At 42.6% G+C, this 288,358-nt stretch overlaps 6 protein-coding genes across 8 annotated transcripts; 5 read left to right on the top strand and 1 right to left on the bottom strand.

Moving 5' to 3' along the window:
• The first annotated feature begins 49,440 nt into the window (after positions 1 to 49,440).
• On the top strand, positions 49,441 to 96,332 carry Trpc3 (transient receptor potential cation channel subfamily C member 3). Of its 2 annotated transcripts, none has more exons than XM_042692978.1 (11): positions 49,441 to 50,208; positions 60,124 to 60,312; positions 63,898 to 64,062; positions 68,882 to 69,098; positions 71,638 to 71,871; positions 72,685 to 72,949; positions 77,586 to 77,781; positions 80,419 to 80,628; positions 83,947 to 84,030; positions 93,868 to 93,940; positions 95,584 to 96,332. In XM_042692978.1, the coding sequence occupies exons 1-11, from the start codon at positions 49,441 to 49,443 to the stop codon at positions 95,724 to 95,726; spliced, it is 2,544 nt and encodes an 847-aa protein (XP_042548912.1). In that variant the 3' UTR covers positions 95,727 to 96,332. The 2 variants fall into 2 exon arrangements, with proteins under 2 accessions (XP_042548912.1, XP_042548911.1); XM_042692977.1 differs by having other exon boundaries at positions 93,865 to 93,940.
• A 2,662-nt stretch (positions 96,333 to 98,994) lies between these two features.
• On the top strand, positions 98,995 to 131,999 carry Bbs7 (Bardet-Biedl syndrome 7). Of its 2 annotated transcripts, none has more exons than XM_042693018.1 (20): positions 98,995 to 99,152; positions 99,927 to 99,992; positions 101,007 to 101,069; positions 102,766 to 102,941; positions 105,606 to 105,792; positions 108,067 to 108,139; positions 108,736 to 108,852; positions 109,489 to 109,619; positions 111,689 to 111,773; positions 113,132 to 113,234; positions 114,015 to 114,207; positions 115,822 to 115,896; positions 117,529 to 117,555; positions 119,363 to 119,502; positions 121,455 to 121,619; positions 126,499 to 126,608; positions 126,700 to 126,803; positions 126,936 to 127,059; positions 130,258 to 130,403; positions 131,573 to 131,999. In XM_042693018.1, the coding sequence occupies exons 1-19, from the start codon at positions 99,117 to 99,119 to the stop codon at positions 130,389 to 130,391; spliced, it is 2,109 nt and encodes a 702-aa protein (XP_042548952.1). In that variant the 5' UTR covers positions 98,995 to 99,116; the 3' UTR covers positions 130,392 to 130,403; positions 131,573 to 131,999. The 2 variants fall into 2 exon arrangements, with proteins under 2 accessions (XP_042548952.1, XP_042548951.1); XM_042693017.1 differs by having other exon boundaries at positions 117,490 to 117,555.
• Positions 132,000 to 133,406: 1,407 nt separating this feature from the next.
• On the top strand, positions 133,407 to 140,198 carry Ccna2 (cyclin A2). Its single transcript, XM_042692980.1, has 8 exons — positions 133,407 to 133,876; positions 134,554 to 134,800; positions 136,855 to 136,967; positions 137,407 to 137,630; positions 138,241 to 138,448; positions 139,181 to 139,294; positions 139,505 to 139,638; positions 139,892 to 140,198. Exons 1-8 carry the CDS (start codon positions 133,667 to 133,669, stop codon positions 139,938 to 139,940), a joined length of 1,299 nt encoding a protein of 432 aa, XP_042548914.1. The 5' UTR covers positions 133,407 to 133,666; the 3' UTR covers positions 139,941 to 140,198.
• On the bottom strand, positions 140,080 to 155,387 carry Exosc9 (exosome component 9). The gene is made up of 12 exons (XM_042692979.1): positions 155,236 to 155,387; positions 154,634 to 154,728; positions 153,806 to 153,925; positions 153,618 to 153,720; positions 151,096 to 151,233; positions 148,233 to 148,315; positions 146,869 to 147,001; positions 145,824 to 145,912; positions 144,685 to 144,831; positions 143,782 to 143,966; positions 141,027 to 141,105; positions 140,080 to 140,771 (listed from the first exon to the last, which is right to left on the bottom strand). Exons 1-12 carry the CDS (start codon positions 155,299 to 155,301, stop codon positions 140,687 to 140,689), a joined length of 1,323 nt encoding a protein of 440 aa, XP_042548913.1. The 5' UTR covers positions 155,302 to 155,387; the 3' UTR covers positions 140,080 to 140,686.
• Positions 155,388 to 171,921: 16,534 nt separating this feature from the next.
• On the top strand, positions 171,922 to 172,113 carry Smim43 (small integral membrane protein 43). Its single transcript, XM_042692974.1, has one exon. It carries the CDS (start codon positions 171,922 to 171,924, stop codon positions 172,111 to 172,113), a length of 192 nt encoding a protein of 63 aa, XP_042548908.1.
• A 36,153-nt stretch (positions 172,114 to 208,266) lies between these two features.
• Anxa5 (annexin A5) lies at positions 208,267 to 235,307 on the top strand. Its single transcript, XM_042693013.1, has 13 exons — positions 208,267 to 208,372; positions 208,856 to 208,897; positions 217,754 to 217,838; positions 218,525 to 218,619; positions 219,852 to 219,965; positions 222,916 to 223,006; positions 225,169 to 225,248; positions 226,020 to 226,076; positions 228,343 to 228,436; positions 230,710 to 230,805; positions 232,450 to 232,508; positions 233,433 to 233,555; positions 234,926 to 235,307. The coding sequence occupies exons 2-13, from the start codon at positions 208,889 to 208,891 to the stop codon at positions 234,986 to 234,988; spliced, it is 966 nt and encodes a 321-aa protein (XP_042548947.1). The 5' UTR covers positions 208,267 to 208,372; positions 208,856 to 208,888; the 3' UTR covers positions 234,989 to 235,307.
• Positions 235,308 to 288,358: the final 53,051 nt, after the last annotated feature.

The raw sequence follows: 288,358 nt of genomic DNA, 5'->3' as shown, positions 1-288,358 counted from the left end.
TAGTGTTGACATTTCCTCTGGGCCTCAAAGGCCGCGCCTCCCCACACTTGCCTACCTCTCCAGGCTTTCCTTCCTCTTCAGCCTCCCGTGGATCTACTTTCACTTCCCTCTTCTTTCATTTCTCTCTTCACCTCACTGATCTTCTGGGCCACGTCCTTCATGCTCACAGCTACATGCCAGTGACATTCAAGCTTGTGTCTGCCATCTTTTTTTTCTCCTGAGTTCCAGACCTGTCCCTGTCCAGAATACTTCCAATGGAAGAGCGAGTCACAGGCCCTTCCTCTAATACGTAACTCAGCATCTTTCTTTCCTAAATCCATTCCACTCCTTTGCTGCAAAGCAATCGCCCTGCATTCTCTATCAGTAAAAGACACCAGCCAATCAAAAGTACAATTCAGAAAGCTACAGGTGTCCCCAAACCCAGAGCCCATCAACAATACCACCTAGATGGAACTTCCCATTGCATCTCCCAAGTCAGGCCTTGCCACTCTTCTTGCTTAACTATTGCAATACGTCTCTGGAGGCACTCTCATTGATTTTCCTTCAACTCACCACCCATAGGGCTCTCAGAGTTTTCCATATGATTTTTGTGGCTATTGTTGTTGGTTTTGTTTTTGTGCTGGTCTTGGGGCTTGAACTCAGGGTCTGGGCAATGTCCTTGAGTTTTATTTGCTCAAGATTGGTACTCTACCTCTTGAGGCACGGGACTTTCTGGTGGTTAAGTGGAGATGAGAGTCTTGGAGACTGCCTTCTAGGTAGCTAGAATTACAGGTACTAGCCACTAGCACCCAGGCTGGATGCCAGTTTTAAGCTTAGGCCTTTCATACCTTCGAAGGCTTCCATTTCCTCTCTCAGAATCCAATCCCCACCCCCAACACCAGCTCTGGCTGTGCTGATGGACAAGAAATTACATGGAGGAGAGCCAAGAGGCCCAGCCAAGCCTTGGAAGCAGAATTAGTCAGAAGTCCCAGGGCTGATGCAGACTCACGAGCCTAGCTCTTAACAACCCTGATTGACATCTTATTAGCTGTATTGTGAGACAAAAACATGATTGTTTTGAAGTTCTTTGTTTTGTAACAATAGCACATCAATATAGCTATCAAATCTGTGAAACTGGTCAGTTGAGTTCCTTGCTTTTGCAAACAGTCATTTCCAGTTCAAGTTATTCCCAATTCGCTATTTAATTTCTGCATGGTAACAAAGGAACAAGTCATGATTACTCTATAGAGATAAGAATGTGTTATTACTGATTTTAAAATTAGATTTAGTGATACTTTGTTAATCTTCTCATGATGAAGTCATTTCTGAGACCATCTTGACGCATTTAAAAGACAATTGTCAGACAGGCATGGTGGTGGATACCTAGAGTCCCAGCACTTGGGAGGCTGAGGCAGGATTGTTCAAAACTAAAGTTCAAAGGCAGATTTGGCCACATAGTAGGGATCATCCTCAAAAATACTAAAAATGGTTTAGGAATATGGTTTAGTGGTAGAGTACTTGCCTAATATGCATGAAACCCTAGGTTCAAGTCCTCAGCACCATATAAACAGAAAAGTCCAGAAGTAGTGCTGTGGCTTGAGTGGTAGAGTGCTAGAGTTGAGCAAAAGAAGCTCAGGGACAGTGCCCAGGCCCTGAGTTCAAGCCCCAGGATTGGGAAAAATACTAACAAAGTAATTATGCATAATTATATATATATAATATAACTAAAAGAGATGTAATTTAATAACTAAAATAAGATCTAAGGCAAGACAACCTATAAAAGAATGTTAGTGTAATCTCTTTTCTTACCCTAACACCTTAAAATATAGATTCATGATAATTACTTTGTTCTGCTTATCAAATTTTAGTTTGCTTTTGCCAGCACATTTGCTATTAAGTTACAATGCTTTCAATCCCAATGGAGACACTGAATTTCCGGAGGTTTGATATAACCATTACCTCTGGCTTAAAAATCCATCAGCCTCCAACACATTCCTACAACAGCTGACTGCCTTTCTCCCTTGTTACAAAATAAAATTTAAAAAAATAGAATACTGCGTTTCCATTTATTTTTGGAGAATTTCCAAAAGCCGATTTCCAATAACCAAACAATGGCATTAGAAGGATGATTTGGGGGTGCACACTTCCATTATGACACAAGTCTTTTCTTTTTTCTTTGTGCCACTCCTGGGGCTTGAACTCAGAGCCTAGTCACTGTCCCTGAGCTATTTTGCTCAAGGCTAGCTTTTCTTGACCTACAGCTCTACTTCTTGCTTCCTTTTTTAAAATTGGAGATAAAAGTCTCACTTTCTTTGCCTTGCATAGGCTGGCTTTGACCAACAATCTTCAGATCTCAGCCTCCTGAGTAGCTAGGATTACAGGTGTGAGCCATCAGCACCTAGCAAGGCTTTTCATTTGTATTATGTCTGCATCTAATACTCCCTGTTTTTTTGCTGGTTCTGTGTAGATTTGCTATAAATTCAAATGCAACTCAGACATTTTTCACTGTCCTTTGAGAACTCACTAATTTACCCTACTTACGACCTACCATGAGAACCTGGGCTAGTTTCTAGGCTAGTTTCTACAGAATAATGTAAATGTGGGAAAATGAAATGTCTACTAAATAGCCAAAGTCTCGAGTTGATTTGGGGGGGAAGGGGTCTTTCACTTATCACTAATGATGCTTATTTAAAACCCTTTTTAGAATCTCTAGATAATTTTCCTCTGAACATACTCTGAACAAACCCTTGGTTAAATAGCTCTCATGAGTAGATCCCCTTCCTTATAGAGGTTTCTCTAAACATCTGTTTATTTTTCAATTAACAGTGAGCAAAATGGGCATTCCCAATATACCAGCTTCTTGAGAATGTTCCTGTCTTGGGGTTTTTCTTTCTGTTTTCCTTTGTGGAGAGAGGTGTTTTTCTTTGTGTCACACTCTCTTCTTGTATTTATCCTCTAGTATTAGAGTAGCCAATACGTCATCGCACAAGTCTCTGTGATTTAAAGTCTATTGCCACTTGGTGCCTGTGGTTCAAGCCTGTAATCCTAGCTACTCAGGAGGCTGAGATCTAAGAACCGCAGTTCAAAGCCAGCCTGGCCACGAAAGTCAGTGATACTCTTTTCTCCAATTAACTACTAGAAAACTAGAAGTTGAGTTGAAGCTCAAAGTGGTAGAGCACTCACCTTGACTCCACAGTGCTCAAGCTCTGAGTTCAAGTCCCAAGACCAACAAAACAAAAAAAGTCTAGATATTGAAGTTATTCTTTTAAAATGTTACTTGAAGCCAAGTGCCAGTCCTAGCTATTCAAGAGGCTGATATGTGAGGATCCTGGTTCAAAGACAACCCAGGCCAGCTACTCTGCAGGACTCTTATTTCCAATTAACAGCAAAAGATCAGAAGTGGAGTTGGGGGTTCAAGTGGTAGAGCACCAGCATTTAGCAAAAAAGCAAAGCGACAAACCGGGTACCAGTGGCACACACCTGTAATCCTAGCTAATCAGGAGGCTGAGATCTGAGAATCACCATTCAAAGCCAGCCCAGGTAGGAAAGTCCGTGAGACTCTTATCTCCAATTAACCACCAACAAGCTGGAAGTGGAGCTGTGGCTCAAGTGGTAGAGGGCTAGCCTTCAGTTAAAAAGGTCAGGGACAGTGTGTAGGCCCTGATTTTTAGCTCCAGTTCCACAATTTAAAAGCTATCACTCTCTCTATTATAAAGAAAGGTTTTTTGGCATAGGTGCCTTAAGGAATACATTCACAACTCCTTCTCTTGAATGATAAGAGAAGGAAATTTTAGAGTCAAATTCTAAGCTTTGTTTTTGTTGCTTAGAAAACTAATACCTTGCTGAGAGCTGGTGGCTCACTCCTGTAATCCTAGCTATTCAGGAGGCTGGGATCTGAGGATCATGGTTCAAAGCCAGACAGGTAGGAAAAGTCCCTGAGACTCTTATCTCCAATAACCCACTAGAAAAACAGAAGTGGCGCTATGGCTTAAGCAATAGAATGCTTACCTTGAGCTGAAGAACACAGAGATAGCACCCGAGCCCAGAGTTCAAGCCCCAGGACAGAAAGAAAGAAAGAAAGAAAGAAAGAAAGAAAGAAAGAAAGAAAGAAAGAAAGAAAGAAAGAAAGAAAGAAAGAAAGAAAGAAAGAAAGAAAGAAAGAAAGAAAGAAAGAAAGAAAGAAAGAAAGAAAGAAGCAAATACCCTCTAGGCAAGAAACCAAGAAAACTGTAACAGCTCTCCTCAGTTGCTTAGCCCTGACTCAGCTCTGGCAGGCTCTGCTCAGTGGGTTGAGAGGACAATCACTTCAAAGACACCAAATACATTGTCCTTCCCAGAGCCATCTTCTGGATGCCCAACTTTCCCTGGTCCAATAGGGGTGTTTTAGTCACACACATACCTCCAGAGTAGGGGCAGGAGGAGGGGAGAGTGTTTCAGGCAAATCCTTTTTTGCATGTAACACTTTTTTGTTTATTTGTTTCATTGTGCTACAAATATACTCCCAGAATAGCCTGTAAATTGGCAGCCATTTCATTAGCAAGATGATTATGTGAAAAATGTAACAATGTGGGGGGCGGCGGGAGGGAATGGCCTTTGGGACCAGGCTTTGTGGCGGCAGAGCATTTGCTCTAATACTGCTGAGCCCCACACAATCCCAGCTTTTACCAGCACCCACCTTCTGAGTTCATCCTTTTCCTTCTCTTCTACTACTTGGGGCTTCACATTGGTCTCCCACATTTTTCGTGTGTGCCAGTCCTGGGGCTTGAACTCAGGATCTAGGTGTTGTCCCTGAGCTTTTGTGCTCAAGGTTTAATACTCTACCTCTTGAGTCACAGGTCCTCCACTTCCATCTTTTTGCTAGGTTAATTGATGAGAAGAGTCTCATGGACTTTCTTGCCCAGGCTGGTTTCAAACCATGATCCTCAGATCTCAACCTCCTGAGTAGTTAGGATGACAAGTGTGCGCCACTTGGATCTTCTCAGCTCCCAAGACCAAGGATGGCATCCTCCTCTTTCTGGGTTTCTGTGCTTGGAGGAGCCAGTAGGGCAGCCCCCTCTCCCCAACCAGACTTTACCAGCAGGAGTGACAAGAAAGAGTGCACAAAGCAGTCCTTGGATCTTAGTGGCATTTCACTCATGCCTCACAAGACACTCTCCTTTTCCTTCTGAGCTGGTGAGGCAGCAGAAAACATCTCATAAACAGTGATTAAAATCTTAGACACTGCAATATTACTCATTTTATTTTAAAAAAGCTTTCAAATCTCATAAACATAATATTGAGCAAAAGAAGACACACACAAAGGAAGATTTGTAGTATGTGATCGCATTTAATATAAATAAAGTTGAAAATGCCTCAATTGTGTTCAGGACGACAGAAAGAAGCAGGGGAAGGGCTCTGGGGTTAGGTCTGACCCTCCATCAAGCTATGCGCAGCATAGGTCTCTTATGTGAGTATTCACTGAGCCTTCTGCAATGTAGGTCTACACCAATTAAAAGCTTCAAAATAACCAGGGACCAGTGGCTCATGATTGTCATCCTAGCTACTGGGGAGGCTGAGATCTGAGGATTGTGGTTCAAATCAAGGAGACTCTTATTAACTCCAATTAACCACCAAAAAGCCTTGAGCAAAAAGAAGCTAAAGGATATCACCCAAATGTCTAAACAAGTATACTTAGCTGGAATGTATAAATGAATTCACTTAAAACAACCTGTACCCAAAGATTATTCATAGATGTACGTTGGTCAGTTTGATCTTCAACCTGCTCATGAAGGTGTGTATTGGGGCTGTGTACCAAAACTTGTACAAACAAGGTTTTTACGACAGCTTGTAACAAACAACAAACCTTGTGCTAAAAACAAAGGAAGGAAGGAAGGAAGGAAGGAAGGAAGGAAGGAAGGAAGGAAGAAAGGAAGGAAGGAAATAAAGAGGATGGAAGAGAGGAAGAGAAGGTGGGGGAGAGGAAAGGCTCAATATAAAGGTGGATGAACTGAAATTTTCCCTCTCTCCTCCTTCCCTTCCCCTCCCTCTCCTTTCTCCCTCCCTCCCTCCCTCCCTTCTTTTCTTCCTTCCTTCCCTTCATGAGTTCATGAGACCCCATCAAACAACGGTAGCTGGGTATGAAGGCATCCACCTGTCATCTCAGCTATAACTACAAGTGTAAAATAGGCATATCATGATCTAGGCCAGCCTGAGACAAAAAGTGAGACTCTTATCTCAAAAATAATCAGAGCAAAAGGGCTAGAAGCATGGCTCAGCAGAAGAGTGCCTGCCTGGCAAGTGTGAGGCCCTGGGTTCAAACCCCAGTACCACCTATTAAAAATAAAGAAAATCCCAAGGCATTATTTTCTGCATGTTCTGAATATTCAGGAGCACACTTAATGCTCAAATTGCATGATAAATGTGAAATCATTTCACATGTCATAGGGCGATTATTCTTTTTAAATATATGCACATTTTTCTTAATAAAGCTGTAAGCTCCTTCAGAAAAGAAACTGTTTATATTCTTTCATATTGCCTGTGGTGTGTATTCAATCACAGCCTTCACAGAATTGAAAGGAAAATGAACTTAGGGTCTGTCCGGGGGTTCACGGGCCTTCATTAAGGGCTGACAGGAGAGCAATGGCATCTGGCCTGGGTGTAAAATGACTGTGTTTGAAGCAGAAAATATCGTTATTTGGGAGTTGGGGAGCAAAGGGCTAAACTCTGGGTGCTACAAGAACAACTGGGGAACTATGGCGGTAATTCTAACTTCAGGAGAAGAATATCTGTTGGAGGGGGAAGGGGAGAGGAGCCAAGGAGCTGTCAGACCTAGCTTATCAGAGCAGGGAGGGGAGGAGAAGCGATGGTCAAGGTGACCTTGCTTTCCAGCTCACCAAGACCCCAAGCCTGCCATTCTGTGCAGACTGACTTCCTTCCACACCCTCCACACACATCCTTCTCCTGCCGGTGGGAGACAGGCAAGAGCCTGAAGAAGGTACTCAGCATCATCCCTCTGCTCTTGAAATGAGGACTTGGAGCGAGTCCTTAAAATGAGTCTGTGTTTCTTCAGGACTTCTATTTTTTTTCAGGTAAATAAATAAATAGATAGATAAGCCAGGTGTTCATGGCTCACGCCTGTAATGCCAGCTACTCAGGAGGCTGAGATCTGAGGACCGCAGTTCAAAGCCAGCCCAGACAGCAAAGTGCATGAGACTTTTATCTCCAATTAAACACACACATAATTAAATACATACATAAATGATAGAAGTAGAGTGAGGCTCAATTTTTAGAGCACTAGCCTTCAGTGATAAACCTTAAAGACAGAACCCAGGCCCTGAGTGCAAGCCCTGGGACTGGCACAAAAATAAATACCAGGAATATGCAGTTGAACAAAAATTGCAAAGGTCAAACAATTACCATTTTGGCTTTATAAAAACAATCCTAAATTAACTTCAGAATCTATTGAATATAATGTGCATAATATAGTATCCAGTAGCCCCAAGGGAGAGAAGAAAGACAATTCTTACACAGAAATTGATTTTTCACAAATAATAATAATAATGATAAATAAAATTAATCTTTATTTCATTAATAAATTGATTAGCAAAAGTTCCACTATCAGATATGAATAGTATTTTATGCAAATGGAAATGTGATCACTTAAGCAAGGAATGTGTGCATTTGAACAGGCTCATATTAACAGGTTTTTAAAAGTGGGTATGAGGTTATAAAGTCATTCCTTAATAAATATTTTTAGAGGCTAAGCACTAGCGGCTTACTCTTGTAATCACAGCTACTCAGGAGGCTGAAATTTCAGAATCAAAGTTCAAAGCCAACCTGGGCAGACCAATCTGAGAGGTTCATTTCCAATTAACAAGCAAAGAGCTGGAAATGGAGCCATGGCTCAAATAGCTCAAAAGCTCTAGCCTTGAGCAAAAATGCCAAGGTAGAGCGTAGGACCCAGGACCTAAACACTGATTTTCTATTTGTAGAGGTAACACATGGTTGGTACAGAAACTTTGAAAACCACAGAATCATTCAAGGAAATCAGAGTCTCCTGGACTTGTCCTCCCCAGGCTGGTTTGGAACTTTGATCCTCAGATCTCATCTGCCTTTTAGGATACTGGTGTGTACTACCAGTGCCTGGCTTGCAATATTTTTTAGGAAGCAAAAACAAAGCAAAACACTTTTCATGGTAGCTGGGATTAAACTCATAGTACTCCTATGTTAGCCTCCTGAGGGTATGTGGGTTTAGTTTAGATTTCCAGGGCATCATTTAAAGGGGCTAAAAGTCCCCACTAAAACATAAACAGTACAAGAAAGAGTAGCTATTGCTGCTACTGATGAAATTGTGAAAAAATAAAATATGCAGACCGATTCTAGCTGCCTAGAATGATACAGCAGACATACATTTTCTGTACTTAAGATCATTTGATTTATGGCCTCATTATTATCTTGAGATTTTTAATTTCCTTAAGTCTTGGTGATTTCTTCCTCTTGCTTTTGATTCAATTTTATTGTTTGCATTTTTATAAAACTAGACTGTGCAAACAAATTTAAAGTCATGAATAAAATCTTCTTAAAAGTTTTCCCAACCGGTTCTTCTAACCAAATGCTTCTATTGTTTTTGCTTCTTAACCATCCCACACAGAAATCCTTAGAGGTCCTGCAGTACTCAGGGTGAGATTTTAGTAGTCTTCTGTAATCACTTCATTTCTAGATGGTGGGTTTTTGTTGAATTATCTCCAAGGGTGTCTGGATTGCTATTTTAATGTATTTGGCCACAACATGCACAATATTTCTAGCCAAGGATGAACTGATTCTTTTGGAATAAAGTGTTATTGGTGGCAGAGGCCCTTTGATTCATTTTTGGTAAAAATCCATCTGCAACTCCCTGAGCTGAGTTGATGAAAATGAAAATTGGGGCCATCGATGATTTGGGAGCCTTCCATACCCCTGGCTGAAGTGTGCTGAGCCTTTGGCTCCATGGGGATTTCAGCATTTTTATAAGCTGCTAGCTGAATAATAAAGAAAAATGTTCTTATAAACTAAGCCTGGTGCTGATGGCTCACGCCTGTAATCTGAGATACTTGGAAAGCTGAGACCTAAGGATCCAGGTAGGAACTGTCAGCTTCCATTTATCACCAAAAAGCTAGACTGGAGCTATGGGTCAGTTATAGAGTGCTAGCCTTGAGCATAAAAAGCCAAATGAGAGCACAAGGCCCTGGGTTCAAGTCCCAGTACCAGCATAAAAGCAACAACAACAACTTAATGAGGAAATATGGGCCTTACTTGTCTCTAAATTCATACCTACTTAGATTTGGTATATTAGTAGGTCTGGGGTCTGAGTCTGTTGATGGGGAAGATACATGTGTTCTTAAACAACAGGAAAGATTGCATTTGGATAAGAGTCTTGTGTGACACACAGGAGAAATCTGACTTGAAAGGGCAGGGTGAACAGGAAAAATAAGTGAATTATTAGTTGTGTGCTGGGGTGGCTCGCACATATAAGCCTAGCTTCTCAGGAGGCTAAGATCCAGAGGATCATGGCTCAAGGCCAGCCCAAGCAGAAACGTCCCCAAGAGTCAGTCTCCAAAATGGCCAGCAGAAAGCTGGTCATGTGGTTTAAGTGGTAGAGTGCCAGCAGAGTAAGCATGAAATCTTGAGTTCAAATCCCTATATTGACTGGAGGGGGTGGTGGAGGAGAGGGGAATTATTAAACTTAAGTGCTTAACCATCATTTTCAATATATCATGGGAATTCAGCTGGGGGGGGGGGCGGGGGCGGCGTGTGTATTAGTACAATAGTCAACTATTTACCATGCTTGGGAAGATTGCTTTCCTTTGCCTATCTCCCTTTGTCACCCATCTCTCTTGCTGCCCATTTCTAAGTGATTGGAATGCTTTTTTCCTGCCTCAAGGAAGGATAAATATAACTTCCTGGGACGTGTCTTTAAATAGTTTCTAGAAGAAGGTCGGGAGGGATCCCAGGGATTCAGGTGAAGCAGAGCTGATCTTGACCTTGCCAGCATGACGGGCTGGGCTGATTTGCCCTCTGTCTGTTCCGGGCGGGCGGGGAGGGGGGTGGAGGAGAGACAGATGCCAAGGCTCCCCGCTTCTCACTGTTCACAGCAGCCTCCGACAATCTTGAGTGTGTTCACTGCTTTCAAACCAGACCCACCATCCAGCCTGTGTCTTGCTAGATCCAGCACATGGGTTAGTAATTACACGTTAGAAAATGGATTTCAACAGGTACCAATGGCTCGCACTTTAATCCTTGATACTCATGAGGCTGAGACCTGAGGATCACAGTTTGAAGCCAGCCCAGACAAGAAAGTCCATGACACTCTGATCTCCAATTAACCAGGAAATAGTAGGAATTTGAAGTGTGCCCCAAGTGGTACAGTGCCAGTTTTGAATAATTAAAAGAAAAAAAAGCTCAGGGAGCTGGACACTGGTGGCTCACTTCTACAACCCTAGCTACTCAGGAGGATGAGATGTGAGGATCATGTGTTGAAGCCAGCAGGGGCAAGAAAGTCCATGAAACTCTCAGCTCCAATTAACCACTGGAAAACCAGAAATAGAGCTGTGTCTCAAAATGATAGAGCACTGACCTTGAACAAAAGAGCTCAGGGACGTGCCCAGGTTCTAAGTTCAAGCCCCAGGACCAGCACATATATCAGGTGGGGGGTTTTTGTTTTGTTTTTGTTTTGTTTCTGTTTTTTAAACATATTAGCAAGTATGCCAAAGGGTCTAGAAAGAATGATTAATCATGGATATAGTCACAAGGGGAAATTATGACAACCCCTTTAGACCCCTAATTTACTCTTGTAGATTTCTGCTCTGGGGAGAGCACTGGATTTTTCCATCTGTAAAATGAACTAATTATGAAGAATGGTGAAGGATCTGCTGGGAGGGCTAAAGAGGTGGTCAGCCAGATTCATGAAAGCTGGCACGATGTACGAAAGGCCGAGCCAGAAACAAAGGCCAGTTTATTATTCACAGATCTAGCAAGTAGACATTCTCGGCATATGTGCTAGTTCCTCAGGTCCAAATTTCTAAAACGACATGGACAGGCCAGGTGACCCCTGTGCAGGTAGGAACTTCTCAAAAGAGAGGCACCAGGAGGGATCCAGACCAGGGCCCTAGGGAGTGTGTCATTTTGGTCCTCGTGACAGTGATACGTTTGTTGTTTTCTGCTCAAGACTAGTGCCAGGCCCACACCCCTGCAGTGATATTCCCGAACAAAGCCAGCCATTTGTCTCTGCCTTCAGGATGTGTATCCATGTGATCTCTCCTGGAAAATTGTCTCCCAGGAATAATAAAGTGCTGTTCCTAGTTGTTCAAGATCGGGGTGCCACAAAATCTATATATAAAGCCCCCAGCTCTGCCCCTTATCTGGTTTTGCATTCCATTCTCAAATACAGAAGCCTTTCTTGCTTTTCTTTTTTCTTGCTTTTGGCAGGATAGGGCTTTTCACTTGCTAGATTGGATGGTGCTCTACCACTAGAAGTATGTCTCCATCCCTGCTTTCTTTGTGCCAGTACTGGGCTGGAAATCAGGGCCTGGGAATGGTCCCTTAGCTTTTTCACTCAAGGCTAGTATTCTACCTTTTGATCTAGACCTCTACTTCTGTTTTTTATTTTATGTTTTTCTGATTAATTGGAGATAAGAGCTTCATGGGCTTTCCTGCCAGGGCTGGCTTCTAACTGTGATCCTCAGATCTCAGCCTTCTAAGTAGATAAGATTGCAGGTGTGAGCCACCAGTGCCCAGTGCCATCCCTGCTTTGGCTGATTATTTTAGAAATGTAGGCTTGCAGCTTAGGTGGAAACCTAAGCTGGCTTGGAACAGTGATTCTTCAGATCTCAGGCTCCTTGAGTAGCTAAAATTACGGATATGAGCCCCCAACACCCGGCTAGGAATAGCTACTATGACCAATGGGGGATGGAAAAGAAATTGTGAGGGGGGTGGAGTGCTTTTGGGGTACAGCTGGCCTGAGAGCCCTGTGAAGATTAAAATAATGAGCCAGGCACCGATGGCTGACGCCTGTAATCCTAGCTACTCAGGAGGCTGAGATCTGAAGATCATGATTCAAAGCCAGCTGGGCAGGAAAGTCCGTGAGACTCTTATCTCCAATAAACCACTAGAAAATCAGAAGTGGCTCTGTGGCTCAAGTGGTAGAGTGCTTGCCTTGAGCTGAAGAGTGCAAGGACAGAGCCCAGGCCCGGAGTTCGAGCCTCCAAACCGACAAAATAAATAAATAAGTAAAATTAAATACTGTGATGTGACTAAGGACACAAGATGTCCTCTATAACAAGAGAAAGACATGGAGAGACAAAGGGAGCCTTCACCTCATCCCAGATTTTTCATGGAGCCACAGCAGAAGAATCCTCTCTTCCTCCATCTCCTCCCTTCTGCATCTCTTTGTTTTATAAGATTCTGTCCAGTGTCTGCTTTGATTCCTTGTCATCCTGTATTGGATGATTTCTTTAGGTGTTTCCAGCTCTCTATCATGACCCTGGGTGAACTGGCTGGGGCCTCCTTGCTCTCTAAAAAGGTATTGCCCCTGGGGGAAACTGGCAAGAGTGTGAAGAGTTCCTTCCACACTCGGCTAACGTTACTAAGAGCAGTCTCTAAGCCTGCCACACATGCCTCATGCCTGTAATCCTGGGAATCTGAGAATGGGAGGATTGTGGTTCAAGGCCAGCTCTGCAGAATAAGTTCTTGACACCTCCTTCTCAATCAACAGCAATAACAGCAAGTCTGAATAGGTGGATCATAGTCCAGGCACAAAGCCTGGTGAGAAGCAAGCCCCTATCCCAAAAATAAGCAGTGCACAAAAATGGCTAAAAGCGTGGCTTACTGGCAGAGAGCCCGCCTGGCAAGTGCTGTTTCAAACTTGGAGTTCAACCTCCAGAGCCACACTGGGGGAAAAAAAAGCAAAGAAAAGATAAACAATAACAAATTATTTTTTTAAACTCAGATGGAAAGACCCTTGCTTTAGTAATCAGAATTTAAAATTGTTAGCTGTAAAGTTCACAACAGTGAACTGTGGTAGCTAAAGTTTATAAAGTGCTTAGTGCTAGGTGCTGTTAACATAAAACCCTTACTATAGCCCTATCCAATAGCTACTGTGAGTTTCTCTCCTCGTGCTCAAAGCTCAGAGAGGTTGAGAAAATTCCCTGGAGTCACAGAGGCTGATTGCTGCAGGGGTAGGACTCAATTCCAGGCCAGTGGCATGAAGTGTATGTTCTGAGATCCTTCCCTATACTATTTCTGACTTAAGTTTAAGCTAATGGCCTTGGAAATATAACCATGTTTATAACTTATTTGTATGACAAAAGATATGCTAAGTTTCAAACTTGTGACTCACAATGCTATTTTCACAGCACACAATTAATGTTTGCTGCCGCGGACTGGGTTCTGTCGGGACCACGGAGGACACCTAAGGGAGGAACCTGGAATAGGTGGGGAGATGGCAAACAGACAACTCACACACATTAGGAGTGGATGCTGAGTGCGATTTAATGCAGAGGATAACAAACTTTTATAGCAAAAGTCTCCATGAGGAAGGGCAAAAGGTTACACAATCTTGCTGCAGGGCTTCTTTCTTGGGTGGTCACCAGCTGGGCACCTGATAGGCATTTGTCTCCGGCTTATCTCTAAGGAATACAATGGGTTTGGGTTCCGATGTTTGTCACCAATTAACCATTACCTATCTTTATAGAGGCCTTAACTTTCCCAAATAGATCTTTCCTGTTTCTTCTTTAATAGTAAACCTCAAGGAGACCTGGATCTAGCAATTCTCTAGGTCTAGCAATTCTCTTAGTAAATAGCAGGAAATTCTTTCTCCTAAGTAATTATCTCAGCAATTGCCATACATTCTTTCTGTTCTAGCTGAGCCTACAGCTTCTTGTAAATCCCTTACAAATAATTCCTTCTGCTGAAGTGACTTTGTGAAACCCCCAATACTTTTATATTTACTTATAACTTATCTCCTAGCCTCCATAAGAGGTGTTTCAGGGTAGCACTTAACTCTGGTGAGTTAGTCATATTTTTAAGACACTCATCAGATATTGGGGTCGTCAACACTCTTAAGAAAGAGCTTTGAATAAGGGAACGTTGACAATGAGCAAGTACAAAGAGCAGTAGAAGCAGTAAAAGATTAATAGGCACTCTTATGCAGTGAAGAAAGGCAGAAACACATCTTTTCCCAGGGGTTTTTCCAGCCTTTTCCCAGGAGTAGGCCTCTTAGAAGCCCTATTCTCCGAGGTAGACTTCGGTGAAGTCCCAAAACTTGGAGATAGGTTTCTGTAAAGCCCCATTCTCTGAGGTAGACTTCGGTGAAGTCCCAAAACTCAGAGATAGGTCTCGAAGCCCCTATCATGGTCTGATAGATGGTTTCCCATGCTAAGCAGACTCTACTGGGGTCGGCGTGGCATTTGCCCCTTTTTTTTTTTTTTTTTTTTTTTTTTTTTTTTTTTATTTTCACCAGTCCTGACTTCGTGTATCACAGTTAACTCAATTTTATACCAGCTGTACTTGTAAGCTCCAATTTTAAGACATACTCATACCATTTGCTACATACTTAAACTTTCTGAGTTTTGTCTTCTTTAAAGACAATTCTTACTTTTCAAATCCTTTCTTATCCAAAGTGGATATCAATTTTTTCCCCAATTCCTTTCCCAAGGCTTTCTTTACTACCTTCTTTCTTTACAATCCCTTTTCCAAGGCTTTCTTTACCACCCTCTTTCTTTACAATCCCTGAGCATCTTTGTAGCTGTAGTTTAAAACTGCACAATTTTCCTTTTGCTTGCGGAACCTTTATCTTAGAACAGCCTTAAGGCACCACTGTGATGTAGAAGCTTGCTAGATTTTAAGGCTAAGAGTATTACCTCCATTGATAACACACTCAGGTTATTACCATACCAGAGCCAAACTAGGCTGTGACCATAGAGTGGATTTTCAGTCACTATGCACTGGCAAGCAAGCCAGTGATATCCTTGTCCCCAATATCCACTGTGGGAAGAGAGGGTTTTTGGATATCACCCAAAAGAATGTCCCACAAGATCTTAGATTTAGCAGCAGTCAACCAGGAAGCAGACTCAGGTGATGGAATCTTTAGGCAGGAGTTTCTCCAGGTGGCTGTCAGGCAGTCATTGAACTTTAACCATTAGGGTATGCAGCAGCAGCAGCAGCAGGATCTCTCAGTTGCTCCAAGGGACTGTCACACCTCATGCTGGGCTGTAAATTCCTACACAGACTGGTTAAGGATACATTGCATAGGCTTGGCAGGCTTTGATCCTGCTGGTTTTTAAGGTCTTTAAACAATAGCCCAGGACAATTTTCCAAAATCACAACTTTTTTACTAACCAGATATTTTTGTAAATAGACACAGAAGGCTCAGAAGGCTGTCTTGTAGCCATCTCTGACAGATGCAGTCTCCACACCTTGCATACCTACAACAGTTAACACTATTCTTTATGCCTTTTTTATTTTTTGCCTCATTTCTCCAAAATTTCTGACTCTGGACCCTTGATCTTAAAAATGGGGGTAGAAGGGCGAAGATCCATCTTCTGTAACTTCTTCAAGCTGACTTTAGGGGCGTTGATCTTACCTAGCCAGGAACCTATAACTCTAGCCTATTTTACAAAGAGGCCATCAGGGTTAGATGTTATTAAGAACAATATTTAACCTTTGACAACTGCACAGACCTTTTCTCCGGCTACAGCAGTGTAGCTTGTTTAGCACTCTGGTTTGCAAAAGCATCTTCCTAGATGGCTTAGGAATGTGATCTCAACAATGCCTAAGATGCCTAAGTTACCTTTGCAGGCCTTTAGACAGGTATCAATAGAAATACTCTCTCAGGTTTACAAACATTTTCCTGAGCAGATGAACTTCATGTAACTAGTGTCAGCTCAATTAGAGCTGCCAATTAGAGCTTTTTGGCACATAAAGGGGTTGAGATTTAAACTATCCCCCACATTTTATAACATTAGCTTTTTTACTATCACAGAGGACTGGCAAGTTCCTGTCCCTTACAAGGTAGTCATGAACATTAGGCATGCTTCCAAACTATCTTCCTATGACCTCCCGGCTCTGACCAGTTTTTGAAGGGCCACAAAATGACACTAGGATCTGACATTTCTGCCATCCAAGCAGTGGCTTACTGCCTCTGGATGCTCCTCCATTGCTCTTGTCCCAGGAGTGTCTTCTCTACACTGGATAAATGCCTCATTGGCATTTCCCTTTAGCTGGTCGCTGGACTCGAACTCAGGGCCTGAGCACTGTCCCTCAGCTCTACAGCTCAAGGCTAGTACTCTGCCACTTTGAGTCCCAGACTCGGGGCTTGAATACTGTCCCCTGACTCTTTAGTCCAGGGCTAGTACTCTGCCACTGTGAGTCTCGAGCTTGGGGCTTGAGTACTGTCCCCTGACTCTTTAGTCCAGGGCTAGTACTCTGCCGGCTGAATAGAGATGACAGTCTCACTGGGACCTTTTTCTGCCCGGGCTGGCTTTGAACCAGTTTGCAGATCAGTGAGTCTTATAAAAGGCCACTTTCCTCCAATTAAAAGCAACAAGGTGGTCAACATAGAAGTAGCTTTTAAGCATGCTCTTACCTGAAACTTATTAAGAGTCAAAGTTACATTTGACAAACTTTTAAGAATCCTCTGTGTTTTGCTCTGGACTTTGCTGGAGACTTAAAAAGACCTATAAGAGCAAACTAGAATAGCAATTCTTTTGATAATCTTAATTTTTCCTTTGTGCACATTGAGGCCAATGTCAAGAACAATTTTACATTTAAACTTTATATCCAAAAATCCATTTTTTAATTAATTTTTTAAAAGCCTCTTATTAATCACCTTTAATATTTCATACTTTAGTTTTCATTTGCGTTTTGAAAAGATCCCTTGAAATCTTGAGGCCAAGTGTCACTCATTGCCTCTTGGTTGCTTGTTTTAAAGCAGACACACATTAAGATTTTTAAACTCAAATGACAATTTTTCCTTAATGCAAAAATTACAGTCACCATCATTATACCACGAGGCTAGACTTAACACCTCTATAACTTTCAAAAATATCTTAATTGTAAAACATTAAAAGCAAGTCACATTATACAAATAACTTTTTAGCCCTCTTTTTAAGGCCTTTCTAATTTTAATGTTAACACATCCAAGGGGAAGTTTTAGCAATACTAATCAGATCATCACATCACTCATTTTAACCATCATGTTTTCAGTGTCTGTCTGTAGGGAAAAGAAAGAACAAAGATGGGCCACTCAGCCCCTTCTATGGAATGGGCACACACCCAATCCGACTCTTTAGGGTTAGATGAACTGCGTTTGTGCCAGCTTGCCTCACCATGCGTGGACTCCTACCAGGGCCTGTCCCACCATGCATGACCAGCTGAACTGCACTTCTGCTTGTTCACCCCTTACCCCTAAAGATAGGTCTTCTGTTGGCTTCTAAGTTTTTCCCCGTCTCTTCTCTTGGTTCTTGAATGAAATACAGTTTTAGACAGACAAAACAGGTAACATCTTTGGCAGTGTTAAACTAACCTTTACATTTAAATTTCTAATATTTATCCCCAAATTTTAGCCAAGGGAATTAGATCCCAAACAGCCAAGGCATTTTTGTTAAGCCAGATAACTTGATTACAGAATAAACAGTCTTATGCATTTTAAAACATTAGTCTTTTAAAATACCAGATTTTCTAATTTGCAAGTTAAAGAATCTTTACAAAGCCATTTAAAACAATGTGAAGATTTTTTAAAATCTTTGGTAATGTCCAAACCTCATAACCTTTTGAATTTTAAATTTAAACTCACCCAATTGTTACAGCATGCTGACAATTCTTATCTTTGAACATGTTCACAGACACACACAAAACACACAGATCTTAAAGCGCGCAAAAATCAAAATCAGTTGTATGTACATTATTTCAAATTTTTAAACAAAAATTTAAGACAGTATTTCTTTTAACTAGGTACCTTTGTTGGGCTTTATTTTCCCAGAGCTTGCTTATCTAGCAAGGCAATTCACTAATTAGTCTTTTGAATCTCTGTGCTGTTCTCATTCAGCAAGCTGAATCCAGAGTCTGCTGAGTGAGCCTGCCATACTCACCCAAATCTTCCCTACCTCAGAAAACATAAAACGAACACACACACTAAACAAGACAAACAAGTGGCCACAAAGACAAAATCAGGTCTCAGTGAATGGGGTGACATCTCACCACTGACCAGGGGACTCGAACCCCCTCTACTTATTCCAGAGAATTTTTCTTTTTAGATTCTTCTGAGATTTCCAATTATACTCAAATTATACCCCCTCTCTTTTACCTCTTTGAAATGACTGAGCAGGAGGTCGAGAGGAGTAAGCTTGCTTTGTCCTTGCCCCATCTCTGTGACAAGGAGTGTGCAAATTAATAAAACCGAGATAAGAAAGAAAAGGAAGTTAAAATTACACACTCACACACACACACTCACGCTGCATACGGGGGTTGGTAATGTACGGGCACTTGGTCATGCTTTCTCTGGCGATCTGGTCCGGCCACTCCTGGAATTCTAAAAAGGTGGATGGGGCAATTAAGTGCACACTCTTCCTCTGGTCTAGGGGATCAATAAGCCCCTCATCCACCGGCCCCAGGGCTGCATGCCTAAGATTCAAATTAGAGTTAACAGAAGACATATACGCACACTCAAGACAGACAGCAAGCGCGTCAGACTGCTGTTCCGACAGTCTGTCCAGAAGGGCTTCCAATCAGAGAGAATCGGCCAATCAGGGGGACTCGAACCCCCTCTACCCGATCTCGAGGACAGTCCCACCCAGGGGTCCAGGGGACGTCTCCCACTGGCCCCGCTGGCAGTCTTATAGCGCGTCCGCCAAGACTCTCCGCCAGCCCCAAGACCACACCTGCAGGCTTTCACCATTCCTGAAATATGAAAATTGTATCAAATGATCTAATTGTTTCTTATTCTCTTGGGGAGGGGCTGGTTGCCCCTCTGTCCGTTTTTTGTTTCCTCTCGAGGAGGAGTTCCATCTTTATGGAACTTAGATTTACATTCACTTTTTCAATGGTTGCCTTTTTCCATTTTTTATTTCCTCTCGAAGAGGAGTTCCGTCTTTATGGAACTTAGATTTACATTCACTTTTTCAATGGTTGCCTTTTTCCTGTGGGAACCAAGGATTAGTTTGTTCTCCCTTTGCTGCTGTGGAGGCTTTAGTGCCTCTTGCTTTTAGCATATGTTTTAAAATAGAGACAAACTATCCTTATTCTTAGAAGATGAACTCCCCATGATTTACTCGTTATCTTTCTCAGTCACAACTGAGGGGCCTGCAGCACCCCAACGAGCTTCTGACTACTATTCCAGGTGAAAAGAAAAGAGAGAGATGCTTACCTCCCAAGGTTCCTTGACTGAAGAGACTGCTTCGTGCCCGCTCTGAGCCTCAGCCTCTGCCCCACGTTGGGCGCCACCTGCCGCGGACTGGGTTCTGTCGGGACCACGGAGGACACCTAAGGGAGGAACCTGGAATAGGTGGGGAGATGGCAAACAGACAACTCACACACATTAGGAGTGGATGCTGAGTGCGATTTAATGCAGAGGATAACAAACTTTTATAGCAAAAGTCTCCATGAGGAAGGGCAAAAGGTTACACAATCTTGCTGCAGGGCTTCTTTCTTGGGTGGTCACCAGCTGGGCACCTGATAGGCATTTGTCTCCGGCTTATCTCTAAGGAATACAATGGGTTTGGGTTCCGATGTTTGTCACCAATTAACCATTACCTATCTTTATAGAGGCCTTAACTTTCCCAAATAGATCTTTCCTGTTTCTTCTTTAATAGTAAACCTCAAGGAGACCTGGATCTAGCAATTCTCTAGGTCTAGCAATTCTCTTAGTAAATAGCAGGAAATTCTTTCTCCTAAGTAATTATCTCAGCAATTGCCATACATTCTTTCTGTTCTAGCTGAGCCTACAGCTTCTTGTAAATCCCTTACAAATAATTCCTTCTGCTGAAGTGACTTTGTGAAACCCCCAATACTTTTATATTTACTTATAACTTATCTCCTAGCCTCCATAAGAGGTGTTTCAGGGTAGCACTTAACTCTGGTGAGTTAGTCATATTTTTAAGACACTCATCAGATATTGGGGTCGTCAACACTCTTAAGAAAGAGCTTTGAATAAGGGAACGTTGACAATGAGCAAGTACAAAGAGCAGTAGAAGCAGTAAAAGATTAATAGGCACTCTTATGCAGTGAAGAAAGGCAGAAACACATCTTTTCCCAGGGGTTTTTCCAGCCTTTTCCCAGGAGTAGGCCTCTTAGAAGCCCTATTCTCCGAGGTAGACTTCGGTGAAGTCCCAAAACTTGGAGATAGGTTTCTGTAAAGCCCCATTCTCTGAGGTAGACTTCGGTGAAGTCCCAAAACTCAGAGATAGGTCTCGAAGCCCCTATCATGGTCTGATAGATGGTTTCCCATGCTAAGCAGACTCTACTGGGGTCGGCGTGGCAGTTTGCAAAGTGCCTAAGACCTGCTTGGCCCATAAGACCTGTAAGCATTTAGTGATAAATACTAAAAATTATGTATAAAGTATACTAGAATATTAATTAGTGTAACAGAAGTTCAAAGATCCTGGTTGGGGGGTTCCAATCATTCTAACAGGTAGCACTTCCTATTTTATAGGCTATCATGCTAAGAGAGTTAGCAATGTAAGGTTGCTTTTTAAAAGCAAAACAAAACAGTATAGTGGTGCACACCTGCGATCCCAGCTACTTAGAAGATGAAGGCTGGAGTATCATGAGTTTGAAACCAGCACAGGCAAAGTTAGGGAGACCCTACCTCAGCAAACAAAAGGACAGGAGTCATGTCTTAAGGATCCTGTGTTCAATCTGGAGGGAGAGGGAGGGGGGAGAGAGAGAGGCTCTCACAAAAGTCCATTTAGAAATGAAGAGAACTCCTAAGTCAGGCACTGGTAATTCATGGCTGTAATCCTTGCTGCTCAGGAAGTTGAGATCTGAGAATCAGTTTGGAGCCAGCCTGGGAGAAAGGTCCAAGAGACTCATCTCCAGTTAACTAGCAAAGAGCTGGAAATGGAGCTGTGGCTCAAGTGGTAGAGTGCCAGCCATAAGCACAAAAGCCAAATGAGAACATGAGGTCCTGAGTTCAAGTCCCAGTTATAGTATTAAAAAAAAGAAAACATAGAGAATCACTCTGTGTTGAGGATCAGTGTAGTGGTGATATCTCACACCTGCTTCCTGCCCATGCTCCGGTTTTCTTAAAGCGACTTCTAGGTCTAGCCTACATGCTATGGTACTAACTTAGCTATATAGTGAGCTTTTTTTGTAAGGTTCTGGACAAAAGTAGAGTGGGGAAGGAGAGAGAACAAGAGCCTTACAAAGAAGATGAACAGATTTTAAAGGGGGTACAGAATGTAAGGAGGAAATTAAGAAGCCACCTTTTTCCATAGGCTTTAAAAATCACTAGTTTTATTTAGACTTACCCTTGTGTATGTGTGTGTGCGTACATGTGCACACACGTGTGCATGTGTGTATGTCAATACTGGAGCTTTGAACTCAGGGCCTCAAACTCTCACTTACCTTTTCCTCTTAAGGCTGGAGCTCTACCACTTGAATCACAGCTCTACTTCTGGCCTTTCTGGTAATTCATTGGACATGAGTTTCTCAATCCTCAGATCTCAGCCTCCCAAGTAGCTATGATGACAGGCCTGAGCCACTACTGCCTCACAAATTATTTCTTTTTAAAAAGAAAGTCAAATCTCCTCTGGGTTTTTTTTTTTCCAATCATGCTTCTTAAGAATTAAAAAAATAATGAAGCTGGTAGCCAGGAGGTTCAGTCCTGTCATCCTTACCACTCTTAAGGCTGAAAGCTGGGGGATCCAATTTGAAGGCAGAAAAGTCTTTGAGGGTCCATCTCCAATTAAACAGCAAACAGCTGGACTGGACGCATGGCTTGAGTGGAAGAGTACCATTGTGAGCAAGTAAGCAAAGCCTAGGCCTGCTGGGTTCAAATCCTGGTATGGACACAAAAACAGACTTGAATCCCCAGTGCCTAAGAACGTGACAGTGTTTGGACACAGGCCCTTCAAAGTGGTAAACTGAGGTAAGCGGTGGGCCCTCATTTAATGTGTGCTGTCGGTAAGAAAGAGAATCCTTGAGGTAGGGCCATGTGAAGATACAGGGAGGACATCTCCAAATCAAGGAAAGAGGCGTTAGAGGAAACCAACCCTGCCAACACCTTGAACTCACACCTGCAGTCCCCAGGCGATGAGAAAACAGATTTCCATGGTTTAGACACTCAGTCTTTGCCCCATGCAGGCAGCTCGTGAACTTGACAATGTGGCTGTAAAAACCCTGTAGACTTCATATATTCACTCAGCCAACTTTTGTGGAGCCTGGTTGCATGATCAGATATGCCATTCAATAAGCAGAGCAAGGACAAAGCCCTACACAGTGGCAAAAGAAACAAAACCCCGCCTGGCGATGGTGGCTCACACCTGTGATCCTAGCTACTCAGGAGGCTAGGATCTGAGAATCACCGTTCAAAGCCAACCCAGGCAGGAAAGTCCATAAGACTCTTAGCTCCAATTCACCACTAGAAAACCAGAACTAGAGTTGTGGTTCAAAGTGATGGAGTACTAGCCTTAAGTGAAAAAGCTCAGGGACAACACTCAGGCCCCCAGTTCAAGGTTTATAAATAAATAAATAAATAATCAAGTCCCAAATCACTCTCACGGAGTTGAAGGTTTCAAGAGGAGACAGGCAAATTGTGTGTTAGGGAGAATGTAGGAGGCTGGAAGGAAGAACGGGAGGGTAAGGGCTGTGGCTGTGTTGTGTGGAAATGCAGAGGTTGGGGAGTGGGCCACTGTGGGAATCTAGCCAAACTTACCTCGTGGATGGCAAAGGCTGAGATGGGACATGGAAGAATTAGGGTCAGATCCAAAGGGCTGGGTATGCCAAATTTGGATCTTTAACCTGAAATCAGTTGGAAGCCACCAGAGATTTTTTTTTTTCAAATCAAGTAAAATCATGATCAGACTTGCTTTGAGCCTGGTCTCACAGGAGGAGTAGGCTGCAGAAAAGTCCAAAAGGCAGGGAAGACCATGGCAGCCTGAACACAGGCTGCTCTGATACTGGGCTGGAAATTGGCTGTGGATGCATTTCAAAGGTTGGCCGAATACCAGTGGCACATGCCTGTAATCCCAGCTAGTCTGGAAGCTAAGAACTGAGGATCATGGTTCAAATCTAGCCCAGGCAAAAACATCCATGAGACTCTGGCTTAAGTGTTAAAATGCTAGCCAGCTTTGAGCAATAAAGCTAAGGAACAGAGTCCAGGCCCTGAGTACAAGTCTTAGTACCAGCATACACACATACACACACACACACACACACACACACACACAGAGTTTATTGTCAATTAACAAGATTGCTCACGCCTGTAATCCTAGCTACTCAGGAGGCTGAGATCTGAGGATCCTGGTTCAAAGCCAGCCTGAGCATGAAAATCCATGAGACTCTCATCTCCAATTATCCACTCAAAAAGCCAGAAGTGGAGCTGTGACTCAAGTGGTTGAGCAATAGCCTTGAGAACAAAAGCTCAGGAACAGAGCCCAGGCCCTCTCTGAATTCAAGTCTCAGGACTAGAAAAAAGAAAAAAACAGATTTAAAGGCTGGGTGAAATGGCTCACTCCTGTCGTCATAGCTACTCAGAAGGCTGAGATCTTTAGACCCAGGTTTAAAGCCATCCCAAGCAAGAAAGTAAATGACACCCAAAATGCCAGAAGTAGAAGCTGTGGCTCAAGTGGCACAGTGTTAACCTTGAGTGGAAAAGCTAAGGGGGGAGGGGGAGAGGGGGAGAAAGCTGAGAGAGAGAGAGAGAGAGGACGTGTAAAAGGAATAAATTTCCTTACTTGTTTAGGAAGAACCCTTTCTCCCAAACTACAGAATAATTGGACATACTTTAAAAATGAATGGATCTTATTTTATCTCCACTGATATTTTTGTAAGTCTTTCACGTTAGATTTCTGGAAAGCGACCTGTTGGCAGCAATAGAAGTCAGGGAGAATTCCACATCTCGCCCCCCTCCCCCCATGGATCTGATCTGTGCTTCCTCTCCCCCTGGTTTTAAGTGGTTCCCTCGGCCTCTCTAGGCCTTAGCTTTGCTCACAGTGTGGAGGTCAGTCTAGGTGGGGCACAAGCCAGAGACCCCAGGCCCATCCCCAGCATCCTGACATCAGTGGAGGGATGGATGGACAGACAGACTAACTGACAGACAGATAATTAAAACAGGATAGGTTCCTTAACCCCAAAGGCTCTTATATTATAGAACAAAATTCTCTAACTTCTCACAAAGGACATGTGCACTTGAATTTAAAAACGCTTAAATTTATTTTCTTCCATATTATTGTGTTCATGCAATAGCTCCTGGCTTTTTAAAGCAGACTCTAAGTTCTGTTGAAGCACATTTCCTGGACCGTCCATTCCTCCTGTTAGGTCTGTGGAGAAGGCGCCAGGATGAAAAGCATTGCAGGCTTTTCCAGGGAGCAGAGGCGAAGGGAAAGGCACTGACCAATCTAGAGAAACACCCCTGCCAGGATGCTTTGGGAATCTGGAGAGTTGAAGGGAATGAATAGGATTGCAGCAAAATAAGCACCGTGCCCTTTTCCCTTCCCAGCAAACTCTAGGACCCTGACGCTCCTGGTGACTCTCGCCTGTAATCCTAGCTACTCAGGAGGCTGAGATCTGAGGATCATGGTTGGAAGCCAGCCGGGGGAAGGAAAGTCCATGAGAGTCTCCAGTGATCCCTCGGGGGTTGGGGTGGGGGTGGGGGGGGGGAAGAGGGAACAAAACCTGGAAGTGGTGCTGCTGTGGCTCAAAGTGATAGAGTGCTAGCCTTGAGCAAAAGAAACTAAGGGACAGCGCCCAGGCCCCAAGTTCAAGCCCAAGGTAAACAAAAATAAAAATAATATATATTTTTAAAGACATTCTAGATCTTCTGGAAAAGAAAAATTGCAGCCAAGAGGAAGTTTCTGGATTTCTTCTCTCCCCACCAGCGGGTCTGTGTGACCCACCCCCACATCCAACAGAGTTGATCTTCCCCCTCCCTCCCTTTCCCTCTCCCCCCCTTCCTCCTCCCCTCCCCTCCTCCACCCCCTCCCTCCTCTCCCCCCTCCCCTCCCTCCTCTCCGGCTCTTCCCTCCCCCCTCCCCTCCTCCTCCCCTCCCTCCTCTCCTCCCCTGCTTGAGTAACCACCGCTGTCCTGGCCGGGGATGCTGTCGGAGCCCCGACACCGGCTCGGGGCGGGCGCTGGCCCCCGCACGGCCCCCAGCTCTCGCCCCGCGCTGCCCCCCGCGGCCACAGCCGGCGGCTCCCTGGGTTTGATGCAGGGCGGCCGGGCGCGGGCTGCGGCTCCCGCCCCTGACCGCCGGATCGCGGGCTGCGCGGCGCCCGCCCGCGTCCCCGCCCCGGGCCGCCCCGACTCCCGGCCGGGTGCCCGCAGCTCCGCGCCCCGGCCGCGCCCCGCGCCGCGATGTCCACCAAGGTCAGGCGGGGCGGGGAGCCGGCGCGGGTGACCTTCCCCGCGCCCGGGGAGGAGGGCGAGGAGCGCGGGGCCGAGCCGCAGCGCCGCCGCCGCGGCTGGAGGGGCGTCAACGGGGGGCTGGAGCCGCGCCCCGCGCCGCCGCCGCCCCGCAGCCCCGGGCCCGACCTGTGAGTACCCGGCGGCCCGCGGGCCGCGCCGGGGCGGGCGGGGAGGAGCGCCGGGCGGGACCCGAACCCCGGACCCGCGGGCCGCCCCGTGCGGCGGAGGACTTGGCGGGACCGCAACGTGCCGCCCGGGGCGGGGGCCGGGCGCCCGCGCGCGCGGACCGGGGGACCCTGACGGACAGACGTCCACGCCGCTGGCCGCCCCGGGAATCCCGGGGCCCCAAGACGCCCTAGAGAGACCCGGGTGCGCCCCAAGCCCCGCCACTGCCACGCGGGAGGGAAGGCGCGCGCAGACCCGGGCGCTCCGGACCCCGAACTTTTCCCAGGCGCCCTGGGAACTTGAGTCTCCCCATGCTCCTGGGCCATCGGGGACCGGGCAGGGAAATGGGGGGACGCAGGGCGCGGAGTGCGAGCCGTGGCTTTTGGGGGACCCTCTCCATGATTGAGGGCGACTGAGCCACAGAGGGTGCTGGGAGAAGGTGCTGCTGCCTGGGACTTGGTGCTGCTGGGGCGGGGGCCGGTCCGCTTCCTTTTCCTCTTCCCTTTCCCTCTATTTCCTTTCCTTATCCTTTCCCTCTTTCTTTCTTCCTCCCACTTTCCTTTCCCCCTTTTTTCCTCTTGCTCCTTTTCCTTTTCCCCCTTTTCTCTTCTTCCCTTTCCTTTGTTTTTCCTTCCTTTTTTTCTGTTCTTTTCCTTTTAAAAAAAATTCACCGAGGCGCAATGGAGAAAGCAACTTTTCCTGCCTTCCCATTGTAGTCGGTTATAGAAGCGGAGATTTCGGGGTGATCGCGGTGACGGCGTGAGGAACTCCCCTTCGCGGGCCTGCCCAGTTTGATGTCCAGTTCTGAGCCGGGAACTTGGCCCTCGGTGGCGGCCCTCCCCCTCCCCACACCCCCCACCCGCGACCGAGGCTCCACGGTGCCCCCTGCCGCTCGAGAGCCGCCATGCCCGGGCCTGGGGCCTCGGGGCGGCCTCTCTGGGCTCCAGTGGCCCTTGGCTGTGCCAGCGCCAGGCAGGGCTTCAGCGCAGGAAACCCAGAAATCCGTGTGTGGGGAGCAGGCCCCTGGGGAAGAATCTGATGCGGCTCGTTAGATATCTCTGGAGAAAAGCAGGCCTGGAGAGGATCCGGGAAATGCAGCCCGGGGGCTGCCCTGTGGAATATCATCTGGCTTCCCCTATGAGCAAAAAACAGTCTCCATTTTTCTTCTTGCCAAATTGGTTTTGATTAGATTGATCCGTTAAAATGTGTGTGTGTGTGTGTGTGTGTGTGTGTGTGTGTGTGTGTGTCCCTGGCGCTTGAACTCAGAGCCTAGCCACTGGCCCTTAGCTTTTGGGCTCGAGGCTGGTGCTCTACTACTTGAGCCACACCTCCCCTTGTGACTTTCTATTGATTAACTAGCAGTAAGAGTCTCAGATGTCCCTGCCCAGGCTGGCTTTGAACCTTGATCCTTAGATCTTAGCCCTCAGCCTCCTGAATAGTTGTGAAGTATAGGAGTGAGCCACTGGTGCCCCGCCTAGAAATTCTTCTTTTATTACCTGAGGTCTGAACTGAATGAGCCTCTTGAACATTCTTGTCTGGGAAAGTAGGGCTCAGCAGAAATTCGGTGCTGTCTCAGGGAGTTGGTCATTTTCCCAAAGCCCTGGGGGTGGCTATGATAGTAACTTTACAGGTGAGCACTTTTGCCATCTCTACTCACTTTATAGAATTCAACAGGTTAGTGTTGTGCTTCTCCTGTACGGTGAAGGTCAGGAGGAAGATGCTTTGGTCATTTTAGGAGATTTATTTTAATAAATGTTTCTTCTGGGCCTGTTATTTGGAGAGACAATGGAAAGCTTGAGACGAACAGCCAAGGCCAACTCTGTGTCATTCCTTTTCTAGGGAATAGCATAAGGTTACTGTTTAGTAAATAAATCCATGTTGTTGGGATTTATTTTTTATTCACTGGTGGTTCACACCTGTCATCCGAGCTATTCAGGAAGCTGAAATCTGAGGATTGCAGTTAGAAGCCAGCCCAGGCAGGAAAGATCATGAGACTCATCTCCAGTGAACCACCACAAAGCCAGAAGTAGATCTGTGACTCAAGTGGTAGAGAACTAGTATAGAGTGTAAAAGCTAAGGGACAGGGCTGGGAATGTGGATTAATGGTAGAGTGCTGGCCTAGCATGCATGAAGCCGTGGCTTCAATTCCTCAGAAAGAGCTGGAAGTAGCACTGTGGCTCAAGTGGTAGAACAGTAGCCTTGAGCACAGAGAGGCTTAAGGACAGTGCCCAGGTTCTGAGTTCAAGCTCCAGGACTGGCCAAAAAAAAAAAAAAAAGCTAAGGGACAGTGCCCAGGCCCTGAGCACACACACACACACACACACACACACACACACACACACACGTGCGCATGTACGTGCGCGCTCGCAGCAAAACAGAATTAGTGTGGCCCCAGACAAGGAAACCCCATCTGGCATGCAGGGTTGTTTTCAGCAGGCTGGACAGCACAGCTGGATTTAGAATTCAACAGGTTGCTAAGGGTAGAATTTACTTCTACTAAACAAACTCCTCAGATCACACTGCTCATTTCTCTGTCCCACATTCCATTTTCCCCTTTGGGATTTTAGGCTGCTTTAAGAAGAAGAGGGCCATGTGCTGTGTCACTAACACAATTAAAAAAATCGTTACTTAGGTGGTAGAAATCAAAGGATTTAGATGCCATGTTAGAATAGGCAAAACAAATGCACAAGACCCCATCTCAACCAACAAGCTTTTCTCAGGGACGTGTACATATAATCTCAGTTAAGTGGGAAGACTAGGTAGGAAATCTCCACTTGAAGTCTGCCCCAGGAAAAAGCACAAGACCCTACTGTTAAAATAACTAAAGCAAGAAAGGTCTGGAAATATGACACAAGTACTAGAGCACCTTCAAAGCAAGCCTGAGGTTCTGAGTTCAAACTCCAGTATCACCAAGAAAAAAAGAAATTAGTCTGATTCACCATTGGACAAGTCTTTTTTATCTCAATTGTCTGCAAATGTAGGGCCAAATGTCATTAATGATTACCATATTTTTTAAGTTTTTCAAATATTGAAAGTGTCTGATGAGCTCCGAAAGGTATTTGAAGGCTGTTCTTGTGAGCTTCAAATCAAAGATAATTTCTGGAGAAATGTGCAGGAGCCTAACTTCCCTAAGCCTAAGGACTTTATGAAAGAAAGCTGGACACCAGTGCTCATGTCCACAATCTTTTCTACTTAGGACTCTGAGATCTGAGGATCCCAGTTCAAAACCAGCCTGGGCAGAAAAGTCTATGAGACTCTTCAAAATCAGCCAAAAATCCCAAAGGGGGGTTGTGTGGCTCAAGTGGTAAAACACCATCCTTGAGCAAACAAAGCTAAGGGACAATGCCCAAGCCCTGACTTCAAGCACTAGTAGTGGTGCACACACACATGCATGCACATACATACATACGTGTACACACATATACACAAGAAAGAACTATGAAGAATCAAAGGAGAGAGGGAAGCCAGGTGCTGGTGGCTCACTCCTATAATTCTACTTCCCAGGAGTCCTGAGATCTGAGGATTGTGATTTGAAGCCAGCCCAGCAGGAAAGATCATGAGACTTTTATCTGCAATTACCGACCAAAAAGCCAGAAGTGAATCTGTGGTTCAAGGGGTAGAGCATCAGCCTTGAATAAAAATATTAAGGGACAGCCCCCAGACCCTGAGTTCAAGCCCTAGTACTGGCGCATGCACACATGCACATGCACACGTGCATATGCGCGTGCGTGCGCGCGCACACACACACACACACACACACAGGACAGAGCTATTAAGACTCAAAGGAGAGAGAGGTGTTAGCTTGTAGAAATTAAAGAAACCTTGTAGACCTTGAAGATTGATGGGATAAAAGGCAGAGACCGGATGTATAATTAATTCAACTACCCCTCTCTGACTCTCGCGTGTGTGCTCCCTCTCTGTCTCTGTCTGTCTGTCTGTCTGTCTGCCTGTCTGTCTCTTTCTCTCTCTCTTCTCCACAAAATTTCTGGCCTGCCTCAGGACTATTAACTGAGTATGCGATTTGGGAGAATCAATGTGGAGAGATTCATTCTACCCAGATGTGGCAGTAGGCACCTCTGATTGTTGAAAGTCGCTGTGGTTTGATGGGAGGCACTCTGAGTGCAGGCTGATGTGGGAGCAACTGACAGGATGTACAGGAAAGTTTGGATGTCCAGGCTGACGTAAGCATCTACTGAATCGCAATGTCAGTGGCATAAAAAATTGGGGAAAGAAAGTACAAAAGCAATCTATGGGATTTTTCCCTACCCTCCATGAAGGGAAGGAAGAGAAGCTGGGTGGGAGATGATTGGCTGGTTTTGACCTGATAATTAAGATGGTGGGTGTCATTGCTGCGACGAAAAGAACCATGAAAGGGATCTGATTTCTTTTTTCCAGATAAATCTAATAGAGGTATTGCACAACCAGATGGGAATATGAAGAGCCCAGGAGAATTTGAGAGTTCACTGTGGGCTGGGAATTGCTAGAGTTGTGTGCTCATGTGAGAATATCCAAAAAAACTCCGTTGGGTTTTTAAAATTCTATCTATTCTATGTACCTCCATACCTAGCTTCAATCCATCTATTTATCTACTATCTATCATCTGTCCATCTATATCTATCAATCTACCTCCCTATCTTTCATTTACTATCTAGCATCTATTTTCTATCTTTGTATCTATCATCTGTCCTGTCTATTCTTCTATCTACCAGCCTTCCATCTACTATCTATCTTCTATCTTCCATCTATCCATCATCTATTCTATCATCTATCATCCATTTTTTATCTACTTATTGTTGGTACTAAGAATTGAACTCAGGGTCTCAAGCTTGCTAGGTGGGTGCTCTACCACTTGAGCCATACCTCCAGTCCCTTTTTGCCTTGGCTATTTTTGAGGTAAGTCTTTATGCCCAGGTTAATCTGGGTTATGATTCCCTAGTTCTAGTTCCCTGTGTCACTGGAGGTGACAGGTCCACACTACTACACTCAGTCACTGTGATTCCCCTGTAGCCAGGATAACAGGTGTGCACTACTGCACCAAGCTTTTGCTTGAGATGATGCCTCTTAAACTTCCCTGCCTGGGCTGGCCTGGAACCTTGATCCCCTCATCTTTGCCTCCATAGGACTGGTGCATTACACCAGGGCCCTAAGCTAGTTTTGTGAGGGAAAAAGAAGAGGAGAAGAGTGGTATGAACACAGAAGAGTTTCAAGAAAAAGGGAAGCTTTGATACTCAGTTGGCTAAACCTCAAGCAAGTGTAGGAAGTGAGTGAGCTTCCTTTCGTCAGGAGACTCAACCCTTGCATGAGTTAACATTTGTGTGTGATGTCATGTATTCTTTACCATATCACTTCTAGAACAGACAACTCTCCATTAGCTTTTCTCTTCAGAGAAAATGCTGGCCCAAGCTGTTGACTGTTTGAGCGGTGAAGTCTCTCTGTGCACTTCCTGCCACCATTTGCACACGCTAAATTACATCATGCCTCCCTTGTGAGGGTTTGCCACTATCATGATTTGACAATTGAGGAAATTAATATCCAGAGAGGGAATGTGGTTTTCTAAGAGCTGTTCAGTAAATTAGTACCAGAGCTGCTGATGCTCAGAGCATATAAAATGGAAGCCAAATATATGGAGGTCTCAAAGTGCTGGAAAGCCCCCAATATTTACTGGAACATGTTTCTGGGGTTGTTGGCCTTGTGTGAGTTTCTCAGTCTTGACTTGGTCTAGCTGTAAGCTTACGAATAGTGGGGTGTTGTGCTGGGAATGTGGCTTAGTGGTAGAGTGCTTGCCTTGAATGCATGTAGCTCTGGGTCCAATTCCTCTGTATCACATAAACAGAAAAAGCCAGAAATGGCGCTATGGCTCAAGTGGTAGAGTGCTAGCATTGAGCAAAAGAAGCTCAGGGACAGTGTCCAGGCCCTGAGTTCAAGCCCCAGGAGTGGCAAAAAAAAAAAGAATAACAGGGTATGTGTATAGGTGTGTATGTGTGTGCACACACCCGTTTGTCTGTCCATCCATCTGTCTGGGCATCAGATTGGAAATATCTCCTTCGCACCTCTGGAGGATTTGTCCTCAAAGTGACTGTTGAATGTCCAGGGACAGGAACTTAGGCTCTGAGGAGGAAATGTGGGTGTGTTTTAAGTGTTTAAGTGTGTGTTAAGTGTTTGTAAGGGGAGAGCAGCATGGCCTTGGACTAAGGTTTTTGAGTAATATGAATTTTTTGTTACCTTACCATGTTCGCCCTGCAATAGCAATTTCACTAGTTATAATATATAGTTGTCATTTTTTATTGGTTTGTTTTAAATTACTTGATATAATATCAAAGTGATAGATGACTATAACTTGAAAGTTAGATACAGCTAGAAGGGTTATAAAATTGGCAATTGCCAGCCATTCCCTGGATCCATCTTCTTTTCTTCTGGTCCACTATATTTCATTCTATATTCTCTTCTTTTTGTCTGCCAGTCCTGGGGCTTGAACTCAGGGCCTAGGCACTGTATCTGACCTTGTTTGCTCATTGCTAGCACTGTACCATTTGAGCCATGCATAGCTCCATTTCTGGCTTTTTCCCCCCTTGGTGCTTAATTGGAGATAAGAGTCTCACAGACTTTCCTGCCTGGACTGGCTTTGAACCATGATCCTCAGATCTCAGTCTCCTGAGTAGCTAGGATTACAAGCATGAGCCACGAGTGCCCAACTGACTCCAATTTCAACTCCTTCATATATTGTCTTATTAAACCTCCAGTGAGAGTTTTTTCCTTACATCCATTTTTGCTTCTTGCCTTTTCTTCTGCAGTATGTTACTTAGGTCTTAAGTATTGCAACTTAGGTTTCATTGCAACCATGCAACCATTAATGTAATGATTACTCCTGCTAAGCCAAGTAAGATAATATGCCTACATGTCTTTTCTCTTTTTTTATTTTCTTTCTTTTTTTTTGTGACTCTCCTGGGGTTTGAACTCAGCACCTGGGCACTGTCCCTGAGCTTTTCTACTTATGGCTAGCACTCTACCACTTTGAGCTACAGCTCCATTTCTGGTTTTCTGGTAGTTTATTGGAGATAAGAGTCTCATGGACTTTCCTGCTGGTGCTGGCTTCAAACCATGATGCTCAGATCTCAACGTCCTGAATAGCTAGGATTACAGGCGTGAGCCACTAGCATCCAGCTTACATGTAGTCTTTTAGTTTTCTTCAGGAACCTGTTAGCATTGCCTTGCCACTACTCTTTTGAGTATATGCCTTGGTATGGCTTATTTGTTATTTGTTTTCTGTCACCTGATTAACTCTTTCAGTCTGGAGTTTATGCCCTTCTGTTCTGAAGTTTTCTTGTGTTATTCATTGCATTATTTCCTTACCACTGTTCTTGGTCCTCTCTCTTTCTCTTTCCAAAATTCCTATTATTTGGATATTGTGTTTTCTAGACCAATCCTCTTCTGTTTTTTCAATACTTAGCTTTTATCTTCTTTATGGAATATTTCTTTGACTTTTATATCCAACTCCCTTACTGATTATTTTTCACTTTAACCATCACATACACATACACACACACACACACACACACACACACACACACACACACACATCTATAATAGGTAATGTACATGAGTGCTGATGAGTAAACCTAGGGCCTTCCAATGCTAAGCTGGTGCTTTGAAACAGAGCTAGCTATTGATTTTTAGTATTTGCCAGGTGCCAATGGCTCATGCCTATAACTAGGTACTTCAGAAGTTAAGATCTAAGGATTACAGTTCAAAGGCAACTCAGGCAGAAAAGTATGTGAGACTTTTATCTCCACTGAACTGAAAAAAAAGCAGGAAGTGGAGCTGTGTTTCAGGTGGTAGAGTACCAGCCCTGTGCACAAAAGCTCAGCAACAGCACTCAGGCCCAGAGTTCAAGCCCCAGGATCCAGCCAAAAGAAATACACAAATTAATAAAAATAAAAATTTAATGCAGAAGAGTTCTTTCTTATCTCAAAGTATCCTTTTTCTGTAGCATTTTATCTTAGTTCAGATATATGTTAGTTTGTGGGAGGATGGATTTAGAAAACAACAAAACTGGCTGTTGGTATTGTAGAAGGGGACAGAGTCCACACCCCCAGGCTCTGAACCCTAAGTTTCCCATGGGTCTGGTATCCCCATTTCTGTTTCTGTGTCTTCAGAAATCCTACATCCTATCTCTCTTCCAGTGTTATCCTTTCATAACATCAGTTGGAGACTAGAGATACCAGGGGGAGGATTTCTACTTATGCCTTAAATAGATGTTTAGCCATTTCATCACATTGGGCCCTAGCCTCCTCTCTACTTTCTAGAATTCTCCTCTAGAATTTTCTTTGGCCTCGTTTTCCGAATCCCCTCTGGCATTTTTTGGATCACAGTGGATCATATGATTCCTCTTACAGGAACTTGAATTTCCTTTCTTCCTGTAGATGACTTGCTGCTCTTCCCATTCAGCTCCTTGCTGTTCTTAGGGTTTTGTGGCCTGGTGATAACAAAGGTCTCTACTTTCATAGAAGTTGTGTTGTTATTCTTTGTTCTGTTTTTGTCCATGGGGGAAAGGGGAAACAGAGAGAAGAAAGGATGAGAAAAGCTTTTATTCCATTATCTTGAAATTAAGCATTCTGGTGATTGTGTTTTGTTTACTTAAGTGCAAGTGATTATAGTATTTTCTAACAGGACAGAGAATGCAAAAAGAAAGGGTGTTCTCACTCATAACTGCCCTTATAGAATAGATCATAATTGACAGTGTGATGTCATCTGAAATCCCCATGTATCATTATCTTACTACTACACTTTTACAATTGATGAATGCAGGATATTTTGAAGAATAATATGATGTTTTGAGTTGGAAAGGATTCATCAAGTCCTGCATCTTATTTGATAGATTAAGAAACTGAAGCTAGCTGGACTCTGGTGGCTCATACCTATAATTCTAGCTGCTCAAGAGATTGAGATCTGAGGATCAAAGTTCAAAGACAGCTCAGACAAGCAAGTTCATGAGATTATCATCTTCACTTAACCAGCAAAAATCCAGAAGAGGAGTTGTGGCTCAAGTGGTAGAGTACTAGCCAAGAGCACAAAAGCTCAGGAACAGTACCCAGGATCCCTAAGTTTAAGTCTCAGGTCCATCACAAAGAGAGATTGAGAGAAAGAGAAAGTGGGGGAAGAGAGAGATCAAAACAGAAACTGAAGGTTGATTTTGAATTCATAGCAGCTCTAGGTCATCAGAAAGCTGCAGATCACCAGGGCTATGTACTTTACCCCAGTGTCTCCTTGGGATTAAGCAGTTTTCCTCTTCTTCCAGGAAATCCTTTTTGTTTTCCAGTCTTAGGGCTTGAACTCAGCTCCTGGGACTGTCCTGGAGCTTTTGTACTCAAGGCTAACTCTACATTTGGGCTACAGCTCCACTCTGGTTTTTCTGGTAGTTAATTGGAGATAAGAGTCTCACAGACTTTCCTATCTGGGCTGGCTTTGAACATCGATCCTCAGATCTCTGCCTCTTGACAGCTAGGATTATTGGCATGAGCCACAGGTGCCTAGCTCCAAGAAATCTTAAAATTCACTTACCTGTGGGAAGAACTGTATGGGAAACTATTAATTAGTATTAATTAATCTATTATTGAGATCCAATTAAGTGTCACAGCAATTGGAATGCTGATGGCCAATCAACTGGAGAACATTTGTAAGGTAAGTGGGAGGACTAGAATAGGAATGAGAAGACAAGGTTATTTCAAAGCACAAGTGATGCCCTGCCAAATAGCCCTTATAACTATCTCTTTTTTTATTTTATTTTATTGTAAAGATGCTGTAGAGAGGGGTTACAGTTAGATGAGTAAGGTAATGAGTACATTTCTGGTCGAACATTGTTACCTCCTCTTTTGTTTTTTATCTCCTTTCTTAATATCAGAGGTGAGGGGATTTCAGTCTAGGATTAGGTCATCTGAAGACAGATAGAATTTGAAAGATTTAAAGGATTTTTTTTTTTCATTAATATAGGATAGCCAACCTATCTCCTGTCTCTCCTCCCCTCCTTTCCCTTCCAATCCTCTGACAATATATAGTAATATAGAGCTATTGTTTACATTCTTTCCTCCTCTTCTCTCCTCTTCATCTCCCTTCACCCCCCCTCCCCCGTCCTAACTTCTAGGCTTTTTCTTTGTCTACACCATTCCAAAAATTCTTACTATGGGAAATGCAATGGAAGGAAGAGAGCTGCTTATGCCATGGGTTGGAAGGCACATAGTGAGGTGACCTAGCTCCATAGTGAAGTGACCTCTTCCAGGTCATGTTCAAGTAACAAGAGCTGCTCTGCTTGGTCAGAGGTCTTACCTCTCACACTCCCCTGAACTGTGCTCTGTCTGGGGAGCCAGCTTAGTGGCCTAGACCCGTAATCCTGCATGAACACAGCAGGAATCTGGCCGGACTCAAAGGGTCTGAGTTGTAGATGTGAGATGGCTGACTTCACACTTGTTCATAAGAGTCCAGCAGTGACATGGTAAGAATAATTTGCCTTGCCTGGCACGTGGCCTTTAATTTAGCAACTGGGGCAGGGAGATCTGCCTACAATTATCTAGTCAAAAGCTCTCTTATTTAAAAAAAAGTCTCTATTTTCTTTACACTATTCAAATAATAGAGGATAACATATATTTGATCCTAGACCCTTTATTTTTAAAAAAATGAGATTTAAATGCCTATAAATGTATGACCCATTAAGGAAAGAGCTTGACATGCTGATTTTCTATTCCAGTTTTGCAACTTACATTTTGTCAGATAAAACTGATGCACGTGAATAACATACTAAAATGTGGAGAGCTGGGGATGAAGTTTGAAAACCTCAGACAGCTGATGAGGATGGAAAACTACAGCCCTCTGCTTCTAATAGCATTTGAGTTAAATATGTATATATAATTGATGGTAATTAGTATACTTAAGTATCCAAATATGAAACTGTCTTGAGTCGGTACAAGTTTTTTTTAAGTTACCTGAGTTTATTTTGTCTTGAGTCCTTACTCACTTATGGACTAAACTTATATGACATTTTTTGTTGTTGTTGTTGGTTGTAGGGCTTGAACTCAGGGCCTGAACACTGTCGCTGAGCCTCTTTGTGCTCAAGGCTACCACTTGAGCCACAGCTCCACTTCTGGTTTTTGAGTGGCTTATTGGAGATAAGAGTCTCACAGAGACTTTTCTGCCTGGGATGACTATAAACCACAATCCTCAGATCTCAGCCCCCTGCGTAGTATTACAGGTGTGAGATTATATGACTTTTAAAGTCATTCTCTTAATTTTCCTGAAGTAAGAAAGGTTAGTTTTAGAAAGCGTTGTGAAAGTGAACTACTTTACAAGATAGGCTTAATTAGTAATTGACAATTAATAGTAGAGGTTATAATTTTTTTTGTGTATGTGTGCTGGTTCTGGGGCTTGAACTCAGAGCCTGGGCACTGCCCCTGAGATTTTATCCTCAAGGCTAGTGCTCTACTTCTTGAGCAAAAGCTTTCTGCTCTAGCTTTTTAGAGTTTAATTGGAGAAAAGAATCTCATAGACCTTCCTGCCTAGGATGTCTTTGAGCCACATCCTTAGAGCTCAGCCTGAGCAGCTAGGATTATAGGAAGCTACCTGTGTATGGGCACATTGTCTGTTTCTTAGAGATTAATGTAGGTACATCTGTGCATCTTTTCTCCCTGTACTAAAAGCCATATGTATTTGGATAAAGAGAAGTCTTTTCCATTCCTAAGGACGTGAATGTATCCTTGAAGAGACAAATATGAAAACTGACAGATGTGAAGGAATACAAAAGTTGGTTTAATAGAGTCAGACACAAAGTACAATCCTTGCAAGCATAAATATCCAAGTTCTAGAAGGCATTTTCTTGCTATTTCCTACCCACATACATTTAAGAAGAAGTATCAAGACACTCACTGGGAGTCCTCACCTCTACTTCAAGTGGGATTTTACAGGGAGCAAACCACTGCTCATTATCCATTTGCTTTTCTGGTTACATTATTAACTGCCAAGTCTGGTAAAGAGGCATTTACGCTTTCCTAGAAAAGGTGAAGACATTGTGAAGACAGGAGGAGACCCATAGATCTCTTGTCCCTCCTAGAGTTCAAATACCAAAATTAACATGTATCTAATAGCTTTACAAATCATCCTGAATATGACACTGGCCAACAAAAACTCTCAAGGACTGCATTACCAGCCCTGTCAGCTGGTAAGTGTTGGAATACCAACATTTTACTTGTTTGTGGCACAGGAATCTTTAGAAAGGCATTCTGTGTTTTGCTCTTTCTTGATTGGAGTGTCTGGTCTTTTTGGTTTGATTCTTTTGGTAGTAATTATGCCATGATGTTATAGGAAGTAGTATGATGTGAGCTAGAACCTTCTATACTCAGTGATGAACTGACAGCTGCTTCTTCTAGCCTTGTGCTGGGGCACTGGGAGAAGGTCTGCTAAAGTTCAGAGTAGTCCCCACTCCCCTTCATAAATACCTGTCATAAGAGATTTTCAAAATAAGTGATTTTGATGGCAAAATGTAGCTGTTTATCACCTTCCCGTCTTCCTTCCATTGTACACATGCAGGCATAGTATATGTATCCATGTCAGCTGTCTCTAGACACCTTGACTATGACTGACAGTTGCCTTCCTGCCAGGGGGACCTGGGGGCTTTCTATTTTTTGACTTCTCTCTGCTTTCTCGTTCTCTATTAATACCTGCTGCCTCTCAGGCTCATTACCCTTTCAATTATCACCATCTCCAAAACCACAGCTAACATGGTGCTGGCTCTCAAAATACATTTTGTGTGTGTGTATTTGTTTTTTGCATTTCATTCCTGATCTTTTGTGGCTCCTTCTGTTCTCACCCTTTACAACAGGACTGACTGGACCCTTGCCACTTGGCACAGCCCCTTTCTTCAGGGTAGTGAACTGTCCAGTCAACAAATTGTGAGTGCTGTTATCATGGCTTTGACTGACATCAATGGTAATAGTACTTCACTTGCTTGCTCCATACACTGAATAGTTGCTAAATTATTTACCCTGATGCAATAAGGAATTTGAGGCAACTTCTTTTACAAGGCAACTTCTTTTACAATATTGTAAAAGAAGTTGCTAAGGAGCTTGGGATTCAATCCAAAGAGCCATTTTAGAAGCTGTTCTTTTTTTTTTTTTTTAGTCGGTCGTGGGGCTTGAATTCTGGGCTTGGGTGCTGTCCCTCAGCTCTTCAGCTCAAGGCAAGCGCTCTACCTCTTGAGCTACAGCGCCACTTCCGGTTTTCTGGTAGTTTATTGGAGATAGGAGTCTCACAGTCTTTCCTGCCCGGGCTGACTTTGAACCGAGATCCTCAGATCTCAGCCTCCTGAGTAGCTAGGATTACAGGTGTGAGCCACCAGCGGCCGGCTTAGAAGCTGTTCTTTAGAGCATCCACACATTCCAACACACAGCTCAGTATATAATTTAATAATATTTTGCTTTGCAACCTCCTGTTTCTTTATTCCCCGGTGATAGCATGAGAGAGTAGAACAAGCCTGGGAGACAACCTTGAGCTCTAATTTTCTAGTTCTTGACCTTTAGGGACCTTTAGGTAGTTACTTAGCATGCCTATGAAGTCTTCGATTCAGGGATAGTATCAATCAACAAGTTTGTTTGTTGTTGTTGTGGGTCAGTTGTGGGGCTGGAACTTGGCCTGGGCCCTATCCCTGAGCTTTTTTTGCTCAAGGCTAGTGCTCTACCACTTTGAGCCACATCTCTACTTATAGGTGGTTAACTGGAAAAAAGAGTCTGATGGGCTTTCCTATTCAGGCTGGCTTTAAACTGCAATGCTCATATCTCAGCTTCCTGAGTAGCTAGAATTACAGGTGTGAGCTACCAGTGCCTGGCCTTCAGCAAGTGTTTTTGAATGGATTGCACTGTATCAGGCACTGTTGCAGGAAACATTTACCCTCAATCAAACTCAAGATCAAGGTTTTCAACTAGAAAGGACTGTTGCCACAGATCAACAACGTTGTAAAAGCTCACATTTGCATGGTGAGGGTGAGTGAGATGCAAGTGTTGGAGGTAGTTTGTTTACATGTATGAAAACATGTATGAAACCTGTTGAAAATGTTTACTAGGCACTGAGGCTCACTCCTGCATTCTTAGCTACACAGGAGGCTGAGATCTGAGTATTGAGATTCAAAGCCAGCCTGGACAGAAAAGTTGATAAGGCTTGAATCCAGTTAACCAGCAAAAAGCTGGAAGTGGAGCTGTGACTCAAGTGGTAGAGAGCCAGCCTTGAGGAAAAAAGTAAGCAAAAGTATAAGGCTCTGAGTTCAAGCTCCAGTACTAGGAAAAGAAAGGACAAAAAAAGAGAATAAAAGAAAAAAAAGTTTGAGGAAGAGGAAATGAGATAGAGGAGAACTATAGAGAGTGTGTTGATATATTATATGTGTGTGTGGACATGTAGCAGTGGAACAGTTAGAGAGAGAGCAAGAGGGAAATGGAAAGGAAGATGAGAGAGAAGGGAATGAATAAAGGAAAGGAAAAGAAGAGGGGAGGGAGGGAAGGAAAGGAAGGAATGAAGAAAAAAGAGAGAAAGAAAGAAGGAAAGAAAAGGAAGGAAGGAAGGGAGGGAGGGAGGAAGGAAGGAAGCAAGGGAGCAAGGAAAGAGGGAAGGAATAAAAGACCTCACCTTTCAAAATGAACAGAATCTTGCTAGTCATTTCCACCTTTCCTTCTGAAACTTAACCCTCAGCTAATGGATTCAGAAACAGTTGTAGCAGAGTCAAGAAGTTGCTCAGAGTGGGACATTGGTGGCTCATGCCTGTAATCCTAGTTATTTAGGAGGCTGAGATCTGAGTATTGTGGTTCAAAGCCAGTCTAGGCAGGAAAGGCTGTGAGACTCTTATCTCCAATTAAGATCAGGGTCAGAGTCCAAGATCTGCACAAACACACACACACAGTCACTCAGGACCTATCTTCTGTGTGTAACAAGTCTTTCTCTTGAGCCTCTAAAAGACTTATCAGGAAAAACTGAAAAACAGAAAACTAACCCAAGGTCCAAATCCATGAGTAAAGTTAGTTGTAAAATTTCTGTTTTGTTTTGTTTTGTTTGCTTACTACACAGACACTGATCCATAGCAAGCAAATTAAGCAGTCAGTAAATTAAGCAATTAAGTTAATTAAGCAGTAAGCAGTTACAGGAATTGACAAGGAGGAAGCCATGCCCAGCGTCATCACAAGAATCTGGTCAGCTAGGGCAGCATCTCCATGTGTGACATGCAGAAGGGCTTTCAAGCTGTGCACCAGTGGTTCATACCAGTAATCCTAGCTACTCAGGAGGCTAAGATCTGAGGATCACTGCTCAAAGCCAGCCCAGGCAGGAAAGTCTGTGAGACTCTTATCTCCAATTAACTACTCCAAAATGCCAGAAGTGGTGCTGTGGTTCAAGTGGTAGAACACTATCCTTGAGCACAAAAAGCTCAGGGACAGTGCCTAGTTCTTGGGTTCATTCTCTAGGACCAGAGTGTGCACTCATACACACACACACACACACACACACACACACACACACACACAATGGACAAAGATGTTCAGGCTCTTACACAGCCCCCCACCCCTGCCCAAAGAAGGCCACGGGGTGGAAGGGGGGAGGCAAAGGTTAAGAATGAATGTTCTGATTCTGCTAGTCATGTCCTTTGACTGTTAGCTGAAGTAACTTGATCTTGACTGATTGCCATTGTTAGAAAGCCACATGTGTGCCCTGGCATGCTTAATTGCAGCTGAGCTCTGAGCTGTGTGGCTAGAGCCTCTCCATCTGGTTCAGGGCACCAGGAACCCTGCCCAGCCTTGCTACCTGCTCTGCCCTCATCAGAGCACCTAAACCTCAGGGGGAGAGTGTGGTTTGAGAAAACACCTAACCAGACTGGACTGTGCTGTATTTCTAAGTAGAATAAGCCTGGCAAGAACCCCCTGCCCTTGGCACTTCCTTGCCTTGGTAAAGCCACATCTAGTACTTTCCTTCTGTTTCTTCCTTGTTCTCCCAGGACAGGGTATAGCTTGGCTGTGGGCAGTGAGAGCTATCTATCATGTCGACTGGTAAGAGTACTATGTAGAAATGGAAGAATCCATCTAATTCTTCCAGGGCCTCTTTCTTTCTCTTTTCCCAAATGCAACTTGCAAACATCCTTTTTTTCCCTTGCAAAAATCAGCATGTTACCTGGATGTTTTTCTTTGTAGAAGCTCTTCCCATGATGTTTATCTTCTGTTTCTCACTAAACACATCCCCCCAACTGTATACTACACCCCTCTTTCCCTGCCACCTCAACTGCAGACAGAAGATGTCATGAGGCAAGCAAGGACAAAGATCTTATATTTAGAAAGGCAAAAAGAGGAGAGTACCAAAGCACATTTATAGAAAATACCCTTGACCGTTTAGAAATACCCTTGATAGTACAGAAATAAGCAGAATAATATGTTCATAAGACAGTGAAGGATGAGCTTGGGGAATCAGCAAAGAAAGTTGGGCTGGGCTCGAATATCCCTGAGCATCAGCCAGATAGGCTAGACTCCTTAAAGTGGGGGGAGGGAGGCTAGTGGCTGTTGGGTTGTTTGTTTGTTTGTTCTTTTAAAGGTTTGAAATACCAGGGGGCATGATAAATTATACAGAACTCCAGACACTCACACACAGTGGGACCAAAAGAGGATACTCTCAGGGGAAGAGCGCAAAGGCACCGTGCAATGCCAGTGTGCCTTGGATCATATAAAATAATATTTATTGAAATGAACCTTAAAGAAATAGGAAAAAGAAGTAAAGTTTGGGAAGAGCATGAAGCAGGGGATGGTTGTGCAGTCTACAAAGGAGGCTCAGGAGCCTCTGGAAGCATTGGAATGAATGAATCAGATTTCAGGTGGAATCCGTGGTGCATTTTACTGTCTGTGTGACCTTGGGAAATTTCCTTTGGGCTCAGTTTGCTTATTTATCGCTTATTCATGCTTCTCAGCACAGTTGTCAGAAATAAATACGCTAGTGCCTTGGAAGCACTGCACACATGTCAGGCTCTCGGTAAGGTTTGCTTGCTGGCTGGTCTCTGCTAGAAAGCTGCTGGAATTTCCCAGCAGCGAGTTGGTCAAGACTCTGGGGGTGATGCAGATGATGGCGATAGATTGGCCAGGTTCAGTAGAAGAAACTGTCCCAAAGGTGAAGTTTCAGAACTTAGTGATTGCAGATAACTAACTTGAGACAGAAAAGTAAGGAGAGAATCTGGCTTAAAGGAAAAGACAATGGAAGGTGATTTCCATTGAGCTGGGGATAGTCCCTTGTCCTGGATGGCTTCTAGGGGATATGGATTTGTTTTCTCCACCCATTAAAGAAGTAAAAGGCAGGAAAGGATTTTAAACAAACAGAGCACGTTTACTTGAAAGCCTTGAGAGAAAAGTACACAGGCTCCCCATTAGAAGGTCTCTGAAGAGGAGGCTCCCAGAGTCCCCTCCAAGGGCGGTTACTATAGCACCAGGCTCCTCCTCTGTGCTTTGCTCTGATTGGCGGATGGCTTAGGAATGCCACACCCCAGCTCTTTACACTGATAGAGCAAGTACCAAGGCACTATGTGAAGAAACTTTTCGTAGGAGTCTGAGATACTCTGGAAACAAGAAGGGCCACGATGGTCCGTGTTAACTGACACCTGTTATAGCTGCATCTTTTGATCCCTGCCTACCTGACAATTCCCCTTGCTTTCTCTCATACTTGTGGGACCGACATTCAGGAAAGAAGACAGCAGTAGCTGAGCTGATGTTCTCTATAAAGCTTGGGTGGTGTCCCCTGTGGGTCGTGATGAATAAGCTCTGATTTTACTATGTAGCTGTGTGTGTCACAGTCACATAAGTGAGGGGCTATTTGTTAATAGTGCGTATGTGTGTTTTTAGGTAAAAATTACATGACTTAAAATAGGCTTAACACATAGGCATAGGATAAAAAACAAAATCTCACTTGGGGCTAGTTGTTCATGCCAGTAATCCTAGCTACTCAGGAGGCTGAGATCTGAGGATCATGGCTCAAAGCCAGCCTGGGCAGGAAAGTTTGTGAAAATCTCTTATCTCCAATTAACCAGCAAAAAAAAAAAAGCTAGAAGTAGAGTTGTGGCTCAAATGATAGAGCACTAGTCTTGCAGACAAAGAGCTCAGGGACAATGGCCAGTTCCTGAGTTCAAGCCCCAGGACTAGCACCAAAAAATGCCCCAGAATTGAAGCTGTGGCTCAAGTAGTAGAGTGCCAGCCCTGAGTGTAAAAGCTACGCAAGAGGAAAAGACAAAGCTCATCTGGACAGAGAGGCTTTTTCAGACATACTTCTAGTTGACTTAAGCACACAAGGTGCTGTGAATGGCATAACAATCTCTTTAACTCTTAACCCACCCAAAACCCTCCCCCTTGATAAAAGCAATGCATGACAGTAAGTGTTCAACTGCTGAGGAATACATTTCTGTACATTACCACAGAAAGTAGCTTCAGGGAGATTGGATTGTAAACATTTACAAAGCATAGAGAAATTGAATGTAGGATTCTGTGGCCCTCTGTCTGGGCTGCTCAAATGCATTCTCCCAACTTCACTCTTGGCAGGGCTGGGGTGTCAAGTGCTGAAAGACCTCATGACGTAGGCTCATTGGTCTGGGAAATTCTCGTGGCTTTTCTATTGGAGATTCCAAATTTGAGTGTGCATAAAGTTGCCACTGATGCTCAAGGTAACCCTTGAGAGATCTCAATTTCATGCTTCTGAAATGAGACTGCAAAGTATGCTTGTTAACTGGTACTGTGGATGACCTGGGGCAGGTAGGTCAGTGACACTGGAGAAGCCAGGCAAATCATCGCAACATTCGGAGAACTGAGAGTTTTAGACTTTTGCCTCTGAACAGAGTAGAGCTTGAAGGTTCCCAGGGTGCTCCCCAATAGTTCTTGGAGATCTGCATGTTTCATCCATTCATATGAAACATGCAGGAGTATTTGTTGTCCCTCTGCAGTAACAAAACACCGTAGACCATGGGGCTTAACACAGAAATGTCCTTTCTCCCAGCTGTGGAGGCTGGAAGTGTTCAAGCAGGGATCATTTTTTGGTGAGAGTCTCCTTGGCTGGAGGCTGCGTGTCCTCACATAACCTCATGTCCGCTGACTGTTCGCTGACATCCCAGTGTGTACTCTTGGATGCAGGAACTAGCTCTGGGTATCTCCGCATCCCATCATAGAGACCTACCTTGGGACCTCATTTAAGCCTAATGATCTTCAAAAATGGCCCCATCTTGAAATACCATCCCATAGCGATCGGCTTCAACATAGAAGTTTTGGAAGCACACAATTTAGTCCAGAGCTGTCACCTATATAGCTTCATACTGATCCTGTGATTTCAGGCTGTTAACATGCTTGCGTTTTTAATTAGAAATAGGTTCCTACACAATGAATGTGCTTTTGCAGTGAATGAGTAGACCCATTAGATAATGATCTGAAAGGTAGGGAAATCCCTGGGGAAATTATTTTAATATTTGTATCACTAGAGTTCAACATGGTCTTCCATTCACCCCCCTTCCTTTCTTATTTCTCAAGCTAGAAATGCTATATTCTTTTTTTTTCTTTTTTTTTTTTTGGGTCCGGTCGTGGGGCCTGAACTCTGGGCCTGGGCACTGTCCCTCAGCTCTTCAGCTCAAGGCTAGTGCTCTACCTCTTGAGCCACAGCGCCACTTCCGGCTTTTTTCTTTTTGCTTATGTGGTGCTGAGGAATTGAACCCAGGGCCTTGAGCATGCAAGGCAAGCGCTCTACCACTGAGTCACCTTCCCAGCCCCAGAAATGCTATATTCTTAAGAGTGCCTGGTCCTGGGACTGAGTTCATGGAGTTGTGGATGAATTCAGTGTTGATTTATGCCATTTACATCAGTGTGCTAACATAGTTGATCTTATTACTATAAGGAAAATTAAAAGGAGAAGGGAAAAAATCCAAGCACGAATGGCTCATGACTGTAATCCTAGCTACTCAGGAGACTGAGATATGAGGATCAAGATCTGAAGCCAGCCTGAGCAGGAAAGTATGTGTGACTCTTATATCCAGTTACAGCAAAAAGCCAGAAGAGCTGTGGCTAACGTAGTAGAGGTCCAACCTTGAGGGATAAAGCTAAGGGACAGCATCCAGGTCCTGAATTCAAGCCCCAGTACCAACACAAAACAAAGTAAAACAAACCAAAAAGAATCCTATTGTTGGGGCTGAGGAGGTGGCTCAGTGGTAGAGTGCTTGCCTTGCATGCCTGAGGCCCTGGGTTCGATTCCTCAGCACCACATAAGCAAAAAGAAAAAAAGCTGGAAGTGGCACTGTGGCTCAAGTGGTAGAGCGCTAGCCTTGAGCTGAAGAGCTGAGGGACAGTGCCCAGGCCCAGAGTTCAGGCCCCACAACCAGACCTCCCCCCCCCCAAAAAAAGAATCCTATTGTGGATGCACCATGAAGATAAGTAGCATTAAGTTGGCTCTTTTATTTCAAAATCACAGTATAGTTTGTTATGATTGAGAAAACAGATTCACACTTAACTCAGTGTTAGGATCATTTAAAGACAAAAATGACTCATGACTAAAATCAAACATTTCAGTTCAAGTGTGCTATGATAAAGTCAAGATTCTGAAAGAATATTAAGAAAAAATGTCAATGTAATCAAATTTAATGTACAACATCAGGATTCTAGGTCATAAAACAGTTCTATAAATTAGAATCAAGACTGAATTAGTAGCTTTCAGCTGTTGTCATGAAAAAACAGTAACCATATCAGCTGATCAATATGTTAAAACTTTGTTATCTATATATGTATATAGATACATGTGTATAGATGTGTATCTATACATATACATAACTACACATCCTCATGGTGCATACCTTGAGTAGATAAAAATGTATTTAAAAAGTGAAAAATACTAAGAAGTCATGACACTAATGTTTTCTAATAGTCTCAAGTCTCTTTCAGGAGAAATAGTGGATTTTTTTTATAAATAGCTTTCTTTGTAGGTTAGTATCATTGAATTAAAGAAAAGCCCTTCCTTAAACTAATCCATTAGATTATACGCTTACGTTTGGTATGTAGATATACTTGGCGTGTACACTCTCTCCTGTTGTATATCCTGCTAGTCATAGATAATGTCAACAGATTATCAGTGGCAATTATTTTTTGCTTTCATAATATAATGACATTATCTATGACTAAAGGAAATTCTAGCCATTTTGAGAGTCCCGGCTTCCCCCCCCTCCCCCTCCACACACCTCAGACTGGTACTTAAACTCAGGGCCTCTCTCTCAATTGCTTGCTTGTTTTTTTTCTCTCAAGACTGGTGTTCTGCCAATTGAGTTATACTTCCACTTTCAGCTTTTGGTGGTGAAATGGGCATAAGAGGCTCCTAGACTTTGCTGCCTCAGCTGGCTTTGAACCTCAAACTACAGATCTCAGCCTCCTGAGTAGCTAGGATTTCAAATGTGAGCCACTAGCACCAGTTTAGTTTATAGCTTAAGAGGAACAATATTTTGACCCAATAAAGTGAGTGTTATTGCTATTAATAAAACACATTATCATATTTACAAGATTCATAGAGTTTGAAATTCTCTTTTGTATGCTTAGGTGAATGCTATTTTCTAAGTTTTGTCTACCTAAAAATCATCATTATTCCTACACACACTTACCCAGCCTGAGTCTTGACTCTGTGTCCCCATACACCACTTTCCACAGGCCTCGTTCCACATCTGCTCTACCCATGACACATCTGTTCTCACTAAAAACAAGTCAAAAACAATGAATTTGTTTGCAGAAAGATTAAAATGTAATGGTTGCCAAAAATACCTACATTAAAAATTGTCAAGACATCAAAACCATTTATAAAACTTTTTGTGTGTGTTTATGCCAGTACTGTGGCTTGAATTTATAGCTTCAAGATTGCTAGTCTTACAGCTGGCACTCTTATCACTTGAGCCACATCTCCAGTCTAGCATATTGCTGGATAATTAGAGATGGGGTCTCTAGACTTTTCTGCCCTCTCTTGGAACTACAATCCTTTGATCTCAGCCTCCCAAACAGCTGGGATTACAGGCTGAGGCACTGACACTAGGCTCTAATACACCAGTGATGTTTAAGCTACACCTTAAAACATATTCTTGTGGCTCAGGAGGCAAATGTGTAACATCGGTAATTAATCCTAATTGCAAAGATTTGGTTCCTTTTCAGAAAGTAAGCCTGGATTGTTCATTGAATCTTATATTTGCTATATTTTCTCAGGGTAGTTAAAAGGGTGAATCTTGTAAAATAAAAATAATTGGAAGAGGAAGGAGGTCTCCTTAAGAGAAAAGTTAAGGCAATATTGCAAGATAATACTTAGCCTAAATACAGGGGTGGTGTGTTTGTGGGGGGGGGGGACACAGAGAGAAACAGAGACAGAGAGAGACGGGCAGGCAGGCAAATAGATAAAGAAGGAAAAAAGACGGGGGGGGGGGGGGGGGGGGGGGTGTGGAGACAGAGAATGAGAGGTTCATCTGCCCAAAGTGTACAAATGACTTGAGAAGATTGTCCTGTCCTAATTCTTGAAACCAATAAATAACTTCCTTTGGCATTCAAGCTTGGTGCTTGCTTGCAAGTACCCACTAGCCTCTATTTCCAAGACTTTTTTTTTTTTTTAAATTTTATTTTATTTTAATTGAGAACATACTGTACAGAGGGGTTACAATTACATGGTCAGGATAATGCATACATTTCTTACCAAGCATTGCAGCCTCCTCCTTTGTTTACCCTTCACCTCCCTTCCCACCCTCCCCCCTCCCCCCCCACCCAATCATACCCCCCCCTCCCCCCCCCCACCGACATTGTAAAGCTGGTTTTGACATGACATTTTGTACTTCTCATTGTTGCAACAGGTCCACCTGAATCCTTAAACGACTTGTTTGTCCCTGTCTCCTCCACATGTTATACTGACTTCAAATATAGTGAAAGCGGGGGTTACACTGTGGGGGAGGGACATACAAAGCAACAAAGAAATAATCTTATAAATGCGTTAGAAACACATGCATGAAAGAAACAAAAACATTAAAATACATATTTAAGGGTTCGTTTTCCTAACATCACATTCTCTGACTTTTTCCGCTTGACTCATACCTATACTAGATATTGCAAATAAGGGAAACCATGGGACCTATGTTTCTTTGGGCCTGGCTTACTTCACTTAATATAATTTTTTCCAAGCCTTTCCATTTCCTAACAAATGGGGCAATGTCATTCTTTCTGATGGAGGCATAAGATATGGAACCAACCCAGATGCCCCTCAGTAGATGAATGGATCAAGAAGATGTGGTATATATACACAATGGAATTCTATGCCTCCATCAGAAAGAATGACATTTCCAAGACTTTTAAGACAGGAGTCACACTATCTCCACGAGCAGTAGTAGCACAGCCTCACCTGGGTGCCTAGGGAGGGGTAGGTGTGTGGAAATGTGTTTTATTAGTCCATCGGAATGCCGTATTGTGTGGGAACTGCCGGCTCCCCGCTGGAGGGCCTGCAGTCCAAGCTTAGCCACAGGATCCATTTGGGCTGAGCCCTTAACGACCGCCCTGACGGTCCTCATCCCCCGCCACCGTCCGGGCTCAGCGCTCTCCAGAAACCGGTCTCAGATCGGCGGACGGAAGCCATCCAACCCAACCCCACCGCACCCTTCCTCCTACAGTTGGTTTATTTTTGTATCCTCGCTACCGACCAGGTCCATGGAGGGCAGTCCATCCCTGAGGCGCACGACGGTGATGCGGGAGAAGGGCCGGCGCCAGGCGGTGCGGGGCCCCGCGTTCATGTTCAACGACCGGGGCACCAGCCTCACGGCGGAGGAGGAGCGCTTCCTCGACGCCGCGGAGTACGGCAACATCCCCGTGGTGCGCAAGATGCTGGAGGAATCGCGGACGCTGAACGTGAACTGCGTGGACTACATGGGGCAGAACGCGCTGCAGCTGGCCGTGGGCAACGAGCACCTGGAGGTGACGGAGCTGCTGCTCAAGAAGGAGAACCTGGCGCGCATCGGCGACGCGCTGCTGCTGGCCATCAGCAAGGGCTACGTGCGCATCGTGGAGGCTATCCTCAGCCACCCGGCCTTCGCCGCCAGCGGGCGCCTGACGCTCAGCCCCTGCGAGCAGGAGCTGCAGGACGACGACTTCTACGCGTACGACGAGGACGGCACGCGCTTCTCGCCCGACATCACGCCCATCATCCTGGCGGCGCACTGCCAGAAGTACGAGGTGGTGCACATGCTGCTGCTCAAGGGCGCGCGCATCGAGCGGCCGCACGACTACTTCTGCAAGTGCGCCGAGTGCGCCGAGAAGCAGCGGCACGACTCCTTCAGCCACTCGCGCTCCCGGATCAACGCCTACAAGGGGCTGGCCAGCCCGGCCTACCTGTCCCTGTCCAGCGAGGACCCCGTGCTCACCGCCCTGGAGCTCAGCAATGAGCTGGCCAAGCTGGCCAACATAGAGAAGGAGTTTAAGGTGAGCGCTGCGCGGCCCCGCCGCGGCTCTGCCCAATGCCCCCTTGCTGATCTGCGCCCCTGGGGCTCTGCCCAATGCCCCCTTGCTGATCTGCGTCCTGCACCCCTGGGGCTCTGCCCAATGCCCCCTTGCTGATCTGCGCCCTGCACCCCTGCGGCTCTGCCCAATGCCCCCTTGCTGATCTGCGCCCCTGGGGCTCTGCCCGATGCCCCCTTGCTGATCTGCGTCCTGCACCCCTGGGGCTCTGCCCAATGCCCCCTTGCTGATCTGCGTCCTGCACCCCTGGGGCTCTGCCCAATGCCCCCTTGCTGATCTGCGCCCTGCACCCCTGCGGCTCTGCCCAATGCCCCCTTGCTGATCTGCGCCCTGCACCCCTGCGGCTCTGCCCAATGCCCCCTTGCTGATCTGCGTCCTGCACCCCTGCGGCTCTGCCCAATGCCCCCTTGCTGATCTGCGTCCTGCACCCCTGGGGCTCTGCCCAATGCCCCCTTGCTGATCTGCACCCCTGCACCCCTGCGGCTCTGCCCAATGCCCCCTTGCTAATCTGCGCCCCTGGGGCTCTGCCCGATGCCCCCTTGCTGATCTGCGCCCCTGGGGCTCTGCCCGATGCCCCCTTGCTGATCTGCACCTCTGCGGCTCTGCCCAATGCCCCCTTGCTAATCTGCGCCCCTGGGGCTCTGCCCGATGCCCCCTTGCTGATCTGCGTCCTGCACCCCTGGGGCTCTGCCCGATACCCCCCTGCTGATCTGCGCCCTGCACCCCTGCGGCTCTGCCCAATGCCCCCTTGCTGATCTGCGCCCTGCACCCCTGCGGCTCTGCCCAATGCCCCCTTGCTGATCTGCGCCCTGCACCCCTGCGGCTCTGCCCAATGCCCCCTTGCTGATCTGCGTCCTGCACCCCTGCGGCTCTGCCCAATGCCCCCTTGCTGATCTGCGTCCTGCACCCCTGGGGCTCTGCCCAATGCCCCCTTGCTGATCTGCACCCCTGCACCCCTGCGGCTCTGCCCAATGCCCCCTTGCTAATCTGCGCCCCTGGGGCTCTGCCCGATGCCCCCTTGCTGATCTGCGCCCCTGGGGCTCTGCCCGATGCCCCCTTGCTGATCTGCACCCCTGCGGCTCTGCCCAATGCCCCCTTGCTAATCTGCGCCCCTGGGGCTCTGCCCGATGCCCCCTTGCTGATCTGCGTCCTGCACCCCTGGGGCTCTGCCCGATGCCCCCCTGCTGATCTGCGCCCTGCACCCCTGCGGCTCTGCCCAATGCCCCCTTGCTGATCTGCGCCCTGCACCCCTGCGGCTCTGCCCGATGCCCCCTTGCTGATCTGCACCCCTGCGGCTCTGCCCAATGCCCCCTTGCTAATCTGCGCCCCTGGGGCTCTGCCCGATGCCCCCTTGCTGATCTGCGCCCTGCACCCCTGCCGCTCTGCCTGATGCCCCCTTGCTGATCTGCGCCCTGCACCCCTGCGGCTCTGCCCAATGCCCCCTTGCTGATCTGCGTCCTGTACCCCTGCGGCTCTGCCCAATGCCCCCTTGCTGATCTGCGCCCTGCACCCCTGCGGCTCTGCCCAATGCCCCCTTGCTGATCTGCGTCCTGCACCCCTGCGGCTTTGCCCAATGCCCCCTTGCTGATCTGCGCCCTGCACCCCTGCGGCTCTGCCCAATGCCCCCTTGCTGATCTGCGTCCTGCACCCCTGCGGCTCTGCCCGATGCCCCCTTGCTGATCTGCACCCCTGCACCCCTGCGGCTCTGCCCGATGCCCCCTTGCTGATCTGCGCCCTGCACCCCTGCGGCTCTGCCCGATGCCCCCTTGCTGATCTGCGCCCCTGCGGCTCTGCCCAATGCCCCCTTGCTGATCTGCGCCCTGCACCCCTGCGGCTCTGCCTGATGCCACCTGCGGCTCTGTGCCCTCTCCCTCGCCCTGCTTCCCCCGCTGCTGCTAGGATCCTTCCTTCCCCTAGTTGGCCCAAACTTAGTTTTGTCCATGGATTTTGAATCCCCAGGATTGAGAAACAGCATTCGGTGCTGATATGGTGACTTGGGATCCTCTTAAAGACAGCCCGAGATAAATTCTCGAGGATGTGTGCATGCTGGATCCCAGGGCTGTTATTCTGGTGGTGTTCTGTGTTTTGAGTGGAACATTTAAGGAAAGGCAAGACTTCCTTTTCTGTTAATTAGAGGGATTTAGTGTGAACTACCCTTCCAAATTCTTCCTCCTGACTTACAGGTGTTTTGTTGTGGGGGCTTTTTGGAGGGAATGGGGGAGAATAAGGGGATTGTCCCAGTACTGCGGCTTGAACTCAGGTCTTGGTCACTGTTCCTTTGTTTTTTTCACTCAGGGTTACCACTTGAACCACAGCTTTAACCGGGCTTTTTGGTGGTTAATTGGAGACATCTCTCCAACTTTCCTGCTTGAGCTGGCCTCAAACCACGATCCTCAGATCTCAGCCTCCTAAGTTACAGGTGTGAGCCACTGGCTCCTGACAAGATTTATAGTTTTAGGGTAACACCCAACACAGAGGTGATATTAGGGAAGTGGTGCTGTGGCTCAAGCGGTAGAGCGCTCACCTTGAGCTGAAGAGCTGAGGGATAGTGCCCAAGCCCAGAGTTCAAGCCCCACGACCGACCAAAAAAAAAAAAAAAGAACTGAGATTAGTTTTGTTTTTATTTCCCCGAGAGGGTGCACTGTTTCTGGACTGCTGTAATATCAGCTCCATGCTTGGAGCACCCTCCCCTACCCAGTCTCCCCATATAACATTGAAAACTCCTATTCAAAGGTTCAAGCAGTGGTAGTCCTTTAGAATAAAAAAGCAAAAGACTAGTATAAAATACTATTAGAATTCTTTCACTAATGTCACAATGTCTCTCCTTGAATTCTACAAATGAGAGGTCAGAGACATGGCTCAGTTGGAAGAGTACTAGCCAATGAGTGGAAGCATTAGGTCCAAGTTCAAGCCCAGGATTCAGACCAAAAAAAGAAAAGAATTCTACAATGTACATTACATTCAGAGTGCCAAGCCATAGATGTAAGGTCAACCTAGAAACACAAGAACAGCTACAGGACTTTGCTTTAATGGATTTTATTTTAATTTAATGAGTGAACATTTTCCTGTACATCCTCTCCAGTCACTTTTATGAAAATTGTACATTAATGATAGACTATTTTTATTTATTTATTTTACCAAGTTGCTGCATCATCTAGGCATTGTGAATGAATCTAGCTATTGGACCTATCTAGGGCAGAATAAAATTTTTATTTGTAGCTCTGGTCCAAAGATATTGGCTGTTGTTACCTCCCATTTCCCACCTAAGATAATTACAGGTGCTGGATTCAAGTCCTTGAATTCTTTTCCAGAAGGGTGACTCCTGTCAGTGTTTTGATATCCATCAGAGAAAAATGATCCATTCTGTCTTTGACATCTTAATCATTTTTCATAGTTAAGTGAGAACCCATCAAATATAACTAGAAATACAGCTCATGCTAAGGAAGATCATCTTTACCCTGGAGTTGTAAGGACATGATGGGAAAACCCCTTTCTTTCCTTTTTGAATTCACACCTAATATCTAAGACATATACCAACCCACTCAGAGTCCTCCCGGTATAGAGCTCTAATGATCATGCAAAGCCTTCAAAATTGTTTTTTTTTTTTTTTATGATACGGAAGCCAAGCTTACATATAGTACAATTTTGGGAGGAAATGTAGAGGGAAATCCAAAGAAGAAAATAAATAACACTTTCTATATCCAGAACCCTTTAAAGATATGTATTATGTGCTATTCAAAAAGAAATATTTCTTTGGACTTCAAGACAAATTTTCTTTAAGAGAGAACTTCCAGTGGGTTAGAGAAGATAAAAAAATATTTAGGCAAAATGCCTCTAAATATCACTTCTTTATTTCTGACACAGTAATAAAAACATAATTCTAATTTTATTTGGCATTTCTTTCAAATGTCACAGAAACTTTGTTTTTACGTATCTTGCTCTGTATATATTGAAACTCTGCTTAAGAAATTCTATAAAAGGGAATATTTTTGAAGATTATGTTTCAATAATTCACTAAAGATGGTGATGTCTGATGTTTGCAATTTTGCTCATAGAAGTCATCTCAGTGAAGTGATGGAGAGAGAATTTGTTATTCATAGTTTTCCCCTGAAGCTGGCTAAATCCAGATTAGTCATGCTCAGAATCTCCTTCCTTCTGATTCGAAGAGGGACCTCTGCTAACCTTTCCAAGGTAGGAAAGTATCACAAGCAGTGAAAAAGAGAAGACACAACTGAGTTCTAGAGGACAGTCATGAAGCTGCCAAATATCTTGAGGGTATGCAAAAGGCGTATCAACCTGGAAGTCCCTATCTCTGGATTGTGTGGGAAGCCATTTAGTCACGCAATCCTCTATCCGCCCAGATCTCAAAAGCACTTCAGAAGTTTGAGTCCCTAAATGGAGGTGGGGGTGTCTCCCTCCCCTGGCTGGATGTACCTTTTCTTTTCTTTCCCCATTCTCACCTGTGCTGGTTCTTCTTGTCTGCCTAACACTCACCTCCTTCATCTTTCCTCACACCTATCTGTCAGGGCTTTCAACAGACTGAAACTATGGTGCTTTCAGAGTGCTGACTCAGAGATGCTTGAGCTTAGCAAAGGCAGTGCAAATGAGACTCATTTCTGAGGAAAGCACGTAACCTAATTTTCCTGCTCCAGGGTGTTCGCTTTCTTCTTTCTCCATAGGGACTTTAAGCTCAAAGTACCAGCTTTGAAAGAAAAAAGAATAGATAATACACTCTCTAGTGAAAAAGAGATGGTGGGGTTTTCCCCTTTTCAGACAACAGTACCTATTTTGTTTTATCGATGGCCTGCGATACGTCATATCTCACAGCTCAGATTATTTCAGAGAAGCATCTAAACCACTGAGAAGTATTCAAAATTCCCCCAGAAATACCTTGGGCATAGAGCTGAAAGCACATGAAAGTCATTATTCCTAGAGGTCAAACATTCTACTGTATATATTTAGATAAATTAATGGAGGGCAGCCTAGTGACAGGTTATTAAAGAAGTCTTTTGATGTGCAGATGCTGGATGAAGCTGTTCTGGGCTACAGAATATTGGACAGGATGGACTCTGGCTTTAATAGTGTGCATGTCCCTGATGGCAAAGCCATCATTTATTAAGCTGGGAGAACACAAATTGAAACTTGCTAATTCTGACTGAGAGCAGGATGCACATTTTTTTGTAACAAAGCAAACAAATATCAGGCCATCTGTCTTCTCTGTGCCTCGGTTTTCCTCTCCTTAAAGTAGAAAAGCAGTTTCAACGTCTGTCACTTAGAGCAGTAAGGGAAAAAAAAGGTATATATATATATATATATATATATATATATATATATATATATATATACACACACATACATACACACATACATACATACAGCGAGAGATCTTGGTCTATATTTAGCTATCTATATCTATCTATATTATATAGAGATCTGATATATATAAATAAAGAGAGAAAGATCTATCTATATATGTATATATAGAGAGAGAGTAGGAATATACTGATCTCTGGTTATACACACCTCTCAATTTACAAGTAGGAAAGCAAGAGGCTGTAGCCAAAGTCCCACTCATCCTAGGCATTATGTCTAAAATTTTACACCTGTCAGACACTGGTGGCTCACACCTGTAATCCTAGCTAGTCAGGAGGCTGAGATCTGAGGATCAAGGTCTGAAATCAGCCTGTGTAGAAAATACTGCAATTTTTATGTCCAATTAATCAACCAAGCTGGATGTGGAGCAATGGCTTGGGTAGTAGAGCCCCAGCATTGAGCCAAAAACAAAAAAGTTAAAAAATAAATCACTGTTATCTCCAGCACTTGCGCAATAAACATCTTCCAGCAAGATCTGTCTAAATTGTTATGGAGGGGGCTGGGAAGGTGGCTCAGTGGTAGAGTGCTTGCCTTGCATGCCTGAGGCCCTGGGTTCGATTCCTCAGCACCACATAAGCAAAAAGAAAAAAGCTGGAAGTGGTGCTGTGGCTCAAGTGGTAGAGTGCTAGCCTTGAGCTGAAGAGCTGAGGGACAGCACCCAGGCCCAGAGTTCAGGCCCCACTACCGGACCCAAAAAAAAAAAAAAATTGTTATGGAATCAGAGCCTTATCCTGGTAACTTGCAGGATACTCTTTTATTTGTTTGGTTGTTTGTTTCTCAAGTGATCTTTCATTGTGAAAAATTGCACAGCTTTTCTTTAAAACTGGACCATTTACCAAACGATGATTTTTAAAGGCACTGAGTCATTATTTAGATGTTACTGTGAGAACTAAGTTCTCTTCAAATCATAGAATGTATTGTGTTTGTGTGTGTGTGTACGTATGTGCGTGTGTGCGTGCGTGTGCACACGCACACGCGACAGTACTGCGGCTTAAACTCAGAATCTGGGTACTATCCTTTTGCTTTTTGCTCAAGGCAGGCACTGTACCATTTGAGTCACACCTCTACTTCCAGCTTTTTCCTGTTTAATTGGAGTTAAGAGTATCATGAACTTTCCTGCCAGAGCTGGCTTCAAACCTTGATCCTCAGATCTCAGCCTCCTGAGTAGCTAAAATGACAGGCTAAAGCCTCTGGTACCTGGCTTTTTTTTTCTGATCAATAGAGAAATGGCTGTCCTATTAGAAAACAGTCTGAATTGGAGAGTAAAACAAGGAAATTTCTTCTGAAAGGCTGCATCAAAGGGATGGACATGATTTAATATTTCTGTATGCTATATGGACATGGATTTAATATTTCTGTAAGTTATAACAAAATATTTCATTAGTCTTTCAGGAAGGGAAGGCAGATGGACATTTAACTGACACTGCACAGAAACCAGAGCCTGAACATTTTATTAATTTTTATCAGTTGCATGTACCAACTTGAATGGAGACCAGAGATTGAAATTTTATTCATCATATCTGTGCCCTTATGAGGGAAAAAGGATTAACTGTAATGGTTCTTTATCTGAATTTCTGATATCTGAAATGGAAAGTATTCTAGTCTGTGCAGCCTTGTAAACAGTCACTCTCCTTCTTTGTGTTTATTTGAGTTGGTGATTTGGTTTTGCCCACAAAATCAGATTAATCATTTAAGAGAAGATCATTGGAATTCTATGTTCTTCTTAGCTTTTACAATATGATTTGTGGAAGTCCAGATATTCTTCTGTGCTGTCTTACTTGGTTAGTTAGACACAGTATCCAGACATGTTAAAAATGAGGCATTCTATTTTCCTCAAGTATGCCAAATTAAACAAATTACTTGGCTGACTTGTGTGTGTGTGTGTGTGTGTGTGTGTGTGTGTGTGAGAGAGAGAGAGAGAGAGAGAGAGTCAGTCTGTGTGTACGTCTGTGTGTGTGGCAACCCCGGGACTTGGACTCAGGACCTGGACACTGTTCCTGAGCCTTTTTACTCAAAGGCTAGCACTCTACCACTTGAGCCACATCTCCAGTTGATTTAATTAATCTCTTGATTGATTATTTTTGCTGGTTAATTGGAGATAAGGGTCTCACAGATTTTCTTGCCCAACCTGGCTTTGAACCATCATCCTCAGATCTCAACCTCCTAAGTAGCTAGTATTACAGGCGTGAGCCACCATCACCCAGCCACCTGGCTGTCTTAAGGGATAGAATTTTAGTGAAATTCATAAATGCAGGGTTTTCAAAAGAAAGGCCCTTTCCCAAGAAATGCCCATTGGAACCTTAGCTGGAACCAATGGTGTTGAAATCAGTTCCATTCTGGAAGTAATAGGGAATGCTGTCCAACCATCCATGGCACTCTATAAATATGCAGATGGAATTAAAGATTCACAGATGATTATTTTTAGCAAGGTGTTAGTTCCAGTGGCCTGGAAATTTTTCTCTTAGGTATTGATATTCTGTAACCTTTGAGAATTCCATTACACATAATCAGACATTTCTGTACTGATTTAAAAAAAAAAAAAACTTAAGACAAACCAGGGGGAGGGGAACCTCACAACTTTTTATATAAATGAGAACCTATCTACTTCTTTGCACTTTTTATAAAACCATTTATAAAATCTCAAATACTAATTTCTGTCAGAATCTCCAAATCCCCACAGATTATCTTTAAGTCGTTTTATAAAGTAGTTGCCATTCATGAAATGAATTTATGAACACAGTGCCTCTTGATCAATCTCACCCCTTTCAACCTTCTCACCCGTCCTTCCCATTCCACTTTTCATCTTCTTCCTACAATTTTTCTGTCAGGATATTTAGGGAAAGAACCGAGAATGTGCATGATCTGACCTACACAGGTGCCGTTGATTCTGAGCCCTGGCCATTCAGAAGCTATGTCAAGGGAATGGTCACTGGGCATGTTATTTTCACAGATACTCCATCTTCCCTGTTAAAGTGTTATTGTAGGAGAATTTCCATTATAAACATGTCCTATTTTAGCTGTAGAATGAATTATTTTCTATTTGTACAAAAGAGCTAAAACTGATTAACCAACATCACATAATATACCAAAAACCTGAATGTATACCACTCTTTTTTGGGGGGCATATTTTAATTTTTGTGCCAGTTCTAGGGCTTGAACCCAGGGCCTGGGATTTTGTCCCTAAGCTACTTTTGCTCAAGGCTGATACTCTACCACTTGAGCCACTTGAGCTCCATTTCCAGCTTCTTTGGTGATTAAGAATCTCATGGACTTTCTTGCCTAGACTGCTTTTGAACTACAATCATCAGATCTCAGACTGCTGAGTTGATCAGGACTCAGGAGTCCTGGTGCTAGACTAGCTACTTTCAATTTTTATTTATTTTATTTTTGTAGTGCTGAGAATTGGAGTCAGACCCTTGCATACACTGGGAAAATTTTTACCACTGAGTTGCAAATCTAGTTAAAAATTTTAATTGACCAATAATAATTGTATTTACATGATACCATGCAATATTTGGATATATGTATGAATTGGGAATGATTAAATGAAGTGAATTAACACATTTGTCACTTCACTTTTCTGCGTGCATGTGTGTGTGTGTGTGTGTGTGTGTGTGTGATGTGATATTTGAAATGTCCTAGCATGTGTGTGTGTGTATGTGTGTGTGTATGCATGCATGCACGTGAAGCTCTCTTGGCTTTTTAGCTCAAGGTTGATACTCTATAACTTGAGTCACATCTCCACTTCTGGGCTTTTTGAAGGTTAATTGGAGATAAGAGTCTCACAAACTTTTCTGCCTGCTCTGGCTTCAAACCTTGATCCTCAGATTGCAGCCTCCTGAGTAGCTAGGATCACAGGTATGAGCTACCAGCACCTACAAAATCCTAATATTTTTAAAATATATAATATATTGTTGTAACTTTGGTCAATGCCTTTAACAGCAGATTTGAAAACTTTTGTGCTTATGTGTGTATGTGTGCTGACACTGGGGCTTGAACTCAGGGCTTCACAAGGCTTTCACTCTACCACTTGAGCCACAGCTCCACCGGTTAATTGGAGAAGAGTCTCGTGTACTTTCCTTCAAAGTCTGGCTTTGACCTTTGATGATCGTATCTCAGCCTTTGAATAGCTAGAATTACAGGTGTGGGCCAAAACTTTATTGACTAATGTCTCTCCATTCCTTCTCTCACCTTCAATCTAGTCTTCATTTCTGTGTTCAGCTGTTTTCAGATTCCATGTACAAGCAATATGGGCTTACCATTTCCAAAACTGTCTCTCAGCATGGGGAAGGTTGTAGAAGAGAACCCCTGGGTGAGGGTAGGGTGAGGAAGTAGGGGTCACCTCTAGCCTGTCTAACTCAACCAGCCTTGCTGGTTGAGGCTACAGATGCCTTCCCAGAAGAAGGGACATCTTTTATGCCGCATCCCCTCTAAACACAGCTTTCCTGTTGGATTAGGGGAAACTCTTTACACTAACCACAACCCCTCTTGTTTTTTTTTTTTTAGAATGACTACAGGAAGCTGTCCATGCAATGTAAAGACTTTGTAGTAGGCGTGCTGGACCTTTGCAGGGACTCGGAAGAGGTAGAAGCCATTCTCAATGGTGATCTAGAATCTACCGAGCCCCTGGATGTGCACAGACACAAAGCTTCACTGAGTCGAGTCAAACTCGCCATTAAATATGAAGTCAAAAAGGTAAGGTGACCCATCAGTTCCCTAGTCTGGGATACTTAAAAACGGATCAGAGGGCTGGGAAGGTGACTCAGTGGTACAGTGCTTGCCTTGCATGCATGAGGCCCTGGGTTTGATTCCTCAGCACCACATAAAAGCCAGAAGTGGTGTTGTGGCTCAAGTGGTAGAGCACTAGCTTTCAGTTGAAGAGCTGAGGGACAGAGCCCAAGCCCAGAATTCAGGCCCCACAACCAACAACAAAAAAAAAAAAAAAGGAAAAAAGAAAAAACGGATCAGAGCCAGGCACTGGTGGATCATACATGAAATCCTGGCTACTCAGGAAGAGGCTGAGCAGATTGGCATTGGAAGGCAGCCAAGGCAGAAAAGCCCATGAGATTCTTATCTACCCCCCAAAAAAACAATTGTGGCTCAGGTGGTAGAGTGCAGGTAGGCAGGCAGGCAGGCCTTGTGTGCATGTGTACACACACCCCTGATAAGTTTTTTTCCTTCCTAAAAACAATTAGAATCTGAAGTTGAAAGTTAAATATGTCAGGTCTGATTCTTTCCACATAATTACCCAGAAGGGACCTTGCACCGGTCCTGAATCTTCTGTAAATTTTAGTTTCCATATATCAAAGGAACATAATATCTCCTAATAGAATATTAATCCTGATAATATCTTTATCAAGGCAGAGTTTTTGTGGGACTTAAATGAATTAAAGGTATGCAATGGAGCTGGGTGCTGGCAGTTCATGCCTGTAATCCTAGCTACTCAGGAAGCTGAAATCTGAGGATCACAGTTAGAAGCCAGCCAGGGCAAGAAAGTCAGTGAGTCTCTCATCTCGAATTAATAGCCAGAAAACTGTGGCTCAGAGTTATAGAGTGCTAACCTTCAGTAGAAAAAGTCAGGGACAGCATCTAGGCAATCAGTCCCACAAATGGCAAAAAAAAAAAAAGAAAAGAAATCATTCATTGTAGTGTAATTAACAACTACATGTGCTACTTGTATACATTTAATAAGGTGCTATGGTGTTCTCATGTTGATTCTTTTTAAAAATTATTATTACCTTTAAACAGTTGTGCAAAGGAGTTTCAATTCAGCGTTTCTCAGGTCAAATAGTCATAAAACTGGTCCTGAAAGGGCCAAAACTGAAATTTTTAGTTAGTTTTTTCTTTGTTTCTTTTTTATTCTTCTGTGAGACAAGAGCTTGAACTCAGTTATCTGACATTTTCGTTCATTGACTGACACTCTACCACCTGAGCCACTGAGCCCTCCTCCAGAGGTTGGTTATTTCCTTTTTGTTTTGGTTCAAGCTCAGGTCTCCAACTGTGAAGTTTTTTCTCTTCAGATTACTCTTCAATAATTCAATAATTATGGTAGAAATATTTTAGTGCATTAAAAAATCTTAGTTATCCAGAGATTGAAACTTTTATGCATGTTATATAACTGAGAGGGTGGTTTGTTTTTTCTTTTGAACTTGAAAATGAGCTGATGAATGGAGACAAAATAAGCTCTAACTGCAAATGGATCTGGCGTCATGAGCTGGTCAGTGAATAGCTAAGTCTCTTGCCCTTCTTGCTCTGGGCCGTGGAGAAGACAGACACTACAGCCTGTCTATCAGGGTTGGAGTCCTGCTATTGCCACTGTTTTCCTGAGTGATGGACAGGTCACTGGGCCTCTGAGCCTTGGTCTGTTGGTTAGTGAAATGAGGGCAGTAATAATACAACTATTCAGCCATTTGAAGATGATTTGATATAATGCATGTGATTAGCACTGTACATTAATAAACTAATATGTAATGAACAATTGTAGTAACATTCCCACATTATGAAAATGCAAAATGTGGAATTCATAATGAACTACATAAGGATTCATAATGAATGAAGCAAATTCATCAAAGACAAGCTTTATGTTCCCGTATCATTTCCAGATCATAGTGTCAGACCAGTACTCATTAAAGCAAGAATTTAACAGAGTGTCAAGAATCACACAGAGGCTGGGTGCTGATGGCATACACCTGTAATCCTAGCCATGCAGGAGGCTGAGATCTGAGGATCAGGGTTCAAGGCCAATCTCTGAGACTCTTAACTCTAGTTAACCACCAAAAAAGCCAGAAGTGGAGCTGTGACTCAAGTGATAGACTGCTAGCCTTGAGTTCAGAAGCTCAGGGCCAGCGCCCAGGCCCTAAGTTGAAGCCCTAGGACTGGCACACAGACAAAATAAATGTACTGTACTTACAAACTGATCTGTTGAATGTTAACTTCTTTGTAGAACTACTTAAAGATAATAAAACCTTACTTTTTAAAAAAGCTCACAGAATAAGGAGCAGTGGAGAAAAAGCTTATATAAACTGTACTTGTAGAAACTTCACTTAGAACCAGGTCCAGAACTGGTCTAGTAAGGGAGTGTGTAGGGCCTAAACAGAATAATTCTTCAGGGATAGGAGCGTGGCTTAGTGGTAGACTGCTTGTCTAGCATGCATGAGACCCTGGGTTTGAGTCCTCTGTCCCACCTAAACAAAAAATAAATTCATTAAATGAACATAAAAAAGCATATAGAACATTTCTTCAGAGCAAATAAAGCTGCAGACAGCCAGTTCCAGCTCCAACAGGAAGGATGCTCTGAGTTCTTTCCTGCCTGCCCTGGCTACCTTCAAACCTGGATCCTCAGATCTTAGCTTCCTGAACAGCTAGGATTATAAGTGCCTGGCTTTCTTCCCCTTCCCCCATTTTATTGAAGAAAAAAATGAAATGAACTGACTTAAATCTCTTCCAAACCAGCTCTCCCACATGCCTCTGGTTCCTAAGCCTGTGTTTTCCCCCAGTACCAAGTAAGGATGGAGAGTCTTTCCTTTTCCCCTTTCTGAACACACACACACACACACACACACACACACACACACACACACACACACACACACACACACACACACACACACACACACACACACACACACACACACACACACACACACACACACACACACTCCACCAGAACACAACTTTTACAGATAGTACCATATTGTGGTCAGGCACTAATGACTGATCTCTATATAACAGGACAATGAACTCAAAATGTTTTCAGTAAAGAGCAAAGGCAAACAACTTTTCAAGTTACAAGGTCACTACACTGACCCTACTTTTCTCCACTGAGAGTGCTCTTGCTAGTTGAGGTTTTGCTAGGGTTGGGAGGGAAAGGACAATTTGGAAGACGATTGATGGTAAGGCCTTTTTAGAACGCTGTCTGGGCAGACACGTGCAGGTCTTGCGATTTGTGTCTCTTCTGTTTGGCACCTGAGAGAATGGATGTCACTTGTCACTTGCTTTTTATCATGGCTTTGAAAGTGTCCTATTAGCAGAGACAGCTGCTGCACAGATGCGCTTCCTCTTGTTTGGAATTTTTACCCTGCAGCTTGAGCCCTTTAATAGTTATGAAGCAATTTTGAAGAATAGAAGGGAGGCAAAGGAGGCTTCACCAGAATTGGGCTCTGGAAAAATATGTATGATTAATATCTTTTGGATGCGAAGGCATTCAGGAGCTGAACTGTCAACAGTAGAAATGTGACTGATCATCCCTCTCTCTCTCTCTCTCTCCCCCACCCCCAACAGTTTGTAGCGCACCCCAACTGCCAGCAGCAGCTTTTGACGATCTGGTACGAGAACCTCTCAGGCCTTCGTGAGCAGACCATAGCCATCAAGTGTCTGGTGGTGCTGGTGGTGGCCCTGGGCCTGCCATTCCTCGCCATGGGTTACTGGATTGCACCATGCAGCAGGGTACTGGCTGCCTACCCCTGTTTCCTTTGTGGTTGGTGGAGCCTGTATCTTTAGAAGGGAAAAGAACAAAAGCTTCAAGCTTGCATGTTCATTCACTCAAGGACACAGATTCTGCTTTTGAATAACTGGATCCACTCAGAGAAGTGATGAGAAAGAATTTTGAATAACTAGAATAGACTATTAAGGCTTCTGGGTTTTTTTGTTTGTTGCTGGTCCCAGGGCTTGAACTCAGAACCTGGGCACTGGCCCTGAGCATTTTGCTCAAGACTAGTGTTCAACCACTTGAGCCATAGCTCCTCTTCCAGCTTTTGGGTGGTTAATTGGAGATGAGACTCCTGAGCTTTCCTGCCCAGGCTGGCATGGAACCGAGACCCTCAGATCTCAGCTCCTGAGTAGCTACTATGAGCCACCAGCACCTGACTAATACTTAGACTTTTCAGATAAAACCCCATGGTAGATGGAAAAGAAGAAAAGCAGCTTGAGTGAAAAGTAGCATTTGTCTGTTGATAGCTTAACCAGCCAAACATCAACTGGGCCAATCCGCTCTGAGAAAAGAAAAATACACAGCTAGACTGCAGTAGCGCCTGGGATCTGGGCTGAATTCAGTGTCTTAAAGGACACTGAGAAGGATGCTATGTCCAGGTCTTCACATACATATGTGGCAGGTTCCTCTAGGCCTCTGTTCTTCCAGAAGATTCTAAAATATACAATGCCTGATGCTAATGGATCATACCTATAATCCTAGCTGCTCAGAAGCCTGAGATCAGTCTGAGGATGGAGGTTTGAGGCCAGCAGAGGTAGACAAATCTGAAAGACTCTTATCTCCAACTAACCAGCAAACACCTGGAGGTGGAAGTGTGGCTCAAGTGGTAGAATGTTGTCCTTGAGCAAAACAGCCAAGTGAGAGCTCTAGGTTATCAGTTCATGTCCAGTAATGGCACACACACATACACACACACACACAGAATCAAGTACTTGCATAGGTGTGTGCATATATTCTGTGTGTGAATACTCTGTGTGTGTATATGTATATGTATATATGTGTATATATATATATATATATATATATATATATATATATATATATATACAGAATTTAGGTGGTATCTTCAATGATTTTTTTACATTGCTTCCTTTTGCTTTAGTCATTTTGTTTACTTGCCGTTCTTCTCTCAACTTACCCATATAAAGAAAATTTGATTGTGTTTAAAAAAAATCCCTACATAGGGGTGTTGGTGGCTCGGGTCTATAATCCTAGCTTCTCAGGAAGCTGAGATCTGAGGATCATGATTCAAAGTCAGCCTGGGCAGGAAAGTCCATGGGACTCTTATCTCCTATTAACCAACAAAAAGCTAGAAATGGCGCTGTTGCTCAAAGTGGTAGAGCACTAGCCTTGCACACAAAAGCTCAGGGACAGCACCCAGGCCCTAATTTCAAGCCCTGGGACCAGCACAAATCAAGGAAAACAGGTCAGGCCAACTCTGTACTGTTAATAAAGGACACTGCTAGAGAGAATGAGCTGTTTTGATATCCTTTAATCCTGTTTTTATATTTCAATATCTGGTTTTGTTTAAATCGGAGACAGCTCTGGCAAAACAAGTCAAGGCTACTTATGAATGTCCCTGGAAATCTGTCAGCCCCCTGGGCTCAACAGGGGTCTGCCCCCCTGGGCAGCCCATGTGTGTTGGGGACCACCCATCCTTCTCAACTCAGCGACCACTTGCTCAGTGCTCTGGAAGGCAGAAAATTGACCGATTTTGGGCAAGTGAGATGACTATGTTCTTTTGTTATGTATTATGGAAAAGTACTTTGTGATCCTTCAAATCCATAAACACTAAAGACTAAAACATATAAATATTAGGAGAGAGCATAGCCATAGGGCAAAAATCATAATCCACTCACATAATTAATTTCTGGAGAAAATGAATTGGAAAGTTCATCTTTCCAAGAGTTGGTCTCTTAAGGCGGCTCAATCAGTTAAACATTACATCAAGTTTGAAATAAGTACCTGGTGTTTTTTTTTTCTTTACTTTTAAAAGAGCAGTGAAGCTGGGTGCCAGTGGCTCATGCCTATAATCCTCACTACTCAGGAGGCTGAGATCTGAGGATTGCAGTTCAAAGCCAGCCCGGGCAGGGAAGTCTGTGAGTCTCTTATCTCCAATAAACTACAAAAAAAAAGCCAGAAGTGAATCAGTAGCTCAAGTGGTAGAGTGCTAGCCTTGAGCAAAAAAGAATGAAAGTGTTAGTCCCTGAGGTCAAGCCTCAATACAGAGAGAGAGAGAAGAGAGAGATAGAAGAGAGAGATCAACCTTTGGACCAAACAGACTTGGCCATTATCAAAAACTTACATGTGCTAGAAGCTGGGCACTGGTAGCTCATGCCTGTAATCCTAACTACTCAGGAGGCTGAGATCTGAGGATCATGGTTCACTGCCAGCCTGGGCAGGAAAGTCTTTTGAGACTCATCTCCAGTTAATCACCAGAAAACTGGAAGTGGCACTATTGCTCAAACTAGTAGAATGCTAGCCTTGAGCAAAAAAGCTCAGTGACAGCTCCCAGGTTTTGAGTTCAAGGCCTGAGACTAACCAAAAAGAATTACTTGTGCTAGGAATAAGCCCCCCAATAGTTTCCTGTTCTCAGCTGGGTTAAGGCAGAGTAAATGTTTCTCTTTTTACTAAGGAAAACATGTCCATGTGTGTCCGTGTTCAATGCCAGAAATACTTGGCAGTCTTTGTTCTTTGGCTGATATCAAATTAAGAGTCTACATATTTATTTGAAGTTAAGATCTTTGGAATGTAAGCCTGAATGTATTTCTGTGTGAGTGTGTGTGTGTATGTGTGTGTCTGTGTGTCTGCGTGTGTCTGTGTGTGTGCATGATAGTAGAGCTTGAACTCAGGATCACAGCACTGGTCCCTAAGCCTTTTCTCTCAATGCTGGTGATCTATCACTTAAGGTACAAGTCTAGTCCTGGATTTTTGTTGGTTAATTGGAGATAAGAGTCTCCCAGACTTCCCTGCCCAGGCTGGCTTCAAACTATGATCTCAGCCTCCTAAGTAGCTAGGATAATAGGTGTGAACATCTGACTGTTTTTCACTTTTGCTAGAACATGGAACTATTTTTCCCTCCATATGAGGGCTAAACTCCAGACATATGGGACAGTATATCCCAGGAGACTTTAAGAAGTGACCTCAAAATAATTACACATTGGCTTTTAGATGTGCTTTTGTACTATAGCATGATTTTCCAAACTCACCTGACTTTTAATGAAGTTAGTCTACTTAAAAGTTTTAGTTATTCTGTATCTCCCTGTTTTTAGAGTACAAGTACAAATAACCAATGGAATATTGATCTTAATTCTATTATTTTTCTATCTTATTAAGTATACAAGATACAATGATTAAATTTTCATGTTTAGAAATGAGAGCTAACATTTAGTCTTATTGTAATAAAGGTTTACTTTGTATGTGTGTGGGGATGTGCTGGTACTGAGGCTTGAACTCAGGGCCCAGGAGCTATCTCTGAACATTTTTGCTCAAGGCTCATGCTGTGCCACTTGACCACATCTCCACTTCTGGCTTTTTGGTGGTTCATTGGAGATAAGGGTCTCATGGCCTTTCCTGCCTGGGCTGGCTTTGAACCTCTATCCTTAGATCTCAGCCTCTTAAGTAGCTAGGATTACAGGCAGGAACCACAAGTGCCTGCCACTTGTTTCACTCTTCAGAATGTTTTTAGTGCCCTAGATGAGTCATAATAACATAATAACTCATAACAACATTCTCAATTATAAAGCATGAAGGAATTACACAGACCAAATTTCAAGGTTTTTTCCCCAAGCCCTAAGAACTTGGAATTTACATAGTCTTTCATATAAAAATAAGAGTAGGACAGCTGAGTATCATAGCCCATGCCTATAATCCTAGCTACTCAAGATGCTGAGATCTAAGGATCATGGTTCAAAGCCAGTCTGGGCAGGAAAGCCCATGAGCCTCCTATCTCCAGTTAACCACCACAAAGCTAGAAGTAGAGCTGTGACTCAAATGGTAGATTGCTAGCCTTGAGCAAAGAAGTTCAGGGGTAGTACTAAGGCCCTGAGTTCAAGCCCCAAAATCTGCATTAAAAAAAAAAGGAGGCAGAACCAGCCCATAACTGCCAGACAAGCACTTGACTGCACAGTATTTCCTAAGTCACACTGGGTGTGTTTACAGTGAATTTTGAAGACATATTAAATTATGTTTGATTGAATTGAATCTGGGAGGAAGGAGGTCCTTTTTAAAAAAGAGCTGTTTTCACAATGTATAGCTCTGCAGAAACAGGGTGGACTGTACAAAAGGGACCCATGTCCTTGTTCCTACATGTTGATTGTCAGAAGTGGGAACTCAATTTTCTGTGTGTGTGTGTGTGTGTGTGTGTGTGTGTGTCTGTCTGTCTGTCTGTCTGTCTGTCTGTCTGTCTGTCTGTCTGTCTGTCTGTCTGGGCCTGGACGCTGTCCCTGAGCTCTGTAGCTCAAGGCCAGCACTCTACCACTTGAGCCACAGCACCACTTTCAGTTTTCTGGTGGTTTATTGGAGATAAGAGTCTCACAGACTTTCCTGCCTAGGCTGGCTTAGAACCACAATCCTCAGATCTCAGCTTCTTGAGTAGCTGGGATTACAGGCATGAGCCACCAGCGGTCAGCTGGAACTTGATTTTCTAAAGCAAGTTCTCTTCCCTTCTCCTCCTCCCCCTCCTCCCTTCCCCCTTCCCTCCTTCTCCTCCTTCCTGTCCTCCCTCTTCCCCTCCCCCTCCACCTCCTCACCCTTTCCCCTCTCCCTCCTCCCCAGCTAGGGAAAATCCTACGGGCCCCTTTCATGAAGTTTGTGGCCCATGCTGCCTCCTTCATCATCTTCCTGGGGCTCCTCGTATTTAACGCCTCTGACAGGTTCGAGGGCATTGCCACACCACCCAATGTCACCGTCATCGATTTCCCCAGGCAGATCTTCAGGGTGAAAACCACCCAGTTCACATGGACCGAGATGCTCATCATGGTCTGGGTTCTGGGTAAGCCTTCTATTTTAAGTACTCTGATTTCTACCAAGAAAAACAACAACAACGCTACATTCATGATTGCCATTTTCTCTCTTTTCTTTTCTTTTTTGGCAGTACTGAGGTTTGAACTCAGGGCCTTGTACTTAATAGGCAGGTGCTCTACTGCTTGAGCCATGCCTCCACATCTCTTTGCTCTGATTTTTTTGGTTGGTCGTGAGGCTTGAACTCTGGCACTGAGTGCTGTCCCTGAGCTCTTTGGTTCAAGGTACTTTCAGCCACAAAGTCTCTTAGGGTTTTCTTATGGTTAATTGGAGATAAGAGTCTCACCCCTTTCCTGCCCAGACTGGCTTTGAACCGTGATCCTCAGATCTCAGCTCCTGAGTAGCTAGGATTACAGGTATGAGCCATCAGTGCCCAGCTTGCTCTGATTTTTTTTTTTTTGCCAGTCATGAGGCCTGAACTCTGGGCCTGGGATCTATCCCTCAGCTCTTCAGCTCAAGGCTAGTGCTGTACCACTTCAGCCACAGCGCCACTTCTGGCTTTTTCTGCTTATGTGGTGCTGAGGAATCAAACCCAGGGCCTCATGCATGCAACGCAAGCGCTCTACCACTGAGCCACCTTCCCAGCCTACTCTGATTATTTTTAAGACGAATACTCACTTTTATGTCCCAGCCTGGACCTCACTTATCCTGTTTCCCGCCTTGTAGCTGAGATGACAGGCCCATGCACTGTCCCCAGCTTTTATTGATTTTCTTTTTTTGTCCCCACTGATCACAAACCTCTGGATCCCCCTGCTCTTTGCCTCATGTGTTGCTGGGATTACAAGCATGAGCTACTATTTCTGGCTGTCATTTTCTACTAAAAGTGTTATTTCTTTTTTCTTACATAGTGAAAACAATCACCAGTGTGAGAAAAGTTCGATAGCAAAATCATTGAACAACTTGGGAGCTACATAATGCTAAAAGATACTTTATACTAAGTAAAAATGTATTCACATGAGCCTGATGATAACATACCGTTTTTCAGTAAGCTAGCTTCCATGATTAAACAAGGTATAAGTTTTCATCTATGATTCCCTGGGATGATCAATTCATTTATTTGAAATACCTGTAAGATTAACCAGTTGTCATAAACTGAAGACTTATATAAAAATTCTGCATTTTTTTCCCTCTCATATACTCAGAACATTGTTGTGATATTTTTGTCCTCTTCTCCCCTGATGACATTGCTTTCAGTTCCTCTGAAGTAGGGCTTTTTTTTTTTTTTGGTCGGTCGTGGGACTTGGGCACTGTCCCTGAGCTCTTCAGCTCAAGGTAAGTGCTCTACCGCTTGAGCCACAACACCACTTCTGGTTTTCTAGTGGTTTATTGGAGATAAGAGTCTCATGGACTTTCCTGCCCAGGCTGACTTTGAACTGTGATCCTCAGATCTCAGCATCCTGTGTAGCTAGGATTACAGGCGTGAGCCACCAGCCCCTGGCTTGAAGTAGAGCTTTCTACTGGAAGATTTTTGTCTTTTTCAAATGATGTCTTTCACCCATTCAGCCTGTAGCTGGAGGGGAAAGATGAAGTGAGCTTCGATGACTGGGAAACTGTTCTTGCTAAAAACCTAATTTTCTTAGGCTTTTTGTAGTGAAATGAATTGATTTCTTCACTTTAAAGGATTATTTCTGTTCATGTCACTATGGTTTGATAATAAAACGTGTGTGTGTGTGTGTGTGTGTGTGTGTGCGCACGTGCGCGCATGCACATGCCAGTAGTAGGGCTTGAACTCAGAACTTGAATGTATTCTTCTTTAACTTTTAAACTCAGGGCTAGCACTCTACAACTTGAGTCACACCTCCACTTCGGGCCTTTTCCCGCTTAACTGGAAATAAGAGTCTTGAGGATTTTCCTTCCAGGCTGGCAACCTCCTCAGACGGCAACCTCTTGAATAGCTAAGCTAAGATTATAAGTCTGAGCCACTGCCACCCATGCCTGGCAAAAACCATTTTTTTTAAATTTTGTAATGATGCGCGTTCTCCCCTATCCCTGAAAAACTTATGAAGAAAATCCTTGGGCTTAAGAACCTTCCTTAACTTCCCTTCTCTCCAGTGTCATCCATGTAGCCTAGTGGTTCTGTATTTCTTATGTGGGGAGAATGATTCTGAGTAGAGACCTCTTCCATGTGATTCTGTTAGTGCCTGGCTAACAGTGCCAGGTCAGCCGGTGCTACATGGTTCTAGGTCCACTGTTTTCTGTATAAGATATGGCCAATGGAGACAAAAATAACAGCTTCTCACCAGGCACTGTGGCTCATGCCTATAATCCTAGCTACAGCAGAGGCTGAGATGTGAAGGTCCATGAGACTCTATCTCCATGTAACCAGCAAAAGGCCAGAAGTGGAGGTGTGGCTCAAGTAATAGAGGTCCAGCCCTGAACACTAAACCTAAACAAGAGCCGAAGACTTCGGGTTCAACTCCCAGCATCAGCATAGTAATAAATAAATAAGCAAATAAAATAATGGCTAAGCTCTCGTGGCTAAACCCGTACCCCTGTATGTCCTGGGACAGGAATGATGTGGTCTGAGTGCAAGGAGCTGTGGCTAGAAGGCCCAAGGGAATACATCCTGCAGCTGTGGAATGTTCTAGACTTTGGGATGCTGTCTATCTTCATTGCCGCATTCACTGCCAGATTCCTCGCTTTCCTTCAGGCCACGAAAGCCCAGCAGTACGTGGACAGTTACATCCAGGAGAGTGATCTCAGTGAGGTCACGCTCCCACCAGAAATTCAGTATTTCACCTATGGTAAGTCGCTTGCCGTGGGGGCCTCTGATATTTCCAGGAGGGTGTTTGGGAAGGACATACCAATGAAGAACACATGAGTTCCCCTTACCCAGCTACAACCCCCACAAGATAGTTGAATTGCTCCTCTTATTGAAACCTATATATACTATTCTCATTTTTTAATGTTGTATTGTTATTATAAAGGTGACAGTTACATGAGTCAGGTCATGAGTACATTTCTTTTTAGACAGTGTCACCCCCTCCTTTTCTTGCTCTCTCCCAATTTTTCCCTTCCATTCCCTCCCATAAACGGTATAATTCATTTTCCACACCGTATCTAGTGAGCACCACTGCTGCATTTGTTCACCCTCTGCCCCTCCATTTCTGTGCTCTCCCCTTACCCTCCCAAAGACAGAAAAACAAACAAGACAGAAAAGGAAAAAAGAAGGGGCTGGGAAGGTGGCTCAATGGTAGAGCGCTTGCCTTGCATGCATGAGGCCCTGGGTTCGATTCCGCAGCACCACATAAGCAAAAAGAAAAAAGCCGGAAGTGGTGCTGTGGCTCAAGTGGTAGAGCGCTAGCCTTGAGCTGAAGAGCTGAGGGATAGGGCCCAGGCCCAGAGCTCACCCCACAACCGGACCTCCCCCCCCCCAAAAAAGAAAGAAAGAATAGAAAAGGAAAAAGAAATGGCAACAAAGAAAAAAAACACCTCTTGTTTCCAATTCCTGGAATTGACGTCGATAAATATCATTTTGTGTGGTCAGATGCTCATAGACATGGCACCTTCGTGATCCTATACTCCATTTTCAAAATTCCTTTTGCTCTCTCTTCTAGCCAGAGATAAATGGCTCCCCTCTGACCCCCAGATCATTTCTGAAGGTCTGTATGCCATCGCCGTTGTCCTCAGCTTCTCCCGGATTGCCTACATCCTTCCTGCCAATGAGAGCTTTGGCCCCTTGCAGATCTCCCTGGGAAGAACTGTGAAAGACATCTTCAAGTTCATGGTTCTCTTTATTATGGTGTTCCTGGCCTTTATGATCGGCATGTTCATACTTTATTCTTACTACCTTGGAGCCAAAGTAAATCCTGCTTTTACCACGTAAGTAAAACATCCTGTTTGGGGGTTGGTTGTTGTTTGTTTTTAACTAATACAATGTACTTTATTTTTTTAAAAATCCTTTATTTCTATTATAATGATGATGTACAAAGGGTCATAGTTACATATGTCAGGTAAAGAGTACATTTCTTTTTGGACAACGTCACCCTTTCCTTCGCTGTCTCCCAGTTTTCCCCTCCCCACCCCCACCTACAAGTTCTATGGTTCATTTTCAACATAGTGTCCAGTGGTAAAACATCTTATTTGAGAGGTACATGAAGACAAATTCTAGCAGGGCTAGAAAAAAAAAAAGGAAAATTTTTGACTGTTTTTATAAAGATTTGGTTAGGTGGTAGGTTAGTTGGTTGGTGCCAGCACTGAGGCTTGAACTCAGAGCCTTGCACTCTGACATGTTGTTTTTGGCTCAAGCTGACTCTACCACCTGAACCACACCTCCACTTTTTCAATATGTTTATAAGAGCAGATATCCATAAAGAAAGTGAGTACCTGCATGTGATTGGATGGCTTCACAGACTATCTCTTTGAACTTCCTGATATTTGACCATAGAATTAATTAGGATTGGAGACAGATCTCAAAGTCTTTTAAGAGTATGGGGTAACAAATTTTGATTACTGGATGTCTTGTCCATTATATATGACATAGTGTTTAGTCTCACTAAAATGAACACTATTCGTTCAAAAACAGGGCATGATCCTCAAGCCAGTGATTCAGGCCTGTAACCCTAGCTTCTCAGAAAGCTAAAATCTGAAGATTATGGTTCAAAGCCAACCTGGGCAGGAAACTCTCTGAGAGTACCAAGAAAGTGGAGCTGTGGCTCAAGTGGTTGGTAGTGCACTAGCCTGGAGCAAAAAGCTCCAGTTCAAGCCCCAGGACCAGCATGGGGTGAAGTGGGCAGGGGTGGGGGGGCAAAGAGGGGAGGAGGGCGGGAAAGAAACCTCATTTTAACATGCTGGTCACTGGCCAGTTCAGGGATTGATAAGTGTGAAGGAGAGCTAAATGTTTACAGGCCACTGCCAAGATGTTACACTTCCTTCCCTGATGATAAAAGTGAGATCCATCACCTCCCGCAAGTCTTCCTTGATTAAAGCTTTCATAATCACCATCCCTCTGAAATTCCTCAGCATGAAGACATCCAGATTGTCAGGGATATCGCACCCCTGTTTATTTCTTTAGCCCTGTGGTAGAAAGTACATGAATCCTCCCTGTTCGCCCAGAAATCAAAACCATTAGAAACTACTTACACGTTCAGTAAGTTCCCTGGACAGAAGTATCGAGGGAAAAATATCCAGCCCTTGCAGATATCAAAATTATTCTAAAGCTAATTTGAAAATAGTTCATACACGGCCAGGTCTCACAGGTGGAGGAGATCTGAAACTCACTTTATTAGAATGAAGGAAAATAATCTATTTGACCCATGGGGGAGATGGGGCACCAACACTGAGCACCACGTCTGCCCTCTTCCTCCTAACTCAATGGTAACTCATTTTCTGCATTTACTTCTTCTGCACTTTGTGTGTGTGTGTGTGTGTGTGTGTGTGTGTGTGTGTGTGTGTGAGAGAGAGAGAGAGAGAGAGAGAGTGTCCTGGGGCTTGAACTCAGGCCTGGGCACTGTCCCTGAACTTTTGTGCTCAAGGCTAGTCCTCTGCCATTTGAGCCACAGCTCCACTCCCAGGGTTTTTGTTGTGGGGGGCGGGATGGAGGAGTAGTTAACTGAAGATAAGATTTTCATAAGTTTTTCTGCCCCAGGCTGGCTTTGAACCACAAATCCTTAGACCTCAGCCTCCTAACTAGGATTATAGGTGTGAGCCATCAGCATCGCACACTTCTACACTTTTTGGGGGGAGTGCCCATGGGGTGGCGACATGAGGGCAGTGGGAAGAAAAAGGACTGAAAAGTCAGGCAAGCCAGGGTTTTAATGCATTCTCTGCTGTTTTTCTAGCTGTGCCTTTTGCTTCAGTTCCTGAGCATTTCTCGGTGTCATTTTCCTCATTTTAAAAATAAGCACCGTAGGTTTAAATGAGGCCATTGTGAGGATTATGTAAGGGGAGGTATACACAGATCTTGCCCACAGTAGGAGCTCAGAACTTCCAGAGTCCTTTCCATTTTTACTGCTCCCCCTCCTCCCTGCACATCCACGCTACACAGACACAAAGAGATCAAGGCCAGGAAATTTACAGATGAGCAAGAGGAAGAGGCAGGAGAATGTTGTGTGGTGGTTAAATAAATGCAGAGGTAAGAGGAAAAAAGCTGCTATCAACATCCTCTAACATCACACATCAAATGTATCATAATAGAGAGTCAACCTATAGGAATAGAAATTCTTCTAGTCAACTCTTTTCCCCTGAGTCTAGCAGAAATTCTAGACCATAATAGATGTGCTGTCGGTACTGGCTGAGTAAGCCAGACACCAGTGGCTCATGCCTGTAATCTTAGCTACTCAGAGACTCACATCTGAAGATCATGGGTAGAAACCAGCCCAGGCAGAAAAATCTACGAAATTCTTATCTCCAATGAAGCAGCAAAAAGCCAAAAATGAAGTTGTGTCTCAAGTGGTAGAGTGCTAGCCTTGAGCCATATGTTCAGAGACAGCACCCAGGCCCTGAGTTCAAGCCCCAGGACTGGCACCAAAAGAAAAAAAATTGAGTGAATGAATAAATGAATTAATATTTAATTTATTATCTGTAATGTTATTTAGAATTTGTTGTTTACAAAAAGTTTTCAAAACAGTTTCCAGGGGTTGGTGAAGTATAGCTCAGATGGTAGAGCACTAGCCAGTGAGCAAAAGCATCAAGTACCAAGTTCGAGTCCCGGTCTCAGATAAAAATAAATAAATAAAATTTAAGAACAATTTCCATAAATCATTTTCTGGGGGAAAAGTTATTTTGTTCACTCTTCTTTGTGATGGAATATCACCTCTAGGTCTTTTGGAGGATTGTTTGCTGTGTTTGGAGATCAGTGATTACAACCTGGTAAAATAGCAAAATCAACCAAATACATGCTACCACTAGTCATTTAACAGGAAAAGGAGTGGATTATTGTATTGAGGGCCTATATACTAACCTTAATGATGGAAAAAGTAAGAGATAGACTATATAAATTAAGGAAAAATAACCAGAATATCTCATTTCTGTTGCATCCACCATTTTTTTTTTCTGGTGAAGTATTTGTTTCTAGAGAGATAACATAGTCTATGTTCAGTATTCCTGGGAACACATTTTCATATTCAACCAATACTGTGTGTGTGTGCGTGCATGTGCTGTATTGGGGCTTGAACTCAGGGCCTGGACAATGTTCCTTAACTGTTTCACTCAAGGATGGTGATCTACCACTTGAGACACAGAACAGTTTCTGGCTTTTCTGAGTAGTTCATTGGAGATAAGAGTTTCACAGACTTTCCTGCCCAAGATGGTTTTGAACCACAATCCTCAGTCTCAGCCTCTTGAGTAGCTAGGATTCCGGGTGTGAAGCTGGCAGCAACGATTTATACATAAGGAAGAATACGCATATTTGTTTCCCCCTTCCTTATTCAAATGATGAAACAGTTCACCCTTGCTGCATTTCATGTTCACCTAATATCTCTGATACCATTTTATATTACACAATGGTTGGATAGCATCTTGCTATCTGAATATACCAGAATTGTTTAGTCTGCTCCCTGCATGTTGACATTGTTTATATTCTAACAAATTACTTCTTTACAAATGATGTCACAGAGACCATACTTCATAGAGACTTTGTGAAGTGTGTATATCATTTTAATTCTTGCACTGTTTGACTTCAGAAACCCTGATTTAAATTTCTTTCTTTCTTTTTTTTTTTTGGTCGGTCGTGGGGCCTGAACTCTGGGCCTGGGCGCTGCCCTCAGCTCTTCAGCTCAAGGCTAGCACTCTACCACTTGAGCCACAGCATCACTTCCGGCTTTTTTCTTTTTGCTTATGTGGTGCTGAGGAGTCGAACCCAGGGCCTCATGCATGCAAGGCAAGCGCTCTACCTCTGAGCCACCTTCCCAGCCCCCCTGATTTAACTTTCTGAACCACCTACAAAATCAAATCCCAAACGTTCATATCACAAGTAGTATGATATGACTTTGACTCTGCCCTGCTAAGTGAGCGAACTAGTACTTGATGATAACTTCAGAAAATCTAGGTATCAGCACCAGTTTCTGAAAACCTAAGCCTGTTATTTCTATTAATATCATAACAGACCCAGTAGCTCACATTCTCACATCTGTAATCCTTGCTGCTACTCAGAAGGCAGAAATCTGAAGAATAATTGTTTGAAGCCAGCCCAAATAGAAAAGTCTGAGAGATTCCATTTCCAGTTAACCAGCACCAAACAGGGCTGGAGGTGTGATTCAAGTGGCAGAGCACCAGCTGAGCAAAAGCAAAGCCAGAATTCAAACCCTAGTATCTTCAAATATATATTATATTATGTTATTAATTCTGTTATGATATATATCTTAGAATTTTTACTAGAAGTAATTGTTAATTTGTTATGAATATGTTTTATTGGTGCTTTACATCAGTATAGGATCAAACCGGAAATTGTTTTTACTTTTGGCTTTTTAGTTGCTGAAAAACCATTAAATTACTGTATGTCTTCTGTTTTTTTCAACAGTGTAGAAGAAAGTTTCAAGACTTTGTTTTGGTCCATCTTTGGGTTGTCAGAAGTGACTTCTGTTGTTCTTAAATATGATCACAAATTCATAGAGAATATTGGATATGTTCTTTACGGAATATACAATGTAACTATGGTAGTCGTTTTGCTCAACATGCTCATTGCTATGATTAACAGCTCATATCAAGAAATTGAGGTAAGTGTGTTTGCCCCTCATGGCATCGTTCCTCATCACCCAGTGCTGATGGTAGATGACAGCAGACTCCTCTGATCCAGCCTCAGCTTCTGTAACAAGTGGCAGATATCCAAGCAGAGAGGCTTCCCCTGTCCTTCTACCTGGATAGGTAGTCATACTCCTCGTTCTTTCTGGAGCAGAGCAGGGAGTCCATGAGTTTACTGTCACTCTGGCAATATCACAGGCAGAAGTTTCATGATTACTGGTTAGAAATATTGCCCATGGGGAAATTGTTGCTTCCTAGGTTAGAAAGCTAGCCATTATTCCTGGTGTAAAAATTGCAGATGCCTGGCAAAAATGGTTGATTCTCTCTCTCTCTCTCTCTCTCTCTCTCTCTGTCTTTGGGAGGAAGGCTACTGGTACTGGTTTGAACTCAGGACCTGGGAACTGTTCTTTGCTTTGGGTCTAGCACTCTACCACCTGAGCCACAACTCACACTTCTGGCTTTTTGATGGTTAATGAGAGATAAGATTCTCATGGACTTTCCTCCCAGGCTGGCTTTGAACCTTTTTTTTTTTATTGTGAAAATACTGCACAGAGGGGTTACAATTACATGGGCAAGATAATGAGTACTTTTCTTATGAAGCATTGTAGCCTCCTCCTTTGTTTCCCCTTCCCATCCCTTCCCATCCTCCCCCGCCCCCCAACCAATCTGGGGTCTTTTATTGTTCCATATGAATTTTTGGATTGCCTCTTCTATTTCCTTGAAGAATGAGGTTGGAATTTTGATAGGTATTGCATTGAATTTGTAGATAGCCTTGGGAACTATTGCCATTTTCACGATGTTGATCTTTCCAATCCAGGAGCATGGGAGTTTTTGCCACTTTCTAAGTTCTGTTTTGATTTCCTTTTTCAAGTTTTTAAAGTTTTCATCATAGAGGTCCTTCACTTCTTTGATTAAGTTAATTCCTAGGTATTTTATTTTTTGTGGGGCTATTACGAATGGAGTTGCTTTCCCAATTTCAGCCACACTTTTCTCATTGTTGACATACAGAAATGGCTTTGAACCTTTATCCTCAAATCTCAGCCTCCTGAGTGGCTGGGATTACAGGTGTGAACCATGAGTTTGGTTGATGCCTTCCATCCAATCAGAATCCTCAGTATTTTAGAATTTGGCTTTAGTAATGTGGCTCGGTTTAAGCCACATTCTTTATTGCTGTGTGTATTTCCTTATGTCCTTTACCCAGTTGAGGGTTTAGTACATTCTTAGTGCTCTACTAGTTCATTAACTCTGCTAAATCTCAGTGTGTGTGTGTGTATGTGTGTGTGTGTGCGTGCGAGAGAAAGAGAGAGAGAGTGTTACAGCCTCATGATACATCATCCTTCAAGCAGAATCTATGTACTGTAACAATGGAAACTCTAGTATTGACATTCCCTCTCCCTTTCCCCACTCCTCCTCTCTTTTCCTCTCCCTCTCTCTTTCTCCCCTCCCCCTGTACTTCCTCAGTCAGTTGGGATAATTAAACCCAGCACTCTGGGTGTGGCTAAGGACAGATGAGAATGCAAAGATGGCTCGAGCCCACTGGAGAACTCATGTGACATATGAGGACAAGTGGCAGAAACATAAACTCCAAGGCAGTTAACCTAAATGCTACCCTTTCCTTTGTGCTCAGAGTATAATCTGCCACATCTTCTCCCCAGCTTGAATGTGTCTTGGGACAGAGGGGTATACAGTAGAGAACTCACGTGAAGCCTGGAGAGTTGGAGAGGGAAAAGATGGAGGCAGGAATTAATCATTATTTTTGTGCCAGTACAGGAGCTTGAACTCAGGGCTGCATACACTCCCTTGGCTTTTACACTCAAAGCTGGTGCCTTGAGCCACAGCTCCATTTCTGGTATTTTGGAGGTTAATTGGAGATAAGAGTCTCATGGACTTTGCTGTCTGGGCTGTCTTTGAATGGAGATCCTCAGATCTCAGCCTCTGAGGAGCTAGGATTACAGGCCTGAGCTACCAGCACCTGGCTAGGAATTAGTATTTTGGTATTTATTTGACCCTGGATTTTTCTTGTCTTTTTACTTGGTCTTTGGGTAGTGAGTAGGAAATTCTGGGTAGATTTTAGTGGATATCATTACAGGGGTATGGTGGCGAAAAAAACTGCATGTGCATCATAGAAGTGACCGCAGGAGCCAGGCACTGGTAGCACAAGCCTGTAATCCTTGCTACTCATGAGGCTAAGATCTGAGGACTGCAGTTTGAAGCCTGCAGGACAAGAAAGACTGAGATTCTTATTTCCACTTAACCAGCGAACAGCCAGAAGTAGAGCTGCAGCTCAAGTGGTAGAATGTTAACCTCGGGCAAAAAAAGCTAAGTGAGAGCACCCAGGTCCTGAATTCAAGCCAGAGAACTGGTACATGTGCTCATGCATGCGCATGTGTGTGCGTGCACACACACATATACACACACAAAATAAAAGAAGTGATAGCATGTTATATTGGCATATAAGCAGCATATGCAATTCAATGTGCATACATTACTTATGTAAAAATTAACTTAAAAGAAAAAACTAACTTTAAATCAGTTCTTAGGTTTTAAAACCAGATATCCTAGTAATCAACCTAAGTTCTTACAATGAATCCTTTATCTTTTTTGTAATTCAGGATGACAGTGACGTAGAATGGAAGTTTGCTCGTTCAAAGCTCTGGTTATCCTATTTTGACGATGGAAAAACCTTACCTCCACCCTTCAGTCTGGTCCCTAGTCCCAAATCTTTTGTGTATTTCATCATGAGGATCATGAACTTTTCCAAATGCAGAAGGAGAAGGCTACAGAAGGATCTGGAAATGGGAATGGGTAACTCAAAGTCAAGGGTAGGCATTGAAAACTCACCAAGACTTTAACATATGACTTGCTTTGTTTCTTCCTCCTTGTCTTTTAATGTTTGTTTGATAATTTTTAAGGGTGAACTTAGAAGAAGTTAACAATTAACTGTCCAATCCATGAGCGCATAGACTAATACTTAATACTTCTATCAAAAAGTCACTTAGTCTATGCCCTGCTTTTGGTCAGAAATTCCTGTAAACTGCTAGATCAAAAGCAAACAGAAAGTGTCCATAACTTGTTTAACAGAAAAGTTATTCTGGGAAACACTGTGTTTTTGTGTGTTCTGTGCTTCTCAGCTGTTATTCTGAAGTGGAATATTTTGAACTCTTTCCCTTGGTATATGTATGGTTTTGCCACACCAAAGTCTTTTCTTTTCTTTTTTGTAGGGACCTTTTCCTAGGCTAATCTTTCTTCCTTTACTATCATAAAATAGATACAGGCCTCACATCCTCACAGGGCTGTAAATACCCATTTTATAAATATTCCTGTATGGTTTATCCTAGGGCTATACCGATTGAGTCAGGTATTAATTTTAACAAAGAAGGTAAGTTTCCTGTTGCACTTTACTAGCATGAGCTTAGTTTACATAAATAGAATTGGTTAACAGAAGCCAGGCTCCAGTGGCTCCCACCCCTAATCTCAGAAGGCTGAGATCTAAGGTTGGAGGTTTGATGCTAGCCCTGGTAGAAAAGTCAATGAGACTCTTATCTCCAATGAACTAGCAAAACGCAAGAAATGGAGATGTGGCTCAAGTGGTAGAGCACCAGACTTAGAGCAGAAAATCTAAGGGAGAGTGCAATGTGCTGAGTTCAAGCTCCAGTAAGGCGTGCGCGCGCGCGCGCGCACACACACACACACACACACACACACACACAATGCCATTTTACATAGAACTGTTTAAATCTCTTTGGGCCTCTTTTTTTCCCTTTATTTCTCCCTCCCTTCTTTTTTTCTCACTTTCTTAATAGATGATATATAGGCAGATAGATAGACAGACAGATAGATAGATAGATAGATAGATAGATAGATAGATAGATAGATAGATAGATATTGTCTATCCATATCTTTTTTCTCTTTTTTCTTTCCCCTTCTCTTCTTTCCCTTGCCTCTCTTTCTCTCTGCCTATCTGTCGGTCTATCCTGATCTCTCCTGTCTTTCCTTTCATTCCTTCTTTTTTTTGTCATGATCTTCCTAAGTTGCTAAGGCTGGTTTCCAACTTATGGTTTTCCAACCTTAGCCTCTCCAGTCTCTGGGCTTCTAGGCCTGTGCCTCTACACCTGGTTAAACTTCTTTAATCTTATTCATAGTCATATAGACAATCTCCAATGTCAAATTTAGTTTTAAAAAAAATGTTGAAGCTGGGCGCTGGTGGCTCACACCTAGCTACTCAGGAGGCTGAGAGACCTGAGGATGGAGGTTCAAAGCCAGCCTGGGCAGGAAAGTCCTTGAGACTCTTATCTCCAATAAACCACTAGAAAAATGGAAGTGGCACCAACGCTCAAGTAGTACAGCGCTAGTCTTGAGCTGAAGAGCTGAGGGACAGCACCCAGGCCCAGAGTTCAAGCCCCACAACCGACACACACACAAAAAAAAATGTTGGAGGATTTCTGGTTTCCTGGCTTCTTGTTGTTTGGAGGGAGAATGGGCCTCAGACATTTCCCACTAACCTGTACATGTATTTCAATCAGCCATCAGGTCCTGACCTCTAGTGGCCAATAGGAAAATTTCACTCTCAGCTAAGGTTTTTCTCCAATCATACTAAACGAAGTCTTTCCTATCAGACCCTCTTGATTCCTTTCCAATATCCCACACCTTCCTGCATCGACTTGGCCGGGATTGGGGGATGGGGGGAGTGAACATATCTTTTTGAACAAGAAGTCCTGCTTTTAGGGCTGGGAAGGTGGCTCAGTGGTAGAGCGCTTGCCTTGCATGCATGAGGCCCTGGGTTCTATTCCTCAGCACCACATAAGCAAAAAGAAAAAAGCCGGAAGTGGCGCTGTGGCTCAAGTGGTAGAGCGCTAGCCTTGAGCTGAAGAGCTGAGGGACAGAGCCCAGGCCCAGAGTTCAGGTCCCACAACCGGACCCCCCCCCCCCCCCAAAAAAAAGTCCTGCTTTTGAACAACACCTTGTAGATGGCTTCTTGTCCATGAAGAAGAGGTCCTGTGCATGAATAACAGCCAGCGCCTTTGTATTCCTCATGCTCGGTACTCACACTCTAAGTCTTAAGAAGAGAAAAAGAGAAAAGAAAACCTAACATTCTCTAGCCTAATTCTCTCCAAAGTTGTGGTCCTGGCTCCATATAAGGTCAGATGTGCCGAGTGGTAATGGCTCACACTTGTAATCCTTACTACTCAAGAGGCCAAAATCCGAGGATAGTGGTTCAAAGCCATCCCTAGCAGGAAAGTCTGTGAAACTATGCATCTCTAATTAAACACCAAAAAGCTGGAAATGGAGGTGTGGCTCAAGTAGTAGAGTACCAGCCTTGAGCAGATAAAACTAAGTAGGAGCATGAAACCCTGAGTTCAAGTTCCAGTGCCAGCCAGCATGCACACGCGCACGTGCACGAGCGTGCGCACACACACACACACACACACACACACACACACACACACACACACTCCCTGTATACTGTAGGCTTTGCGAAGATGTGCTATTTGTATAGTGTTTTTTTTTTGCCAGTCTTGGGTCTTGAACTCAGGGACTGGGTGCTGTCCCTGAGCTTCTTTTTGCTCAAGGCTAGCGCTCTACCACTTGAGTCACAGCACCACTTCCAGCCTTTTCTGTTTATGTGGTACTGAGGAATCAAACCCAGGGCTTCATGTGTGCTACACAAGTACTCTATCACTTAAGTCAAATTCCTAGCCCTGGGTTGATATTTTAGGACTGTAAAATACCAGCTAGCACCATCCTGAGAGTGAACTTTTGCTAAGTCTAAGACAAAAACTCAGCTCAAGAACAGATTAAACCACTTCAGGGAAACTTGTACTTTTAGATGCCATGAGGATATTTTGATGAATTTATCAGATTCACAGGAAAATTTGTCTTTAGTATTATTCCACTTTTAAATATACATTATTAATGGACAGTTCTATGACAGTCCATCTTGCTAGCATTTTGACAAGTGTGACCATATTTTTCCCATTCAATTTCCCTTTGGAAAAACATTAAATCATTTGTAAAACTTAGCTACCACACATGTTCCTCAGATATGTTAACTTTAAAAAGGTTATCAAGGAAAATAGACTGTATTTCTAATTCCAAATAAATGTATTCTAATTTACTAGGTTAATTGTATTTTTTCCTAGTTAAACCTCTTCACTCAGTCTAACTCAAGAGTTTTTGAATCACACAGTTTCAACAGCATTCTCAACCAGCCAACACGCTATCAGGTAAGCATTCATTAGACAAATCTCTCTGAGAATCCGTGTGTGTGTGTGTGTGTGTGTGTGTGTGTGTGTGTGTGTGTGTGTGTGTGTGTGCGTGTGTGTGTCTAATGGGGTAGTCTTAAAATATACTAAAGGGATAGTACAGAACACAGAAAATAAGAAAATAGTATTCTTGTTCAGTCCTTTTTTAAAACGTTTTTTCATTGTAAAGATGATGTACAGAGGGATGAAGTACATTTCTTTTTGAACAGTCATCCCCCACCTCCCTCATTTTCTCCCAATTTTTCCCTCCTGAACACCCCCCCCTCCTCAAGTTGTATAGTTTATTGTCACCATAGTGTCTAGTATCACTGCTGAATTAGTTCAGCCTTTGTCCCACCATTTCGGTGCTTTTCCTTCCAGTCCCCAAATCAGATAAACTTACATACAAGACAAAAGATACAGAAATCAAAAAAAGAGACAAAGGGGAAAACGACAAAAGAAAAATAAGCACAAAAAGTAAAATGAACAAAATAAAACCTCTCATTTCACTTGGTGGAGTTCATTTTGATAAGCATCATGTCATATGATCATATGCACATAGCTACTGAGCCCTTGTGCTCCTCTCCTAAGAATATCCTCCTTTGGTCTCACTGTGTGAATGTTTAGAGTCTGTTAAGTTTATCATGTCCAAGTGTAATTTTTTTTGCCGTTTACTATTAATTGGGTTTACTTGTAGATTTATAGGCACATCCTAATGATAACAAATGAGGGAAATCTGTCCTTTATTGGGGTTTAGTTTGGTTTGGTTTTGATGAGGAAATTACCTTGGCAACATTGAAAGCAAAGTGTTCCTATAATTTTTCAAAGAACATTTGCATAAACCTTAAGCTGGAGAAAGAAGTGGGAGATACAATATGTTAAAAGAATGCTCTCACAGTGTGGAGATCTGACACACCTCACAGGCTTTTTTTAGGTGATTCATTTTCCAAATGGTTGTTAGGCTGGTGTAGACTGCAGTCAGTACTGCTTCAAGATAGCTTTTGCTGTTGAATGGGACATTTGAAGACTCTTCTACATCTCAAAAGGGGTTATAAAGCCGGTAGCTCACACCTGTAATCCTAGCTACTCAGAAAGGCTGAGATCTGAGGGTCGTAGTTCGAAGCCAGCCCAGGCAGAAAAGTCCCCGTGAAACTCTTTATGTCCAACTAGCCACTAAAAAACCGGAAGTGGCGTTATGGCTTTAAGTGGTAGAGTGCTAGTTTTGAGCAAAAGAGCTCAGGAACAGCGCCCAGGCCCTGAGGTCAAGCCCCATGACCAACAACAACAAAAAAGCGGTCAAAAAGAGTTCATATGGGGCTGAGAATGTGGCTTACTGGTACAGTGCTTGCCTAACATGCATGAAGCCCTGGGTTCGATTTCATAGTACCATATACACAGGAAAAGCCAGAGTAGTGCTGTGGCTCAAGTGGTAGAGCACTAGCCTTGAGCTGAAGAGCTTAGGAACAGCACCCAGGCCCTGAGTTCAAGCCCCAAGACTGGCAAAAAAAAAAAAAGAGGTCATACTTCTTTGTGATCAGAGCTTTAGATTCTGATGTATATAAGGTGAAATGAGGCCCTGATCATGTTAACTAATGATGACACTCATCTTTATATCATTTACCAGGAAATGGTGCAAAATTGATTGGCACACCGATTGTCACATCCTTATATTTGATGGATATATCAAGTAGAGAATAGAAATAAAGAATAGAAATGGAATATAGTCAGTATTTAATCATGTATGTGAAATACTACTACCAATAATTGCATTTCAAACAAGTGCAAATGTACAGAATTGTCTGGTTAACATATTTGTGTTTTAATTTTTAGCGATTATCAATCCAATTTTGATGGAGCTTACACCAGTCTATACTCTTACAGTAAATGCATGGAAATACCCATTTCCTGCTTAATTTACCAAAAATATGTTACCAAGATGAGTATACAAATAGATAAATGAAAATGTTTTTATCTCCACATTTTTGTGTTGTGAACGAGTTTGACCTTTTTGTTTTTTTGTCGCTTTGGGACTTGAACTCTGGGCCTGGATACTGTCCCTATGCTCTTCAACTCAAGATAAGAGCTCTATCGCTTGAGCCACAGCACCACTTCTGGTTTTCTAGTGACTTATTGGAGATAGGAGCCTCACAGACTTTCCTGCCTGGGCTGGCTTTGAACCTCGATCCTCAGATCTCAGCTTCCTGAGTAGCTAGGATTACAGGCATGAGCCTCTGGTGCCCAGCCAAGTTTGATCTTCTTATGTGCAATATTGTATATTCTTATGATTTAGCATATATTTGTTTTTCTTGATGGCTTTTATTAGCAATTAAGAGTTGTGTGTGTGTGTGTGTGTGTGTGTGTGTGTGTGTGTGTGTGTGCACTCATGCACATGCACGTGCTCTGATACTGGGGCTTGAACTTGGGGCTATCTCTTAGATTTTTTTGCTCAATTCTGGTCTTCTACCACTTGAACCACACCTCCACTTTTGTTTTTTATGGTTAATTGGAGATAAGAATCTCATGGACTTTCTTTCTGGGTTGGCTTGGAACTACAGTCCTCAGATCTCAGCCTCCTGAGTATCTGGGATTATAGGAGTGAGCCACTAGCTTCCAGCAAGAATAAGTTTCTTTGAGTGTAATTAGGACTTACATTGTAACGAGTGAAAACACTTCAAAATAAATGATTTTTGCAGGGTATGAAATGTAAGCAACATACCATCTAGCATTTTCAGGAAGTATTTTAATGCATTAAGGACACTGGTTCAAATGAACAAATGATCGCTATTTGTAATTGAAGAAGTAACCTAGCGTCTATTTTTATGTGTTATGTTTTTTATATGGTATGGGTGCCCATTGACTGGGCAGTCTAAACAAGCATTTATTCCTCATGCTTCTGGAAGCTAAATGTCCAAGATCAAGGCCCCTGCAGATTCAGTGTCCAGTGGGAGCCTGATTTTGGTTCATAGTCTCTCTTCTTGCTACCTCAACTCATGTTAGAAAAGGGTCAAGAATATTTCGTGTGTGTGTGTGTGTGTGTGTGTGTGTGTGTGTGCTGAATTCAGGGCCTGGGCACTGTTCCTTAGTATTTTGCTCAAGGCGGGCACTCTACCACTTGAGAGCTACAGCTCTAACTTCTGGCTTTTTGGTGGTTAATTGGAGATTAGGGTTTCATGGACTTTCCTTCTGGGTCTGGCTTTAAACCACAATCTTCAGATCTCAGCCTCTTCAGTAGCTAGGATTTCAGGTGTGAGCCCCTGACACCTGGCTACTGGGGTCTTTTATAAGAGCACTCACCTGATTTGTCAGGACTCTAACTGATGACCTCATCACCATGAATAGCCTCACAGGGAGCGGGGCAGGGGTGTCAGGATCTTTGCATGAATTTGGCATTGACAAAACATTCAGTTTGTGACAATGGATATGAACTATAATTGTTGGATTGATACTGACTTTCACAAGTATGATCACAACAGGTAAGAATTAGCTTTCAAGCCAGGTACAGTGGTTCACATCTGTAATCCTAACTACCTAGGAGGCTGAGATCTGAGGATCATGGTTCAAAGCCAACCCAGTCAGGACAGTTCCTGAGACTCTTATCTCCAATTCATCACCACGAAAGCCAGAAACAGACCTGTGGCTCAAATGGTAGAGCACTACTTCTAAGCAAAAATTGCTCAGAGACAGCACCCAGGCCCTGAGTTCAAGGCCCAGGAAAGGCACTCATAATGATAATAATAATAATAATAATAATAATAAAAATAATATTGATAACAATAATAAGCTTTCAATCAATTCTAGACTTTAGTTGACTAAATAGATTTCATTTTCCTTTAAAGGTTACATTTTCTTTTGCTTGATTTTGGGGTGTACAGGATGTAACTTACTGCTTTGTGGTTGCTAGATAAGGGCTGTACCACTGAGCTATAGCCCTGGCCAAAGCCTTCATACCCAGCTCTATTCATAGTACTTGTCCTGGCCTTTCAGGACATGATGCATAATCTTAGATTATAAGAATTCAAAGATATAGCTGGGCATTGGTGGCTCAGGGCTGGAATCCTAGCCACTCAGGAAGCTGAGAGCTGAGGGTCACAGTTTGAAACCAGCCCAGACTTCAGATATCCAAAGGAATTATCTGTGTCTCCAAGGATTGATCCATTCAAGTTGAGTCAGTGTTTGGGAGAGAAAGAAGGCTAAACACTGGTGGCTCATGCCTGGAGTCCTAGCAACTCAGGAGTGTGCAAGCTGAAGATTACAGCTTGAAACCAGACCAGGCAGAAAGTCCATAATTGTGTCCAATTAACCAGCCAAAACCAGGAAGTGGAGCTGTGGCTCAAGTGGTAGAGCACCAGCCTTGAGGGAAAAAGCCAAGTAAAAGAGAGAATGATCAGTCTGATACCAAAAAGAAAAGAAAGTGAAGAAAAAGGAAGCAAACACACAAGATGGCAATCTAGCTATGTGGTATAGATATGTTCACACACGAGGTAGAAATACAAACAGATACAGTGACATACAAGTAAATGGTATGGAAACCCAGAGCCCAGAAAAGCCCAGTAATCTTTGATAGTCAATCAGGTAGAAGAAGTAAACTTATTCTCTGTTGTTCCAAAGAATAAAACTTGGCGTTTGCTGGAAAATGGATAGAACTGAGGAGAAAAGATTGTGTTAAGTGAAATAAGCCATGCCCAGAGAGATAAGGGACACGTTTTATTTCATAGGTAGAAGTTAGATTTGATTTATAAATAGATATGTAGACATACACAGGATCATGCATACGTATACCCAACCATATTACTAAAATATAGTATACACAGGGGAGGATTCCAATCATGTAACTCCTTTAAACAACTGACCTATAGTCTAACAAAATGAATACCAGGAAGCTAGAACTTGAGTGTCAGTGGGGTGCGGCCAACAGGAGGGGGCAGATGAATAAAAAGAGAAAGATAAGTAGATACATTCATAATAGACGATGTGCATGTGTGAAAATGGAACAAGGAAAATTGAGGGGATGGGTGAGGTTGGAGAGATGGGGGAGATGATGGAAGGAATGACATTGACCAAGACACATTGTACTCAAACTGGCGAGTTGACTTGAAACCCCTTTGTACAATTACTTAAAGATTTATAAAAAGAAAGAAAGAAATGACAGTGAAGCAGATTACTTAGCACAAAGGGGTTGTTTTCGAACAGCTACAGTTATCCACAATGGATGAAGCCAGCTGTATGGGGGACAGTAACAGCACATTGATCCACAGGTGTTTCTATGGGAATGGTGTCGCAATACCTGTCACGTGTCTCATGAGGGGAGGCATGAAAGGATGAAAAAAGGTTGCCTCCTCAGATCCCTTCCCTCCAGGAAAATGTACTCTGTATTTTTTTAGTTCCGGATGTTTGTCCCAACCCATCTCATTAGTTTCATTTACACTTTTTCAATGGCTGAAATTCATAGCAGCAAACCTACTCAGGACAAAGTTGTTTCTCTGTGAATTTAGTAAGACAATTAATGTAAAATAGCAGATAGAGTAGTTAACAACAATTCATTGGATTTGAATCAGGGAAACAAACAAATGAAAGTTTTGACACTTGGGAAAGGAAGGCTTTCAACTCCCTTCCTTCCTTCCTTCCTTCCTTCCTTCCTTCCTTCCTTCCTTCCTTCCTTCCTTCCTTCCTTCCTTCCTTTTTGATGCTAGCCTGAAGCTATTGCTTAACTTCTTCTGCCCAAGGCTGGTGGCCCTCTACTTTGTACTTTTTGTGATAAATTGGAAATAAGAGTCTCAAGGACTTTCCTGACTTGGCTGACTTCAAGAGGTGGAGATCCTCAGATCTCACCCCCCTGAGTAACTAGAATTACCGGTGTGAACCACTGACTCCAAGTAGAACCACCCACATCCTACTTTTTCTCCCAGTCTTGATATGGAGTTGAACATAAATTTAGGTTTATTTGCAAAACAACTAACTAGGGTCTTTGCCTAGTTACCACTCAAGTTATGGGGGGGGGGGGTTCTAGATCCTGGACGGGGACCATCTATAGTCTATGCTATAAAGTCACAATTCCTTTCTTAAAGGATGATTCACAGGCCCATACAAAAAAATCTAGAGAATTCCTGAAGGTTTGTAGAATACAGAAAGTTATCAATAGACTATTGATGTCTTAGTTAGAAATTTGACCAAGAACAACAAAAGATGAATCTGTTATTGGTCAATTTAAGTTTTCGGTACTGATTAATGAGAAAATCAGCTGGAGTTGAAGGTAAAATGTTAAATGGGGGCTGAGGCTGTGTACTAGTAACTCATGCCTGTAATCCTAGCTACTCAGGAGACTGTGCCCTGAGAATCCTAGGTTAAAGCCAGCCCACACAGGAAAGTCAGTGAGGCTCTTATTGTTAGTTTACCACTGCAAAAGCTGCAAGTGGATCTGTGACTCAAATGGTAGATTGCAAGCCTTCAGTGTAAAAACTCAGGGACAGCTCCAGGCCCTGAGTTTAAGCCTCAAGACTGGCATGAATAGATGAATGAAATGAAAAAGACAGGACTTGACACTTGATTCTGCTTTTCCAGCAGAGTTCCAAAAGATAATATAACAGAGCTCTGTAAAGAATGTATTTTCTGGGCTGGGAAGGTGACTCAGTGGTAGAGCGCTTGCCTTGCATGCTTGAGGCCCTGGGTTCGATTCCTCAGCACCACATAAGCAAAAAGAAAAAAGCCAGAAGTGGTGCTGTGGCTCAAGTGGTAGAGCGCTACTAGCCTTGAGCTGAAGAGCTGAGGGACAGCGCCCAGGCCCAGAGTTCAGGCCCCACGACCTGACCCCCCCACAAAAAAAAGAATGCATTTTCTTAGAGTCTCCTTTAGCATAAAACTTTCATGGGGTATATATTAAGTTCAAAGCACTAAATATTGAAAGGGAAACATTTAAGCCTAAAATCATAATCTTCCCTGAGTATTTAAAGATGAATATTCATTTCTATTTTCCCTTCAGTGAAAGAATTTACTATGAATGGATTTTTCTAGGAAACTTGAGCCCTCTATGATGTTTTAATAGATTTCATTTTCCTACTGGTACTAAATGTAAAATTACAGGCCATTTTAAAACATGCTTTTAGATAACAATATATTAATACTTTAAATTGTATTGCACTTGATTGTGGGTAATAATATCTTCAACTTCAAATAGCACTATCAACAGCTAGCCTGTAATCCTAGCTACTCAGGAGGCTGAGATTTGAGGATCATGGTCAAAGCCAGCCTGGGCAGGAAAGTCCTTAAGACTCTTTATCTGCAAGTAATCAGCAAAAAAGTCAGAAATGGAGCTGTGGTTCAGGTGGTAGAGTACTTGTGTTAAGTAAAAAAAGCTAAGCAAGAGGATGAGGCCCTGAATTCAAGTCCCCAGTACTGGCACCAAAAATAAACAAACAGGTAAGTTTCTCATCAACATGTAGTATTACCAGTTTAAATATATTGCCAGCTACAAAACAAGTTCCAAGGTTCTAATCTTTATGTTTTTGTTTTCAAATAAAGGTTATTTTTATAGATTCACCTGTTCTTGAGATTTATAAGAAAAGTTTCACATTTTATGAGATCTTCCACATGTGGAACTTTTCATTCAACTTTTCACTGTGCTTCTAAGATTCCTCCACACTGTCCCCTGTGACTCTGGTTCATTAATACGATTAATGATGCACACGAATACACCCTCTGACTGTCCTGTGGTGTGTTTGTCTGTTCTGTGTATATTTGTTTAGACTGTTGCCAGGTTTTGCCATTTGGTTCAGGGTGGCTTGTGACTTGTTACATTTCTTGGGTCACTTGTACATTTTCTCCAGGATCCCCACAATGAGTGGACTTGCCATATGAAAGGCTGTGCCCATGCTCAACGTGAGAAGATAACGCCAGGTTGTTTGTGAAGTAGTGTATTTCTTTATACTTGTGTCAAAACCATGAAGAAAGTCCCTGGATGGGGCTTCCATATTATGATTGAAGTATCTTTCCTAAACATGGCATTGTCAAATTGATTTATTGTTACCTTTATTAAATATAAATTTTTCTACCAGGCACTGGTGGCTTAAGCTTGTAATCCTAGCTACTCAAGCGACTGAGATCTGAAATTCAAAGCCAGCCTGGGCTGGCTCCAATTAACCACTTAAAAACTGGAAGTGGAGCTGTTGTGAGTGCTAGCCTTGCACAAGAAAACTCAGGGACAGGACCCAGGCCCAGAGGTCAAGCCCCATAACCAACAAAAAAAGTCCCTTGCTTTGGTCATAATCTGTGTTTTCCCAACAGAAAAGTATGAGATTACATTATTTCATAAATTTGTAGATTATTCACGTTTTATTTCTGTGAAATCCTTGTGTATCATTTGCCCATCTTAAAAAACTTGGTTGAGTTTTTTCCTTATTCAGTGAAAGTTCTATATTTGCATCCATTCTTTTTTTTTTTTTTGCTAGTCCTTGAACTTGAACTATGGGCCTGAGTGCTATCCCTACGCTCCTTTTTGCTCAAGGCTAGCACTGTACCACTTGAGCCACAGCACCACTTCCAGCTTTTTTTCTGTGATTATTTGGAGATAAGAGTCTCACAGACTTTCCTACACAGGCTGGCTTTGAACTATAGTCCTCAGATCTCAGCTTCCTGAGTAGCTAGGATTACTGGCATGAGCCACCAGTGCCCAACACATCCATCCTTTATTAGCTGTAAGTATCGCCAGTATTATTTCCTGTAATGTGGCTTGCTTTTTTTTACTTTCATTATGGAATCCTTATAAATGCAACTTCTAAGTTGATGAAATTGGTCAGTCTTTTCTATTGTAATTCGAATTTTTGCCTTTTAAAAACATCCATCTCTTCTATGAAGTAAATATGTTCGCCTTTACTTTCTCTTAAAAGATGTAAAAGCTATTTTTCATATTTAAAGTCTTCACATTTTGTATTTTTGGCATGAGGACTCAAATGTAGGCTTTTCCATATAAAGAAACAATTATTCTGTAAGAATGTTTATTTAAGCTGGGTGCTGGTGGCTCATGCCTGTAATCCTAGCTACTCAGGAGGCTGAGATCTGAGGATCACGGTTCAAAGCCAGCCCAGGCAGGAAAGTCCGTGAGACTCTTATCTCCAACAAACCACCAGACAACTGGAAGTGGCGCTGTGGCTTAAGTGGTAGAGCGCTAGCCTTGAGCTGAAGAGCTGAGGGACAGCGCCCAGGCTCAGAGTTCAAGCCCAACAGCCAACAAAAAAAAAAGAAAAGAAAAGAAAAGAAATGCGTATTTAGACTGGAAAAATAGTCACTATATATTGTGAAGACTAGTCACTGTATATTGTAAAGAAAGGAAAACCTAAAGTATGTCAAGCTGTTTGATATGTAGAAAGCCTAAAGGGTAACATATATCATAATCACGTGTATATAAAACTCAAAGATACTTGAAGGAAATAGACCAAAATAATAAGTGATAAGCTGGGTGCTGGTGGCTCACACCTGTAATCCCAGTTACTGAGGAGGCTGAGATCTAAGGATCCTAGTTCAAAGCCAGCCCAGGCAGGAAAGTCCATGAGACTCTTATCTCAAATAAACCAGTCAGAAAAAGCCAGAAGTGGTGCTGTGGCTCAAGTGGTAGAATGCTAGCCTTGAACACAAGGGCCTGGGGACAGCTCCTAGGCCCAGAGTTCAAGCCCTGGGACTGGACAAAAATTAATAAAATAAAAATAAATAAATAAAGGCTTGTCTTCCCTGCACTAGCTACTATACAGAACTGCAGGGCTCTTTGGATACAAGAACCAGGTTCTCATTGGCTTATTGGTAACATAATCATTTGCTTTCATCCAATAGCAGATAATGAAAAGACTTATCAAGCGCTATGTTCTGAAAGCACAAGTTGACAAAGAAAATGATGAAGTTAATGAAGGTAAGAATCTCCAGTTGAGAAACATTTTTTTTCATAATTAATCTAAGGAGCATGGAAAACATCACATTGAAGCACACTTTTAAAAAATCCATGCCTAGGGCTGGGAAGGTGGCTCAGTGGTAGAGCGCTTGCCTTGCATGCCTGAGACCCTGGGTTCCCTTCCTCAGCACCACATAAGCAAAAAGAAAAAAGCCGGAAGTGGCGCTGTGGCTCAAGTGGTAGAGCACTAGCCTTGAGCTGAAGAGCTGAGGGACAGCGCCCAGGCCCAGAGTTCAGGCCCTACAACTGCCCCCCCCCCCAAAAAAAAAAAAATCCATGCCTAGTGCCAGTACTCATGTCTGTAATCCTAGCTACTCGGGAGGCTGAGATCTGAGCATTGTGGTTCGAAGCTAGCCCAGGCAGGAAAGTCTGTGAGACAATTTTTTTGGGGGGGTCCGGTCGTGGGCCTGAACTCTGGGCCTGGGCGCTGTCCCTCACCTCTTCAGGTCAAGGCTAGCACTCTACCACTTGAGCCACAGCACCACTTCCGGCTTTTTTTTTTTCTGCTTATGTGGTGCTGAGGAATCAAACCCAGGGCTTTGTGTATGCAAGGCAAGTGCTCTACCACTGAGCTACCTTCCCAGCTCCTGTGAGACTCTTATATCCAATAAATGATGCAAAAGAGCCAGAAGTGGAGCTGTGACTCATGTTGTAGAGTACTGGCTTTGAACAAAGAAAGCTCAGGAACAGCGCCCAGGCCCTGAGTTCAAGTCCCAGCACTAGCACCAAAAAAAGTAAATTAAAAAAAATCCATGCCAGGTTCCAGTGCTTACTGTAATCCTAGCTAGTCAGGAGGCTGAGATCTGAAGCTCTCTGTTCAAAGCCAGCCCTGGCAGCACAGTCATGAGACTCCTATATCTCCAATTAACCACCAAAAAGCATGAAGTGGATTTGTGGCTCAATTGGTAGACTACCAGTCTTGAGCAAAAATCTTAGGCACAGTTCCCAGGCCCTAAGTGCAAGCCCCAGGAACCAGCATGCATCCATGCATCCATGCATTGCATCTACACACACACCTTTCTTACAAAAAGAGATTGGTAGTCACAATCCATTTTTAGTAAGGTCAGTAATGCTAACATTTTTCCAGCAATGGGGGCAAAAGTACTGTTTATTAAACTATATAGAATCATGCATGTCTTAAGAAAAAAACTCCACTTTGTTGTACAAATATTGAATACATTTTTTCCTTGGCTCTCTGTGTGTGCATGCAGTGCTAACAGGACTTGAACTCAGGGTCTCAGCACCATCCCTGAATTTTTTTCCTTAAGGCTGGCACTTAACTATTTAAACCACAGCTCCATTTCTAGCACCCTGTTGCTGAACTGGAGATGAGTCTCACAGACTTTCCTGCCCAAGCTGGTTTTTGAACTGTAATCTTTAGATCACAGCTTCCTGTGTAGCTACAACTATAGGTATAAGCTGCCAGCATTTGGCACAGATAGTTTATTTTTAATCATTTCAAAGGCAAACAGTTGAAGAAATTGTCTTGGAAGAGTTTATGAAGCAAAGGTACTAAAATTGTAGGAATTTCACTTTGTTCTTTTCTAAATCTGAAGAGCAGACCACCAATTGTATGTTATATATGTTTGATCCAAATACTCCAGGTGAATTAAAAGAAATCAAGCAAGATATCTCCAGCCTTCGATATGAACTTTTGGAGGACAAGAGCCAGGCCACAGAGGAATTAGCCATTCTAATTCATAAACTCAGCGAGAAACTGAATCCGGGCATGCTCAGGTGTGAGTGATGTCATAAACTGTGCTACGGCTATGACTACAGCACAAATGTGGGCAATAATATTTCTAAGAATGAGATACTTGAAAAAAAAACACCTATGGTATACATTTTTTAGTACTACCTACCTTCCATCCTGTGAATCTTTCAGAATTAGGTCTTAATGGTTTTACAGTTTTATCACATGAAAACACATTTTCATTGTCTCAACATTTTGAAAGACCCACCATTGTATTTAAAATCCTAATGTTATGACAGGGACCATGTCTTTCTCATCTTTGTATCTCCAGCATTTAGTACAGTGCCTGGTACACAGTAGGTGCTCAATAAATGTTGTTGGAACTGAACTGAACTGCCAATAAAATATAAATAAAAAGATGATTGCTATGTAGCAGACCTTCCCTTATCCAAGCACTGAGGAAGTGTGGGTTTGTTTGTTTGTGGTTTTATGTTCCGTTTTTACTAGAAACTGAAGAAATTTTATCCCAACTCTGACATGGTGAGATTTTCTTAGAATTTTAGGCATGAGCTTTGTTGTTAGTCTCATTAAATGCCAAGTAAGAAATTTAACAATGATTGAATAGAATATATGAGTACATATTGTTTCATAAAATTGCTCAAAAACAACACATTAAAGACTTTTCTACAATATATATTTGTTTACTTATACTTTAGGCTTTTGTCTGTTATTGTTCTGGAATGCAAATTTAATCAGTGGTCCAATTTTTTTCTTTTCATTTTCAAATAGTTGTATATGGGGTGGGGGGGGGTCTGTTTAATATGTCCATTTATGTGTACAATTCATCTTATTTCTTGTTATTCCAATACTGGGGCTTGAGTTTAGAGCCTCATACTCTTGCTTGACTTTTTTTTTCACTCAAGGCTGATGCTTTACCTCTTGAGCCACAGTTCCACTTCTGGCTTTTTGTTGAACTAGAAATAGTTTAAAGGACTTTCCTGCCTGGCATGGCTTGGAATTGTGATCCTCACATCTTAGCCTTGTGGTAGTTGGGATTACAGGTGTGAGCCACTGAGCCCAGCCTTGCAGTGTAGGTTTTCTGTTACATTTTTCTTTCATGGCTTTGGGGTATTAATAGAGAAAGAGGAGGTGATGACAAGTGTACTGCCAATGGCATTCATGGCCCCTGCTTCTCATTCTTTCCCTCTAGGAGTTTCACTCAAGAGATCACTAAATCATTTCTAGAAATTTCACCCTGAGATATAGATATACATGTGATAGTAGAGAGGGAATGTGAGGATTAGTATAAGGGATTGCTGTCAGAAATAATAACCCTTGGAGGTTAAAGAGAGCTATGAGTCATGGTGTAGTACAAGCCTATAATCCTATAATCTGGTAGGCAGAAGCAGAATTGCAAGTTCTAGACTAGTCTTGCTTACCTAGTGATATCCTGTCTCAAAAAGAACTTGTCTGGCATGCCAAAGGCTCTGGATTTGCTCTCCAGCATCACAAATAATTTTTTTTAAAGTATCTCTGGGTAAGTCTTTGGACTTCTCCTGCTGCTGTGCTGCTGCTGCTCCTCCTCCTCTTTTCTTTTGTTTTCTTTTTCTTTTTTGTCAGTCGTGGGGGTTGAACTCTGGGCCTCGGCACTGTCCCTGAGCTCTTCAGTACAAGGCTAGTGCTCTACCACATTGATCCACAGCGCCACTTCAGGTTTTCTGGTGGTTAATTGGAGATAAGAGTCTCATGGATTTTCTTGCCCAGGCTGGCTTTGAACCAGCATCCTCAGATCTCAGCCTCCTGAGTAGCTAGGATTACAGGCGTGAGCCACTGGCATCTGGCTAGTCTTTGGACTTTCAAAGAACAAAAGCATCATCCCTTACTATAACACCTCTTAGGTGGTTTGATTCGATTATTTACCTCTGAGGCCAACACAGGACTGTCAGGCTAAAAAAAGAATTTTCTCCATTATTTGAAGAATTGATCAAAGTTGTGCCAGTTTCTAAGTCAGGCAGTGTTTTTCATGTGTACTTTGCCTTCATTACAACATCACAATGTCAGTCTCTCAGCCTTCAGATCACTACATACTTATGTACATACTTTTATCTGTGTACTTTAGACAACTTAGCAGGGTGCTGGTAGCTCATGCCTATAATTCTGAGTTCTGAGACTCATGGTTTGAAACGAGCTTGGAAAGGAAAGTCTGTGAGACATAAGTGGTAGTGCACCAGGCTTGAGTGAAAAAGCTCAGAGAAAGCATCCAGGCCATCCCTGAGTTCAAGCACAAGACTGGAAAGAAAAAAAAACAGACATTTTAAGTGCTATAGTGCAAACAGTAAATAAAAATAATGAAAAAGATTGAGAGAACATGAAAGAGGGACTGAGCATAAACACAAGCTGTGTGTGGTGGCACACTTATTGTAATTTCAGTACTTAGGAGGCTGAGGCAAGAAAATTGCAAGTTCAAGGCCAGCCCGATCTACACAGTCTCTTTCTTTCTCTTTTTTAAAGCTAGGGATGTACTTTAGTGCTTAGAGCAAAGCCGTTTATGATCTCTAGGAATGGGAAAAAACAGTCCTCATGTAACATAGGGCATAGCATGAAAGGAAGCAGAGCATGAGTGTGTGACCGGTGTGTGCTCCTGCTTTTCCATCACAGAGTGATGCTGCTGTAACAGAATAAATCTAGAAGAGGTCCCTCTCGTAGGATGTGTGTGTGTGTGTGTGTGTGTGTGTGTGTGTGTGTGTGTGTGTGCGTGTGTGTGCCGGGCCTGGGACTTGAACCCAGTGCCTGTGGCCCATCCCTATCGCTTTGCTGTTTCACTAAAGGCTGGCACCGGAGCCACAGCTCCACTTCCGGCTTTTGGGTGGTTCATTGGAGATAAGAGTCTCATGGAATTTCCTGCCTTTGAACGGTGATCCTCAGATCTCAGCCTCCAGAGTAGTTAGGATAACAGGCCTGAGCCACCAATGCCCGGCCCTCAGTATTAAATAACACCAAGGCCAAAAGTTTGCAATCTGCGGCTGTATATCAGCGTCTAAAATGGGAGAATAATTCCTTCGTAGGATCCAGAGTCAGAGGAACAGGTCAGCTCCCCGCCAGGTGCTTGGAGCTCGGGGCTGGAGATGGCTGGATTAACCCCAGGTAGCCCTGGGGTGGAGTCAACACTGCGTCCCTGGTCTCCCTAGCAACGCCCGTCCAGGACTCTGATTGGAGCATACCGCCAGTGGGCGGTCCTGGAAAGGGGCGGGGCGTCATCGAGGTCCGGCGGCCGCAGGAACGCGGTGTTGACGTCACGCCGGCGCCGCTGACGTCACGCCGGCGCCGCTGCCTTGACAGCGGGTCTGTGTACTCGGAGCCGGGGCGGCGGCGGCGTGTGGATCGGCCGGGCCTGGTAAGGCCAGCGGTCTCCTCGGACCTGAGCATACTGTCCGCGCAGCCACCATGCAGCTGGCTTTAAACCGAGCGGATTATTTGCAGGTAACCGCGAAGGCGGGGCCCCGCTGCTCCTGCTCCGTGCGGCATCTGTGTCGGCGGGCTGAGCGCCGTACTCCCCGCGCCCCCTTCGGCGCTGGCCCTGGCAAGGCTGAGACCCCACGAGGGGCTGGAAAGCAGATACCCACCCCGCCCCCGTCTGAGCTGGCTCCTGCTGTGCTCAAAGTGCTCCTGACGCTGGTCGGACGGTCCTGACGCCATCCCACCCGGAGCCCACCAGTGGCCGCCGCGGCCCGTGGGTCCGAGCCCCGAATCACCTCCTGCCCCACCAGATCGCTTCCGTCCCGCACCTCACACTTGGTTTTTGTTGTTGTTGTTGTTGTTTTGCCGGCCGTGGGGCTTGAACTCAGGGCCTGGATGCTGCCCCTGGGCTTTCTCTCTCTCTCCCTCTCTCTTTCTCTTTCTCTCTCTCTCTCTCTCTCACTCTCAGAAGGCTGGTGCTCTCCCACTTGAGCCACTGTTCCACGTCCTACTTTTTAGTGGTTAATTGCAGGTAAGAGTCTTAGGGACCTTACATCCAGGGGACTTTTCTGCCAGGATTGGCGTTGAATGGCGATCATCAGATCTCCGCCTTCTAAGTAACTAGGATTAATAGACTGGAGCCACTGGCACCCAGCTCTCAAAACTATTCATATTGGATAACTATATAGCTTGTTTCAGTAAAAATAAATAAATAACATAATAAAGTTTACTATGGATCTGACTTTAATTCCTGATGTATCCGAAAACATTCACTAGGTAGGTGGTCTGTTTCCTTAGGTGGGTGTGACCTCTCAGAAGACTATGAAGCTACTTCCTGCTTCAAAACATAGAGCTACACAAAAGGTACGGTACACACACTGGTTTCTCCACTTTTCTCTTGTTTTGTCAGATTATTTTGTCGATTATTTGTGAGTTTATCTTTTAAAAATGCTGATGTTTGCATGGAAATAAATTTTACTTGAGCAGAAGTTGAAATACCGACAGACATTTACAAATAGAATTTCTTGGACATTAAAATTTGTACATTATGTACACTTAGTAAACTTACTAAAGCCATACTCTTTGGGGGTGGGTATATATGTCTAGCATACATAAGGCAGGACCTGCATTCAATCTCTAGCACTGAAAAAAGAAAAGAAAAGAAAACAAACCATACTCCATTTTTCTGCATACACAGTCTGATGCAAAAGAAGTATAAAATACCAAGCCAAATTCTGGTGGCTTGTGCCTGTAATTCTAGCTATTCAGGAGGTGAGATTTTTTTTTAACCCAGTCCAGGGGCTTGAACTCAAGGCCTGGGCACTGTGCCTGAGCTTTTGCTCAAGGCTAGCATTCTACCATTTGAACCACTGAGCCATGTCCAGTACTGAGGAATCAAACCCAGGGGTTCATGCATGCTTCACAAGCATTTTACCAGTAAGCCATATTCCCAGCCACTCCATAAGACACTTATCTCCATTTAACCAGCAAAAAGCCAGAAGTGAAGCAGTGGCTTAAGTGGTACAGAACCAGTCCTGATTTTAAAAAAACCTCAAGAACATCCCTGAGTCCCTAAAAGATAATTTAGAGATGGTAGTGATGCTGTATTTTTTATTTTGCAAATTCTTATATCTATTATGTGGTTTTAGTTGGAATATATGAAGAAAATAGGTTACACAACTTCTACAAGATACATAGCTGAAAATAAGGGAAGGTACTTACATTATCTAGGTAATACTGAATCTTTGCTTCCTATTTGTTACAATGCTTAAACCTGATATCCTTTCTTGAACACTAGTACAATGAGAAATTGGAAAACACATTAATGACTTTTTGTAATAATAGAAGTAGTAATTTTAGATTTTTAATCTGTTCCAGGTGGTTGTTGGAGATCAAGATGGAGTAGTCTTGTGCTTTGGCATGAAAAAAGGAGAAGCAGGGGTGAGTGTGGCTTTCACAGGGGTTGGATGTGAATATGGTTTTCTAAGAGGCAGATGCACAAGTTAGTAGATACTCCTAGGTTAAAAATTTCCTAAAGTGGGCTGGGAAGGTGGCTCAGTGGTAGAGTGCTTGCCTTGCATGCATGAGGCCCTGGGTTCCATTCCTCAGCACCATATAAGCAAAAAGAAAAAAGCTGGAAGTGGTGCTGTGGCTCAAGTGGTAGAGCGCTAGCCTTGAGCTGAAGAGCTGAGGGACAGCACCCAGGCCCAGAGTTCAGGCCCCACGACTGGACCCAAAAAAAAAAAAATTTTCCTAAAGTATAGGCAATCAAAAATGGGTTGGGTACGGGTAGCAGGCGCCTGTGTAATCCTGTCTACTTAGGACGCTGAGATCTGAGGATCAAGTTTGAAGTCAGCCTAGGAAGGATAGTTCATGTAACTCATGTCCAATTAACCAGCAAAAAGCTGGAAGTTGAGATGTGACTGAAGTCATAGAGCATCAGCCTTACCCTTGAGGGTAAGGCCCTGAGTTCTAGCCCCACTACTAGCCCCCCTCCCACACACATGCATGTGCACACAGAATGTTTTTAATTAAAGAGATATGATTAAGATGTTAAGATATATTCACATTTTCAATAAAATCTGTAACTATTACTAAAATTCATAAACAAGTCAAGAGCTATTCTTTCAAAAAAGATAATTATAGTGTACAAACATGTCCATTTAAAGAGTTTTTGCAAGTTAAACTTTCCTGTCCATAGGACAGCAAAGGCTTCTTAAGCTGAATGTTGTGGTACACACCTATAATCCCAGCTACTCTGGCAAGAGCAGGCTGGAGGACCCAAGTTGAAGATTGCTACCATTGTGGGCAAATGTAGTGTGACTCCATGTCAGAAACAAAACAGAGAAGAACTAAGGGATCAGCTCAAGTGGTAGAGCACTGACCCTACTAACCTGAAGCCCTGGTTTCAATCTGTAGAACCATGAATAAAAATAAAATATAACATAAAGCATGCTTCTGCAATTGTAACATATATAGGAAACACCTGGGGAATTTTGTTAAAACGCAGAGTAGTCTCATTTAGTAGATCTGGAGTTGACTTGAGATTCTGGATTCATTCATTCATTTATTCATTTATTCATTCATGGCAGTACTGGGGTTTAAACTCAGGGCCTTGAATTTGCCCTAATCACTTGAGATATTCCAGCCATTTTTCCTTTTTTAGATTATTTTTCTGATAGGGTTTTTTTGGTTGTTTTTTTTTTTTTTTTGTCCGTGGCAACCTGAGATGCCTATGTTTCCCCCATACCTCGACTTACAGGTGTGATCATATTTATTGAGATGGGATCTGGTTAACTTTTTGCCCATAGTGGACTCAAAATGCCTTTCTCCCAGCCTCTTCCTCCAGCAGCTGAAATTACAGGCATGAGCCACTGCACCCAGTGAAATTCTACATTTTTAATAAATCTTGGTTGCAAAAGTTTAGACTCTAGTGATAGCATCAAATACATGTGGAAATAAGTTTTCTGAGGCTTAATGATAGCAAAAAAAAAAAACAAAAACCCACGATTTTTATTTACAAATGTTTCTATATAGTGGGACTGTAATATTTTGTGAATTTAAATAATAGCATTTTTTATTGTAAAGGAATAAAACAACTTGTATATTTAATTTTTTTCCTGGCTGATTTTTGCAGGCAGTGTTCAAGACGTTACCAGGGCAGAAGATTGCAAGGCTGGAACTAGGAGGGATTCTTAACACACCTCAGGAGAAAATTTTTATTGCTGCAGGATCTGAGATTAAAGGCTTTACAAAGCGAGGAAAACAGTTCCTCTCTTTTGAAACAAACCTCACTGAGAGCATTAAAGCCATGTGCGTTTACCGCTATGTTATTATGTTTGCATTTGTATTTATGTTTAAGGTAGATGGAGAACATCTGATGAAGTAACGTATCTTAATGCATTTGCTGGAAAATAAAATTGGCTAAAGGTACTTTATTAGTGAGAAAGTAAATTTAGCCTAGAATCAGTACACACATTATATGTGTACACAGACAAACACATATATTCATTTTTGGCATTTTAAAATTTGTTTATAATTTTTGTTTTTGTTATAGAGGTATGTACTGTGAGGTTAAAGTTACATAAGTCAGATAATGAGTACATCTCTTTCTTTCTCTCTCTCTCTCTTTCTCTTTCTTTCTTTCTTTTGTCTTGCGTGTCGTAGGGCCTGAACTCTGAGCCTGGGCGCTGTCCCTCAGCTCTTCAGCTCAAGGCTAGCCCTCTACCACTTGAGCCACAGCATCACTTTTGGCTTTTTTTCTGGCTTTTTTCTGCTTATGTGGTGCTGAGGAATCGAACCCAGGGCCTCATGCATGCAAGGCAAAGCACTCTACCACTAAGCTATATTCCGAGCCCTTTTGGTCATTTATTTTTAAAAATATGTTTTACACCTAGAATTGGCAGCAATTGTACATATATTTGGAGTACAGGGAATTTGAATATATACATGGTAATGATCAAATCTACTTATGGGGTACAGAGTGGTGTTTCAATATTTACATGCAATGTGTAATCAGATCAGGGTAAATATTCCTATCCCCTCAGACACTGATCATTTCTTTGTTAGGACTACTCACAATCCTCTTTGCTATTGTAGTATACAGTTACTTGTCAACTCTAATGTGTATTCAGGTTTTTTGTTTGTTTTTTGCCAGTACTGGGGCTTGGACTCAAGACTGTCCCTGAGCACTGTTCCTGAACTTCTTTTTGCTCAAGGCTAGTGCTCTACCACTTGAGTCACAGTGCTGGCTTCCAACTTTTTCTGTTTATGTAGTACTGAGGAATCAACCAAAGGCTTTATGCATGCTTGGCAAGCATTCTACCACTAAGCCACATTTCCAGCCATGATTCAGTTATGATTCATGATTAAGGGAAGATATTTAGGCTCCTCTTTGGCCTTTTTGGTAGTTGTGATTTTGAGGCAGCAACATTATGTTAAAGGGCCAACCATCAAAGTTGATAACTTGCCAGTAGGTTATAATTTCAGCTGCAAGGCTCTTAAATGAAAAATTATTCCCCTTCCCTCCCTTTTTTTTGGGCAATACTGAGATTTTGAACTCAGGGCCTCAGAGTTACTAGCTAAAGACTCCACCACCTGAGCCTCAAGCACTTTTTGCTTTGGTTATCTTACACATAGGCTGTCACACATTTTGCCAAGGCTAGCCTCAAATAATGATCGTCCTATCTTTACCTCCCACTATGTGGAGGTAAATGACTTCATGACTTCTGTTAATGTGAAATCTTTCCATTCACATTTTATATTTAAATGATGGGAGGCTAGAAAAGGATTTAAAGTTCCTCTAATATGGTTTCCTAAAATTGCTGCATAGGAAGACCCCCTTGGGAGACAATTGACATCTCCACTTATACCTGCTGAATGAGAATAACTGAGAGGGTTTGTGTTTGTTTGTTTTGTATTTCTTTAATGCAGACAAGTTGTATAAGCAGTTGGACCCCTGAATCTGGAACTACTGATTCAGCATAGAGCTTTGCATGGTACACAGCTGGCCTGTACAATCGTGAATAATGTGTAGCATTTCTGCTCTGATGTTTGGGATTTCAAACTTTGGTTTGATGAAATAGATAAGAATTAAGAGCCAGGCACTGGTGGCTCATGCCTGTACTCCTAGCTACTCAGGACACTGAGATCTGAGAATTACAGTCCAAAGCAAGCCTGGGCAGGAAAGTCTGAGACTATTATTGCCAGTTAACTAACAAAAAGCCAGAAGTGCAAGGTATGATTCGAATGGTAGAGCACCAGCCTGAAGTGAAAAAATTAAAGGACAATGCCTAGGGCCCTGAGTTTAAGCCACAGTACTGGCACCAAGAGAAAAAATCCACCCCTCAAACTAAAGACAATCTGAATTACTCTCTACTATTTAATAGTTATGTGACAGATGGGAGGGGGGTAATAATGTTTTCTAGTTTGTAAGATTATGTGGATTAACCGAGCTAATACGTTTAATCACCTAGGACAGTATTTGGTTCATACTACACATTCCAAAGAAGTTCCTTTTGTAATACTGTCTTCAGATACATACCTTTTCTTCTTTCATTTTTGTTTTTTATTCAGAAGCCTGAAGAAGCCTTAAAATTCTCAAGTTCATCTTTCAAAGTCAAACTATCATATCAAAAAGGCAAGATAATTGGGAGAATTTTAATTATAGGGTGATGATTGCCAGGGCTTGTGGCTCACACCTGTAATCTTGGCTATTTAGCAGATTGAGATCTGATGATTGAAGTTTGAAACCAGCCCAGGCAGAAAAAGTTCATGAGACTTATACCATGAATTAACTAACAAAAAGCCAGAAGTGGAAGTGTGGCTCAAGCAGTAGAGTGCCAGTCTTCAGCACTACAGTCTTGAGCAAAAAGCTAAGGGACAGTACCCAGCCTGAGTTCAAGTCTCAATATTAGAACCAAAACTATGTAAGTGTGTATGTATGGATATCTTAAATTACTATTTTAATGTTAACAGGTACGTATCTGGCTCTGACCTCTTTCTAAGTGCAAGTTACATATACAATCATTATTGTGACTGCAAAGACCAACACTATTACCTTTCTGGAGACAAAATCAATGATGTCATCTGCCTTCCAGTGGACAAAGTACCTCGAATCACACCAATATTGGCCTGTCAAGACCGAGTGCTCAGAGTTTTACAGGTTACTATAATTTGAATTTTTGCAGCTTTTCATAACTTAGGTAAATGTATCTGAATGTTGCATACTTGAGATAAATTACTTTAGAGATAACTACTTTAAATATACATAAAGTACCTGGAAAGAAAATTTAAATTGTATTTGATAAATTAGTTTTTGTTTTTACTTGAGACAAATATGTTGAGATCCTTTGAAAGTTTTTAGAGAAGTTATATGGAGGAAAAGAATAATTTCTTTCCATCCTGATTTCTGAGTTAGGACCATTGCTGTGCTACAGAGAAGTTTTACTATCATTTCTCCCATTTCCTTGAATTGGTATGTTATAGTGCTACAGAGAATTTTTAGTATAATTTTTCTTGTTTTATTTCTCCATTTCTATTCTCTTCCTCCATAAAAATCAAAAGAAGAAATTGGGTTGGGTGAGGAGAGGTTGATACATAATTTGAGGTTATCCAGTGTATATGCCATTATGTAGAATGAAGCAAGCATACAGTAGATATTTGTGGAATAAGTAAATGAGGAAAAGTCATTTTGGTATCTATATTTGTCATAATGAAGCAGACTTGGCTAAAACAGCTGTTTCACATCATAGTTATTAGAGGTCATCATTACCACTATGTCTTTTCCAAAGAGGCTTTCAATACACCACCACAGGATCCTTAAAATATAAGTTATTTGTGTGGCTGGGCATTGGTGATTCATACCTATGATCCTAGCTACTCAGGAGGCTAGATCTGAGGATCACAGAAGCCAGCCCAGGCAGGAAAGTCTGTGACAGACTCTCATCTCCAGTTAAGCACCATAACAAAAGCCAGAAGTGGAACTGTGACTCTACCAGATGGTAGAGTGGCAGTCTTGACTGGAAAAGCCAAAGGACAGTGCCAAGCCCTGGGACTTGAACTCAGGGCCAGAGAACTCTCTTTGGTCTTTTTCACTGAAGACTGACACAATACTACTTGAGCCCTTCCTCCACTTTCAGCTTTTTGGTTGTTAATTGGAGGTAAGGTTCTCAAGGATTTTTCTCTAAGCAGGCTTTGAACCATAGTCCTTAGAGCTTAGCCTCCTGAGTAGCTAGGATTTTAGTATGAGCCTCCAGTGCCTAGTTGAATGGACTTTAAAAGGAGCCTGTATAATATTAGACTTTGATATGGCTGAATTGTAGGTGTCTGCTTAAAGAAGAGATAAATACTTCTTGATTAAAAAAACAACTCCCTCACTGCATCTTGTTCTGGGTGCAATCTATTACTCCAGAAGTGGTCTCTTTGTGTGTGTGTGTGTGTGTATTTATGTCTGCGTAGATAAATGTAGATGCCTTTAAATTTATTCTTGCATGTTCCAAATATAAAGTAATTTCTTTTAACAAAAACTTTGCTGTCTGTTGCCTGTAATTCTTTTTTTTTTCTTTTTGGTATCATGTCGGTCCTAGGGCTTAAACTCAGGACCTTGGGCCCTTGCGTGGCTTTTTCACTCCAGGCTAGCCCTCTACCACCTGAGCCTCACCTCTACTTCCCTCTATTTCCTCTAGTTTCACAAACTGTGTTTTCACTGATTTATAGAAGTAGCTAAATAAAAGCACCTAACTTGTATGAGATTATTTTGCCTGTTATTGCAGTGAGTTTGGGGACTATCCAAAGACAAATACCGACTTTTCCTTAGGAGGTAACTTTAGCACTAGTTAGCACTAGAAAAGACAAAAGAAGTACTTTATTCCTGGAGAGTTTTGAAAGGAAAACTTACCAATGGAAGGTTTTTAAGCAAATAGTATGTTAAAAACAGAGACTGTTTACCTACATTTCTCCCTAGTGTTTATATTTTGTATATATTTTATTATCAAATGTACTAACATATGTTAAGTTTAGTAACAAATCCAAGTTGGTATTCATGACATAGTTTTTGTTGTTGTTGTTGTTGTTGTTATTGGTCATGGGGCTTAAACTCTGGGTCTGGATGCTGTCTCTGAGCTCTTCAGCTCAAAGCTAGTGCTCTACCACTTGAGCCACAGCAGCACTTCCAGTTTTCTGGTAGTTAATTGGAGATGGGTCTCAAAGACTTTCCTGCCTGGGCTGGCTTTTTGTACTGTGATCCTTGGATCTCAGCTACCCGAGTAGCTAGGATTACAGGTGTGAGCCACTGGTGCCAGCTCATGACATAGTTTTTGTTTAAGTGATTTTATTCTAAGTGTCATTAAGAGTACTGTATTTAAAAATTGATGTTATCCATGAATGCAGTGTTTAAGTCTGATTTGGTTTCATGTTTTCAATTCTTGCTCTCCTACAGGGATCTAATGTGATGTACGAAATTGAGGTTCCTGGCCCACCCACTGTGTTGGCACTGCACAATGGAAATGGCGGTAATCTGGATTAAGTATTTGAAAATGGAAAATCATAGAAAAATATGTAAATATGTACTGGAATTGAGATGTTTGTGCAAGAATTGAGACATGCCTTTTGATTGTGTGTTAGTAACTTACAATAATGAGTTATTGAACTTTAATTTTTAGCTTCTTCATTTTTACATGTTTGAGAGTAGTCTTATCTCTTCTGGTTATAAAATTTGGGGAGGGGCTGGGAAGTTGGCTCAGTGGTAGAGCACTTGCCTTGCATGCATGAGGCCCTGGGTTCAATTCCTCAGCACCACATAAGCAGAAAAAAAAAAGCCAGAAGTGGCACTCTGGCTCAAGTGGTAGAGTGCTAGCCTTGAGCTGAAGAGCTGAGGGACAGCGTCCAGGCCCAGAGTTCAGGCCCCATGACTGGACCCCAAAAAAAAAAAAAAAAAAAGTCTTAACTGGTTGTACAAAGGAGTTTCAATTCTACATATTAATTTGAGTACAAATGCATCTTGATCAATATTGTAGCTTGTCTTTTTATAATGTTAAAATTAAAATTTTAGATGAAAATATTTTAATTTTAAAGAGATAGTGTTCATGCATTTGTTATAATTCACTAGGTGACTCTGGGGAAGACCTTGTATTCGGAACATTGGATGGGAAACTTGGGCTCATTCAGATCACAGCATCCAAACCAGTACACAAGTGGGAAATCCAGAATGACAAAAAGAGAGGAGGTATGCCTTTGATGTCTCACCCACTCTGAAATCTCAGTGATTAAAATAGATGGTCTCATTCATTCTGTTCATTTTATTCCTATTATCCACAGACTTAGCAGTTCACAGAACCCCTTTTGATTTAATCTGTGTTATTCAGTTCTACTATACCATAGCCATAATTGTATCATACAGTAAGAAATGTGCTATTGCCACTGAGCTACATCCTGGCCCTGGAGTAAATGTTTTTGTATAGGTTGTATTGCCATTTTGTGCAGAAGTCCATTTTTAATTGGAATTAATTGGAAACTGAAAGACCTTGGTATTCTTGAGGAATATTCTATGTCTCGTAAAGAATTTGCACCTTCCTGAGGGAAATGTGAATTGCAGGTGTGGAGATGATGCATATAGTCTCCCCTGTGTCTGGAGCTCTGTGCAGAGGCTAGAGCTGAGGGAAGGAGACGTACACTTGGGGCCATTGACACCATTGAAATGTGGGTGGAGGAAGCAGGCACTTGACTATTCGGCGAGTTTTCCTTCATGCTGGATTGTTCTATGTTTTCCATTTTTAACTGTTTTGTACAAAAAATAGCTATTTTGTGGGGGTTTTTAGTATTAATTTTTTAATAACTCATCACTAACATCTTTTTTTTTAAGGTATTTTGTGTATGGACAGCTTTGACATTGTGGGTGATGGGGTTAAAGATTTACTTGTTGGGCGAGATGATGGAATGGTGGAAGTGTATAGTTTTGATAATGCGAACGAGCCTGTTCTTCGATTCGATCAGGTAAGTTTATTTAACAAGCTTCATGTGGAGGATAGGAACATAAACTTACACATATAGGGTCCCAGGTTCAATCTTCAACACTGGGAAACAAATATAAGTTTTATTTGTCAAATTATTATAGAGATGACTGATGGTTTGGATTTTAAGTAAAAATTCATTAAATTTTTTCCCGGTTTGGTTTGCCAGGTTAGTCTGTAATCCTAGCTACCTGGGAGACAGAGATAGGGCATCACAATCGGATCACCATTCAGGTTCGGGCTGGGCAAAAGATGTTTTTGAGACCCTATCTCAACCAATAGCTAGGCATTGTGGTATGCACTGTGGTATGCACTCCAGCTCTGAGGGAGGCATGATGGCTGCGTCATCCCCAAAGACTCACACAGGGAAGCACAGTAGAAGCATCAAAGCTTGGCTAAACTGAGCATAAAATAAGTGAGCCTCTACCTTGAAAATTACCAATTCGAAAGGACTGGACACATGACTAAAATAGGTCTTAAGTTCAATCCTCAGTAGTAGTCCCTCTACCCAAATTAAAATCTTACATTTGTTTACAATATTGCTACCCTGGTGGCTCATACCTATAACCCTATCTGTTCAAAGGCTGGAATCTGAGGATTGAAGCTGCAAACCAATCCAGGCAGGAAAGTCTGTGAGGCTCTTAATCTCCAGTTAACCAGAGAAAAGTCGGAAGTGGAGGTGTGGCTCAAGTGGTGGAGCACCCTCCCTTGAGCAAAAAAGCCAAGTGAGATTCTTAGTTGAACCCTGAGTAAATAAATTCTGATGTTATTGCAATCTTTCTTCACTGCTCTTGTGTTTGAGTAACAGATTATTGCCCATAAGCTAGATCATAAATTACTTTTTTATTATGTTTTTACAGATTATAAATTTCCTTTTGGTTAAATAAGTTTGCCTTAGTTTCTTCAGTGCATAATTATAAGAATTTAAGTGTCATATGTGGTAGTGTTTTGTTGTAATAAGAGCTTAAGCATAAACTTTATATTGTCAGGGCAGTTTCAGAATATCCTTAAGCAGAGAGAGTTAGGTAACAGTTTCATTTCTAGATATTCAAGGGCCAGCTGAGAAAGAAGAAATACTAGGTAAATGTCATCTTAGTTCTGTGAACTTTAAGGCCTGTTGATGCCAACATATAGAGTCATATAAAACATTCTACATAAATTAAATCTTACATATTCTTTTTTCCTTTTTTCTATATAAAGCCGCCATAATCAGACATGTCAATAGGAGATCATGTGAGATTTTTGATAAATATATACATTGTGTCATGTTTAAATCAGGTTAAACATCTTTCCTCAAGCATTTATCATTTCTTTCCCCTTTTTTGTGTGCCATTCCAGGGGCTTAAACTCATGGCCCAGGCCACTCTTTTGCTCAAGGTCAGCACTATACCACTTTGAGCTACAGTGCCACTGCCAGCTTTCTGGTAGTTAATTGGAGATAAGAGTCTTAGGGATTTTTTAGCCCAGGCAGGCTTTGAACCACAATCCTCAGATCTCAGCCTCCTGAGTAGCTAGGATTACAGGCATGAGCCACCAGGCCCAAAGTGTGACAGTCTTGATTGGAAAAAGCCAAGTTAGAGCACAAGGCCTTGCATTCAAGTCCCAGTACTGGCGCAAAAATATCAAATAAATTAAAGTTCTTTGGGGCAAACACACACACACACACACACACACACACACACACACACACACACGCAAACACAAAAGGATGGGTCTATTGAATTCAGGAAGGAGACTAAGATAGTATTTTTCTTATGTAATTATAAAAAACAACTTTTTTCTATGAATTGGTTTTGTCTTTAAATGATTGTATTGTTAGCTAAGTGCTAACACAAACATACTAGAATTATCTGGAGCCTTCTTTCCCATATTTCAATACAGTAGAGTTTTCTCTCATTTGTTCAAGATTTTGTTCATCTAATCTCATTGTCTGTACATAACAAATAGTCAATTAGTACGTGCTGACATATCTAGAACCAACCAGACAAGTTGCTTTAACGTATATTTGAACTTTAGTTATTAACAAACTGCTTGTTCTTGAATTCATTTTAGATGTTGTCTGAAAGTGTCACCTCCATCCAGGGTGGTTGTGTAGGGAAAGATGGGTATGATGAAATCGTGGTGTCCACCTATTCAGGTAATGTAAAAGATAATCAAAGCTGGTACCTGTGGTCACGCCTGTAATCTTAGTTACTCAGGAGGCTAAGATTTGAGGATTGCAGTTCAAAGCCAGCAGGAAAGAAGGCAGGAAAGTGATAAAAGTCTAACTTTGGTAAATTTAGTTTTATAACCACATAAAATGTTAAGTCAATATGTAGAGCATTCTAGACTCTATTGGGGAGTAGAGCTCAGCGGTGGTGTGCTTGTCTAGCATGTGTGAGATTTGGGTTGGATGATATGCACTGAAAAACTCAAGGGATGAATAGAGTTGTTAGTTTGAACACCACTTTAAGATGGTTTCTCTCTAATACCTTTGAAAATGAAATGATACTCTGATTTAAAGAGAAGTATTTACTGAAATTTTGTCTATGTCTTGAAGTATGTGCATTTCTTATAAAAACTTGCTTGCTTTTGAGGTAATTCTTTTTTATCTCATAAGTCATGTGAGAGTTATAAGTTCCATGAAAGTAGTGTGTGTGTGTGTGTGTGTGTGTGTGTGTGTGTGTGTGTGTGTGTTTGTGTGCTTGTGTGTGTGTGCACGCATGCGTGCACATGCACGCACGTCAGCATCAAAGCTTGGACTCAGAGCCTCGTTCTCACTAACTTAGTTGTTCATGGTGCTCTAGTACTTGAGCCACATCCCCAGCTCAGCATTTTGCTGCTTAATTGGAGGTGGAGTTTTATGGAATTTCTTCCCAGGTTGGCCTTGAACCTCAATCCTCTGGATCTCAGCCTCTTGAATGGCTGTGATTACTGTATAAGCCACCGATACCCAGCATAATTTATGTTTTAAGCGATCAAATAAACATATTTTACTCTCAAATAGGCTCAAGCCACTGGTTCTTTCTTCTTCTTGTTGGGGTTTTGTGTTTTGGTTTTTGAGATCGGGTCTCACTGTATAGTGCAGGCTAGACTGGACTTCTTAAATAGCCCAGGATAGCCCCGTCTCAACATCCCTGCAGCTAGTATTCCCACAGGTATTTGTCTATATGCTCAGGTATGAAAGTAATTTTTGAAAGATAATTCTTATTTGTCACCTATTTTATAACTTGCTGTAATATGCTGAATTTCTTCCTTACCTAAAACCAAAAATTGCTAAGAAATGAAATTCTGTAAAAATAGAGTATTTTAAGTAAAAAGTAACATCACAAGTGCTTCAGTAGTTTACGATTTTAACTATTTTCCTGCTTGGTTTTGTGGAGGGAGGCTTGTTTTTTGAAAAAGTCCTAATATTAAGTTGGTGTCATATTGAAGGGTTGGTTTTTTTATTGGACATCTGCTAAACAATGTCTAATATATCTCTTACACACTGACAATTGTAATTCATCTCCACAGGCTGGATTACAGGTCTGACTACAGAGCCCACTCATAAGGAAAATGGGCCAGGAGAAGAATTAAAAATTAACCAGGAGATGCAGAATAAAATTTCTTCTTTACGGTAACTTCAAGTTTTTTCTTTGCTTTTATCTCACCAAGGTATGTGGTTATTGTTTTTTTTTTTTTTTTTTTTTTTTATTGTAAAGCTACTATACAGAGGGTTACAGTTACATGAGTGAGGTTATGAGTACACTTCCTCTTGAACATTGTTACCCCCTCCATTGTTTTCCCCATACCATCCCCTCCCTCCCTCCCTTCCCCGAGGGGTTATTGGTTTTTAATACTTAAAGATACACTATATGCTGGGTGCCAATGGCTCACACATATAATCCTAGCCACTCAGGAGGCTGAATTCTGAAGATTGCAGTTCAAAGCCAGCCTGGGCAGGAAAGTCTGTAAGACTTTTATCTCCAGTTAACCACCCAAAAGCTGGATGTGGAAGTATGGCCCAAGTGGTAGAGTGCCATCCTTGAGTGGAAAAAGCTAAGGGACTGTGCCCAGGCCCTGAGTTCAAGTCCCAGTACTGGGACAGAAATAATGCTTAGCTTCAAAATTTTATGTACAATCTAGGGATCTCCAATATTTTTTTCTTGTGGTGTCAGTCCTGGGCTTGAACTCAGGGTCTAGACACTGTCCCTGAAGCTCTTTTGCTCCAGTCTAGCACTCTTCCACTTGAGCCACAGTGCCACTTCAGGCTTTTTCTGTGTGTATGGTATTGGAGAATCAAACCCAGGGCTTTATGCATGCTAGGAGAGCACTCTACCACTGAGCCACCTTCCCAACCCTCCAACATTTGTGTATATGTATGTATATATGACAAATTGTGTATATTTTCCTGCAGAAGTGAACTGGAACATTTGCAATATAAGGTACTACAGGAAAGAGAGAACTATCAACAGTCTTCTCAGTCAAGCAAAGCCAAATCAACTGTACCCTCATTTAGTATAAATGATAAGTTCACATTAAACAAAGACGATGCCAGCTACAGCCTCATCTTAGAGGTACAGACTGCCATAGATAATGTCTTAATTCAGGTAAGCAGAGTGGCCAATTTGTTTCGTCACTGGATATTTTGTAGACTAGGAATGTACACTTGGGATTATCATCAAACACTTTAGACAGTAATTTTAAGTGATTATGGCATCTAATGTTCTATAAGACAATCAGTTTATTTACAGATTATTTTAATCTTATTTTTGCCTTTTATTTATTTCTATACTTTGTAACAAAGACAAGATAGGTAAACTTCCGTTTCCAGGAGAGACAAGGGCAGTAATACGAATTCTCCTTTGGCTATCCTCTGGGAGAAGTTTTCTTTTTGTATTTTGTGTGTATGTGTGTGTATGTGCTGGTCCTGGGGCTTGAACTCAGGGCTTAGGCGCTGTGCCTTTGCTTTTTCACTCAAGGTTGGTGCTCTATCATTTGAATCACACCTCTATCTCTAGCATTATGCTAGTTAATTAGAGATAAGAGTCTTACAGATTTTACTGCCCAGACTGGCTTCAATCTGGGATCTTAATCTCTCAGTCTCTTGAGTCACTAGGCCTACAGTTATGAGCCATTGGTTGCCTTGTCAAGATCAGATGATTATTTTTTAATATATTCTGTTATTATAAAGATGATATGTAGAGAGGTTACTATTTTATAAGTCAGGTCAAGATCAGATTACTAACCCTTAAAAGTAGAAAAGCCTTCATTAACATTAGTTCAAGACTACTCATTGAATATAACTTTAGGATTCCCCTTCATAGGATTCAGTGCAATAGCTTTCTCGAAGCTTTTTTAGGGGAAGACCCAAATCATCTCCTTTCTTACAACGGATGAAATTAAAATTGATGAAGAAGGAACTGAGAAAATTAAAATGTTCCCATATATAAAGCCATTTAAAGCTTGAGATAGTTTTTTTTAAACACTAATAGGAAATAAGAGTAAACTATTTTACTTTAATTTTAATATTTTATTATCTTTAGTTGTACAAAGGGATTTCATGTTAGGTTAGGAGTACAATGAATCTTGGTATCAGTGTCATTGCTTTCATCTTTCTCGCCCATCTCCCATCCCATTCATCCCTTCAAGTTATTTCACATGTGTATATTGAATCTACCCTTCCTCTCACCCTTTGTGTACCCCTCCTTCTCTTGACCCCCTTCCTCCACTCCAAAATGTTTTAGCTTCCTGATACTCATTTTTTTGCACTATTAAAAATTAGTTGTTCAAAGGAGTTACATCACTGGACTCATTCTCTGTATCATATTTTAGTCGATTTGTTTGTTTATGTGTTATTTAAATTTATTTATATGACCTTGTATATTTCATGTATGTTTATAATTTAGATCTAATATCCACTTATGAGCGAAAATATGCACCCTTTGTCTCTCTATGGACTATATTGGAAAGATTCATCTTGTAAGGGGATAAGGATAGATTATATTCTATTTCTGATAATCAAAATTAGAAAAAAAGATTTTTAAATAAAATATATTTTATAGACTTCATTTTCTTGAAGTATAAGCTATCAAATATAAGTTAAGATCTTTTCAAATTTAAGATGGTCATAACCTAGAACTAAGAAGAATCCTACAAAATACATTCTTTGTGAACATTTTAAATTTTCCATCTGAATATTTTTTTCCTAATATTGCCTGTAGAGTGATGTTCCAATAGATTTACTTGATGTGGACAAGAACTCTGCTGTTGTTAGCTTTAGCAGCTGTGATTCTGAGGTAAGTTAAAAACTCAAAAATTTTCTGACCTCTTTTCATTTTTAGTCTATTTTTTCTTGTTTGCTTGGGTTTTTTTTTTTTTTTTGCTTCTTTTTGGGGAGGGTTATATTAATTTTACAGAGAGAAATTTCATGGTTATATCTCCTTACATGTTCACACTGTATTTCAGTCAATTTCACCCTCTCTGTCATACTTCCTGCCCCCTTCCATCTCAGTCCACTTATGCTTCGAAGGTTTGGTATTTTTTTCTTTTTTGTTTTTGTACTGGTACTGGGACTTGAACTCAAGGCCTGACCATTGTCCTTAGCTTTTTTCTTTCAGGGCTAGTACTCTACTGCCATCTTTTTTGATAGTTAACTGGAGATAAGAGTCCCATGGACTTTTGTGCTCAGGCTGGCTTTGAACCACAGTCTTCAGATCTCAACCTCCTCAGTAGAAGGATTACAGGCATTGAGTCACCAGTACCTGGCTGGTATTTCTTTTTCAGTTAATCCCTTCATAGCCTTTCCCTCAAAATCTGCTGCTGCTGCTGTTCCCTCTCCCTATCCTCAGGGAATCCAGAAACTCAGGTGGTGTCCTCGAGTTCCAAATTCTGCCAGTTCTATTTCTGTGCCTTTCATCATTTTTCTTGGCTTCCTTTCCACTTCCACTGCCTTAGTGTATTATTCATTTCTCATTTTCTCTGCCTCTAGTCTTTCCACTCACTTCACTGTGCTGTACACTGCCTCCAGAGAGGTCTTCCATTTGACCCTTTCTTAACAATCTGCTTTTGATATTCTGATTTCACTGGGGTCTGGAAAACTTCCTATGCTTCAGCTCTTAATTCTTCTCTAATTTACTTCTCACCAGGTTGTATCTCCTCTCCCAGGGACATTATTTCAGCCAAATTGAAGTTCTTCAAGTTTTTAGAAACTATATAGGCTCTCACATACCTGCCTATGAATACAATCTGTTCCTTTCCCTTTCCTTTTTGTAGTATTAGGGTCTGGTACATTAACCTTCGTTTAGCAGACATTTATTGAGCATTCAACGTGTACAAAGTACCTGTAATGAGATCATGTCCATGTTATGGGAAATGCTTCCTGTATCTCAATCCGTTCTGTGGGAATGCTTGCTGTATTTCATGTCCATGCTGTGGGAAAGGCTTCCTGTTTTGCTGTCCATCCATAGTGGGGGAAGTGCTCACTGTGTCTCACCTGCTGCTGTGGCAAGTGCCCACTCTATCTTACCTCCTGCTGCAGAAAGTGTCCCTTTATCAGTATTACCTCTGAAGTTAGGGAAAGGAGAACAAGTTTCAACTGCACTGGAGAAGGTAGACCAGAGCATTATACTAGAGGTAATGACTGCAGCTGACTCTTGGCAATTGTTTTACTTTTATCAATCTTTTTTACTAACTCCTACTTCCTCTAAAAAATAATTACTTAGTAAACTTTGCAGGGAGGGTTGTTAATAGGAATAAAGGAGAACATATTGGAAAAGCACTTAGCACAAATGGTAAATGTTCAAATAAATGGGAAATACTTTCCTTGTGGATGCTTTGTTATTAACAAATATATGATAATAATGTTTCCTCAACCTTGACTTCTTCTCAAGTCCAACGAAAATTTTCTTCTTGCCACCTACCGATGCCAGGCAAATACCACAAGGTTGGAGCTCAAGGTAAGACTATAATTGTTTAAATTTTTGCTTTTTTCCCTTGGTATACCTTACATGTGATGGCATTTCTTCCCATTGAATCTCTCCATGCAGTACGCCATTTTGAAGCAGTGACTTTAGAATGACCAGCTGGGATTTAATTTATCCCAAGCAACCATGGATCTGCTGTGTGTGTGTGTGTGTGTGTGTGTGTGTGTGTTGTATGCGCTCTAGTACTGAAGCTTGAACTCAGGGCCCTCCACTTTTGCTTACCTTTTTCACTCAAGACTGGTGATCTACACAGTTTCACTTCTTTTTTTGTGGAGATAAGAGTCTCATGATCTTTCCTGATCAGGCTGGCTTTGAATTGTGATCTCTGATCTCAGCAACCTGCATAGCTAGGATTACAGGTGTGAGCCACGGCCCCCAACTTACTCTGCCTTTAGCACTCAAAAATTATTTATTTTACAGTTTCTTCTAACTGGATTTTTTGTAATTTTCTATTATGAAAAGTTCCAAAAATATGAGTAATTAATTCTATGTATTTATTACATGGAATTAGCAATAGCTTTAGCAATGACCAGTTTATGCCATTCTTGTTTATATTGTCATTTTGAAGCAATACTTATAATTAACTTTGTAAATATTTCAGTATGAATGTCTACAAAATTCTTTTTTAAAACAATAATGTCACCAAGTTAAAAAATTAACTATTCCTTATTATCAAACATTTAACATTCAAATTCCATTGACTTCTATGTTTATGAAGTAGTCTTGTCATGGTTTAAATGGAACCAGTTAAGTTATTGAAGTGATATGGGTATTTCCTCCTTGTGTTTTTTCCACTGCATACATTTTACCAATTTCATTCTAATGATTTCATTTGTTCTATAAAATCTTTAATTTTTTTAGCAATTTAATAACAATCATTTTTACAATTAAATATTGAACATAGTTCACAAATTCACTTTAGTTTTTACTATAGTGTGGTGTTTCATTTTTTAAAATTAATTGCTGGTCCTAGAGCTTGAACTCTTGGCCTTGACACTGTCCCTGAGATTCTTTGGCTCAAGGCTAGTGCTCTATCATTTGAGCCACAGTGCCACTTCTGGCTTTTTCTGAGTAGTTTATTAGAGATAAGAGTCTCGTGTACTTTCCTGCCTGGGCTGGCTTTTAACCTTGATCCTCAGATCTCAGCCTCCTGAGTAGCTAGGACTACAGGCATGAGCCACTGGCGCCCAGCTCTTTTAATTTTGATAAACCTTAATAAACCCATGATTAAGGAATACAACTTTTTCTCCTGGTAGTGTTCATGTTCTGAAACTCAAAATGTGTTATATCAGGAGAGATTCTGCCACACAATACTTCTTCATATCAAGTTAGTGTGAATGTGTGATGAAGCTGTTATGTACTTCTCTTAATTATTGACATTATCATTCTGTTTGCTTTTTCAATATGAGGTATAAAGTAAATTAGTAAATTTTATAATATTAAAAATTGCTTGTTAGTCAGAATGATATGGAATAGACACCTGTAATCTCAGCTACTCAGATCTGAGGACTGCAAATTGAAGCCAGCCCATATAGCAAAGTCCATGAGATTATCTCCAGTTAACCACAGAAAAATTGGCAGTGAAGCTGTGTTTAAGTGAGAATGCCAGCTGTGAGTGGAAACATTCAGGCCCTGAGTTCAAGCCTCCCTACTGGCACACACATATACACAAAAGAAACCTCAGTAACTTGAAATTGAAAATTCAGTTTGCACTGAACATTTAAATGAGTTTATGCTGTTGTTTATTCATCCTTTCATTTTCTCTTCTGTTTCGCACCAGGTTCGCTCAATCGAAGGCCAATATGGGACACTTCAAGCATATGTGACTCCAAGAATTCAACCCAAAACCTGTCAAGTCCGACAGTACCACATTAGACCTCTGTCCCTCCATCAGAGAACTCACTTCATCCACCACGACCGGTAAGATGAAGAAGAGAACAGTTTCCTTTCTGAGTGACTACACTATTCACATAAACTGGTTTTTTATAAGTTCTGTAGCTATTTCTACATTGTGTGCCTGTGCTTCCTTGGAATGGCAACTGCCAAATCTCAGCCTCCTGATTTGGCATGAGCTACCAGCACCCAGCTGGGGGAAATAATTTTAATGTCTCCAGATTTGAGTTTTGTTGTTTTTTTTTTAAATTTACAAATGAGTGGTCTGAATAACCTCAAAAATTTCTTGTACCTTTTTTATTCCTCAATTCTGGAACCTGTATTCATTCTTTATTCTTTGTATTTTCTCACCTCTTCCAAATCATCCATTTGGCTTAAACTTACCTTATATTATTTATACATTCAGGTATGTCTCATCACACTTGGCATTAATTGATTATTTACCCTTTATTCCCTTCTCTTTATTTTATTTTTTTCTTTGGGTCCGGTCGTGGGGCCTGAACTCTGGGCCTGGGTGCTGTCCCTCAGCTCTTCAGCTCAAGGCTAGCGCTCTACCACTTGAGCCCCAGCACCACTTCCGGCTTTTTTCTTTTTGCTTATGTGGTGCCGAGGAATTGAACCCAGGGCCTCATGCATGCAAGGCAAATGCTCTGCCACAGAGCCACCTTCCCAGCCCCCCCTTTATTCCCTTCTTACTTGATTATGTGCTTTTTTTTTTGTCGGTCGTGGGGCCTGAACTCTGGGCATGGGCATGGTGCTGTCCCTCAGCTCTTCAGCTCAAGGCTAGTGTCCAACCACTTGAACCACAGCACAACTTCTGGCTTTTTTCTGCTTATATGGTACTGAGGAATCAAACCCAGGGCCTCATGCATGCAAGGCAAGCATTTTACCACTGAGCCAACTTCCCAGCCTGATTATGTGCTTTTGTAAGGTAGATTTATTCCAGATCCCTGTAAGATAGAAGGTATTATGCTCTAGCCTGTCCAGTGGCACACAACTGATATTGTACAGCAAGGTTTCAAATCCTTTTCTACCATCTTCAAAGGATTCTTTGCCTTCATGTTATGTTGCCTCTTTCCATGAGGAGATTCGTGTATGCATGTAGTCTATATAGTAGAAAGAGTAGAAATACTCCATGAACTTAAAAAAATAAGATTTATTTGGACATGATGGCATATTCCTGCAATCCCAAAACTTGAGAGGCTAAGGCAGGAGGATCTGAAGTTTGAGGCCAGTCTGGGCTATATAGCAAGATCCTGTCTCCTTCTAACACCCCATAACCTCCAAAAATGAAATCAACTTTGAATAAATCAAATTTGACTTGTAAAGCATGTTATAATGAAAAAAATAGCTATTTTATCACTTAAATGCCTAGCACAGGTGTGGGTGTACATAAGCATTATATTTTTTCAAAAGTTAAAAGTATTAGCTGGGGGCTATGAATGTGGCTTAGTGGTAGAGTGCTTGCCTAGCATGCATGGAGCCCTGTGTTCGATTCCTTAGTACCACATATACAGAAAAAGCTGGAAGTGATGCTGTGGCTTGAGTGGTAGAATGCTAGCCTTGAACAAAAATGTAAAAATGTTATCTGGGTGCTGGTGGCTCATGCCTATCGGCTAGTCAGGAGACTGAGATCTGAGGATTGAGGTTCAAAGACAGCATAGGCAGGAAAGTCTGTGAGCCTATCATCTCTAATTAACTCCCAAAATGCCTAAAGTGGAGCTGTGGCCCAAGTGGCACAGTGCCAGCCTTATGTAGAAAAAGCTAAGGACAGCCTCCACAAGTCCTGAGTTCAAGCCCCAGTACCATAACAAAATTAAATAAATAAACACATAGAATTAATAATGTTCACTAGTAGAATTTATTCAAGAAAACTTGCCTTTTAAATATTTGTGTTGTTTGCATGGTGAAATTGTGCCTGTGAAAATATACCGGTATCACATACTCACAGGTCCTATATGCTATACTGTCTATTACAGACCCATGAACACCCTGACTCTGACAGGCCAGTTCAGTTTTGCTGAAATCCATTCCTGGGTGGTGTTTTGCCTGCCTGATGTTCCCGAGAAACCTCCTGCAGGAGAGAGTGTCACGTTTTGCTTTCAGAACACCTTTCTCGATACACAACTGGAAAGTGTCTACAGGTAAATCTGACTTATTTTCTCCATAGGGAAACAGAATGTCTTGAAGCATTTGCTTCAAGAGAGTATTATGACTAAAATCGTACACTATCAAAGAGTTTATTAAAAACCAATACAACTAAAGTTTACAGAACTGATAAGTAAATAGGAATATTCACAGATGAATACTTTTCCTGTATACTCAACAATGATAGCCACTAGTTAGAAAATAGTTTTTAATGACCCTTTCAAGCCTGGGAAGGTGGCTTAGTGCTTGCTTCACATGCATGAGGCCCTGGGTTCGATTCCTCAGCACTACATAAACAGAAAAAGCTGAAAGTGGCTCTGTGGCTCAAGTGATAGAGCACTAGACTTGAGCTGAAGAGCTGAGGGACAGTGCCCTGGCTCAGAATTCAAGCCCCACAACTAACAAAAAGGAAAAAAAAAAAAAGACCGTTTTAGTACAATAATAACAGTAACAAAATAGTCATATAAAATCTGGGCAATATTCTTAGAATATTTGAGCTTCATAAAAAAAACTGTATTCTATTGCTGTAAAAGATGAGTAAATGCACTATCTTGCCCAAGTAATTGTAACCCCTCTGTACAGTATTTTCACAAAAAAAAAAAAAAAAAAAAAAAAGATGAGTAAATGGAGACCATTCTTTCCAAATTGATGTGGGTATTTTTTCTAACTCACAACTTCAGGTAGTGTGGCTTAGTGGTGTAGTGCTTTGTCTAGCATGTGTGAGGCCCTGATTTCAATCCCCAGGGAAGCAAAAGAAAGATGAGGGGGAAAACGTGAAATAGAGTGGGAGCTGGGCAGAGAGGAGGGAGAAAGGAAGGAAGGAAGGAAGGGGAAGGAAGGAAGGAAGGAAGGAAAAGGAAGGAAGGAAGGAAGCAAGCAAGGAAGGAAGGAAGGGGAAGGAAGGAAGGAAGCAAGCAAGGAAGGAAGGAAGGAAGGCAGGGGAAGGAAGGAAGGAAGGAAAAAAAAGAAAATGCTTACATCTTCAGGGCTGGCTGTTGTACCTGTAGGTTTAGCTAGGATAGATTCTGAAGATTGCAAGTCCATTCAAACAAATCTGACAGATTGAGACTTTTTTTTATTAAGTTGTACAAAGGAGTTATAATTCCTTAAGTCAGGTTATGAGTACATTGAATCTTGATCATGTCACCCTTTCCTTCATTTTCTCTCATTTTCTCCCTTACATCCCTACCCTCGAGTTACATAGTATACATTGAATATAATGACTGCATTTGCTTACCCTTTGTCCCTCCATTTCTGTGCCCCCTTCATTTGTCCACCCCCTCCAAAACATGTTTCTATTTCCTGGTATTTATTTTGGCAAAAAGTTCATTAGTTGTTCAGAAGAGTTACACCACTGGACTCTGCTCCCAAGTATACCATTCTTTAGTCAGTTTATTATGCATTATATGCATAACATATATAAATTAACATCCACATGTATAAGTTAACATCCACATTTGAGAGTAAACCTTGACTGCCTTCACTTAACATAATTTTTCTAGGTCCATCCATTTCACTAAAAATGATATATTTTTAAAGGGTGAGTAAAATTCGATTGTGTTTATATACCACATTTTTTTTGGAGCCACTCATCTGTTATAGGGCATCTGTGCTGTATCCACACCTTGGCTATGGTGACTGGTGCAGCAGTGAACATGGATGTCCAAGTGCTTTTACTTATCCTGACTTGTAATGTTCTGGGTAGATGCCCAAGAGAGTATGGCTGGATCATAGGGTACTTCTATGTTTTGTTTTTTGAGGAATCTCCAAACTGCCTTCCAGAGTGGCTGCACTAGGTTACATCCCACCCACAGTGTAATGGATAGGGTTCCTTTTCCCCAACATCCATGCCATCATTGAATTCTCAATGATGGCCAGTCCTGCTGGGGTGAGATGGAATCTCAATTTTGTTTTGATTTGCATTTCCTTTATGACCAAGGATGTTCAGCATTTCCTCATGTGTTTTTTGGCCATGTTTACTTTTTCTTCTAAGCAGTCTCTATTTAACTCCTTTGCCCATTTATTAATTGGGCTTTTTATTTGGAGGGGATTTAGTTTCTTGAGCTTCTTGTGTATACTGGATATTAGGCCCTTGTTGGCCTAATAATAATAGCTGGTAGAGACTGCCCAGCCTGTAGGCTAGAGGGTTTTGTTTGTTTGTTTGTTTTTAGCTTAGTAACTATGTCCTTCGCTGTGCAGAACCTTCCTAGTTTGATGCAATCTCATTTGTCAAGTCTTCTCCTATTTGCTGATCCCCTAGAACTCTACTAAAAAATAGTTCCTGCTTTATGCCAGTAAGTTTTGTTTTTGGTTTTTGGTTAGTTGTGGGGTTTGAACTCAGGGCCTGGCACTGTTGCTGAGCATTTTTGCTCAAAGCTAGTGCTCTATCACAGCTCCACTTCCAGCTTCTTCTTCTTCTTCTTTGTTTTTTTTTTTTTGGTCATGGGGTTTAAACTCAGCCTGGGCACTGTCCCTGAGCAGTTCAAAGTTAGGGCTCTACCACTTGAGCCACAGTGCCACTTCCGGTTTTCTGAGTTGTTTATTGGAGATAAGAGTCTCTTCAGGGGCTGAGAAGGTGGCTCAGTGGTAGAGCGCTTGCCTTGCATGCCTGAGGCCCGGGTTCAAATTCTCAGCACCGCATAAGCAGAAAAAAAAAAGCTGTAAGTGGTGCTATGGCTCAAGTGGTAGCGTGCTAGCCTTGAGCTGAAGAGCTGAGGGACAGCGCCCAGGCCCAGAGTTCAGGCCCCACGACTGGACCCAAAAAAAATTAAAAAAAATAAAAAAAGAGTCTCTTCACCGTTCCTGCCTGGGCTGGCTTTGAACCACGATCCTCAGATCACAGCCTCCTGAGTAGCTAGGATTACAGGTGTGAGCCACCAGTGCCCAGCTGCTATTAAGTTCTAATGTTCTTACTCCTTGTAGTAGTTTCAAGGTTTCAGGTCTGACATTGAAATCTTTGATCCATTTTGAGTTGATATTAGTGCAATTGACAGATGGGTCCTCTTTCAATCTTGTACTTATGAATGTCCAGTTTTCCCAACACCATTTGTTTAAGAGGTTTAGACTGAGACTTTTACCTCCAACCAGCTAAAAGCCAGACATGAAGATATGGCTCAAGTGGTAGAGCACCAGCCTTAAGAAAACCTAAGGGGCCTGGGAATGTGGCTTAGTGATAGAGTGCTTGCCTACCATGCATGAAGCCCCTAGGTTCAATTCCTCAGTACCACATAAAGAGAAAAAGCCAGAAGTGGTGCTGTGGCTCAAGTGGTAGAGTGCTAGCCTTAAGCAAAAGAAGCTCAGGGACAGCACCCAGGCCCTGAGTTCAAGCCCATGACTGGAAAGAAAAAAAAAGAAAAGCTAAGGGCTGGGAATGTTGTTTGCCTGGCATGCACATATGAAGCTCAGTACCATATAAACAGAGAAAGCTGGAAGTGGCACTGTAGCTTAGGTGGTAGAGTGCTATCCTTTAGCAAAAGAAGCTCAGGGACAGTGCCCAGGCCCTGAATTCAAGCCCAAGACTGGCAAAAAATAAAAAAGAGCTAAGCAAGAGCCTGAGGCCCTAGCTCAGGCCTCAGTACAGGCATACACAAAACAGCTTTGGGGGGCTTATACCAGACCTTCCCAAGCTGTCCTGTTATACTTCATTTTATTCTTCTTAAGCTCCTACTTCCACTCCTGCCCCTTCCTTGTCACTTCTCCTTTCCCATAATTCCTCAGCTCCTAGCTATGTGTGAGCATATAAGATACCCCGGTGCTGGAGATGGACACCAGGGCCTCCTACACATAAGGCATGGGCCTAGCAGAGGCTGAGCTTGGCCCTCTCCTTTCTGACCTGTTGGAATGTACAGTGGCCATTTGTTCTTTGAACTTGACTTTTCCTGTTCTTCAAGGTCTTTGCCTTCTCATTCTTGACTCTGTCTCTAAGGGGTATTTGGTAGGTTTTGCTTTGTTTTTATTCTGTGGGAGGAGAAAATTTATCTTCTCTGCTTTTAGATTCCTTCCTTACAGAGGATTAAGATAATCTACTTGCCCTTCTGTCCTACCCCAACTATGCTAAGCTCTGCAAACAGTATGAACATACTTTGCCACACAATTTAGCCTTTGGAGGCCGAGAATTTGTCAGAAATCAAACTGGTTTTTAGCATCAGGTCTAGATGTGTTTTACTTTATGTTCCAAAAGCTTGTGTGTGTCTAGGTCTATAATAATTACTCTTGAAAACATGAACCTATACGTTAGCAGACAGTTAACATGTCCCTAGATTATTATATGTATATTTATTTTTTTATTTTTTTGGGTCCCGTCATGGGACCTGAACTCTGGGCCTGGGCACTGTCCCTCAGCTCTTCAACTCAAGGCTAGCACTCTACCACTTGAGTCACAGGGCCACTTCCGGCTTTTTTTTTTCTTTTTGCTTATGTGGTGCTGAGGAATCGAACCCAGGGCCTCAGGCATGCAAGGCCAGCGCTCTACCACTGAGCCACCTTCCCAGCCCTATATGTATATTTATAATAGGATACTATTGCCCTTTACCATTTTGTGTGTTTCATATTCTTCTCAGCAGTCAAATCCCTTTGTAAGTATGCAAGAAAACACATTCAGGTTCACATGTACATGCATACAAGCATATTCACCAAAGTTAGTATATGCAGGGGAGGATGCCAGGGATGGACAGTGAACTTGCAGTGTGATACTAGAGGTAGGGGAGGGCTGAAAGGAAGGAGTATGAATAGAGAGGGGAAGTGGGGGAAATGCAGTCATCATACTCAATGTCTGTCCTATGAAACCAGGACAATGAAATCTCAACACTAAGTACTTGTCATAAACTACGTTTTCCTGGAGAGCTTCCTTCTACAGCTTTTCTTTTAATTTTATAGAAAAGGACAAGGAATTTTTAAATCTGACAACATTTCTACAATATCCATCCTAAAAGATGTGCTTTCAAAAGAAGCTACAAAAAGGAAAATTAACCTCAACATATCATACGGTAAAACAGAAGAACAAGTCAGTCCTTCTGATTTCGTGTAATAATAATGTTTCTGATGAGTGACATCTCTTTGTGCCTGGCCAACTTCTAGAGATAAATGAAGTCTCCGTCAAACATACTTTAAAGCTTATCCACCCAAAGCTGGAGTACCAGTTGCTTTTGGCTAAGAAGGTGCAGTTAATTGATGCTTTAAAAGTAAGTATGTGGGTTCTGAACTCATGATAGTTATTTAAGTAAGTCATATGAGACTTTTAATATTGTAATGTTTAATATTATAGTAGATTAATTTTGATTATTAAAGTTTTTTGTTGTTTCCTTTGACATAAGGAACTGCAGGTTCATGAGGGAAACACAAACTTTCTGATTCCGGAATACCGATGTATTCTAGAAGACGCGGATCACCTACAAGAAGAGTACAAAAAACAGCCCGCGCACCTTGAAAGACTCTATGGTTTGTGAACTGTTCAGTACTTGGCTGTATTTCTTTCTTTCTAGCTGTCTGTTTGTCAAGGATTGTGAAAGGAGCTGGGCAGACAGACAAGATAAAAATGAATGAGTGAAAAGCAACCTACTATACAGAATATTTCTGTACTTGGCCAAGCTAGTTTTAAATTTTAATTCTAAAAAAGATTGAAAAATGGCCAGGTGCTGGTTGCTCACACTTATAATCTTAGTTACTCAGGAGGCTGAGATAAATCTGAGGATTGCAGTTCAGAGCCAGCCCAGGTGAAACACACACACACGCACGCACGCACGCACGCACGCACGCACGCACGCACGCACGCATGCACGGAAGAAAAGTAGGGTTCAATTGATAGAGCTCTGAGCAAAAAAGAGATCAGGGACAGCATCCAGGCTCTGAGGTCAAGCCTCAGAACTGGCACCAAAGTAACTGAATAAAGATTTGAAAATGAAAGGTGGGTACTAGTGGCTCAAGCTATTATCCTTGCTCAGTTGGGAGGCCAGCCATGGCACAAAGGCTGTATACACTGCTTCACAACTCATAGCTGCATGCAGTGGTGTGACACTGTCACCCTTACTTCATAGGAGGATCAGATTGGGAGGATCAAGGTTTAGATAGCATCAGGAAGGCATAGTCAGGGGCCTCATAGTTAAGAACACAAGTAGGTAGATTGAGAACCTAACAACAGCCGCCCTCATAAAAAGGCCTTGCTGGGCGCCAGTGGCTCGCCCCTGTAATCCTAGCTACTCAGGAGGCTGAGAATCTTGGTTCAAAGCTAGCCAGGACAGGAAGGTCCGTGATACTTTTATCTCCAGTTAACTACCAGAAAACTCAAGTAGTAGAGCACTAGCTTTGAGCTGAAGAGCTGAGGGACAGTGTCAGGCCCAGAGTTCAAGCCCCACGACCCACCGAAGAAAAAAAAAAAGGCCTGGAGGTGTAGCTCAGTAGTAGAGTGCCTAAAGAAAAAGCAGCTTGAGGCTTTTCCTCTAAAACCTCAGTAGAGGGGTGGGGGAGGGAACTAATATTTTTTAAACAAAATTTAATAAATAAAGGCTATTTATATGCTGTGCCAGTTTTGCATTTGTAGTAAGAAGTTGGGTGTTTAACAAATTACTCTGGAAAAAAGTGAAAAAGGGAGGGGAGATAAAGAAGGTAGGGAGGAAGGAAGGGCCAGCCTCAGAAATGTAAGCCCTGCTGTGCGTGACACAGCATTGATACCAGCTCCATAATCCGGTGATTATTTAACCTGAAAGATAGATGGTGTTAGTACATGCGCGCGTGCATGTGTGCATGCACGCATGCGTGCGCACACCTGTGGGTACCATAGCTCCACTTCCAGCTTTTTATGACTAACTGGAATTAAGAGTCTCATGGACTTTCCTGCCTGGGCTGGCTTTGAACCTTGATCTTCAAATCTCAGCCTCCTGCGTAGCTAGGATGCCAGATTTGAGCCACTGATACTTGGCTTTTTCTTTTTTCTTTTCTCCTTAACTTGCTGTTTAGGCTAAAGACTTCGCTGTTACATACCTAGTCAGTGGCAAAACCAGCAGTAGAATTTCTCACCTATATGTGTGCATTCTGCCCTCTGATGAGTTTTGCCAATCACCAGATGATCATTTGCCAGCTGTCAACATTGATCCTTAACCACCTAAGGAGTGTCTTCTTATATACCCAGACTTACTTTCTCACAAACTGTATCAGTAACATTGAATGGCTTAATATTCACTATAAGAACAAACTTTGTTTTATTGTTACAGTAAGTTTGATGGAACTAATCTTCCATCTATTAGTGATTCTAAAATCCAAAGAACTTTGAAAAATCAAAGTTTTTTTTTTTGTTGTTGTTTTGTGTGTGTGTGTGTGTGTGTGTATGTGTGTGTGTGTGCTGGTACTAGGGCTTGAACTCAGGGCCTTGAACTTAGCATAGCTGTTTTGCTCAAGGATGTAGTTCTGCCACTAAAGCTATACCTGCACTTCCGGCCTTTTTGCTGATTAGTTGATGATGAGTATCATGGATTTTACTGTCTGAGCTGGCTTTGAACCTTGATCCTCAGATTACAACCTCCTTAGTGGCTAGGAGTACAGTCAGGCATGAGCCACCAGCACAAGGCTTAAAAGCCCAAGTTTTTGCTTTTGTTTTTCCATAAATCATTTGGCAGCAAAATCCAGCTTACATAACACATGGATCTTTATTTTAGATTCCACTTAGTGCAAATATTCATCCACATATTTTATTGTGAACTGCTAGTATTTGTACTCAACTCCTCAATACAAATACATTGGTATATTGCTTTTATTCTCTTTCTAAACTGTGGAAATTATTGGAATAGACCTTTTACATCAGAGGTTTAGATAAAGGCTCAGCAGTTTGAATGACTACCATTTTATATCTGGAACACACAAAAGTGTGCTCTTTGAGCCCAGGACTTTTGGCTTTCTAGTCACAATAATAATTCAAAATAACCAGTGTGTATGGGCTGGGAAGTTGGCTCAGTGGTAGAGTGCTTGCCTTGCATGCCTGAGGCCCTGGGTTCGATTCTTCAGCACCACGTAAGCAAAAAGAAAAAAGCCGGAAGTGGCGCTGTGGCTCAAGTGGTAGGGCACTAGCCTTGAGCTGAAGAGCTAAGGGACAGCGCCCAGGCCCAGAGTTCAGGCCCCATGACCAGACCCAAAAAAAAAAAAAAAATAACCTAAAGCTGGGGCTGGGAAGGTGGCTCAGTGGTAGAGCGTTTGCCTTGCATGCTCAAGGCCCTAGGTTCGATTCCTCAGCACCACATAAGCAAAAAGAAAAAAGCCGGAAGTGGCGCTGTAGCTCAAGTGCTAGAGCTCTAGCCTTGAGCTGAAGAGCTGAGGGACAGCGCCCAGGCCCAGAGTTCAGGCCCCACGACCGGACCCAAAAATAAATAAATAAATAAATAACCAGTGTGAATTAATGGCTTGTAACCAGTTGTTATCTGAATTAATGGCTTATATCCAGTCATTAGTTAAATATTATCTTGAAACTTGCCTTAAAATCCCTCACAGATATTTCTAAAGCAAGATACTTTTAGGTTTGTGTATCTTAAAGGAATTTCAGACTGATTGTCAAGTATTCTGATTTCAGAATTGATTGTCAAGGAATTACTTGCACTAAATAGTATGTCATTAAAGGAATTAATGAAAAGAACTATTTTTTTTTCTTTATAGGTATGATCACTGATCTTTTCATAGACAAATTTAAGTTCAAAGGAACTAATGTGAAAAGCAAAGTACCTCTTCTGCTGGAAATTCTTGATAGTTACGATCAGAATGCACTGGTTTCTTTCTTTGACTCAGCTTAAAAGATGCATAAGGTAAGGTCCCATAGTGTGATCAGTTCAACAAGAAGATGTTTAGGATCTGCAGAATTACAAGGTAACTTTTAATGTGTAAAAATACTTATTGCTGGGCTGGGAAGGTGGCTCAGTGGTAGTATGCTTACCTTGCATGCATGAAGCCCTGGGTTTGATTCCTCAGCATCACATAAGCAGAAAAAGCCAGAAGTGGTGCTGTGGCGCAAGTGGTAGAGTGCTACTCTTGAACTGAAATGCTAAGGGACAGTGCCCAGGCTCAGAGTTCAGGCCTCAAGACTGACCAAAAAAAAAAATTTTTTTTTAAATACTTGATGTGGATCCTGGTAGTATACATCTATAATCTTAGCAGTTGGAAAGCTTGAATTACCTAGCCAGTTGAGGCCAACCTAAAATAACACAGTGAGACCCTGTCACAAAAATAAACTTTTTTAAAGTTGAGGTATAAGGACTTTAAAGCTGTCCCCCCCCCCCCTCTTTTTTGGTAGTACTAGAGTTTAAACTAGGGTACTCTACCACTTGAGCCATACTTCTACTTCTCGGATTCTGTTTCTTTTGACAGATATAACTTTAAAGAGAACCTTAATTTTTTAAATGAATGGAATGATTATAAGAGATATTATGGCAAATGGATACTTTAATTTATACAGAGATAATATTTAGAAAATAGGAATAATATGTCCAGTTTTCATAAGATATACATCAATGTGTAAACTGCAGATTTAAAATAAAATTTGGGGGATATTTCTGGGGAGAATTGAACTCAGAACCTCCTGTTCTTCCTAATCTTTCTTTATGGCTGGTGTTCTGCCTCTTGAACCCTGTTTTTCAGTGGTTATCTGGAGATAGTGTCTTGAAGACTTTTCTTCCCAGGCTGGATTCAAACTGAGATCCTTTGATCTCAGCCTCCTGAGTGTCTAGGATTCATGCATGATCTCCAGTACCCAGTTTTTAAAATGGTTTTGAGTTTACAGATTACCTTATTTAATCTTCACAACTGTTCTGTAAGTTTGTCTAATTATGTAAGAAAAGTGATTCTCATTAAAGTTAATGTGATTAAGAAGACATGTTATGCTAATATTTTAGAAAGCTGGAACCAGAGACCAGTGTTAGTATCCTGAATACTTATGTCATCAACCCCTGGAAATAATCTTGCAATTTTTTCCCCTTAGGAGTTGGAATTTGTCTGCTTAGTGACATTTTGTGACTCTGCTGAAGTTTGTGAAATGCTTGACCCAGCTTTAGTGCTATGTCACGTAGCCAAAGAACTTTCTCTGACAGCATGGATTATACAAGTGACTATGCTGGCTCCTGAGATTTTTCTTCATCTAAGTATCTACTGGCTTCCTTGTCATTACATAAGAAAGACAATCAGACTTTGGAGCTATAGAAGTTGTATTCATCAATTTCTTATTTATTCATTTTCGGGGAAATTAGGCTTTTAATGGCTTAAGGATAACGGAAAATATGCTATTCTTTCTATTCAAGAAAAGTAGACTCATTCCTTTTTCAGAGACCAATGATTCTTAATTATGTTATATTTTTGTATGTATGTTAATATTAATGTAATTGAATGTTAAATTAAAAAAATTAAAGGCACATATAGTTGACTTTTATTTTGATATGGTCATATTTATTTGCAAAAGAGTTTCTGGGGATTGAGTCTGAGGCCTTTTTCACAAAAGCACGAAGCCTTGTTTTCATTATATTAACCACCATTCTTTCCTAGATTCAGTGTGTACTTGTGTGTGTGCTGGTTCAAGGGCTTGAATCAGGTCTTGGGTGCTGCTTTCTCTTAGCTTTTTTATCCCAGGCTGGAGTTCTATCAGTCGAGCCACAGCTCCACTTCTGGCTTTACTTGGTGGTTAATTGGAGATAAGTCTCTTGGACTCTCCTGCTCAGACTGGCATCATCAGATCTCAGCCACCCGAGTAGCTAGGACTACAGGTGTAGTAAGCCACCAACACCTGGCTTTCACTGTGTACCTTTTGTTAGCTGCCACAGCTAAGAGAAAAAGAGAAAAGTAATGACTGTTTAACTTAATGTAGACTATATTGTTTTTGATGATCCTGGGATTTAAACTCAGACCCTTGTGCCAATTGCTCTATTACTAGACCCATGTCTAGTGATATATTGTTAATATATTAATAGTAGTTTAAGGTGGCATCTTAAATTGCTATCTTCATTAGAAAAAGAGAAAAGGCATAACCCTGTAATGTAGCTTGGTGCTAGTGTTTAGTATGTGCTAAACCAACACCATACACACAAAAAGCCTAAGACACACATTGTCTTCTAAGTAAACAGTTGCTACTTGCGAATGTGAGCAGCGTATCAAATCAGTTATGTACATTATTCCCAGCAACCACCTGATTAACAGACCAGAGAACAGAATTGGGTGGGCACCAGTGGCTCACGCCCGATATCCTAGCTATAGAGGAAGATACACACACACACACACACACACACGCTGGGGATTGAGTCCAAGGCCTTTGCAGCTCGAAGGGTTGCAGTTCGAAGCCAACCGGGGCCGAAAAATCCATGAGACTATCCCCAATTAACCACCAAAAAGTCGAAAGTGGAGCTGTGGCTCTGCGGCGGAGCACCACTCTGGAGCACAGCAGCTCAGGGACAGCGCCCAGCCCGGCGTGCGCGCGCGCACAGCCACAGCGTTGCGAGGAGTCATCCGGCCAGGAGTTCATGGAACTCTGGAGAGCAAGCCAGTCCACCTGCGGGCTGTCCAGGAGTTTCTCCAGCTCTCCGAGGCCGACGCACAGAGAATGAAATGGGTCAAACCAGGCCGAGTCACTGCCTGCCACCCTGGCAGCGATCGCCATTGGCTCAATTTAAAAACCGCGAGAAGTCGGCGCCCGCGTCTCCCCGCCCTTTCCCTCCCGTCTGGCTCGGGTCCGTCCCGCCCCCTCGCGGCCTCCCAGGCCCGCCGTCCCGTCGCCCCGATGACGTCACGGACCCGGGCCGCTGTCATTGGCCCATTTCAATAGTCGCGGGATACTTGAACTGCTCGAACAGCCGCCGCTCCGGCGGGCTGCTAGCTGCATCGCGGGGCGTCTCTGCGTCTCCGCGCCCCGCAGCGTCTGCCCGCACGTTTCACGGCCTCCGCGGTCCCGCACGGGCCCCAGCCGGGCGAGCACACGGGCGGCAGGCTGGCTGGGCCTGCGGCGAGCGCCAGGACTGCAGCGTTGCGTCTGCGGGGCGGAGCGCACGGGGCTCGGCGCGGCTGACGATCCCGCTCGCCCGCGGGTGTCGAGATGCTGGGCCGATCGGCACCGAGGGCCGCGGCCCGCAACGCGGGCTCGGCCCTGCTGACCTTGCCGCAGACGGCTTCCCAGGAGGACCAGGAGAACATCAATCCGGAGAAGGCAGCGCCCGCCCCGCAGCCGCGGAGCCAGGCCGCGCCCGCGGTGCTCAAAGCCGGCCCTGCGCGGGCGGCGGGGCCGCCGAGGCCCAAGACACGACGGGTGAGCACGGCGGGCCACAGCCTGTGCACTGGGGGCCGAGCAGGACGAGGGGCTCTCGGGACCGGGTTCTGGGTCGGGGGCTTTGGCCTGTAGGATGTGACTGGTAGCGCCTTTCCTTATCCCCAGCCAACACGGCTGTGCTGCCCGTCTGCGGTGCTGGAGCGTCGTCTTGGCCCTCTGCGAGAGTTCCTTCTACTTTCCAGCGCCAGGCACCGCCAAGGACCCAGATCTCCCCTACTCGTCATCTGCTTAAGTGACTGACTTAAACTACTAGCGAAGGGTTTTATTAAAAAAAAAAAAAGCTTTGCATTTGGTGAAATCCGCCATTTTCGCGCGGTTTGCTCTGCTGCTCCGCCCTAGGGTGAAGAGTGCGAATCCACACGTTTCTTTTTTTGCCAATTCGTCCCGTATCTACTGGCCGGACCCCCCCCCCCCATTTCCCCCCCCCCCACACACACACACCATGCTTCTTAACCTCCATTATTTTGTAATTCCAGTACTGCTTGTAGAGTTTGCCTATAGGAATGTCTGACAAATTGAGACATGCTTTCTTATCCATGAGTACTTTTTGCTTCAGAAAGCTGTTTTTCTGAACAATATATGGGAGTAAAAGCAAGGTGGGGAGGGAGCATAACTCCTTTTCATAAGCTCAAAGCCAGTCATTTACTTCTGTTTAGGCTGCACCCCTAAAGGACCTGCCGATAAATGATGAGCCTGTCAGCGCTCTTCCTCCTTGGAAGGCTAACAGTAAACAGCCCGCCTTCACTATTCATGTGGACGAAGCCCCTGCAGAATCTCAGAAGCCGCCACCCGAACCCAAAGCCACGGAGTGCGAAGATGTGCTGGCTTTTAATACAGCCATTGCTTTGTCTGGCACACGAAAACCTCTGGTACCTCTTGATTTTCCAATGGATGGTAGTTTTGGTACGTTCTAAAGATCTTTATCAATTCAGACTTGTGGTTACTCTATTGGGTTAATGGGATTGGGTATTTTAAGGTTTACTATAACAGGTTTAAGAAAGGGTGTGGTTTATCTCAACTCCTGTTGATTTTACTGCCCACTCCATGTGAGACTATCAATTACATCAACTTCATTAAGTTCTAGTGCCTATTTAGGCTGATTCGTAGATGTTTATTTGGTTGGGAGAGTAGATTTGTTGTAGTTATAATACTTTTTGCGTGTATATGTTTGCTGGTACTGGGGTTCTTTAGGGTTCTTGAACTCTCCCTTGGCTTTCTTTTTCGATCATAGTTGGTGCCATTTGAGTCATACCTTCTGCCCAGCTTTTTGGTAGTTAATACATGTATCCTCAAAACACTTGCCTTGGCTGGCTTTAAAAGGTTACCAGATCTCAGCCTCCTAAGTACTAGGATACATACTCAAGCCACCAACACTTGGCTTTAATAGTATATTTCAGAGAATCCTGTTTTAAGATAGTAATCTGAAATATTGTGAGCTTGTGTGTGTGTGTGTGTGTGTGTGTGCGCGCGCGCCCATGCACGCACGCACGCACACATGCACACCTGTCCTGGAGCTTGAAGACAGGGCCCTTTCCCTGAGCATTTTTGTTCAAGATTGGATCTGTAGCACTTGAGGCACAGCTCCACATCTGGCTTTTTGCTCTCAGGAACTTTCCTGCTTTGGCTGGCTTTGGAATCTCAGATCAGCCTCTTGAGTAGCTAGGCCTGAGCCACCAAAGCCTGGCTTTCATGCTCACTTCTTGTATCCCGCTTTAGACTTGTTTGAGGATAGTCTTAAAAATGGTGATGCCTGACACCTCTTTCTGTAAAACTAGTAGTTATATACTATAAAGTGACACTGTCTTAACTCATTGTGGCTGCTGTAGGCAATTCTGCTTACACGTTGTATTGTTTATTTACCAAAGGGTGACATTGGACAGCTGCATGTATCCATTTTAGTTCTATTGATTGGGCAGAGGGGTGTTTGGGAAATTCCTTTGGACATAAAATGTGCAACCAAAATTTAACCTCAAAGGAATCTTTGGTCAAAAAAAGTAGGGATATTCTTTGCCTTAAAAGATAATTTAGCCAGGCACTAGTGGCTCGTTCCTGTAATCCTAGCTACTCAGGAAGGTGAGATCTGAAGCCAGCTTGGGCAAGAAAGTCCATGAGACTCATATCTCCAGCAAATTACTCAGGAAAAAAAAAAAAAAAGCACTGTGCCTAAAGTAGTAGAGCGTTACCCTTAAGCCAAAGATGCTCAGGGGCAGCACCTAGGGCCTAAGTTCAAGCCCCAGGACCAACAAGAGATTTTTTTTTTTTAAAGATAATTTATAAGCCAGGCATTGGTGACTTACATCTGTAATCCTAGCTACTCAGGATGCTGAGATCTGAGGATCACAGTTCAAAGCCAGTCCAGGTGGGAAAGTGTGTGAGACTCAAAAAAAAACAGAAGTGGAGCTGCAGTTCAAGTGGTAAGAGTGCTATGCTAGTCTTGAGCACAAAAGTTCAGGGAGAGTGTCCAGGCCCTGAATTCAAACCCCAGGACCAGCATAAAGAAAAAAACACTTGAATCACTTGAGTGTTGTGCTAATCTGTTTGAGTTGCCCAATTCAAACCAATTTCTTTAGCAATAAATTATTTGAAACCATTTGATGGATCCTAGCTGTTGCCCAGCTGTGCTTTGCATCCGTCAGCCCTGTGGTAGGGTTTGTAATTCCTACTGCAAACCTCATTTTATCAACTTGAATTTTAAGTACCAGATCATTGCACCATCTACTCCTATCCCGTGGAAGATGAATGATACTTTTACATAATACTGAATCCTATGAGTAGCCTTTCAGGATTTTTTTTCTCATTGATTAAAATTATTGCAGTTATATATAGACAGATCTGAGTTAAAATAGTCTATGTACTTTAACACAATATGTTCATTTTAATTAGATAAAATGCTTTAGTAGTAGTAGATTCCCATAAGGAACCAAGTAGAAAACCAATCTGTCTTTGGATGGTTCCAGAGTCACCACATGCTATGGACATATCAATTGTGCTAGAAGATGAGAAGCCAGTGAGTGTGAATGAAGTGCCAGAGTACCACGCAGACATCCATGCATACCTCAGGGAGATGGAGGTAAGACTTGAAACCTGCCTGCAGGGTACACTCACTGGGGCAGATTGGAATGGAGAGACTAAAGCTTAAACATTTAATTACTAGTGAATTACCCTGGTGCAATGTTTGACTTTCTATTTGTAGCAATTCAGCTAATGATAAAATAATCCTTGTTGCAATTTTCTTTATCTGAGGGGCAGGGGACAGGGTTGTTACCTGTCCTGGGGCTTGAAGTCAGAGCCTGGGTGCTGTCCCTTAGCTTTTGTGCTCAAGGCTAGCGGTCTACCACTTGGGTCACAGCTCCACTTTGAGCTTTATGGTGGTCTACTGGTGATAATCTCACTGACTTCCTGCCTGTGTTGGGTTCAAACTGCAATCCTTAAATCTCAGCCTCCTGGGTAGCTAGGATTACAGGCGTGAGCCTTCATCGCTAGCCTTCTATAAACCTCCCTCCCGATAGGTTAAATGTAAACCTAAAGTGGGTTACATGAAGAAGCAGCCTGACATCACCAACAGTATGAGGGCCATCCTGGTGGACTGGCTGGTAGAAGTGGGGGAGGAGTACAAGCTGCAGAACGAGACCCTGCACCTGGCTGTGAACTACATTGACCGCTTTCTGTCCTCCATGTCTGTGCTGAGAGGAAAGCTCCAGCTCGTGGGTACTGCCGCCATGCTGCTTGCCTCGTAAGTCCTGCTGGGTTTATGTGACTTCAGGAAATTGGAATTTTCCAACTGTAACATTTTAATTTAATGCATTCCACAGGGTAGACACTACATTAGGGGTGACACTGTGGTATGTGGGGTTAATAGAAGTGGAGGAGGACAAAATGGCTTTTGAATCTATAATGCTAATTTTCTTAGCTCTTGCATAGGGTCTATGGTGTGGTTTGTGAACTTGAAAACTGGCTACAGAAGTACACTGGCACTGAATTTCTGGGTGTAGTTTCTTCCATGCAGGGCTTACTGGCAAACAATCTGTATCTTTGCCTTCTCTCCACTAAGATGTGAAAATGAAGCATAAAAACCCAAACAGAGTTTCTTCCATCTTCAGCTGTTCGCTGAGCACTGGCACAGCTCCCCTCTTGGGTGGGCTGTGTCACGCCCTCCTTCATCTCTGACTACATGACAGTCCTTCATTGCTGAGCGGTGGAGCAGAAAGGCTGGTCGGGCAGGGGACAGAGGAATTGCAGTTGGTGGAGAGTGGCTTTATTTTGCTAATGGAATTTCAGATTTGAATTGAGAAGCTTGCTTCTCTTTTGTTAGGACTTACAATTTTGAACTTTTTTCATTTTAGAAAGTTTGAAGAAATATACCCCCCAGAAGTAGGCGAGTTTGTGTACATTACAGATGATACCTATTCTAAGAAACAGGTTCTGAGAATGGAGCACCTGGTTTTGAAGGTCCTTGCTTTTGACCTGGCTGCACCTACAGTAAACCAGTTTCTTACACAGTACTTCCTACACCTGCAGCCTGCAAACAGCAAGGTTGAAAGCTTAGCAATGGTAAGTTCACTTTGCTTGTGGGGGAAAAGCACCAGCATCGCTGAGCAGCTTTGCTCAGGATCAGGAGAACCAGTGTTTTAGGGCTGGAATCCATTTGCAGCATGGGGAAAAGTTAACCATTAGCAAAGGATACAGCCACAGTTGGCCCTCTATTTCCCATGGATTCAACCACAGGGATTGTAAACACACATGGGAAAAATAGTTGCACCTGTATGAGCATATACATTAACTGCCATTCCAGCCATGTTATATATTAACATTTATTAATGAGTAATTGAGAGGTAGTAACCCTAAAAGCAGGGGTCTAGGTGTCCATGATTCCTAGGGCAGCTGTTGAAAAGCACCAAATAGTTCTTTGAAAGGAAGCTGGTAGTGTAGTGTGCAGAGTTAAGTTATTAAGGGACCAGGGCGCTGGTGGCTTATGTGTATAAGTTTAGCTGCTAAAGAGGCTGAGATCTGAGACTTATGGTTTGAAGCCAGCCCTGGCAAGAAAGTCCTTGAGACTCAACTAATGAACCACCAGAAAGCCAGTAGTGGAGCTGTGGCTCAAGTGGGAGAGCACAGCTTTTAGCACAAAAGCTCAGGGACCCAGGCCCTGAGTTCAAGCCCCAGGACAAGCACAAGAAAAAAAGTTATCAAGGGAAGAAAAAGAGGATAAGGCTATGAGCAGTCTCCTGCTTGGCATGGATTTGAATTCTAGAGCTCTTGTGATTAAATGGTTTTCCATTCCAGTTTTTGGGAGAATTATGTCTGATAGATGCGGACCCGTACTTGAAGTACCTGCCGTCAATTATTGCCGGAGCTGCCTTTCACTTAGCACTCTATACCATCACAGGACGGAGCTGGGTTCGTATTCAAGTTTTCATTTTGCACATCTGCTTTGACTGAAATGTGTGCTTGAAAACTCTGGAGCCATATCACCTGCTGCTTGCAGACAGTAAATGATGAGAGTTGGTGTAAAAGTGACAGGATAGTGGCCTGAGGAATGGAGGTGTTCAAGATAAGTTACACACACAAATTGCTGCTTTGACTATCAACCCCCTTCTCTGTCCTTAGCCGGAATCATTAGTCCAAAAGACTGGATACACCCTGGAAAGCCTCAGGCCTTGCCTCCTGGACCTCCACCAGACCTACCTCAGAGCACCACAGCATGCGCAGCAGTCCATTCGAGAGAAGTACAGAAACTCAAAGTAAGGCCCACCAAGGAGACGCTGCTTGTCCCGTTAATGCCTAGTGAGAAGCCTATGTCCACAGAGGGCTGTAGTAAACAGCTCTGCCCCTTGATTTCAGTGGGAGGCATTGTATGTGGGGATCAAACATCCTAATATCATCGGACTCACTCGCAGATAGAAACAATTTTGAGGTTTTGGCAAATTTATTATTTATGATCTCTGTTATCTAGTGAATGTTCATTACTAACAGCCATTTCTTTTCTACCCTCAGGTATCATGGGGTTTCTCTCCTCAACCCACCCGAGACACTAAATCTGTAACTATGAAGGATGCCTTGCTTTCTAATGTAAATCATTCCAAGTACATGGTGTACAGTTTTTATTTTAGGTTTTAATTTCACAATCATTTCTGAACATACAAGTTTTGGCCAAGGACAAATTATGGTATCTATCATTTTTAAATGGTTTTAATTTGTATATCTTTTTGTACATGTATCTATCTCAGATAATTAGCTAATTTTAAGTGGTTTTAGTAAATATTGACTCCAGCCGCCAATATAAGAATAAATTGGAAACCTTCATAAGTGAAGGTTAATTTGAAGTAAAACCATGACTTTTGGGGGATATCATTTAGAAATGCTCTCTTAGCTTAGGGTTTATTATATAAGGAAAGCTCTTCTCTAGGAAAGCAGACCCTCCCTCAAATTCTGACATTCTTTATCCTAAATAATTGGGCCTATTTGCTGCACTGCTCACACTTTCTTTTGACTGGGAAAAGTGTGCTCTGGACCCAGCCCTGGTCTGTCTCTTTGCTCTTTCTTTGCATGAAGTGTGGCAGCTTATTAAATAACTTATTCCTCATCAACCTTTACAAACTCAAAAGATTACAGGTGGGAAGCTCTGAAATAGATAAGGTTCTCTAGAAATGTTCATTTGAAGCATAATGTAAAAGAAAAGAAACTGCTAGCTTTTCTAAAGGACTTTTGAATAAAAAATACCCAAGATTGTTAGCATGGAATAAATATCCTTTTAATAGTTATATATACATACATTAAATCATGTTAACTCTAATTAGCCGCTCTCTTCTTTTTCCTCTTCCTCACTGGATTTTTACTGGGTGCTTTCTCTTGTTTTGCACTGACCGTCTGTGTTCTGTGAATAAAGTAAATTAACAGCTCACCAAGTGTCCTTGTTAAATTCTGGATCACTGGCAGAAGACTTTCTGGTTTTCCCAGTCGGATATAAAATGTGGCAGCAGCGAGAGTAAAATAGCAGTGGTGGAAAGTGTCCCACCTTACAGAATTAGAAACTGGCAAGCCAGTGAGGAGGTGCTGCTGCACAGCGTCATGCCAAAGGCAGGCCCCCAGACCTGAGAGAGTTGGTGTACACAAACCAGAGATCTGTTACCTTATTTTCTTTGGGTTCTTGTCTGGTTCTAAAATGATCCTCTCTTCTTCTTCACTATCGGAGAGGACGATAGGAGCAGCTTTGAGAAATGGCAGAGAGGTAATGTGAGTGACCTTCAAGTTTGCACACCAGGTGACTATTTGCTGGACACTTTCAGACATACCTTGTTCTTTAACATCTTTCCCTCTCAAGAAGCTCTTGTATAAAAATTGTGTATGTGTGTTGCTTACTTGGGGCTTGGGCACTGTCCCTTGAGCTTTTTTGCTCAAGAGTAGCAAATTATCTACCATTTGAGCCCCAGCTCCACTTCTTTTTTTGTTGTTAATTGGAGATGAGTCACGGACTTTCTTGTCCAGGCTGGCTTTGAACCTCAGTCCTCTGATCTCAGCTTCCTAAGTAGCCTGGATTACAGGTGTGAGCCATTGGTGCCCAGCTTTCTTTCAACACTTTCCCTAAGGATTCTTTTTATTACTGGCATAAATGCTCAGTGCATTTAGTAAGTGCCATAATAGTAGTACAGAGAATACTATTTATATACCATCTTTTTGAAATCAGGCCTGGTGCTCTACCACTTGAGCCATAATATGCCCCAGTCTGTTTTTAGCTTGTTTTTTTCAGGTAAGGGCTCATGTTTTTCACCTTGTCGGATTCAGACCACAAGCCTCCTGTGCAGCCAGGGTCCCGCCAGTACATGCCACTACACTTGACTGAGACAAAGCCTCCCTAACCTCACCTGGGCCAGCTGGTTTAAACCACGACCTGCATGCCCAGTCTCCCTCTGCCTTGGGAATAGCTGGGCTTTCAGGCATCAGCCTTGTGTTAGCATGTTTTATAGAACCAATTAGCAAAGTGATTTTAAGTCAGTATGTCAGATGACTTAAACAGCCTAAGATGACTTAGGGTGTGGGTACAGTGGCGCAAACCTGAAATCCCAGCAGTGAAGGGAGGATGATTACAGTGAGGCCCATTGGAAAAGCACAAAATCCTATCCAAACTAGTGCTGTTTAATACAAGACACTCACTTCAAACCCCAGTACCACCAAAGACACATTTTCTAAGACATTTTTCCAGAAACAAGCAAAAAATATGCCTGTAGCTACTCAGCAGGCTTAGCTCTGAGAATTGTGGTTCAAAGCCAGCCTGGGCGGGAAAGCCTGTGAGACTCTTCTCTCCAAAAACCAGAAGTGGAGCTATAGCATAAGTGGTTGTACTATCTTTGAGCAAAACCCCTTGGACAGTGCCCAGGACTGGCGCGCACACACAAGAGTGAAGAACCTATTTCACGTTCTTGCCAATGCTGATACTTGAATGCTTCTCAATCATGCAGTAAAAAGATACCATCATTTTATTGTCTTTGTGTTTTATCTCTACCAGGGTTAACCACGGATAATGTTAATAATCCATTTGTACTTTCTTTGAAAAGTACTTCATATTTGCTCATCTTTTGAACAGTAACTAAAAATGTGAACTGGGTGCCAGTGGCTCACACTGTAATCCTAGCTACTCAGGATGTTGAGATCTAAGGATGGTGGTTCAAAGCCAGCCCAGGCAGAAAAGTCTCAGACTTATCTCCAATAAACTATCAAAAAGTTGCAAGTGGAGCTGAGATTCGAGTGGAAGAATTCTAGCACTGAGCCAAAAAGCCCAAGGACAGCACTCACATTGTGAGTTCAAGCCCCAAGACCAGCACAAAGTAAAACTATCCCTAGGTAGAAGTTAATTCAGTTGTACAGTGGTTAAAATGCAAAACCAGGCAGAACTAGTTAGCTACTGCAAGCACTTCTGGAGTTCTGTGTGTTCTCATAGTCATACTTGATCATTTAATTGTTTTCACTAAAAAGATAAAAGTATGAAACAGATTTCCCTAGGAAATCCACATTAGGCGTAGATCATTCTCCTAGCAGAGGCTCTGCTGGGTAGTAAGAGCCTAAAACTACAAGTTTATGGGACATCTTCAGGAAAGTATCTCCCTAAAACTAGCTCACGTTTATATGTAAAATACAGTTTTGCTATTGTTTGCATACCAAAGTATAGTTATTTCAGGCTGGGAAGGTGGCTCAGTGGTAGAACGCTTGCATGCATGAGGCCCTGGGTTCGATTCCAGCACCACATAAGCAGAAAAAAAAAGCTGGAAGTGGCACTGTGGCTCAAGTGGTAGAGCGCTAGCCTTAAGGTGAAGAGCTGAGGGACAGCGCCCAGGCCCAGAGTTCAGGCCCACGACTGGACCCAAAAACATAACAAAAGTACAGTTATTTCACAAAAATCAGATTCTCTTAGAATTGGTGTTAACATTGCAGTTAGCTTTGCTTTAGTCATTTGGTTGATTTTCTTTTTTTCCCAGTGCCTGTCCTGGGCCTTGAACTCAGGACCTGGGTGCTGTCCCTGAGCTTTTTGGCTAAAGACTTGCACTCTAGTTGAGCCACAGCTCCACTTCCAGCTTTTTTGGTAGTTAATTGGATATAAGACTCATTGACTTGCCTGAAATTCTCAGATCTGAGCTTCCTAAGTAGCTAGGATTATAGGCATGAGCCATTGGTGCCTACCTGAAATTTAAACCACAAAATGTTAGCCCTTCCAAAACCACTATGTGTAGCCCATCTATATTCTCTGTATAGGTAGGTGTTTACAAAGAAGACAGATCTTGTAGTGCATGATCTATTACTTGCAAATAATTATATATAACACTTACCTCTTAGATAAGAGGTTATAGATGACAAATATTAGAGATGAGGTAAAACCTGGTAGCACCACCTACCCTGGCCTCCAATACCAGCAACATCCACTGCAGTGTCCATTTTCATGTCGTCAAGAATGATAGCTTCATCACTGCCAGCCTCGTCCTCATCTTCTTTCTCAGAGTCCTCAGGAGCACCCCACGAGTTTTCTATTCCCTCTCCAATTTGGGCAGTGCCAGGAGTCCAGAGCACAGGCTTAGAAACACTGAGCATGTTAAGAAAACTGAACAGCAAGAAATATGGTATACAGACCAGGGAATGTAGCTTAGTGGTAGAGTGAGTGCTTGCCCAGCATGTATGAAGCCCTGGGTTCAGTTGCTCAGGAAAGGCCAGAAGTGGTGCTGTGGCTCAAGTAGGCAGAGTGGTAGCCTTGAGCTAAAGAAGCTCAGGGACAGTGCTCAGGCCCTGGGTTCAAGCCCTAGGACTGGCCAAAAAAAAGACAATATACAGATGGCTGAATAATGAAGAAAGATAAAATTTTTAACAGGCAAGATTATGGACACCATCATGGTAAGAAAAACCCAAGAATCAAGCTTCTGATACTCTAGCTGTAAGAAATTTAGCAAATGTGAACAGTATTAAATGTACAAATTTCAATATTAAAATGAGTCTTAAAGTACAAAATTTTCAAGGGAAAATAAAATGCTGTAATTGGGTGGTCGCTGGAACCAAAGACATTCTATACACTGGGATAGTGTTCCATCACCGTATTACATCTCAGGCCATAAAATGGGTCTTGGAGAATGTCTGGGTTTTAGAGCTACTAAAGTTCAAGAAGCTGAATGTTAAACCATCAACTTAGTATGACACCACTGTAGTTTGTCTCTAACAGTACAGTATTCCAGGAATGCAATGTCAGTTTGTGCAGACGAGAGAGAGGAAAGCTGAGTCCTGCTGCCATTAAACCCACCCAGTAAAGATACACTTCTGGAGGAGGCTCAGCTTCAGCAATGATTTCATCGGCTTTCTCTTCCACCTCAGAGGTATCAACAGGGGCCTGCTCCATTTTGAAAGCTGTGATCCTTTGATTTGCTATAGATTCTGCAAAGCCAAACTTTCCACCTTCTTTCCTGTCAGTTTTTGGGTAGGGGCCAGGGAGGAGATGACAGATGATAGAAAAGGCAGGAAAGAAGTTACTATCTTATCCTTTTGCTGGTGAAAACTACTCTAATTGATTCATATGACTACCTTAATCCTACCAGTTTACGACAGCTGTCAAGATAACTAGTAAAAGGTTGCTATACATTGCTATTATGTGCTATACATTGCTAGCTATGTGTTTAAAGTATATCCCCATATTTTTTTTCTTTTGGCAATATTTAAAGTTTATACTCCATGCCTTGTATGTGCTAGACATGTGCTCTACCACTTGAGCCACACCCTAAGCACTTTTTGCTTTATTTTTCAAATAATTTCACTTTTTTGCCCAGGCCAGCCTTAAACCACAATCCTCCTATTTGCACTCACTGGGATGAGAGGTGTAAACTACAGCATCTAGCCTTTTCCTTATTGTTGAAATGCATCTCACAGAGTTCCTGGGCTGGCTTGGAACTTTGATCTTCCTAACCTCAGCCTTCTGAGTAGCTAGGATTACAGGTATGAACCACTGTATCAGGATGACAGAATAGTCTGTAATCCTCAAATTAGCTGTTCCAGGTAAACACTGGCCTCCCATCAGATAGAAAAATTGGAGTAAAATTTGAAGGGGTCTAATCAATTTACTTTTTCTATGTTTTTAGTACTGGGATTGAACTCAGAGACTAGTGCTGACTAGGTTCTACCACTTCCCTGGCCCTGTTATCTTTATTTTAGTTTTTGAGGTACAGTCTTGCGAACTACATGTGTAGGCCTTGAACTCAGGATCCTTCTGCCTTCACCACCCAAACAGCTGGAATTCCAGGCCTGTGACACCTCACTTGCTCTCTACTTTCAAAAAATACACTCCTATATTCAACTGAGACTAAAAAAAAAAGAACAAGTGTAAAATACAGTTGTCTATGTGCAAGAAAAGCCCTTAAATGTCCTGTAAAAAGACTATTTAATTCTGAGGAGTCCAACTTACCTGACTTTCTGATCATTCCCCAAAGCTTTCTGTATGAGCTCTGTAATTTCTGCTACCTTCACACCAGCTATTTTGCTGCATCTCAAAACCTGTTTATAAAAGTGAAGTATCACAAATCAAGTGGCTTTCTCTATCAAAACCTAAAACATCAATTCTTTTTTCTACCTTTATAATCCAAGCTTTTTATTTCCAAATATGAAATGACACACTTTAAATGTAAATTAAAACACAAGAGTCATTTTATCACTTTTAAAGGAGTAGTGCATTAAAGGAACAGTGTGATTGATACTGTGGGTGAGGCCACAGACGACATACAGGTATGCTCTGAGAAACATCTGCTTCCTTCTCCATGAGTGATCCACAGAAATGGATCGAGACAGTAGTTGTGATTTTACTTGTGCCAATCATGATAACTGAAACTAGCACTTATCAACACTTAATGTATGTTATACACTGTAACTTATATATGTATTTATCCATCTTTACAACCTCCTAACAAGATATGGGCAGTAATCTCATTCCCTTTTTTAGATTAACTGAAGTCCAAAAATACAAAATCATCTGCCCAAAGGCAGCAAACACAATGTCCAGCTTGAATTTGAACTAAGCACCTATTGTTCATACTATTTGCAATATATTGTGTTTAAGAACCACTTCTAAATTCTAAAAGTAAAACCATCTTTTTCTCCTACTTTCCTACCTGGGTTGGCTTTTGAACCATGATTCTTAGATCTTAGCCTCCTGAGTAGCTAGGAATATAGGTGTGAGTCACCAGCACTTAGCTATTTATATTTTTAAAGGAGGGGGATATAACTTTTCCTTTACTGGAAGAAAAGCTAAGCCTGGAGGGCCAGATATGTGGGTAGCAATGGGGGAAGTACTCTTCCCAGCTACCAGTCAACAGGATGTCATGATTAGACTGAAACCTGATTCCATCACATCCCAGAATCAATCATGGAAAGTCTCCTTGTTGGCTTTTGGTGGTTGTGATATAATAAACAAGCTTCTAAAGAGATTTTACAGGGACATAGGTCAAAGCACTAACTTGATCTTTAAGAAGCATTATCCCGCCACTGGACTGGATGGTACAGATTTCTCGATGCTTGTTCATGGCGATCACCAGCAGGCCATCCATTACTCGTTCTTCTCGTTCATTGGGATCCACCAACAAGTATGTTCTGAAATGAACATTATATCATCCTGAGCAAATTTGGGCGGAGAGCCTGTCATTCTTAAGGTAATGGGTTTTAAAAACAGTATCAATGAAGCCAACACTAAAGATCTTGGCCTGTGGATCTGAATCACAGGGAAGACTCAAAATTGCATTTATAAACATAGTGAATACTTAAGCAGGTATCTCTAGCAATTACAGTAAAATAACAACCAGTTCAGACAGATTTTATTTAATGAAATAATATCAATCTTAGTACGTCTTTGGTTAAATGACTTCAATAAAAACTTAGGTACTATTTTACAATTTTCCCTATGTGACATATTCTACGGTCTTCTAGATTCTGCTAATGGCACATTAATGCCCATTTCTACACCACCCAATACACCAACTGATAGGCACATGGCTTCTGAGTCCATATGCAAAATAGTAGATTTCAAAGAACAGAGAACTCTCTTGAATAATTTAAGATATTACATAGTAAAATAAAAACTTATTAGGTCAAACAAAATCTATAAAACATTTTTAACTCTTTACTGTTTTAACATGACTACTAGAAAATATAAAATTACTTATATAACTTGCATTTTATTTCTATTAGATAATGCGGGTCCATTTCCCTCTAATAAAATTCTCTACAATGATTAAAACAAATCTTTGTTCTCATGCACAAAATGGTTAAAGGATCTTATTTATGTCTCCTTGTTTCTGAAGGTTTAAGGCTTAAGCTTCCATATAAAAGCACCAGTACATGGGCCTCCAAGACGCTAGAGTTTCTGTTGGAAGAGGACTTAGCAATAGATTGTGGAGAAACTGCTGGCAGATTTAAGGACACACGTGCCCATCTATGCAGTATTTTCCCAACAACCTGCTCCTAGAACCACTCCCCCAATACCTTTCCAAATCCAGTCTTCATTGACCCACTCACCTTCTTACTCTAATTAAAGCCTAGCATCCTAATCTTTTACAATCTGCACATTTCCAGAAAAAGAAGCACATGCCACAACTTATAAACTGGTAAGTACACTATAAGACGAAAATGTTGGGAAGCATAATCAAGTAGAGCCTTCTTATCACTACTGTTTTTAAAAACTGTCAACTATTGCTCTCAGAAAGAGAACTAACTGTAAGATGCTGTGATAGGAAAGGAGGATTCCAGTCATCTAGGACACATCTGTGTAGAGCGTTGAAGTTCCCAGCTGCCTTTGTAATTTCAGCCAGGAGAAGGGGAAACTGACCCCTGCTGGAAGAAGGCAAAGCTGACACAGATGGGCATGTGGTGGATGCTCAGAGGGACTGGATCACGCTCTTCAGGTGTGTACTGTTGCAAAAGAAAATAACCACCAATTAGTCACCAAGTTAGGAATTTATCAAAGTATCTATCATCTTGAGAATCAAAAGCTGAAACTAAAAGTGAATTCTTTTAATCCTTAGTACCTGAATCACATCTTTTTCCAACTACCTGTTTGACACTGCTACTTTTCAAACTGTGTGCAAAATCTTTGAGGTATACTCTGCATCCCATGCAATGAAGCCATCGTAAGCACAAGCAATTCCAGTGACTGAAAACGTACACAACCAACATCAGATCCTTACTATTTTTGTGCTGGCACTGGGGTTTGAACTCAGAACCTAGACACTGTTCCTTGTTTTTTTTCACTCATGGCTGCTGCTCTACCATTTGAGACACAGCTCTACCTCTGGCTTTTTAATGATTAGTAGGAGATATGAGTCTCATGGACTTTCCTGCCTGGACTGGCTTTGAACTGCAAATCCTCAGATCTCAGCCTCCTACGTAGTTAGGCCTGAGCCACTGGCACCCAGCTACATCTGGATTTTGTAACATTTCCATGACTCCCAAATTCCCAAGCCTCTCTGCACTCTCACTTCCACCTTTGGCCCCTCCATTAATCGGCCTCTTCTGCACATTCTACATCAATCAGCTGAATGATCTCATTATTATGTATCAAGCTTTTTTCAACTTAATATCTCCTCCACTTTGTAGCACATATAAGTAAGCATGCCTAGGTGTGTGAATACATCCTTCTTTTATCCACTTACCAGCTGACATTGGACAGCTTTGACTGTTAATGCTACAACCCTTTCAAATACACCTGAGTACACACTCTCCTTCCTTCTTAGGTCCCTCAGCACAGAATTGCTGGAATTCATTTTCTTAGTCATAAGCCATAACTTATTTTAATATTACAAAGTAAAATGTGTTGAAAGATGTGTACCGTGTTTTTTCCTTCGATTTTATTTTTTATTTTTATATAGAAAGTTTATGCTTAGCTTTTTTTTTTCTTCTTTTTTGGCCAGTTCTGGGGCTTGAACTCAGGGGCTGGGCACTGTCCCTAAGTGTCTTTGCTCAAGGTAGTACGCTACCACTTGAGCCACAGCTTTACTGCTGGCTTTTTCTGTTTATGTGGTACTGAGGAATCAAACGTTAGGGCTTCACGCGTGCTAGGCAAGCACCCTACCACTCTGTGCTTAGCTTTTTAAGAAACTGCCAAACTTTTCCAACAACATTGTACTATTTTTTAGCTGTTGTCATCAGCTCTTCTGCTCAAGACTAGTGCTCTACCACTTTGAGCCACAGGGCCTCTTCCAGTTTTCCAGTGGTTAATTGGAAATAAGTCTCACAGACTTTCCTGCCTGAGCTGGCTCTGAACCATGATCCTTGACATCAGCCTCCTGAGTAGCTAGGATTACAGGCGTGAGCCACCAGTGCCTGGCTAAAACTACTATTTTTATGTTCCCACCAGCAATAATACATTATTTTTCTATTCCTTTCTAAAGTCTTCTAATCACACTATTATTTTTTTGTGGGGGTCCAGTCGTGGGCCTGAACTCTGGGCCTGGGCGCTGTCCCTCAGCTCAAGGCTAGTGCTCTAACACTTGAGCCATAGCGCCACTTCCGGCTTTTTTCTTTTTGCTTATGTGGTGCTGAGGAATCGAGCTCAGGGCCTCAGGCATGCAAGGCAAGTGCTCTACCACTGAGCCACCTTCCCAGCCCCTAATCACACTACTTTTTTATTTACTTCCCATACCAATTTCATCTTCCATAGCTCAAAAAGCATTTAGTACATGACAGAACAGATATCTATGCTTATTTAGCTGGCCATGGCCTTCTGTCTGTATTTATCATTTTTTGGTCCTTCAATAGTATCATATACCAACAGCCCTTGACAGAAGACAGGTTTCTCATCTCTGTTCTGGGTACAGAAACAGTATCTCTTCTGTATCTAAATCTACAAACTTTTAATACTCTGGCACACAATTTACATACATCAAAACTGACCTGCTCAGCACAAAGAAAAAGACCCCTAGACCAATGCTTTTCAGTGTGCTTTCTGGACTGGCAGCATAGGTACCATCTAAGAACTCTAGGTTAGACATGGAAAGTCTTATTCCCCCCCCCCCCCCCCCCCTCTGCGTTCCTGTGGAGTTACATCCTGGCAATATGTCCTAACAACTCCTCTAGGTACTCTGATGGTCCTCCACCAACTACTTTGTTATGCAAAGGGAAAAAAAATCCCGGAGATGGGCTGGGAAGGTGGCTCAGTGGCAGAGCGCTTGCCTTGCATGCATGAGGCCCTGGGTTCGATTCCTCAGCACCACATAAGCAAAAAGTAAAAAGCTGGAAGTGGCACTGTGGCTCAAGTGGTAGAGCACTAGCCTTGAGCTGAAGAGCTGAGGGACAGTGCCCAGGCCCAGAGTTCAGGCCCCACGACCGGACCCCAAAAAAAAAATCCCAGAGAGACCCAGGAATCCACAGAACTTCCATCCTTTCAAACAATGCATGGCTGTTACAGGGTAAGAATGGTACTATGCTAGGAATCAAGTTATTTTTTAGATGTGACATTCAATCCAAAGAGATAATCACTGCTCTATTCTGGTAGTCATTGCTCTCATGCTGGGATATGTTCTTGACATTTCTATAAAGATAACTTAGAAGATGTGATGCTGTATAGCTTTTGTATTATGAAACTAGCCAGAACCTACATGGCTAACAAGACTTCACTGACAGCTAGTTGTCTATGCTGTCTAGGATGCCCACTCACACGTGGAAGGGTCCTGGTTCAGATCACAGGCGCTTACCAGGGTTACTTCATCTCCTTGCACAGAGACATCAGGTCTTCGGAAGTGACACAAGGCTACAATGGCAGCAATGCTGGCAGCGTCGATAATATTCCCATCATGATTTAGTAAGTGTAGGTCCACACGTATTTGCCAGACCTGAAAAACATAAATGTAATACATAAAATAATGAATGAAAAATATAAAAACATTTAAAAAATCCTGAGGGCTGGGAGGGTGGTTCAGTGGTAGAGCGCTTGCCTTGCATGCCTGAGGCCCTGGGCTTGATTCCTCAGCACCACATAAGCAAAAAGAAAAAAGCTGGAAGTAGCACTGTGGCTCAAGTGGTAGAGCACTAGCCTTGAGCTGAAGAGCTGAAGGACAGCACTCAGGCCCAGAGTTCAGACCCCATGACAGGACCCCCCCCCCCCCAAAAAAAAAAAATCCTAACTGAGCAAAGCAACTAGATAGTTAGCAAGAAAAATGACACTGCATTTAAGTACTTTTCTGTTTTCTGAGAAAACAGGAAGCCTTCTAGTTGATCAGTATAAATGAAAATTAAAAAGCCAAGAGCTGGGAAGGTGGCTCAGTCAGTGCTAGAGTGCTTGCCTTACATGCATGAGGCCCTGGGTTCAATTCCTCAGCACCACATAAGCAGAAACAGCCGGAAGTGGTGTTGTGGCTCAAGTAGTAGAGCGCTAGCCTTGAGCTGAAGAGCTGAGGGACAGCGCCCAGGCCCAGAGTTCAGGCCCCACAACCAATCAAAAAAAAAAAAAAAATTAAGCCAAGTAAATATCTAAAATACAATCAGTTCACCTTTCTATTTGAGTTATTGGACCACAGTAAAATACCTTATACTCACACATTTTTCTAACTCCAAACCTAGTATGTTTTTTATTCTGTCTGATAACATCTCAAACTCTTAGAGTTTATATAATAAGAAGGTGGAAGTGAAGCAAACTTTCTCTAGAGTAAAAAAATGCTTTAAAAATACCCTCATGGAGAACATAATTCTGCTGGGGAGCGGTGGCTTGTGCCTGTAATCCTAACTACTCAAGACACTGAGATCTAAAGATCCTATTCAGTGAGATCCTTTTTTTTGTACATTTCTTCTTGTAAAAATGCTGTACATAGGGGTTAGTTACATGAGCAAGGTAATGAGTACATTTCCTATTGATCATTGTTGCCTCCTCCTTTGTTTCCCCTCTACTATCTCTTCCCTCCCATCTCCACAACTAGCCCCCCCCTTGCCGAAGTTGTAAAGTTCGTTTTCAACATAGTGTTTTGTACCTCTCATTGTTACAATGGGTCAACCTGTATCTTTATTTAAGCATTTTGTTTTTTCCCTTCCCCTCCCTGAATTAGAGAAGTGTATATACAAGATGCAGGGCACTGACATCAAATACAGTGAAAACAGGGGTTATACCGTGGGGCAGGAACATACAAAAAATCATTGCCCCATTTTTTAGGAATGGAAAGACTTGGAAAAAATTATATTAAGTGAAGTAAGCCAGACCCAAAGAAACATAGGGCCCATGGTTTCCCTTATTTGCAATAACTAGTATATATCTGAAACAAGCAGAAACAGTCAGATAAGTTGATGTTAGGTGAAATGAAACCCAAGATAAGGACTCACATGGTTTTTCTTTCTTGCTATTGTTTCTAATGTATTTATAAGATGATTTCTTTGCTGTTTTGTATGTCCCTCCCCTACGGTATAACCCCTGCTTTCACTGTATTTGATGTTGGTATAATTTGTAGAGGGGAAGGGAAAAAACCAATTGTTTAAATAGGAATACAGGTGGACCCATTGCAACAATGAGATGTACCAGACATTATGTCATAAAATGAACTTTACAACTTTGGCGTAGGAGGGGGGGGGGCGGTCGGGGAGTGGGGGAGATGGGAAAGGGTGGTAAGGGGAAACAAAGGAGGAGGCAACAATGCTTGATAAAAAATGTACTCATTACCTTGCTTATGTAATTGTAACCCCTCTGTACAATATTTTCACAATAAAAACAAAAAGAAATAAAATACTTTGAGGATCTGGAAAAAAAATCACATGGTACATTATTCACACGGTACATTATAAGTACGTTAGAAACAATAGCAAGAAAGAAAAAAGATATTTGTGTCCCTGTCTTGGGGTTCACTTTGTTTAACACCATCTTATATGGTCATATGTACATAGCTTTTGGCCTTTTCTGCTTGTCCTATATATGTACTAGTTATTGCAAATAAGGGAAACCATAGGACCTTTGTTTCTTGGGCCTGGCTTACTTCACTTAATATAATTTTTTCCGAGTCTTTCCATTTCCTAACAAATGGGTGATGTCAATCTTTCTGATGGAGGCATAGAATTCCATTCTTATCTTTAATTAACCAAAAAGAAGTGGGTGGAGGTATAGCCCAAGTAGTAGAGTGCCAGCCTTAAGTGAAAAAGTTAAGGACAGATAGCATCTAGGCCCTGAGTTCCAGCCCCATGTTACTGTCAATGTACGCACACATGCACACAGTTTAAGAATTTTAGGGAGATTTCTCACCTTTTCACCAGCAACGACACAGAGTGATTCAGTGTCTATACACTTGGAATTTCTCAGACATCTTTCCAGGAGTCGATTCAACTTCACCAACAGATCTGACTGCCTATGAAACAGGGATGGATACACGTCATGAACTTAAAATGTGTTGTTTTTCTATGGCTAAAATAACTTAAGAAAGATTTAAATACCTGCCAGGTTCAAATGCAGGAGCAGCCATTTGAGAAAGTTCAAGATTAAAATACAGAATACCTTCTGTTGGCCTGTTGAGTTTTGGAGAAACAAGTTCACAGGAAACCTGGCCAAGAACTCTGCAAAGATAAAGGAACAACACAGTTAACTAAGAATATTTCCTTTCCAAATAAAAAAGATGTAATAAAACAGACAACAATTTTCAATCTCATTCTGAGGGTAATATGTTCAATCTAATGGCTTGAAAGACCCTTGAAAGTCATTCAAAAAAGGAGGCAAGGTGGGGACTGGTGGCTCACACACACCTGCAATCCTAGCTACTCAGAAAGCTGAGATCTGGGGGTTGAAGTATGAAGCCAGCCAGGGCAGGAAAGTTCATCCCTCTTATCTCCAAATAAACAGCAAAAAGCTGGAAGTGGAGCTGTGGCTCAAGTGGTAGTTCCAGTCTTGAGTGAAAAAGCTAAGGGACACCACCCAGGAACTGAGTACATACATCAATATGAGTGCATGCACACACACACACACACACACACACACACACACACACACGAAAGAAAGAAAAAGTGGAGTCTGTTAATGAGAAGGTGGTCAAAATCTCTACATTGTTAAGGATGTCATACTTAAAGATGTCATAAAGAACCACAGTGATATTCACAGAGCTTGTGATTAAACAGTGTAGCTACAAAACCAAAAAGTGTTGCAATCAAGGACATATACTTATTCTTGGAAGGACAGTCCAGACTTCTGAACAGCTTTGTCAACAACCCAGTCAACAAGATTACTCTTGCACTTTGTGGGTGGACTTCTTACAAACAGAATCCTGTTACCTTGTTTTCCCGAGCTCCACGATACAGCACCCATAATCCGCCCCAAATGAGATCCTTAAGCTTCTGTAATCGTAGGTTTGTCTGCCATCCAGCCGCTGGAAACACAACCAACATTCATTTATTCGGCAACTCTTTGAGCAACTCTTGTGTAGTCACTCGCGGTCTGTGGCACTCGAACCACACGGCCCCGGTGCGCCGGCGGAAGCCAGGCGCGGGGCATCGAGAGGTGCTGCGATGGCTTGGAAGCTTGAAAAGAATCCGGCGGCCGGGCGCCGGTGGCTCTCACCTGTATTCCCAGTTAGGGCACTAAGATCTGAAGTTCTCGGTTCGCAGCCCGGCCGGGCAGGAATGTACGTGACACTTTTATCTCCAATTAATCACCAACTGGCGCTCTGGCGCCAGGCTTGAGTGAAAAAGCCAAGGGAGAGGGGGAGGATCTGAGTTCAAGGCCCAGGATCGGCAGAAATAAACCAAACCAACAAACCGACAGCGCAAAGTACGGGGCGGGGGCTGGAAGCGTACCCCCGCCCCGGCCCGCTTCCCAGGCTGCGCCCGAGGCCGCGCCGGCCCCGGCGGCACGCGGCCCCGCTAGGGCCTCCTACCTTCTTCTCTTCGATGGCGCGCAGGAGGAAGCGGCGCTCACAGTTAGACAGGGGCGTTTCCTTCATGGTGTCCGGTCACGGCGCCCGCCGGGACCAGAACCCGGGACCGGGAACCGCGGAAGACTCCACGCGCGTCCCGTTCGCGCCGCGGCCCCGGAGGTGATGTCATTAAAGCGCGACGGTGGCGGAACGACGGGGCCAGGATGGGCGGGGCAGTGGGCCAGGGGCGGGACTGGAGCGGGGCAAGGGAGAGGATGGGCCGGGGTGGGCGGGGCGTTGTCTCGGGGGCGTGTCTGGAGGGCGTGCTGTGGGCGGGGCCAATGAGCGCGGGGCTGGGACCTCGCGGGCGCTGGTGCGCGAATGGTGATTCCGAGATGTGTTTGCTCTTTAGGAGATTTCAGGGTATCAATGGAGAAACACATTCGAGACGAAGACAGGGAAGCTGTGGGTCTTCCCGCTCTCCAATCGCTCTCTTCTCTCTCCTTGTTGTTTTGTGCCTTCCTGGGGTTTGAACTCAGGGTCTGGGCGCTATCTCTGAGCTTTTTTTGCTCAAGGCTTAGCGCTCTGCCACTTGAGCCCCAACTCCATTTTTGGTTTTTGTTGGTTAATTGGAGATGAGTCACCATCTCTCCTGCCCAGGCTGGCTTTGAAACAAGATCCTCAGACCTCAGCTTCCTGAGTAGTCAGGATTACAGGCGTGAGCCGCTGACACCTGGCTCTTTTGTTGTTAAATTATCTTGAAGTCGTTGTATAGAAAGTTTCAATTCAATAAATAAGTTTATAAGTACAGTGCATCTTGATCAGTGTAACTTTTTCCTCAGCTCTGCTTTTTGCTGATTAATTAGAGATGGAATCTCACAGACTTTGCTGCCTCAGCTGGCTTCTAACAGTGATCCTCCAGATCTTAACCTCCTGAGTAGTTAGTACTATGGACCCAAGCCACCAGCGTCTGCCTTGATTTAATGTTTATTTATTATTTCTCAAAAAAATTTTTGTCTGGTACCAGGCCTTGACCTCAGGGCCTTTTGTTTGCTCAGTTTGCTTGCTTGGCTGGCACTCTACCACTTGAGCCATGCGCACACACACACACACACACACACACACACACACACACACAATTTATCTCAAGGATAGATACTTTTCCTTTATTGACCGTGGACAGCAACCCTCACCCTCACTGGTGTAGTGCATTTCTTACAACAAACCACCATTTATTATGCCTGTTTCACAAAGAGATTTACCCAAATTTGTAAAAACTAGTGAATTGTAGAGCCAAGGCTTATATTCAGTGTGTGTCCAAAGACAGCTTGAAAATTCTTAGTTCAATCTTTCTTTTCTGTGTAAGGATTTGTTCTTTGGGGAGGGGCACAGAAGAAATTACTTTACTCTGATGTTTCTTGCAACTATGAATCCATTTTACCCCAAATGTATTCCCCTCCCCCAACACTACACCCGGATACTTTGTCTGTGAAGATCTTTAACTTTCCTCATTTACTTACTTGCTCTCTCACAACTATAGAGAATAAAAAGAATAAAGAAGCTTACAAAAACTCAGTTTCTTATAACTAACACACAACAGGAAGCAGGGCTCATGAATGCAAAGAGGCATGCAAAAGTTTGGCTACCAGCCCAAAGCTAGCACACAGGCAGGAGTAAGATTCATGTTGAACTGAACTTTCATAGCAAAACATGGGAAGAGCTATATGTGTAAAAGTAGTCCTGGCTTATGTGTGTGTGTGTGTGTGTGCGTGCGCGCACGCGCACGCATGCACGTATGCTGGTCCTAGGGCTTGAACTCAGGGCCTCAGCACTGTCCCTGAGCTTTTTGGCTCAAGGCTAGTGCTCTACCTTGACTCACTCACAGCTCCACTTTTGGCTTTTTTTCTTGTGGTTAATTTGAGATAAGAGTCTCACAGACTTTTCTTCCTGAGCTGGCTTCCTCAAATCTCAGCCTCCTAGGTTGCTGGGATTACAGGTGTGAGCTTCCAGCATTCTCACCCAGTTTAGAATGCATGTTGTGATCTCTAAACTGAAGCTGTAAATTCTGTTTCCTATTCAGGGGGAGAGGGAAAGAGGGAGGGAAAAGGGAAAGTAGAAAAGAGACACAGAGAGACAGAAAGGTTGGAGAGAAATAGAGGCTAACCTGTGTATTTATTTTTGTGTGTGCCGTACTAGGACTTGAATTTAGGGCCTCATGTTCTGCCCGAACATTGTTGCTCAAGGCTGATACTGTGCCATTTAAGCCACAACTCCATTTCCGGCTTTTTAGTGCATAACTGGAGATAAGAGTCTCTCAAATTTGTTTTCCCAGGCTGACCAGGAGCCTCGATCCTCAGCTCTCAGCCTTTTGAGTAGCTAGAATTACAGGTGTGACCACTGGCACCAGCTTTTGACAAAAGTAAATTCTAATTTATAGATTGAATTATATTCTGGAGGGCATGTGAACACTCAGCACAATGCAAGACATGAAGTAAGGACCTGGTAAACACTTGGTAAATGACCTGTCTTTGCAGAATCATAGTAAATTAAATTATTAGAATACCTACAGGCTTTGTTAAGGCTAAATAATACAATTTTTTTTCTTGCTCTCAGGTTCCCTTGTGTATATTACATCAGCTTTGCAAACTGGTTTTGCAAAAACAACTCTATTTTGCTAGAATATTAGATTATCTGGCAAAATTTGTTTATACAGAACCCATGCTGGCTCTTTATGATCACCTCATACACTTCTAAATGATCACAGACCATCTGTTTCAGACCCTGTTTTAGATTTTGGGGGTTTTTTTCCTTTTTTTTTTTTTTTTTTTTTGTCTGCCAACAATGCTATGTTCTTCATTCCCTTTTGCCTTCTTTGCAGTTTGGGGATGTTTTAAAACTTATTTTATTTTTTTGTCTTTTCTTTTTGGGTACTGGGGATCAAACCCAGGACATTGTAGTTGGTAGGCAAGTGCTTTCCCACTGAACTACATGTCAGCCTTTCTTTGCATTTTTGGTTCTCAGAACTTCCATGTTATTCAGGATGAGAGTCTGGCTCACATTCATTAGTAAGGAAGACCTTTAAATACTTCCTACATCATTTCAAAAAAAATTCTGGAGTATGAACTCAGGGCCTTGGGCATTGTCTCTGAGCTTTTTTTTGCTCAAGTTTATTGCTCTACCACTTGAGCCACAGCTCTACTTCCAGCTATGCGCTGGTTAACTGGAGATAAGAGTCCCATGGACTTTCCTTCCTATGCTTATTTTGAACCATGATCTTCTTAAGTAGCTAGGATAACAGGCATGAGCCACTGGCACTGCTCAATTTTATTATTATTATTTTATTTTTTTGCTGGTCCTGGGGCTTGAACTCAGGGCCTGGGCTTTATCCCTAAGCTTCTTTTGCTCAAGGCAAGCACTCTACCACTTGAGCCACAGTGCCACTTCTGGCGTTTTTGAGGAGTTTATTGGAGATGAGAGTCTCACAGAGTTTCCTGCCAAGACTGGCTTTGAACTTTGATCCTCAAATATCAGCCTCCTGAGTAGCTAGGACTATAGGCATGAGCCACCCGTGTCTGACTGGCTCAATTTTTGTTTTTTAATGAAAGGAGTAAGATGACCACATTGTCCTTGAAGAGTATTTGGATTATACAACTAACACCAGATGCCTATTTCAAACCACAGCGCTGGATGAAATTGTAGGTTGATCCAACATAAAATTAGATTTCTCATCTGTTAGGGGAAAAGTTCCAACAGGAAAATGTAGGTAGGACATGAGTCATCGAATGTGATTTTTTTTTTCCTGCCTCGTAAATAAATCCTACTTAACTAAACCATATGTTTTGAAGGAGTTAAAAAATGAAAATGTAACACTGTTATATACCTGAACTCTTGACCATTAAAGCTCATGTACATTTGCATTTCTCAGTTATAAATGGAGTTTTGGAAAGAAGCCAGTCATTTTCTTTGTAGCAAGTCTTGCCATCAATACTTTTTCCTCAACAAATAATTTAAACATAGTAAAGATGTAAGCTATGCATACTTACTTTTTATTGTCATATTATTATTGTTTTGGTTTCAAGAGTAGCAAAAGAGTAGAAGAAAAGTTCTAGAATGAATAGTCAAGCTGGGCGCTGGTGGCTCATGCCTGTACTCCTAGCTACTCAGGAGGCTGAGATCTGAGGACTGTGGTTTGAAGCCAACCCAGGCAGCAAAGTCTGTGAGACTTATCTCTAATAAACCACCAAAAAGACAGAAGTTTGTAGTTAAGTGGCAGAGTGCCAGACTTAACCGAAAAGTTAAGGGACAGTGTTCAGATCTGGAGTTCAAGCTCCACTACCAACACACACACACACACACACACACACACACACACACACACACACACAACACACACACCACACACACATGCATACACCAAACGTCTTCTCCCTTAGGAGAAGAGGATTAAACTTATAACTTCATTTCAACCAGTTCTCAGCTCATCTCAGCAAGTTAGTTTGCAAATGATGACTATTTACTTCTGTTGAGCAATTTCAGTTTAACAGCCATGATTGGGGTACCACTGGGACGGATTTAGCTTTGGTCACAGAACTTTTGCGTTGCATCCCACCCCCTGTTCTCTGTTATTCTGGAACGCGGAGGGCTGTCAATGAATCACAGAACAACTATAAAACATGGGGGCAGTGCTCAGTAGACACTGTGTGGAAAATGAACTACGCAACTTGTGGGCAGGGATGAGAGAGGGAAATGGGGAAAAAGTGCAGGAAGGGGTGACATTGTCCAAAAATAAACATTGACTCATTACCTGGCTTGTGAAATGGTGAGCCCTCTATACCACACCTTAAAACGAACAATAAAATTATATTTTTAAAAAAGTGAAAGAAGCTCGATGCCAATGGCTCACACCTATAATCATAGTTACTCAGTAGGCTTAGATCTGAGCATCATGGTTCAAAGCTGGGCAGGAATGTCCATGAGGCTCTCATCTCTAATAAACTAGTCAGAAAAAGCTGGAAGTGACACGTTGGCTCAAGGGGTAGAGCACTAGCCTTGAGAGAGAGAAAGAGAGAGAGAGAGAGAGAGAGAGAGAGAGAGAAAGGAAGGAAGAAAGAAAGAAAGAAAGAAGCCAAAACAAGATGAGCGCTATGAGAGAAGCAAACCAGAACAGTGGATTGGATCCTAGCCTATTATTTAAGAGGTTAAAGTCTGCTCGTGTATGGAAGAGACTCTGTGTGTTTGTTAAGTTTAAATTGACTTATACCTCCTTCTTGCTCAAACTAATGAAAATTCAGTCTCTCACTTGATTTTTTTTCCACATCGTGTGTGTGTGTGTGTGTGTGTGTGTGTGTGTGTGTGTGTGTGTACACCAGTATTGGAGCTTGAACTCAGAGCTTCACCTTCTCCCTGAACCTTTTCACTCAGGGCTAGCTAGCACTCTACCACGTGCCACACCTCTACTTCATGCTTTTTGCTTTTCTCAGATTTGTCTTTCCAGGCTATCATTGAACTGCAATCCTCAGATCTCAACCTTCTGAGTTGCTAGCTAGGATTACAAGTGTCAGCCACCATCACCCAGGTCCAAGTCATGGAAAATTTTAAAGAAACTGCCCTCCTTCATTGCAGATACTTATACAGGCCACTGAGGAAGCTATCTTGGAATTCCTCCTCCTCCATAGCGCTGTCATGGATTCCAGGATTGGTTGAAGAAAGGGAAAGTACCAAGTATTCCAGAGCCAGGCTTCTGATTTCAGATGCATAAAGAAGTAAGACTCGAATCAGCGAGCTTCACACAATCCAACAAAACAAAACCACAGCAGCAGCAACAACAGCAATGTAACATTTTAAGTAATCAAAACCACATTTCACAAGCTTTTACAGCACATCCAGGTTTTCAATATTTTGATTATCTGTCTTTGGGAACTCAATTTACAACTAGTTTCCACAGAGATAATCAGTGTGTATATTTGTAGTGGAGTAGTTTTTGTTTGTTTGTTTATATTTTGTGCCAGTCCTGGGGCTTGAACTCTGGGCTTTGGCACTGTCCCTGGGTCTTTTCAATTAAGGCTAGTGCTCTACTGAAGGAAACACAGCTCTACTTACAGCTTTTTTTGTTTTCTGTTGGTTGTGGGGCTTGAACTCTGGGCCTGGGCACCATCCCTGAGATCTTCAGGTCAAGGCTAGTGCTCTACCACTTTAAAACACAGTGCCACTTCAGGTTTTCTGTGGTTAATTGGAGATAAGAATCTAATGAACTTTCCTCCCTGGGCTGACTTTGAACCAAGATCTCAGCCTCTTGAGTAGCTAGGTTTATAGGCATGAGCACTAGTGCCCAACACTTTCAGGTTTTTGCTGCTTAATTGGAGAAAAAGTCACATGGACATTCCTACTAGGGCTGGTTTCAAATTGCAATCCTCAGACCTCAGACCTCTGAGTAGCTAGGATTAAAATTGTGAGCCACTGGTGTCTGGCTAATGGGGTAGTTTTAAATAGCAACACTTGATTTTTATCCTGAAGGGAAGTAAGATTTAGAGTGCCTAAAAATAAATGTAAACAGTGTCAGTGGCTCACACCTGTAATCCTAACTACTCAGGTGGCTGAGATTCAGAGGTTCCCTATTTGAAGCCAGCTTAGGTAGAAAAGTCCATGAGACCCATCTCCAAAATGACCAACAAATAGCCAGGCTGGATGTGTGGCTCAAATGATAATGTTCCAGCTAAGCAAGTTAGCCAAGATGAGCAAGGGTGAAGTGCTCAGCCCAGATCCCAGTGCTAGCCAAAAATAGAATAAATGAGTGAATGAATGAACAAACAGACAAATAAAATGTATAGCAATAAGTACTGAGACATACATATATATTGTGTAAATAGATGTAATATATAATATATAATTATATTAGTTAAAGTAAGCCAGACCCAGAGAAACAAAGCTTACAACATTTCTCGTTTGTGACAACTAGAATGTGCCCATAAACCTTTAACACACAAGGTGTTATACAAGTAATTACAAATGAATTAACGAAGTGTAATAGACTCTTTGGAGAGCACAAATAGTGTAATTTTTAAAGAAAGACTAGGCCAAAGCCCAACAAAATCAGAACTAGGAACTGGGTACCTGCAAGAGGGGAAGTGAGGCCAATGGGAGAAGAGTAGATGAACGAAGGTGGGGAGGAGGAAGAATGCAATTAAGAATTCATTGCGTATACCACAAAAATGAAGAAAAGTCAGGAAAGGGTGGGTAGCAGGGGAGTGAGAATACCAAAGTGACATTGATCAGGAGCCATAAATTCATCAACTGCTTTGTTAAATGGCAAACATTTCAATATATATTCTAAAAATTAAGAAAAGTGAGGGAAGGGGTGGGGTGGGAGGGGTGGGGTGCGAAGTTTGAACAAGGTGACGTTGATTAGGATGCACTGTATTCATAACCTGCTTTGTTAAATGGCAACTCTTTTGTACAACTACTTAAATAAGAAAGTTTAAAAATTAAAATGATACATGCACATATATATAACTTACACTAATGAATGTAATAGTGTAGCAGGATTTCCCCTGCTTTGTGTTCTTTTTTGAGCCCTGGGTTCCATGACACATATGTAGCTACTTGGCTGGGCATCTGGCTACTTCAGAGCTTTCCAGGGAGTCCAGGGGCAGACTCTCCTGGGCCCAGTTCTGTCTCCCTGCATGCCTCTCTGTGGGTGTCACATTGCTCAGGAGAAATAGAGGGAACAGCTGGAGTGAGGCACAGCCCTTGGCAGCCAAGTGCAGTGTCAGAACCCACGTGGCGGAGACGGCCCCTTGGTAGCTGTAAGAGCAGTGCCAAGACAGTTTTTGAGCTGCCACGCAACAAGGATGGGTGGATGGGGAGCCCAAGAAGTAAAGAGAACAGTGCTAACGAGTCTCCACCAGAGTGGCAAATAAGCAAAAATGACGATGTCCTGGGAGGGGCGACACTACAGAAAGTGGCTTTTCAGGGCGTGGCAGAGTCTGAAACTGGTAAAACAGACAATAGGAAACAGGAAATCACCGACAGAGGAAATCACTGAGCCACTGGGTACAAGGCAGGCAGGGATGAAATTTCTAAGAAGCCAAGAAGGGCCTCTGGTGGGCTATGAGTCCAGGTGGGAGGCTGAGACAGAGAGGCAAGGCTCCCCATATTTCAGAACAGCAGAAGTGTGTGTGTGTGTGTGTGTGTGTGTGTGTGTGTGTGTGTGTACTGGGGCTTGACCTCAGGGCCAGAGCACTGTCCCTGAGTTTTGTGCTCAAGGCTAGCGCTTTACCACTTGAGCCAGAGATCCACTTCTGGATTTTCTGGTGGTTAATTGGAAATAAGAACCTCACAGGCTTTTGTGCCAGAACAGGCTTTGAACTGTGATCCTCAGATTTGAGCCTCCTGGGTAGCTAGGATTACAGGCATGAGTCCCTGGGGCCCTGTCACAGTACCTCCTTGCCAAATGGGCCATGTTAAAATGTTACCCTCCTGCCTGAAACAACTTGTAACTTCTTTCCTGTGACATGTTGCAGTACCTGTGCATGGTAGATGCTGCTGTAGTTCAGAGCCACACACCAGTCAGTCATGTTTACCAGCCACTGCTCAGAAATGACAGGTTGCTAAGTATTAATACGAATAAGGCCCTTTAATTTTATTATTTTTATTTTTGTTAAAAGTTGTGTGTGTGTGTGTGTGTGTGTGTATGTGTGTGTGTGTGTGTGTGTGTGTGTGTGTGTGTGTGTGTGTTCTGGTATTGAGGCTTGAACTGAAGGCTCCCTGCTCTCCTCTAGTTTTTTTCCACTTGGGGTTGGTGCTTTACCTCTTGAGCCATACTTCTATTTCTGGCTCTTTGAAGATAAGAATCTCACCAACTTTTCCATTGCACTGGCATTGAACCTTAATCTTCAGAGCTCTCCTTCTGAGTAACTAAGATTTCAGGTATGAGCCACCAGTGACCAGCTCAAGGAATATTTAATTTTAATGCTCAATATCCACAGTCACAAATATCAACATTTTGACAAAGTTATATCTTCAGAGTTAAATTTAAATGTTTATATTTCCTTTAGAAAATTCAAGAGAAAGGTGATCATTTCCAGTTCACAGAAAAAACTTAGTGTTATTTTATTCTGTATGTCTTTCAGTAACTGAAGATATAATTTTGGTATCATTGCAAGACTTCTTTTTTGTTTGTTTGTTTGGTCATGGGGCTTGAACTCTGGGCCTGGGCACTGTTTCTCAGCTCTTCAGCTCAATACAAGTACTCTACCACTTGAGCCACAGCACCACTTTGTTTTTCTGGTGATTAATTGGAGATAAGAGTTTCATGGCTTTTCCTGCCCAGGCTGGCTTTGAAACCACAATCCTCAGATCTCAGCCTCCTGAGTAGCTGGGATTATAGGGGTGAGCCACTGGTGCCCAGCACAGGCTTATTTTGTAAGTCAGATTCATAGTCTTAAAAAAAATCATAGCAATAAGTTTTAGACACATGCTGTCATAAAGCATGAGTTATTTTACATATCTGATTACCAGAGTTTATCATAGACTGGCAGGCAAACTAATTGCCCTTCCCATTAAAATTCCGCTGGTGTTGAATCTGAGAGTGAAGGTTGTCAAATTATTTCCTCGGCAGGGTAAATATGCAAATCTCATTCCAAATGCATGAATACCAAGCAACATCAAATATACTAGCTTCATAATACTGTTGAAAAATGACTGATATTTTAAAGAAGAGACAAAATTGCAGATTGCCTACTGCCTGATAGCAAAAATATGCTGTTAATATTTTTAGTGTGTAAAAGGGAATCTGCAAGATGAGATGAATTTTGGCTCAAATTTGGCTGAATATAAATAAAAGCCTTTTTCTTAGGGAGGTGAGTGACAGTCTAGAAATCTCCCATCTTAAGTCTGTACCATGTCTTTCTATTTAATCTGAATACATCATACAGGCACACGATGATTGCCCTGTCCTTAACAGCTTGGCTCAGAGAGTACAATGACACAGCTGTCTTTCTTATACCCTTTCCTACTAGGAAATATTTTTTTGTGTGCTGTTGGGGCTTGAACTCAGGACCATGTACTGTTGCTTGGGGTTTTACTAACAGTTAGTGCTCTACTGCTTGAGCAACTCCTCCACTTCTAGCTTTTTTTCTGGTTAATTAGAAATAAACCACAGTCCTCAGATTTCAGCCTCATGAGTAGCTAGGATTACTGGTGTGTGGCACCAGTCTTAGGACTTCATCAGGGAGTGTGAATATCATAGGAGAGTTCCTTGTGGGCAACATCCACCGGATGTGGAGAATCAGACAAGCCTACAGGTAGCAGCCTGCTCAGGGTATACCCAGGTTTCCTGGGTAACTAAACTAAGGGAGATGTGGAGATGTCATAATTGTGTGTGTGTGTGTGTGTGTGTGTGTGTGTGTGTGTGTGTAAGAGAAAGAGAGAGAGAGAGAGGGCTTGAATTCAGGACCTGGGTGCTGTCTCTGAGTTTTTTGGTTGTTTGTTTGTTTGCTAGCCTTCTACCACTTGAGCAAGAGCTTCACTCCTGACTTTTTGGAAGTTCATTGGAGATAAGAATGTCATGGATGTTCCTACCTGGGCTGGCTTCAAATCAGGATCTTCAGATCTCAGCCTCCTGAGTAGCTAGGATTATAGGCACGAGCTACCAGTACTGTAATTTTGTTGGAGAAGAAAAGATGGAAAGGAGAGTGACTACAGGAGCTCTGTACAACCTTCAAATATATTCACAAAGATTCCTCTCATGAAAAGCCAAGGTGAGCCCAGTCTGGCTTTGTGATGGTTTGTTGGGTCTTTGTCAGTCCCAGGAAAGACGGACTGGTCCGGGTCCGAGGAAAGGTAAGTGCGTGGCGCTTGCCGGTTCCTCAGCCCGGGAGACAATCAGACACAGCGGGGAGCCAAATCCAGCAGGTAGAAAACTCATTTATTCACAGAGAGCAGCCCTTTTTAAAGCCAAAAAGGGCAGGTGGCATGGCTATCATGCACCTAAGCCTTCACGGGCTGGTTACGCACTGAACATAAGGTGAATTGGGCTCTGCCCACTCAACTCCCTCTCAGCGCCATCTTTGCTGCCCATGTGCTCTGCAGTGGTTCTATGGGAGAAGAGGTGTGCAAGTTGTGTGTGAATACTCCACTTACTAGGAGTAAAAGGTATTGGATCTGGCTTTGGTGGACAGTGATGAACTAACCTCTTCCTGTGAGTATGTCACAGGCCCTTCCTGGAGAAAATTGCTTCCTAAAAGAAGATACTATGAGTTCCAAGTCCACCCTATTATCTTGACAGCTGGGAGCAATTCATCCAGATAGCCTTGCTCCTCTACCACCCCTAGTTTTGGCAAGGAGAATGATACATCATTAGAAAATTGGAACTGGAGGGGCACACACAGAGATAATTATGGGCAAGTTCTCATTTAGGGAATAAAAGTGAAGAGAATTTAAAGACACACTCAATATTTGTGTGTGTGTATGTGTGTATGCACACGTACCAGTTCTGAGACTTGAACTCATGGCCTGGGCACTGTTCCTTAGATTTTTTTTTTACCCTTCAAGGCTAGTGCTCTATCACCTGAACCACAGCTCCACTTCTGGGTTTTTTTCTGGTTAGAGATTAGAATTTCACAGAGTTTTCTGCCTGGCCTGGCTTTGAACCTTGATCCTCATATCTCAGCCTCCTCAGTAGCTAGGATTATAGACAGAGCTACCAGTGCCCAGAAAGACAGAATATTATGTGGCTTATATTAACAGGGCATATTAGAACCTATGCTTCTTAAGTTTCCAACCATATCAGAAACTCTTTCCACCACATTAGAAAATCAGAAGAAATTTAGAAGAGGAAAAATAACATTGGTAAATATAACTCAGGCTTCAGCACGATGTTGAAACTGGTACCTATTTTCTTCTTGTAAAAGCTCTTTTCATTTGACATACACACATAGAGGCAAACATGGAAACTATAGAATATGTAGGAAGTAGGTCCTGAGCATTGTATAATGAGTTGGGAATTCATCTCCCCAGTGAAAAATGGCTCTACCACAGCTTCCAGTTTCTTGCTGATTAACTGGATTGTTATCCAAGTTGGCTTCACATTGCAATCTTGGATCTCAGCTTCTTGAGTAGGTAGGATTACAGGCATGAGCCACTGGTGCCTGGCCAAGAAATCTAATTCTTCACAATGGGCAGTACAAACCAGGGGTCGCCAGCTTACCCACACAGCATAGGAAGGGTTTATGACTATGACGCTCACACAGAGCTATCAGCTAACTAGAAACAGATGTTCTTTAGATGTCACGCCTTGCTATTGTTATTGAATAGTTATTATTGTCATTTAGTTAGTTCATCTGGGCCCACCCTCCCTCCCCACACAGGAAAGTGGGAGTTACCCAAATACCATCAAGCTCACCAACACCTTGATCATATTTTTTATATTGTTTCATAGGTTATAAAGAAAATGAATAGATAAAGCATATTCTTTGAATTATTGTAAGAAATGCTTTAAAGTCTGTTGTTTCTATGGTGCCAATCGTCTTTTTAGGTGTTCAGATCCATCAAAAGAAAGCATATAGTTAGGTGTTGTTGCACACACCTATAATCCAAACTACTCAAGAGGCTGAGATCTGAGGATCGCGGTTCAAAGCCAGCCCAGGCAGGAAAGTCCAGGAGACTCTCATCTCCAATTAGTTACTCTACGAAACCAGAAGTAGAACTGTCATTTGAATGGTAGAGCCCCAATCTTGAGCAAAAAAAGGCCAGAATCCAGACCCTGAATTCAAGCTCCAATACCTGCACCCAAAAAAGAGAAAAATGAAAAAAAGAGAAAAGATATATCACTGAGCAGTACTCAGATTCTTTCTTTCTTTCTTTGAAATTTGAGACTGCGACTGACTGGTGCTCTACCACCTGAGCCACCCCTCCAAACCCAGTGCTCAGCTTCTTTTTGCTACATGACATAGACTTCACTAAGTGTCAACTGTGCCAGTCACGTTGGCTCTTTCCATGGTTGCTTCTCCCCTACTAGAGACTAAAAAGAAATAGTGTTTGGCCCTAATTACAATCTGCCTCTTAATATTCTTCTTTTTTAGTAACAGATGGATTTAGTGTGTCTTCTGTGATGCTGAAGATGTGCTAAACCAGGAACAGAAACTCAAAGCATTTTTCATGAAACTATTCTTAGTGATGAATTCTGGATTTCAAAGACTACCCACAGAGGAGGAGAACCCACAAACCCACAAAGAAATTTTGCCCTTAGATTCCTCCTCTTTCCTTCCTTCCTCCTTTTCTTCTTGCTGGAAATCATAAATAGTCACATGTTACTTCAGCAGCGTGTTCATCAATATCATTTATTTCCCAAAGAACAGCATTTTGTAAGCACTGACTAACTTTTGGAGTCATTCTCTTTTGGAGATGGATGGAAGAAGAGGAAAACGTTCTATTGTTGGGGGGGGGGTATTCTTATAATTATTAGTGATTACAAAAATTGTGCCAGTCCTGGGCTTGAACTCAGAGCCTAGTCACTGTCCCTTAGCATTTTTTTTGCTTAATGCCACTGGTCTATGACTTGAACCACAGCTTCACTTCTAGCTTTTTGGTGATTAATTGGAGATAAGAGTCCCACAGATTTTTCTGCTGGGCTGGCTCCAAGTCTGCATCCTCAGATTTCAGCCTCCTGAAATTTCAGCTAGGATTACAGGTGTGAGCCACCAGTGCCTGGCCCTGTTAAGTGATTTTACATGATACTCTCAAGTAGAACAATTTCCTTTTCTCTATCAGTGAACGTTCTCACAGGGTAGAACAATTCCCTTTTCTCTATCAGTGAATGTTCTCACAGGTTTTCTCATTCTCATTATATGATTTAGGGGTATAAAGAATGTAAATAAAGGGGGATTCCATAGAAACCCAGTTTGTAGCTCCTAGAAATGAACATGGCTGGGGCTGGGGAGGTGGCTCAGTGGTAGAGCGCTTGCCTTGCATGCCTGAGGCCCTGGGTTCAATTTCTCAGTACCACATAAGCAAAAAGAAAAAAAGCCGGAAGTGGCGCTGTGGCTCAAGTGGTAGAGCGCTAGCCTTGAGCTGAAGAGCTGAGGGACAGCGCCCAGGCCCAGAGTTCAGGCCCCATGACCGGATCCCCCCCCCCCAAAAAGAAAAAGAAAAAGAAATGAACATGGCTTTGAACTTTTTGATAAAAGACAAGCAAGAGGAAGAAGTAAGGCTGGCAGAGTGACATGAATGATGTGACTGGATACTAGTGAGCCATTACGTCACAAGGAGTACACCTGCAGTCCTACCTATGCAGGACCAGGTCTGAGGTTAGCAGTTCAAAGCCAGGTTGGGAAGGAAAGTCCATGAGACCCTTATATCTAATAACTATCAAAAAGATGGAAGTGGAAATACAACTCAAGTGGTAGGGTGCTAGCCTCAAGCAAAACAAAACCAAAAAACAAACCTATGCATTTTCTTTTCATATTTTCCTATATTTATTGATTCTTGTGTCTGTTCTGGAGCTTAAACTCAGGGCCTGGGTGTCACACCCCTGAGCAGTTTTGCTCAAGTCTAACACTCTACCACTTGAACCACAACTCTATTTCCAACCTTTTGGAAGTTTATTAGAGATAAGAGTATCATGGACTTTTCTGTCCTGTCTAGCTTTGAACTATGACCTTCATATCTCAGCTTCCTGAGTAGCTAGGACTACAGACCTGAGCCACTGATGCTCAGCCTTCCAAATATCTTTTGAGGGGCTATTGGTACCCATGTTTCAGGGTCCCAGATTCAAGAACATTTGTTTGGTCTCTGGCAAGGCTCTTCCTGCCCTCCTTCCTATGCTATCTCAGAAGCACGATGCCATCCGGATAGTTTCCATAATGAGACACTGGAATCTGTTTTCTTGCCAAGATGGCATAGAAAGAAGAGTTCTACTGAGGGGAACACATGTCACACAGAGTGGAAATGTATAAATTTTAGGAACTCAGAAAAAAATAATCACCCTGTTAAATTTATACAAGACGTTACAAAAAAGAAGAAAAAGGAAGAAAGAGAGAACATAACCAGCCTTTTTAGGGATGGAGGTGTGGCTCAGGTGGTAGAGAACCAGCCAATAAGCAAAAGCAATTATCAGTGAGCCTGAATCCTGGTCTTGGAAAAAAATTTTTTTTTACTGTTTTCTTTTAGCCCTACAGACTGTGGCATTCTGGGGAGTGTTGAACAGTTGGTCCTGATTTGGAGCAGTTGTTCACTTCTATGGGTCCAACTGAGCCCTGGTCTGGTTCAAGCGACTGCATGCCATCACTGAACACAGCTGGGAAAAGATGTGTAGCAGCAAACAGCTGCAAGAGAAAGGCAGAGCTGTACATGATGTGTATGGATAAGGCTGAAATATAGCAAAACAATCAGGAAGTGATGGAGTTCTGAGCATTTATTATCTTTGTTGCTAACTCTGGGCTTGAAATAATTTGCCAGTCTTGGGGAGTCATTTTGAGTTAGCTCCAGCCGAAAGAAACCTTTTTCTTTTTTAACTTGATTTGTCTCAGGCATTTTGTCATAGTGACAAAAAAATGATTGGCAGGCACATCAATAAACCAGATTTCTTTCCAAGTTTGGCCATATAAACCATGGGTGGTATTAGTGAAGCACACTAAGAGTCTCATCGTCTACTTCAATACTTTCCTTTTTCTTCTGTCTTCTTAAAAGAAACAGAATTCCAAATCTCTATTGGAAAACTTTGTCCAATATAACTTTTAAGGTATGTTTGTTTATTTCTTTGAGTCTTTTGAGCCAGAGTCTTCCTATATAGTCCAGGCTGGCCTCAAACTTGTGATCCTTTTGCCTAGACCTTCTGAGTGCTGAGCTGAAAAGCAGTCTAAAACCACACCTGCCTGGAAATGGTGTTCTGTTCTTAAAGCTCGGCTTAAAGGCCTGTCCAGTGGAGAAAACTACAGCTTGTCTTCCTTCTTCCCTTCCTCCTTTCCTCCTTTCTTCCTTCCTTCCTTCCTTCTTTCCTTTCTTTCTTTCTTTCTTTTTCTTTCTCTTCTTTCTCTCTCTCCCTCCTTCCTTCCTTTTCTTGCTCAAGGCTGGTGCTCTACCACTTGAGCCGTGGAACGTCTTGTAAGTGCACACCAGCTACTCTGCAGGAAGGCAGCTCCACCTGGTGTGTCTCCTGCCCCTCCCCGCCCCGCTCTCCCCCTACATCGCCCCCCCCCCCCCCGCCCCTCCGCTTTAAGGCATCCTCAAAGCACGCAGTAGATTTTCACTCTCCATCTCACCTTTAATTCTTTTAAGTCTGAGCTTCAGCAGCCTCTAGCTTTTCCAAGAGGGGAAAAGTGATCAAATAAATGAATCAGGACTAATGAATGCTGGCCATGCAAACCCTGAACTCCTTGGCACGAGCCCTCCCTGACTCCCTGGGGGCTGTTTGGCTCTTCCCCGCCCGTTGAAGTGCGCTCCTTGAAAACAAAATACCCCCCTCTCCGGTGCCTGGGCGCGCAGAGGAGGAGCTGAGCGAGGCGGAGCGCTCCGGTGCCAGCTCAGACACCACACCAACTCCTTGGCACATTTCCTCAGAGTCGGCAGAGCCCGCGATCGCGGTCGGTCGGTCGATCAGACCGATCTCAGGGCAGCACCCAGGCCGGCCGCGGGGGGCGAGCGCGGGCCGCGCCCTCGGGGGCCGCCAGCCAGCTCGCGCCCAGGGCGCACGGCCACCTGCCCGCCCGCAGCATGGAATGGCAGCTCAACCTGCTGCTGTACCTGGCGCTCTTCTTCTTCCTGCTCTTCCTACTTTTCCTTCTGCTCTTCGTCGTCATCAAGCAGCTGAAGAACTCGGTGGCCAGCACCGCCGGGACGCTCCAGCCCGGACGCCTCTCGCTGCACCGCGAGCCTTGGGGTTTCAATCACGAGCAAGCAGTGTGAGCCTCCGGGTGATGGGATACCGTCCCGGCCAGATTTCAGGTTCCGGGATCCAAGGAGACGCTGGCAGGTGCGTCCCCAGGTGAGAGAGGACGAGGGAAGGAAGGAAGGAAGGAAGGAAGGAAGGAAGGAAGGAAGGAAGGAAGGAAGGAAGGAAGGAAGGAAGGGTGGATGGGTGGGTGGATGGATGGATTTTCCACTCCTCTCATCGTTGAGTCCTGGGGATGGCAACACACGTGGGTGTCAGGGATGGTTTGTGCACCCAACTGGCCTGGTGTCCTGCTCTTCACAGGGAGTCTGATCCTGGACAAGGAGATGGGGGTAAGACACCGTAGCCTTTGGCGCCACAGTGGTTTAAGGCTCCTGTAAATTATTCTTTCCAATCTGGAGGTAATCAAGGGTTGGGAAAGTATATCAGCCAATCCGGGAAGCTACTTTCCACACAAAATCAATGGTCAGCCTCACTGGCCAAGTTATTGAGATGGCACCAGGAGGGAAGACCACTGGCTCCAGACATCGCAGTGTTTGCCTGAAATAGCTCTGTGCTTCCTTTGGGAGACTGAAGATGGAGCTGTACCTGCTAAGCCCTGTAGAGAGGGGTCAGTGGCTCATGGGACAGGGCAATGGCTTCCTTCCTCTAATCCTCTCTCTATATCCATCCTGGAGGTGTAGGGTGGACCTGAACTCCAAGACAACAGTAAAGAAGCATTAGAATGAGAGCCAATGTCAGTGACTCACGCCTGTAATCCTAGCCATCCAGGAGACTCAGATCTGAGGATTGAGGTTCAAAGCTAGCCCGGGCAGGAAAGTCCCTAAAACTCTTATCCCCAATTAATCTCTCTCTCTTTCTCTCTCTCTCTCTCTCTCTCTCTCTCTCTCTCTCTCTCTCTCTCTCACACACACACACACACACACACACACACACACACAAAACACACACACACACACACACACACACACAAAACACACACACACACACACACACACACACACACACACACATGGCCCAGAAATGGAAATGTGGTTCAAATTGTAGAGTGCTAGCCTTGAGCAAAGAAGCTCAAGGACAATGCCTAAGCCTTGAATTCAAGCCTTAGGACTGGCACAGAAAGAAAAGAAGAAAGAAGAAGAAAAGAAGGATGGATGGAAGGAAGAGAAAGAAAGAAAGAGAAAGAAAAGAAAGAAAGGAAGGAAGGAAGGGAGGAGAAGGGAAGAAGAGAGAAAGGAAGAAAGACAGAAAAAGGAAAAGAAAGGAGAAGGAAAGAGAGAAAAAAAGGAAAATGCTGTAAGCCTGGCCTATTCGTGGGTCCTGTGTTGGCAAGGAGGGCAGAGAGGAGGGTGCCATTGAACAATGAAAAGCAAGCAGTGAAGGGAGCAGGTCAATGGGATAAAGGATGGGAGATTTTGCTAGAAGAGTGACACATGGAGAGCGCTGTCTGGAGGCAAGGCTGGGAGATAATTACATTCCTCAGATCCAGATGTTTTCCCCTAGATTTGAGCTGCTGGCCTTGGCTGGTGCACCCAGGACGGCAGCTGTAGTTACAGCCTGTGAAGCCTGCAAGAATCACACAAGGGAGTTGGCAGCCATTTGCAGATGGTGAGTTGGTGCCCCTCGTTATGGCTCACCTCTCCTAGATTCAAGGAATTTTCCAGGAGGCAAATGGGTGTTAAGCCAAAGTGGTTTCTCAACTATATATATATATATATATATATATATAGATAGATAGATAGATAGATAGATAGATAGATAGTTACTGGAGTTTGAACTCAGGACCTCAGGCTCCTCAGCAGGCAGTCTACCACTTAAGCCACACTTCCAACCTCAAATGACTTGCTAATTCATTGCAAGAATCAGTGTCTACGTAGAGGACTGTGGAGATTCAAAGAGATGTATGAATGTTTGCAATTTAAACTGTTCTGTTCTTTTTTTTTTTTCTTTCTTTCTTCTGGTCCTGGGGCTTGAACTCAGGGCTGGGGCACTATCTCTGAGGCTTTTTTGCTCAAGGCTAGTGCTCTACCACTTGAGCCACAGCTCTACTTCCAGCTCTTTTTGGGAGTTTGTTGGAGGTAGAGTCTCAAGGACTTTCCTGCCTAGGCTGGCTTTGAACTGCAATCCTCAGATCTCAGCCTCCTGAGTAGCTAGGATTATAGACGTGAGCATCAGTGCTGGGCATCATTATGTTCTTGCAAAGTCATGTGGGGTTACTTGGAATGAATGTGTGATAACAGATATAATTTACCTTCCATAGGGAGGATTGGCTTTCATAGTGTTAGGGGAGGAACAAGCAAAATGATGAGAGAATTAAAAATACCTATTCGTGTTAGACCCAAACCATTGAAGTATTAAATTTTGTTAAAGTCCATAATACAAAAGTGAAGTAGAGGGCTGGGAAGGTGGCTCAGTGGTAGAGCGCTTGCCTTGCATGCATGAGGCCCTGGGTTCGATTCCTCAGCACCACATAAGCAAAAAGAAAAAAGCCGGAAGTGGCATTGTAGCTCAAGGGGTAGAGCACTAGCCTTGAGCTGAAGAGCTGAGGGACAGCACCCAGGCCCAGAGTTCAGGCCCCACGACTGGACCCCCCCCCCCCAAAAAAAAAAAGTGAAGTAGAAGACAATTGTTTTGATAATCTGAAAGAAAGAAAAGATAGTTTCACATAAGCCAAGTGCCAGTGACTCATGCCTATAATCCTAGCTACCCAAGAGGCTGAGATCTGAGGATCATGGTTCAAAGTCAGCCCAGGCAGGAAAGCCTGCGAGACTCCAATCCCCAACCAGAAAGCCAGAAATAGAAGTGTGGCTCAAGGGATAGAGAGGACTAGCCTTGAGTAACAAAGCTCTGGGTCAGTGCCAGGCCCTGAGTTCAAGCCCTAGGACCCATATAAAAAACAAAACAAAACAAAACAAAAAACAGGACTAGGAATGTGGCTTAGTGTTAGCATGCTTGCCTAGCATGACGAGGCCATGGGTTTGATTCCTCAGTGCCACATAAGCAAAGTTAAAAAAAAATCTTACTTAGGTGATCAAATATGGGGAATATTCAGCCTGAGACAATTAGATGATTGCCCGCATTTTCTCGTTCCCTTTGCCAAAACAGACCTGCTCATAAATGGTTTATTTAAACTACGATGTCCCTAGTGAATTCTTACCTTGGGATCATCTCTTTGTGGAAGTGATGGTGAGATTTGATTTGAATCCCTGGTTTGAATCCCCAAAATCAACTGCACTGAATGTGAGCTGTGCTTTGAACAAAGTCCCTTAATTGTGGTGTCTCTTCAGTGGTATTTAGTTATGGTATTTAGTATGGTTAATAGGAACATGAAAATCAATGTGGGAGTAATTAGTGAGAGATTATAGTTGTTTACAAGGACAGAAAACAATCATTTCACACTTTAGAAATAATCAGAATGCAAATGATTTTAAACACCTGCCTAGTTTCTCAGTTTTATAATGTCTTAATCTTTCCAGCAGTTCCATGGGTATCCAGAAGTTCAAGCTGTCTGTGGCTCTCTTTAGCAGGAAACTCTCAACGGAGTGGGGGGGGAGGGAGAGGGGAGGGGGGAATAATTGACTGACATCTCAATATTAAGCCAATCCTGCTGTTTCTAAAGACTCCAGCTCCTAAGAAGAGAATAGGAGCCTTCTACCTTGTGTCTTCTTTGACTCTTCTATAACTTGCTTGGGAAATAATGAGTTAAGCATTGCCTGTGGCTCTTACCTGTAATCCCATCTACCCAGGAGGTTGAGGTCTGATGGTTTGAAGCCAGCCTGGGCAGGACAGTCTGAGACTTATCTTCAATTAACCTGCAAAAGGCTGGAAGTAGAGGTGGGGTTAAGTGGGAAGCTTTGAACTGAAAAGCTAAAGGACAGCAGCCAGACCCTGAACCCTGGCATGCACACACACCACTATGTTTTTATTTACTCATCCCTAACCCCAAATAAATATTCATTTCTCTTATCGAATTTGTGCTTAGCCTTATATTAATAGGTCCCCAAACCTGCTGCCTCCACTCTCCTGCCTGCCCTGGCTTTGTTAGAGACTCTGGGTTTGAAATGTTTGGCATGTATGTATGAATTGCCTTTTCCTCTTCCTCCTCTTCCTCCTCTTCCTCCTCCTCCTCTCTCCCCCTCCTCCTCTCTCCCCCTCCTCCTCTCTCCCCCTCCTCCCACCTCCTCCTCCCCCTCCTCTTTCTCCTCCTCTTCCTCCTCTTGTCCTCTTCCTCTTCCTTATCCTCTTCCTCGTCCTCTTCTCCTCTCCTCCTCCTCCTCTCCGGCTCCTCCTTCTTGCCAGTCCTGGAGTTTGAACTCAGGTCCTGGGCACTGAGATGACCCTAAGCTTTTTGTGCTCTACAACTTGTGTCACAGTTCAACTTTCAGCTTTTTGCTGGTTAATTGGAGATAAGAGTCTCACAGACTTCCCTGCCTGGGCTGGCTTTGAACCTGGATCCTCAGATTCCAGCCTCCTGAATAGCTAGGGTTTTAAGGCATTAGCCACTGGTGCCTGACTTCTTATTCATTTCCTCAATCCAGCATAGGCTTGAGTGCCAGTTCAGAGCTTCTTTAAATGCATGATTTTGGCTGTCTCCATAAACCTTAGCCTTGCTTGAGTTCCCTGACACCCACAATTACCTAGGGGGTTCCACTGACCACACCCCAATCTTGATAGTTACTATGCTAATTCTTTTAAAGATACATATATAGACACAGATATGGATATGGCTAGTCACAGCTGGCTCTCTTCCATTTGAGTCACACCTCCAGCCTGGCTTCTTTTGTTTTTGTTTTCTGATTAACTGGAGAGTCTCCTGGACTGTTCTTCCTAGGCTGGCTTTGAACTTGTATCCTCTATATCACAGCCTCTTGAGCAGCTAGGATTACAAACCCAAATCCCAGGTGCCTGGGAACATACATTTATTTAATTATTTTGGATCAAGGTCTTATTATATATGTCAGGTTGGTCTTGAACTTGCTATGTAGCCCAGGGTGATCTCAAAAAATATAGTCATAATCCTCCTGCCTCAGTGCTTACAAGTATGTATCACTATGCCTGTCCCAATTCTGGTTTTAAACATGACACAAATATGAATTTAACATTAAAGCATTTGAAAAGTTAGGAACATTTGAGAAACATGTTAATTCTATGCATAATTTCATTATAAGATACTTGTATATTCTCCCCCTCCTGTGGTCTCATTATATGGCCTTAGCCTGCTTTGAACTCACAAACATTCTGCTGCAGCCTTCCAAGTGCTGATGTTTACGTGTACACATGACTATACTCATTCCTATTTTCTTTTCTTTAGGTTGGAAGAATTGAACCCAGGGCCACCCACCTGCTAGGAAAGAGCTCTACCACTTGAGCTACATCCCTAGCTCTTTTACTTTTTGCTTTATTTTTGAGATTGGATCTTACTAATTTTCCTTCAGGAATGATTTCTTGTGATCCTCCTGCCTCCACCTCTTGAGTAGCTGTGATTACAGGCAGACATCACTACACACGGCTTTGGGGTTTTTTTTCTGATCAAAAAAGACTTTGAGGGGCTGGGAAGGTGGCTCAGTGGTAGAGCGCTTGCCTTGCATGCATGAGGCCCTGGGTTCGATTACTCAGCATCACATAAGCAAAAAGAAAAAAGCCGTAAGTGGTGCTGTGGCTCAAGTGGTAGAGCGCTAGCCTTGAGCTGAAGAGCTGAGGGACAACGCCCAGACCCAGAGTTCAGGTCTCATGACCGGACCATCACCCCCCCCCCAAAAAAAAGACTTTTGAGTAGCTCCAACAAGTATTACAAAAGTGGAGTTGATGTAATCCTAGTCATTCAAGAGGCTGAGATCTGAGGATCATGATTCAAAGCCAGCCAGGGCAGAAAAGTCCGAGAGACATTTTTTTTTTTTTTTGGCCAGTCATGGTGCCTGAACTCTGGGCCTGGGCACTGTCCCTCAGCTCTTCAGCTCAAGGCTAGCGCTCTACCACTTGAGCCACAGCACCACTTCCAGCTTTTTCTGCTTATGTGGTGCTGAGGAATCGAACCCAGGGCCTCATGAATGCAAGGCAAGCACTCTACCATTGAGCCACCTTCCCAGCCCCCGAGAGACTTTTATGTGTAATTAAACACCAGAAAACCAGAATTGGAGCCATGGCTCAAAGTGGTAGAATGCTAGCCTTGAGTGAAAAAGCTCAGCCCATGCCCTAAATTCAAGCCTCATGATGGACCAAACCAAACAAACAAAAAAGTAGAGTTGATTTTTTTACATGATAAGGAAATGAGCCATAGTTAGAGAATGCAAACTTAGTATTTTATTTTAAATGGTCTTCATGATTGTTTCTAAATTTCAACTGTTCAAAATAATTCAAATCTTATTAGGATAATCTTGATGAGTCTGATTATTTCTGACCTGGTCAGCTCCATGGACCCACAGTTCTCTTTGCAAAGATTTAAAAATCGAATGACATCACACTCACACCTGCAGAATCTGAAACGTCTAACGCGCACTCCTGTGCCTGCATCTCAGTTTTAGGGCACAGCTGTAGATTCCGGGCTGGTGCCATCTGGCATGCTTGTGCAGAATAAGGGAGAGATTTACCCAGCATGCATCAGGCACAGCTTTTCTGGGTGTGACTGGGTGCCAGGATTTGTTTTTGGTTCACTTGCAGAGGAGGGAATTTGAAACTAGGTAACCAAAAAGTACGCAATACCCTATTTTTAAATTGAAATTCCATGTTCCCTATTTTGTCTATAGCTTCAAAATAAGTGAGCCAGAATTAAATTTTTAGTTCAACTTGTGTGTGTGTGTGTTTGTGTGTGTGTGTGTGTGTATGTGTGTATGCGCTGGTACTGAGGCTTGAACTCAGTGCCTAGGTGCTGTCTCTGAGCTTCTTTTGCTCAAGGCTAGCCCTCATCCACTTGAGCCACAGCCCTACTTCGGGCTTTTCGGTGATTCATTGGAGATAAGGGTCTCGACTTTCCCACCTGAGCTGGCTTTAAAATGTGATCCTCAGATCTCAGCCTCCTAAGTAGCTAGGATTACAGGTGTGAGCCACAGTTACCTTGCAGTAACTAAAACTTTTGTATTCTGCTGAATCATTTAGGATAGTGAGAGACATTTATTTTTTGTTGCATGTAACAACCTAAGGACTTTTAGAAGACTAAAGATACTGGTGCTGCACATAAGATGTTTCTCTAGGGGCTGGGGAGGTGGCTCAGTGGTAGAGTGCTTGCCTTGCATGCATGAGGCCCTGGGTTTGATTCCTCAGCACCACATAAGCAAAAAGAAAAAAGCCAGAAGTGGCGCTATGGCTCAAGTGGTAGAGTGCTAGCCTTGAGCTGAAGAGCTGAGGGACAGTGCCCAGGTCCAGAGTTCAGGCCCCACAACCAGACCCCCCCCCAAAAAAAGAAAAAAAAAGATGTTTCTCTATAGTTTTGTGCTTAAAATTTTTTTCTTTGCAGCTAGTCTGAGGTACTTGTAATTACTTAAGCTAAATCCACAGTTGACACTCAAGGCTCAGCCAGGTGGCGGCAGCTCACACCTGTACTACTGGCTACTCAGCAGGCTGAGATCTGGAAGATGGCAATTCCAAGCCAACCCAGGCAGAAAAGTACAAGAGACTCCATCTCCAATTAACCAACAAAAAGCTGCACTGGAGGGCTGGGAAGGTGGCTTAGTGGTAGAGTGCTGGCCTAGCATGCATGAAGCCCTGGATTTGATTCCTCAGTACCATGTAAAAAGAAAAAGCCAGAAGTGGTGCTGTGGCTCAAATGGTAGAGTGCTAGCCTTGAACACAAAGAGGGACAGTGCCCAGGCCCTGAATTCAAGTCCCAGGATTGGCAAAAAAGCTGGACTGGAGGCTTGACTCATGTGGCAGAGTTCAAGCTGCGAGCAAGAAAGTTGAGTGTGCTTGAGGCCCTGAGTTCAAACCTTGGTACTGAAAACTCTAGGGTCATTAGATATCAGGTGAGTGTGTGTGTGTGTGTGTGTGTGTGTGTGTGTGTGTGTGTGTGAGAGAGAGAGAGAGAGAGAGAGAGAGAGAGAGAGAGAGAGAGGGGCAAGGGAAAGCTAAGAATTGAGTTCCAGACTTTTTTTTTTTTAGTGAAACAACTTGTCAGAGTTTCCACTAATTTCCACATTATCAAGACCAATGGTAAATCTTTTCCTTCTCCTTGTCCTTCTCTTTCTCTTTCTCCTCTGCTGAGAACTATGCTAGGTAAGAGTTTTAGTATTTTTGATTTTTTTGTGATGCTAGGGCAAACTAATGACCTCGTGCCAGCTAGGAAGATACAATACTGTTGGACTCAGCCTTAGAGTTGTAGACATTTTATGTAGATCTTTTTTGGGTCTCAATCAGTGAAATGAATTTCCCAGTTCCCTACTTTTATCTGTTAAAAATAAAGGGCTATAGACTAAATAGTGATCTGATTACCCAAGGAGTGGCCCAAAGGGCAAACTGTATTTGAGAAGTAATCAGAATGTAATAGACACTCAGAAAAAGACTTCCTCATAGACTCAGCTAAAGAACACGCTTTCTGTACAGGGTAGTGCATGCTAATTGGGAGGCTGAGGCAGGAGGCTCACTTGAGTCCAGGAATCCTGAGTTGTAGTGTGCAGTGTTGAAAGGGTCGTTTCACCAATGCGGTGATCCTGGGACTAGGAGATCTCCAGGAGGGTGAAACAGTCCAGGCCAGAAAAGAGCACTATCCTCCTCCTCCTCATTATTATTTTGCTTGTCCTGGGGCTTGGACTCTGGGCCTGTGCTCTGTCCCTGAGCTTCTTATGCTCAAGGCTAGTGCTCTGCCACTTGAGCCACAGCACCACTTCCAGCTTTTTCTGAGTAGTTTATTGGAGATAAGAGTCTCATGAACTTTCCTGCCCCAGCTGGTTTCAAACCACAATTCTCAGATCTCAGCCTCTTGAATAACTAGAACCGCAGGTATGAGCCACTAGTGCTTGCAGCTACTAAATTTAATAATGACGACAACAACAATAATAACAACTATATCTGCCATTTTGGGTCTTTATATACAGATAGTAAAGACATAGATGAGTTCAAATTAAAATCTGGGCATTGGTGGTTTTCAACTATAATCCTAGCTTCTCAAGAGGCTGAGATCTGCAGATCATAGTTGAAGTTAGCCAAGGCAGGAAAGTCTGTGAGATTCTTATCTCGAATTACACACACACACACACACACACACACACACACACACACACACACACACACACAGAGTTAGTTGACTGAACCACAATCCTCATATCCCAGCCCCCTGAGTAGCTAGGATTCTGATGTGAGTCACGAGTGCCTGGCTAGACAAGATTTTGTTTAACTTACAGAAGGAAAGTTAAACTTTCTCACTGAGAGTGAAGATGGACCACCACCTTGGCAGTTGAGTAGGAAGTTACTAGGCTGTGGCTTACACATCAGACACCAGCTGGAGACAGGCAGATGCTCAGATCAGCAATTCACACATGCCAAACAGTCAGTGGCTATGGCCATCTTTGCCTTTTTCTCTTGTAGGTTCCAAGACAGTCTACAGCAGCCTCAAAGAAGAAGGCAGCACTCACAAGATGGAGAAAGCAGGGCATGCCGATTTGATTCCCCTTCCTTTGAACTTACATCTTATTGGACAGAGCGATGTGACAGGCTGGCATTCTCTGCAGGATTTCCTGAGAAGTATAGTTAGTGTCTTTAGTCATTATCTAAGTGCTTTTGGTAAGAATGGTGGTGGTGGTGGATCTTGTATGTCTATGTCCTGGTTACAAAATGCAATTATGAAGGGACAAAATGTTCCATACAGATCAAAACTCCGGACAGGTGCCAGTGGCTCATGCCTGTCATCCTAGCTACTCAGGAAGCTGAGATCTGAGGATCCCATTTCAAAGCCAGTCTAGGCAAGGAAGTCCATAAGACACATATTTCTAGTTAACCACCAAAAAGCCGGAAGTAGATCTGTGGCTCAAGTGGTAGAGCACCAGTCTTGAGCAGGAAAAAAAGATAAGAGACAGCACCCAGGCTCTGAGTTCAAGCCTCAAGACCTGAAAAAAAAAAGCTGGACACTGGTGGCTCCTACTTACAATCCTAACTACTCAAGAGGCTGAGATCTGAGGATCACAGTTCAAAGCCAGCTCAGGCAGGAAAGTCTGTGAGACTCTTACCTCCCATTCCACTTGAAAACTGGAAGTGGAGCTGTGGTTCAGAGTGGTAGAGCGCTAGCCTTGAGTGCGAAAGCTCAGGGACAGCACCCAGACTCTGAGTTCAAGCCCCATGATCAACTCCTTCCCCCAGCCTCCCCCAAAGTGGCAGCTTATCTTTTATTTTTTTTTGTATAGGATCATCTCTGCAGAAGAACATTCCTTACTTCTGTCTCTGACTCCATCACAGAGCTGGGAATATTCTGGGAGAAGTGCCTCTTCAAGCTGCTTCTGCATGCAGCCTACATGCTGGCTAAGCAAAAGGAGAAGAAACACTTCCCACATTCAGTGCTGTCCAAAAGAACTTTCCGTGATGATGGAAATGTTCTATCTCTGCAGTGTCCAATATGGGAACCACTGGTCACGTGTGGCTAGTAAACACTCAGAATGTGCCCCGTGTGACTGAGGGAGTGCGACTGAAATTTCATTTCGCGCCAATTAAAATAGCCACGTGGGGCAAGTGGTTACTGTACTGGACCGAACAGCCCACACCATTCTCTTCCTTGGGTTTTAGGTTTGTGTGTGTGTGTGTGTGTGTGTGTGTGTGTGTGATGGTCTTGGGGCTTGAACTCAGGACCTGGGTGCTGTCCCTGAGCTTTTTTGCTCAAGGCTAGCACTCTGCCACTTGAGCCACAGTGCCACTTCTGACATTTTGATAGTTTATTGGAGGTAAGAGTTTCATGGATTTTCCTGGCTGGCTGGCTTCCAACCACGATCCCCGATCTCACTATGAGTAGTAGTCTGTTTGTGTGTTTGTTTTTCTAAACACTTTTTGGTAAGTACTGGAACTTGAACTTAGGTCCTTGTGCTCTCCTTTGGCTTTTTCTCTCAAGGCTGATGCTCTGCCACTTGAGCCACAGCTCCACTTCTGGCTTTTTGCTGGTTCATTGGAGATAAATAGTCTCATGGACTTTTCTGCTGGGTTGGCTGTGAACTGCGATCCGTAGGCTTCAGCCTCCTGAGTAGTTAGGATTACAGGCATGAGCCACCAGCATCCTGTCTTTGTTGTCTTTTAGAGATAATGGCAGGATATACACCAGGCCCAGGCTTGGTGGGTCATGGCAGAGAATGCATCTGCATCTCCCAGAGGAAAATGAAAAATAATACGTGAGAACTCAATTCCAGATGTAGACTTGATATCTTGAATGGCCCACAGAACAAGACCAGATTGTATATTGTACAGCTTTACTCAGATCTCAGCCTCCTGAGTAGCTAGAATGACAGGCGTGAGTACTGGTGCCTGGCTGTGTATTGTATTTTTCCATCACAAATTGGAGGATTTTCTGGGAATAGATCTTGGTAATGAAAGAATGTCCATGCTGCCCCATGGAATGCTATAGGCATCCCATGTTCCTGGTTGAGGTGACCAGAGATAATGGTCAGTTGCCCAAATCATTCTGTGTTGTTTCACTCCACGCCCCCCTCTCCTTTGAGTCAGGCTCTTTATTGTTTCAATTCTGAAAAGTAACACATTGTAGTATGTGTTATTGTGTGACTGCTGAATGATTATTCTGTGTCCATTTTCCAAAATATTTATTGGGTTATATTTTTTAAAAAAATACTATAAAATAAAAGTAATGGTATGGAACTCTATTGTTGTGTGTGTGTTTTGCTAATTATTATTACTCAAACTTTGTTAAGAATCAACTAGGAAGCCAGGTGCCAATGGCTCCCACCTATAATCATAGCTACTCAGGATCTGAGGATCCTGGTTCGAAGCCCACCCAGGCAGCAAAGTCTGTGAGACTCTTATCTCCAATAAACAACTCAAAAAAGCCAGAAGTGGAATTTGTGGCTCAAGTGGTAGAGCACTAGCCTTGAACAAAAAAAAAAAAAAAAGAAAAGAAAAAGAGCTCATCACCCAGGCCCTGAGTTCAAGCCCCAGTACTGGTACCAAAAAATTAAATAACACAGTTTGATAGATTTGCAAGTTATAAACTTTAGTATCAATGGTCAATAAATATAGCATTTGTGGGTGTGTGTCTGTATCTGTTGTGTTTGTGTGTCTGTGTGCCTTGTTGGGGTTGAACCAAGGGCCTGATTTTTTTGTTTGTTTGTTTAAGGCTGGTACTTCACCACTTAAGCCACACCATTGCTTCCATCTCTTTGCTGGTTAACTGAAGATAAATCTCACAGATTTTCCTACCTGGATGATTTCAAGTGAGATCCTTAGATCTCAGCCTCCTGAGTAGCTAGGATAATAGTCATGAACCACCAGTGCCCAGGTTACTATATTTTTTTTCTTTTTTTATTGTGAAAATACTGTACAGAGGGATTACAATTACATGGGCAAGATAATGAGTACATTTTTTTAAAATTGTGAAAATACTGTACAGAGGGGTTACAATTACATGGGCTAGATCATGAGTACATTTCTTATCAAGCATTGTAGCCTCCTCCTTTGTTTCCCCTTCCCATTCCATCCTCCCCCTCCTGCCCCTCCACCCAACCCTCTCCCCTCCACCAAAGTTGTAAAGTTCATTTTCAACATAACGACTTGTACGTCTCATTGTTGCAATGGGTCCACCTATATTCCTATTTAAACAATTTGTTTTTTCTCTTCCCCTCCACAAATTATACTGACATCAAATACAGTGAAAGCAGGGGTTATACCTTGGGGGAGGAACATACAAAGCAACAAAGAAATAATCTTATAAATGTGTCAGAAACAATCGCATGAAAGTAAAAAACATTTGAATACATATCTTAGGGTTCATTTCCTTAACATCAACTTATCTGGCCTTTTCTGCTTGACTTAGACATATACTAGTTATTGCAAATAAGGGAAACCATGGGACCTATGTTTCTTTGGGCCTGGCTTACTTCACTTAATATAATTTTTTTCCAAGCCTTTCCATTTCCTAACAAATGGGGCAAAGTCATTCTTTCTGATGGAGGCATAGAATTCCATTGTGTATATATACCACATTTTCTTGATCCATTCATCTACTGAGGGACATCTGGGTTGGTTCCATATCTTAGCTATAGTAAATAATGCTGCAATAAACATAGTCGTGCTGGTAGCTTTAGTGTGGTCTTGTTTGTGAACATTTGGGTAAATGCCCAAAAGTGAGATTGCTGGGTCATAGGGGAGCTCTATGTAGAGTCTTTTGAGGAACCTCCATACTGCTTTCCAAAGTGGTTGAACAAGTTTACACTCCCACCAACAATGCAGTAAGGTTCCCTTCTGTCCACATCCCCTCCAGCATCTGTTGTTATTAGAGTTCTTGATTTTAGCCATTCTAACTGGGATGAGGTGGTATCTCAATGTTGTTTTGATTTGCATTTCATTTATGGCTAGAGAGGTTGAGAATTTCTTCATGTGTCTATTGGCCATCCTTCTTTCCTCTTCAGAGAAGTTTATCTTTAAGTCTTTAGCCCACTTATTTATTGGGCAGTTGTTTCTTTAAAGATTTGTTGTTGGGAGATTTAATTTTTTGAGTTCCAGGTATATTTTAGATATGAGACCCTTGTCTGTTGTATGGCTAGTGAAGATCTTCTCCCAATCCGTGGGCTTTCTATTGATCTTGCTAGCTATGTCCTTCGCCATGAAGAAGCCCTGCAATTTCATGCAATCACATTTGTCCAACCTTTCTTTGATTTGTTGTGTTTCTGGGTCTCTATTAGGAAAATTTCAGCCTCTACAGTATTTTTGACATATAAAAAGTTCATCAACTTAGAAAAATTATATCTATCAAATAATTTCTAAAAAGAACACGCATTAATGTCAACAATAACTTTGATTTATTTTATATATAAGTAATGTCTAATGTTTCTAATACAATTTTCTGTTATGGCTATGAAATGTCAAACAGTAACTAATTATAATCATATTTTTGTTTTCTTTACTATTAAAGAATCATTTCTGAAATATAAAAAATTCAATAAGTAAAAATTATGCTTTATGTAAGATTTTCCTTTTAAGGGATAGGTCAGTAAGCCAACAATTCTTCCCTTCTGTTCAAAGTGGGTTATACTTAATCAATACACTGTTAGTAACTAAAAGGTTACATAGTTTAAGTTAGGACTCATCCTTTGCAGTGTATAGCTCCATACTTTTAAATAAAGATATTATGACATACATCCACTATTTCTAAATCATACAGTGTAGTTTAACTGCCCTAAAAATAGGCATCCTATTGTTACCTCTCCTCTCCTTCCCATCTCAGAAAAGCACTAACCAGAGTGTTTCACCTCTTGTGTGATGCCTCTCAGCCAGAATCCCACCCAGTCTGCAGAGTTTTCAGGCTGGAGTATTTTCCTTAGCAGCTTTCACATTTTCTCCTGGGCTTCCTGGGAGTGTAAGCTCTTTTCTTTTCACCTCTACCACTGTTGGGATGAACCACAATTGTTACCCACTCTCCTCTGAGGTGCTTTTGAGTTGTAGCAATTATGAATAAAGCTTCTATGAGGTTATTAAAGCATACAGCAGATGCATAAGGAGCACTCATTGTGACATTTGTACCCTTGTATATATGCAATGTAACTTCATCAAATTCATCTCCTCACTCTTCCTTATAACAATTTCCCCAGGTTTAACAGCTCTGTTTTCATACGTATCAACAAACTCCTTTGACTATACTTAGGCTCGTTTCTGATTAACCCTTTTTTGTGTGTGTGCCAATACTGGGGTTTGAACTCAGAGCCTACGCAGTGTCCCTGAGGATTTTTTTTTGCTCAAGACTGGCCCTCTACCACTTGAGCCACAGTTCCACATGTGGATTTTTGCTGGTTAACTTGGATAATAGTCTTACAGACTTTCGGGCTTTGGTCTGGCTTCAATCTGGGATCCTAAGGTCTTAGCCTCCTGAGTAGCTGGTATTACAGTATGAGCCATTGGCACCTATCCAGGTTACCACTTTTCAGGCAAGCACATTCATTCTCTCCAGTCCCTGCAAAAACAATCCAGCTTCTGCAGGAGTCCACTGTCCCAGAAACCCAAATTTATCCTCAGTCATAAAGAAAGCTGGCTAGTGACTTCCTATACACTCATTCATCTTGAAAAGACACAGCCTTCTGAAAGGGACAATAAAAAACACTGCTTGCATCCTAGGCTCCTGCAGCCTCCTGCCTACATTTTGGAGAGTTCTAACTGTATCATATGTGCAAATGAACCCTTCGAGCTAAGGAATAGTAATAGGATTTACACGTGTGTGTGTGTGTGTGTGTGTGTGTGTGTGTGTGTGTGTGTGTGTGTGTGCTGGTGCCAAGACTTGAATTCAGAAAGTCTGGGTGTTGTCCTTGAACTTTTTGTTTGCTCAAGGCTAGCACTGTACCACTTGAACCACAGTTTCACTTCTGGTTTTTTGGTGGTTAATTGGAGATAAGAGTCTCATAGACTTTCCTTCTCAGGCTGGCTTTAAACCTCAATCGTCCGAGATCTTAGCCTCTTAATTGGCTAGAATTATAAGTGTGAGTTACCAGTTCCTGGCTTGCACCTGGGATTTTTAAAAAATTTATTATTATTATTATTATTTTGGGTCCGGTCATGGGGCCTGAACTCTGGGCCTGGGCGCTGTCCCTCAGCTCTTCAGCTCAAGGCTAGCGCTCTACCACTTGAGCCACAGCGCCACCTCCGGCTTTTTTCTTTTTTTTTTGCTTATGTGGTGCTGAGGAATCGAACCCAGGGCCTCAGGCATGCAAGGCAAGCACTCTACCACTGAGCCATCTTCCCAGCCCTGGGATTTATTTTTATGATCATTATGCTTCCAATTTCCCTCCCCGTGGTGCACTCTTGAACTATAACAGAAACCTTTTCAGTAGGTAAAATGCTAATGAGATTCTTTATCCTACATGGAATTTCTGATGTCAAACAGGATGTGAGCTCGGACTGGATGGAAAGCTCTCTCTTTGTTAAGTTGCATTGTATTTGGAGCCTTACTCTATTGTCTTCCATGAAACACCTATCCTGCAAAGGGCCATCTGCCCTTGCTAGTTCATCTCCCTCTGAGATTTGCCTTCAGAATGTTGACTTCTCTTGCACAGCAGGGTTGAGGCAGGCTTGAATATTTCCCCTAGGGTGTGTGTGTGTGTGTGTGTGTGTGTGTGTGTGTTACCCTTAGGGGATGAAGTTAAATATTTCTTGATGGTTCCATGGGGGAGGCCCAGACTGAGCCGATGTGCATTTGGCTCACGTCATTTTCAAAATCCTGACTGGAGCAGGGTGAAGTGAATGGCTCATGTCTGTAATCTTAGTGACTCAGGAGGCTGAGATCTGAGGATTGCAGTCCAAAGCCAGCCCAGGCAGGAAAGTCGGTGAAGCTCTTATCGCCAATTAGTCACCAAAAAGTCCAAAAGGGAGCTATGGCTCAAGTCATAGAGTGCTAGCCTTGAGCACTAAAGCTCAGGAAAGTACCCAGGGCCTGAGTTCAAGCCCTAAGATGGGCACAAAAAACAAGCTAAAGTAAACCAAAAGGCCCTGAGCAGGTGTCTTCCACCTCCTTTTCTCCTAGTTCTTAGCACCAGAGCCTGGACTTGGGGCCTGGAGTCCATTGTCAGTCACCACCTGAAGTCCTCGTGTGGGCAACACTGTCAACTCAATCTGTGCTTTGTCTGGCCACCAGGTGGCAATATTGGCATTGAGAATCTCTGGAGAAAAACCATGATTGAGAGTCAGGTCACTTGGAATTCCAATGCCTGTTAAAATCAAAGCTGAATTATGCCAGAGAGAAACATATATCCACAAGTTCTTCAAGTGGATCACCAGGGGTGAAAGAAAAGGGCCACTTCTGCATCTGTCCTCCATTTCTTTGGGTCCATGGCACCTTCCCTGGGTTGGCTTGGAACTGTGATCCTCAGCCTTCTGAGTAGCTAGGATTATAGGTGTGAGCCACCAAGGCACGGCTCATCCACCAGTATTATTAATGGAAGTGTTATTGTTGCCTTGCAATGGTGATCATATATATTGGTAACAAAAGCAAAGATGGTGAATGTGTCTTGAACATTAACAAGACTGCATTTTTCAAAGTGCCAGATACATACAATCTTAACAACCTTCAGAAGCAAGTTCCATCATGTGCCTCACTTAACAGATGGACTGAGAAGAAAATGGATAAGTATAACATGGCATCATCAAGTTAGAACATGAGGCCAGAATCTACAAATACAGTCATTTGCTGTCTGAGTACTTGTTAAGCCTCTCTTTGATGGATGCTTCCTGTTCTGTTCACTCAATAAATGCACACAGAATAGATCTTACTGCATTCCTTGAAGCCTTGGAATTGACACACTGAGAAGGTCCTAGAAGAGTTTCTAGTCAAGTAGGTGACACAGATGCAAATAAAAGGCTCCATGGAATATGAGCAGAACAGCAGAGCCTTGTGGCAGCCCAGGAGAAACACCAAGAGGGCAGTCATGGATTCTCTGGGTAATTTCCACCCAAGAGATGAAGTTGCTGGACTTACTGTGAAATCTACTTAGAGATCACATGATGTCATTCCTCACTCAGCCACCATTTTACTACCAAGATTATCTTTGATAGAAAAGATTGGTAATAAAATATATGAGCTGGGTGCCAGTGGCTCATACCTGCAGTCCTGACTACTCAGGAGGCTGAGATCTGAGGGTCATAGTTCAAAGCTAGCCTAGGCAGTAAAGTCTTTGAAACTCTTATCTCTAATTAACCCCTCCCCCCCCCAAAATACTGGAAGTGGAGCTGTTGCTCAAGTGGTAGAGTGCTAGCCTTGAGCAAAAAAGCTAATGGACAGTGACAGGTTCTGAGTTCAAGCCCCAGGACGCATGCACGCACGCGCGCGCATGCTCACACACACACAAGTACTGTGCTTTGATGTTTATGGTCTCTGTGTGAAACTGTAAGATGATCATCTCAATGTTTGCTAAGAGCAGGAAGGAGTTAGAGAAAATGTTCGAGCAGGGCACCAGTGGTTTATACCTATAATCCTAGCTATTCAGGAACCTGAGATCTCAGGAGTTGCGGTTCAAAGCCAGCCCAGACAGGAAAGTGTGTGAGACTCTCATCTCTAATTAGCCACCAAAAAAAGGGAAGTGGAGCTGTGGCTCAAGTGGTAGAGCATAAATCTTGATTAAAAATAATTCAGGAACAGTGCCCAGGCCCTGAATTCAAGCCCCAGGACTGGCACCAAATAAATAAATAAATAACAAGTCAGGCGTTGGTGGCTCACTCCTCTAGTCCTAGCTACTTAGGAGGCTGAGATCTGAAAATCACAGTTAAAAGCTATGCCAGGCAGTAAAGCCCCCATGAGATTCATCTCCAAATAACTACTCAAATGTCAGAAGTGGTACTGTGTCTCAAAATGGTAAGAGAGCTAGCCTTGGGCCAAAGATCTCAGGGACAGCACCCAGGCCTGAGTTCAAGGTCTATGACTAACAACAACAAAAAATAAAGGAAGGAAGGAAGGAAGGAAGAGAGGGAGGGAGGGAGGGAGGGAAGGAGAGGAGGAAGAAGGGAGGAAGGAAAAACATTTGAGATGATATTCTTCTTTTATGAGGCCTCTTTCCATTGTTGAGTGTTGTATGCTGAGTTGTCAGGGAAAAAGTGGTGAGTTCCTCCTCAGGCAGACGCTGCCAAGCCTGTGTTGTGCTTTTCTCTGCTGAGCTGCAGGGAGTTGTGGCCTTGGAGGAGAGTTTGGGTCTGAGAACACCCGTCTGTAAAGCATATGGCTTCCCACCAACGCATCACTTAGGGGATGGAAAGCCAGGCTCTGCACTCAGTGCTGTGGCTTTCCAGCCAAGGGGAGGAGGGAGCTCTCATGTCTGCTTGTGGCATCTAAGCTGTCCTCTTCTCCACCAAAATGGGTGTGCACTTCCTGGGAATGCTTTACCCAGATCTCTTGGGGATCCAGGTTAAGATGCATAGGAAGACTTCTAAGCATTAAAAACAACAACAACAAAATTGTCAAGTTAGGTACCAGTGGCTCATGCCTTTAATCGTAGCTACTCAGGAGTCTGAGATCTGAGCATAAGGTTCAAAGCCAGCCCAGGAAGAAAAGTCCATGAAACTCTTTATCTCCAATTAACCAGGAAAAAGTTGGAAGTGGAGGTGTGGTTCAACTGGTAGAGTACTAGTCTTGAGTGGAAAACTAAGAGACAGCACCCAGGCCCTGAGTTCAAGTAATATACACAGCACACACACACACACACACACACACACACACACACACACACACACACACACACACACACACACACTTGTCATAGAAGTCATTGAATACCACTGAAAGACTGCAACACCTGGATCAAGTCCTTTGTCTCTCTGTTCTCGAAGAATGAATCCACCAACACAGAAGGAGAAGTAAAATGGCAAAGATTTATTGAAGAAAAAGATAAATAGAGCTTCCACTCAATGGGAGGGGCTCCAAGAGTAAGGCTGTTTTGTGCAGGGGTTAACAAGGTATCTTCAGGAGGAAGCTACATGACTCAAGATCATTGGCAGCCTGCGGCCATAGCAGACCCCAGATCCAATGAGAGGCTCCATGCAGCCTACATGAGCTTCCCCTAAGTCATTTAGCCCCTCTGACTGGCTGCCCAGCTGGCCACACACCTCTGGGGTCCAATCAGCTCACTGTTCACATGCAAGTCTTCTAGAGGTGATGGACCACGATGTGATGCCTCAGGGTTTTGAATGTGTGACTGCTCAGGGCCATGGTGTGAGATGTCCAGGGGTCTGCACACAGGACTGCTCTGGGCCATGGGGAGGTGTTCAGAACCTCTATGGGAGGGGGCTGTTGCCCTAACTGCCTAGCCAGTGCTTTCTCTGCTCCCTGAAAGAGCTAATTTCCAGCCTGGTGAAATTGTCTTCTTTGTAAAAGCAGTGACTTTTATGTGGAGGGAAAGAAAACTACACAGGGCTCTAACAATAGGTTGGAAAGAGGAGATGGCTTTTTCAGAGCACTAGAGGAGTGGGAGGAGTGAGGCTACATAGATGCTTCTGGAAGGGTCTGTTATCATTGCACAGAGCTTTTATTTTATTTTTGCTAGATTGTGGGGCTTTAACTCAGAGCCTGAGCACTGTCTCTGAGCTCTTTTGCTCAAGGCTAACACTTTACCATTTTGAGGCACAGTGCCACTTTTGGTTTTTGACTGTTTTATTGGAAATGAGAGTCTCACAGGGATTTTTTTCCAGGGCTGAGGACCGAACCCAGGGCCTTGTGCACGCTGGGTGGGCGCCCTTCCGTTGGGCTAAACTCCCAGCCCCTCTCACAGGGATTTTTTGGCCCCGGCTAGTTTCGAACTGCATCCCTCAGATCTCAGCCTCCTGAGTAGCTAGAATTACAGGCATGAACTACCAGCATCTGGCCTACTTCCAGCTTTCTGGTAATTAATTGGAGATAGGAGAGCCATGTACTTTTCTGTCTAGTATGGCTTTGAACCCTGACCCTCAGATCTCAGCCTCCTGAGTATCTAGAATGACAAGCGTTAGCCACCCATGCCTGGCTCCATCATCCAGATGGGAGCAATGCTTGACCAGGGGAGAAAGGCTGGGAGATGGGAGAGGGGATGTGTTAGGGAAGTGTGAAGAATAATTGTGCCTAATTAGTAAATTAATAATTTATCTTTTATACTGTTACTGGGGCTTGAACTCAGGGCTTCATACTGTTGCTTAGCTTTTTGCTCAAGGCAGTCTACCACTTGAGTCATATCTCCACTTCCAGCTTTTTGCTGGTTAGTTGGAGATCAGATCTCACAGACTTTTCTGCCAGGGCTGGCTTTGAATCTTGATTCTCAGATCTAAGCCTCCTGAGTAGCTAGGATTACAGGTGTGAGCCACTGACACCCAGCTCTCAGCCTTTCTTTTCTCTCCTTTTTTTTTTTTTAATTTTTTTAAGCTCTTCTTCTCTTACCCTCCCTGTCCATTCTCACCTCAGGATGCTATGACATGCATAGTGAGACCAGCTGATCCGAAAAGCAGATCAACCAACCACACTGTATCAGCTGGGAGTAATAAATTCTGTTCTACAATTATGAGCAGGAAGAAATCTTACAAGTCAATGCAATTCAATTCTATAGTCTACATGAAAAAAGTGGAGGTTCAGGATTCAATTTTACTAGCAGAGAAATTAGAGCCAGAATGCAAGTGTGTGAATGTTGCATGCTGAATGGTGTGGGCCAGCCCACACTCACAGGGAGAAACTGCACAGACAACGAATCAAAGGGTAACCCAGGAGCCATCACAAGACAGAGAAGAATGCACACTGCTGGGACCTCTGACCTATTTCAACACTCTGGACACCATCTAATTTTATGCTAGTCCTGGGGCCGGAATTCAGGGCCTAAGCACTAACCTTGGGTTTTTGTTTTGTTTTGTTTTTTGTTCTCCTCAAGGCTAGCACTCTACAACTTGAGCCACAGTACCACTTCCAGCTTTTTTCTGCTTATGTGGTGCTGAGAAATTGAACCCAGGGCCTCATGCATGCAAGGCAAGCACTCTACCACTGAGCTACCTTCCCAGCCCCACACCATCTAATTTTACAGAGCGAGATGATGTCCAAAGGAGTGAGGCTTCTAAGAATCTCTGCTTGTTGTTACTAGAGATGGTGGCTTGTTGTGGTTTTGTTTAAATGATCACATGCAAAAAGTAAGATGCTTTGTCCTGTATTCTTGGAACACAAATCTATTGATTCTAAGAATCAAAAGATCCTTAGAAAAACCAATAAATAGATTATATTCTCCAACAGCAAAATCATTTGATATGAAGGAAGGAAAGAGAAAAACAAAAGAATGGTATTAGTGGGAACAGTCTGCCTGGAAACACACAAAGAAGTCTTATTTTAAAAGAATAAACTTGTGCTAGGTGTTGGTGGTTCATGCCTAAAATCTTAGCTACACAGGAGGCTGAGATTGGAGAATTGTGGAGCCTTCCCAGGCAGACAAATCCAAGAGACTCTTATCTCCAAATAACCAGCCAAAAGCTAGAAGTGGAGCCTTGGCTCAAGCAGTTGAGCTGCAATCTTGAGCAAAAAAGCTAAGCAAGTGCTTAAGACCCTGAGTTCATGTCCCAGTACTGGCTGGCACTGACATCCCTCCCCCCCCACCCCACCCTAACCCCCCCTCCCAGCCACATACACTGAGTTTTAAAAATTTTACTTTATTGCAAAGATGTTGTACAGAGGGGTTACAGTTACATGAGCAAAGTAATGAATGCATTTCTTGTCAAGCATTGTTACCCCTCCTTTAATTTTAATTTTTTTTTTTTTTTGCCAGTCTTGGGGCTTGAACTCAGGGCCTGGGCACTGTCCCTGAGCTGCTTTTTTTTTTTAAGAATCTTTTTTAAATTATTATTATTGTGAAAATACCGTACAGAGGGGTTACAATTACATGAGCAAGGTAATGAGTACATTTCTTATCAAGCATTGTTGCCTCCTCCTTTGTTTCCCCTTCCCATCCCTTCCCATCTCCCAATTCCCCCCCCCCCCCCCCCCCACATGAGCTGCTTTTGTTCAAGGCTAGCACTTGAGCCACAGTGCCACTTCTGGTGGTTTATCGGAGATAAGAGTCTCACGGACTTTCCTGCCTGGGCTGACTTTGAATCTCGATCCTCTGATCTCAACCTCCTGAGTAGCTAGGATTACAGGCATGAGCCACTGGCACCTGCCACTTCCAGCAGTTTCTGTTTATGTGGTACGGAGGAATTGAACCCAGGGCTTCATGCATGCTAGGCAAACACTCTACCACTAAGCCATATTCCCAGCCCCTCTAATTTTAATTTTAAAACAGTTTAATATTTATAGAAAAATTGCAATGATAATACAGAATTGCATTATTATGGTACATTTGACATGATCCATAAGCTAAAACTAATATATTATTATTAACCAGAGCTACTTTTCTCCTCCTCTGTGTCTCTCCTCTTTCCCCTCCTCTTCCTTCTTTATGTGGTACTATGGTTTGAACTCAAGGCCTCATGCTTGTTAAGGAGGTCTTCCACCTCTGGAACTATGTTCCACCACCATTTTTTGGTTTAGCTATTTTAAACTCATGTTTTAGCTTGGAGCTGGCTTCATACTGTAAGTCCTCCTACCTACAGCCTCTTGAGTAGCTGGGATCACAAACTTTTGCCACCACACTTGGCTTATTGATTGAGACAGGGTCTCACTAACCAGGAAACTAACTCAGGAGAAGTCAATGCAGACAGCTAGGCTGATAAAGCCTGGAGCCAATTAGGCAGACTCTCATGCTCTTGCATCTCAGGAGACAAATTAATATATGTTCGGTATTGATAACCTAAACCTCTGAACAAGCTTGGGCAGGTTTGTTCTGAGTCACAAAGGGAATTTAGTGAGACAACGGCAGTTCTACGCACAGTCCACCACTGTTACTCCAAAAATAGTTCCCAGGCATATCTTTGCTGATACTGGGTCAAGAAGAGAATTTTCTTATCAGAAAGGCGACAGTGTACTTAATCAGAGAGGGTGGCTTTGTGTGAGGTGAGTAGATTACTTTTCTCACAAGTAAGCAGAGCTATGAGGAATTAATGGGTGACTCAGTAATTGAAGAGGGTTATTAACTATAAACTTTACATTCTGATGCCATAACCCAGGAATGGGGAACTTTTTTCTAGCAAGGGCCATTTGGGTTTTTATGACATCATTGCCAGGCTGCACAAAATTAGCAATAGAAGCACACAGCCTCAGGCGGCTGACAAGAAGCATAGAAAAAGTAAAAGTGAGCCAGGCACGGGTAGCTCACACCTGCCAACTAGCTACTCAGAAGGCCAAGAGCCGAGGGTTACAGCTCCTGCCTGCTTGCTGGTGGCTGTTTGAAGATGGAGTCCAGCTTCAACTGCCACTAGAGCCCAGATCCCATAGTTCTTAAACAGATGACTCTAGCTACGAATCTTTAGGCCTGGATGCAATTCCAATATTCTTCTAAGATTGCATATATCATTTGAAACAGCAAAAATTATGTCAGACAATAGACACTAAGTTGAGTGGTCTTCATATTTTATGCATTAAATAGAATGCATCATACATTGTAAAAAATAAACATTATTTTTTTATATCATCTATGGTAGTAGAGGTTTGAAGTATTGGTTTCTCACAGCTTCCTCCATGGTAGCTTTAGGATTTGGTGGAAAAATAAGCCAGGCTCAGTTTTTCACTCATTCTGGGCACTTACTTTTCTGCATTCAAGGCTGATGCTTTACCACTTGAGCCACAGCTCCACTTCTGAACTTCTTCTTTTAATGGTTAACTGGAGATTAAGAGTCTCATGAAGCTTCCTGCCTTGAATCTTGATCCTTAACATCCTGAGTGAGTAGCACCAGTGCCCAGACTCACTCATTCTTCTCATTGGAATGCCTGCCAGCCCTACAAGATGCCAGGTTTTTTAGTCCTTCCAACTGCAAAACATATTGTCGTTTCTCTTTCCTCCCCCTCCCCCTTCCCCAGTGGCTTCTGCCCACACATTGCTTACATTCCTGGCCTCTTACCTAGTCTTCAGAAGCAGCTGTGCTCCAAAGCCAAAGCCAGTTGTGAAACATCAACATTTCCCTCTTTTTCCAGAAGCTCCTTGATGAAATTTGAGATTTTTTTTCACCAGTTCTTTAAGACCTTCAGGCAGACCTAATGTGGTGTTCCTTCCCAACTTTTCCAGTTGGCTCAGTGAAAGTCCTAGCTTTTATGTCAGCCATGAGGGAAGTCCTGACACATTCCTGGCAGAGGATTTGTTATTTCCTTATGTATTCTGTTAAGACTGGAGATGTGGTTTAGTAGCACAGCATCTGCCCAGCAAGTATTAGTCCAAGGGTTCAAAACCAAGTACTACCAAATGAAAAAAAATACAAGATTGAACCCAATAATATAATTTGTCTGGCCAGATCACCATCTACTATATTAATTGTAGGATTAATTTTATACATTAATTTTTATTCAAAAGTATAAATCTGTGCAGTAATTTAGCATGCTGCCATGTTAATGCTCATTTGTTATATAAATACTTGTTTTATTTTATTTATTTATGTTTTTGGTTGGTGGTGGGGCTTGAACTCTAAGTCTGGGCACTGTCCCTGAGCTCTGCAGCTCAAGGCTAGCACTCTACCACTTGAGCCATAGCATCATACCACTTCTGGCTTTTTCTGCTTATGTGCTGCTGAGGAATCAAACCCAGGGCCTCATACATGCAAGGCAAGCGCTCTACCACTGAGCCACCTTCCCAGCCCCAAATACTTGTTTTATAATTCTTTTTGTCTCTTTTTTCTTTGTGTGTGTGTGTGTGTGTGTGTGTGTGTGTGTGTGTGTGCGCGTGTGTGTGTGTGTGTGTGTGTGCGCGTGCGAGCGCATTGGTGCTTGCACTCTTCATTTTTGTTTGTTTGTTTGTTTGCTGATCCTGGGGCTTCAACTCAAGGCCTGGGTACTTTTTTTTTTTGGTGGTGGTGGTGGGGATTGAACTCTGGGCCTGGGTGCTGTCCTTCAGCTCTTCAGCTCAAGGTCAGTGCTCTACCACTTGAGCCACAGTGCCACTTCCAGTTTTTTGGTGGGGTTTATTGGAGATAAGAGTCTTACAGACTATCCTTCCTGGGCTGGCTTTGAACCATGATCCTCAGCTCTCAGCCTCCTGAATAGCTAGGATTACAGGTGTGAGCCTCTGGTACCTGGCACCACGCACTCTTGATTAGCTGCTTTGCTTAATACTTGAACCATAGCCCTGCTTCTAGATTCTTGCTGTGAACTGGAGATAAGATTCATGTGGAGGGAGCTGGGAAGTTGGCTCAGTGGTAGAGTGCTTGTCTTGTATGCATGAGGCCCTGGGTTTGATTCCTCAGTACCACATAAGCAGAAAAAGCTGGAAGTGGCACTGTGGCTTAAGTGGTAGAGCACTAGCCTTGAGCTGAAGAGCTCAGGGACAGCTCCCAGGCCCAGAGTTCAAGCCCTATGACTGACCAAAAAAAAAAAAAAAAGATTCTTGTGGAACTCTTTTGGCCTGGCCTGACTTTGAACCATGATCCTCAAATCTCAGCTTTCTGAATAGCTAGGATTACAAGCAAAAACCACCAGAGCCTGGCTTATAATTAAAAAAATTAAAAATCAATATTTGGTGATTAGAATCACCTTGTTGTATAATGTATATGAAAGTAAATTTAAAGAGATACATGCCCAGATTTATTTATTGAAGGCATGATGACAATACCGTGCACTTAGCATGTAGCAGAACCCTGGAACTCAAGAAGCATACTCAAGCTCACTCTCAAGCTTCTTCTGACTTGTCCCCACAAGTCAGAGAGCAAGCAGCACGCTAGCCAGTGAAGATGGTCTGCTCTGATAGAGCAGGGAACTGCTCTGCAAGAAGATAAAATGACCCACACTTGGCTAAGCATTTCTGATTTGAATATTGTTGTACATTTTTAACAATGATTAAACCTTCTACTGAAAAAAGTAATCCAGGGACATCAATTCCAGAAAACTTCTGGAGAGTGGAGGTCAAAGAGACATACACCAGGCACTGGTGGCTCACACCTGTAATCCAACTAGTCAGGAGGCTGAGATCTGAGGATCAGGATTAAAAGCCTGCCGAGGCAGGAAAGCCCTATGACACTCTTCTATCCAATGAACAACTCAAAAACTGAAGAGGAGCTGTGGGTCAAAGTGGTAGTGTGATACTCTTTAGCAAAAGAGCTCAGGGACAGCTCCCAGACCCTGAGTTCAAGCTCCACAACCTACCAAAAAAGAAAAGAAAACCAGAGAAGACACATAGCACAGCAATGTCCTTGGGCAAGACTTTGAAGGAGAGCATGACCCCTAGTGTGAAGGCTGGGGCCAAGAAGGCAGGCCAGAGGGAGGGAGATGCACTTCTATGAGAAAGCACTGTGGATAAGGAGTCTATAAACCTGACTCTCCATGACAGCCCTCACCCCTAAAGCCCAGGTGAACCACAGATATCCATGGTCCTGCATGAATGGCTACCCAAGACCAGCAGTGGGGGCTGCTAGGTGGAGGGGATTTGCTTAGTCTATGATCAAAATTCTCTGCCAAATAATCTGCTCCCCGTGCTGCCTCTGTCCTCTCTGGCACAGGGTGGAGGCCTGCACAGGCCTCCCTCGGCCCCAGCTCTGGCCAACGCGCCCAGCCTCCAGTAGCCTTGGCTAAGCGTGTCCTGCTCCTGTGCCCTTGCTGTTGAAGCCCCAGTTCCCATGGGTCATTTAGGAGGCTTCTCCCTGGTCTGTGCCCTTCCAGTCTCCTTTCTAGGGGTAAGATGTGGCTCCAGCCCTGTCTGCCTGAGGAAGCCCAGTGCCACAGCCTGCTCATCTGGCCTCTGCCCACCTGGGCAGCTCCGGGCAGGAGGGAGGGAGAAAGAAGGAGAGAGGGAGGGAGAGGGAGGAAAGGAGGGAAGGAGGGACAGAGGGAGGGAAAGAGAGAGAAAGAGGGAGGGAGAGAGGGAGGGAGAGAGAGAAAGAAGGAAGGAGAGAGGGAGGGAGAGAGAAAGAGGGAGGGGGAAGGAGAAGAAGGGAGGGAGGGAGAGTGAGGAGTGATGGTAGGAGAGAGAGAGGGAGGGAAAGAGACTGAATAGAGGTAATATTTATCCAGCCACAGAAGTCTGCTTTTCTCAAAGGTATTGGGAATGCCAGCATTGACTCACTTGTGTGTCAGGAAAACCCGAGTTGGTGATCTGAAATAGTTTTAGAACAAGATAGTACCTTGTTCTACACTAATAGAGTGGTTATCAATTCAACTTTAAAAAAAGCATGATTTGATTTTAATATTCCTCCCTATGTTATTAATGTTGCCTTTTTTAGACAAGTAAAATGGACATAAAATGAAATTACTAATAAATATTCATTGACAACTTGAAAAAAATTACATTCATGTAATCATAATCCAAACCAAGATAAAGATTGTTTCCATCACTTCTGAAACCCCTCCCCCCCTCTTTCTCATGCCATTCCTGGGGCTGTCCTTGAGTTTTTTTTTTTTTTTTTTACCAAGATGCACTCTACTACTTGAGCCAAACCCTCCTTCTAATCTGGTGGTGGTTAATTGGATATAAGAATCCCATGAACTTTTCTGCTAGAGCTGGCTTCAAACCATGATCCCTCAAATCTCAGCCTCCTGAGTAGCTAGGATTACAGGTATGAGTCACCAGTGCCAGGCTTCTTTCTCCTTTTTTCAGTCAATTTCACCCTTAATCATGAAACCAAAATTTTTAGACTCTACCACCAAATTTCAGGTGTATGTATGTATGTCAGGTCCAGCCAAATAAAGAGACATGGTGAAGGGCAGAGAAAGGAGATTTATTGTGTGGCAGTACAGGGAGAGAGCACTTCAGTACATTATCAGCCATCTTCAGGGTACAGACCAGGAACGTTAGCTTTAAATAGATGGAGAGCTAGGGGCAGGGAGATGGGAGGTATGCAGTTAAAACAGTTGTCTCAGATCAGCCTGATTGATCCCTGTCCTTGTTTGGGGAAGGGTTCTGGATCTGTAATCACTGTCATTGCTGGTCGGGAAAAACAAGTTATTATTGCTTGGGAGGTGGTTTGCCCTGACCCTGTAGTTCCTTAGGGGTTATTTCCATCCCTGTAGAGAGGGTACTGATTGTAATAAGCCCTGTCTTACTGAGTTTCTAAGGTAGAGCAGAGGGCGTGGCTATGGAGAAAGGACACAGATACAGAAACGCAAGCAGCCTTTATCCTGCTTTTAGTTACTTCGTGGGCCAGCCAATGAGTCAGTGGATCTCAGCACAAAGCAACTTTTAAGCACCTCTCATAACCCTTCCCCAATACGCTAAAAAGTGGCTATTCTGATTTCTATTAGATATGCCTAGGGATATTGGGGTGTCACAGAATTGAGGACACCGACTTCCACAGAAGGATACACCCTTAGCCAAAAATCTGACAAGCAAGCAAGCATGCAGAACAGGCAGGTTGCTCTCTTTTGATCCCTAATGCAGCAGGCCCCGCCCCTCTGCTCGGATTGGATGAGCTCAGGTTCACAATCTGGAACAAGATGTAACTAGAATTCTATGAGCTTGTAACAGGATGTCTTAATTAAAGTGTAACAGGAAAAGGATATAACTAAAATTTAAAAAAGAGCCTGGCCAAAGCAGGAACTTTCCAGAAAAACAATCCTCACAAGATTGACAGAAAAGAAGCAGCCTACTTTTACAGAAAATACGCTTTTCTCACATATCACAATCATTCTTGTACTTGAATTTTATGTAGATATAATCAGAATACATCTTTCTTGTGTCTAGTTTCTTCTGTAACACGTTTTTAGGTTATTCCATTTTACTGTGGGTATTTTTTTTGTTTTTTGTTTTTGTTTTTTTTGGTTGGTCATGGGGTTTGAACTCTGGGCTTGGGCGCTATCCCTCAGCTTTTCAGCTCAAGGCTAGCACTCTACCACTTGAACCACAGTACCACTTCCTGTTCTCAAGTGGTTTATTGAAGATAAGAGTCTCCCGGACTTGCCTGCCTGGGCTTGGCTTTGAATTGTGATCCTCAGATCTCAGCCTCCTGAGTAGCTAGGATTACAGGTGTGAGCCACCACTTGAGACCCAGTGCTCTGATAGACAGATTTTGTAAATTTTTGTTGGTTTGTGCATGTGCTGGTCCTAGAGCTTGAACTAAGGGGATAGGTGCTGTCCCTGAGCTTTTGCTCATGGCTGGCACTTAAGCCTCAGCTTCGCTTTTGGCTTTTTGGTGTTTAGTTAGAGTAAGAGTCTCACAGACTTTCCTGTCTGGGATGGCTTAGACCCAGATCCTCAAATCTTAGCTTCCTGAGTAGTTAGGCACCCAGCTTAGATTTTCTTTGTATTTGTATTTGTATTTGTATTTTTTAATTAATGTAGCTGGGCACTGGTGGCTCACATCTGCAATCCTAGTTACTCAGGAGGTTGAGATCTGAGGAATGTAGCTTAAAGCCAGCTCCAGCAAGACAGTCTATGGGGACTCAGATTTCCATTAAACTACCAAAAAAGCCAGAGGTGAAGCTGTGACTCAAGTAGGAGAGCACTATCCTTGACCACAAAACCTCACTTTCCAGGCCCCGAGTTTAACCAGAAAAAAAAAATTACTGTGCTCTTAGTGTCAATGACAGGGCACACATTAAGTTTGTTGAATGAATGCAGAAAAATCCCAGATAAAGACAACATTGAAAAGAACATGAAAGTAGCCCTGCAGTTGGGGGGTAATCTGGGCTTGTGTAGGTTCTGAGAAATTGGTGGGTTCCAGTGAGCACTTCCCATAAGAGAAGGCAGAAGGACTTAATTTGAGTTTTTGAGTGGGAAGGGCAGGACTGAGTCATCAGAATGGAGATGAGGGAGGGTTTAGTGGTGAGAAGTTTTGGACTGAGAAAGTGGAGGAAATGGTATTAATCTTCCTGTTTTTTTTAGTCACTAACCAGTTAGCTCACTGAACCTAACTACCATCTCAAAGAAGGAGAAATCAAGGCATTGTCCAAGGACATATACATACACAAGTAAAACAAAATTTCTAATTTTAATATAAGCCATTGAATTAATCACATGATGGTTCTTCAGCATTCACAATATCTTTCTGAGAGGATCTCCATTCTGGAAAAGTTCTCTGAGCTCCTTTTCATTATGTCCTGATCATTCTGGATATTAATAGCAACCTTTGTTAAAGAATTCACAGCAAACCAAGCACCAGTGGCTCATGCCTGTAATCCTAGCTACTCAGGAGGCTGAGATTTGAGGATCATGGTTCTAAGCCAGCCTGGACAAGAAAGTCCATGAAATTGTTATTTCCAATAAACTATTCAGAAAAAGCTGGAAGTGGTGCTGTGGCTCAAGTGATAAAGTGATATCCTTGAGCAAAAGAAGCTCAGGGACAGTGCCCAGGCCTTGAGTTCAAGCCCCAGGACTGGCCAAAACAAAACAAACAAACAAAAACCCCATTCTACCAGGTGGCACTGGTGACTCAGGTCTGTAATCCTAGCTGCTCAGGAGGTTAAGACTTGACAACCATTGTTCAAAGCTATTAGGAAGGATCAAGCAAAGGGAAGGAAGGAAGGAAGCAGACAGAGACCCCAACAGAGTAGACCAGGATTTAATCATCACTGTGGAGGGACTGCATGGGAGTTTGGGATTTAATACAGGTGGATATGAGAGTATTTTTTGTATTTGTAATGTCTTTGTAGTTGTCCTTGTAGCTGTGGCAGACAGTGTGCTTTCAGATAAGTGAATCCCGGAGTTCAACCCCTAGTACAGACACAACCCCACTGCAACCCCCCCAAACTAGTCTACAGAAAATTCATTCATTCATTCACTCAGTCATTCATAACTTTTAAAAAGCAGTTACTAAGCTTGAGGCACTGTATTAGGTACTGTGGATTCACCACAAGCAAGAGGGATCAATGCCTGCCCTTCTATAAGTACATAGTATTTTATTGCTTCTTTCACTTAGCTTTTGAGATGAGTTATGTGTGTGTGTGTGTGTGTGCACACACCAGTGTTGGGGCTTGAGCTCAGGGCCTAAGCACTGTCCCTGAACTACTTTTGCTCAAGGCTAGCCCTCTACCACTTAGACAGCAGCAGCTCCACTTCCAGCTTTTTCTGTGATTAAACACAGATAAGAACCTTACTTTCCTGCCTGGGCTGTCTTCAAACCTCAATCCTTGGATCTCAGCTTCCTGAATAGCTAGGGGTACAGGCGTGAGCCACTCGTGCCTAGCTCTTTTCCATTTTTTTGTTTTGTTTTGTTTTTGTAGTTAATAGAAGATAAGAGTCTCTCAGACTTTGCTGGCTTTGAACCAAGATCCTCAGATCTCAGCCTCCTGAATAGCTAGGATTACAGGTGTGAGACACTGGTACTAGGCCCCAGCTCTAGTTTTGAGAATTTTAATCAAGCCTACAACATTACATCTAAAAGATTCCTATGAAATATTATAACCATTTTTCCAGGATCCACATTCCAGTGTTCTGTTGTTGTTCTGTTGAGAAGACTGATTTGCATTTTATTGGATCAATACACATTTGAATAAAAACAGTGAAAGCGCATCTCATGTTAGCATATTTGCTTTTAATTTCTCAGCAAGCACATGGATCTCCGTAAGGGAGTCATTAGCACTATGAATCAGAGCAAAGCTCTGTAAATGGGCCTGTTGCTACAACCGGACCTGCCCCTCCCAAATCCAAAATGTGATGTTGAAACTTTAGCTGTCAAGCTGATAATATTAAGAGAGAAGGTGTTTGGGAAGACAAATTATGAAGATTTCACCTCATGACAGATGAGTGCTCTTAAAAGAGAGCCCACAGAGCTATTCAGCTGCCAAGGCCCTGTGAAGTGGCAATGAGCAGGTACCATGAGAAAGTAGGCCTGCACCAGAGCCTGAACCTGCCAGGCCTTGGTCTTAAACTTTCCATGTTGAACTGGGTCTTGAGGCTTGAACACAGGGCCTGGGCACTGCGTCTGAGCTTTTGTGCTCAAGGCTGGAGCTCTAACACTTGAAATTACAGCTCCCTTTCAGTTTTTTGCTGGTTAAGTGGAGAGAAGCTCTCACAGACTTTCTAACCCTAGCTGGCTTTGAACCAGGATCTTCAAATCTCAGCCTCCTGAGCAGCTTAGATTGCAGGGTGAGCCACTGATGCACAGCAGTGTTTTTATTTTTTATTTGATCTTATTATTTTTTTAGTATCTTTAAATAGATATACACTGGGGTTTCAACTCAACATATCAGCTTGAGTACAATGCTAGTTTTATACTGTTTTAAAATGAAGACTCTAACACCTCTCAAGTTAAAGACAAGTTGTTTTGTACTTGCTTACACAAAGTCTAAAATTAAATTTCCCCTCTTTATGAATTGATCCATTTGAAGCAACAATTAATGTATTCAAGCTGAGCTATGGAGAAGCTGCAACCCAACATTGTTCAATGACTTGTATGGAATAATGGGCTAGTTTCTGAGTAATCCAAACAATTGTAATCCCTGAGTTTACAAATAGTTTCAAAAGTGTGTTTGTTGGGCTAGAGATAGGGCTCAGTGGTAGAGTACCTGACTAACCAGCATGAGGCCCTGCATTCAATCCTGAGTATCTCTCTCTCTCTCTCTCACTCTCTCTCTCTCACATACACACACACACACACACACACACACACACACACGTGTGTGTTTGTAAATCAGTTGTCTGATAGGAGATATATTATATTGTCCCAATTAAAAGAATTAAAAAGAGACTTCTCTGGAGAGGAAATAAGAATGGTCAATCGACACATGAAGAAATGTGGCCATAAAAGAAATGCCATAAAAGAAATACAATGTAGCCATAAAAGACATGCAAATCAAAACCACAATGAGATTCCACCTCATCCCAGTTAGAATGGCCATTATCAAGAAAACAAATAATAACAGATGCTGGAGAGATGTGACCAAAAGGGAACACTACCACACTGTGGTAGTGTTGGTGGGAATGTAAGCTGGTTCAATCAGTCTGGAAAGCATGTGGAGGTTCCTCAAAAGATTAAACATAGAACTCCTCTATGACCCAGCAATCCAGCTCTGGGCATTTACCCAAATGATCACAAGCAAGTGCACACTAAAGCTACTAGCACAACTATGTTCATTGCAGCATTATTTACCATACCTAATATATGGTACCAACCCAGATGCCCCTCAAAAATATGGTATGTATACACAATGGAATTCTATGCCTCCATCAGAAAGAATGACATTTCCATATTCATAAGGAAATGGAAAGACTTGGAAAAAATTATATTAAGTGAAGTAAGCCAGACCCAAAGAAACATAGGCTCCATTGTTTCCCTCATTTGATACAATTATTATATGTCTAAGTCCTAGCAGAGGATCACAATAGCTCAATAGCTATGTACATATGACCATATAAAATGATGTTAATTGAAATGAACTCCAAGATATGGAAACAAGAGGTCATTTTTTTTGTTGTTGACCTTGTTGTCATCAGTGTGTCACATTCTCTCTTTTTATTTTTTTAAATTCTTTTTCCCTTTGGTTTATCCCTGGTAGACACTGTTTTTGTTTCTAGTACCCAGTGTCTTGTATATATGCTTATCTGATTTGGGGAAGGGAAGGGGAATAACAAAATAGCTAAACAAGGACAAAGGCTGACCCAATGCAACAACGATACTCACAAGACACCATGTTGGAAATGAAGTTTACAACTTCAGGAGGTGGGGAGTTGGGGGGAGAAGTGTGGAAGGATAGTGGGAGAAAAACCCAAAGGAGCTGGTAACAATATTCGACAAGAAATGTACTCATTAACTTACTTATGTAACTGTAACTCCTCTGTACAGCACCTTAAAAAAAAAAAGAATGCAGCAACAAGCATGGTGGCACGTTCTTGTCATCCTATTTATTTAGGAGGGTTTTGGCTTGAGGCTAGCCCATGCTAAAAATGTTAGTGACACACTCTGAAAAAAAAGTTAAGAATGTTGTGCATGCCAATAAACCCAACTTTGAAGGAGGGAGAAGCAAGAGGATCACAGTTCCATGCCAGCCCCAGGAAAAAGCAAAAACTCCACCTGAAAAAAATAATGAATGTAAAAAAGGGCTAGTGAAATGGCTCATGTGATACCATGTTTGTCTAGCAAGTTAAAACCCCAGAGGGCCCAGAGTTAAAACCTCTCTCTCTCTCTCTCTCTCTCTCTCTCTCTCTCTCTCTCTCTCTCACACACACACACACAGACACACATTCAGGCATAAGAAAAATGTCATTTGTCTCATTTAAAATAGGCATTATTTATGCTCCTAAGTAGGAAAAGAAACCAACAAATTTGTATGAAATACAATGAACAAAATATAATACATTGAGAAAGAAGAGCTTCTGTTTTAGATGCACAGGAAGGCATGTTTGAGTAGGAGAGTGACTGGAAAACCTGGTGGGAATCTCAAGATAACCGCAGGATACTTCTTAGGGCTTCTGGGGAATGAATGGTAGAAGCTTGTTCTTAGTAGGCAGTAAAAGATTGCGCAGGTGCACATTATGTACACCATCCAGCAGTTATAAATAACAACGGTGGCACCAAATGCATCAGTAAAATACGCCTCTGAAGGCAGTCTTCATGAGGAGAGTCCTGTTCTGGTACCTTCCATTCCAGCCGTTTTAGAAAGGTCAACCACTTACACACAAAAGTACTCTCCTCTCCACTCACCTCTTTCTCCCTCATTGTCCTTCAAAACCTAATTAAAATGCCACAGCAATCAAAGTGAAACGTCAGCTATTTCTCCTTGGGAACCACTTATTTATTTAGTGTCCAGATTAGGGCTTGAACTCAGGACCTTGAGCTCTCTCTTAATTTTTCCCGTCATACATATTCACGAATAGGTACATACATATAGCAATTTACGTAACTATATATATATATATATATATATATATATATATATGGATAAACACACCATGAATCTAAGAGACTATTTAGGAGGAGAAAGGGAAGGGGGAAGAAACAAGAATAATAGAAAGTGAAGAACTTTGGAATGCATCTTGAGGGATTATGAATATGGTCAATAGATTTGGACAAGAAAACGTGGTGATGTATTTTGGAAAGGGGGGGAGGGGAAGGGAGAGTGACAGAGGGGGTGAGGATGTCTGGAACATGCGGTAAACACGAGTGGAAACGCAACGATGAGGTCCCCCTCCGTGTAACCGATGAAAGCTAATAATAACAAGAACTTAGCAAAGTACAAAGCTCCCGGCTTTGCTGTCCTTAGCTGTGTGGCTGGCTCCTCTCCGAAAGGATAAGCCCCGGGGTGTGTGTGGGACAGTCACTGATTTTCCGAGCGTAGCCGCCCAGGTCCTGTCTGCCAAGGGAGAACCCCGGACCCCCGAGCCCCACCCACGTCCGCGGGACTGCGGAGACAGACAGACGTGGCAGACCTCGTCCCACGCAGGCGCGTCGAGACATAGGCCGAGGGGGGCGGAGCCATGCCGGGGAGGGGCGGGGCCAGGCCCGGGCCACGCTCGGGAGTGGCGGGACGAGGCAGGGCAGGGGGCGTGGCAGGTCTGCGGGGCGTGGCCACGACGGAGGCGTGGCCGGGCCGAGGCGATTCCGTTGCTCAGAGCCAGCGGGAGCTGCTGCCACATTCTGGGCGTGAGCACCTGAGCCCGGCCGCCGCCGCCGTCCCGCGCCGCGCTTGACGCCACCCGGAGAGATCGGGCACTTGGCTTCTTGGATTTGGTGAGTGTCCCGCGAGCCGGGGGTCCGGGCTTCCCGGACGAGGGCGGCGGGGGGAACCGCACCCAGCGGGGCGTCGCCCGGCGGGGTTCGGTCTCCGGAGCGGAGCCCCGGGCGCGTCGGCGGGTGGCGCGTCGGCGGGTGGCGCGTCGGGCGGTGGGGCGGGCGCGGAGGTCGGTGCGCCTCTGGGGGGTCGGTGCGCCTGCGCCCCCGGGGTGATCTGTGCACTTCGGGGGAGTCCTGCGCTCTTGGGGGGTCGGAGTGGTCCAGGGGAGGGGCTCGGCACGCCCCAGGAGTGGTCGGCGAGCTCCTGAGGGCTCGGTGCACTTTTGGGGGGGTCGGGGCGCCCTTGGGGGATCCGTGCACTTCTGGGAGGCGGTCGGCGCTCCTGAGGACTCGGTGCACTTCGGGGGGGGGCTCGCGCGGTCCGGGGCGGGGACCCCGAGCCCCTCTTAACCTGCACCCTCCCGCCCCCCTCTTTTGCAGCCGCATCGCCCTCTCCTGACCCTCGGAATCGCCATGGCCCAGGTAAGGCAGCGGCCGGGCCGCTCGTGTCCGCCACCGCGCAGGGGCCTGGACAGGGGCGCCTGGCCCGGACCCAAGCGCCGGGAACGTTCCGGAGCGGAGCCAGCCTGCCTCGGGGACCCCGCCCTCGGCTCCTGCCCACCCCGGCTCGGGTCCCCCTCCTCCCCAGGGTCCCCAGACCCCGCCCGGACGCGCGCACCCGCGACGAGGCCGACTTTGGGGGCTCCCCTTGTTCTCGAGTGACTGTATTGCGGGGCTCCCTCAAATCCAAAGAGCCGCTAAAATTAGAACCAGACCCAGAACAGCTCATCGTGGTCACGTGAGGCAAACTCCTCCTAGCTTTTTCTTTCTTGGCTTCCTTTTTTTTTTTTTTTTCAAGTTTCCTGTATTTTGATACTGTGGGTGGGTTTGGCTTTTTCCAGAACAGTCCGTGGAGCTTTCCTTGTGGCTCAGCCAAGGGTCCATAAGGGGAACTAACTGTTCATCAGCACTGATTTATTTTTATTTTTATTTTTCTTACCACACTGAAATTTAAGCTGAAGAGCTGTTTTTCTGAAATATTGGACTTGTGGAACGAGTTTTAAATTGAATTTGCCTTGGGACTGTTTCAGAAGTTGATTACTTAATAGAAGCTCCCCCTTTCTCTCCCCCCCCCCCCCCCAGCACACACACACCTTATTATTTGTCAATCCTGTAGAATGATCATTGAATCACCGAGCTGGGCTCAGGTCTGCAATTCTAGCTAGTTGGGAGGTGTGGAGGTGTAGAGATCCAGAGGTTCATAGTTAAGAGACCAACCTCTGGCAGAAGGTTGTGAGACCCTGCATGTCAACCAAGCTGGGTGTGGTGTGTGCCTCTGTGATCATTAGCTGTGGCTCATGGTCCACACTGGCCTGGACTTACATAAGAGACCCTTGGAAAATCAACGAAAGCAAAAAAGGGCTCAGGACACAGAATGCAAGCACAAGTCTCTGAGTTCAGACTTCAGTACTGATTAAAAAAAAAAAGAAACAGTCTAGGAAAGAAAAAAAACAGTTCAATTTACATAATAGCCTTTAAAAAAGTTCTAAATGTACAAAATCAATGTCATAAAGTCTTCTGTGATTTAAGACAGCAGCTCTTAGAGGTTACATACTTGGCACATCCGGTCAGTCTGACTGCTTGTCAGCGCCTGATAATACTCCTTAAACAAGTGTTTCAGCTTCTCAAACAACTCCGGCTCTCATGTGTGGTTCCCCTGTCATCAGACTGATTTAGGGAAGTGGAATAAGGTTTCCTGGTCCTTTCCAAGAAGAAAAGGGAGGGCTGGGTCATTACTACATTTACACAGTCCTCCCATTCTTCTGTGTTGTCTTAAACGTTAGAGTCAGGCAGTTCTCCTGTTACTTCAGGTGGAACGTTTGTTGATTTACGTTCTTCCTCATGGAAAGGGGACTTTTTACTGTGTAATTAACTCTCCTTTCCCGAGGTATCTCTTTCTTATCTTAATATGATACGGTGTGGTTATGTATGATACTGTGGTGATATTTGGGGCAATTTGGTAATCCTCTGGGAAGTCTCCTTTATCCTTACTCATTTGGCTGTGTCTCCAGTCTCTTAGAAGTTTCCCATTCAACAGAGAATAAATGAATATATTTTTCCATTGGTGGACATTACTTTTGATATTTTCAAAGAATGATAATAGTGTAGTGACCCTTTGTGTATGTAAAACTGGGAACATGGTGGCTTGTATTATAAAATTAGCACATAACTCTCTCATAATGTAACAAAAGGATTGTTTTAGTTATTTTTGTTCTGTTACTGGGGCTTGAACTCAGGGCCTAAGTGCTGTCTCTAAGCTTTTTTGACCAAGGTTTACCACTTTAGCCACTTCTTTACTTCCAGCTTTTTGCCAGTTAATTGGAGGTAAGAGTGTTTTGGATTTGTCTGTACAGACTGGTTTTCAAATGTGATCCTCAGGTCTTAGTCTCCTGAGCACGTGTGCAGGCTCAAGTATTGTTTTTCTGTCAAGACCAGCTTTTTTGGGGGGGAGGGGTGGCAGTGCTGGTACTGGAGCCTGAACTCAGGGCCTGGACTCTGTTCCTGAGCTTCTTTTGCTCAAGGTTAGCATTATACCACATGAGCCACAGCCCTTCTTATGGCTTTTTTGGTGGTTAATTGGAGATTAGAGTCTCAAAGACCTTCCTGCCCAGGTTAGTTTGAACCACCATCCTAGATCTCAGCCTCCTGAGTAACGTGGATTACAGGCGTGAACCACTAGTGCTAGGCTTCAAAGACCCATTTTTTTGAGTTATCATTAAAGCAACAAGTAGTATTAAGAGAAGATATGGTGTTGCATTTTGCCATAGCTTTGTTACTAGTTTGTAAAGTATTTAAAATTAAAATGCGATTTTGTTATCTTTATATTTACATTTTGGTCACATTCTGTAACTGTATTTTTAATGCCTGAAATTTGCTTTAGACCTCCATGTAATGGTAGGACAGCTGGAGCTTTAGGGTTTGATTCAGATGGTTTCTTGGAAAACATCTGTGGGATAAAGAGCCAGAGACTTCCGCTCCTTGGATGGGATCAGAATGAAAGTATACTGTATACATATTGTCTCTTACTTACTGGAAAATTAAAATGTAGTTTCCCATCACAGTAAATCTTTATCAACTACATCTTCCATAGCAACAATTTCTTCTTTTTACTTAGGTTGGGACCCCTCTTGCTCGTAACATTATATACAAAAAATACAGAAAGCAGGATTATTAAATACTCCAGTATATTTCAAAATTAAGTTTTGTGACTGTTGTTATTATATAACCATGTAATCCAACAATTTGGGAGGTAGAGGTTTGAGAATAGTGAATGGGAGGCCAGCTTGGCTGTATAGTAAATTCAGACAAGCCAGAGCAGTGAGACCCCATCTCAAAAAGCAAAACAAAAACTCCACAGGCTGGTTATATAGGCAGATCTTTGGTGTGACTTTGTTGCTACAAACTTAAGAAAATAATTGCTCTATCTGTGATAGATACTTTGGTGTTTCCTCCTTCCCTCCTCTAAGAGTTTTTTTTTTTTTTTTTAAATGAGCAGGCAATCCTTCCCCAGCCTCCTTAATGCTGAGATTTTAGGTATTCACCATCTATTTTTTACTCAGACTAAACAAGGAGTTGTTCAAGATGAACTATTTCTCAATGCTCTTATCTATTTCTACAGTATTCTTATTATGCAAATATGAAATATTCCTAAATCATACTTAACTTCTTAGATACCTACTACGTAGAAATTACTTCCATTTTTAACATATTTTGGGTTGGACATTTGTGTGTGTGTGTGTGTTGGTACTGGGTGGGGCTTGAACTCAGGGGTTGAGTTCTGTCCTTGAGCTGTTTTGCTCAGGGTTAGCACTCTATTACTTGAGCCATAGCTCCATTTCTGTTCTCTTTTTTTTGGTGAATTGGAGATAAAAATCTCATGGACTTTCCTGTCTGGGCTGGCTTTTGAACCAGGATCTTCAGATTTCAGCCTTCTGAATAACTAGTATTACAGGCATGAGCTTGTAACCTGGCTTCGGTTGGATTTTTAAAACTGAATTCTGAACTTAAAAAAAAAAACTTTCTTGACTTATGCTTGTTTCTCTTTTTTGTAGGTTGTGCCACATTATTCTATGTATACTCCAATTTATTTAAATATTGTTTGTGGGCTTGTTTTGTTTGGCTGAGATCCTCAGATCTGAGATCCTCTTATTTCAGCCTTGTGAATAGCTAGGATTGCTGGCATGAGCCTGCATGTGGCATGCACCTGGATTCCTGGAATGTATCTTATTTCAACTTTTGGGTTTGTGACTTTCATCTTTCACTCAAACTTCACACATGAGATTTTGTTTTTGAAACTATCATGTGGTCATGGTAGCAGAAATGTTGTAAGGTGAAGCCTGTGCTAACACTATTGTTCATGAATATCAGAGCTATAGCTGTGATACAGATTTGAACTGTACAAGGCTTGATTAGGGCTTATATTGATTTGGTTCAGATTTGTTGCATCCCAGATTTGTTGCATCCTACAAGACTTTACAAGACCCTGTTCAGAACAGCAGGCTCAATATAAATATAAATAAGTAGTTTGGGATGAGATTTATTAGCTGACTGGATACCATTTCACTTTTGGGATCCCTTCTCTTGGGGACTTCGCTGGTCTTGGGGACTAAGGTCAAAGTTACCTAGTTGTCTCTGGGTCTGTGGTGTTCTGAGTTAGTCCGGATCAGTTCCTGATGCATTTGACTCTTGTCTTCTTTATTTTGGATGCTGGCAAGGAAAGAGACACAAATGGACTGGCTGCTTTGCAAGCCACTAAATCATTCATTGACATTTAGCAGATCCTAATTCCTGTATCCAGTGAAGCTTGGAAAACTTACACAGATAACAGAGTTCCTGAGGGATTGATTGTCTGAGGGTTTCTTCTTTTAATGACTTCCAAGGTCTAAACAATATAAAGTGTGTGGGTTTTTTTTTTTTGGTCGGTCGTGGGGCTTGAACTCTGGGCTTGGGCGCTGGTCCCTGCGCACTTCAGCTCAAGACGAGCGCTCTACCGCTTGAACCACAGCACCACTTTTGGTTTTCTGGTGGTTAATTGGAGATAAGAGTCTCATGGACTTTCCTGCCTGGGCTGGCTTTGAACTGCCATCCTCAGATCTCAGCCTCCTGAGGAGACAGGCGTGAGCCACCGGCGCCGGGCTGATATAAGTGTGTTTTCCAAAATACATCAGTTATTTTATTTATTTTACTGGTCTTGAGGTTTGAACTCAGGGCCTAGGCACTGTCCCTGAGCTGTTTTTCACTCAAGGTTAGAGCTCTACCAATTGAACCATACTTCCACTTCCAGCTTTTTGATGGTTAATTGGAGATCAGAGTTTTCTGCGTGGGCTGGCTTTGAACCATAATCCTCAGATCTCAGCCTCCGGAGTAGCTAGGATTATAGATGTGAGCTACTAGTACCCAGAAGTTGGTTGGTTTTAAAATTAATAGTTTTTGTTTTTTAAAGTTAACTGGAGTTTATTTGAATGTGAAAGGAAAGCAAGCCATGAAAAAAAGAATGCCTAAATGCCTGAAGCTTTTGCCTTCTCCTTCTGTGCCAGGTTTTGCTAGATCTGGAAAGTAAAATAATGGGTGGAACCAAGATTCATTGATGTAATAGATACTTTGCCAGATCCTTTGTATGCATTATTTAGTGCCCACAATGCCTTGTGGAAGTATTACTACTCCTGTTTCGTTGAAGAAGAAGATGAGGTTGCTTAGCTGGTGTAGTTGTTGGGACATGAGAGAAAAAGGACAGGATTTGCAGCGCCCACCCCTGCCTCCCTCAGAAAGGGAGGCTGTAGAGGGAGAAGGAGGCAGACCCAAACATAGGAATGAATAGAGAGGTATTGGAAAGCTGTCACAGAGTTACATTGTTATTTATGTATTATTTCCTTTTGTCTTTAAATCCTGTGTCTAGAAAAATAGGTTTGTTTTCTGTGTGTGTGTGTGTGTGTGTGTGTGTGTGTGCGCGTGTGTGTGTGTGTGTATATGCTGTTCCTGGGGCTTGAACTCAGAGCCTGGACACTGCTCAAGGATAACACTCTTAACATTGGAGTCACAGATCCACTTTCAGGTTTTCTGTGGGCTGGCTTTGAGCCACAGCCCTCAGATCTTAGCCTCCTGTGTAGCTAGGATTGCAGGTGGGAGTCACTGACTTTTTTTTTCTTTTTCTTGTTGTTAATGTCACTATTTAAATTTGGGAATACCTAGTGTTTAAGGATAAAAATAACATCTTAATTTAAAGGAGGAAAAAAAGCCATGAAAATTATATTGTTGCAGAGTTGGATAGTTATGAAGGTGAGAGTTAAAAAGTGAGTGCTGTGATGTGACCCTGTGTTGTTGAAGTGTATGCAGAGTTCTCTGGAGGAAGGCCTTGAGGTAAGGGGAGGAATAAAAGAATTGGGGTACACTGAGGGAGGGGGAAGGGAAAAGGGTGGAGTTAAATGGGGACCCCAGGAAACAGGGGAAGCCCTTGAGTGAATGACTTAGTCCCTGGCAGATGGCCTTGTGTGGGCAGGAAGGGGGTGAGGCCGGCATGCAAACATGGGCTCTGCTGTCCTATGACTCATGTCTGTGATTCACGTCTGACCTCTAATCCTGCAGTGTGGCCTTGCTGCTAGTGACTCTGGGTGTATGGAATGTAGCCAAAGAGTTTTGCAATTTCTAGAAAGTTCTTCACTGTATGCCTCGCGGCTATTTCTTCTTCATAGTTAGCAGTTGAGATTTCTGGGCACATTTTTCTTCTTTTTCATCTTTTTACTGCAGTTGCTCTAGTCCCTGAGATAAGATTTTAGCTGTATTAGAGTTTGTACTCAGATTCTATATTTTCTAGGTAGACTCCTACCATGTTCCCACTCCCTTTGCTTTTAGTTATTTGATGAATAGGGTCTCTTGTTGATGACTGGCTCAGCCTGAACTGTGTTTTTCCTATTTGTGTTTTCCTTGCAACTCTAAGACAGGCACACACGACTTTGCCTAGCTTTTTATTGGTTTAGATGGGGTCTCTCAAATGTTTTACCTGGGCTAGTTTGAATCATGATCCTCTGGATCTCTTCATCTGCCAAGTAGCTAGGACTATAGGCATGAGCACTGTATCTGGTACTAATCTTTTTGCTTTGAGGTAGATGCCTTGTGCTCTTCTTTTTTCTTTCCTGATTAACTTCTTTCCTCCTTGTCTACTAGCAAATTTTTTAGACTTACAAACCAGATCAAGCTTCCCTTTTAAAGTGTTTTATATATTTAAATTGATGTTTACTTATTAGTAACACTCATTAGTTACGCAGGGGAGGTGTTTCATTGTGACATTTCACTGTGACATTTTCGCATGTGTTCTTTTTCTTTTTCTTCTTTTGTACTAATCCAGGGCTTGAACTCAGGTCCAAGGCTCTGTCCCTGAGCTTTAGTTTTTTTTCCTCAAGGATAGTGCTCTACCACTTGAGCCACAACTCTACTTCTACCTTTTTTTGGTAGTTAATTGGTATAAGAGCCTCATAGATTTTTCCTGCCTAGGTTTGGCTTCAAACCATGATCCTCAGATCTTAGCCTCCTGAGTAGCTAGGATGACAGGTCTGAGCCACATTTAGCTGGCTAAAAGAATTTCAGCAGGTTTCCTTGGTTTATTTTCATGTGTGCAAATGCACTATTTTGACCATGTTCGTCCTCCCTCCCCCTCTTCATTAGCTATCTCTCCTCCCATCATCCACCCCAACCCCTAAACAGACTCTGTTTATGAAAGTGTACCATGCAAAACCTATCTTTAAATTAATTGAAAGATATTCCACCAGGAGAATCTGCTTTTCATCCAGCATCAGAGCTGCAGCACAGACCTGCTCCACCTGTGAAGGAAATCAACTTACTCTTTTTTGGCACAGTAAAAAAAATCAGTTTTTTCTCTTCCAGGGATCTTTCCCTTTTAGTTTTTCTATTTAACCTGCTTGCTGGTTTTCTATTAAAATATAGCCCTTTACCCCAAATACTGGGCCATTTCATTCTCCCCTGCTTTTATGCATGTTAAAAAAAAAAACCCAAAACCTTGTACTTGTCTACTTTTTGAATATTGGCTGCCAAGTTGCAAGGCAACTTCCTGGACATTGGGAGGATTTTCTTTTTCTCTCCAGGCTGGTGTTCTACCATTTGAACCACTTTTTGGTGGTTAACTGGAGAGAAGAGTCTCATAAACTTACCTACCTGGGCTGAGTTCCAACCTTGATCCTTGGATCTAAGCCTCCTGACTAGCTTGGATTACAGGAGTAAACTGTGGGTACTTGGAAGGAATCATGACTTTTTCCTTGTGATTATTAAAAGTATTGCCTGCATGGAAAATAATGTGTGAAGAATGTCTTCCAGCCGGGCACCAGTGGCTCACGCCTGTAATCCTAGCTATTCAGGAGGCTGAGATCTGAGGATCGTGGTTCAAATACGGCCTAGGCAAGAAAGTCTGTGAGACTCTTTAATTAACCAACAGAAAACCAGAAGTGGCACCGTGGCCCAAGTGGTAGAGCGCTAGCCTTGAGCTGAAGAGCTGAGGGACCAGAGTTCAAGTTCCACGATTGACAAAAAAAAAAGGAGGAGAAGAATGTCTTCTAATACCTTCTTCTGGCACATGAATTACCGAATAATTTCTCCCCACCCCTCCCCAGGTACTGGTACTGGGATTTGAACTTAGGCCTGAAGCTGTTGCTTAGCTTTTTTTTTCTTCTCATGGCTGGCACTCCAGCACTTGAAACAGTTCCAGTTTTGGTCTTTTGCTGGGTAATTGGAGATAAGAGTCTTGAGGAATTGTCTGTGGAGCGGGCTTTGAACCACGATTCTCAGATCTCCGCCACTTGAGAAACTAGGACCAGCCACTGCTGCCTGACATACTCAGTTATCCTAAAGTTCCTGAGCAAGTGTACAAAAGTAGGACTTAGGATGAAACCATGAATGAAACCTTTGCTTAGGATTGGCAGGGGATTGAGTGTTAGTTTCTAGGTCATGAATGGGGTCCCTCAGGGAGGTGTCCTCTGCAGAGAGGAGGGCAGAGGGGCCAACTCCTCCTTCACTAACCCCCTTCTCCGACACCCCCCCCCCCCCCCCCCCCCCCCCCCCCCCCGCCAAGTGTTGTCACTGTGCACCAGGCTGGCGCTAATTATACCACTGGTAGTTCACTTCCCATTTCAGGGGGGTGCTTCACAAATCTTAAACCAAATGGTGAATATACTTAGAGGCCAAACATGATGCATATAGTGAATGGCTCTTCATGTTATTTGCTTTGCCCCATTGATCAAGGTTTCAATATCACCTCTGTGCTTCTGGTCTTAGGTTCTCAGAGGCACCGTGAGTGACTTCCCTGGATTTGATGATCGGGCTGATGCCGAAACTCTCCGGAAGGCCATGAAAGGCCTGGGTAAATTAAGTGTCCTTTTTATTATTTTCCTTATTTTTTTTTTTTTTTTTTTGTCGGCCATGGGGCTTGAACTCTGGGCCTGGGCGCTGTCCCTCAGCTCTTCAGCTCAAGGCGAGCGCTCTACCACTTGAGCTACAGCGCCACTTCCGGTTTTCTGGTGGTTTATTGGAGATAGGAGTCTCACGGTCTCTCCTGCCCGGGCTGGCTTTGAACCTCAATCCTCAGATCTCAGCCTCCTGAGTAGCTAGGATTACAGGCGTGAGCCACCAGCGCCCGGCTATTTTCCTTATTTTTAATTGTGTGTGTGTGTGTGTGTGTATGTTGGGACTAGGGCTTGAACTCAGAGCCTGGGTGCTGTACCTACACTTCTACACTTCGTTTGCTCAAGGCTAGTGCTCCACAGCACCATTTCCGGTTTTCAGGTGGCCAATTGGAGATAGGTCTCTCAGACTTGCCTGCCTGGGATGGCTTTGACTCGCGATCCTTAGGTCTGAGCCTCCTGAGTAGCTAGGATTACAGGCCTGAACCACCGGTGCCTGGCCAGTTTATACATTTGATAAATGTACAAACAGATGACATCAGTTTATTTTCTCACAGGTAGAAGCAGGAGAGTGTAAAAGGTAGGGGGCTGTGGAGAGATGGCCATTGGCAAGGGACAGGTTGTGATGTTTCATTCTCCTTCGCAGGCACGGATGAGGAGAGCATCCTGACTCTGCTGACATCAAGAAGCAATGCTCAGCGCCAGGAAATCGCTGAGGCCTTCAAAACACTATTTGGTCGGGTAAGAGCCTGTCTCCTCCCCTCCCCTCCCCACCCTGCTCCCTCAGCCCGGTTTCAGGATTCTCAGGAGACCAAAATTATCAAGATCGCTCATGTCTCTTATTTCATATTTATATAAAATCTGTTTGCATTCTCCATGCCCATGCCGTGTCCTTGAAATCATCTCAGATGACTTACAGTGCCTGAAATGTACGTTTGTCAACTCATGGAGAAAAAGGTGCAGAGCAAAAAAAATGTTTTTTTCATGGTATTGGGGGTCAGTCGTAGCCTTTTGTGTGTTAAGCAAGTGTTCTACACTGAGCTGTGACCCCCATTTCTAAGAAAATTCTAAATATTGTATCTCGTATTACTCCTCTAGTACTATTTTCCTTTTCTGAATTATATGAATAATACTTATATTTTTCAGTAGTCAGAAAAGCATAATAATGACTACAATCTACTATACAATATATTGTTTTTAGTTATTGAAGAGAAAAAATAGTCAGATGAAATAGGCTAAATTTTGTTATTTTGAGAGAAGGTACCTAGTGATTTTTTTTTTTTTCTGTGCTGGTTCTGGAGCTTGAACTCAGGGCTGGCGCTGACTGACTGTGAGCATTCTTTCCTCAAAGCTAATGCTCTAGCATTTGAACCACAGTTTTATTTCAGCTTCTGTTGTTATTTGGAGATAAGAACTTATGATCGTTCCTCTCTGGGCTGACTTCGGGCTGGTTTTGAACCTTGATTCTCAGAGCTCAGTCCTCCTGAATTGTAAGGATTAAAGGCGTGAACCATGGGTGCCTGGCAGTACTTAGTGTGATTTTTGAGGATTCTTTTTTAAAAATGTGTTTGTGTCTCAGAATAGTATTTTAAAAAGAAAACCATTAAAGTTGTGCACTTGATTTTAACTCTGAAAGAAAAGCACCATTAATAAAACACCTTGATGCTTTAAGCGGCTCTCATGGTCAGCAGTACATTCTCCTGGCTGTGGGGTGCATGGATGGGAGCCAGGTTTGCATTCCCTAGACAGCTACAGAATCATTTTATACGGGATGGGGCAGATGTTTATGCTTCTCCTGGGCTGCCTGCCTTGGTGATTTTTAGGGCCCACTATGATGTTATAAATATTGAAATGACTCTTGGCTCAAGAAAAGGCTGCCACTACTGGTAGAGCCAAGAACGAGCCTTTGTTGTATAAGAGGACTCCGCCTTGAAATGTGTCTCCTTAGTACATTTGTTTTTTCTGGGAGTTAGGACCTTTTGGACGACCTGAAATCAGAGCTGACTGGAAAGTTTGAAAAATTAATTGTGGCTCTGATGAAACCTGCCCGGCTTTATGATGCCTACGAGCTGAAGCATGCGCTGAAGGTAAGAGGCAGGTGTGTGTGTAAACTGCCCATGCTACTTAGCACTGGTTTACTTTGGTAGTTACGCTGTCTTATCTCTTCTGTTTTAAACATTTTATGGCATTTTTATGTCAGTGAGGACTGCTTGGAACACAAAACTATGGGAGGCAATAGGAAATTACAAATGTGTCATTTAATATTTTTACATATTTGTTCATTTGTGCTGGTACTGGAGCTTCAATTAAGGGCCTGGGCACTATTTTTTTACCTGTTCTTACTCAAGGGTGGTGCTCTACCAGTTAAGGCATACTTCTATGTCTGTTTTTTTGCTGGTTAAATGGAAGTTAAGAGTCTCATGACCTTTTCTGCCTGGCCTGGCTTTGAATTATGACTCTCAGATCTCAGCCTTCTGATTAGCTATGATTACAAGCATCAGACACCAGCGCCTGACCTTTTGTATATATTGAAACTCAATAATATGGCTTGAGATTTTAATTTTATATGGCTTTTAATATTTTATTTTCATGATTGTCTTTGGGTACATAGCGGATTTATTTTTTTGTTTTTGTTTTTTTTCATTGGTTGTGAGGCTAGAATTCAGGGCTTAGGCGCGGTTCCTGAGCTTTTTTGCTCAAGGTTAGCTCTCTACCAATTTGAACCACGGCTCCACTTCTTGTGGGTGGTTAATTGGAGATAACAGTCTCACAGGGACTTTCCTGCCTGGATTGGCTTTGAACCATGATCCTTAGATCTCAGCCTTCTGAGTAGCTAGGATTACACTCAGCAGGTGTTAAAGACATTTCAGGTGGACTATTTTAACTTTTCACATGGAAAGTTGCCTGATGAGAAGACAAGAAGGTGGTAGTTGTCACAATTTCAGCTGGAAACGAAAACTAATTATGTGGTCTTTCCTTGGGTTTGGAATATTTTATAAAAATATGACTACATTTAACATTTGTTTAGACTTGCAGGGCAGGAAATAGTTTAGTAATTAGTAGCTCAGTTCTGAGTGGGCAAATAAAGCATTAACAATAAAGAAATAGTCATGTAACTCAAGTAGTTGAGTTACATGGTTGAGTAACTCGCTAGTTGAGTAGTGGAAGGAGGCACAGATTTATCCAGTTAGGATTCTGTTTACCTTGGTTCTTTTTATACTCTACAATTTTTTTAAGTAAATAAAATTCTGTTTTTGAGAAAAGGGCATTTTAAAATTGTACATTTAAGAAAGTCATAGGAGAAAAAAATTTTGTCATAGAGAAAACCTAGGATCTTTTTTTTAGTACTTAATTTTTAGTAAACAACTTGAAATAGAAATAAAGCTTAAATTGTACTAGCTTTTAAATTAAAAAAAATATTGTAGTGCTGAGGATGGAATCCAGAGCCTCATTCATTCTAGACAAGTACTCTACCACTGAGCTGTGTTCCAGCTCCCAAATGCAATCTTTAAAACAACCAAAACTATTAAGTTCAGTCATATTGTTGGATGTAATTTCTAATTTCACAATGTCGATAAAACTTCTTGAACCAGACACAGGAAAAATCAACTCAAGTTATGTTTTATAAACCCAGAAAGCAAGTTCTAGTGTACTGACCCAATTCCTAAAAGCTAAGCCTGTTATATTTATTGTTACCTGGGGTTGGCATCTTTCCGTTATTGTAACCGAGACCTACCATACTCAACTTATAAGTGAAGGTTGTGGTTGACACTTTTAGAGGTTCCATCCATGACTGACTGGCTCTGTTACTCTGGGCCTGTAGCCAGGCAGCACATCCTGAGGTGGAGCAGAACTCTCCTGGCCAGGAAACAAAGGAGGAGGAAGGGGTGTCAAGATCTCCCTCAAGGGCATGTTTTCAGTGACTTCAGGACTTCCTGCTAGTCCCCTTCTCTTAAAAGGTTCCAGGTTCTCCAGTAGCAGCCCTCAGGCCACAAGACTTTATTTACCACCAGGGCCTCAGGGGTTGTATAAGATCTACGCTGCACCTGTGGAGCAGGATATTTTTTGTGGCTCCTACAGAGCTTAATGTGGGACCAGGGTTTATTCTCTAAGTAGATTGCTTAGATATTAATAATCTCCCATGATAATTTTTTTTTTGTCAGTCGTGGGGCTTGAACTCGGGGCCTGGATGCTGTCCCTGAACTCTTCAGCTCAAGTCAGTGCTCTATCTCTTGAGCCACAGCACAACTTCCGTTTTTCTAGTGGTTTATTGGAGATCAGAGTCTCATGGACTTTTCTGCCCGGGCTGGCTTTGAACCATGATCCTCAGTTCTCAGCCTCCTGAGTAGCTAGGATTACATCCCATGATAATTTATGTAAAGTTTTTACACTTACTGTAGTTCAGGCTTTTTATTGTTTCATAGTTTTCAGTGAAATGTTTTATTTTCCTTTTTCTTTTGTTCTTTTTTTTTTCTTTTTGGTGCGGGCCTAGGGGCTTGAACTCAGATGCTGGCTCTGAGATTTTTTTTTTCTCCTCAATTCTAGCACTCTATTACTTGAGCCACAGTTCCACTTCCAACTTTCTGGAAGTTTATTGGAGATAAGAGTCTCACGGACTTTCTTGCCTGGGTTGGCTCTGAACCATGATCTTCAGATTTCAGCCTCCTGAGTAGCTAGAATGACATGCTCATCCTGGCAAAATGTTTTGCTTTTCAAACTAGAATTGACAAATCAAATTATGCATGGTGCATTCATTTAACCTGTATGTATGCATTATACATGGATGCACATGTATGAACAGAACAAAACAGATATTCTCTTTTCATTAGACAAAATGACAATCAAAGTCAAGTAAAATAGAATAAAATTGGCCTTGGAGAGAATATTAATTTGAAATTTCTTAATATGGTACAAGAATAGAACTTAAATATAAATACATCCATGTTTATGTAATTATACAATTTGGGTAACATCTAAGGAAACAACTTTCTTTTTAATCTGACATGTTTTCTTGATTAAAAATAAATCTCCAAACAGGGAGCTGGGACAGATGAAAAAGTTTTGACAGAAATTATTGCTTCAAGGACACCTGAGCAACTCAGAGTCATCAAACAGGTTTATGAAGAAGGTACATGGTTATATTTCAACCTATTTTCACTTCATCTCTTTTTCCTCTAATGTGAAGGAAGTGTTTTATAGATCCAGAAGTCAGCAATATGTGATTGTTGAATGAATGAATGAAAGACGAATGAGCTACAATTCAAGCTGTTTTTCTTTTTATGTCGGTACTGGGACTTGAACTAAGGGCCTGAGCTCTGGCTTACCTTTCTCTCTCTTTCTCTCTCTCTCTCTCTCTTTTTTTTGGTTGATGGTGAGGCTTGAACTCTGGGCCTGGGCACTCAAGGCAAGTGCTCTACCACTTGAACTACAGTGCCACTTCTGGTTTTCAGGTGGTTCATTGGAGATAAGAGTTGCCTGGACTTTCTTGCCTGGGCTGGCTTTGAACTGAGATCCTCAGATCAGTCTCTTAAGTAGCTAAGATTACAGGTGTGAGCCATCTGTGTCTGGCATCTTTTTCTCTTAGAATTGGTGCCCTACCACTTGAGCCATACATCTAGTTCCAGCTAGTACTGATTTGTCTGGTCAGGCTGGCTTGCAGCCTCAGTTCTCAGATCTCAATCTCCTGAATAGCAAGGATACCATGTGTGAGCTACCAGTGCCCAGCTTTGTATTTTTTTATTCTTCAGTAAAAAACAAAAAAGAAGATCAACAACAAATCCCTACATTTTATTTACAACTTGTTTAGTTTATAAAATACGCTGAAGATGTTTTGCTTCAGCATAGGATTTACAGCTATTATAGGAACATCCAGGTTGCCTTTCTTTTATATTAATTGAAGATAAATATAAGTGTTTTTTCTTCAAATAAATTGAATTTTATAAATTAGAAGTTAAGAGTTATAAGCATTTGGGAACCTAGGAAAAGAAACCTAAGCTTTTTTCTAGATCATAGCTGATTTAAAAAATGTTTCAGTAAGCTGATTGCTGGAGGCTTATACCTGTAATTCCAGCTATTCAGGAAGCTGAGAGGCCAAATGTGAGGACCAAAGTTCAAAGCCAGCCTGAGCAGGAAAGTCTGTGAGACTCTATCTCAACTAACTACCAGAAAACAGGATGCCTTGAGCAAAAATGTTCAGGGCCAATGCCCAAGTCCCAACTTTCAGCAAATGTGTATTGTTTTAATTAGCGGTACAGCAGTACTTGAGTAAAATAGCCCGAAATTTGATTTTTCTTCCTAGTGGGCCTTACGTTTTGTAGAAAGTTTTATTTTTCAACCTAGAGTTCCTATGCCTGGAGTATCAGCATATGAGATGAAGATGAAGGCAGAGTTCTCATTTCCTTGTCATAAGTTCTTGTTAGATTTCTTTTTCTTTTCTTTTTTGTGTGAGTGCAGGGGCTTGTACTCAGCGCCTGAGCTTTTTGGCTGAAGACCAGTGCTCTACTACTTGAACCACAGAGCTACTTCCAGATTTTTTTTTTTTGTTAAATGGAGATAAAAGTCTCATGGGCTTTCCTCCCTGAGCCTGGTTTTAAAGTGCGATCCTCAATCTCAGCCTCCTGAGTAGCTAGGATTACAGGTGTGTGCTACCTGCGCTCAGCCTTGCTCTATTTCTCATAGGTTTGTCTACTTGGTCAGCAACCTATGCTTACAGACAGCTGTTAGCTAGGAAAAAGAGTCTTTTATCTTGGTGTTCATTTGTTGATTTAGAAAAGAGCCATCAAGTCAGAGCAATGAAATAATTACCTTTCCAAAGTTCTGAGTCTTTGTTACAAGCTTCTCTTTATGATTTTTTTTTTGTGGTGTCACTAATGGGGCTTGAACTCTGGGCCTGGGCGCTGTCCCTGAGCTCTTTTGCTCCAGGCTTGCACTCTATCACTTGAGCCACAGCTCCAATTCTGGCATTTTGGTAGTTAATTGGAGATAAGAGTCTCATGAACTTTCCTGTCTGGGCTGGCTTTGAACCTTGATCCTCAAATCTCAGCCTCTTGAATAGCTAGGATTACAGGTGTGAACCACTGGCACCCAGCAAGAGACCTGAATTCGTTTTTGTCCAGTTAGTCTCTCCAGTCTGTGAGCATCACTGAGAGAAGGAAGAGAGGACATTTACGATAATCATGTCACAAGTGTTTCTTCCCTTACATCTCCTGCATTTGATGAATGGGGCAGGGAATCCTAATCCTGTTCTGGGTGGAAGAAGCTGTGGATAAGTGTGCATCAATTCTGTTGCAGAATACGGCTCCAGCCTGGAGGACGACGTGGTGGGGGACACCTCGGGGTACTACCAGAGGATGCTGGTGGTTCTCTTGCAGGTATTGGGTGGAGCTAATCGTAGTTGGATTAAAAGGTCTGAAGTTGGACTGGCCTGGCTTTTACTGGGTTAAGGCCATTTAAAATTCTTTTCGTAATTTCTGGTTCTTGCAGATTCTTCCTCTTAGGTAGGAATTTGGGTATTTTCTGTACTTGTTTATGTTTTGGAATATCTGACCTACTAATTTTTTTGTGTGTATGTGTGGTGCTGAGGTTTGAACCCAGAGTCCAGTGCTTGCTATAGATAGGTGCTTGAGCTAAACTTTTTTTTTTTTCTGGTGCCAGTCTTGGGGCTTGAACTCAGGGTCTGGGCACCGTCCCTGAGCTTTTTTTTGCTCAAGGCTGGTGCTCTACTACTTCAGCCATAGCTCCACTTCTGACACTTTATTTTGGTGGTGGTTAATTGGAAAGAAGAGTCTCAAGGACTTCCTTGCCCAGACTTTGAACTGTGATCCTCAGATCTCAGCCTTCTGAGTAGCTAAGATTATAAGTGTGGGCTCTTGGTGCTTGACTCTGGACTTAAACTTTTAATAGCACCTCATGTGCTTGTTTTCATTGCATTTGACCTCTTCTTTCATTGTCTTTAAATCAGGAGGGCCAGACTGGTTTGGGTCAGTGTTGTGTGAAAGAATGCATATTGTAGGAGTAATATGATCTTAATACAGCATGTGATTGCTAAGAGAAAAGAGCTTTATGTACAAAACTACCAGGTGGAACTGTTTTCATTTGGAATAAAAGCACCACAATTCAATGGCATCTCTTGTCTCTCATAGGCTAATAGAGACCCCGATACAGCCATCGACGAGGCGCAGGTAGAACAGGATGCTCAGGTGAGTGCGGTCGCCTTGGTGGTTCCTCAGTACCATAGAGAGACGGAAGGGGAATCAAGGGTTAGAGCAGGTGGAGATAATTGAATGTGTGAGGCCTTTGCAAATCATGAGACCCTCATAGTAGATTTTTTTTCATTCAGATATGGCCCATAAAAAGTTTTTAATCTGAATGTTAAGATGAAATAAACAAAATGACACACCAAATTCCACCTAGACATGTTCTTTTCTTTTTGGTGATTATAGAACTTTCACAAAATAGAGATTTTTTTTAAACCTAAAACCCCACATTGTTTTATTGATTTCACAGCTAATGGCAAAGTAGGTTTGTTGGCAGGAAAGAATAAGAAAGAAGAGAGGGTTTCATAGCAAGTAGTATTTCATTACATAAGAGATGACAAGATGTTTTGGCCTTAGGACACCTCTCCATTTGCTTTGATAAAACTCTTAATGTTATTGAGCTTTTGTGAGCTGTGCTTTAGTGATTCCCAAATGAAAATTTGTACTTAAGAGATCTGAATACCCCAGTATCATCTCAGTCTGGTTTATAAAGAGGCCAGTGTAGAGCCAGGCAGTGCCTCAAGCCTGTAATCCCAGGAGGGAGGCAGAGATAAGGAATCAAGGTTCCTGGCCAGTACGGGGATGAAAGTTCATAGAAATTCTTGAGGCAGGTGCCAGTGGTTCATGTCTCATGCCTGTATACTAGCGACTCAGGAGGCTGAGATGGGGGAATTGAGGTTTGAAGCCAGCCTGGGGAAGGAAATCTCATGAGAGTTAATCACCAAAAAGCCAGAAGTGGAGCTGTGGCTCACATGGTAGAGCACTAGCCTTGAGGAAAAAAGGTAGGGACAGTGCTGAGGCCCTGAGTTCAAGCCTTACTACTGGCACACAGACAGCCAGACACACACACACACACACACACACACACACACACACACACACACACACACACACACACACACACACACACACACACACACACACACACACACACACACACACACACACACACACACACACACACACAATATCCCTTCAGTGGGATCTGGGCTTTCCTCTGTCTACTGACCAGGAGCAGCAGGGAAGGAGTCACACTGACTGGATATTATTGCTTCTTTCCTTCACTATGTATTTACCAGTTGGCAGACACTGGTCCGCTGAGGTACGGGGGAGGTGCACCTCCTTTGAGACCCCATTCAGGGACCTGGGCGGGAAGCACCATGAGGACTTGAGATCCTTAGCTGAAGTTCCTCTGGGACCCTGTCCTCAGCTTTTCAGTATCTTCTCTGGGGTTACCTGAGATTTCTGCCATTTCTGGGAACTGCTGAACCCCGATGAGTCACTCTCTAGAGAACGGAATGTTTTTTGTCCCAAATCCCTTTTACTTTGTAACATACTAAAGTGTTCAGACTGATTTTGTATTTTGTTTGTTAAATCTCCTTACCTTCCACATCCTTCATCTTCAGCTTCCCCTGGAAGGGAGGGCAGACCATTAGGAAAGAAGAGGGCGTGTCTGCGGGCACCTGCTACTGAGTGTTCCAGACTGCAGCAATTATGGGCCCTCCATTAGTGACCCTGCAGGGCTGACTGCTGCCCTGCCCTGTGGAAGCTGAGGAGGGGAGGGCGCTGGCCACACCTCAATCCAGGGAGTCAGGCTGCGAGTTTCACTCCTAGGCCTTCATGCTTCTTTACCAGAAGCTTCATGGATAGAGAATCTCCCCCTCCCCTCTCTTCCCCTTCCTCTTTCCCTTTCTTTGCCCTTTTCCCTCCCTCCCTCTTCCTTCCTCCCCCTTCCCAGCCTCCCTCCCCATCTCCCTCCCTCTTTTTCTCCTCCCTCCCTCCATTGCAGGTCTAACCTTGGCCTTGTGGAAAGCAGGTTACCACTAAGCTACACCTCTAGTTTTGGTTAAATCTCTGTCTTCAGGAGAAATAGGGAACTGATTTTTTGCCATGTGCTATTGCATAGTGGTAGACCAAGCAAAATGGAAAGCACAGGTAACTTAGCTTCCAGTTAGTCTGTAGGTAGATGTTAAGCAGTGGGATAATCAGAACACCCTCATCTCTCCTATGGCTCCCCAACCCCTCCCATGGCTTCTAAAAGGTAAGGAGTAAACACCGGCCTGGCACCTCTGCCTGGCTGTTTACCTTGACTCAGTGTGATTCACAGGGATTGATTTACTAGTCAGGAACTAAAAACAAAACCCTAGGGCAGTTAAACACTTGGGAATGAGTTGGAAGGATGATTTTGATGGAGTTGAAATTTCTGCAGGCTTTGTTCCAGGCTGGAGAGCTCAAGTGGGGGACAGATGAAGAGAAGTTTATCACCATCTTTGGAACTCGGAGTGTGTCTCATCTGAGAAGGGGTGAGTGAAAAAAAAGTCCATCTGTAAATTAACAAACAGCAGCCAGAATGACACAGCCCTGCTTCCTAGCAGGCACCGAGTGAATCCATTTCTTTCTTTTGTAATTGGTGTTGCATTAATTATCCATGAACAGGGGGCGTACATGCACACAGTGTGCTTTCTTCCTGTTCACCCCTACTGCCCCTTAATCATTTTATTTCATTTCATCTCATTTGTTTCATTTTATCTATTTCATCTTCATCCACCTTTCTTTCCTTCCTTCCTTCCTTCCTTCCTTCCTTTTTCTTTCTTTCTTTCTTTCTTTCTTTCTTTCTTTTTTTTTTTGCTTGCCTGCCTGCCTGCCTGCCTTCCTTCCTTCCTTCCTTCCTTCCTTCCTTCCTTTCTTCCTTCCTTCCTCTTTCTTTCTTTTTTCTTTCTTTCTTTCTCTTTCTTTCTCTTTTCTCTCTTTCCTTTCTTTCTCTTTATCCCTCCCTCCCTCTCTTTCTTCCTTCCTTCTTCCCTCCTTCCCTCCCTCCCTCCCTCCTCTTTTTCTGTCTCTCTCTCCTCTCTGTCTCTCTCTGTCTCTCTCTCTCCTCTCTCCTCTCTCTCTTTGTCTTTCTTTATGGGGCTTGAATTCAGGGCCTTGGTGGTGTACTTTTGAGCTTTTTCCCTCAAGACTAGTGCTCTACTACTTTGAGCCACAGCTCTACTTCCAGTTTTCTGGTGATTCATTGAAGATAAAGACTTTCCTGCCCTGGCTGGCTTCAAACCATGATCCTCACATCTCAGCCTCCTGAGTAGCTAGGATTATATGATGGCACCTGGCTTCATCTTTATTTCTCTCCTAAACTTCTACATATAAGAGAAAACATGGAGTTACTTGTCTTAGTGGGACTTAGTGAATCAGGTTTGTTTCCTTCCCCATTTAGTGAGCTGGAGAAATCTTGTAACTTATTTCATGTCTCCATATGTAAGTTTTACAAAATTAGAGACCCTATGTCCTCCTTTGCCATCCGAGGCCGGTAAGGGAGGTCAAGCCTCTACTTGCTCAGGGTCTCATGTCATGGGAGAGTGGCTTGCCACACGCACACTGGCTCTTCCTGGACTGGAAGCTCAGCTCTTTCCTCTAGCCAGCTGTCAGTTCTCGTGCTACTAGGTGAGAATGAGTCCAGGCAGGAAACCCTAAGTGTGGCTTTCAAGCCTGGCCCTTATTTCTGTGCGCAGGATTCTAAGATCGACTTGGTAAGACTTTGGTTCTCTGTGTGTTTCTGATCTCCTTTCTGATGCTTGTCACAAGATGGCTGGTGTAGCTTCAGGTATAACCATTTTCACAGGGAGAAGAGAAAGGTTAAGTATTCATACTGTTTTTTTATTTTTTGTTGTTATTATGAAGGTAATGTATAGTGGGTTATAGTTACATAAGTCAGGTAAAGAGTACATTTCTTTCTGGCAATGTCACTCCTCCCCTTAATCCTTCCCAGTTTTTCCCTTGTGCCCTTGCCCCAGGTTGTAGAGTTCATTTTATGCGTAGTGTCTGGTAGCACCACTACTGCGCTCGTCCACCCTTTGTCCCTCCATTTCTGTGCTCCTCCTCCACCCTCCAAAACACAGATAACCGAGCAAGACAAAAAGAAAACAAAAACAACAACAAAGAAAAACTTCTCGTTTTCATATCCAGGAGTTCATTTTGGTAAATACTGTTTTGTATGATCAGAGGCTCAGAGGCACATAGGTGTTGTACCTTTATGACCCTTCCAAAGACTATCTTCCTTTGATCTCATTGTGTGTGGATGCCTAGAGACCTGTATAATTTATCATGTTTCGGTGTATTTTAAATCTAGCTTCCACATTTGAGAGAAAATGTGCACCATTTGTGTCTCTGAGCTCTGAACATGATTTGTTCTAGGTCATTTCCCTGTAAATGACATTATATTGGCTGTGTAAAGTTCCATTGTGTATTTTTTTGAGGAACCTCCAGACTGCTGTCCAGAGTGGTTGTACTAGTTTACATTCCCACCAACAGTACAGTAGGGTTCCTTGTTCTAAACTTCACATTGTTTAATAAGGAAGAAGAAAGGCTTCTTAGAATTGCTGTCAGCAGATCTGCTTTTCAGTCTCATTGTTGATAACTAACTAGTAAGGGGAATTCTTATTTTTAGCTCATTGAGGGTGTGAGCACAAGGCTGAAGGGAGATTGTGTCAGCCATGGCGACACTTGGGCAGAGGAAGAATCTTCTATCTGGAAAGAGTGATCCTTGTATGCTGTTAAAAGTCACTTTAATTTTTATTCCTAGTGTTCGACAAATACATGACTATATCAGGATTTCAGATTGAGGAAACCATTGACCGAGAGACTTCTGGCAATTTGGAGCAACTACTCTTGGCTGTTGGTAGGCAATTTTATCATACACATAATTCCTACATAGTAGTACTTCTCATGGTAACAGGAATTGAAAAATTTTATGCAGTAAGAGAGCACGACATGATTTTATTAGATGAAGAAAACTTCAAAATTTCAGATTTAGACATCTATTTTCACATTGGAAATCCATGACTGTCTGGCTAGTTTAATTATGTGGAGATACCAAGAAGACTGATTTAAAATATTGCCCCAAAGTTACATTATACCAAGAAGACTGATTTAAAATATTGCCCCAAAGTTACATTAAAAGTACATAAAATATTGTCAGGTGCTGGTGACTCAGACTTGTAATCTTAGCTACTGAGGATGTTGAGATCTGAGAATGGAGGTTCAAAGCCAGCCCAGGCTGGAAAACTCCTTGAGACTCTTTATCTCCAATTAACCACAAAAACCCAAAGTGGTGCTGTGGTTCAAAGTGGAAGAGCACTAAGCCTTGAGCAAAAAAAGTTCAGGGACAGTGCCCAGGCCCCGAGCTCAAGCCCTGTGACTGACCAAAACAACAACAACAAAATCACTGCTTCCCGCAAACTCAGGATGTTGTGGATATTGTCTTAGAGGCTTCTCCACTCTGTTCCAATACATGGAGATTTCAGGATTCTTTCAAATACCGTCCTTACCGCTTTGAGACAGATTGAGAAATGATCATTGGGTTAGAAAGACGCAATGACGACTGTTTTCAGATTAGATTATTTAAAGTGGCATTTTAATGATCTATTCAGACTAATCTGGGAGAATTGGAGAGCTGAGTTTGTGCTGGTGATTGTAGTTTTATGTACTTTCCAAATCCAAGAGGAATGTAGTCTGAAATCCTTGGGGTCTTGGTGTTCACATGGGTCTAAAGGGAGCCATGCTTACTTGTTTGTTCTGAGTATTCGGTGTTGATCTTAAGCTGTGTTTGTTAAAGGAATCAGTGTAAAATGCAGCCTTTCATTTGAACAAACAGTTGATGAATTTCAGCAAGAAAACTTAGTTCCTTCATAATTGCAAGGCACATAAAATTGGATCTTTAAGGTGAATTAAATACTTTACGGTTGCTGGGCACTGGTGGCTCACACCCGTAATCTTAGCTACTCAGAAGGCTGAGATCTGAAGATCTCTGTTCAAAGCCAGCAAGGGCATGAAAATACAAGAGACTCATCTCCATTTAACTTGAAAAAGCCACAAGTGGAGGTGTGGCTCAAGTGGTAGAGTGCTAGCCTTAGATTGCCAGCAAAAGAGGCAAGCAAGAGTATGAAAGCGCCAATACTGGTACAAGGAAAAAAAATCCTTACTAAGGACATGTTAGGCTTTTTTGTTTGTTTGTTTTTTTTGGTGCTAGTCCTGGAGTTTGACGCTAGGGCCTGGGTGCTGTCCCTGATCATTTTTACTCAAGGCTGGCAGGCACTCTGCCACTTGAACCACAGCTCCATGTCTGGCTTTTTGGTGGTTAATTGGAGATAAGCTTCTTACGGACTTTTCTCCCCAGGCTGGCTTTGAACTGTGATCTTCGGATATCAGCCTCCTGAGTAGCTAGGGTTGTAGGCATGAGCCACAGGGTTCTGGCAGCATTTGACTTTTAATGACTTCATCCTTTTCATGGACAGTAGCATTTGACCTTTGTTTACTTCCCTAGTGAAATCCATTCGAAGCATACCTGCCTACCTTGCGGAGACACTCTACTACGCTATGAAGGTAAGTGATTATTGCTCATCCTTCTGTCTGGTAGTTTTATTTTTCTAGTTATCTCTCTCTGTCTCTAATGTTTTAGATAATAGATCTTGATAGTTTTTTCCATTTATTTATTCTTGCTGCTGGGTTTTGAGCTCTGGGACCCATGTTTCTCATTTGGCTTTTTCACTCAAGTCTGTGCTCTACCTCTTGATCCACACCTTCACTTCTGGCTTGCTGGTTAATTGGAGATAGGAGTTTTGTGGACTTTTTGGCTCCAGCTAGCTTTGCACTGTGACCTCAGTCTCCTAAGTAACTAGCATTACAGGCATGAGTCACTGGCACCTGACAGTTTTTCTTTTTCTTTTCTTTCTTTCTTTTTCTTTTGTTGCTGGTCCTGGGGCTTGAACTCTGGGCATGGGCACTGTCCTGAGCTTCTTTTGTTCAAGGCAAGCACTCTACCACTGAGCCGCAGCACCACGTCCAGCTTTTTTGAGTAGTTTATGGAGGTAATCCTGCCAGGGCTGTCTTCGAACCACTATCCTCAGATATCAACCTCCTGAGTAGCTAGGATTACAAACATGAGCCATGGGCACCTGGCAATTTTTCTTTTCTTAAAAAAAAAAAATCCTAGCTACTTAGAAGGCTGAGATCTGTGAGGATCGTGGTTTGAAGCCAGCCTGGGCAGGAAAGTCCATGAGACTCTTACCTCCAATAAAGCACCAGAAAAACTGGAAGTGGTGCTATGGCTCAAGTGGTAGAGTACCAGCCTTGAGCTGAAGAGTTGAGGGGCACTGCCCAGGCCTAGAGTTCAAGCCCCACACTGATCAAAAGAAAAAATGCCTCCCGCTTATACCAAATTGATTTGACTTGACTGACTGACCCCAACTCAGGAGCAGTGAATGCTGTGTTTGAACTGGTCATGTGGTACTCTTTTTCTCTTTTCAGGGCGCTGGGACGGATGACCACACCCTAATCAGAGTCGTGGTATCCAGAAGCGAGATCGACCTGTTCAACATCAGGAAGGAGTTCAGGAAGAACTTCGCCACTTCTCTTTACTCCATGATTAAGGTGGTGGTCGATCCTTTTTTGAAGTTCTCTTTTGAAATGTGTATAGACTAATAGAGACATGTGCAAGGTGTGTGTGTGTGTGTGTGTGTGTGTGTGTGTGTGTGTGTGTGTGCAAGTGAGTGCGCATGCGTGTGTGTTTGTGTGTGATCCCACTTTGGAGTTAAAGTAAAACTTCAGTGGTGTGGTTAGAGCTGGGCATTCTGACCCTTCCTGAATGTTCCCTTTAGCAAGGATGAAGTGACAGCCCGGGACCTGGCATGACCGAGCTGTGTTATTCAGTGGTGGTGATGGATGTCAGAACTCAAGTCCTCACACGTGAGGACTTTTATCTGCCTTTTCAGTCCCAGCTCCATTAGTTCCTATTTTTATTTATTTAGTTACTTCACATATCAGATTTTCCTTTCTTTTACCCTGTCAGCACCTCTGTTGGCTCATAGTTCACAAAAGAACCATCCAGGTCCTGTTTGGAGTTGGTAGGGAGCCAAGGACACAGGATCCTTTTAGTTTTAAGAGTAGAGTGATTGAATTTGGCAATACATATACATGTACATACATGTATATATATATGTGTATACATACACATATATAAATATATATAAACAAATATATATTAATTTGTGCTGGTCCTGGCACTTGAACTCAGGGCCTGGGTGACGACCCTGGACTTTTGTGCTTAAAGTTAGTTAGCTCTCCCACTCGAGTTACAGCACCACTTCTGGCTTTTTTTGGTGCTTAATTGGAGTTCAGAGTCTCATAAGCTTTCCTGCCCTGGCTGGCTTTGAACCCTGATCCTCACATCTCAGCTTCCTGAGTAGCTAGGGTTCTAGGCATGAGCCACTAGTGTGCCTGGCTAGCCAGAAATCTTGTGACAACTTTTTTGAATAAAGGTTCCTGCGAGTCAGTGTGATGCAGAATTTCATGTGAGCTAAAGCATCTAACTCAAGGTGCATCTTGTGGCAGAGGCCACTGGATTGCCCATGCTCTTTGAACAGGAGCATTACTGTGTGGCGAATTCATGCGTATGGCGCAGCTGAAACCTCAGCTCCCAGCATCGGCCTCTGCTCCGGTCTGTGTGGTGTGATGAGGCTGGGTGCTCGCCTAGCTTGTTTTTTTTTTTTAAATAAAAGTTGCCCTGTTCTCTTATGAGACAGAAGAACAGACTTCATTGACTTTGAGAGAATGGTGCCTTGGTGGGGTTGGAAATGAGGAAGTTAAATGTTACCTATTCTGGCTGCAAAGTTCATGCGAAAGTGGCACAGAGCTGTTGATGCATTTGGGAGAAAGTCCTTGACTACGGGTGTGTGTGGCATGGGGTATGTCCTAGTGCCTTCATTTCCGGTGGAGGTTAACGGAGCACATTGGGGTTTCAGGGCGACACTTCTGGGGACTATAAGAAAGCCCTGCTGCTCCTGTGTGGAGGAGAAGATGACTGAGGGCCGCAGGGGAGCCTCGGATGCCTCGCCTTCGCTGCAACCCGCCTGCCTCACAGCCAGCCGCTCTTCTCATATCCAGTGCCTGATGCACCCTGCCTTAGTCACAGCCGCCAGCTAATGACCAAACCCGCCATCAAGTCTTGTCCTAGAGGTGCTTCCCTCTGACCTTCCTTCTGGGTCTTTCTGTCTTTTTTTGTTGTCTTGAAGTGTACTTTAAATTACTAGGCCTCATGTTTGATTTGTTATTTTCCAGAAGAGGTCAGACGGCTTTTGCTTTTTTTTAAAGAAATAATAAATAGCTTCATTTATTTTCAGTTGATAACTGTGTTAGCCTTGAAATTGTGAAGTCCTTGGAAGTTTTATTACTACCTGAAACCTGCAATGGTAGTTATATTCAAAAGATTAATGACAAATAAACAGTCCCTTCCTCCCCCCCAAAAAATGTGTGTGTGTAGAAGGTTTATTTAACAATGATACTGTTTTTGATGTGTTTGTTTCTTCCTTCTCTTCTTTTTCTTTTTGGTCTGGTATTGGAGCTTGAACTCAGGGGCTGGGCACCGTCCTTTACCTTTTGAGCCATATCTCCGCTTCCATCTTTCTGTTTGTTAACTGGAAAATAAGACTCTCAAGATTTGTCTGATTCCATTGGCTTCAAACCAAGATCCTCAGATCTCAGCTGGGATTACAGATGTGAGCACAGGCACCTGGCAATAATTTTGTTTTTCAAGCCAGTTGGCAGCAGAGTCAGCTGAGAGGTGAATTTGCGGTGGTGTTTTGGGCCATAGAAATGCAGTTCACACACTTGCATTTTCCCTGTGAGGAGTGATGGATGAGGGCCAAAGCTTCTAGTCTGCAGCCCCTCACCTGGGGACTAGCAAAAGTAGCACAGTGCTTGCTGTGGGGGAGGAAAGCCAGATGTAACGTTTAACCTGGACAATCAGAGCTCCATCTTTTTTCATACTTGTTAGAAACTTGTTCTTTTTCCTAGTTACCATCTACCACATTCTTTGAATAAAAATACCGCCTTCCTTCCTTCCTTCCTTCCTTCCTTCCTTCCTTCCTTCCTTCCTTCCTTCCTTCCTTCCTTCCTTCCTTCCTTCCTTCCTTCCTTCCTTCCTTCCTTCCTTCCTTCCTTCCTTCCTTCCTTCCTTCCTTCCTTCTTTGGTGCCTGTCTGGGGGTTTCAACTCAAGGCCTGGATGATGTCCTTAAGCTTTTGTGTGCAAGGCTAGCATTCTAGTGCTTCAGCCACAGCTCTACTTCCTGCTTTTTTTTGGGTGGCTAAATGGAGATAAGAATGTCACAGACTTTCTTGCCCTGCCTGGCTTCAAACCACTATCCTCCGATCTCATCTTCCTGAGTAGGATTATAGGTGCGAGTCACCAGTGTGTCCTATTTTAATAAACAGCTCACTGCCTTTAGATATATTGGATTATTTATTGCTATCATTCAAAAGAATTGTTCATTTACCTTTCATTTATCTTTCTGGCTTGTAAAACCTGTGCCTGCCTAGCTCTTGTGAATTTACTGTTAAATTAGTAAGCTTTTTCGGAACTAGATAAGCTGATCGTACATTTTATGAGCAAGAATAAGTGTTAGTAAAACGGAATGACAGCAATGGGGAAGTTCTCTTCACACACATTAAGTTGACAATAAAATGAGTAGTTAAAAGAATGCAGAAGTCAGTGGGGAAGTATGATTACACATATTAAAGCAACAATAAAACAAGTAGTTGAAACAATGCAAAAGCACAGGGATGGCTACAGATGGGAACAAATAAATTTGCCCATTTAAGATAGGATAAGCATGTCTTCATTTGCCATGCAAAAATGGAGTTTCCTCTCTCTTTTTTTTTAAATAAATGGCTCAAAAGCCTCATAAATGTACAACCATTAGGAAAAAGATAAGATTGGATTCCCCTCCCCTCCCCTCCTCCCCCCCTTCCCTCCCTTCCTTTCCTGGTTCTTTTTTCTCCTGTCTTCCCTCTACTTCCTTTTTCTTCTTCCCCCAGAACTTTTCTGCTGGAGCTTGTCTTGAATACCAGTTCTTCACCACAAATAGTGAGCATTATAGGTTTGAGCCACTCTAGTGCCTGGAAAAATGGTTATTTTTTTTAATACTTAAAACTTTGCACTACTAAGGAAAGGAGAGAAGGAAGGAGGGGAGAAAATGTGTGGCAAAGACCAGACACCACCACCAATGATCAGAACATTTCAAAGACACAAGAAGTCTGGTGGCACCCTCCCCTACCCTGTAATCCTAGCTACTCAGGAGGCTGAGATCTGAGGATCTTGGTTTGAAGCCATCCCAGGCAGTAAAGTCTGTGAGACTCTTCAATTAAGTACCCAATAAGTCGGAAGCGGATGTGTGAATCAAGTGACAGAGTGCTAGCCTTAAGCAACAAAGCTCAGGACAGAACCCAGGTCCTCAGTTCAAACCCCAGGATTGGTACAAAAAGAAAAAAGAAAAACCAGGCTAAATATTTGCAGGTCATACAACAGAGCTCATTTCCTATCTCCTTGGTATATACATACCATCTAGAAAGTAAAAAAGATGAAAGCAGTAGATGGTGAAGGAAACAAAGAAGTTCTCAGAACAAGAAACTAAATTGTCCCACAATATATGAAAAGCTGTGTGAGCTTGTTTCTAAGAACGAGGTATGTGTCCAAGTTCCACAATCCCTTTCTTAAAAGTCTCAGACTTGGGCCATCCACAGTTGTTGGTGCTGTGATGAGCTAGAAGATCACAGATGGCCTAGAAAAATGGGAAGCTGTCCAGCCCTGGGATGGGGGAAATAGTTTGGCAATGTTTACCAAAGCCCCAAATGGTCTTATCATCTGACTTAGTGTAGCCCTCTGGGCATTCATTCTACCCTTCACCAACACATTTATTACATAAATGCATTTTTAGCAAAAGATTGCCAATAATCTAAGTGCCCATGAGTATAGGGCTGTTTAAACTATAATAAATGTAAATAATGGAATATTATACACACCAGTAAAGCTTTTCATGCATGCTACTAAAGGTCTTCTAAACATATACATTTACTGAAGAAATCAAGGTATATAATGTTTTTTGTGTGGCCAGTTGGAGGCAAGAGGGAAAGAACATACACTTATGTTAGCTGTTTTGGTGGTGTGCTAGCTATTTTTAAAATACTCAGTGTTTAGGAGATTATTGTGGGTGGTTGCCTGTACGCAGAGACAATTGGCCCCCATTTGCCCAACATGGAATCTGTTCATCAGTAAGTGTCCTCAGTAACTATGAGTCATACCTGATATCATATGTGTTCTGTTTTAGTGATGAATTAAATCAACCACCAACCTTGAGGGTGAGCCTAGGGGAAACGGGAGCAGTAAGTGGTGGTATGTCTTAAGGTACACAATCACTGAACTGGTGCTTGAAGTGTGATTTGCCATAGCAGGTGCACTGAGAAGAAAATCGCCACCAGAAAAGTGTTGCAACTCATAATTTTCCTAATTGTACAGGCTTGTGTGTGTAAATGCATGCGTATCTGTGTATTTGTGTGTTTGTGTGCATTTGTGTTGTATGTATTGTGTACATACATGTGTATGTTCACATGCACGTGTCTCATGTGCATGCATGCATTTGTGTTGTATGCATTGTTCATGCATGTGTGCATCATGTGCACATGTATGTTCATATGGGTGTGTATTGTGTATGCATGTGGATGTACAAATATGTGTATGTATGAATATATTGTTGTGTGTGCTATGTGTATATGTGTGTATTTGTGTGTGTCTGTGTGAAGGCCAGTGTGTCTGTGTGAGTGTGTGTGTGAGTGTGTGAAGGCCATAGCCTATTGCTCCCTTGTCTCCGGACAAGTCTGTGCAATCTACTTTGTGCCTGGCAGATGGCACTGTTGGCATAATTTACTACATCCTTCACTCCATAGATGTTTGCAGCAGGCTAGAAGTTGTCATTTTCCAGATTCCCCAGAAAATGTTCCTCACCTCCGCTCTGAGGAAAGAAGAGAAGGGAATTTCGATTTTAGGCCTGTCCTTACTCATTTGCCCTGGTGGTGTAGAGCCACCATCTGTGGCCTTGTTTAGGAGAAGGTGGCTTCCAGTTCCCAGGATTCTGGCTGCTCCCTCCCTCCCCCCGTCTCCCTCAGGATCTCTTTTACTTGGGGTGTTTGCAACTGATGGTGCACATTTCTCTTCATTTTTGTTACCTGGAAATGATTAGGCACCCAACCAACCACAGGCACATATAAGAACCCCATTTTTTAATCTTTTTTAAAAAATTGGTTGTGGGGCCTCAACTCTGGGCCTGGGCGCTGTCCCTCAGCTCTTCAGCTCAAGGCTAGTGCTCTACCACTTAAGCCACAGTGCCACTTCCAGCTTTTTCTGTTTATGTGGTGCTGAGGAATTGTACCCAGGGCCTCATGCATGCAAGGCAAGCACTCTACAATTGAGCCACCTTCCCAGCCCCAAGAACCCCATCTTCCAAACTCAAGCCTCCTTCTCTCCTTTGATCTTTCCCTCTCATCTTTCATCTTCCAACCGCCATCCATCAACCTCTAACCTCCAACTTCCATCCTCTGACCTCCACCTTCCAACTTCCACCCACCAACTCCCATCCTCTAACCCTCTCCTCCAAACTGTATCCTCCTCTCTTATACCAGTTGTTTCTTCCTCCATCCCTTTCACTTTCCTTTCTTCCCCTACCTCCATCCTCAAACTTCTGATTTCCAACCTCCAATCTCCATCCTCCATTCCTATAGCCTCAATTTCCCCATCCTCCATCCTCCTACCTTCTTCCCTGTTGCCCTCCATCAATTTCCTTCTCCCCTCCCTCCCACCCTCTCTGCCTTCATTCGTTCTTTCCAGTTCACTTGATTTCTTCCTCTTTCCTATCTCTTTTCCTCCCCCCTCCCTTCCCCCTCATCTCCCTTCCCTTCCTTTCCCTTCCCTTCCCTTCATCCCTTCACTTGGTGGCAGGATTGTCCTGAGATCAGGGATTTCTGTGTATTATTTAATATATTACCAATACACTGTTTAATATCTAGATTTTAGATGATTCTTCTGTCTCAGGCCCTGCATACAGAAAGTTCTCACCATTATGCTCCTTGAAATCTGTGAGCCAGTGGGGGTTTTTCCAGGGTATGTAGGGTTTCCCAGGCGGGCTGCCTCTCTCCAGGTCCAGTGTGTGTTTTGTGGCCTCTGTTGGCTACCACTTCTGCTTCCATTTCCTCCAAGTATATGACATCTCTGTGCTGATGGCCTCCCCTTCTCTTAGAAGCCTTTATTCTCATTTTCATGGACTCACAGTTCATTGATGAGACTGGCCATCTTCAATGTTTTGTCCTTGATTTCCTGTTCCTCGGTCACCTCTAATCCCTCTAGTGAGCAGTATGTGTCTTTTCTGGAGGACTCAGCTCTACTTCCTTCACCAACCCAGCTCAGCAGGTATGAAGAAGGAGTGTTTAAAGCCCATGGAGGTTCCCTTACTGAGGAGCACTGGTGTCCAGCAAGGCTGTGAACAGGCCCCAGTGACCATCTCTGGTCCAGTAGCGGTCCTCCTGTCCTGGATTCTCCTTCCCCATCTGCTGGCAGTCCCAGAACTCAACTTCTGCTTCTCCCCAAGCTCAGCAGTCTCTTCTCTTCCCAGTGGTGGCCCTGAGGATTGGTCCCAGTGTAGCATACCCAAGGCAACAACCATCCCACACTTCCCAAGGAGACAACCACCCCACAGTTCCCAAGGCAACAGCTACCTCACAGCTCCCAAGGTGACAACCATCCTACAGTTCCCAAGGTGACAGCTATCTCAGTTCCCAAGGCAACAACAATCCCACAGTTGCCAAGGCAGCAACTCCCTCACAGTTCCCAAGGCAACAGCCACCTCAGAGTTCCCCAGGTAACAGCCATCCCACAGTTCCCAAGGCAACAACCATCTCACAGTTCCCAAGGCAAAACTCCAACAGAGTTCTTAAATGGCATTTAAGAACTTAAATTCATTCTTAAACAGCATTTCTGAACCTTTATGCTCCTGTCTACCTACAACAGTCCTTTGTTCTGTGGAAGAGAAACATCCATTAATTAATTACTTCTACTCTAAGCTTCAGCCTGTATATTGCAGATAGACAGAAATAGGCAAAATTTTATGGATGGTACAAAGGAATAGAATCCTAGGATCTTATGTGAAACACAATTCTTTAACTTTATAATTAAGATAAAGAGTGTATCTATTATTAAATCAGAACTAAGTATTTCGAAGACATAAATAAACCAAGAACTCTTTGGAGGCTGGTATTCTTATTTCTCCTTGGAGAAAAAGATAGATAAATTGTAGTTGTTGGACACACTTTAGGCAAATTTCAGGGATCAAAGCCAGGTGCTGGTGGCTCATGCCCCAAATCCTAGCTACTCAGGAGGCTGGGATCTGGGGATCAAATTTCAAAGCCAGCTTGGGTATGCAAGTTTGTGAGACTCTTATCTCCAACTAACCACCAAAAAGCTGAAGTAGAGCTATGGCTCAAGTTGTAAAGCACCAGCCTGCAGTAAAAAAAAAAAAAGCTCAAAAACAGCACCCAGGCTCTAAGTTCAAGCCCCAAGACTGGCACAAAACAAAAACAAAAACAAAAACACCATTTTATAAGCCTTACTTGCTTCTTGTGTGTTAGCAAGGGAGGGGGCCTGGCTCTCATCCTGGATGATGGGGATCTCAAGTTCAGATTTAACACCATGGTGTGAAGTTCCTGCATTTTATTGATGTGGGGATGGTTTGATTTGTAGCATCCACAGGATTCACTTTAGCAGCTAATTAGCTAAGAATCTATTTTTGGTGATAGTCTCTGCTCTGTCAATTGGTAGTTATACAATGTATATTTATAGATCATTTTCTTCTTGGGAACTCGGCTGCTATATTTGTGTTAGGTGTTATTAGAGATCACAGTGTGGCCAGATGAATAACCTAACTGTGGTAACTACTTGGGTTCATAGTTTGAAGGGAAAGTTCCAGAACATTCTGTTGCCTTCTACCAGGGGCTGCATTAGAGACTTGGTCACATTCAGGATACCTGACGGGAACTGGAGTGTGTGTGTGTGTGTGTGTGTGTGTGTGTGTGTGAAAACTCAAGGCCATATAGCATGGTCCTGTCCCGACCTCTACCTCTACCTCCCTTTTCTTCTCCAAAAACATGGAAAGGTTTGGTATGCCCTTGTACAAGATGAAAACACAATTTAGTATTCAATTTGCTTGTATAAACAAGGCCTGATTTTCAGTTTCTGTGTTTGCAAGAGAGACATAATTTAGAGATGCCAAATGTAATCAGTGTCAGAAGAGAGGCTGGTCTGTAGTAGACACTCAGTAAAAGCATTTTGAAGGAAGTAGAGACGAGTATATTTGACAGCACCTCTTGCACACAGTGTCTCAGGAGGCAGTGTTGCCAGCAAGGCCTTTCCACATCAGAGGAGTTCAGATTTATTTTATTTTATTTTTGTTGGTTTGTTGGGCTTGAATTCAGGGTCTGGGCACTGTCCCTGAGCTCTTTCACTCAAGTCTAGTACTCTACCACTTTGAGCCACACAGCTCCACTTCCCATTTCCTGGTGGTTCATTGGAGATGTCTTCCTGGATTTTCCTGCCCTGGCTTGGCTTCAAAGTGCAATCCTCAGATCTCAGCCTCATGAGTAGCTAGGCTTACAGGTGTGAGCCACCAGGAGCTCATATTTATATTAAGAATTCTCACCCTTACTCTTTGATCTTGGGCAAATCATCTTCAAGATGTGATTGAAAGGGTCAGGTATGTGGCTTAAGTGGTAGCCTTGAGCAAAAATTGGTAAGCACAGGCCTTTAGTTCAAATCCCATGATGGCCCACCAAAGATGGCACTAGTATGCGCTATGACATAGAATCACAGAATTGCTCTAAAGATTAAATAAGGAAGTATAAATAGCACATTGAAGCCCAGCAGTGGTGGCTCACGTCTGTAATCCTAGCTACCTAGGATGCTGAGATCTAAAGATTGTGGTTGAATCTTTAGAACCAAGCAGGAAAGTCAATGAGACTCTTTTTTTTTTTTTTTTTTTTTTTTTTGGGTCCAGTTGTGGGGCCTGAACTCTAGGCCTGGGCGCTGTCCCTCAGCTCTTCAGCTCAAGGCTAGCGCTCTACCACTTGAGCCACAGCGCCACTTCCAGCTTTTTTCTTTTTGCTTATGTGGTGCTGAGGAATCGAACCCAGGGCCTCAGGCATGCAAGGCAAGCGCTCTACCACTGAGCCACCTTCCCAGCCCCATCAATGAGACTCTTATCTCCAGTTAACCACAAAGATCTGGAAGTAGAGGTATGGCTCAAATGGTAGAGCACTATTCTTTAGCAAAAAGACTCAGGGACAGAGCCCAGCCCTGAGTTCAAGCCCTAGTACTGGCACAATAAACAAATCATTGAAGAGGGTATCTAGGTCGTTGTAACTTCAGAAAATGTTTTGTAAAGAATCCCTGCTGATGTAACACAGTAATTCAAAATTGTCAGATAGTTAATTGATAAGATCGCCTCATCACTCCTTTCAGTGTTTCTGCCTGGCTGGCATTTCACAGGATTCATTAGGAACCAACCACCTTCTATTCCATGGCTCCAGACTCTTCTATGTTCTTGGAGTCTTCTCCTTGGATTGGAAGAAAGGGGAGCAGAATGGATTTCCACTGCATTGGAAAAGAGGCTACAGAATGAGAAGAGCGGGTCAGGCAGGCAGGTGGCACTTCTCCCCACATGCTATTGGCTGGTACTCTGGGAGGGACACCGCTGTGCGTGGGCAGAGCACACGTGTCTGGAATATTGTGATGAGTGCTCTTGTCTGTCTGCATAGGAGGAATTCTTCTTGAACAGGTGCAGTTTTTCTTCTTTCTGCTGCTGTCATTGGCTGCAGACATCCAACTCCAGATGCTTCAGCCTGTGGACATGAACTTATACCAGCTGGTCTCCAGGGGCTCCGGGATGGGCTGTGTGGTTGATCCTTCTTGTTATAAGGCTTCCAGCTTCTTGGTTAAAGCAGCTACTGGCTTTCCTCAGCTCTGCAGCCTACAGAGCACTAGTGTGGGGCTGTACAGCTCCTTTGACAATTATGTATAATATATGTATGTTATATATGTGCCAAATATAGCATATATTTACTATATATTATACATTTAATATATAGCATATGCAAATAGAGAAACACCTATGGAGAAACCCATGGACATAGATATATGTAGAATATATATAGAATGTAGAACATATGTGTAACATCAAATATTGTATATAGTATATATGTATGTGTCAATATGTGTATATATATATGTATTTCTATATGTGTTCATAGGTATTTCTCTGCAGAATCCTGAATAATAGAAGTATTGCGTTCGTTCATATAGCCTTGTAAAATTCGAAAGCATGCAGGTGACTGAGTCTGCTGGCTTCTTTTCTTTTTGTACTTATGAGAAATTAATTCAAAGAGCTGACAATGTAGCTGAAAGGTAGAGTGTTTGCCTAGGATTTACAAAGCTCTGGGTTTGAGCCTTAGCCCTGTAAAATAAATAATCTCAAATGCCTTGTATAGAAAAAGAGTTGATTAGCGAGCCATGAGTGACTCAGGTCCATAATCCTAGCAATCCAGAAGGTGGAGATCCAGAGAACTGAGGTTCTAACTCATCTCAAATGGAAAAGTTGCTAGATTCCATCTACAAAATAATCAAGAGAACACAGAGAGGGGAGGCGGAGAGTGGCTCAAGTGATGTGCTGAGTGAGCACAAGGCCCTAAACTTAAACTCCAGTACTGCCAAATAAATAAGTACATAGATAGATGCATGATGGGTAGATAGATAGATTAAAAAACAAAACAAAACACTAAACCTAAAACTTTGTTACCAGTAGCAGGAGATCCTGGGGAACTTTCTTCCTTTAGTCTGTAACAGTCTGAGCCCTTCTCCACATGACTGTAATATCTAGTGACTCACTTATGAGAGATAGGCTTATAGGAAGGGATGGCAATGACCTTTAAAGCTGAGAGAAATTAGCTAATTGAAAGAGAGACATTATTAGGACTTCACACCAAGAACTTGAACAATTGCTGAGCCAAAATAACGAGTTAGATATGATGTTTTGGTTGAAAAATTGAACCAGAAATGAATTAACGGATGACGGTATCTTTCTGCCAAGGTCTTCTACTAGAGAAGTAAAGAGGAATTGTAAACCAGCTAAGGTTAGTATAAAGGTTTAAAAATCTGCTTCAAGCCAGGCACTGGTGGCTCAAGTCTGTAATCCTAGTTCCTTAGGAGGCTGAGATCCAAGGATCGAAGTTCAGAGCCAGCTTGATTGGGAAAGTCCGTGAGACACTTATCTCCAAGTAAGCACCAAAAATGTTGTAAGAGGAGCTGTGGTTCCAGTGGTAAAGCATTAACTTTGAATGAAAAACAAGCTCAAGCACAGTACCCAGCCCCTGAGTTCAAGTCCCAGGACTGGCACACACACAAAATTGGCTTCAACTTCAAATATGTGTAAATGACTAAAGAAGCCGTAGAATTGTATTTTGTATGATTATTTAAATGTATACTTGAATTGAGCCTATATGCTATGCATTTTTTTTATTTTTTATTTTTTGGGTCTGGTTGTGGGGTCTGAACTCTTGGCCTGGGCGCTGTCCCTCAGCTCTTCAGCTGAAGGCTAGCACTCTACTACTTGAGCCACAGCGCCACTTCCAGCTTTTGTTTTTTTGCTTATATGGTGCTGAGGAATCGAACCCAGGGCCTCAGGCTTGCAAGGCAAACGCTCTACCACTGAGCCACCTTCCCAGCCCCTATGCTATGCATTTATATATAACATTCTCTCTATAGAGTATAGGTTGATTGGATTTTAATGGATTTCAATGTGATTCTTGTAGGATTTGTTCTATTTATCCTCTTAGAACTGAACCATGAGTTCAACTTCCCAGAATTGCTCTTGTATAAAGATAGTTCTCCCGAGATGCAGTATACAAGTTCTTTTCTGATTTTAAAGCTGTCAAAAATGTAGTGGGGGCTAGATGCTAGGGCTCACACTTGTAATCTTCCCTTACTCAGGAGACTCAGATCACAGAAGTACAGTTCAAAGCCATCAGGAAAGTCTATGAGACTCTTAATCTCCAATGAACATAAAAAAAACTGGAAGTAGACCTGCAGCTCAAGTGGTAGAACATTAGCCTTGAGCATAAAAGCTTAAGGACAACAAGTTTTTCTTTGTTGTTGTTGTTCTTCATGTACTATGTGATTTCTTTTTTCTTTTGTGTTTTTACCCCTATGGTTTATCCCCTGTTCTCACTGCTTTCAATTTTGGTACCCTGGGTATTGTATATACATTTATATGAACTAGGGAAGGGAAGGGGAACAAGAAAGACAAAGAACAAAGAGGGAACCTATGCAACAGTAATACTCACAAGACACTATGTTGGACATGATCTGTACAACTTGGGGGAATGGGGGAAGGAGAGAGGGAGAATAATGAGGGTAGGGTAACAAGTTAGACAAGAAATGTACCTTACTTATGTAACTAACCCTCTGTACATCACCTTGACAATAAAATAAAACAATTCTAAAACACACTTCCCCATAGTTCACTGTACTGCTATGTGATAAAAATCATCTTTGGTGGGGGGGTGAGGGTGGGAAGCTTAGGGACAGTGCCCAGGCCCTGAGTTCAAGTCCCGGGACTGGCACAAAACAACAACAATAATAAAAACTTTAGAGCATTACATTTTTCATTTCATTATTATATAAATCACATTTTAAAAATAGTAGGCTCATACTTTGGAAAATTACAGACAAGGGAAGATGATGCCGCTCTAACAAGTAATGGGGTTGCCATTTTCAAACTATTCTTCCTGTTCCTTTGGGGATTTCTGAGTGAATCTTAAAATACAGAAACTCTCCCATGCATACCCATGGTAGTGGATGGAGTAGGTCTCCCCAAATTAGAGGGGCAGAGTCCCTCAAATAAGAAGGGCATAAGTACCCCAAAGCCAGGAAAATACAGAGGTGGTATGAGCTAAGTATATCATTGATTCATCCCTAATTGAACCACAAGTTAACTGATGTACTAACAACATGGAAGAAGGAAGGTTAGGAGGAGACCTTAGAGAAAGGGAGGATGGAACACGTCTTCTCATAATCTTTTCAAGTAGTGAAGCATAATATTTCTTTTTTTTCTTGTGCCGTTATTGGGGCAGAAATTTTGATGGTCACTATGGGCTCTGAAAGCCCATGGAGAGGATGGTATAAACACAGTTGTGTTTATACCAAGCAACCTCAGGGAATGAGACCAACTCCCACTGGCTACTTGGAAGCATTGTAGCTTGAGGTCAGCCCCGGCCAACAATTAGTAAGACCTTATTTTGACAAACGAGCCTACTATAGTGAAATAAACCTATAATCTCAGCAATGAGGGAGGCATAGATAGGAGAGTTGCACTCTGAGACTGGCCCTAAGCAAACAATGTAAAACGCTTTTGGGAAAAATAACAGAAACAAAAAGGTTTGGCACCTAACTCAAGTGGTATAGAACCTTCCTAGGAAGCTCAAAGCTCTGAATTCGAACCCTATTGCTCCCAACCCCACAACAAAACAGAACAAAACAAAAATCTCCCACTGTGTGTGTGTGTGTGTGTGTGTGTGTTTGTGTGTGTGTGTGTGTGATTCTTGGGGCTTGAACTCAGGGCTTGGGCACTATCCTGAAGTTTTTATGCTTGAGGCTAGTAGTGCTCTAGCACTTGGGCCACAGCTCCTCGTCCAGCTTTTTTGATGGCTAATTGGAGGTAAGAGTCTTACTGACTTTTCTGCCTGAGCTAGCTTTGAACCACAATCCTCAGATCTCAGCCTCCTGAGTAGCTAGGTGTGAACCACTAGTGCTCAGCTCTTCTGGTGTTTCTACTTCATGCCTATGTATCTGAACTACATGCAATTCAAGGTTAGAAGAACAAAAATAAATGGCGATGCAATTTCTCAGGCTTTGGACACAAGTGTTTGTTTGCTGGGAAAAGGGATTCTAAAGTGAGGGGCAGTGATCCAGACCCTCTGAAAAGTAGGGATCACATCCCTCAGCATGACCAGGGGTTACTTGCTACCAGGGTTAATTTAAAGGTACAATCAACTCTCAAATGATAAGCAATATGCAAATGGGCTAATGACAAATAATAACTGCCTTTCCCAGCTGCAAAATCCAAATGATTCTGTTCATTAGGTAGAATCTTTAAAGTGGGAAAAAATAATTTTGTTCCTGGCAGTGAAAATGGCTGTTACATTATTCTGTGCAATTTTGGTTTGTGGACTGGAAACAAAAAGACCTTTTTATATGAGTGTGTGTGTGTGTGTGTGTGCGTGTGTGTGTGTGTGTGTGTGTGTGTGTGTGATAATTCTACAGGCACAAGTACGAATGACAAAATTATATAACTCTTATTCTTAAAATGCTGGAATGTAATAACGTTTTTATTTTTTTAATTTTATTTTTTTTTTGTCGGTTGTGGGGCTTGAACTCTGGGCCTGGGCGCTGTCCCTCAGCTCTTCAGCTCAAGGCGAGCGCTCTACCACTTGAGCTACAGCGCCACTTCCGGTTTTCTGGTGGTTTATTGGAGATAGGAGTCTCACGGTCTCTCCTGCCCGGGCTGGCTTTGAACCGCGATCCTCAGATCTCAGCCTCCTGAGTAGCTAGGATTACAGGCGTGAGCCACCAGCGCCCGGCTAACGTTTTTATTTTAAGCAGCATCTTATATGAGAAGAGAATTTCAGTAGATTTGGATTAAAAAATGCTACCCAAGAATTACCTTGTCTATGGGGAAACTAATGGAAGTGAATAAAATAAGACTGCATAGTTGTTTTTTTATTTTATTTTATTTTTTACCCATCCTGGGCCTTGAACTATTGGCTTAAGTGCTGTCCCTAAGCTCCTTTTGCTAAGGGTAGGCTCTACCAAGGCAGCTACAGCTCTACTTCTGGCTTTTTCTGTGATTAATTGGAGATAAGAGCCTCACAGATTTTCCTGTCCAGGCTGACTTCAAAGTGCAATCCTTAGATCTTAGCCTCCTGAGTACTTATTTTATTATAATAATAATTATTATTATTATAGGCATGAAATGACTGCATGTTCTTTTAAGGAAGTATTTCTCTCTCTCTCTCTCTCTCTCATATCCTTAGGGTCCAATACAGTAGCTGGAACTAAAGTGGCACTTAAAAATATTTGTTTAGTCCATTCATCTACTGACATCTACTGAGGGGCATCTGGGTTGGTTCCATATCTTAGCTATGGTAAATAATGTTGCGATGAACATAGCTGTGCTGGAAGCTTTAGTATGGCCTCGTTTGTGATCATTTGTAATCCCAGAAATGGGACTGTTGGGTCATAGGGGAGCTCTATGTGTAGTGTTTTGAGGAACTTCCGTACTTCTTTCCAGAGTGGTTGAACAAGTTTACACTCCTACCAACAGTGCAGTAGCATTCCCTTTTGGCCACATCCCCTCCAGCACCTGTTGTTATTAGATTTCTTGATTATCGCCATTCTAACTGGGGTGAGATGGTATATATATACATTGGAATTCTATACTTCCATCAGAAAGAATGACACCTCCCCATTTGTTAGGAAATGGAAAGACTTGGAAAAAATCATATTAAGTGAAATAAGCTAGACCGAAAGAAATATAGGTTCCATGGTTTCCCTCATTTACAATAATTAGTATATGTCTAGGATAATTTTATCAGATGAACAGAAAAGCCCAAAAGCTATGCACATATGACCATATAAGATGATGCTAAGTGAAATGAACCCCAAGATATGGACACAAGAGGTCTTTCTTTGTTGTTGTTTTTAGTGTACGTGATTTGTATGTTTTTCCCCCTATGGTATATTTCCTGTCGTCACTGTACTTGATTTTGGAAACCTGCATCTTGTATATACATTTTTCTAATTTGAGGAGGGGAAGGGGAATAATAAAATGCTGAAACAAGGACACGGGATGACTCATTGCATCAAGGATACTCACAAGACACTATGATGGAAATGAACTTTACAACTTTGGCCGGGGAGAGGAGAGAGGGAGGAGGGCAGGGAAGGGATAGTGACAGGACAACTAAGGAGAGGGTAATAATGCTTGACAAGAAATGTACTCATTACCTTACTCATGTAACTGTGACCCACTGCACAGCATCTTTACAATAAAAACATAAAAAAACATTGATCCAATGCTACTGGGTACAGAAAAAGAACAGGTAAAAATGGAGCATCATTCAGAGTAATACTAGAATAAAAAACAAGGCTTTTTATACTAAAAAAAATTTGTTTTAATGAATAAGTGACGAAAACTCAGGCACAAAGATTGACTCTAGGAGGACAGAACCCTCTAGTATCTAGCTAAGTTCATAATTGGGGATTAATTCCAGCTCTAGCAAAAACTCATAAATCTGTTTTGCTTTTTGGCTGTATTAGGGTTTGCAATCAGGGCTTTGTGCTAGCTAGGTTGGTGCTCTACCACTTGGACCATGCCTCCTACCCTGTTTCTTGCTGGTTATTTTTGATATACAGTCTTACGAACTTTTATGAACTTTTCTGCCTGGGCCAAGATTGAAATGAAATCTTTCTGCTTATAGGCTACTGAGTATCTAGGATTACAGGTATGAACTGCCACTGTCTGCCTCCTACGTCTTTATATAAGTATGTATGCATATATAGAATAAAATAAAAATATGTATGTAAACATATTTATATATGCATACTTATATTTTATATATTTATTCTGCAATTGATGGTGTTACTTTGATTTATATTATTCTTGGACAGTGCATTTTTTAATAAATGATTTATTTTATTTACTTATTTTTGTGTAAGTCCTAGGGCTTGAACTAAGAGTATGGGCTCTGTTCTTGAGCTGTTTTTGCTCAAGGCTAGTGCTTTACCATTTGAGCTACAGCTCCATTTCCATGTTTTTGGTGGTTGATTGGAGATGAAAGTCTCACAGACTTTTCTGCCTGGACCGGTTTTGAATAACCATCCTCAAATCTCATCCTCCTGAGTAGCTAGGGTTACAGGTGTGAGCCAAGGACACTAGGCCTCAGTGAATTGTTTTCTCACTGATTTTTTTTTTTTTCTTTTTGGTGGGTTGCAGGGCTTGAACTCTGGGCCTGGGCGCTGTCCCTCAGCTCTTCAGCTCAAGGCTAGCGCTCTACCACTTGAGCCACAGCGCCACTTCCGGCTTTTTTTTTTTTTTTGCTTATGTGGTGCTGAGGAATCAAACCCAGGGCCTCATGCATGCAAGGCAAGCGCTCTACCACTGAGCCACCTTCCCAGCCCCTTCCTTGTGTATTTGAAATGCTAGCACTGACCTTTTCTGGTTGAATATTTGCTTTCTTTGCAATCTTGCCTTACTTGTTTCTCCTCTTGCTGTTTTATTTCATAATGTTATTTCTTTTTTTTACCATTATTTTTTTTGTGTGCCAGTTCTGGGGCTTGAACTCAGGACCTAGGTGTTGTCCCTGAGTGTTTTTGCCCAAGGCTAGTGCTCTACCACTTGAGCTACACCTCCACTTCTGACATTTTGGTAGAATAATTGGAAATAAGAGTCTCATGAATTTTCCTGCCCAGGCTGGCTTCAAACCAGGATCCTCAGATCTCAGCCTTCTGAATAGGTAGGATTACAGGCATGAACTTTGGTGCCCAGCTCAAGATACTATTTCTTTAGCCACTGAACATCTTTCATAGAATACATGTGTTCTGACCCTTAGAGGGAACATTGGAAAGTTTCAACATGCTTCCTTCCTTCATATGGTTATTTTTTCCAGAAAACTTTAAATTATCTATTATCTAATATTATTATTGTTGCTGTTGTTGTTATTTTGTATGCTGGTCTGGGGTTTGAAGTCAGGGGCTGGGAACTCTCTGAGCTTTTTTTCTCAAGCTTTTCGCTTTCCCACCTGAGCCACAGTTCCATGTCTGGCTTTTTTTGGTAGTTAGTTGGAGATAAGAGTCTCATGGACTTTTTCTGTCCAGGCTGGCTTCAAACTGTGATCCTCAGATCTCAGCCTCCTGAGTACCAAAGATTACAAGTATGAACCACCAGTGCCTGGCTAAGACTTTAAACTTTTAGTCCTGATAGCACATCAAATTTCTCTCAAGAAGAAATAAAGAAAACAAATGATAGCTCCATGCAAAAAAAAAAAAAAATGTTCCTTGCTGGAACTAAATCTTGCCACCACTAAACCATTTGTGAGATGTTGTTTTGCAGAGGGAATATTATCAGTCTGTCCCCAGGATGCACATGCTTCATTAGAGTCTAATTCTAAATATATTTGTGAGCAAAGAGAACAGAACATCAGTGTTTATATGGCTATTTTTTTTTTATCTAGACAACATTGAGATCAAGTTATGGAACTGGAGGAGAAGTTTAGCCTCTGGAAAAGTGTGGGAAACTTCCCCACAGCACCTAGATTGGTTGGGGCAGATTGTGTGTGTGTGTGTGTGTGTGTGTGTGTGTGTGTGTGTGTGTGTGTGTGCCAGTCCTGGTTGCTATCCCTGAGCTTTTGCTCAAGACTAACACTCTACCACTTGAGCCACAGCTCCATCTCTTAACTTTTTAAAAGTTTATTGGAGATAAGAGTCTCACAGACTTTCCTGCCTGGGCTGGATTTGAACCACAATTCTCAGATCTCAGACTCCTGAGTAGCTAGGATTACAGATGTGAGCCACTGGAACCTGGCTTGGTTGGGGCAGATGTAAGTGAAGGTAGAGGGCCCTCTTTGAGAGCTAGGTTTGGGGTAATAAAGCTCTGGATATCCAGGCCACATTGGCTTATTGGACATGGGGGTAAAGAACTGAGCATGTGCAGCAAGCAGGATGTGCTATTTACTAAGAAGTCAAAGAGTGTTAATAACTATTGATTTTTGGGGGGGTTAGATTAAGCTGAAGTGACAGCTAATCCCTGGACATTTTGCAGTGTCTTCAGATCTTTGTTATTTCCACATTCTTACTCTGTGCATACACTTGGCCAGCGCACATTGAGATATGCACTCTGCTGTTGAGAGGTTTGCAATCTAGCTGTGTTTAGAGTAGAAGCTTCCATTCTGAGCCGCTGCTGTTGTCTGCCATTGGGGGACCCCATTGTTTGGGTTACTCTGATTTTCCAGCATTTCCTAAAATCCCATTGCATAATAACATGACTGTCAATAATTTTTCATTGTCCCCACTCTTTGAAACACATTTTATGGGTAAGGCATTTTCAAAAACAAAGAAGTGAAAGGAAGGATTCAAACATCACTTGAAATTGTTATCAGGGGTAGGAGGTGTGGTTCAGGTGGTAGAATGCCAGACAACGAGCAAATTCAGCAAATACTGAATTTGAATCCTGGTATTGAAAAAAATCCAGCCTAACAGAAACAAAAACAAAATTGTTATCAATAAGAAGCAACCACTATTGACACTTTTATTTTAAAATAACCATTTACCTTGTTTCTTTTTGTCTTGGTTGTTGGGAAAGTAAAGGAGGTACAGAAATGGTGGGAACAAATGCAGCACTGGTACTCATTAGACATTATGTTGAAAATGAATGATACAACTTGTGGGTGAAGACAGGAGGGAAAAACTGAGAAAAAGTTAGGGAAGAGATGACACTGTCCAAAAAGAAATGTACTCATTGCCTGACATAAGGAATTGTAACTCCTGTGTACCTTCCCTTTATAATAACAATATGAAAGTAAAAAAGAATTTACCATATTTTGTAGTTTTGTAAAATATGTTACCTTTTTGAACTGTTTCTTATTCTTTAAAATATCCTTGATTTTGAATTTAATGCAACTAAATCATAAAATTTATTGACTCAAATTAAGGTTTCAAACTTATTGTCTATAGATGCTAGGTGAATGCTGTCATTTGATGTTTTGTAATTCAAGAAACAGTTAAAGTATTACTATGTAATGAACACATGTAGAAAACTTAGAAAACTTGGGTATAATAGAAGAGAAAAGGTCATTACTATCTTGTAGACAACTGGTATTGTCATTTTGGTGTTGTCAGAAGAGTATATCATTTTTGAATTTTTTATATAAGTATGTCTTTTTTATTTTAATGAAAGCATGCATTACAAAACATTTTATGACTGTACTTTTACCATTCTATCCCATTGTGTGTCTTAGTAACTATATTTAAACATGTCATTTTCAACAACTCTATGCTTTTCACAATATGACCATATTATCATTTAACTCTGTGGGATTTTTAAAAAATTGTAATATTTAATAAAGCATGATAAATATTATCCTGAGCAAGGCGCTGGGTCACATCTATAATCCTAGCTACTGAAAAAGCGAGGCTAAGTCAGCACAGTTCCCACAACCCAGTTACAGAAGAAAAAAAATCCCTTTCATACAGTAAGAACTCAGTTTTACATTTCTTGTCAATCCCATTCCCAGTCCTGAATCTCTACTCTCCAGCTACATTGGCAGAATGCTGTGTGCTTTGTCCTGACCATAGCTGAAGAATATCTCTGCCCTTGATGATCTTTGAGAACCTGCCTGTCTGTGGTTCTGGCCTTTATAAACCCTGCCCCATTGGACGTCATGGCCTCTCTTAGGTCTTTTTTGTTGTTGTTGTTGTTGGTTGTGGTGCTTGAACTCTGGGTCTGGGAGCTGTTCCTGTGCTCTTTAGCTCAAGGCGAGTGCTCTATGCTTGAGCCACAGCATCACTTCCAACCGGAAGTGGTTTATTGGAGATAAGAGTCTCATGGACTTTCATGCCCTGACTGGCTTTGAGATTCTCAGATTGCAGCCTCCTGAATAGCTAGGATTACAGGCCTGAACCACCAGCGCCCGGCTCTCTCTTAATTCTGATGTAGCCCAGGACAAGGCAGTCACCAGCCAGCTAATAAAACTCCTTTGTCACCTTTGACTGTGTCTCTGTGGATTTCTTGACTCCAAAGTCATTTCAGTACAACTTTGAGTTTTTTCTGTTTTTTTGCTTTTGGTTCTCAAGGTCATAACAACTGTTCTACTGCACCGAAAGTGGACACTGCCACTTGGCTATTTTGCGTAAGTCTTATCATTGAACCCACCAGTCGAGGAGATCAGTCTACCACTCTGGGACACTGGTTCTCAGGAGAAAGTGAAGTTTGCTAGACGGTAGGGACGAACGAATATACTTGGAATCCAGGAGATGCTCTGAAGTTTGTTCTGCTTCATTGTCTAAAGTGTAGAAGGCACTAGAAAACGATGGGCAACTAAACCAGATAAGACAATAGAGACTTATAATCTTCAGAAAGGCGGATATAGCTTATCATGCAAGGCAGAGATCCTGACTGGCTGAGGACCTGATGGAGGGCAGAGTAAAGAGTTCTAAATATACCTAGGGACGCACATAATTTCCTACACTCTTATACTCACACACACTTACTCTTTCTTTACAACCTTTTCCACACACACACACACACACACACACACACACACACACACACACACCTTGTTTTTCTTTTGTCGGTCATGGGGCTTGAACTCTGGGCCTGGGTGCTGTCCCTCAGCTCTTCAACTCAAGGCTAGCACTCTACCACTTGAGCCTCAGTGCCACTTCTGGTTTTCTGAGTGGTTTATTGGAGATAAGAGTCTCATGGATTTTCGTGCCCAGGCTGGCTTTGAATGGTGATCCTCAGATCTCGCCTTCTGAGTAGCTAGGATTACAGGCATGAGCCACCGGTGCCCAGCACTCATACTTATTTGCCCTTTCTTTATAATCTTGCACTGATTTTGTTGAACAAACAATATTCATGCGGCTGAACTTGAACTGTAATTAGCATAAGTGGGAGAGACACACCTGACAGTTGGGGCATTGCCGCATGCAGTTTTTGTGGAGAGGATGTTTGTGTTGCCATCAGGTTGTTGTTTTTGTTGCTGTGTGGAGGTTCAAATATATGTAGGAAGAATGCACACAGATGCTAAGTAGCTGCGTGGTTACATTGTGTTGGCTGTTCAGCTACTGTGGGTCTAAAATCACCCTTTCTACTCTGCCTTGTGAAATTGGGGCTGGAATCTGAAAATAGTATTTCATTACCAGCTAGTTTTCTGTTAAACACTGACAAATGGGACACTGGGAAGAGCTGCTGAGCAGGAGGAGAAGGAAGAAAGGTGAGAAGGAAGGAAGGAAAGAGGGAAGAAGGAAGGAATGGGGGAAAGAAGGAGGTGGGGAAGGAAGGGAGGAAGAAAGAGAAGGATGGAGAGAAGGAAGGAAGGAAAGGGAAAAGAAAGAAGGGAGGGATGGGGGAAAGGAAAGAAGGAAGAAGGGAAGAAAGGAGGGGGAAGGAATGAAGGATGGAAGGAAGAAGGGAAGGGGAGAAGGAAAGAAGAAAGAGAGGGAGAGAGGGGAGGCAGGCCTTTCTGTTTGCCAACATTTGAAGCTCCTGTGGATATCCTGTCGGTCTCACACCTTCACTCTGACAAGAGTGCTCAACCTGTTCTTACATTCACAGAATCAATGTCATGGTGGTCTACAGAGGCACCATGTCCCCTACTGAGGAGTCTGAACTGTTTCCTGCCCCCATGAGGACTTCACTCTCAAGGACACCTCCTCTTGATGATAGGCGCTTTCCTTTCAGAGGGCTGCATATCAGCCAAGGCACCCTTGTCCAGGGTGTAGCCGTGTGACTATCTCCTTGGTGTTCTCCTAGCTGTACAGGTGGAAGTTCCTGCCTTAGTTTTACTACACTTCATTGTTCTTTATTTTCCCATCACAGTTACATGTATTATATATATATATACACACACACACACACACACACACACACACACACACACACACATATTAGTTAAAACTTTTTTTGGGGGGAGAATGATGGAAAGGGTGACAATGATCAAGATGCATCATCGTATGCACAAATTGACATGAAATGCCTTTGCACAGTGATTCACAAGTAATACAAACTTATGGTACCATTTAATTCTATATGAAATGACTTCATTTATAACAGCTCATGTGATTCTGTGTCTCCTAATAAGGATTTATATGCTGGATGTATATGTATTACTGTAATCACTTTTTTTTTTCTTTTGCTTATCCTGGGGCTTGAACTCAGGGCCTGAGCACTGTCCCTGACCTTTCTGCTCAAGGCTAACACTCTATCACTGGAGCCACAGCTCCACTTCTGGATTATTTTTGGTAGCTAGTTGGAGATAAGAGTCTCCAATTGGAGATTTTTTTTTTGACCAGGCTGGCTTTAAACTGTGATCCTCAGATCTCAGCCCCAAGTTGCTGTGATTACAGGCGTGAGCCACAGGTGCCTGACTGAAGTCGCTGATTTTTTTTTTTGAGACTTTAAAAAAAGCACAAACTTTTAATTGATTAGTCTTTGTGCATTCATATTATTCATAGATCACTTGTGATGCTTTGCCCATGCATCTCCCCACAGTCAGCCCTTGGAGACCTCCTCAATGGTTTCTCAGCAGGGAAGAATTTCAATTGGAGGAGTCGATTTGAATTTTCTTCTTTTCAACCTTTCGACTTTTCCAAATGGCATCATTAAAGACGAACTGAACTGCAATTGGGCGTGTGGTGCTGGGAGTCAAGCCAGAAGCACATTAACTTTCATGTACTGATGGACTCTTCTCGCTTTTGCACTTTTTGGACAAATAATGTAACATGCACGTTTCATCTGAGAAGTCATGCTAATAAAATATGGGATTTTGAAACTGGGCTGGGGGGGAATCTAATATTTGTTTCAGGTTGGCCAGGATTACTAAAATGAGAAACTGGAGGGCTGGGAAGGTGGCTCAATGGTAGAGTGCTTGCCTTGCATCCATGAGGCCCTGGGTTCGATTTCTCAGCACCACATAAGCAGAAAAAGCCGGAAGAGGTGCTGTGGCTCAAGTGGTAGAGCACAATCTTGAGCTGAAGAGCTGAGGGACAGCGCCCAGGCCCAGAGTTCAGGCCCCATGACTTGGGGGGGGGGGCGTGGAGAAACTGGAAACATGGTGGGTGATATACAGCTGGGATGCTGGAGGGCAGGGGAGCCTGATACCTTCTAGGGTTCAAGTTCAAGCTTCTTTTCTCCACCAATGAAAGAATTAAAGGTCAGGGAAGTATTTAAAAGCTGACAAAGCAGGTTTATTTAAGAGTGAAAGAAAAGCCCAAGAGCCTCCTTACACAAGGAGGGGTCCTGGAGCCCAAGGCCTGCAGGCTAGGTCAGGACCCAGTATATACAGGGTTCCTTGCCTCTGCCCCTTTAGGGTTTGCTCATGGTCTGATTGGTTGAGGGGTGGATGTGTGCTGCAGGAAGTCTGGGATTGGTTGCCGAGCTCCGAAAGCATCCTACTGAGTCATCCCTGCTGAGGGTACATGCACCTTGCTGAGTCATCCCCCAGCCCTATTGGAGGTGGTCCAGGCAGCCATCTTTTACCTAGCTGAAGAGGCCTAACTTCTTCTCAAGCCCAGGATTTAAGATTATGTACCAGTCCAATAAAATCTGTAAGGCGAAGAAGTTTTCATCTTGGATTTGTGGACAGGCAGGATCTGATTCTTCCCAAGGAGCTAGCTAACAAAAATTGATTAGCCTTGATTGAAAAGTTGCTGCCCTGTGGAACTCTGAGGAATTGCCATACCTTTCCCCACAGTGCCTGGTTCATTTTTCATTTCCAATAACAACAAAGACACATCCTCATGAATACTGTTATTTTTCAGATTTTTTTTTTTGGTAATAGTCGTAATGGGTGAGAAGTGGTGTTTCATTGTGGTTTTGAGGTGTATTACCCCCAATGAGAAGTGATCTTGAGCACGTTTTCACTGGCTCATTGGGCTATTTTATATGTGAAGAATGTTTATTTTCCCACATTCTGAATGTGTACAGATTTTATCCTTGTTTGTTGGTGTTGAGTTGTATGCTATAGTATTATTAGACATAGGATTGGCAATTAGTTTCTCCCGTTCTCTGGGCTTTCTCCACTCTCCTGGTTGTGCCTTTTGCTATACAAAAGTTTTGAATTTTGATGAAATTCAGTTCATATGCTGGCTGTAGATAACGGTTTTAGTGCTCCCCAGGGATTCAGCTGTCACGAGCTCTGACCTCAGGGTGGCTGTGTAGGGAGCTGATAGGAACCTTCAGGAGTAGAGCTCAGAACAAGGTAATTAGATCATTAGGAAAGGGTTGACAGAACTCTCACCAACCCCAGTGTGTTGCTGAGAGACTATATTGCTATAAAAGAGGTGTGTGGGATGGGGGAAGGCGGAGGACGGGACTAATTCCTGAATGCTTTTTGGATTTCTGTCTCACTGTGTTTTCTCACTCTTCATGGAGATCCATCAAGATCTGTCACAGCCAAAGGGGCCTGGCCAGAGACAGAATCAATGGGACTGTCTAATCTTACATTTTCAGCCTTCAAAACCATCTGTTTCAGAAAAACCTCTTTTCCTTATCAAGTATACTGCTTCCAGTGTTTTGCTATAGCAAAAAAAAAAAAAGTGCCAATGACAATTTTTGGGGGGGGGGCGGTTTGGTTTGTTACTTGTATGTTTGCTATCTGCAGCATGTGTTTTGAAGATCAATGGGCATATTCTATTCAGATCTCACCTCCAAATGGAGTAGGTTTGGAAATACTGGTTTCTTTTGATAGGGAAAAAATTGTAAATTTTATTAAAATAATAAACCTAAGGGGAAGAGCTTTATATGCTCAGGTTGGGCTTTCAAGTCCCTTTTCAATATAAAGCATATTTGGTTTTGGCTCTGCCTATCATAATTTTATGTAAGAGTCTATTACAAAACCCTAGATACCTAAGGAGGCTGAGATCTGAGGATTACAGTTTGAAGCTAGCATAGACAGGAAAGTCTATGAGATTCCGATCTCCAAAATCTGTAAGTGGAGGTGTGGCTCAAAGTGCTAGCTTTGAGCAAAAAAGCTAAGGGACAAACCCAGGCCCTGAGTTCAAGCCCCACTATACCTGTGCACATACAGAACCTCTCTAAAAAACAAAAACTCCAATTGTAGGTGGGGATGGGTGGGAAAAACTGGTAAAGAGCGAGGGAAGGGGTAGCATTGTCCAGAAAGTGTAAGAACCAAACAAAAACCATTTTGTGACAGATTCTGCCAACTTGTGTCAGACCCTAATTCTTGTTCTGAGTTAGTTTGCAAAGGTTGCAAAAATGAGTTGAACAATAACATGTTTGTGCAAAATTTTTGAGAACTGTTATTTAAAGATTGCAGAACACCACAGAGCGGGATAGCCTCAAGACTCAGTCAGCAGGAGATTAACCACAAGAGGTGTCTGCCTTGATGGCTCAAGCGGACACCTGGTCCCTGGCCAATCAGAATTGAACCCGTCCCTAAACCATAGCATTGATGTAATTTTGTAGTTTTTGCCTTTATAGGCCCAGCTACACTGTTGCTCGGGGCCCGCTCCCTTCCTCTGCTGTGTCTGAGGGTTCGGGACAAGGCCTGAGCCTTGGCTTGTTGAATAAACCTTGCATTCTGCAGTTCGGGTTGCCTGGTCTTTCGGTGGTCGTCGGAGGGTCTCTGAGACTTGGGTATAACAAAAGATTTGTACTCATTACCTGACTTATGTAACTGTAACCCCTCTGTATATCACCTTTATAATAATAAAAAAGAAAAAAAAACTCAATGTGGTCAGTGACCATGACTGCTGCTGACTCTCAAAAGACATAAAAAAAGGAGGCTCTTGGGCCAAAGGACAGTTATGACTTTCAGCTCCTCAGCTGAGGATGAGGTTTTCTTAGAACCTACTTGCACAATTTCATTTTCTGGCTTCACTGTGAATCTTTTTTTTTTTTTAACTGTATTTTTTTTGTCTTTTCTTTTTTGGTACTGGGGATCGAACCCAGGACGTTGCACTTGCTAGGCAAGCGCTTTGCCACTGAGCTACATCCCAGCCCTTCACTGTGAATCTTGATGTCTTTATATTATGCGCAATACAGGCTACCATTCTTTTTACACAGTCATCAGCCAGTGATCCTGATGAGATGCCTTCAGAGGATTCCCAAAAGAGCTGTATTGTTTTTGTTTTCATGCCCTGTCTTAGTTCAAGCTGTTACAAACAGACCATACAGAGGGTGGCTAAAATAACAGAATTTTATTTTTCACAGTTCTGGAAGTTGTGAAGTTAAAGATCAAGGTGCTGACATATCCAGTGTCTGCTGACGGTTTATGTCCTAGCTTGCAGTGGCCATTTTCTCCTTGTGTTCTTAAGTGTGTGAGTATGAAAGAGAGAGAGGGAGAGAAAGAGAGGAGAGGTAGAGGGACAGTGAGAGAAACGGAGAGAGAGAGGGAAAGGGAGGGAGAAGGAAAGGGAAAGAGATCTCTTTCATAAGGCCACTAATACTATTGACAAGATCCATCTTCATGGTCAAATCATCCCCTTCATCCCTCCAAAGCTCTCTTAATAGCATTACTTTTGTGCTTAAAATTTCCATATTTGAATTTTTGGGAAACACAAATGTTAAATGCAAATCACTTTGGGTGTTTTCTGTTTCTGTTTTTCTTTTCTGCCAGTCTTGGGGCTTGAACTCAGGGCCTGAGCTTTTTTACTCAAGGTAAGTACCACTGTACCACTTGAGCCACACCCCCCACTTCCAGATTTTTTGAGGTTAATTGGAGATAAGAATCTCATGGACTTTTCTGCCCAACACTTGCTTTGAATGGTGATCCTCAGATCTCAGTCTCCTGAGTAGCTAGGATTACAGGTGTGAGCTGCTGGTGCCAGGCTATAACTTAGTGTTTAATAACTTCAAGAAGTAAGGTGCTGTGGAATAGATGGGCAATGGTGAATGGCTAAGGGAAAACTGGAGCTAGGATTTCAGATCCTCAGTAATGTTTTCACATATGTACCAGGCCCTTGCTTTTGATTTCTTCAGTCATGTGAAACACGCTCGGTGTTTTTCTGCAAAGTTTTAAGATGTATAGTTGTCCACTTCTTATTAGCTTGGATTCATAGGTTTCCATGAGGAAATGAAGTTTTAGATGCTTCGTCATTCATTCTATCTTATCCTATTTTATGTACAGCCCTCTGTCAAATATATTCATTCTTAGTTTCTCTCCTTACCTAGCTGGGAGCTTCTTGAGGTCAGGGAAATTTCCAGCTCATCTGAGTTTCTAGCATGTAACAGATGCCAATAATAGGTATTTAATAAAATTGTGAGTATATGGTTATCAGCAAGATTGGATTTTATAGTATATTAATTGATTTAGAATACTTAAAATTTTATATCAGTGAACAATTTATCCCGGATCTCCTCTCCCCTCCTCTCCTCTCTTAGTCTTCTCTCTCCTTCCTTCCTTCCTTCCTTCCTTCCTTCCTTCCTTCCTTCCTTCCTTCCTTCCTTCCTTTCTTCCTCCCTTCCTTCCTTCTTTCCTTCCTTCCTTCCCTCCTTCTTTCCTTCTTTCTTTCTCTCCTTCCCTGGCTCTCTCTTCTCCTGCCTCGGTCCCCTCCTCCCTCCTTCCCTCTTTCCCTCTGTCTCCCTCCCTCCTTCCTTCCTTGTGCTGGTACTGAGGCTTGAACTTGGGGGGTCTTGAGCTCTATCACTTGGGTTTTTGGGTCAAGGTGGATACTCTACCACTTGAACCACACCTCTATCGGCTGGCTTCAAACTATGATTCTTACATCTCAGTCTTCTAAGTAGCTAGGACTATAGGCCTGAGTTCTAGTTTCTGATTGAGTGCTGCTATTTCATTTCCAACTATGGGTAGAAACAAAGCAGTTAAAACAAAGAGTCTAGGCTCTGGAGCAGAAACAGCCATCTATAGTGTGGACAACAGGACCTACAGAGGGAGAGGGGCTCAGTGTTGTCTCCACCATGCTGATTAAGTCCAGAGAGACATGAAAATGGACCTTTGCCCCTGTGTCCTTCTGATTCTGGGGTGCTCAGTGAGCTGGACTAGTCCTGCTCTATCAGCCCAGCTGAGGCTGGCCTCACCAGGCGGCCTGGCCTTCATATTTTGGCACGTGTTCCAGGTTCTGTGGTGTTCCAAGCCTGCAGTGGCCCAGAAACTCTCTGTACCCATGAACAAGTAATAACCATCCTTTTATGTACCCCATTTAGTATATGCTGCTCATGAAAAATGGGAATGCCACTTTGGAGAAGGAATGTTCTGGTATTCCTGATATCCTCAGTCACTGAAGATGAAAGAAAATGAGAAGAACTAAAAAAAATTAGATAACCACTAGCTGGCATGAATGGTCAGGGAACTGAGAGGTTGGCTGGTTGTGTGCTGGGGAGGCTGGCCTCCATACATCCAGAGCAGGGAGAGGAAGGCAAGGCAGAGATTCATGCAGTGGGGAAGAATGTGGTTAATTGAAGGGCCAGGCTGCAAAAGATGCCCACGGTTGCTCCAGAGAATGAAAGAAGGGAATTGAAAATGGGGTTTCCTGACAGGTGATTCTGCAGATGGTTATTACTCATAGCCGAGTGCAGAGAATGTCAGAGCCCTTTGCAGGTTATTGGTTATGTATTTTCTCCCTTGAGAAAGTGCTACTTCACATGATCCGGCAGGATTGTAATGAAATAGCACAGTGTAACCTCAGATTCAAATCTGTCCTAGACCAAGCAGAGACAGCACTGGGTTTCACGTGTTCATGAAACACTTTGTATGGAGAAGGCTGAAAATATGTGGTGTCATTTTTGGTTGAACTTGGACAGACTATTATCTCTTTGAAAAAAATCCATAATGTCTAGTGATAATAAGATAATTCAGAGCCCACAAAAATTCCCTAGTGCTCTATGATATACAGCCATTGCTTTTCTCCTTGTTTTTTTTTTAGTGATGTTGGGAATTAAATCCAGAATGTCCCTTTGAAAAAAATATATAATGACTAATAATGAGATAATTCAGAAGCCACAGAAAAGAGAGACACCAGAGTGCTTTAATATATATGAAAATGGTGGCCCCAAACCATGCTTAAAAGCAAGCACTCTGCCATTATACCATTATACCCCTACCTCTTTTTTTTTTTTTTTTAAATCATGGGGCTTGAACTCAGGGCCTGGGCACTGTTCCTGAGCTCTTTTGCTCAAGGCTAGTGCTCTACCACTTTGAGCCACAGCTCCACTTCTGGTTTTCTGGTGGTTAATTGGAGAGAAGAGTCTCACAGACTTTCCTGCCTGGGCTGGCTTTGAACTATGATCTTCAGATCTCAACCTTCTGAGTAGCTAGGATTACAGGTGTGAGCCACCAGTGACAGGCCTCTCCCTCTTTTAATTTTTCTTCCTTTAGAAGCAAAAAATTTAAATCTTGGAATAAATACTACATGAGGCCTCAGTGGCACAAGAATGCCAGAATAAATAGATCAATAAAAACCTTTCATGCCTGTTATTTTAGCTACTCAAGAGGCTGAGATCTGAGGGCTGCAGTTCAAAGCAAGTCTGGGCAAGAATGTCTGTGAGAATCTTATCTCCAATTAACCAGCAAAAAGCTGAATTGAAGCTGTGGCTCAATTGGTAGATCACTAACCGTGAACACAAAAGCTTAAGGGAAGTGCTCAGAGGCCCTGAGTTCAAGCCTTAGGACTGACACAAACAAGCAAACACCTTTCATTTGATTCACTTTTATTGAATGAAGTTTTTATTAATTCAAGAACATATTTTTTTTATTTTCAAGTATCTGTCATCTTTGAGGTGCCATCAGTGGGGCCTGTCTGGGAGTCTGGTTACTTATTCCCTCCAATTCCATGCTGGCATGGAGAGAGATTCCTATGCAAGCTCAAAGTTATTACTGCTGTTGTTTTGTTGTGATTGCTGTTTTTCTTCAGCCTTGAATTGAATTGGAGCAAGGTGAAATGGATGTGTGTGTGTGTGTGTGTGTGTGTGTGCGTACGCGCGCGCCAGTCCTGGGACTTGTACTCAGAGCCTAGGCACTGTCCCTGAGGTGTTTTGTTCAAGGCTAGTATTCTACCACTTGAGCCACACAGCTCCACCACTTCTGGCTTTTTTGGTAATTGGGGATAAGAGTCTCATGGACATTCCTGCCTGGGCTGGCTTTGAACTGAGATCCTCAGATCTCAGCCTCCTGAGTAGTTGGGAAACAGGCATGAGCCACTGTTGCTTAGCTGCATTTTTAAAGAACAATTAAGTTTGGGAGTAATGTCAGCATAATTTGTGGATTTTTCAAGTCTTCCTCCCTTTTTTTATCCATTCTTGCTTTCACCCATTTATTTTTTGGTCTCCCATGTGCCCCTCTCTCTTCTCCTATTTTATAGTTCCCCCACAGGCTGGCTGGGGAGAGATAAGATATAAAATTTGTGTTATTTCATTACTCATACATATTGCATATTTGGGAAGGAGGTCAGGGTTAGAAAAAGGCATCTGATTTCCTAGCTTGTTCTAAGTTTTCTAAATGAAAGCACATTTTGGTCATTTGCAGGCTGCAAAACTTACATCATTGTTCTCAAGCATTATAGCAAATACATTGGGCTTTCCAGTGTCTTTAAAGAATCAGTGAAAGACTGAGGGTCTTCTCTGCAGTAATGAGGTCTGATCATGACATTTGTCTGAGTTCACTAGACTTTGCACTGGAAAGAAAACATGCAATGTTTGTCCCAAGTCTGGCTATTCTACTAACTATGATAACATGAAGACTTAATTTCATTCTTTATGGTCCAGTAATACTCCACCGTGTATGTATACTATATTTCCTTTAGTTATACATTGGTTGATGGGTACTTTGGCGGATATCATATTGAACATTTGTGACCCTCAAAAGTTTTTTTTGTTAATCCCTACCACTTAGTTGTGGTATTTGAGAAAATAATTTTCTCTCACCTGCAATTAATATTTCTTCTTTGGGAGCATCATCTCTAGTTTTGAATAATTTTGTTTGTGTGTACTAAGGCTTGAACTCAGGGTACTGTTCATAAGCTTTTTATTTTTTGTAATTGTTATTATAAAGGTGATGTACAGAGGGGTTACAGTTACGTAAGTCAGGTAGAGATTTACATTTCTTTTTGGACAATATTACCCCTTCCCTTACGCTCTCCTAATTTTGCTCTCCCATTCCCACCTGCAAGTTGCCTAGTTCATTTTCAAAATAATGTCTAGTGAGTACCACTACTGCATTTGTTCACTCTTTGTCCCTCCATTTCTCTATGTGTGTTCCTTACTTCTTTTTTTTTTTTTTTGCTCAAGGCTGGTGCTCTACCACTTGAGCAAGAGCTCCAGTTCTGACTTGTTGATGGTTAATTGAGATAAGAGTCTGGCTGGCTTTGAATCTCAATCATTACATCCCAGTCTCTTGAGTAGCTAGTATTACAGGTATGAGCCACTGATGTTCAACATTCAGAATAAATTTTATAATGAATTTATTTTATTCCATGGAAAACCTATGTGTCCTGGATGTTGTGGCTCATACCTTTAATCCTAAGTACTCAGGAGGCTGAGATCCGAGGATCACAGTTCATCCTGGGCAGGAAGATCTGTGAGACCCTTATTTCTAGCAAAATAACAGCTCAGAATCAAGTGGTGGAGTACTAGACTTAATTGAAAATCTCAGGAACATTGCCCAGACCTTGAGTTTCAGCCCCAAGACTGAAAAAAACCAACTAGGTGCAAAATACATTAAAATGTTATTTAAATTATATATTCATTTAACTATAATATTAGATAGAAAGAGATGATGGGCTGCATTCTTAGGCTTCCTCCTGAAGTCTGGGAAATAATCATCAGGTATGATGTTTTTCATAAGTTTAGGTAAACTTACTAATTTGATGAAACTCTTTTTCCTTAAATGCTAAAGATTTACCAGGAATATAATGATGAGTTTTATGAAATTTTTTTGTATATGCTTACAGAAATGATTATATAACTTATCACCTTAATTTTTTGAATGAGGTAAACAGTACCAGACAATTTTCTATTATTAAGTTACCTGGAGTAGTCCTGATATGATCATATTTTATAGATTGTTTATTAGATTTGATTAATGTTTCCTTGTTATTTTTATACCTACACTCCATGAGACTGATAAGAGGGCATTTATTCTAGTTTATTCTTACCTTTTGGTATGAGGTTGGTAGAAACCTGATATCAACCGACAGTTTGTATTGGGTAAAAATGATTTACTCATTGATTGTCTCTAAAATCTTCTGGGCCTGCTATTTTCCTTATGGGAAACTTTATGGACTCTGTTTCTTCATGGCTTTCTATCTGTTGTTTTTGTTTTTTCTTTGAGTCAATTTTTATAAATTAAATTTTAATAAGAATTCTAAGTTTCATCTAAGTTTTCAGATTTATTGTTAAGAAGGAAATTTGGACAGATGGTGAGTATGAATTTCAATCAGAACACAATTTTAAGCATGATGATTTGCTAAAATGAAATGAAGTTTTATACATATATATATATATATATATAATGTGTAAAGGTTCCTCATTTTTCCATATGGAGGATTATGAAGTTATTTCTTAAGAAAATGAATATTGGTTCATAGTTTTCACCAGAATCAAGAGCTTTTGCTCATTTCTTTTTTCTTACTGTACAAAGCCCCATAAAATAATTACTGAATTGTAATTTAGGTTTTATTTTTGAAATACTTTATTCTAGCTTAGGGCAGATACAGTGTTATTATACCAAGAGACATGTTTCATCATGATAATATATTGTGTTTCCTTTCCATGCATTATATCTTACTTGAGTCTGTGTGTGTGTGTGTGTGTGTGTGTGTGTGTGTGTGCCAGTACTGAGACTTGAATTTAGGGCCTGGCCACTGTCCCTTAACTTTCTGCTCAAGGCTGGAACTCTACCACTTGAGCTATACCTACATTTCTTCATTTTTGCTGGTAAGTTGGAGATAAAAGAGTCTCTTGAACTTTCCTGCCTAGGCTGGCTTTAAACCATAAACCTCTACAGTAGCTAGGATTATAGGCTGAGTGCCTGACTTTACTTAAGACTTTAATAGCTTACTTTTGCTCTTTGTCTCTGAATTCACAAAGGTTAATTGTGAATATAAAGCAACTTTGGGAAAGGACTCCGGAGAAACCTCTGAGAATATTTGGCTCATTCTTTTGTATGTGTGTTGGTTCTGGGGCTTGAGCTCAGAGCCTGAGCATTGCCCCTGAGATTTTATTTTTTTTGGGGGGGGGGGGTCCGGTCGTGGGGCCTGAACTCTGGGCCTGGGCACTGTCCCTCAGCTCTTCAGCTCAAGGCTAGCGCTCTACCACTTGAGCCACAGCGCCACTTCCGGCTTTTTTCTTTTTGCTTATGTGGTGTTGAGGAATCAAACCCAGGGCCTCAGGCATGCAAGGCAAGCACTCTACCACTGAGCCACCTTCCCAGCCCCGCCCCTGAGATTTTCTATTCAAGCTTAGTGCTCTACCACTTGAGTCATTGTTCTATTTCCTCCTTTTTGGTGGTTAAGTGGAAATGAGAGTTTCATGGACTTTCCTGCTAGGGCTAGCTTCAAACTTTGATCCTCAGATTTCAGCCTTCTGAGTAGTTAGGGTTACAGGTGTGAGCCAGTGGTGCCTGGCTAGTTGGCTCATTGTTAATTGATAATGTTCTAGTTCTTTACTTTCTGTACTTTTTTGTGTAGTGGCCTTGGGATGCTGGATGTCTTGATAGTCCACTGTTCATCAAACAAGAAGGCAGAAATGAAATCCTGCGTGCCATGCTTGGATTTCATCCATGTGATCTTAAGAAGACAAGTCTTAGGTTCCTTGTTTGTTTTTTTCAGTAAAATAAATAACCACATTATTGATTTTTAAGGCTTCTTTTAAATTGTTTGGTAAAATTACTATGGTTGCTCTCTGTAATTGCAGGGGAATGTTTGGAAACTCTCTTCTTGAGCCCTATGCTCACAAAGACAGTATTCAAGCATACGCTACTTATTCTCCAATTATATGTTCTTAAAGAGACTTTAATTTTCAGGACAGTTTTAGACCTAGAGAAAAACTGAGCAGAAAACACAGTTCCTATGTACTGCCTTTCAGACAATTTTTCATAGTTGTTGAACCTACACTGACATAGCATGGACATGGCCAAGCCCATAGCTTACATTGAGTTCATTCTTGGTGGTGTACATTTTATAGGTTTTCACAAATGTGTCTTGCCATGTAGCTAATAAAATAGTCTCACTACTTCCCAAATCCACTATGCTCCCTCTACTTGTTTGCTTTCCTTCTCCATTTATGACATTATTATTATATGTTAGAAGAAATACTGAGATCAGTGATAGATTATAAATCCTTCTTCCATTCTGGCCTAACGGAGAAGACTGAAAAGTCAATCAGGAAAATTGTGGCTCTATGAGATGAGTGCTAAGCACTGACACACATTGGGTACTATAGGAGGTGAGATGGGGATTCGCTCAGTCATATTACAGTGGCTGGGAATTTGGAGGAACAAATGATAAGCCCACACATAGCTCAGTGGAGGACTACTGAAAATTAGGTAGGAGGCAGGAAAGAGAACACAATATTAAAAAATCAGAAGGCTTAAGATTGCAATGTCTTTGATGACAGTTCAGTGTCCATTTGAGGAGAGGAGAAGGAATTGAAAACCTGTGGCTGGGTCACATGAAAGGCCATAAAAGGAGCTCCCATGTTGAGTGACTTTAGCCTTCTCTGAAGAACTTTGAATAGGGGATTAACAATATTAGAATTTTAATTAAAAAAGTCCTTCTGGCTTTAGTAGAGACATGAGAACGTTGTGTGGGTGCATACTGTGAATTGTACTTGACCAACTCTCATTTTGACTCCTTCACTATCATTTCTGTGATATCTTTGTGCTCTGTAGAGACTTGAGAAGAAAGGTTTTTATTTCCCAGATTTTTCTGAAACTAAGGCATGGGACCATTCCATGTTAAGGACACTCATACAAAACTAATTTTGGTACTGAGTTACATAGGTGAGTGGGAGACCACGGGACTCCATTCTGCTCGGGTAGAAAAATAGATGAGGTAATTAATTCTGGAGCTGGAATAATGGTGAGAGGGAGTCTTGGTAAGAACCTGCCGGCTTGGCCAGGAGCGGAAGGGGTAGAAATGAGGCGGAGACGGAGCCATCTGAAGACTTCCCACTCTATGTGGTACCTAGGGTAACTATCATACATCTTCCCCAACTCTGCCTAAACAGTTCTGCGAACTACTTATGCCACTTAGCAATTCCATTTTGCATCAATCAGGAAAAGAAGATTTGGTTATCTTCAGCTATGAACTCGGACCAAGTAGAAGGTAATTTAGCTTCAGAGAACGACATCAAGATTTGATAGGTGGATGTTTGACTTGGATATAAAATGCTACCTCACCTCCACTCATGTACTGAAGGTTTGGTCCCCACTTTGTGGCATTAGTTTAGGAGGTGTTGAGATGTTTGGTTGGTGTGACTTAGCTGGAGGAAGTATAACACTGGGGCTGGTCCTCTTGTCCTTGCCCCCTTCCTGTCATTCTTTCTGCTTCCTGCCTGATAGTACAAGAACACTTTGCTCTAAAACATGTTCCCCACCATGATGCTAAGTCTTGTCTCAGACCCACAGTTATGGAACCAAATAATCATGGACTAAGATCTTGGAAATCATAAACTGAAGTAAAATCTTCTGTTCAAATACTCTCAGGCATTTGTCACAGTGACAAAAATAATAAATACAGTGTGTAATGATACAAACTATATTAGGGGTTTATTTATTACCTATATGGAATTATTATTATTATTATTATTATTATTATTGTGCCTATCCTGGAGCTTGAACACAAGGTCTGAGCCCTGTCCCTGAGATTTTGTGCTCAAGGCTAGTGCTCTACCAATGTAGCCACAGCTCCATTTTGGCTTTTTGTTGTTTAATTGGAGATAAAAGTCACAGACTTTCCTGCCTGGCTGGCTTTGAACCGTTATTCTCAGGTCCTGGGCTCCTGAATGGCCAGGATTACAGGCATAAGCCACTAGTGCCTGGCTGGGATTATTTTTATAGGAGTAATGCTTGCATATATCTTCTTGAAGCTAAGTTGAATGGTCACTGAAGAAAAATATAAAGCACTAGTGAGTCTTTGTCTTCAACTTAGAAATCTGAGCCATATAAAGAAACATGATTTTTCTTTAGATTCCATGTCTTTTCTACAAAATTTGTATGAGTTTAAGACACAACAAAAGTCATCTAAATATTTGGGTAGCATGAGAGTCCCAAAGAACCTAAATAAAAATAACAAAGGACCCACAAGTCCTTTGCTAGTAGACACAGAGGAGATGATGGTCAGTATTGTAGCTCCTTTAGTGCTATGTAACTTGCACAAGAGAAAAATCTGATACTAAGAGTCTTGTAAAAAATTATCCCTTGAAAGTACAGCAGCAGTATTTATCACTCTATGATTACTCAGTGTCACATAATAGCATGCTGTGCACAGAGTATTATTTGTTTGATTCAATTAAACAATGGCACTACTTTTCTCTTTTGAAGATGAATGTAAACAGCATTCAATGATATTTCATTGCTGTTTTTTTCCCTCAAAACTCCTTGCGTGTAAGAGATGGTTATTTATCTTTAGTGATTAATTCTTATTTGTGGGATTTGGGAGAGATGTTTTGTAGAGAAAGAATTATTTATAATAGATATGGTCACATACTAAGATTTAAAATGGTATTTCTTTCCTATCATAGTGGATTTCTTTGTTCCTGAAGATCAGAAATAGAAATAATTAATTGGTGAGGCAAATTTCCTTCCATCTCTTATTCAGGATTCTTAGTGATCACAAAAAACCCTGTTTTATCTAGGTTTGGCAGCATGTGAGATCATTAAGTTCTGTGGCTGACAGAAATGTCTGTCAGTCATTCTAGCTATTTAGGAAGTTGAGATCTGAGGATCATGGTTGAAGCCAGCTTGGGCAGGAAAACTACTACAGACTCTTTCTTCAATTAACCACCCCAAATCCATAAGTGGAGGTATGATTCAAGTGGTTTCTAGCCTTGAGAAGTAAAGGTAAGGGACAACATCCAGGCCCTAAGTTCAAGCCCCAGGACTGGCACACACACACACACAAAGAAGTCTCGGTCAGGTTTGGGGGTTGGGGGTGGACTTGGCAGGACAGTTTGATGTCACTTAGCTCTGGCTCCATCAGGCCTTCCTGAGAGGAATGAATGTCGTCACATCATAGTTCTCTTAGATGAATGAATGTTACAGCTTTTCCTTCTTTCTCTTAGGATTGCCCTGACTGGTGGAATGCTGTGTCTCTTCCTCAGGTCTGGCTACATGGGATCTGGGAGAGATAATAGCCTCTTCTGTTTGGAGGAAGGGGGGGGGGGAGGGGTAGTGTGTGTGTGTGTGTGTGTGTGTGTGTGTGTGTGTGCATGCCAGTCATGAGGCTTGAACTTAGGTGAGCACTCTACCACTTGAGCCACAGCTCCATTTCTGGCTTTTTTTGATATTTAATTGTAGATACCAGTCTCCTGGACTGCCCTGCCCAGGCTGGCTTCAAATCATGACCTCAGATCTCAGCCTCCTGAGTAGTTAGTATCACAGGCCTGAGACACTGGTACCTGGCCCTAAATCATTTTAAAAGCAGCTCAAGTGAGAATGAATTCAACAGCAGTGGTACCCCTTTGATGTTGTGGTCTCCACTGCTTTTTCTTCATGATTGAAAACTTGTACCTGAGAAAAGATGTGTCCAATACAAACCAATGGAATATTTCATGTAAGGAAGAACTTAAGAAGTTATTTCTAGCTGGGCACTAGTGGCTCACACCTGTAATCCTAACTATGCAGGAAGCTGAGATCTAAGGGTTGTGGTTCAAAGCCAGCCCATGCCGGAAAGTCTGTGAGACTCTTACCTCCAATTAGCCACCAGAAAACTGGAATGAGAACTATGACTTAAAGTAGAGCACTAGCCTTGAGCAAAAGAACTCAGGGATAGTACCCAAGCCCTGAGTTCAAGCCCTACAACCGACAAAACAAAAGTTATTTCTAGATAATGTTTGTATTTTTTTCCTTTTTATAAAGCAGTCTTGAAAATGTAGGTTGACTTTTTTTTTTCTTTATAGAGAATCAGGGACCCCAAGAAGAAAGAATCAAGTAAACAGACCCAGTGTTTTTGGATCTATGTGGGAGTGAAATAATTTACCCTGGAGAAGTAGTGGATGATGTGGTATGGTTGGAATTTATTTCATTCCATAAAGAAGATTCAGAGACAAGTGATATTAGTTTTCTTCAGATTTCATCTGGAGAAAGAAAACAAAAAAATGCAGTGGGTGGTGCTCAAGTATACTAGTGAAGGACAACAAAATCCAAATATCAATAGTTTTGGGAGAACAGACACTTGTTGAAAATGTGTTGGTAGCTTACAAAAGAACAAACCTTGGGGAACAGTCACATGGCCAGATTCATAGTTCAGGAAAGTCTGGTAGAGCAAACCAGCGGTGTGACTGGGTACCGCTTGCCGCCATGTTTCGGGTAGCTGGGTGCTGCTGTTGGTAGGGTTTCAATGACAACAGTGAATCATGTAAACCCCACAGCTGCTCTTTGCCTGGCTAGCAATCAGGCTTGCCACACCGATTTATTTAACAAAATGGCTCCCTGCATTTTTTCAAGGTGATATTCACTATTGTAAAGAATTCAGCGAACAAGGGAGGTCTGTGAAAATGTAAGCCATCATCTTAACTCCATAGTTTGGAAAAGAAATCATTAGCATTTGGTGAATATTTTGAAAAATTACCTAAGTAATTTTTTTTTTTTTTTTGCCAGTCCTGGGGCTTGAACTCAGGTGTAGGCGCTGCCCCTGAGCTTTATTTGCTCAAAAAAGTGGTAGGCCAGTGCTCTGTCACTTGAACCACACTTCCCCTTCTGGAGTTTATTTATTTATTTATTGGTGCTTAATTGGAGATAAGCATCTCATGGACTTTTCTGCCCAGACTGGCTTTGAACTGTGATCCTCAGATCTCACCCTCCTGAGTTGCTAGAATTACAGCCATGAGCTACCAGTGCATGGCTCTAAGTAATTTTTTTTTTGTTGGTCATGGGGCTTGAACTCTGGGCTTGAGCACTGTCCCTGGGCTCTTCAGCTCAAGTTGAGTGCTCTACCACTTGAGCCACAGCACCACTTCCAGTTTTCTAGTGGTTTATTGGAGATAAGAGTCTCATGGACTTTCCTGCCTGGGCTGGCTCTGAACCTCGATCCTCAGATCTCAGACTCCTGAGTAGCTAGGATTACAGGTGTGAGCCACCAGCGCCTGGCTTCTAAGTAAATTTTATATCTGTATAGCTAATATATATATATATATATATATAAAAGCTATATATTAACTATATACATATATATTATATAGCTATATATATCAGCTATATAATATATAAATTAACTATATACATATATATTATATAGCTATATATATTAGCTATATATATCAGCTATATAATATATATATATAGCTATATAATATATATAGCATTGGGTTAGTTGTTTTTGTCTTTATGAATAGAGTTGTGGCTGATATTGTTTTATATTGTTTAGTGTATACATGTTCTATGTTGGACATATACCTAAAGTGAAATTACAAGGCATTTATGTGTTCAGCTTTAGCAGCTATTGACAAACAGCTTTAAAAAGTAATTGCATTCTGTACATTCCCATTCTAAGTGCTCTGAATTTTTGCCAACACTTGGTAATTCTCTAAAAAAGTCATCTTAGCAGATTGCACATTTGCAGTTTGTATTTCTTTTTCTTTTTCTCTTTTTTGTTCAGTGGGGCTTTAATTCAGGGCCTGGGCACTGTTCCTGAGCTCTTTTGCTCAAGACCAGTGCTCTACCACTTTGAGCCACAGCTCCACTTCTGGTTTTCTGGTGGTTAACTGGAGATAAGAGTATCATAGACTTTCCTGCCTATGCTGGCTTTGAACTATGATCCTCAGATCTCCTCATGAGTAGATAACGTTACAGGTATAAGCCACTTGTGCCTGGCTGCAGTTTGTATTTGTAATGGCTAAAGTTGTTAAACATTTTTTCATGTACTCACTGACTACTTGTATGAACTATATGTTCAAGTCATTTGCCCATTAGAAAAACATGTAGGGCTGGGGATATAGCTCAGTGGTTGGTTGTGTGCCCATTGTATGAAAGGTCTGAGGTGCCACTCCTTCCCTTTTAATTGTTTTATAGGATACTTACATATTCTGAATATAAGTTCTTTGGCATGTAGTTGAGTTTGAATTTTTCTTTTTTTCTTTTTTCTTTTGTCAGTCGTGGGGCTTGAACTCTGGGCCTGGGCACTGTCCCTGAGCTTCAGCTCAAGGCTAGCACTCTACCACTTGAGCCACAGTGCCACTTCCGGTTTTCTGGTGGTTAATTGGATATAAGAGTTTCATGGATTTTCCTGCTTGAGATGGCTTTGAATCATGATCCCCAGATCTTAGCCTCTGAGTAGCGGGGATTACAGGTGTGAGCCACCAATGCCCTGCTGAGTTTGAACTTCTTTTGCATAATGTTTTCAATAGTCATCTTCCTAAAATTTTATAGGAACCCCAGATTAAAATATTCCATTCAAGTTAAGGAAACAGATCTAGCAAGTTTAAGTGCTGTGTCTAAGGTGCTAAAGTTAGTTAGAGATGAGTGAGGGCTGATCTAGATTTATGTTTGTTTTTTTTTTTAACTTGAAGACATTGATTTCTTTTTCTTTTAGAATGTGCTGGTCCTGGAGCTTGAACTCTGGGCCTGGCTACTGTCCCTGAGTTTCTGTGCTAAAGGCTATAGCTCTACTAATTGAGCTACAACTCTACTTTCAACTTTTTGGTTGTTAATTGGAGATAAGAGTCTCATGGACTTTCCTGCCTTGGCTGGGTTTGCACCTTGATCTTTGAGCACAAAAGCGCAGGGACAGTGCCCAGGCTCTGAGTTCAAGCTCCAGGACCGACACCCAAATAAAAAACCAAGACCAAAAAAACCAAACCAAAAACTGAAGAAAGCAAGACTGGAAGTGGGGCTCAAAAGATAGCACCAGCTGAGCAAGCCAGCCCGTTGGGTGAATGTGAGGGACTGAGTTTAAACAAGTACTACCAAGAGAAAGAGAAACAAATAAAACAAAAAGAGTTATTAGAGCCAGATGAGGTACCACGCACCTGTAGTCCTAGAAGAGGCAGCATAAAAGTCATTCTGGCTGGCCTGTGAATTAACTAAACGCTGGACACCTGGTCCCTTCTCCTAAGATATTCCACGCGACAGGCCCTTTACAATCACTTTGGACTCCAAGAACATATGCATCCATATGCATCTTGAAATAAAAGGCAAAACGGCCCTTATCAGGCAATAGCATCTTTGAAGAAAACAACAAGTCAGGAGATGGCATTCTATCAATCTGCTCCCGTTCCTCCTTCCTAGTGGAAGGCAACTTGTCCTTCAAGGATGAAGACTGAGATTATGGTCAACCAGGCCCCACACATGACCCTGAGATGTTTTAACTCTTTTTATCCAGTACCTTTTCCATCCACTGCCTCCAATTCTTCCTCTTTAAGCTGAAGGCAATGTCTGCACACTTGAAGACAGTTGAAGATGTATTGAAGTGCTGTCTTCCCTTGGCTGCCATAGAATAAATCTTCTTCTTTTTTTTTTACCTTTAAACTAATTATAATAATAAAATACAGCCAATTTTCCATTAAACACACCTAGCTACAGTATAAATTTTAAAAAGCAACAACAAAGTAAAACAAAAAGAAAACAAAGGAAATGACTAATTCTGTTTTGTTTGAAGTATCTACAGATATAGCTTTACAGAAATTCAAAGAAAATGTGAACATTCAAGTAATTTAAGGAGAAAAGAAAGGAGATACACTCCAGGAATAGTGTTCAGTGACTTGAAAATGGTTTGTGGTTATGAGGAAGAGAAAAATAGAAAGATTACATGCGGAGCTTGAATAAATAGCTTCATGCAATGTAAGAGCAAGAAACAAAAGCAGTGCTTTAAAATTGCCATATTAATTTTCATGTTCTGTAATTTTCATAAAATAGGTGATTTTAAATGTCTGTCAAGATACTTTTTTTGTGACTTGAACTCAGGGTCTGAATATGCTCCTTGAGTCTTTTTTGCTCAAGGCCAGTACTCTACCCAGGTGAGCCACAGCTCCACTTCCAGTTGTGTTTTTGGTGGTTAATTGAACATAAGTGTCACACAGACTTTCCTGCTTGCACTGACTTTGAACTGTGATTCTCTCATCTCAGCCGAATAACTAGGATTACAGGTCCGAGCCACCAGCTGCAGGCTAGAAAAATCATCTTAAGCAAAAGGGAATCAGTTGGTACAGTGACAGGGACTATAGAAATTGGGTTCATAGCTCTGTTCCTAGCTGTATTTGAGCACATTAGTCAACCTTTCTAGAATTTACTTCTCAACCCTTCAAAGGGTTTCCTGATAATTTGATTATTGGATCACAATGGGACAAGTCATGTTAGTTTTGGCATGGTTGAGTCCAAATTCTGGTTTTCTTGGGAAGAATTCTCATATATCTTTCCTATTCTTGTGTGTGTGTGTGTGTGTGTGTGTGTGTGTGTGTGTGTGTGTGTGTGTGTGTGTGCTGGGGTTTGAATTCAGGGCCTTTTGCTTCAAGGCTGGTGCTTTACCACTTGAGTCACATCTCTACTTTTGGCTTTTTGCTAATGAATTAGAAGAGTCTCACAGACTTTTCTGCATAGGTTGGTTTTGAACCTCCATCTTCAGATCAGCCTCATGAGTAGCTAGGAGTATAGGCGAGAACCACCAGCATGTGGCTTATCTCACCTATTCTGTCTTTTTCACACCATTCCACATCATCTCCCAGGTGTGCCAGGAGATCTAGTACCTCCCCTTCAAGATTTGGATCCATCTCCTAAGTAGCTGGGATTATGAGTCTCTGCACCTGGGCAAGATTCAGAATCCTAACAATGATTTTGTAGTTAAAGATGTGCACGCAAAAAATTGGCCAGGAAAAGAATAGCTAAACTCAAACTGTTGAGACTGAGGCTTCTCTGAAATAAAAGGGTTTATTGACCCAGTGCAGATGCTAGCCAGAAGAGGAGCAGTCTTGGGGGCAAGTTCTGCAGTTGCCATCAGCAAGGTTAGATGAAATGTGTTCATTGGAGCTGAGAGCCAATAGCATTTGTACATGAAAATACAAATTGTTTACATGGAGCCTACATTGATTACAGCTGAGGTGGTGGAACAAGTTTTAGGAGAGGAGAAGAGTCTGTAAGAAGTACTTGGCTAGGGGTTGGGAAGGTGGCTCAGTGGTAGAGCACTTGCCTTGCATGCCAGAGGCCCTGGGTTCGATTCCTCAGCACCACATAAGCAAAAAGAAAAAAGCAGGAAGTGGCGCTGTGGCTCAAGTGGTAGAGCGCTAGCCTTGAGCTGAGGGGCTGAGGACAGTGCCCAGACCCAGAGTTCAGGCCCCATGACTGGACCCCCCCCCCCCCAAAAAAAAGTACTTGGCTGGGTGCTGGTGGCTCATGCCTGTAATCCTAGCTACTCTGGAGGCTGAGATCTGAGGATTGCAATTCAAAGCCATTTGGGGAAGGAAATACCATTGGACTCCTACCTCGAATTAGCTATCAGAAAAGCTGGAAGTAAAGCTGTGGCTCAAGTGGTAGAAGGCTAGCTTTGAGCAAAAAAGCCTGGGAACAATGCCCAGGCCCTAAATTCAAGGTCCAGGATGGGCTCACACATGTGTACACACACACACACACACACACACACACACACACACACACACACACACACACAAAGTATTTGTTACTTCTGGGTTGGTTGGGATTTTAATCCAGATGTGCTGGTGTCTGTCTGGGGTGATTAGCTCAGAAAGATGGAACCCTTTTTTTCATACTGGCCAAGAGTCATTAACTAACTTACCTCCCTCTTCTCTGCTCCATCCTCTGAGCCTTTGAAATTAACTTTAGGACATATCAGAAGTTTTCTTTTACAAATCTCCTTCTCCCCAGGGAATGTGCACATTCAGTAGCTAGAAATCAGATAAGAAGAAAAAGGAAAAACCACTGAGGAGAAGAAAACAGAAAGGATGATATCTCAGAAACCAAGAGAGCAGTGAGATTAAAGTAGTCACCAACAGTGTCAACCAGTTGTTTTTTTTTTATTACTTGGACAAGAGTTGATTAAATATTAATTAGGTATTTACTAAGTACTGGGATACAATGATTGCAAAGTGGGTCCTATAGCTTGGTTCTGAAGTGTTTCCCCAGGCTCAGGTGTTAAAGGCTTGGTTGCCTGTCCTGGTGCTGCTGGGATGTGGGAGAGAAGGGGAAACTAGGGGGAGGAAGTTAGGCTATTTGGGGGTGTGTCCTTGAAGGGGCCATTGAAAGCCAAGGCCCTTCCTGTATCACTCTGCTTTCTGGCTGCCAAGAGGTGAGCAGCTGCTTCACCAAGTGTTCCTGCCAAGGTGTGGTGTCTTGCCGCAACCCCAAAGTGATGGATGGAGCCAGACCCAAGTTGGACACTTTGAAACCACACGTCATAATAAAACTTCCTTCTTGATAAGTAAATTATTTATCTAAGATAAACAGGTTTCTTTTTCAGGTTTTCTTTTGTCCTCATAAGAAGTTAAATAGAATGAAAAGCAAAATGAGGAGCAGAATTGAGAGTCCTAATGGAAACCAAGCTGCCATAATGTGGAGGAAGTGAGAGGTGAGAAATGAAGAGAACATTGGATCATACATTAAATTGTTGGGGGCAGGTATGAGAACGAGAGGAAAGGGTAACTTGAAGAAAAGCTAATATGTAAGGAATGAACTTATTTTGTATTCAGTTATTATTTACGTTTTTTATTAAATATATTTTTTGTTATTGTAGAGGGGTTACAGTTACATAAGCCAGGTAATGAGTACATTTCTTCTTGGACAATGTCACTCCTTCCCTCGCTCTCTCCCAGCTCTTTCCTCCCATTCCTGCCCACAAATTGTATAGTTCATTTTCAATGCAGTGTCTACTAAGTACCACCTTTTTTTAAAGGCTAAAGAGATTTGAATGCATTTCTAAGCTGAAGGAAATGGGGCCAAGGTCAGGCAGAGAGAAAAAGTGAGAGAGAGAAGAGAGAGAGAGAGACAGACAGACAGAGAGACTGAGAGAAAGACAGAGACAGAAAGAGAGAGACAGAGACAGAAACAGAGAGACAGAGACAGACAGGGTCAGAAGAGACAGACAGAGGCAGAAGAGACAGAGAGAGACAGATGAGACAGAGACAGAGAGACAAGCAGAGACAGAAAGAACAGACACAGAAACAGAGGCAGCCAGACACACAGAGAGACAGAGACACAGAGACAGAGAGAGACAGAGACTTAAGAGAGAGACACCAGAGACAGAGATAAAAGAGACAGAGAAACAGAGACACAGAAATACAGAGACAGAGAGACAGAGACAGACACAGAGACAGAGACAGAGGCAGAGTGAGACACACAGGCAGAGACACAGAGATCTTTTTCCGATATTCTTTTGATACCTGATCCTCCAATGCCGGAATGGTGACCATCTTCTGGACTTGCAGGATGTATGCTGACTTGCTTATCAACAAATAATCCCTTGACTAAAACAAGAGGTGATTGTCAAGGAGGAATCTGAGTGTGTCTGGGTCTTCGACTGTCATATGAGTTTTAAAAGTCATCAGAACCTCATTCCTATCAACTACCTTAGTCATTCATTAAATTTAGATATTAAGTTAAAAATAAAAAGGAGGGACCATGATGTGGGGGAATAAGCCTGAAGAAGCTGGTTGTGTCTCTCTCTTCCCCTTTTCCCTCCCAATGGGCCCTAAGAATAGCCACTTCAGGGGAGTGTTAAAGCTCTCCTGTCTATGAGTAGGTGGGAGAATGCAGCAGGTCACCATATCCCTGTAGTGGCACAAATGTCAGCTCCAATGTCAGAAGAAAATCGAGCTCATGTGGACCATAGCAGGCTATTTGAGTTGTCACCTCCCAAGCTCTCATCTTTCCCCGCGCTCTGGCTTTTTTTTTTTTTTTGGTTGGTGGTAGGGCTCAAACTCAGGGCCTGGGCACCATCCTTGAGCTCTTTTGCCGAAGGCTAGTGCTCTACCACTTTAAGCCACAGTGCCACTTCTGATTTTTCTGGTAGTTAATTGGAGATGAGTCTAATCGATTTTGCTGCCTGGGCTGGGTTTGAACCAAGATACTCATTTCTCAGCCTCTTGAATTGCTAGTATTACAGGTGTGAGCTACTGGTGCCCAGAAGTGTGTGTGTGTGTGTGTGTGTGTGTGTGTGTGAGAGAGAGAGAGAGAGAGAGAGAGAGAGAGAGAGAGAGAATACCTTGGCTTTCTAATCCAGAATTTAACTACTCTTTTGAGGTGGCATGTAGTATGTCTAAAATGTAGTTGACATTGTTTTTTCACTTAATGGTTTTATGTGTGTGTATATGTGTGTGTGCGCGTGCGTGCGTGCGCACACACACATACACTACTCCTAGGGCTTGAACTCAGGGCCTAGCATTTTTGTTCAAGGCTAGCACTTTGCCATTTGAGCCACAGCTCTATTTCTGTTTTCTTTCTTTCTTTTTTGCTAGCTAATTGGAGACCAGATCTCAGCTTCCAGAGTAGCAAGGATTACAGGCATAAACTTTGTGCCTGGCTGTTAAGGCCACTTCTGAGCTGGCATGCTCTAGGATCTGGGGAGAATGGAATTTCTAATCGAGTTGGGAATAAAGAGCATTAACAAAACTAGAGACAATGCAATGAGGAAAGCACATCCAGAGTTTCACTCCAGATCTGAGACTTGGAAGGCAGCTTTTCTGATCCTGTGTGAAGCACTGCAGAATTCTAAATATGAGATGCCCAAACAGAGCTTGGAATGTCTGCATTCATTCTCCCATACATACTGAACAGCAATAGGAAAAAATCATACTTCATATTTTAGCTAATCCAGGGCTTTAGAAGCCATTGGGCAACATGAGGCCCCCTACCCAAACTGGGTTATTGACTTGACATGAGGTCCAGTCCTGTTGCTTACTGCATATGACAAAGACAGCCCATTGGAGGCATAAGATCACGGGCTCCCTTTTGAGTGCATGGATCTATTCTCTTCTTGAGGGCCTGCGTTTTTGTAATTGTGGGAAGGCAGGGGGACAGGATCGGGCTCTAAATGGTGAAAACTGTGCTTGACCTAAGAAGTGAACACCTGTCCTAAGAGTTCTTTACAGCCCCTCCTGCTGAGTTTTCAAATAAAAAAAGCTCTGAAGTCCTGGTGCTGTCGGCTCACACTCTAATCCTAGCTACTCAAGAGGCTGAGATCTGAGGATATCAGTTCAAAGCCAGCCTGGGCAGGAAAAGTCTGCGAGACTCTTATCTTCAATGAACCACTAGAAAACCAGAAGTGGCATTGTGGCTCTAAGTGGTAGAGCACTAGTCTTGAGCAAAAGAGCTCAGGGACAGCACTCAGGCCCTGAGTTCAAGCCTTGTGACAGATAAAAGAAAAAAACAAATAGAAAAGCTTTGAGTTGAGACAGGTCATACCTTTCCCAAAGTCACAGAGACTTTGGTTGGCAGAACCAACCATTGATCACCCATGGATTAAAGGTTTTTTTTTCTTAACTTTATTTTTTATTGTGAGAATACCGTACAGAGGAGTTACAATTACATGGCCAAGATAACGAGTACATTTCTTATCAAGCATTGTTACCTCCTCTTTGTTTCCCCTTCCCATCCCTTCCCATACTCCTCCCCCAGATCACCCTCCCCCCACCAAAGTTGTAAAGTTCGTTTTTGACATAACGACTTGTACATCTCATTGTTGCATTGGCTCCACCTGTATCCCTGTTTTAACGATTTGTTTTTGCCCTTCCCCTCCACAAACTATACCAACATCAAATACAGTGAAAGCATGGGTAATACCATGGGGGAGGGACATACAAAGCAACATAGAAATCATCTTAAAAATATGTTAGAAGCAATTGCATGAAAGGAAAAAAAACAAAAAAAATTTGAATACTTATCTTGGGGTTCATTCCCCTAACCTCAACTTATCTGACCTTTTCTGCTTGACTCAGACATATACTAGTTATTGTAAATAAGGGAAACCATGGGACCTATGTTTCTTTGGGCCTGGCTTACTTCACTTAATATATTTTTTTCCAAGTCTTTCCATTTCCTAACAAATGGGGCAATGTCATTCTTTCTGATGGAGGCATAGAATTCCATTGGGTATATATACCACATTTTCTTGATCCATTCTTCTACTGAGGGGCATCTGAGTTGGTTCCATATCTTAGCTATAGTAAATAATGCTGCAATAAACATAGTCGTGCTGGTAGCTTTAGTATGGTCTTGTTTGTGATCATTTGGATAAATGCCAAAAAGTGGGATTGCTGGGTCATAGGGGAGCTCTATGTAGAGTCTTTTGAGGAACCTCCATACTGCTTTCCAAAGTGGTTGAACAAGTTTACACTCTTACCAACAATGTAGTAAGGTTCCCTTCTGTTTGCATCCCCTCCAGCATCTGTTGTTATTAGAGTTCTTGATTATAGCCATTCTAACTGGGATGAGGTGGTATCTCAATGTTGTTTTGATTTGCATTTCTTTTATGGCTAGAGAGGTTGAGCATTTCTTCATGTGTCTATTGGCCATCCTTCTTTCTTCTTCAGAGAAGCTTCTCTTTAAGTCTTTAGCCCACTTATTTATTGGGCAGCTGTTTCTTTGAAGATTTGTTGTTGGGGGATTTAATTTTTTGAGTTCCAGGTATATTTTAGATATGAGACCCTTGTCTGTTGTATGGCTAGTGAAGATCTTCTCCCAGTCCGTGGGCTTTCTATTGATCTTGCTAGCTATGTCCTTTGCCATGCAGAAGCTCTGCAATTTCATGCAGTCCCATTTGTCCAACGTTTCTTTGATTTGTTGTGTTTCTGGGTCTCTATTAAGAAAATTTCAGCCTGTGCCAAGGAGACCTAGGGTTTCTCCTATTCTGTCCTGTAATGTTTTCAGAGTGTCTGCTTTGACTCCGAGGTCTTTGGATTGAAGGATTTTAACCCCCAGACATTTCCTCTAGCTGTTTCTGAAGAAATCATGCTCACTTGATTCTCTATTAGTAGCTGAGTGACTCTTGTTCTTCCTTTCCTTGACATCCACACAGGAGACACAATCCCTAGCCTTCAATTCTGGTCTTCTATAATAAAGACAGTACTTGTTTTATGAATAGTTATTTTGATGTCATGCTCTGGGCACTGAACTATTGCACTGAACTATTGTCTCTATCATGGTGAATATGTCAAGCAGAGTCCTGCCTTCACATCAGTTATCAACCAGTGAAAGGCAAAGGTATGAAACGAATTCTTGATTATAAATCCTGGGACTTCCTATGGGGAAAAAACATAAGATGTGTATGTGCACTCACGTGTATGTGTGCATACATGCACACCCTATTCCTGGAGTTTGAACTCAGGACTTTATGCTCTTGCTTAGCTTTTTCCACTCAAGGCTGGTTCTGTACTACCTAAGCTGCAACTCCACTTCCAGGACTCCCTGATCTCAACAAACAAGCCAGGTGTAATGATTCAGACCTGTAACTCAAACGATGAAGGAAGTAATTACCCCAAGCAGGAGTAAGACACCCTATCTGAAATATACACACTAAAAAAAGAGCAAAATGGCTAGAGATGTGGCTCAAATGCTAAAGTACCAACCTAGCAAGTGTGAGACCTTGAGTTCATATCTCCAAGGTGCCTTCCAAAAGCTTGACATTGGATAATGTACAAGGGTAAAATTCAGAACTGGATTATTTTTGTTTTTATGTTTTTAAGTTTCATTTTGTTTTCTGAAATGGATTGTTTGCCAATTCAACTTCTTTGGGTATATTCTTTCATGTCAGCCTTGCCTTAGTCTCACAAACCTTTCTGAATTCAGCAAAAACTTGGCTGTATTTTTGTCTTGTGTGAGAGTGGTAATTCTATGAGGCAGAGCTAAGTCTGTTTTAGATTTGATGTCTGTTGTTTAGATTAATCTGACTTCTAGAATTTTCATCATGGATTTGTTGTACTTTATTTTACCTTCAGTCCACATTCCACTCAATTGTTCTGAATGTTTGATTCAATAGGAAAGTCCCAGCATGTAAATGAAAGTTGGAAAGCCATAGAAATTTAGACACAAGAACAATACAAGCCTATTTGATTTCTAAGACAGCTTGCTGCAAAATTCTCCAAGAAACATTTGCAATGCAGTTCTATATTAATATTTTTTGCCCTGGTCAAGAAACAATGTAATTTTTTATTTATTGCTGGCACTTTGACTTCTTTCTTTTTTCCCTTGGAGTGTACTTTCTACTTCTTGCAACCTTACTTATTAAATACAGATAGAAAAAAATCTCACCTTGATAACCAAGGCCCAGGCCCAGACTAGGAGTCCATTGCTTTCTCTCCAGAGACTTACTGGGAGGGGAGAGCCTAGTAAAAACGTGGAGGGGGCTAGGGAGAGCAAGTTTGTTCCCTAAATTGTGTAAGTTCAGGCAGCTGGAAAACAGCTGGAGAAATGCTCATGGGCAAGTTGAGAAATCTCTCTCTGAAGTCAGTCATCATGAACGTCTCTTGAATGGTTTAGAAATCCTGTCACATTGCTTTATAAATTTATTCTCCTTGTCCCCAGGACAAATATTTGTACTGTTCCCCGTTTTTTCAAGTTTTGTCTTATATCTAATTTCCTCTTTATTCTCTTTCAAGAGCAGTTTTATATTTAACTGAAGAATTAGAAGCATTCAAGACATCGTTTTCTCAGCAGTATACAAGTCCCCAGGCCCATGTAGTCCGCATTGTCATGTCTGTATCTTCTGTCTAAAATCAACCCTTCATGTATGCACTGGGTTTTATGCCCTCTGCCTGCACCAGGATGTTACTCCTGTGAATATCACCAATTTTTCTCTCCAGTCATTTCCATCCTTAGACAAAGGGGCTATAATTTTCCCCTGGACTCTAAGCATGTCTTTTTAATCATCACTCACATTCCCTGAAATTCTTCACAGTAGTAAAATAGTCCTTGCTCTGCACATTTCTTTCTTTCTTTCTTTTTCTTTTTTGCTAGTCCTGGGGCATGAACTCATGGCCTGGGCACTGTCTCTGAGCCTCTCTGTGCTCAAGGCTGGTACTCTACCACTAGAGCCAAAGTGCCATTTTCAACCTTTTCTGTGTATGTAGTACTGAGGAATCGAACAAGAGCTTCATATATGCTAGGCAAGCACTCTACCACTAAGCCACCTTCCCAGCCCTGCTCTGCACATTTCTAAGATGTAAAAATTACAGTCACCACAATCTGGGGAAATAGTATTATTATCCCCCAAACAGGGTTCAATTTTTGGTCAACACAATACGTTCATAGTCTATTGAGAGAGATTACTTCAGGCGGTTGATTCCAGATCGGACACGGATTCCTAGATCTGGTACTTAAATCACTAACATAAAACGGTGCAGCCTTGTTGGACGCCAGTGGCTCGATGCCTATAATCCTAGCTTTTCAGGAGGCTGAGATCTGAGGATGGTAGTTTGGAGCTAGCTCAAGCAGGAAAGTCCGTGAGACTCTTACCTCCAATTAATCACCAAAAAGCCAGGAACTGGAACTGTGACTCAAGTGGTAGAGCACTAACCTTGAGCAAAAAAATGCAGGGACTGTGCCTACACACTGACTTCAGGCCCAGGACCGGCACAAAAGAAGGTAAAAATATTGTAGCAATTGCAAACCAGCACATCATTTCGAATACGTTTCTAGAATACATTCAAATAGTCAACACAATGCAAATCCCGTGCGAGTAGAAGACATATCCTATTGTTTAGAAGTAATGATGAGAAAAGAAAAGTCAATACATGTAAGGTACCAACACGGGGACGGGAATGGATTCAACTCCTTATCTTCCTGCTGCTAATGAATTGGTTCAGCCATCTTGGGCTACAGGATAACTTGGGGGGATGGAAATCAAGTGGTAGAAGTGGCAGAAGAGAAAAATGGTAACATGTAAACCTGGATGTCATTGTCATCACACAATTTTAGGGCTTCCTATGCTATAAGATAATTGGTTTATTTTTGGGGGGTTTGCAGGCAGTATATCAAAAAATTTAACAAATATATATTATTGTAAAGATACTGTACAGGGGGCTACAGTTATATGAGTAAGGTAAATTTTTTTTTTTATCAATTGTGTGATAATATACTTACCCAGTCCAAGTCCAAAGAACAGACTCAGAGACAAGAAGTGCAGCAAAAACGAGACTTGAATGGCGGTCTTGCAAGATGGGTGTCTCATGGACTGGCCAACTGTATAAAATAGCAACAAGCAATTTAATCCTGAGGGCCAAGTCCTTTCCCCATATCCTCATTGGTTGGGTATTTTGGGGTATACATTTTCTCCTGGGTGTTTCCTAAATTCATTATTTACTATTAGGTAATCTGAATGCATGCACCTTGTGATCCTGGTTGGATTTTTGGAGCCAGTTTTGGCTGTCTCGATCACCCTCTCCCCCCTTTGTTTTTGCTGGGTATGTGTTCTCTGGAACACACATAGTTTCTCTCTCTCTCTCTCTCTCTCTCTCTGTGTCTCTGTCTCTGTCTCTTTGTCTCTCTGTCTCTCTGTCTCTCTGTCTCTGTCTCTCTCTTGCTGATCCTGGGGCTTGAACTCAGGGCCTGGGTGATATCCCCGAGCTTCTTTGTGCTCCAGGCTAGCACTCTACCACTTGAGCCACAGTGCCACTTCTGCTTTTTTTGAATAGTTCATTGGAGCTAAGAGTCTCATGGACTTTCCTGCCTGGGCTGGCTTTGGACCCCAATCCTCATATCTCATGAGTAGCTAAGATTACAGGCATGAGTTATTAGCACCTGGCTCTATTTTCTCTTTTCATTGTGGTTCATTCTCCCTCCCCATTTGTTGACTCCCAGTTAAGGCCTTATTTGTTCATCTTGCTTGTTTAGTGATTCTCCAAAGTATGAACTTTGTCATAGCCACAAGTTGCTATGCAAGCAAGCTACCAGTAACTCTCCACTCAGGTTTAAATTGCTTATCTAAAAAATGGACTATGAAGCTGGGGATGGGGCTTAGTGGTAGAGTGCTTGCCTAGCATGCATAAAGCCCTGGGTTCGATTTTTCAGTACCAGATAAACAGAAAAAGCTGGAAGTGGTATTGTGGCTCAAGTGGTAGAGTGTAGCCTTATGCAAAAGAAGATAAGGGACAGTGCCCAGGCCCTGAGTTCAAACCCCAGGCTGGCCAAAAGAAAAGTAAATAAAATTTTAAAAAATGGACTACAACGGACATTGTTTATAATTCTGTCCATTCTTCTCTAGTGATAGGACCTGTGCTGGTTACTCTTGATTGTCACCTGGCTTGGGAGATTCATAGGAGATTAATTAGCCAAACACACCTCTGGGTGTGTCTGTGAGTGTATTTCCAGTGACAATTGGTTCCGGAGGGTCTGATCTAATAAATGGTTTAATCCACTGCTGAATTCAAAAGTTGCATGGAGTTTTAGAAGTGGTGGGATGGTGGCA

Source organism: Dipodomys spectabilis, unplaced genomic scaffold, assembly GCF_019054845.1.
Source record: "Dipodomys spectabilis isolate Male_0828 unplaced genomic scaffold, ASM1905484v1 ptg000162l, whole genome shotgun sequence".
NCBI classification, from domain to species: Eukaryota; Metazoa; Chordata; class Mammalia; order Rodentia; family Heteromyidae; genus Dipodomys; species Dipodomys spectabilis.
Note: the sequence above shows the minus strand (reverse complement) of the source record. Positions and strands in the feature narration are given on the sequence as shown.

Coding starts and splice junctions, on each gene's coding strand:
- Trpc3 (XM_042692977.1), top strand. CDS start 49,441: ATGGAGGGCAGTCCATCCCTGAGGCGCACGACGGTGATGCGGGAGAAG. Junction 69,099..71,637: donor CATCATGGTCTGGGTTCTGG/GTAAGCCTTCTA, acceptor GTCCTGGGACAG/GAATGATGTGGTCTGAGTGC. Junction 80,629..83,946: donor TGGGTAACTCAAAGTCAAGG/GTAGGCATTGAA, acceptor ATTTTTTCCTAG/TTAAACCTCTTCACTCAGTC.
- Bbs7 (XM_042693017.1), top strand. CDS start 99,117: ATGCAGCTGGCTTTAAACCGAGCGGATTATTTGCAG. Junction 117,556..119,362: donor CCACAAGGTTGGAGCTCAAG/GTAAGACTATAA, acceptor GTTTCGCACCAG/GTTCGCTCAATCGAAGGCCA. Junction 126,804..126,935: donor AGTTAATTGATGCTTTAAAA/GTAAGTATGTGG, acceptor CTTTGACATAAG/GAACTGCAGGTTCATGAGGG.
- Ccna2 (XM_042692980.1), top strand. CDS start 133,667: ATGCTGGGCCGATCGGCACCGAGGGCCGCGGCCCGCAACGCGGGCTCG. Junction 133,877..134,553: donor CGAGGCCCAAGACACGACGG/GTGAGCACGGCG, acceptor ACTTCTGTTTAG/GCTGCACCCCTAAAGGACCT. Junction 137,631..138,240: donor GCCGCCATGCTGCTTGCCTC/GTAAGTCCTGCT, acceptor TTTTCATTTTAG/AAAGTTTGAAGAAATATACC.
- Exosc9 (XM_042692979.1), bottom strand. CDS start 155,301: ATGAAGGAAACGCCCCTGTCTAACTGTGAGCGCCGCTTCCTCCTGCGC. Junction 151,234..153,617: donor GTGTCGTTGCTGGTGAAAAG/GTGAGAAATCTC, acceptor TATGTTTTTCAG/GTCTGGCAAATACGTGTGGA. Junction 143,967..144,684: donor GCTGAGCCTCCTCCAGAAGT/GTATCTTTACTG, acceptor TAACATGCTCAG/TGTTTCTAAGCCTGTGCTCT.
- Smim43 (XM_042692974.1), top strand. CDS start 171,922: ATGGAATGGCAGCTCAACCTGCTGCTGTACCTGGCGCTCTTCTTCTTC.
- Anxa5 (XM_042693013.1), top strand. Junction 228,437..230,709: donor TGTGTCTCATCTGAGAAGGG/GTGAGTGAAAAA, acceptor TTTTATTCCTAG/TGTTCGACAAATACATGACT. Junction 233,556..234,925: donor CTCTTTACTCCATGATTAAG/GTGGTGGTCGAT, acceptor TTGGGGTTTCAG/GGCGACACTTCTGGGGACTA.